The following is a 288,358-nucleotide window of genomic DNA, read 5'->3' on the forward strand; positions in this document are numbered from 1 at the left end:
TGGCTGGTTGGTCTAAAAATAAACATGCATGTCCTGTAGGAAAAAAAAAAAGACAAGGCTGGAGCCCTGTCAAGGGGAGGCCAGTCTGAGCCTGGGGGGTCCTCAGCCTGGGGCCAGGGGGCCGCAGAGCCGCCTCGTCTGCCCTGGGCCTGAGCTCCCCGAGCCCAGGGGCCAGGGCTGTCTTGGTGTAACCCGTTTCCCCAGCTTGGCACAGGGGAAGAGGAGCCACTGATGTGTCCCAGCCCTTGGCGGGGAGGCAGCCTGTGCGAGCGGGGGTCCACGGCTTGGGAGGACCAGGCCGGTGATGGGTGGGGGTGGGGGACACGCAGGAGCTATGGGGGTCTGAGCAGGCCCCCACCCCACCTTGGGAAAAGCAAGGTCTGGGGGAGCCTCTGGAAAGAGGCCTGCGAGGTGGGCTTTGAAGGGCGAGGGGACTGGCCAGAGCAGAGGAGCCCGCGCCGGCCCTGTAGGGGCCTGCAGGTAGCGCTGGGGGGCAGGGGACCCACAGAGCTGGAGGCAGGACTGCCAGCCCCCAGCTCCCCGCACCAGGGCCATCAGGCTTCCTCCCACCCCGCCTGGCCGTGTCTTGGGGCACCTGCCTGTTTACTGGAGGGGAAGGAAGCCCTTCCCCCGCCTTGAGGAGCCCTCCGCCCCCTCCAGCCTGTTCCATCCTGCGAGGCCGGTCCCCAGACAGGGCACCCCCACAACTCAGCCTGCCTGGGGCGCCCTGCCCGCCCCGGGGCCACTTTGGGAATTCCCGGCCAGGCTTGCTGTCCCGAAGGCAACGCCGGGCCGCCTGGGTCCGCAGGGGCAGCTGCCCACCTGCCCGCCTCCCCGCCTCCCCGCTCAGCCTCCCTGTCTGCCCCAGGCCGCCGCCGCCGCCTCGGCCGAGGATGAAGCTGAGCCCCCTGCGCTGGCCCCTGTCCTGCCTCCTCGTGGTGAGTTGGGGCTAGTGGGGAAGCCAGAGGAGCTGAATGCTGAGGCCTGGGCCCCAGCCTCCTGGGAGGGCCCGTGGACGCTGTGCAGCATGCGTCCTGGGTGCGGACTGGCTGCTCCGCTCTTCCTTTGAGGCAGCTGGGGCAGCCAGATCCCGGGAAGCTCCTCCTGGTCCGCCCAGGAGGGCTGTGCTGGCCGCTGTCCTGGTGCCTGAGTCCATGTCCCAAGCCCCCCAGGCCTGGCTGAGGAGGCGTTGTGGGGGGGAGCCTTGCTCGCGTTCACAGGCCAGGCAGGCGCGGGGCGGGGGGTCGTGCAGGGGCAGGCGGGCAACCAGCCCGGCGGGGGACGCAGGGAGCGGGTTGAAATTGGGCAGGAGGCCTGGGATTCAGAGTTGAGGGTCCACACTGGTCTAGGAACCCCAGATTTCAGACCCGAGAATCGAGACTCAGACCAGCTGCCCAGAGCCTGGCATTGGCAGGATCCTGGGGTCTGCTCTGGGGCCCGTTTTCCTGCTGTGATTCTGGGAGCCAAAGGGGTGGGGGTTGTAAGACGTGGCCTCCTGCGTCACCGAGAGCCACTCCTGGCGCGGAGCCTCCTGGGCTCTGCGGGTGCCGCGAGCCAGCTCCGGGGCCAGGAGGTCCCCAGAGCCTCCGGTGTGCCTGTCCTGCTGCCCCTGGGGGACTGGCCGCCCCCCAGCCGGCTCATACACCAGGGTCCCCCAGAGCAGGAGGGGTCAGGGGCAGACGGCGCAGACCTGAGCGGTGGCTCCCGAGCGCCAGGGGCTGGGGGCACAAATAGAGTGAGAAGAGCCTTCCTGTGGGCTGCGTCCTGCCCTGTGTGGTGCAGGCGTGGGAGCAGGGCGGCGGGGAGGGAGGTCGAGGCACAGCGGAGGGCGCGGTGCTGGAGGCCAGCAGACGTGGTCCCGGGATGAAGCTGGTGGCCTCGCTCGCCGCGGCTGGGTGGGGGGCGGGGGCCGAGCGGAAGGCAGGAAGCGGGGCCGGGATTGAGCGGGGAATTCGGAAGCGTTTCCTCCTAGTCACCCTGGCAGGCCAGGCGGGGGTGACTCAGAGACCCAAAGGCTTGAGCCTGAGCCGCCCCTGGGGCTTTCCAGCACCTTTCAGCCCCGGTTCCCAGCGATCGGAAGGTCTGGGCTAGGACAGGGTCCGCTCGCAGCCTAGGGAGTGAGTGTAGGAGAGGGTCCTGGGTGGGGCGGCCCTGTGTGGCCTCGGGGCAGTGGGAGTGGACACCCCGGCCAGCGTCTGTGCCCCCTGGACGCATCCCGCCCCCTCTTCTTCCAGCTGCTGCCCTGGCCTCCGGCAGCCCCCACCTTGGCGCCGCCTTGGCCGTGCCCGCCCGGGGAGGAACCCCACCTGGTGAGCTCGGCCCTGCCCTCCCGCCCTGCCCCGGGAGCCCCCCGGCTGGCTTCCTGGGACCCCGTCCCCGCTCCGGGCTCGGTTCTCACCCTTTCCCTCCCGCAGGACCCAGGCCTGGGTGCGTCGTGCAGGTCCTGCGCCCCGGGCACCTTCTCTGCCTCGTGGGGCCCCGGCCCGTGCCGGCCCCATGCCCGCTGCGGCCTGCGCGGGAGGCTGGAGGCCCAGGCGGGCACGGCGACTCGAGATGCCCTCTGCGGAGGCTGCCAGCCTGGGTGAGTCACAGGGCTAGGGGCCCCCGGGTCGGTCCGGGGTCCCAGCCCTACCCCGTCTGTCAGGTGGGGTGGGTCAGCACCAACGAGGGTGCCAGAGGAGCAGTCAGCCTCTCTCGAGGATAATTTTTGGGGATCCCTTGGGACCCAGTGACGTCTTTCCCTCCCTGTAGGTGGTTTGCCCCTGAGGGGACCCTGCTTGCTCCTTGCCAGCTGTGCTCCTGGGCACCTCCGGAGACACGTGGCTGTGATGGTGAGTGGCAATTTGGGGCTAGGACTGGGGTGGGTTGGGTCGGGGGGCGCATCCTGGGAGCCTGAGCCTGGGAGCCCCCTCAGTGCTCATCTGGGGGCAGTGGGGCCCTCATTCCTCCAGCCCAGGGGTGGTGGGTGGCCAGGGGTGCCCGGCAGGAGGTGGCCATCTGCCCCCTGGCTGTCTGCCCACCTTGTTAGAGCAGCTGAGACCTCCCCCAGCAAGTGGCAGCCACAGCTGGGCCCCTGGGGCTCGTGGCTCATGTCCTGACCGTCCCCATTGCTTACCCTCAGACACCCATGCAGGTGATTGACACACTCTCTTGCACGTGTACACACTTATTTGCACACACACACGCATGCACATGCCTCCTCTCTCCCATTAAGCTGGTCACCTGAGGCAGCTCAGATCCATCATGGGGTGGCAGCTCCTGTGTCCTGGTGCCCGTGCACGTCTGCCCCCGCGGGGTTGGGTGGGTGGGGGCTGCAGCAAGCCAGGACGGGCGCCATGCACAGCCCGACTGCTCGGGTGGCCTCGGTGAGGGGCGGCCCTGGCCTCCCCAGCCTGGTGGGCATTGGGCCGCTCTGCACCCATCAGACCCCACACACTCGGATGACTCAGGCCCTGTGTGTCTGTCTGTCCTCCGTGTGTCCAGCGTGGGGGCGGCGGGCCCGCCGTGGCGTGGAGGTGGCAGCCGGGGCCGGCGGCGGCAGGGAGACCCGGCAGCCCAGGAACAGCACCCGGGCGGGCGGCCCCGAGGAGACGGCCGCGCAGTACGCGGTCATCGCCATCGTGCCCATCTTCTGCCTCATGGGGCTGCTGGGCATCCTGGTGTGCAACCTGCTCAAGCGGAAGGGCTACCACTGCACAGCCCACAAGGAGGTCGGGCCCGGCCCCGCGGGCGGAGGCAGCGGTGAGGCCCAGCCCGGGCTGGGGCGGGGGGGGGGGGGGTCGCGGCAGCCCCGGGAACCTGCCTGGCCTGGGGGGTCGGCTGGGCAGGCCGTGGAGGCGACAGCTGCAGCCCAGGGGAGGGAGGCCGAGGCGGCCTGTGACCGGGCAGAGTGGAGGCAGGGCTGCTGTCCGTCCTACTCGAGGTTTCTGGGCTCCTTGGGGGCTGCGGCTGTGTGTGGCTGAAGGGCCTCCTTGGTGCTCAGGGTGGCCTCTGACCTCAGGCCTGGAGCAGGAGGCATTCCCAGCGTCAGGAAGGCTGGCACGGGCAGCGGGGAGGGCGGGCGCGGGGAGGGGCTCGGGTTTCAGGTCCAGGCTGTGGTTTGGGTTACAGGCCTGGAGCCAGAGTTAGGGGTGTCCTCCTGCCTCCTCCCCAGGGCCGGGGCCTGTTTCCTTCTCCCTGTTCCCCCACTGCCCCTGATGAGCCATAGGTCAGGGTGTCCCCCACATGCATATACACTGCCCCGGGCCTCCCAGGGCCTTGTGGTTGTGTCAAGATTGAAATGGCATTTCCCACCCCAGTTGCCTGACACTGAAGTCTACAGGGGGCTGGAAGGGACGGGAGCTTCAGGCAGGAAGGATGGTGGCAGCTCAGGGCCACCTTCCCGGGACGGCGCACGTTTTCCTAGCCTGCCGTTTTCGTTTAACTGCTGCCTGCTGCCTGGGCACAAGTCCTCGGGCCTCCGTTTGCCGCTGGTCCTGGGATCGACCCTGTTGGCCCTTTGCTCACACCCTGGAGGTTCTGGCCCTAAGCTGACCCGGGGCCCCCCCCGGTTAACTGTTGTTAAATAGATATGGAGACAGGACGGTGTGCAGGCGGCGGGGGGCGTGGAGTGTGGGGTCTCTGGGTAGGGGGGCAGCCCACTGCCCTCGGGCTGGGGTGGGGAGGGGGCAGGTCCCGAGACGCCCACCAGCCTGCCCCAGTCGATGGGTGCGGGAAGCGTGATGCCGAGCAGTAGAGGTAACCGTGGGCTTCTCTGAGCCGCGGCTGAGGCCTGCAGTCCCAGAAGTGCAGGGCTGCCTGTACGCGTTCACACGCGTGCGCAGGCGCAGCTCCTGTGCGAGCCTGGGCGGGCCCGGGGCGCCCTCTGCTGGCACATCCTGGCGTAGCTCCCGAGCCTGCGGCCCGCGCTGACTTCCCCTCTGCTCCTCCGCAGGCATCAACCTGGCCTGCCGGGCCGACGAGGCCAACGAGGACACCATCGGGGTCCTGGTGCGCCTGATCACAGAGAAGAAAGGTGAGGGGGTGGGCAACCCACCCCAGTGCGCAGGAGAGGAGGGTCTCTTCCCGGAGCCCGCGAGGCCGCCCTGTGCCGGCCCTCGCTGCCGCCACCCCAGGGCGGACCCCTGCCTCCCGCTCTTGCCTGCTGAGGGTGGAGGAGGAGGCACGCAGCCCAGGCCCGGCTGGGGTGGCGGGCAGGTAGGGGTGGGGGCGTGTGCCCCTCAGCCCAGAGCCAGGTTCTGACTGCAGCCGCCCGCAGAGAACGCAGCGGCCCTGGAGGAGCTGCTGAAGGAGTATCACAGCAAACAGCTGGCGCAGACAAGCCGCAGGCCTGTGCCCAGGTGAGCGGGCAGGCGGGACAGGAGGCGGCTCAAAGCCCACAGACGACAAGCCTGCCTCCCGGGGACGCGCCGCCTGGCCTGTCCCCTCTCCTGTCACCCTCGTTCCTTTCCCCCACGCCCTGGGGTCTGTGGCCTAGGACCACTCCCACTGCTGTCCGTCTTGCAGGCCGCCGCCAGGTCTCCCCAGCGTGCCGCACGTCTGCCCACATCGCCACCACCTCCACACCGTACAGGGCCTGGCCTCGCTCTCCGGCCCCTGCTGTTCCCGCTGTAGCCAGAAGAAGTGGCCCGAAGTGCTGCTGTCTCCTGAGGCTGCCGCCGCCGCTGCTCCCGCCCCTAGCCTCCTGCCCACCCTGGCCCGGGCGCCTAAGGCCGGGGGCAAGGCTGGACGCCAGGGGGAGATCACCATCCTGTCTGTGGGCAGGTGAGGTGGCAGGCACAGGGCCAGGGAGAGACTTGGTGGCTGGTGGGGAGGCAGGGCCCTGGGTTAGGCTGTGGGCATTTTTCTCAATGGTCCCCCACCCTTCCTGTGCCTCCGTGTCCCTCTCTGGGCAGTGGGTGGCCAGAGGGCAGTCAAGCTCTCCCAGCCATGCCGAGGCTCCTCTGGGAGGAAGGGCCTGGCCACCTGCAACCTGCAGGCGGCGGGGTTGGGGGCTCGTCTCCCGGGGGGGGGGGAGTGTTGGGAAGGGCTCAGGCTCAGGTGATAAGACTCAAGGTTTAATCCACAAACTTGCCGTGTGGCCCCGGCAGGGGCTGCCGGCTCTGCACCTCGTTCCCCACCTCTAATGGGTGCTTGCACCCCCTCTCCTCACAGGTTCCGCGTGGCTCGAATTCCTGAGCAGCGGACATCTGAGGTGAAGACCATCACGGAGGCTGGGCCATCAGGGGGTGATCTTCCCGACTCCCCACAACCTGGCCTTCCCCCCGAGCAGTGGGCGCTGCTGGGAAGTGGAGGAAGCCATGCTAAGTGGCCGAAGCCCCCAGCAGAGAACAAGGCTGAGGTGAGGGCCAGCCCGGCCATTGTCCGTTGGCGCTTGGGCCCACCCTGACCCGAGCAGGCCAGGGGTGGGGGTGCAGGGGCCCCTGGGCAGGGCTTCTTTTCAGGAGCCCAGATGTGCCCTCGACTCAGCTCAGACCCTTCACTCCTGTCCCCAGGAGAACTGCTTTGTGGTCCGGCTAAGTGAGAGCAACCTGGTCATCTGAGAGGCTGTTGAGCCTGAGGACACTGCAGCCCTACCCTGGGAGGTGCCGAAGGCTTCCTGGAGGAGGCAGAGCTGCAGCCGGGCCTGTGAGGACCGGGAAGCAATGGCCCGGCAGACAACACAGCCAAGGCCACAACCTGGAGGTGGAATGGCCCGACGCGGCTGGGAGGCAGGCCGGCCGGCAGGCGCCGTGTGCAGGCGCAGGTCACGAGCCCCGGCCCTGGCTCCTGCTGCCCGGTCCCTCCCCTGCAGGAGGCCCCCGACCCTGTCCCAGCCAGCCAGACCCAGGCTGCCCATGGGACTCTGTACCACAGGAGGGGGCCGTGGCGGGGGAGGCCTCTGTCCAGCACCGCTGGCCCACCTCGGGCAATTAGCCACCCCCTCTGAACAGGGCCCTGGGACAGACTTACTTTCCGTCCCCTTCCAGCAGGCCCTATAGAGGGAAGGGACAACCGAAAGCTGTGGGCCGGGAGGCCGAGTCCGTGTTCTAGTCCTGGGCGAGCCCTGGCCGTTGGTAGGCCCCAGGTTTTCTGACTGAAGCGGGGAGAGGCTGTCTCAGGACCCGGGGCCTCAGCTCCGGGCAGGTTCTCCGTGGCTCCCGCGTGGGGGAGAGTTCACTCTGCCACCCCTCCTTTAGTCGCTTTCTCTGGCCCCGTTTTTGCTGCTCCCAGGGACCCCCTTGGGCTGCCTACAGAAGGGGCCTAATGCATGTGCCTACTTTCTACCCCGGTTTTTAATGAAAATGAGAAAACAGACTTGACCTGGGCAGGCCCAGTCGCCCCCTGCCCTGAGCTCTGGGGCTTGGGGTGCGGTGTGCGGTGGGCCGGGGAGGCGCTCGGCTCTCTGTGGGTTGTGACCCTGTGGCCCTGGCGTGTGTCCCCTAGCCCTGGGCAGTGCGGGCGGCTGCTCACCCCAGCACCCATCTCGGCGGTGTGCTCGGCAACCTGGTTATTTATGTGGGGCTGTGCGGGCACGGGCCCCATGCCCCGTCCCCTTTTATTTATTGAGACTTCGCCCTTGTCCTGTCCTCACGTCCCCGTCCATTTACTGAATAATAAAAGGTGGGAAAGTGGTGTAGTGAGGAGCTTTATACCCTGTGTCCCGCCAGGTTGTCTGTCCGTCCTGATGGCTCTCGGGCCCGCTCCACGTTGGGCACCTCGCGCTACACCTCGCGCCGGGCAGGGATGGGCAGTGGGCGAGCGGGAGCTCCAGAGGAGCTGTCTGTCTGGGCGGCTGTGCTATCCACAGAAATGTGAACTGTCACTTGAAATTTTTCTAATAGCCACATTAAGAAAAGTAAAGAGACAGGTGAGCTTAATTTTAGTAACATTGAATGTATATATTTAACCCAATATATCCAAAATATTTTTACTTCAACATAAAGCCAACATAAAAATTAATGAGCTCTTTTCCTTTCTTTTGTACTAAGTCTCTGTACCCAGCATGTATTTTACACTTAGAGCACATAGGAGCTCGCATATCTCAAGTGCTCAGTCGCCACACGTGGCTAGTGGCTGCTCCATTGGACAGCACAGCTCTAGAGGAAGTGACAGTTGCCTGGAAGATGCCTGGGAGTAAGCGAGGGGGTGGGGGCGGGGGATGCGTTGCAGGGGGCCAGGCAGCACAGAAACACCAAGGGCTGGGGAGGGACCCAGCAGAGGGCGGGCTGTGTGGGCCTCAGGAGCCACCAGCCTTTTGCCAAGAGTGCCATGAAGCCTCCAAAGGGAGTCTCAGCTCGCTTTTGGCCACAGTATGGAGAACAGGCAGCGCGCCACAGGAAACTGTCTTTGACGCATCTTGGCCACACTGGGTGTGATGGAGAGAAACACATGGATTCAAGAGATTCCTAGGGGAAGTGCTAGGGCTTGGCAGTGGGATGTGCGTCAGAGGATTAGGGACAACAGGGCCAGTTGGGTGAACAAGCAGTGCACTGGGCCCAGGAACCTGCCCTGTGGGAACTGAGACAGCTGGACGTGAGGGTCTGCAGCCCTCAGGCGACAGAGCTAAGCTACGGGATGATCTAGATGTGCGCAGGTGGACATTCACGCCGGGACTGGGCTGGGGGAGCGCGTTCCAGGGCAAGGACCCAGGGCAGACCCATGGACGACTCCAGGGACACGGCAGAGAGCCTTGCCAAGGTGGGAAGAAACCAGGGGGTGGTGTCCTGGGAGCCACGGAGGGCCAAGTGTGGGGAGCAGGGCAGGCCACAAGGCCGAGTGCCGCTGAGTGGTCACAGGACTGCAGCATCCCTGGGTTCATCAACACGGGCACTCAGGTCATCTCAAGGGAGTGGGGAACACAGGGCCAAGTCCCAGTGGACTGAGGAAGAGGGAGGTGCAGGTGTGGGCCAGCGCCAGCCTGTGGGCAGCTGCCTGTGGAAACCTGGCTGTGCCACGCCACAGCTGGCGGGCCTTGGGAGCTGGAGAGAGGGTTTTGACCTGAGTTTTTTGTTTACATGTTTTTTAAAGATGAAAAGGGGAGGGTACAGTTAAAGGCTAATGGGAAGGACAGAAGGAGGCCTGGGGGAGGTTGAAAAACCAAAGTGGCAACTGATGGAACATTGGGGAGGTGTGGGGAGGGGCTGCTGGCAGGGGTCTGCCTGCACAGGGGTTGGGGTGGCCCAGAGTCTGGGCCGAGTGGGCAGCCAAGCTGGGGCCGGACATGGCATAGGCCTTTCTCCTGGGCAGATGAGCTTTGATACTCAACCCCTCCCTGCTTCTCCCCAGGGTACCCTTTCTGGAACTTCCTGGGTGTGCAGGAAAGGGAGAGGGGGGCCTCTTGAGGATCAACTGACAGGCTGGAGGAACTTCCTGGAGCAACAATGGTTGTCAAAATCTAGAACAGGATGTCTATTGTAGAGGACTAGGAGGCACCCCCTGCATACCCAAGGACAAGCTCCCTGGGGCCACCAGAGTGCGTTTGAGGTGCCTGTTTGCCCGCCCCTCAGCCAACTGGCCCCGCTCTAGCCGGGGTTCAGTGGCCCACCATGCTGGGGCTGTGTGGGGGGGTGGACAAGAGAGCGCGCCCAGGTGGGCTGGACCCACCCACTCTCGGCCTCAGCCTCCTTTCCCCCTGGAAGGCTGGAATGTGGTCCCCAATCCTGGGGCCAGGCGTCTACAGATGCCAGTGGCGTGGAGACTCAAGAGTGGGTCCAGGTTCCCAGGCCAGGTAAGTAGCACGACCATCACGGTGCTGGTGTCCAGGTAAGCACTGTGCTCCCCTCCAGACCACACCCCCCTCGATTTCCTGCCTGCTGGAAGGGTGGGGATGGCAAAAATAGAGTGGCCCCAGCCCTGGATTCTTTACCCCTTGGGAGTGTTGCCATCAGCATGAGATGAAGAGCAGAGAGCAGGCAGGGGTGTGACCTTGGCCTCAGGGCTCCTACCCTCCTCCCAGCCTGGCAGCTCTCCTGGCTTGTACTGTCCCAGGCTTGCCCCCCACCCCCCACCTCTGCAGTCTTGTGTGCTCTTACAAGCCGACCACTGAAGGGGAGAGTTCTGAGCTCCACCTCTCCTCATTCCACTCACCGCTGGCCAGAACCGGGGGTGCTGGGGTCATGTCCGGGCTGCCTTGCTGGCTCCTGGTCCTCAGCACTGCCACTGTGACCTGGAGCCGAGCCTTTGGGTAAAATTCTCTAACCGACCTAGAGGAAGTGACTGGTGACAGCCCAGCAGTGCCTGTGGCCAGAGATCCCCTTGGCCCCTGAGATTTTTGCTGAAAGACTGGGATGATAGTTTCATGTCCGGTCAAGGAGAGAAGGGGAGACTGGGGAGTTTAATTACAGCTATAGTGTGAGCCAAGTCACCCGGCCTCTTTAACCTCACTTTTCTCTCCAACTGAGGCTGAATTACTTGGAGGCTGGTAGAGAGGAGGCAGGACTGGGAACAAGGGCCCTGCTGCAGTGTGGGGCATGAATTGTAAAGGGCCAGGTCCTGGACGGAATGTTGAACATGATGGTGTAGTGAGAAAAGCCCAGGCCTGGTGTAAGGCAGTGGCAGTGCCCGGAGGGGAGAAACAATTCAGATGCTTGGGAGAAAAGATTGACAGCACTTGATTGTTGGGATGGAGGCCAAATGGCTTAGCCCTCAACTCTCTTCTTAACTACAAACCATCAAGCCCCTCCCTTGATTTCCCATCTGACAAATATAATCTTTTAAGAAGCCAGGTGAAGGGAAGCAGTTGTAGCTCAACTGATAGAGCATCCACCTACCATATGCAGGGTCCAGGGTTTGATACCCAGGACTCCCTGGCCTGTTTGGTGAGCTGGCCTATGTGCAGTGCTGCTGCACACAAGGAGTGCTGTGCCGTGCAGGGGTGCCTCATGCGCAAGGAGTGTGCCCTGCAAGGAGAGCCGCCCCACGCAACCTGCCCAGGAGTAGCACTGCACACATGGAGAGCTGATGCAGCAAGATGATGCAACAGAAAAAGTGACAGTTTCCTGGTGCCGCATGACAAGAATGCAGGGGGACACAGGAGAACACAGCAAATGGACACAGAGCAGACAACAGGTGGGAAGTGGAGAGAAATAATCTTAAAAAAAAAAAAAAAAAAAGATCAACATGCAGAAATCAGTCATGTTTTTTAAAAAAAGCCAGGTGAATAGAGATGTATTTCAAGAAGATGGCAGCCAAGATATAAACAGGGCTCACCTCTCTTCTAAAAAGAACAAGAGAAAAGCAGAAACTGCCTGAAAAAGCTGTTCTGGAGATTTGCAGACCAGGAGAGTGCTGTCCACTTTCCAAGAGGGAGTGAGAAGGGTAGAAGGAGATGCTGAAAGAAAAACCTCGAGTAAAAATTGCTCTTGTGGCTGAACAGTGCCTGTCCCACACCTGGAGGCAAACACCCTAACTCAGAAGGTGGCCTTTGTTCTCCCTCGGAAAAGAGAAGATGCAGATGAGGAACCAGAGTTGTTTCTGACTGGCAAGTCTAAATAGCTGGCACAACTCCCACAGTCATTGTTTCAAGCATCAGCCTGCCTGGAGGAGGTTGGATTAAGCACATTCCCCTCTAGGGCAGAAGGAAAAGGTTGCTGAAGAGCACCACCTGCTAGCAGGCCAGGAAAGTACACCCCAGGAAAAAAAAAGGCTTTTGGTGTTTTCCTATCCCCTTCCCCAGGGCTCTTGGAAACTGGACTGCACCCCATTAGTGGGCTTCCTGGCCCTGTTTTGATCAGTGCCCTCTTTTGATTACAGTTCAATGGGGGCAATTTTAAAGACCTAGGATAAGTTGAACCAAGACTCAAAGAAGAGCCATAACACAGAGCCAACGAACAAAACCCTAGGCAAGAGAAAGTGGTCATCAGAGTAAACTCACCATCATCATGAGACGCCTAGACATTAGCAAAAAATTAGAAGCCATACTAAGAAACAGGAAGATATGGTCCACTCAGAGAAACAAACCAAAACTCTTAACAAGACACAGGATTTAAGACTAATCAGTGATAATCACATAAATCTCCTAAATCAATTCAAGGAGTTGAAGGGAAATATGACTAAAGAAATAAAGGATATTAAGATGACATTGGGTTAACATAAGGAGCAATCTTTGATAGCCTGCAGAGAAAATTAACAGAACTTACGGGAATGAAAGACACAATGGAATATATTAGAGGCGTAAATAGCAGTCTGAATTGGTGGAGTTAAGAATTAGTGAACTGGAGCATCTGAACTTGAAAAGACAACAGAAAGAGAAAAGAATAAAAAAAATGGAACAGGGTTTCAGGGAACTGAATGACACAACGAAATGCACATAGACATTATTGGTGTCCCAGAAGGAGAAGAGGATGGAAAAGGGGGAGAGAATATAGGGAATAATGACTGAAAACTTCCCAACCCTTATGAAAGACATAAATATCCAAAAAAGGACAATATACCCAAAATAGAATAAATCTGAATAAACCTACTCTGAGACACCTATTATTCAAAATGACAAATACCAGAGATAAAGAGCACATTCTTAAAAAAAAAAAACAAAAAAAAAACAGCAAGAGAAAAGCTATGTATCATATTCAAAGGAACCTCAATAAGACTAAGAGCCAATCTCATCAGAACCATGGAGGTGAGAAGAAAGTGGTATGATGTATTTAAGGTACTGAAAGAGAAAAATTGCCAAACAGGAATTCTTTATCTGGCAAAACTGTCCTTCAATCTTCTCAGACAAACAAAACCCTGAGAGAGATGATTCACAAGAGATACTAAAGGGAGTGCTACAGCATGAAAGGAAAAGACAAGGGTGAGAGATTTGGAGAAGAGTGAGGAAATGAAGATTATTAGTAAGGGTAACCTAAAGGTTAAAAAGACAGACAAGAGTATGATATTACAATGGAAAGCCAAAGATAAAATGCACAAATTATGCCTTTACAGTAATAACACTGAACATAATGGGTTGAATTCCCCAATCAAAAGACAAAGACTGATGAGTTAAAAAAAAAAAAAAAAAGGATCTATCTACCTGCTGTCCATAAGAGACTCGCCAAAGACCTAAGGACACAATCAGTTTGAAAGTGAAAGGATGGAAAAAGATATTCCATGCAAATAGTAACCAAAAATGACCTGAAGTAGCAATACTAATATTGGACAAAATAGATTTAAATGCAGAACTGTTTTGGAAATTAACAGTCATTATATATTACTAAAAGGGTCGATTACCAAGAAGAAGTAACTATAAAAAATATGTACCTAACCTGAGTGCACCAAGATACATGAGGCACACAATGGCAAAACTGAAAGAAGCAACAGACGTCTCTACAATAACAGTTGGAGACTTCAGTACACCACTCAACTTTGGATAGAATATCTGGACTGAGGATAAATAAGAAAAGAAGAGCTTGAATAATATGGTAAATGAACTAGACCTAACAGACATTCATAGAGCATTACAGGCCAAAACAGCAGGATATACATTCTTTATGTAAGTGCTCATGGATCCTTCTCCAGGATATACCATGTACTGGGTCATAAAACAGGTCTTGATAAATTAAAAAAGACTGAAATTATACAAAGCACTTTCTTAACATAATGGAATGAAATATGGAAGCTAACCAACACACTCGTAAACAATTAGTGAGTCAAAGAAGTGACAAGAAAAATCAGTAAGTATCTTGAAACAAATGAAAACACGAGCACAACTTATCAAAACTTATGGAATGCAGAGAAGGCAGTCTTGAGAAGGAAATTTATAGCCCTAAACATCTATATTAAAAAGGAAAAAGGAGCTAAAATCAAAGACCTAAATGAACACTGGAGGAACTAGTAAAAGAACAGCAAATGAATCCTAAAGTAAGCAGAAGGAAATGAAGATTAGAGTAGAAATAAATGAAACTAAGAAAAACAGCAACCAAAACCAAAATAAACCAAAACAAACAAACAAAAAACAATGGAGAGAATCAACAAAACCAAAAGTAGGTTCTTTGAGAAGATCAATAAAATTGACAAACTCTTAGCTAGACTAACAAAGAAAGAAAAGAGAGAAGATGCAAATAAAATCAGAAATGAGGGGGGACATTACTACTGACCCCACAAAAATAAACAGGATCCGATGGAAAAGTGTATGCCAACAAACTAGACAAGATAGACAAAATGGGCAAATAAAAAGGATCCTAAGAGACTACTCTGAAAAACTTTATGCCAACAAACTAGAAAACATAGATGAAACACAAAAAAACCCATACTGACTGCAGAAGAAACTGAAGACTTCAACAAACCAGTCACAAGTAAAGAGATTGAATTGGACATTGAAAACCTCCCAAAAATGAAAAGCCCAGGGCCAGATGGCTTCACAGGTGAACTGTACCAATCATTTCAAGAAAGTAATATTAATCCTCCTTAAACTCTTCCAAAAACCTGAAGAGGAGGGAAAACTACCTAACTCATTCTATGAAACCAAGATCACCCAATAATAAAAGCCAGATAAAGATACTATAAGAAAGGAAAATTACAGGTCAATCTCTATAATGAATGCAAAAATGCTCAACAAAATACTTGCAAATGGAATACAACAGCATATTAAAAGACACCATGATCAAGTGGGTTTTATTCCAGGTATGGAAAGATGGTTCAACCCAAGAAAATCAATTAACAAATTAATAAATTGAACAGGAAAAACTATATCATCTCAATTGAGAAAGAAAAGGCATTTGACAAAACCAGCCTCCTTTCTTGATAAGAACACTTTGAGAGAAAGGATGTGGCTCAAGCAGTTAAGCACCTGTTTCCCATATGGGAGGTCCTGGGTTCAGTCCCTGGTGCCTCTAAAAACAAAACAAAACAAAAACAGCAAACGTAAAAACCAACTCAGGGATGCTGATGTGGCTCAGTGGCTGAGTGATGGATTCCCACTTATGAGGCCCAGGGTTCAATCTCTGGTCCTGGTACCTAAAAAACAAAACAAAACAAAACAAAACAAAACACTTTGAAAGCTAGGAATAGAAGGAAAATGCCTCAGCATGATACAGGGAATATATGAAAAACCCAAAGCCAGTATCATACTCAGTGGGGAAAACTTTCCCTCAAAGATTAGAAACAAAGGATGCTCATTGTCATCACTGTTATTAAACATTATGCTCCAAAGTTCTAGCTAGTGCAGTTAGGCAAGAAAAAGAAATAAAAGGCATCCAAATTGGAAAAGAAGTAAAACTCTCACTATTCACAGATGATACAATCCATGTCTATATTTAGAAAATTCTGAAATTTCTAAAACAAAGCTACTAGAGCTAATAAATGAGTTCAGCAAACTGGCAGAATACAAGATCAACACGCAAAAATCAGTAGTGTTTCTATACACTACAAATGAACTATTGAGAAGGAAATTAAGAAAAAAATTCCATTTACTACAAGAATCAGATATCTAGGAATTAATTTAACCAAGGATGTAAAAGACTTACTCAGAAAACCTCTAAACATTGTTAAAGGTAATCAAAGATGACCTTACAAATGGAAGGACAGTCCGTGTTCACTGGATTGCTTCAGAGGACTGTCAAGTGGTTTAAAAGGCAGCCTACTTAATAGGAGAAAATATTTGGAAACCAAGTATCCAGTGAGGGTTTACTATTCTAGATATGTAAAGACATGCTACAACTCAAAGATAAAAAGACAAATGACCCAGTTTAAGAGTGGGCAAAAGACTTGAATAAACATTTTTCTAAAGAGGAAATACAAATAGCAAAAAAAAACACAACAAACCCAAAAAACAAATAAAAAAAAAAAGAAACATATAGAAAGATGTTCAACATCATTAGCTATTAGGGTAAAAACTACAATGAGATATCATTTCACAAGTAGTAGAGTGGCCTCTATTTAAAAAAACAGGAAACTACAAGTGTTAGAGAGGATATGCAGAAATAGGAACACTTATATACCACTGGTGAGAACACAGAATGGCACAGCCACCCTGGAAGACTGGTAGTTTCTAAGGAAGGTAAACAGATCTGCCATATGAACTGGCAATCCCACTACTAGGTATATATTCTGAAGAACTGAAAGCAGGGACACAAACAGACATCTGCACACTGACATTCATAGTGGCATTATGGGGGAAGTGGACTTGGCCCAGTGGTTAGGGCGTCCATCTGCCACATGGGAGGTCCACGGTTCAAACCCCGGGCCTCCTTGACCCGTGTGGAGCTGGCCCATGCGCAGTGCTGATGCGTGCAGGGAGTGCCCTGCCACTCAGGGGCCCCTGCGTGGGGGAGCCCCACGTGCAAGGAGTGCACCCGTAGGGAGAGCCGCCCAGCGCGAAGGAGAGAGCAGCCTGCCCAGGAATGGCGCCGCCCACACTTCCCGTGCAGCTGATGACAACAGAAGCGGACAAAAGAAACAGGACGCAGCAAATGGATAACAGAGAACAGACAACCGGGGGAGGGGAGGAATTAAATAATAAAATAAATAAATCTTTAAAAAAAAAATAGTGGCATTATGGAAACAACCCAGGTGTCCCTCAACTGATGAGTGGATAAGCAAATTGTGGTATATATATATGATGGAATATTATTCAGCTGTAAGAAGAAATGAAGTCATGAGACCTATGACAACATGGATGACGCTTGAGGACATTGTTGAGTGAACCAAGCCAGACACAGAAGGACAAATAATGTATGATTTCACTGATATGAACAAAATATAATTACCAAACTCAAGGAGTTAATAGTAAAGACTATTTGTCACCAGAAGATAGAATGAGGAGAGAGAATGGGGAGCTGGGGCTTAATTTGTACAGAAATTGTAATAGGGTTGATTGGAAATGTTTGGAAATGGATGGAAGTAATGATAACACATTACAGTGAATGTAATTAGCAGCGCTAATATATGCGTATGATAGTGGTTGAAAGGGAAAGTTTAAGGCCATATATATCACTAGAAGGAAAGGTAAAGGATGAAACATGGGACAGTATAGCATGGTGAACCCTCTTGTGAACAAATGAGTGTGGTTAATAGCACAAATATGTTTTTTCATGAAACAAAACGAATGTATGTTAGTATTACAAGATGTTAATAATAGGGTGGTATTTGGGAAAAAATATACCTAAAGCTAACTATGGACTGGAGGGAATAGTAATATATTGATATTCTTCCATCAACTGTAAAGAAAGAATTATGCGAAGAGAAACCAGATACAAAGTACTGCATATTGTTTGACTACATCTATGCAAAATGTAAATACAAATAAATTTATAGATGTAATCAAATTGGCAGTTAAGTACAGCAGGGGAAGATCTAGGGATTGAGAGAGACTACTGAGGGGTGGGGGTTTTCTTTCTTGAGTAATGAAAATGCTCAATACTGATTGCGGTGATGAATGCACAACTCTGATTATACCAAAAGCCACTGAATGTATACTTCAGATGGATTGTATGGTTTATGAATATGTTTCAATAAAATTGCTTTAAAAAAGCAAGCAAGCTCAGGCACTGCCTCCTCTGGGATGGGCAGAAGAATGTGGGGCTTAGCGCCTGGGCTCTGGAACCAGATCAAGAGTATGTCCCAGCTGTCCCTTACAAGCGCTGTACCCCTAGCTGAAGTACTTCCCCTCCCCAGCAGTCCCCTCCATAAGCTGGGGCTTGAGGGCTCGCCTCACTTTGTGCTGTGGGGATTCTATGAGTTGACAAGTATGAAGGGAGCAGCACGGTGCCAGCCATACAGTGGGCCCTCTTATCAGCCTTTCTTCACTGGATTCCCTTACTATACACCTTAGCCAGGGTGCTGAAATGGCCACTTCACCTCCCCCGCTAAGTTGTGAGACTGAAGGCAGGATCCCTGCAACATCTGCTGTGAGAGGCAGCTTAAGTATCTCATGATTGAGAAACAAGATTAGAATCAACTTGGCAGAAGTCCAGGGAAATCACGGCTGAGGAGGTGGTCTTCTGAGCCTTCTGTACATCCTTCCCCCAAAAACCACTCAGTCTGGTCACCTAGGAATTTTTTTTTTCTTGGAAACTTTTTTAATAGTTATTGAATGTTCTACAGCTTACAGTAAATATCATAGTTACAAATTCTTGGCTTCAATCTTTCATAGTGATCACTATCTGATCTTCAAAACAAACAAAAAACCCAAAAGAATCCAAAACAACGGAACAAAGCCAGATTTACACTTCATACACACAAGTGAGGCCATGGGGCTTTCCAATTTTTACACTCCAGTTTGTTTTGAAAACACCTAAAGTTCTTTGATCAAACTATTTGGAAGACACCATCAAAGGTTTATTATTATTTTAGATGTTTTTATTTCTTTTTAAAATGTGAGTTCCAATGAAATTTAAAAATTAGATTCCAACCTATAGATTAAAATGAATTAAAAAAATACAAAATCATATACAATGCTCTCTCAGAGGGAAGTTACATGCCATGAGAACAGGTTTCTGTCATGTGATATGAAAGAGGGATGTAGATCCTTTGAAGTCAGGAGATGGGGACAGCCCCTTGGGCCTTTAAAGGTCAACATGGAGAACTCCAAATTGGTAGAGGCCCTGCCGTACCTTCTCTTTGGTAGGCAGGAGCTTTATTCACACCATAAACCCAGACAATTTAGTTGACCCAGAGGAGAAGGTCTCCCAGCCAGTCCTACTCTGTCCCTGACTCTAGGCATGAGATGCTAGAGATGCTGGTCTTGCTAGGGTCAGTCCCAAAGCTGATTTCACCTACTGATTCCTGTAGGCTGGTACTTATCTGCAAGGTGGTTATATTTGTTCTTTTCAGAAGGGAAATAACCCCTCTACTAGAGACTGAAATGGTTACAGGGCCTCACTGCAACAATAAAGCCACCTAGTGACTATGGGTGCAGCCCCAGGGAAGCACCTTCCTGGTCCTGTAGCAGCCAGTCTCAACTCCTGTGTTCCTCACTTGATTTCTGGGCTGGCCTCAACAGCATGTAAAATAGAAAACACCCACTGGGAAAACAGGTAGTGGGTCCAAGTCTGGCTCAGGCAAGATTGGCCCATGGAATGTTGAAGCTGGCCTGCCAGGAAATTTGAAGGATGGGCCCTGGAACCATGCAATGCCGAATTTCAGAAAGAAGAGGTTTTCCAGGAGAGGGGGATGTGGATGGGTAAAGGACAAATCCAGCAGTTAGCTTAGCATGCCCATAGAAACCTGAGCCCTCAGAGGCTAAGGTATGGAACTGACCAGTTAGCCTGGCTGGCTTTCTTCCTCTGTGAATCCTCCATTTGGAGGTGGGCCGGGCCTGGAGTCCCCTGAGGCTGCACATTGGCATCGAGCCTGCTTCTCACTTGCTCACTCCACTACCCAACCTACCCCTCTGGATTCCCAAGCTTGGCAAGCAGCTGATGACTGCACACCCTATGGTGATGTGGTGGAATACAGGATGGAAAAGCAGAGCTTCAGCATCCTTCACTCAACTGCAGAGGAGAAGGCTAAATTCCATCTGAAGACTGATCCAGCCAGAATGGTCACAGAGCAGAGCCAATAAATTTGGTACACAGGGCTCAGCCAGTGCCTCTGGGACCCTGGATGAGCCCTGCCCGCACAAGGATGCCAGAACTTAATGAACAAGGGACCTGCCCTACCTTAATGCTCCACGATTCATTTCTGACGGCCCCTCGGAACAAAGCAGCTCCTCCAAAGAAGCTCCCCCGCAGATCTCCGGGAGTGGGATATCTCAGATGTGGAAGAATTTGGGTGAAGCCTGGGGAAAGGGTTGAGTAGGACACATGGGGCCTACTCACTGTCTTTCTAGGACCTGGTTCTTGCCCACGTGAAAAGCCAGTCCCAGGGGCCTGAGTCCAGGTATGCTCTTGGCCATTCAGGACCACAAGAGAGTGTCTTGAAGTGCCAGCCTCTCAGATCTAGACGGATGCTCTTGGATCAGAAAGCAGGGGTGTGCAGGCTTCCTGGGGACATGGGTTTTTCAAAGGAAAGGATACCTGGGGCTGCCCTTGAACATGTCTTCAGTCCTGGGTATCATGACTCCAAAGTGTTTTGTTCAAGTTAGGACTTCAGCTGCCAATTCTCATATTCCCTGTGCCGCCAGATGGACAGGCTCTGGGTCCCCAGGGCTCTTCATAGGTCCTGGCCCAAAGCCGAAGCTCATACAAATCAGTTTAGCCAAGAGGACTGGGCTTCCTGAGTCTCCACAGAGCCTTCCTCTTTTTGGGGACAGACAGCTAGCCCACCTCTTTTTCATGCCTGGCACTCAGAGACCCACAGGTGCCAGCAGAAAAAGCAGAGGATTTGAAAAGTCCAAATCCTTATGAGCTATACGTGACCTTGGCAAGTCTCAAGTCTTCTGAGCTTTAATTTTTTCATCTATTAAAGGATTTGGCAATCAATGTCATAGTACTTTGAACACCACAAAAGCTCTGGGCAGATGTGCGTGTGTTTGTGTATCCTTGTTGAATACAGTAAGGAATGAGTGTGCTGTACAATCATTGCCAGGAGAGAGAAGGAGCAGCAACTGTCCTGTCTTGTGGGGGAAAAAAGAAATACACCTTTTTCCAAAGATGACAGAAGAGTATGTTTCAGGCTTTTACTACTTGGGGCAGTCCAACTTACAAACGCAACCTTACTGGATCCCACGCTGGTGAGGGGAGGGAGTTGGGGAGATACGGGGAAGCTAAGGTTAGCTGGTAGCTGGATTTACCTCTGCTCCTGCCCGTGGCCACCAAGTTTGTGGTGCATGGGGAGAGGGATGGGGAGAGGGTTTGCATGCTGGTGCCAGCTCTGCAGCTCACTATGTCATATGTGCACACGCCTTGGCCTGTCTGGCTTGTCCATCTTCCTACAATGAAGCCCCTTCCAGCTCTGACCTTCACCTGGAACGTTTGGATGCCAAATATGGTAACTTCTGACAGAAGCCAGTGACCTTACTATGGGGTACACCCACCCTACAAGAGGCACACGACTGCCCCTGCTCTCCAGGGGCTCATCCCTTTTGCAGTGACTCCTTAAGCTTGGCCAGGCTTGTGGATCTTAGTCAAGGCAAGAGGGCGAGACTAGTTAAACAGGGGCTCCTGTACTCACACTGAAAAAGGGGCACTGGGCATGGGCTTTTCTAGACAACAGCCTTTCAGCACCTATTTTCACCTTGGGGCCTCTTTGTTCTTGAATTATATCCTAGAGATGGGGTACAGGGCACAGAGGCTTGAGTATATGTGCCTGTGTGTGGAATCAGGGAAGGGGAAAGAAACATCAGATGGACTGGGATTTAAGTGGCTCTGCCACTTGCTAGCAAGTCACTTTACCTTTCCAAGCCTCAGTTTCCTCACAGAGCAAATGGGAAAGAGAATATTTCATATGGTTGTTGAAAGGATTAAACCAGATGATGTATGTGAAATTGCTTTGTGAGCTGTGAGGTACTAGATGTTAGTTTTTTACTTCCTGGCATAGAAAGAGCAGAAGTGACCAGGTCATTCCTAGGTCTCCTTTTTGCCTGTGGGTGTGTGATCCTACCCCAGCCCACCTGGAAGAAGTAAGGCCCAGGGAAGCATGTTGGGATATCAGCATTCTGCTCACTTTGGACAAATTTCCTTTATGTTCTATAACTTCGGCTTCCTCATTTGTCAAATGGGTACAAAACTCTGACCCTGTGTCTCTTTTAGGGCCAGTAAATTAAAGTGCTTTGTAATCTTAAAAAGCACCAGACAAATGCAAACGTTTCCTATTATTATTATCATTATTATTATTTTGGCATTTTTCAAACACATATGACAATCTAAAACAACCTTTACCCACCCTTATAAAACCAGAGGATAGGAGGAGCTACTTGAAAAAAAAAAAAAAGGATTAACACTGGAAAACATTCTTTTGTTTCAAAACCAAACCTCTTCCCAGAACTAAACGGACCCCTTAAAAGAGTTTGATTTTCCCCATGGGTCCTGAAGCTCCCTGGAAGGCCAGGAGGGTGACCGTCCACACCCCTGCCTCTAAGAGGATGCTGATGGCTTTTGCCCTCTTGGAAGGGCTGGGCAGCTGAGGTCCTTCCAGTCTAAGGGTTTGTCCCAACTTTTAACTCCTTTTGGGAAACAGGGGAGATAGGACGGGAAGGATGTCCAACTTTGCATGACTTTAAAATTAAAAGTTATTTAAAAGTCCCAAATGTCAACGATTCCACTCTGTACAGTAACATGTCGGGTTCCTGGCCCACCCCAAAGGGGCTGCTGGTCCAGCCAGGCACTGGGTACAGGAGGGCAGTGCTGGGCAATCCAGGCTCCTGACTGAGATGAGCAGGGCCTCCTTGTCTCAGGGGCCCCTCCATTCCCAGATGAGCCTGTGTCTCCTGGGCCTCATCCCTGTCCTCTCCTGATGGCTTCCACTGCTTCCTCTCCTCTTAGGATGAAGGGCTACTGTCCTAAAAGCATGGCCTTGCCTTTTTGCTTTGGAGGCACCAAGGATTGAACCCAGGACCTCGTAGATGGGGAGCAGGCACTCAACCAACTGAGCTACACCCACTTCCAGCCTCTCCTTCCTAGCCAGTCTGCCTGCGCCCTCTCCTAGGGTTGACATCAGGTTTAGGACAAGAGTTCTAGATGCCTACACAAAATTTAAATGCTATTTCTTCATTTGCATTCTCTGTTTCCTGCCATCTGCTCCCATGTGGCCTCTGTCCAGTCTTCAACTGCCCCCTTTGGAGCCCATGGAGAAAAAAAGAGCAGAAACAAAAGCCAAGAGACTTCCAGAGCCCACCAGATGTAGGCGCTGCTGACTTCATTTTTTAAAAATCAAGCCAATCCATTCCTAGGTACATTTTTGTAGGCAATATGTCCCTAGGTAAGAAGGCTGCATTTAATGCTAATTTTTTGCCAGGTCTAGGGAAGTCCTTTTCTTTTTTCTGGGCCTCAGTTTCCTCATCTGTCAAATAGGGAAATGGATGAAATGATTGCTAAGGTCCCTTCAGTTCCATGAGTCTATGAAATGTTTATTGCTATTGCTTTTCCTCCACTATCCTGGCCTTCAGAGCCACCAGCACCCACCTGGAATGTGGTTCCTTCACTTTGGCCATGGATGGCACAAGGTAACTAAGAGCATGGCCTGCCTGCCAGCCCCATGGACAGATGGGTGAGCCCTGGCACTGGGAAAGGGCCTGAAGTTTGGAAAGGGAGAGAAATGCCATTGGTTCCCACTCTAATCAAGACAAAGCTCCTCATCAGAGTGGGTCTGTGAGGGCTCAGAAGCCAAGGTCTGACTCACACAGGGCACCTGACCTTCCAAGGTCTTGGGCACTGGGATCCCACCTCCCTGCAGCTCCTTGGCAGGTCTGAGGTTAAAATCACCTTATGAGGAAGTGTCAGGTCAGTTAACATCACTGTGCAAATCAGATGGCCCAGGCCCCATTTGGCCTGAGATCTTTCAAACCAAAGCTTCTGGGCAAGTATGCTTTCCCTTCTCCCTTCTCCCCTCCCGCAGTGCCCTCCCTCTCCCACCCTCCCCCAAGTTTTCCCAAGGAAAAATCTGGTTTTCCCAGGTTCTCAGCCTGGTGTATTAAGCTATTAACACTCCTACATAATCAGGTGGTTTTGTTCTTGATTTGTTGCAATGGTTTGCAGAAGATATTTCAAGTGTTTCGGGACATGGTAATGTCCTAAACCAATCTTGTTTAAGAAAAACAAAAAAGAAAAGAAAATCCCCCAGCGATTTTACTGAGGTCTACCCTGGACGTGTGGGCCATTATCTATTTATGCTCTTCAAATGAAATCGAGCCTTCAGCTGAACCATTGCAATAAACCCCACTCTCTGCTTGCTGCCAGAATGGGATCCCTGGGGAAGAAAGGAAGAGCAGAGGATGCAGCCTGGGGGTGGGGAGTTGCAAGGGCAGTCGGCTAAGAGGGGGACAGTGGAGGAGAGGCAGGAGATTAGAAAAAGCAGCTTTTACAAAAACCAAAAATAAAAACCAAAACCATTAAAGATGCATAAAGTGACCCTTGCACTTCTGTTGTCTCTTCTTGCAAATAGAGGTGGTGCTGCTGGGGAACTGCTCCAGCACCTGTGTAAGACTTGAGTAGTTGCATACAATGTGTGACTCCAGATCTGTGGGGAGAAAGGGGAAAGTCATCAGTGACTGTGCTATTTCCAAGGCACTTCAGGAAGCTTCGGGACCCCTGCCTCTCAACTTGGGAGGATCCTGAATTGTGCCTTCCCAGTAGAGCTGTTTGCTTCCCACTACAGCACCAACGGTTTAGGGAAGAGGTGGAGGGCAGAGGCTTTCATATGGCCAGGTTTGGAGCCCTAGAGTTCCTTGGTGCTGCCTCAGGAGCTGTGAGGGCAGCAGGGAAGCTGGTGGTCGGGGGTAGCCAAAGGGGGCCCTGTCCTCCACCCTGCTCCAACCAGAGCTGACATCTGATTTAGGGAAGATTTCATATGAAGAGTGAGGCCCGCGGTTAAAAGAAGTCTGAAGACCCTAAGGTAAAGAACATGGAATTCAGTATCGGTGGAAGGAGTCAGCTTCATTTTCACTGGTTAAGTGAAAATGAACTACATATTTATCTATAAAATAGAGCTAGTGGTCCTTACCTCATAGGGCTACTATCAGAGATAACATATGTAAAGCATCTGGAATATATGTCAAGTGCGAGCTATTATTAAGAGAGACGTTCCTGAACTTGGAGCAGGAAAGTGTCGGATAACTACTGCTAACCCCCCACCCCCTGTGCTCCACACTCAAGCCAGGGGCTCTGAAGTAGTTCCTGTTTCCATCCACCCTCCTACTTCCCCCTCCCTGGGTCACTTACTTGGATGGGCTGCAGGCTTTACCAGTGCGGGGGTACATAGCTGTACGCAGGGGTTCCTTGGGCCCTGTATGTTGGCATGGAGACAGGGTGTGCCCCAATCGCGGTGTGCTGGGGTGTAGTCAGCAAGGTACCTGAGCATCCAGAGAGAAGAGTAAACCTGACGAGGCTGTACCAGGGCACAGACGAAGAGGATGAAGCCATGGCTTCCTCATGGCTGAACCCCCACCCCCTTACCTGCCTAATGAACTGCGGTCGCCCATCCCCACCCGTGCCAGGCTTCATCTCCTTAGGGAAACCTTTTCTGATGCTTGAGGGGCAGAATCAATCACCCTTCTTCAGTGGCCTCCTCTTTACTTTTCTTTGTATGTTTCTTTTATTGCACAAGTATCATACTGGGTGATGACTGTTGGCTTATGTGTCTGTTTCCCACTAACCTGGGAGCTTCTCAAAGGCAGGGCTCTGGTCTGGTCTATCCCTGGTCCCCAGGCCTCCAACAACAAGGTTGGCACTGAGCAGATAATCAGCTTGCTCACCTGATCTGGGGAATGAGAGGCCTTTAACCACCCCCCTCATTAGGGGCAGAATAAAATCCAAACTCCCACCTCTTGCCCACTCCTTTCTTTGTACCCTCTTCACTCAGATGGTGAGCCAGCTCGTCTTTCAGATAGCTCTCATCTTCTCAGGTTATTTTTCCTTGGGTGACTCCAGAAATAGAGAAGGGGTCAGCCCAGGCTCCTCCTCCTACCCCTTACAATAAATTACTGGCCAAGTCCCTAAGATCTTGCCTGCTAACAGGCACTGCCCCTATGCCTTCTTTTATGACTCCCCTGCTGCTCCCAGGGCTCTGGAGTCATCATCTATCCCCAAACTACAGTGACAGCCTCCCCACTGGTCTACTTGCCTCCTGCCTCTCCCCTTCTGATACTGCCTGCCTCTGTCTGTTTAAACCCCTTTGCCTGTTACCTAAAGACATTGCAGAATCTTCACCATCTTCTCTTTGTCTACTGCTCCAGTCACCCTCCCAAGTCCAAAACCCTCTTTTTACTGCCTTGGACCACTTCCATTTTGTGAACAGGCCTGGACTGCCCTTCCCTCTTTCATCTCTCTGGTAAGCATCTGTTAACCCTTGAAGGCCCAGCTCAATATGACCTTCTTGGTAAAATCTTCCTCCATCCCTGCAGACGGATTTAGGGAGTCCTTCCTCCCAGCTCCCAGATTCCCTGGCACAGGATTTCTCATGCTATATCACAGTTGATTCCTTGACTGTGTTCTCCACTGTCTCGAGTTCCTGGAGGAGAGGGATGGACACTGATGGAGATGCTGCCCTCACCTGCTGACATCGCCATGGTGGTGCCCGCTACCATGCCCATGGCCACGCCGTTGGTCCTGGGGGCAGCGACAGGTGCCGGGTAGATGGCGGAGGGAATGCTGTTGGGCTGGACCACTGTGGTGTGGTGGATGACATGGGGCTGGGCAGCATACACCGGCTGTGTGTAGTAGGCTCCCTGGGAGAAAGAGGCTGAGGTCACACAGGCTTTTGGAGAGGTGGGGCTCGAGGTGGAGAGGGAAGGGGAAGGGGGAGGGAGGACTTCTGCTCTTCCCAGAGCCTATGGAATGGGGGAGGGGGTGAAGCACTGGTCCAGGAACCCAAGGTGTGGGCTCCAATGGGGACCCTGCTCCTATCTTACTAGGTAACAGTGGACAGTTCAGTGCTGGGCTCAGCCTCTGATCTGAAAACTGAGGCTTCTAACCCTGTCCTGCCTTGCTCCTAGGGCTGCTATGACGATCTAATGGGATAACAGCTCTGTTCCCTTATCTAATGGGATAACAGCTCTGTTCCCTTAACCCTCATTTTAGCATTTTTAAATGTTTCTATCTAATTGTGGTGCACAAATAAGGTTGTGAACATGCCTGATAAAAATCCAGAGCACTGTACATGTATAAATGAAGGGTTATCACGATTATCATCAAACTGGAGCAAAAGCTGTTATTTGTATATATTGAAAAAAAAAGCTGCAAATGGAAGGACACTGAGACCCTATTTCCCAAGATGTCTCTTACTTATCTACTTCCCTGGATGAGATAATGGTCTGAAATAACTTCCCACTGCCTGGATCTCATAGCTGCCTCCTGCTGCCACAGTTCACGGGCCTGCTGACCTCTGGGGGAACAGACAGGGCCCCTCAAGACATCTTAGTCCAGAGCTTCTCAAATGTTTCTACCAAATAATGCCAAGAACCCCAAGATGTCTCCAGAGGTCTGAGAGCACACATAGTCTACAGTAGCCTACCAGAGTGAGAACATTTATCTCAGACTTATAGTTTTATTCTTTCAAAGTTTTGCCTCCTTCTCTGGCTTTTTTTTTTTAATTCAAAAAGTGTTTTCACCACTTAAACCTCATTTAAAGTTGCCACTCCAGAAGAATATGCCATGTGTGTGTTGGAGCCTTATAGTTCCTGCCACGGAGTAAACACTCTCCAGTTTAAGGAGGCCAGGGGTGGGCACTAAGGCACAGGAGCAAAGTGTAGCTGGCCCGAGGTTAAATGAGGTACTGGTGGCAGAGCCTGGCATTCTTCTCCCCCCGTGGCTCACATTCTTTATCAGGGAAGGGGAGGTGTGGTGTGGTAGGGAGAGAAGACTAAGACATGGGTCTCATCCTGACTTAACCAATAGCTCCCTGTGTGACCATGGACAAGTCAACCCCCTCTCTGGGTCTTCACCTATAGAACAAAGAATCGGAGCTCGCTGATCTCAAAAGGCACCTGCCCCTCTGACATCTGGGCTATGTTAATCTAAATGACTTTGAACATCACCCCTCTGGGGGCTGTGGCAGAGTGATGGAGTGGGGCAGAGTGTAGTCTCACCTGGCCAGAGCCATGAACTTTCCTTCCCTCTCTTCCTCATCCCATCCCACCCCACACCAACCAGGCTAGTGGCTCCTCCGCCTGCAGAAAAGGTGGGCCCAAGCTTCCACATGTACCTACCTGGGCATACAGATTCTGCTGGGGGTAGGCACTTCTGATTGGATACATGGCCGTCTGATAGGGGTTGGGTGATGGGGAGTAAGGGGGCGGAGCAGTATTACTCTGGGTCGGTGGGACCTTGTATGGTGTCCCCGCAGTATATCCTGTACCAAGGCAATAAGAGAGACTTCTGGTTAGTTAGCAAAACAGCATGGCTGGAAGGCAACAGGTTCTAGTCACAACTCCCCAGACAAGGATGGGCTGACTCCAGGCTAGAAACACAGATGAGAACAGACAGAGAGCAGGCTCCACACGGAAAGCCCTGGCCCCAGAGGAGCTCCCTCAGTCCTGGTGCTGCATATGTTAGTCTGGGTACTTTTTAATTCTCTGGGTGTCAGGGCTCTCCTTTATGAAATAAGAGGCCAGAATGAGACAATCTCTTAAGGTCTCCTTTCAGCTCTAAGCCTGGGATTCTAGGCTATCTGCTGTGAGATAGGCAGGTGCACACAGATGGAAGCCCCTCAGCACATTCATTTTTTCTTGCTTTCTCTCTCCTTGCTTCTCTGTCTCCTCACCCAGCACCTTCAGGTATCTTCTGCTGGTTTCGGTCTTTCTGTCTTGCTTTCCCCCTCACTCTCTATTTTTTCTTCTTCTTATATCTCTCTCCATTTCTGGACTTCCCTCCACCATGTTCCTCTTTTTCTCCACCATATTTTGAAAATGCCATATAAAACACCATTTAGACATCCTCAGCTTCTGGGATGCTAAAAAACCACTCTTTCTCCAGAGCTGGCTTTTTTTCCTTCCCCTGGGGCTTGGTGGAGGGCCACCTCTGCCTGAAGGACTTGATATCAGAAATAAGAAAGGCTCACATCAGCCTGGAACGCAGGCCATGTCTGTAACTAGGCAGAAAATGGGGGCTGGGGCTGGGACTGAGAAATCAGGCCTCAAAGAGTTGACAACCAGCCATGCAAACAAATCGTACTACCACTGAATCCTCTGGAAAAGAGAGGTCCTGTGTTCAGAGGAAAATTTTGAAACATGATTTACTCAAGGAACAAGATTGAATTATAGAATCACAAAAACAGACTAATTCTATAGAACCCAAGTAATCATCAAGTGATCCCAACCCTCTCACTTTACACAGGGGATCCTGGAGCTCAGAAAGAGCAGGCTTTTTTTTGGAACTGAAGACTCAAAGCTCTTCTGAGTTGAAGGGACACTTCCAGGGGACTTTGGCTTTCGAGTCCCCATGGGGTAGTGCTGGGGCTTCTCCTTGCCTGTGGTTCCAGTGCTGAACTTCTCTGAGCCTTAGGTTTTTCACCTATAAGATGTACACCAAGGATCCTTGCAGCTCCAAGCTGCTGTTTCTTCAAGGAGGGTCTGGGGGCCAGAGTGCAAAGGGTGCCTTGTTGGAAGAGAAGGGATCTATGCTTCAGTCCTGGTGTTCCCCCTAATTTGCTGTACCAAGTCTCTGGGCCTTAGTTTTAGTTTGTAAAACCAGGAAGCTAGGAATGAAGATCTCTTTCTGTACTAAATATCCTTTAAGTACTTTAAAGATTCCAAAGTTCAAATGGCCCTAAAGATTCTGGGGGCTCTTCTACTCTTACCCCGAGTAAAATCAAGCTACCATATGGTCAGCATCTCTCTCAGTCCACATCAACTTAGTGCCCCTCTGGCCCTGAGGAGGTGCTCAGGAGGATATGAGAGCTGTTGCTCAGTCACCACAAAAGGCAACTGCTGGTGCTCTGTGCCCTTGGAATCATGTCATTTATTTTTCTACCTGCAGATCCATAGTTTGTTCCATGAAAAACTGGTTCTGTAATTAAATATACTTGGGAAAAAGTAGCAGTGAGGATAGAGTAGAAAGGATACATGAAAGAGACAGACCTAGAAGCTAGTTTTTAGGTCTTACTAGAAACTAACTGGAAGTGGGGGGTGAATCCATTGAGGAAGACATCTAGAGCCTATTCCTGAAGGGTTCTAGATTGTGGAGCTAATCTCGAGATGTGGCCCAAAGGAGGAAAAGGAGGTACTGTGAGGGAAGACAAGAGAGTCTAGGTTTGCAGACTAGAAGGAGCTCTTTAATGGGTACTTCACCTCAGAGCCACGGTTCATTTATCTGTAAAATAAAGGGGGTACACAAGATGGGCATGTCCCAAGGATGTGCAATAGACTATTGAGTCCAAGGAACTGTAATACTTGTTCTTCCAAAGAGAAGAAACAGTTCTGTGGTCCCATAAGTTTGTGAAGTATCATGTAAAATAGAAATATACAGAATTTTAAAAATTCCACGACCCTCAGAGATTTTTCACATGATAAGGTGAACTGTGAATCTTTAAGAGAGGGATATATAGGAGACTTCATTTCCCAAATTTATTTCACCACAGCATCTTTCAGTCATATTAACATTTTTTGTTTGTTTATTTGTTTTGTTAGGGCCAAGCCATTTTATTGAAGGCCTTCTAGGGGGGTCAAGAAAGGGGTGGGGATGAGGTCTGATGTCACAAACCAGCAGGGACCTCCCAATTTCGCGGCTCCGGAAAGTCATCTTAACATTTACGTAGGCAAACTATAGCCTGTGGGTTTTTTTAAAACTGCAGCCTGTTTTGGTAAATGAAATTTTAGTGCAACACAGCCACACCTGTTTATGTACATATTGACTACGGCTGCTGTCCTGCTATGACAGTAGTAACGACAGAAACATATGGCCGGCAAAGCCTAAAACATTTATTATCTGGTCCTTTAGAGGAAGTTTGCCAACCCGCGATTTAAAAAAATAAACTAAGGTGTAGGGTGTCCTAGTCCTGCCAGAGCAGAGAGTATCTCTTTTCTATGCAGGAGATGCCTGTCTCTGAAACCTACACGGCACAAAGCAGTGGTGAAGAACATTGTGGAGCCAGACTGACTGGGTCCAAACCCCAGCTCTGCTACTTAACAGGTGTAGAATCTCTACACATCAAACTCTTCACCTGTAAAATGGGGATAATAATCGTGCCTACTTCACAGGATTACTGAGATACACACAATAGAAAACAGCACCTGACACATTATAAGCACGCCAAAGGTTAGCTATTTTTATTTTCTATCCCTCGCTGTTCATAGAGATAGTAAGCTTTTTCGCCTGTGAGTGCATAAGAGGACACTGGTCTGAAAGACTACACTAGATAGAAGGTTTAGACTCTGACTTGTGTGTTTCCGATTTAGAAGTAGATTAAAGGATACTAAGATTCTAGAGGTCTATGTTTTAAAATGCCGTGATGTTATGATTCTTTAAAGTTAACAAGCACACAATGATGGTATCTTTATGTTCCCCAAGACTCTGCTCTGGAATTTTTATCTTCCCTGGGAGAACCTTCACTACCCCCTCAATACAAAATGTTGAGACTATCCCTCTGAGTAAATCAAAAGGTTCCAAGAGACTGCAGTAGAATTTGGATTCCACATCTAAGAATAACTTTGTCTGAGAATGTTCCCCTTTCTTCTTGTTATGAAATGAGATACACACATACTCAGAATACAAATCAGTAAGCAAAACACCCTTGATGGACATGAGATAATGCTGCAGAAGAAAGCCTTGCTGTTTGGCCAGACAGTGTGAGACGGGAGAAGCAGAATTACAAAGCTAGAAGAGATCTTAGAGATCATTTAGACCAACACACACATTTCACAGATGAGATGACGAAGAGATGCCAAAAGAGAGTGACTGCTCGTGGAGCCCCGTGACTCAATGCTCCCTGTTCCAACTACAACAGTTTTCAACGTTATCATGTGTGCTAGGTTGATCTTACATGAGGCTGCAGAAGCTCTGTCAAATGACTCAGGTCAATTCCTCTCCAAGGGGATAGGTGCATTTGAACGAAATTATATCAGAGGGTCTTTCTAGTACTGACATTGTAAGTCTCTGTATTTCAGTGAGACTTTTATGGGGAAATCATTGCAGCGGACTTTCCACAACTAACTGATAACCCAGTCCATATTTGGAAAACACTAGAAATTCCCCTGGGGCTACAGCCTGGGCTACCATGGCATCACACAATCCAGGGTTTATTACTTTGTGCAGCTAAATATATAAAGCTTTTGGGCTTTGCACAAAAAAGAGATTTTGTCCAAATTAACTTAGACTCACCTCACTCAGTGGAGGCCTGGCTATCCTGAAATGAATTCTACCTAAATCTGAAGGTCACAGAATTAGGACTTTTCAATGCTATGCCTTAAGGACATCAGTGACATAGATCCTCTCCATTTGAGATGAAGAACCTGGAGGAGCCTAGAGGGGCAGTGACTTTCTCAAAACCAAACAACTCAGTGCAGAGCTGTGCCAGCATTCAAAGTTCATCATACCCTGGGCAGAGCAACTTTTTGAGTTATAGGTCTCCATAGTACATTCCTGGGCATTTAGTATACTGGTCCTTTATATCCCCATTTCCCTAAAGGCACCATCACAAGAAGAAAAAGGAATTCAGTCAATAGACGTTCCAACTCTGTCTTATCAAAGAGGTTTTATTTATGATGCTCTGTTCTTTCTCTAAGGTTCTTCACCATAATTTTAGTAGCCGTCAAACAGGATAATAGTGTGTATACATTAGCAAGATAAAACCACTGCAGCCCTCTTTAATTCTTCTGCACTGTTACAAATCTTTTTCAATTGCAGAGCGCCTACCATCTTCAAAGGCATTGATCCTCACATCTTAGATGCCTTTAGACTAATTAGTTTATTGATGATTAGATTTATGTGTCAGGACAAAGCTCTACTTCTGAATCTTGCCTTGACTCCCATGTCTCCTCATTCATGGTCAAACAAGAGAGCTGAGTAATTAAGAGGGAGACCTAATTACAAATAGGCTTAGCAAGTGTTGGTGAAACTGAACTTTTCAAGGTGTCCTGCATTTTCTGTGGCACAAGAAATCACAAAATACGTATGCTGGGAGGGATCTTGGTAGGTGTGGGAAGGTTAGTTAATCCCAACTCTATTAAAAAATTCTGCAAGTTCACGGACTGCTTGATTAAAAGGGAGGGGTATAATTTGGTCCAGGGCCAGTAGACATGGCTAGGCGAACATTTCAATGGGGCTTCAGGAAGATTTCAATATAGGATAAGGCATGGCTGCCTTTGGAGGGAATGAGTATGCCAGCCCTGGAGATATGTGAACGTATCTGCCAGCTACTTGTCACGGTGGTTAGAGAGGTCCCTGCTGGGATGGCGGGCATGGAGTACACAACATCAAGGTCACAGAAGCAGAAGTCCAGTAGCTAGAGAACCTAAAAGATGACCTAGTCCAGTCCCCTCAATTTACAGTTGGGAAAACCAAGGTCTAGAGCATGGACATGAATGATTCAAGGTAATAGAGAACCAAGTCTAGAATCCAACTCTTGGGTATCACAAAATTCAGTTTATTACTTTGTGCATCTAAGTAAAAGAAGCTGTTGGGCATGATGTAAAAAAATTAACCTAAGACTCACTTTACTCACTGGAGGCCTAGCTATCCTGAAATGATTCCACTCCAGGCCTCTTTTATACAACAGTAGTTATGTCCATATGTCTCTACATCCATACGTGTAGAAGTGAATACAAGAGAATATCTGTGTATATGCCCACTTTATATATATACATATAAACTCAAATATGTTCAATCAGTTCTACCTGAGGTATCTGGATAACTTCCTACTGCCGCCATTAAAGAGAAAAAATTAATCGCATGAAAAAAGTCAGTAAAAGAAATCTAACCTGAGTATGTGTCTTTTTCTTTCTGCTGCTTACTCTAGCTGGGGGAGGCGGGGCTATGGACACATTACCTTTCTGGGCCTCAGCTTTCAAATTGAAATGGAAATCTACCCAAATAATTGAATAGAATTGCGGTGTAGATTAGATGAGAGGGTGGTTATGAAAGTATATTTTCTAAAAGGTGAGTGTTAGGATGTATAAACCTAAGCTGATGTTGACAACAGCTTACATCTACAGAGAAAAGGACACTGGGTATTTTCAAGAAAAGAAAAAAATATAATGAATTCTTCTAGTCTGATAAATAATGTGCTGAACCACAAACTTTCAGGCCCAGCCTGCGACATCCCTCTGAGGGCTTGTCGAGCCCCTGCTGGCCCAAATCAAGAGACAGGTGCCCATCTCCCAAGGCAGCCATTCTTCCTGGACAAAGCACAAATTCTTTCCTATGTGGAGTCAAAATGCCACTTGATAATATTACCCGGTGGATGGAGTCATGTTGTGTTCAAAATCAGATGAGAGAAAGGGCATCAGTCACCCCACTGAGCCCCAAGATGAAGGTGACCAAACTGGCCAGATGATTTCTGTCCTCCAAGGATTCCACAGACATACCCTGCTACCATAATGTAGCTTCAGCTAGAGTAGAGTTTCTCACCCAAGGGGCAAGTTTGCCTCCCAAGGGACATTAAGCAATGGTCACAGATATTTTTGGTTGTCAGCATGGGAGAGGAAAGGGGTGTTTACTACTGGCATCTCATGCGTAGAGGCCAGGGACACTGCTACACACTTTACAATACACAGGACAGCTACGCATAACCAAGAATCATCCGGTCTACAATGTTAAGAGGGCCAAGGTTGAGAAACCATGTCTTAGGGGGAGGAGCCCTTTCTGTCTAAAGACCCACAGGCCTTCAAGATGTGGCCTCTGTCCTTTCCTCTGAAATATAGCAACAGTCCTTCCCTAACCAAATCTGTTGGCCAGGTAAGTACTTCCTTCTCCCTCCCTCATTGCTTTGTGTCTCCCCAAAGCTGGGTGCATGATCAAAGAGGATTGGCCATTCCCGAAAGAGGAAGGCCCATTTTATACATGGGTAGGAGAACCTCTTAAAACAGTTTCTTACAAATGTAATTTTAAAAACTTCCCTTTCCTTTCTTCCTAAGAAACAAATCAGTCCCAACCAAGGGGAACAAGGAAAGGAGGAGACAGGCTGTATTTACTGAAAGCCGCAGAGGATGCTTGGTAAGTTCGGTTCTCGGTTCCGGTGTCCACTGGGAGGTGGAAGGTGCCTTCAGTGCCACAGGAAGATGAGTTCTGTGGCCAGGCCTGTTTCATCAGCAGAGTTGCTTAAGGGAAGACACAAGAATGGCATTAGGCAGAAATAGGAAGTGGGCACCACCAATCACAGACACAAAGCAAAGGTCTGGTGCTGGAGGAAAACATATAACCCAAGGGACCCTGTTCAGACACACAGGATGGTTTGGCCTTTCTGAGATGGGTGAGTGAGTGGGTTGGGACAGGTGTGAAGTTGAGCTTCCAAATGACTTGAGGAAATCTGAGCTTACACTATCCAGTTTAAGTGTAAAGTCTGGATTTTCTACCCATTACTAAAACTACGAAGATGCCTATGAATACCCCCATCCCACCCCCACCCCATGGCTCTGAGATACTCTCCAGCAGCTTTCTCATGAGTGTGTAGCAACTCGGGACCTTTAACTGTGTGTCGGACCAGAACAACTGAGCCTACTTTCTAATATCTGAAATCTCATCTGGAGGTATATTTAAGAGTTGCTTTCAAAGAGGGACCCAATAATTCCTACATTACACAAACCTTGTGGGACTGCCACCGAGCTTTAGTCCTGGCAGTTTAAAAGGCACAGAGGCACTGAGTTTGTACTAAACCTAGTTGTCCAATGGGGCACTCCCTGTTAACTCTCTTGTATACTCAGTCAGGGCCAGATAGACATACCCTAAATATCTCCTACTGAGGACATAACTCATCTTGAGTTACAGATGATCCTTTGGGCCACTAGGAGAGTAACTGTCAAACTTGGGGTAGGTGTGAAATAGAGCTGAGTCCCAGCTTGAGAGCCGCAGAGACTTCCCAGGTGGACTCAAAGCTCAACTTAAGAAATTGGAAGGATGATGCTTCATATGTCTAGAAGTGGGGAGTGACTCAAAAGAACTTACCTTCATGGTATCCTGAGGGGAAGGAGAAGGGAAATAGAAATCCAAAGGGGGCAAACACTAGAGGAGAAACAGTCTTGACTCACATTTCTACTTATGATAAAAAGAAGGATTTTAGCAATATCCTCTCCACTCAAATAAGGTCTTGGGAGTTAAAGCATATTTGCAGGAAGTGGCAATAGCCAGATATACTTGCAACACTTTAACCCAGGGCTAAGGTAAGAGAGGGTGGGATGAGAAGAAAGTATTTCTGTGTATTATCTAATTCCAACATGAAAAGGAAATTCTACCCCTAGAGAGAGTCCATCACCCCCTCTCCTGTCACAGTAATAGGTAACACCTCAAGTTTGTTCAGTCGTGGAGGTACTGGAGCCAGAGGAGGTTAAGGACTCTTGTTTTTACCACACCAAGGCTAGAAGTGTAGCTGTTGGGCTGACCCTGCACTTGGCACTAATGGCCCACAATATATACAGCTGATGCTGAGAAATGGGAAGGAAATCAGGGGCAGGAATGTGACACTAAAAGGAGAATCCTGGCAGAAGAAATGGAGACCTGGCAGAACTACCAGGCAGAGTCCAGGGCCTTTGCAGGACATCAAGACTTTGTCCTGCAGATAATGCAGGAGGAGTCAATTTTAAACAATCCTCTTGGTTTTCTTTTCCCTGGGGAGGAGGATTAATAAAGGATCCAATTATTGTTGAAAAATCTTATCAAGGTGTCTTTCAAATTTAGAACCTGCCACTCCAAGTGGCTGGAAAGTCCCTGGCCAACAAAAACAATTCCCTAAAGTGTTAAGTCAGACTGAGCAAGCCCATACTCTCAAGACCCCATGGGAACTCCACCAGGGGGCAAGAGGCCTGAATTTGGCTGCAAGGAATTTGGAGAATTTGGAGGTCCCATTCCATTCCAAATTTCCCCTAAGTCTTTACCATACTTTACCATAATTTTCAGCATAAGCCAAAAGTCTGACATTAGCCTGAAGGACTGTGTGACAATTAAAGTAAGTAAAAATTAACCAAAGAGTGACTGAAGCTTACAGTGTACTCAGCACTGAGGGGAGCGCCCAGGTGGACGGGAACACATGTGGGTCACAGTCACTGCACACAAGCTACTTAGGGTCTAGCTGGGGATGCAACACAGCCACACGCCAACCAGGGAGTGAACAAGACAGCATTACAGATGGTAAAACAAAGTTCCAGATCAACCAGGGAAGAGGCAAGTGCAACTGTGCCTTTGACTGCTACTTTCCCAACTGATCAAGTGAATTAAACTATAAGTTTCTGGAAAATAAGTGGGGGTACTTTCTTCAGGTTTCATTATAAAGAAAACAAATATTAGCATATTTACATAATTAGATAAATATGAAGGCCAAAAACAAAACAACAAACATTAGCTGTCAACTTGACCTCATTTAGTTGACCACATGATCTTCCTCCTTCAGGTACAGGTCTAAAGTAACCCCTTCTGTTGGTGGTAACAATTCAAAGCTAGGTTGTGCGATAAAGACAATTCCAGTGGAGGCTTTTTGAGGCACGGTAATATTGGAGGTGATATTGCTCTTGGGTGCCACAAAGATACCACACCTCCTAGAAAGGTTTTAAACTGGGTGGTGGTTAAATACAAATGTATGCACATATAAAACATTATTTAGCTGTACATTTAAGATCATTGCATTTTATGTACACATGCCATCCTCAATTTTAAACAGAAAGAAAGAACCCTTGGCAGTGAAGGGCCATGGGCCCAGTCACAGCATGTGGCCCACATCCAGGTGCTGGGTTGTTCACTTCCCCAGATACGGGGCCCTCACGCCCTCTGACACTTGAACAATCCGTTAAGCACACTTACAAGGAGGAGAGGCAGCAAGGGACCATCATCCTGAACAACGCACTGAGTCAGGAAACCTGATGTTCTACCTTGGGCTCTGCTACTTATTAGCTGTGGGACCTTGGGCAAGTCACTGAATCTTTCTAAGCTTCAGTTTTGTTGCCTCATAAAAATGGCAGTAGTAATCACCCGCTGTTTACTTCACAGTACTGACATAAAAGATCCAAAATCAAATGTCATCCAGTCTTATAGCTCCTAATTCTGGTATCTTTCCCCACTCTTCCATGCCCAGAGTTGCCGATAGCTCTAATTTAAGTTCTCATCATCTCTCACCTGAACTGCAACTGTTCCTTTACTGTTCTATTCATTTTTCTTTTTAAAAAAATATGGAATGCTTCATGAATTTGTGTATCATCCTTGAACAGGGGCCATGCTAATAATCTTCTTTGTATTGTTCCAGTTTTACAACATGTGCTGCTGAAGCAAATGCTCTTCTTGTTTTTTTTTTTTTATTTTAATTTTAAAGAGCCTTTTTAAAAAAAAGATTTATTTATTTATTTCCTCCTCTTCCCTTCCTCCCACCCTGCTGTTTTTGCTGTCTATGTTGTCTTCTCTTCTCATTTTCTTTCTTTAAGATCACTGGGATTTGATCCTGGAGACCTCCAACCAGGAGAGAGGTTCCCTGTCAACTGCACCACCTCAGTTCCTGGTCTCTGCTGCACTTCACCTTGACGCTCCCCTTGTCTTTCTTCTAATCATCATCTTGCTGCATGACTCACTTGCGCAGGGCACTGGCTCACCACGAGGGCACTTGCGTGGGCCCCGGCTTGCTGCATGGGCACGCTTTTTCTTCTTCTTTTATACCAGGAGGCCCCAGGGATCAAACCTGGGTCCTCCCATATGGTAGGCAGAAGCTCTATCTCCTGAGCCACATTCACTTCCCTCTACTTGTTTTTAAACGTGCACTTTCCAATCTGTCCTCCAGCTTGACCTAGTCAGAATGATATTTCTAAGACCTAAACCTAGTCACAAAATCTTTCTTAAAACCTTTCCATGGTTCTACACTGAATTCCTTGTAAGGCGTTCAAGCCCCCCACAACCTCGTCCTCTCTATACTCTTATCATTGTTCTCACTCTCCGACCCTACATTATAACCATACAAACTGTTCATCAGTCCCAGAATATGCCAAGGAGCTTCATGTCGCCAGGTTTTCTGTTCATGATGCTCACACTTTCTGGCATGTCCTTCCTCATCTTCTACCTGGCAAACACTTATTAAGCTGTTAATCAGTCGTAGCCGAAGGTATGCCTCTGCTCTGAAGTCGTTTCTTCTCTCCATCCCCTACCAGAGCTCCCTCATGCGTCCCTCACAGGTGACTTGGACAGATCTTGTGATCCTAATAAGCCTCCATACTTGCTGCCTTGTTTCCCCCACTCAACTCAACCACAAGCTCCCTGAGAACGGAGACCTTGTCTTCTTGGCCTTTGGATCTTCAGAGGATGAGCTTAGGACCTACTACAGAACAAGGAATGAAGTAAAGAGCTCCACACAAATTCTTCATGCACTTCCATTTCAGATTCTGTAACTGGAAGGGTGAGGAAGCCTAAGAGCTTCTCTTACTCTTCAAGGAATTTTCTGTCAAAGTGCATATATTTTCTAAGACAAACAAAAAAGTCTCCCTATAGATGGTAAGAGTAACAGGTCTGTGGCTAACAAAATTGAAATAATAAAATTATAGGAAGACAGAGTGTTAGCATTTAAAGGAATATCAGAGATCATCTGAAATAAAACATTTAATCTTATAAACGATGGTCTGGAGACATTAGCAAATTGCCCAAGATCACACAGCTCACAGCAGTGTAAGGGGGAATTTCACAGCTCATCTCCTGAAAGATGCGCCACACACAAATTCAATTTCCAATATCCAAATAATTCAAGATTATAAGTTGATAAAGAGTACAGAGATTTTATAAAAACATTGTCCTGAGCAGCCCAGGTGAGGGTGGTGAGTGTGGTAATTCTTTCCCATGGTCCCTTCCTGTCTATGACAAAAAGGACCTAGTCAAGTTACACTGCTGGGACCCTCACAGGTGCCCAGAAGTTCCCGTGGTGCTTTGGGCCTGGAGTCCACACTGCCCAGAGAATCCAGCTCTGGTCCCTGTTTCATTAGCACACTTGGCCCCCACCTCTTACCATCCAGGAAAATGCCCTGAAAATGAGCCCAGAACTCAAGATTTGGGCCAAGGAGAACAGACTGCATCTAAAGTCAACCAGGTCTTCAAACATGTCAGACTGCCAATGGAGGTGGAAATCTGATCCTGGGGCAGACTGTTTTTTGGGTTCTTTTAAGTATAATCTAATATGTACTCCCCTACAGTGGCTACCACAAAGCCAAGAGAAGAGCCACATATAGGTCCAGGAATTTTGTCCATTTGTTTTTTAATTCAGCAGCCAGGTTAAGGTAAAATAGTGACTCCAGAGGTGAGGAGGGAGAGAGACGCCTTTTAGTGCCATGATCCTTCACTGCTGCCTAGGGGAACAGTTCATGTGTGTCTCCAACCCATGATTTTGCACCATCAGACATGTTCCTGCATGCTTTAGGAACTGATACTGAGCCACCTGCGGGGAGCCCAAGCCTAGGGGATGGGATTTGGGGAGGAGAGGAGAGGTAATCTACCATTGTTACAAGATAGCACATTCATAGGCCATAATACAGATGAGGAAAAATAGCTCTCCTACCATAAGCTGAATGCAGGAACTGAAATTCTGTTGGATAGAAATGTTAGTTGAAATTACCACTAAGAATTTGTTCAAAGATTGGTACATACTGCAGCAATATAAACAGACTGTCTTGAGATAGCAGTTTTCCCTGGGCTGCACAAGAAACAGTGAATCCAGAGGGTGCAAACAGCCCCCAATCCTGGAGGGGGGTGACAGACTTGCCATCCAGGAAAGCCCATTCACTGAGGAGGGCCACCTCCCTGGATATTATGGTAACTTTCAAGCAGCTGACCCAGAAGCTGTCTGAATGTGGACAAGCCCAACTTCCTGCTCTTTGCTTCTCCACGATAAGAATGATTTTCAATTCTCTCAAGTACTGCAGATGGGCTTTATACATGACAAACCTTTGTGTGTTAGAGGCTGTGAAGGTTCAGGAATAAAATCACAATCTTTTACCTCTGAAGAGCTGCTGCTTTATAGCTGTGCAACTCTGGACAAGTTATTTAGCCTCTTGAAGCAAAACTGGAGGCAGGAACCTCTAATTCACAAGGCTGAGGTGGAAATTAAAGAACATCTGTAACATGTCTTACACAGTGCCCAGACAAGGCAGGGAGGTTCCTTTCCCCTGCCCTTCCCTAGTTTGTCAAATGCAAAATGGAGATTATATAATATTTGTACTCTACAGTGATGCTATGAAATCAAGTGAGACATCAGATGAACTAGCTAGTTGAAAATTCAAGAAACTGTAAACAGATTTCTTATGAGGAGGTATTTTGCTTTTATCTGTATTAGTTATCCTGTTAATCCTTCTCACTCATTTTTAAGTCAGACTGCCATTAATGATACACCCTTTGGTCTCCAGATTCTGAAAACCAAGTCTCAGTTGGCCCCTGCCTCCTGCAGGGCTAAATAGTTCTTAAATACGATCCCTGAAGTCATTAAGAGCTTGGAAAAAAGCTCCAAGTACCCACACTGCTTTCAGAACAAATTAAAAGAGTCAAACGTTTTCCTGCATCCTGGACAGATGTCATCTGAGGTACTCAGAACTGCTCAAAAATAGCTCTCTTTCTAAAGCAACTTCTTGGTCTTCTGAAGCAGCTTAGAGAAATTTAAACCTGGAAGCCTGCCTCCTTTGGAGGTTTCTACCCTGCAGGTACCTCTCAGAAGCACAAATGGGCTAGTTTTGGCAGGAGACTGAGTATAACCTACACTGTCCTCTCTGACCTTGAGCCAGCTCCTCTATGGCAGGGGTTCCCTCACTGCAAGGAGAGACCAGGTGAATGTAGAGGCCAGCATCCCAAAGAGAAAACAGATCCAGCTCTGTGTGTGTGTTTTGCCTTTATAACTCAAAAGGGAAAGGGACCTGCCCAAGATCACATGAAAATCAATGGCAATGTTAGTGCTACAAATCAGGTCTTCCAACTCCCAGTTTAGGGCCACTACAATGTGTTAACAATTGCCTCTCCTGTGGATTTTGTTAGTTTCTAAGAAAATGGTCTGGGTTAACTTGGTGGTAGTTTAGTGACTTTCTAAAACATAAAATGGGGTTCCGGAACCCCAGTTAGATGTGGGCTGATTTTTTGTTTTAGAATTAAAATTTAATGACTACTTTACACATGCCAGGAGCTTTCAGGTTCCTATATTTTTGCAGTATCAGGCTCCTCTAGTCTGTGCTTCCTTCCTTCTCTAGCCTAGTTGCTGTAGTCCAACATCTCAATCTCTGACCAAATCTCTCAACTATAATGTAGTAATTAGGTGTACATGTGGGCTCAGTGGCAGGGAGCCTGGATATCCATCTCTAAGCCAGTTACCTAACTTCTTTAAGGTTTTGTTTTCCTATATGGGAAGTGGGAACAACTGCAGTACTGACCTCAAAGGTTTGTTGTGATATAAAACAAATATATCCAAAAAGAGCATAAAATGGTGCTTGGCACAAAGGAACCATTCAGTAAATATTAGCTATTTATTCCCCTTGTATCTTTCTAGCCAAATTTGAATCCTGAAACAATCCTACAATCTATCGCCAGAAGAGCTGAATATGATGAGAAAATTGCCCAGTACTGGGGATTAGACCTATGACAAATTCATGGTCTCAACCTTCAGCTGGCCTCCAATGTTACATGGCAGTGTCATCTTTTGGTGGTTTCCTTTCCCACTCCTTCCAGTGTGGCTTATTCCACACCTTCATCTCTCTCCTTAAGAGCCCTCCCTCTTATCCCTGCTTACCTCAAAATAAGGACATTAGTAAAGAACTCCTCACTTTATACCAAGCAACTTAATCTATATCTGTCCACATGAGACCTTCTGTTCAGTCTGAAAGGAAGAGCTGCTTTCTTCCTGTGTGAGACATCCTACCTCGACCAGCCACTCAGCTCTCCAAATAAGGAAGAGAACTGAGCTCTGGGCTTCCCACCGTACCTCAGCCTTCTTGAGGGCCCCGCTCCATCTGGCCTCCCTTCCCCTGCATTTCTGACCTCTCCTCTCTGCTTGATCTTTCTCAAGTGGAGAAATGACTACTTATTTAATCATGCCCACATCCCAAAAAACCCTCTTTTAACCCCACATTTCCATCTAGTCAATGCCCTCTTGTTCTCCTTTCCCTTGTACCTAAGCTTCTTGCAAGAGTAGTCTATATCTGCTAAATCTACTTTTTCACACCCTAATTAACCCAATCTGGTTTCCAGCATCACCACCTGGCTGATATTGCTTCCAATGAGGTCACTGATGGCCTCTAGACTATGAAAACAATGAATTTTCTTCATTCCTGAACTTACTTTACCTTCTGCAGTAGCTTCCCTTATTTTATTTTAGATTGGATAGTTTACAACATCAATCCACAGATCTCACAGCGTTTAGATTTAAATAATTTATGTTCCCTGACAAACTTGATAATCAAAATCACCATAGGTTTTAAGATAGAACTTACTAAATTTGATAAGTTTATTATGATTTATTAGAATTTTATTAGAATTTCTATAGTTTTTTTTAAATTGTGCTTCCTATTACAGATTTTTTTGGGTAGTATTTTCTGTTTTATGGATTAAAGTGAATATAAAATAAAGTATCAATTCTGAGCTAGCTACTGCTTTTTAGCCCATGTGTCACTGCTCCCCTCACAGGTCTTTGAGGCAGCAACTGCAGCTTCTTCAAACTTGAATCACTGAAAGTATCTTCCATAGTGCCTCAGGCATAACAAGGTCATAATCCATGTCTGTGGAATGAGACATCTATGGAAGCACTTTAGAGGTTACTTTCACTTATTTGTATAAAAAAGTTCTTGTTTGCTAAAAGAGGGAGCTGTCTGATAACTTTTGTGTGTGTTTATATACTGTGATTATAATATAATTCCTACTGTAGAGATGGGGCAATTGCGGTTCAGAGGTCAGATGACTTCAAGGTTGCTCATCCAGGAAATGACAGAATCAGGACTCAAATCTAGGGGTTCTGACATAGCCCATGTGCTTCTTTCCTTTAAACGTCCAGAAGAAAGAACACGGCTGTAGGATGAGTAGTGGATTGGCACAGAAAAGCATGGGACAAAGAGGCAGGAGACTTGCCAAGGGCCCTAGTTCATATGCTATTGAGAGGCAAAATACTGTTTCTGTCAGGATCTCCGCTGCCAAGAGAAAGGATGAAACTGGAGGATCTCTAAGGCCCTTTCAAGCTTTCTAACTCTACAAAAATTACTAAATTAGAGAAAGGAGGTATAATCAAGGCCTTTTCAGATCTGGCCCTTGCACATCTATAGTTCAGCTTCATCTAGCCTCAGCCCTCACATTTGATGCTTCAGTCATTCCACTACTTCTAGGTACCCAACAGTGTCATGACCTCATATCTCCATGCCTCTGCCCATCCCTACTCTGCCTAGAACGGCTAAGGAGAGTGTGCTTAAAATAATTCCTCCTCCTCCCTCAAATCTCCCTTGCTAGCCCCTCTGTGAAGTTTCCTTTACCCTTTCACTCCCAGGCAGACTGTAATTCCCTCCTCTGTCTCCTCTCCTTTTATACATATTTCTTTTACAAAATTTATCCCACTGTACTACAATGAATTTATTTATATGCCAAGTTCCAAAATGGATGGTAAGTTTCTTTGGGCAAAGATAGCATCCTTCCATTTTTTCTATTCCAATGTGGAGAATATTCAACAGATAATAAATACTTGTTGAGTAAATGAAGACGAACTCACACGTAACCATCTACATCCCTGAGGTAGGTAGTTATATTCCTCAGGGAGGGGAGGTGACTTGCCCAGAGCCTCACAACCAGTGAGGTGAATAATCAGGATGCGAACCCAGGCCTTTCTAACTGCAGAGCCCATCTTCTTTTTCCTGTCCCTCGAGTTTTAAAAGCATGGGCTGAGCAGGGGAGTTAAGATTAGTGGGAAGACCTCTATACTGCTCCTGGCCCAAGGTAGAAGAACTCTTTTAAGGTTTTCAAACCTATTTCAAACTCTTTCTGAAGACTGTTGGTCCTTTTTTATTTTTGAAAAAAAGTAGTTCACTTCAGTTCGAAAGGGAGTTCTTTACCAAACACTGGTGGCAAGTCTCTCACTCTCTTCCAAATCCACACCCAGGGAACATGCTATTTATGTGTTTGTATGTATATGGATGTTTCCCAATGGCAGCCTCAGGGGAAACTGAGCAAAGAATGGATTTGGACATTCTGTGAGATAAGCATGTTTTGGACATTTCAGCGGAAGAGAGATGAGGCAGCCTGAAGTCCCAAGGAGAATGGAGAAGACTCTATTCCCACCCCCACCCTGAGGCTGATTTGCCTCAGTTCCCAGAGGGGACTCCTGGGACAATCAGGCCTAGACAGACTGAGTTCAGAGCAATTAAAGATAGGAAAAAGTGAGCAATTGGGTTTATTTTTCCAAATGGAGCTCCATCTCCCCCCCCCCCCCATTGCTGCCCCCACTTTCTCCTTACCTGGAGCATAACTGGGACTATTGGTGGGATACAGACTGGGATTGTAAGCAGGGGCCGCTGCCGGGTAGGCTGTGGGGTAACCTATAAAGAGACAGGTAAAGCCTCATTTAGTTGAGCAAGAAGAAAAGCACATTTCTGAGTAAAGAGGATCCAAGCCTCAGGCTTGGCCTTCAGCCTCTTCATGGGCTATTTCAGACAATATATGTGATCAGCTTTCAGCTTCTCAGAGGAAAATCCACCAGTCCCACAACCCAACATGTGCAGATTTTTAATCTATTTTTAAAAAGTTGTACAAGAAATCTATGTCTATATGTTCACTGTAAAAAATGCAAACAATATAGAAATGTACATGGTAAAAAGTGTTGTTTCCTTTGGCCTCCCTGCCGCAACACTACTTTCCATCCCAGAAGTAACACCATTAACAGTTTGGTATCTATCCTTCCAGACAGTTTTCATGCATTTTTATACATAGATTTTCAGTGGTGTAAAGGTAAGTGTTTAACAATTGGCTCAAGGAGGTAAAGGAAAGCTCTGCTTTGTAGTAGTGTTTGCCAATTTCCTTGGTGTAATCCTCCCACCGTTACTAATTTCAAGCTTTCAATATCACTGAATGAAGAGTTGGGGAGGGATGCTCACAATCGGCTCTAGAGAGCTAACCCATGTCAGCTCCAGTCTCTCACTGCTTATTACATAGAGTTTTACATCCTACTCTTTTCACTTTAACATTATAAGAATTTTCCCGGGAAGTGGACTTGGCCCAGTGGTTAGGGCATCCGTCTACCACATGGGAGGTCAGTGGTTCAAACTCTGGGCCTCCTTGACCCCTGTGGAGCTGGCCCATGCGCAGTGCTGATGCGCACAAGGAGTGCCCTGCCACGCAGGGGTGTCCCCACGTAGGGGAGCCCCACATGCAAGGAAGTACAGCCTGCCCAGGAATGGTGCCGCTCACACAGACAGCTGACACAACAAGATGATGCAATAAAAAGAAACAGATTCCCACGCGGCTAACAACAACAGAAGTGGACAAAGAAGAACATGCAGCGAATAGACACAGAGAACAGGCAACCGGGAGGGGAAGGGGACAGAAATAAATAAATAAATCTTAAAAAAAAAAAAGGAATTTTCCCATATAATTACATATTCTTCAAAAACTTTTTTAAAAGACATTATTTTTAATGTCTTTATTCTATTATGTAGCTATAACAAGTAATTTAATCATTATTCTGTTTTTATACATTTAGGTTGTTTGCATTTTTCATTATTATAAATAAAGCTATGAGAATAATCTTCTAAATAAATCTTTGGCTGCATCTCTATTTATTTAGGAAAGAGTTCAAGAAATAAGATTTTGAGGTCAGGGAAACGGACTTTGGCCCAGTGGTTAGGGCGTCCGTCTACTACATGGGAGGTCCGCGGTTCAAGCCCCGGGCCTCCTTGACCCGTGTGGAGCTGGCCCATGCGCAGTGCTGATGCGCGCAAGGAGTGCTGTGCTACACAGGGGTGTCCCCCGCGTAGGGGAGCCCCACGCACAAGGAGTGCACCCATAAGGAGAGCCGCCCAGCGCGAAGGAGGGAGCAGCCTGCCGAGGAATGGCGCCACCCACACTTCCCGTGCCGCTGACGACAACAGACAGAGAAACAAGACGCAGCAAAAAGATACAGAAAACAGACAACCGGGGGAGGGGAGGGGAATTAAATAAAATAAAATAAAATCTTAAAAAAAAAAAAGATTTTGAGGTCAAAGGGTAGGGTTATTTTAAAAGTTTATCATCCAACAAATATCTGAGTACTATGTACCAGACACTAGTCTAGGGATTTACATCAGTGAATAAAACAAAGATCACTGCCCTTGTGGAACTTTCATTCTAAGGGGATGGAAGAAGGCAGATAGTAAACAGTTAATATTAACAAAGCCTTTTCTCCCAGTCCTTGAATGTGGAAAGCCAGTGTTCAACCACTGAGCTAAAACAGGCTCCCCTAACAAGGTCTTAAGTGCTACAGAAAAGAGAAAAGGGTATCAGGACTGCAGAGAGTTGGGGAGAGGGCACTGCAGTAATAAATAGGGTGATCAGGGTAAGACATAGTTGAGAAGGTAAGATTTTTGCAAAGACTTGAAGGAAATGATAGCATTAACCAAATGGCTAAAAGAATAGTGTTTCAGACAGTGCAAGAGAAATGGCCAGTGGAAGGCCCTAAGTTGGGAGCATACTAGGCATATTCAAGGAACGGCAAAGTGGTGCAAGAGAGAGAGACTGCAGTAGTAGAGGAAATCAGAGACATAAAAAGTTCATGTAGGGGGAAGAGGATTTGGCTCAATAGATAAGAGTGTCCCCCTACCACATGGGAGGTCCAAGGTTCAAACCCAGGGCCTTCTGACCTGTGTGGTGAAGCTGGCCCATGAGCAGTGCTGATGCGTACAAGACGTGCCTTGCCACGCAGGGGTGTCCCCTGCGTAGGGGAGCCCCACATACAAGAAGTGAGCCCTGTAAGGCAAAAAAAAGTACAAGACGTGCCTTGCCACGCAGGGGTGTCCCCTGCGTAGGGGAGCCCCACATACAAGAAGTGAGCCCTGTAAGGCAAAAAAAGTGCAGCCTATCCAGGAATGGTTCCACATAGAGAGAGCTGATGCAGCAAGATGATGCAACAAAAAGACACACAGATTCCTGGTGCCGCTGATAAGAATACAAGCGGACATAGAAGAACACACAGCGAATGGAGAGAGAGAGCAGACAACTGGGGGGAGAGGGGAAGAGAGAACAATAACATAAGTAAATAAATCTTTAAAAAAAAGTTTATGTTCATGTAGGGCCTCACAGGCTATTTTACTCTGGGTAAAATGAGAAACCATAGCAGGGTTTTGAGCAGAGGAATGTGATATGACTTATGTCAGATCTGACTGCTGTGTTAAAAACACATAAGGGGGCAAGGTTTGCAAGTTATGAGGCTATTGCTAATTCCTGGCCATAGGGAAGGGGGCTCAGATCAGAGCAAAAGCAGTGAAGATTACGAGAAGTGACACGCTGAGAGTCTTCACATACTTTGCCACGCTGCACCATAAAGACTGTACTAACTTTACTTTCGCTAGCAGTGTTTAAGTGGCTGTATCATTGCTTCCTGTTTTTTTATTTTTTATGATTTAAAAAAAATGTTTTAAAGGAGGCACCAGGGATTGAACCCAGGACCTCATTCATGGGAAGAAGGCGCTCAACCGCTAAGTTACAATCTGCTCCCCAATGAGAATTAGTTTTATGGTTTTTCTTTTGTCTGTCTGTCTGTTTTTAGGAGGTACTGGGGGTGGAACCTGGACTTTGTGTATGGGAAGCAGGAGCTCAAGCACTTGAGCTACATCTACTCTCCTAACGCTTATTTTTTTGACTGACAAGCTGACTTTAAGAATCAAAGATTAAATCCCTAAAACCCTAAAAGCTTTTTTGGGAATTGTTAATGTTGGAGTTTTAATAACGTATCTTTGTTAATATGCTTTCACCTAAATCCTTTCTGATTCCCAAGAGTCTTCATTTCTCTTTATTCCAATCATTCTTATTTCAGAACTGAGGTAGTCAAGTTGTCTCTTAATTAGCAATACAGAGGTCTGCCATTTCTCAAAAAGAATGGCGGTTTAAAACTGTATACATCAAAGAAAAACATGTCATTAAATAGAATCCTTTCCTATGAGTGTAAACCCATTGTAAATAGGACCTTTTGATGAAGCTCCTTCAGTTAAGGTGCCCCACCTGATTCAGGATGGGTCTTGGTCCTATTACTGGAGCCCTTTATAAACAGAATGATTACAGAGTGAGAGAAAGCCACAGAAGCAAGAAGCTAAAATAAACAAACCCAGATGAGAAGAGAGAGACCGGCAGTTGCTGCCTTGTGCCCCACCGTGTCGCAGAGGAGTCAAGGATTGTCAGCATCAGTCTCTGGGAAGAAAGCATCGCCTTGATGATGCCTTGATTTGGGCATTTTCTGGGACTCTAACTGTAAGCAAAGAAATTCCCATTGTTTAAGCTGAACCATTTCATGGTATCTGCTTTGAGCAGCCTAGGTTAAAACACGGGTTGTTACGAGCGGTTTAAAAACAAAACAAATCCAACAGGATCACTGGTCACTAACTAATGAAGGAGAGACAGATAAGCAAACAATTAAGAGTCTAACCTGGAAAGTGTCATGGCAGGCATACAGAGTAGGCAGGAGGGGGTCCTTCACCAACTGTCATTTATTTAATACCTAAATAATTATTGTGTGCTAGGGATTATGCTGGACAGGCGACCTTGGATACAGACAAAGAAGAGGAGGAAGGTCATTCCAGGCAGAAGCACAGAGAATAGCATTTAGAAGAGTGGCTTGGCTTATATCCTCCTTGGTCCTGAGGGGCAGAACTAATGCATTGTTGGTCTGGCCAGTTTGATTTCTTTGGCCATGCCTCCCTTTATGTTTGTTGGTCCCTACTTACCTTTCTAGCTTCATCTATCCATTGATTATGCCCAAGTTTTATAATTCTAGACTGGACTCTCTCCTGAACTTCTGATTCACATAGTAGCAAACTGACTGCACAACATTTCTACTTGGATGTTTACTAGACATCAAGGAAGATGGTAGAGTGATAAGAGTGTGGGCTCTGGAGCTGGAATGCCTAGGTATGAATCCCAGCAACACCAGTATGTTGTGTGAGCTTGGACCAATTATATAACTTCTCTGTGCCTTAGTTTCCCTGTCTGTAAAATGGGACTAATAAAATTATTTACCTAAGAGGTTTATTAGAAGTATTAAATTAGTTAAGACTCTAAAGGACTAAAGAGGCCAGGATTGCAGATGAGCCTTCCAAAAAATTTAGCTATTATCTCAAATTTAAGAGAATCAAAAACAAATTTTTGCTTCCTAATCAACTGTCCCCTTCAAAATCTGCTCCTCCACAGTTTTTCCCATACCTGTAGATGACAACTCGTTCTTCCAGCTGCTCAGGCTAAAAACTTTAAATCACCCTTAACCCCATGATTTCTCTTATCTACATTCTGATCATATACCTATCAACAAATGGATATATATTTTTTCAAGATATATTCTGAATCTGACCATACCTTATTTCATTGCCTTAATGCTTACTATCCTGATCCAAATCATCATATTTCCCACCTAGATTATTCTACTAGCTCATAACTAGTCTCCCTGCTTCTACCCTTGATCCCCTGCAGTCTATTTTGCACAGCAGCCAGAGTAATCCTGTTAAAACATCAAGTCAGATCATGTAATTCCTTCCTTTAAGTACCAGTAGCTTCCAATGACAATTTCAGTGAAAGTCCCACCTCACTGAATGACCCACCTCAGCCCTTGCTACCTCTCTAATCTCATCTCCTACTATTTGTCACTATGCTAATTTACTCCAGCCATAGTGGCCTCCTTGCTGTTCCTCAAACACATCAAGCAATGGTCTCAGAGCATCTACCCTTCCTGTTCCCTCTTCCTGGAACTCTGCTGCTCAAAAGTCACATTATACTCTCTAAAACAGTACTCTCAATGTTCATCACTCTCTGTACTCCTTATCCCGCTTGATTTTCTTAAGAGCACTTACCCACCTGCCATATTATATATTTACTTATTTGATCACTATCTCCTACCACTATAACGTCAGTTTCTTGGGATCAGGGGCTCTGTTTTGCTCTCTGCTATCCTTCTTTTTTTTAAGATTTTTTAAAAATTTATTTCTCTCCCTTCCCCTTTCCCCCCAGTTGTCTGCTCTCCGTGTCCATTCACTGCACATTCCTCTGTGACTGCTTCTATCCTTATCAGTGGTACCAGGAATCTGTGTTTTTTTTTGTAGCGTCATCTTGTTGTGTCAGCTCTCTGTGTGTGCGGTGCCATTCCTGGGCAGGCTGCACTTTCTTTTGCGCTGGGTGGCTTTCCTTACGGGGTGCACTCCTTGTGCGTGGGGCTCTCCTACGCAGGGGGACACCCCTGCATGGCATGGCACTCCTTGTGCGCATCAGCACTGCGCATGGGCCAGCTCCACACGGGTCAGGGAGGCCCGGGGTTTGAACCTTGGACCTCCCATGTGGTAGGTTGACGTCCTATCCATTGGGTCAAGTCTGCTTCCCTCTGCTATCCTTTTAATGCGTAGAACTGTGCCTGGTACTTAGTAGGCACTCTATAATTATTTGTCAAATGAATGAATGTACTTGTATTGTGAAATGGAAATGATAGCTTTTCTGTCCCTATTATATATCCTTTGTTTGTTAAACATATTTATGTTTAAGTTAGCCACAGAGAATATGGTCCTAATTGCAGATTGTGACTTCAGTCATTTCAACTAATATTTTGGTTCAGGATTACAGCACCTCTCCTGATGTTGTTCTAGGTAGCATGGTGAGTAAAGTAGACATGTTTTAAGCCCAAAACGGATGAGGAAGTAAGCAGCCTCCCTACAGTTCTATTTCAGGTTATCTAATCTTGAACTAAATGTGCTACAGGTCACACTAGCACTGGCTCATTTGTGGCTATTCCTTACTGGAACACTCTTCTCCCAGCCTAATCCAAAGACTCACCTGTTGGTTTCTAACCCACCCAATGAGCAGAATGCATTCCAGTTCCTGTCCCACTACGGCTGCCTGGGTTGGCTGAAGTTCACAGAGTGTAAACTTTTTTGAGTCGAAATGACACACCATGCATATTTAACCCTTTGCTCATATGAAAGATATTTTTACATCTGCTATTTCATTTGAGCTTCAAAACAATCCTAATGTTATTTCTCTCACCTTGTAGATAAGGAAACAGAGGCTCAGAGAAGTGAAGTGACTTTTTGGTTAAGGTTACTTAGCAAGTCAATGGTAAGACTAGAATCCCAAAAGCAATGGCTTTCCACACCTACCAAATAACTATGACTTGGTCCTTAGAAAGATGTCTGTCCCATCTGTATTTATATTCTCTGACAGTCAAGAGTAAAAGGAATAACCACTTCTAACTCACTCAACATAATTAGTCATGATAGAAATATGAATCGAAAACCATAATGAGATACCATTTCACACCTCTAGGACTGATATAATCAAAAAGTGAGATAACAACAAGTGTTGGCAAGGATGTAGAGAAACTAAAACCCTCATACATTGCTGGTAGGAAAGTAAAATAGTGTAGCCACTTTAGAAAACAGTCTGGTAATTCCTCAACTGGGTAACATAGAGTTACCGTATGACCCAGAAATCCCATGTATATATCCAAGAGAAATTAAAATACATGTCCACACAAAAACTTGTATGCAAATGTCACAGCCAGCATTAGTCCAAGATTAAGTAGCCTGAAATAGAACTATAGGTTGGCTACGACTAAAAAACAAAACAAAATAGAAACAAACAACAAACAAACAAATTTTTAAAATGTTGGTGAGGATGTAGAGAAACTGGAACTCTTCTGCAGTGCTGGTGGGAATGTAAAATGGTGAGGCTGCTGTGGAAACAGTTTGATGGTCCTTCAAAAAGTCAAACACAGAATTACCTTATGATTAAGCAATACTACTCCTAGTAGTATAATACACCCAAAGAACTGAAAGCAGGGACTCAAACAGCTATTTGTACCAATGTCATAGCAGCATTATTCATAATAGCCAAAAGATGGAAACTACCCAAATGCCAACAGATGAATGGATAAACAAAATGTAGTATGTATACACAGAATATTATTCAGCCATTAAAAGGGATGAAGTACAGCTACGTGCTACAACATGAGTAAACCTTGAAAACATTATGCTAAATGAATAAGTTAGACGTGAAAGGACAAATATAATTCCATTTATATGAAACGTCTAGAATAAATGTCTATCTCCACAGAGACAGAAAGTAGTTTAGATGTTACCAGGGGCTGGGAAGAGGGAAAATGAGTTATTGCTTAATGGGAATCAAGTTTCTATTTGGGATCATGAAAAAGTTTTGGTAATACATCGTAGTGGTGGTAGCACAAAACTGTGAATGTTATTAATACCACTGAATTGTGTATTTGAAAGCTGTTAAGATGGGAAATGCTATGTGTTGCATATATGTTAGCACAATAAAAAAATTAGAAGTTAATTTTTTAAAAAAGATTTATTTTTATTTATTTAATTCCCCTCCCCTCCCCCCGGCTGTCTGTTTTCTGTGTCTTTTTGCTGCGTCGTTTCTTTGTCCGCTTCTGTTGTCGTCCGCGGCATGGGAAGTGTGGGCGGCGCCATTCCTCGGCAGGCTGCTCCCTCCTTCGCGCTGGGCGGCTCTCCTTATGGGTGCACTCCTTGCACGTGGGGCTCCCCTACGTGGGGGACACCCCTGCGTGGCAGGGCACTCCTTGCGCGCATCAGCACTGCGCATGGGCCAGCTCCACACGGGTCAAGGAGGCCCGGGGTTTGAACCGCGGGCCTCCCATGTGGTAGACGGACGCCCTAACCACTGGGCCAGAGTCCGTTTCTCTAGAAGTTAATTTTAAGCTACATGGATTTTACCTCAATTTAAAAAAAACCCCACAAAACTGCATTCCCCAAAAGAGTGAAGCAAATAAATGGATACACTGAGCTTTTCTCTTTGCATCCCAAAGGCTACAGTCATGATTAGGTTTCCTGGGAATAAAATCTGTACATTTAACTGCTTTACAGCTGTCAAGACAATCTAATCCCCCTTTCTTCTTGTTGCCATGATTAGGACTGAAGAAAATGTCACGCTATTTTTTTATTAATATGGAAATTAGAAATTATTTTCAAGAGAGATCAGGGGACTATTTCTGATACAGTTGATCCTTAGGAACTAAAAAGAGCAGAGTATGAACAGGTTAAGTGGAGGACTAGCTCTGGCTCAGGAAGACAAAGAGGACTGCTCCTTTGTTGGCAGGGGGACACTTATGAAATGAAGACATTTTAGGTCTTAGCTCACAATTATTGAAGAAAACTGCCCCCAAGGCCATGGTGACCAAAAAACAAACAAAAATGCTTTTATTCTCTTAAAATAAAAAGAGGGCAAGATGAAAAGAACAGTTTTGAATCTGTAGTATTTTCTGGGCATTGTGCCAGGCACTTCGTTAGCTGATTTAATCTCTACCCTAATTCTATGAAATATATTAGTTCCATTTTAGAGATGAAGATATTGAGGCTTAAACTTATCATACCCTCACAGCTAAGAAGTAGAGAGCAGAGACAGAACTCAGACCTGCTAAGGGAGACAAACGCCATTTCTACCACCTTCCCCCCAGCCTCCCTACCTCTCCTCAAAACCTGAGATTACTCTGTGTAAACCTAGGACTTGGTTGCCATTTTCCTTGCCAAGATTCTTTTATTTCTGCTTCATAACCAGAGAAAACAGGAAATTACAGTGTAAAGTCAATTTGGTCAAAGATGGTTCAGTCACCAAAAAAGCTATTTTGTTCTCACTCATTGTCTTAATATAGGACATGCTCATATTATTGAAAAGTATCACAAAGATACTAAATTACAGAGTTAGAAGAGGTATTAGAGATGACAGTCCGCTTTGCCACTCAGTGTAAGAATACTCTTAAATAGTGGCTCACATGGCTGGCAATGCAGCATGTACACCTTCTAATGATGGTGTGCTCAGACCCTCTAGAGGCAGTCAAAGTTCCTGTTGAAGAGCTCTGGAGATTAGAAAATCCTTCACTTTGACCTAAAAATCTCCCTTATTAGGAAACTTACTTTGATACCTTCTCAGTCACTGATCCTAGTTCTGTCCTCATGGAGGACAGAGTCAGAGCAGACTCAACATAATATATCTTTAGTGTATAAACAAGATCAATAGCAACAACAAAGATAAGAAAATAGGTTCCTTAGAAGCTAAGGTATATGAATAGCTTTTCCCAGGTAAACATAGAAGGCCAAGCACGTGCTGTTCCCCAGAGGAAACAATTCTCTAGGAAACCTAAAAATACTTTGCAATTCCCTGTCTGCTGGTATGGGAGAAGTTTTAATGGAAAGCAGATGGCTTGGTTCTTTCTCAATTTCTCAATCTGTACTACAGGAGATGTTCTTCCTCCCACCGCCCCCCCCCACCCCCCTTGCATCTATAATGCAACTTGGGAGGTACCTGCCACGTTATAGGTTTGTTGGTGAGTGTTTGTCCCTGTCCTCAGGGCATTTATCTTCTAAAAACAGACAAAAGAACAAGGTGAAATTTTGTAATATTTTTATTTGGTCCATGAATTTCTTTCCTTCTCAGGTCAATACATTTTTTAATCTGTTATCCTTTAAAAAAGAAATCCAAAAAAGGGAAGTCTCTTGTTCAGATTGGATAAAATATATTAAATTAGATCCCTACCTCAGAAAGAACAAAGACCTAAATAGAAAGAAATTAAACTTCAAAACAATGAGGAAGAATAAAACAATGAGGAAGAGAACCACCAGCAAGATGGCGGCAGAGTAAGGAGCTCCTAGAGTCAGCTTGTACTACAGGGCAGTTAGTAAACACCCAGAACTATCTAAAGCACCTGTTGCGGGGCTCCAGGAGACCAGGAGAGCATCCTACAACATCTTAAAAGAAAAGGAGGAGACTGCCCTCTGCAGAGAAGATTCATAAGTAGAGCACTCCACACTGTGGAGGCCAGTGCCCATCCTCCACTGGAGGCACAAGCCACTTTGGGAGCTATTTTGCTGCTGGAATTGGAAGCTCCACCTCCCAAAAACAGGGAAGGAAGAGATGGTTGGGTATCAACTTTAGTGACTGACTAGTAAATTCGGTGGGCTAAAGTATAATCCTAAGAACAGCTAAACTTGTAACCTGTCCAATTCAGAAAGAGGCTAATAGCTGCCATTTTAACTCTACGCCTGGCACAAGGGGACGTGCGGTGGACTGAAAATCACAGTGCTGGTAGGGACGGGCTTCTTTCCATCCAGATCAGACTGCAGCAGTAGCATAAGCCCGAGTTCCATCTCCGGTGGGGAGGAAGCTGGGGAGACCTGTGCTAGCCTCCCCGAGAAAATACAGGCCATGCAGCAGAGGCTGGTGATCATCCTACAGTGATGGCACAAGCTGCCTCAGGAGCTATTCTGTGGCTGGAATTGGAAGCTCCAATTCCCCAAACAGGGGAGGAAGAGATGGCTGGCCATCGATTTCAGCTACTGGTTAGTAAATGTGGCTGGCTAAAGTATAACCTTAAGAACAGCTAAAGTTTTAACCTGTCTAGGTCAGAAAAAGGCAGGTAGCTGCCATTATTACTCTGCCCTCCGCATGAGGGGAAGCCTAGCTGGCCAAAAATCACAGTTAGGGTAGGAACAGGTTTCTTTCACTCAGATGAGCCTGAAGCCCTAGCCTAGGTTTCAGCCACACCTCTAGCAGAGAGGATGCTGGTGGGCCCTGCAACAGCCTCTCTGGATAACTGAAAGTATATTCGACTGGTACAGACTGAATAGTAGGAGGTCTACCGGGGCAAGGGCAGTCATATTGGACCCACATGACCTAGACTGCTGCCCAGACCTGCAGTTCCATCCCTACCCCAGTTCGGGGAGAAAGTGGTGTGAAGTTTCATCAGTCTCTCTGGGCAACCACAGTCTAGTCCTGCATGACTAGGATTATTACACACAACTTTGGCTCTGTCCCTACCCCTGGCAAAGCAGAAAGTTGGGAGAAGCTTCATCAGTCCCTGGGGCAATGAGGGCAGCTGGAGCCTCACAGCTTACAGCACCAACTACATGCTTGGCTCCTACTGGACAACCAACAAGGGAGAAAGAGCAGGAAGCCCTAAACTAAAGAGAGAAACTGCACCCAGAATAAATACTCTAGTAAGCCAAATGCCAAGACACCAACAAAAAATTACAATCCACACCAAGAAAAAGGAAGATACGACTCAGTTAAAGGAACAATTTAAGCCTCCAGATGGCATAAAGTAGTTGAGACAACTAATCACAGATGTTCAAATTTCCATAATAAATTCAATGAGATGTCTAAAGAGATTAAAGGTATTAAGAAGACATTGAATGAGCACAAAGAATTTAAAAGCATACACAGAAAAACGGCAGGTCTTATGGGAATGAAATACACAAAAAAATGAAATTAAAAAAGCATTGGAATCATGTAATAGCAGATTTGAGGAGGTAGAAGAAAGGATTGGTGAGCTTGAAGAAATGTCATCTGAAAGTGAACATAAAAAAGAAGAGATGAAGAATGGAAAAAATTGAACAAGGTCTCAGTGAACTAAATGACAGAAAAAGATGTGCAAACATATGTGTCATGGATGTCCCAGAAGAAGAGAAAAGGGACAGAAGGAACATTAGAAGAAATAATGGTATAAAATTTCCCAACCCTATTGAAGGACATAGATATCCATGTCCAAGTACAATGTACTCCAATCTGAAAAAATCTGAATAGACCAACGCCGAGACACATACTAATCAGAATGTCAAATGCCAAAGACAAAGACAGAATTCTGAGAACAGCAAGAGAAAAGCAATGCATAACATATAGGGAATACCCAATATAATTAAGTGCTGATTTCCCATCAGAAAACATGGAGGCAAGAAGATAGTGGTCTGACATAATTAAGATACTACGAGAGAAAAATTCCAGCCAAGAATCTTATATCCAGCAAGACTGTCTTTCAAAAGTGAGGGTGAGATTAAAATATTCACAATAAACAGGAACTGAGAGAATTTCTACACAAGAGACAAGAGTTTCAAGAAATACTAAAGGGTGTACTAGAGCCTGAAAAGAAAGGACAGGAGAGAGAGGCCTGGAAGAGTTTAGAAATGAAGATTATATCAATAAAAGTAACTAAAAGTATCAAAAGTGGTAAAAATAAAATATGACAGATAAAACTCCAATAATCAAGAATAAACTTAACCAATGATGTAAAGCACTTGTATTCAAAAAACTGCAATTCAGTGTTAAAAGAAATTTAAAAAGGTGTAAATAACTGGAAGAACATTCCAGGCTCATGGATTGGAAGACTAAATATCATTAAGATGTCAATTCTACTCAAATTGATATACAGATTCAATGCAACCCCGATAAAAATTCCACCAGCGTTTAAAAAAAAAACATTGAAAACACAATTACCAAATTTATTTGGAAGGGTAAGGGGTCCTGAATAGCTAGAAACATCATAAAAAGGAAAGGTGAACTCTCATCTCCAGACTTTAAATCATGTTACCTAGCTATCGTGCTAAAAACAGCATGGTAGTGGCATAAAGACAGACACACAGAATAATGGAACCAAATTTATGGTTCAGAAACAGACCCTCACATGTATGGTCAAGTGATTTTTGTTTAGTCTGTCAAAAGTACACAGCTTGCACAGAACAGTCCATTCAACAAATGGCGCTGAAAGAACTGGATATCCATAGTCAAAAGATGGAAAGTGAACACCTATATCTCACACCTTATTCAAAAATTAACTCAAAATGGATCAAAAACCTAAAAATAAAAGCAAAAACCATAAAGCTTCTATAAGAAATTGTAGGAAAATATCTTCAAGACCTGGTGGTAGGTGGTAGATTCTTAAAGGAGATAAGAGGAGAACTGAGGTGGATTACTGATGTTTAATGTATGTAGAAGTTTTAATTAGCTTTACTGTAAAAGTGCGGAAATGCATAGAGTGGATGATAACAAACAGTGGTTAATAGCTATCTTATAAATAGGGATGTGGCTGAAAATAGTCTAGGTATATAAATGCCAACTGACAGAATGCTAGAGAATAATCTAGGAACTGAATGGCACAGTAAACCAAGATGGATGGGAAATGTGGTTGATGGTACAGATGCAAGAGTTTCCTTTGTGAGCTAGAGCAAATTTATATCACTACTGCAGGGTGCTGGGAATGTCGGGAAGCATGGGAAAAATACAGACCTATGGACTGTGGTTAGCAGTAATAATAGAATATTCTTGCTTCTATGCCAATGATATACTGTATGGATAATGGGGCAGTATGGAAAATGTGAGTCACATGTACACTATGGATGTGGTAACAATCAGATGATATTATTTTATCTGTAACAAATATTCCACCACAGTGTGGTATGTTGATAGAGGGATGTGGTCTGGGAATTCTGCACATGTGAATGATTGTTTTATAAGTTTACAACTTCTGTCATAAAAAATATATTTAAAAAATAATAATGGGTGGATTGGGGGAAAGACACAGACTATAATTAGTAGTAAGATTTTGACAATATTTTTTCATAATTTCTAACAAACATCTCACAACAATGCAAGGTGTTGGTGGAGGGTTGATGTATGGGGCTCTGTATGATGTTATGTATGTTTGCTTTTAAGTTCACAACTTTTACTATACACTTAATTGTTTATGTATGTTCATATATGAATGATATAAAGATAATAAAATAGGGTGAGTTGGGGGAAAATGCTTTGATTATTAGTAATATTTTGACAATGCTCTTTAATCATTAGTTAAAAGGGTTTAACAACAATGCAAGGTATTGGTGGTAGGGTGAGTTAAAGAGAGTCCTGTATGATATTATTATATATGTTTGTTTTGTAAGTTCACAACTATTACTATTCACTTACTGGAATCATATAATAGCAGATTTGAGGAGGCAGAAGAAAGGATTGGTGAGATTGCAGAAATGGCCTCTGAAAGCAAACACACAAAAAAATAGGTGAAGAATAGAAAAAATTGAACAAGGTCTCAGGGAACTAAAAGACAGCAAGAGACGTGCAAACATACGTGTCATGGGTGCCCCAGAAGGAGATAAGAAGGGAAAAGGGGCAGAAGGGATATTTGAAGAAATAATGGTAGAAAATTTTCCAACCCTACTGAAGGACATAGATATCCATGTCCAAGCACAATGTACTCTAATCCGAAAAAATCTGAATAGACCAACTCCAAGACACATACTAATCAGAACGTCAAATGCCAAGAGAATTCTGAGAGCAGCAAGAGAAAAGCAATGCATCACATATAAGGGATACCCAATAAGATTAAGTGCCGATTTCTCATCAGAAACCATGGAGGCAAGAAGACAGCAATGTGATATATTTAAGATATCGCAAGAGCAAAACTTCTAGCCAAGAATCTTATATCTGGCAAGATTGTCTTTCAAAAATGAGGGCGAGTTTAGAACATTCAGAGATAAACAGAAACTGAGAGTTTGTTACCAAGAGACTGGCTTTGCAGGAAATACTAAACGGTGTATTATAGCCTAAAAAGAAGACAGGAGAGAGAGGCCTGGAAGAGAGTCTAGAAATGAAGATTATATCAATAAAAGTAACTAAAAGTGTCAAAAGAGTGGTGAAAATATGACAGATAAAATCCAAATATTCAGGAATAAACTTAACCAATGATGTAAAACACTATTCAGAAAACTGCACTTCACTGTTAAATCAAAAAAGACCTAAATAATTGGAAGAACAGTCCACGCTCATGGACTGGAGGACTAAATATCATTAAGATGTCAATTCTACTCAACTGATACACAGATTCAATGCAATCCCAATAAAAATTCCATCAGCAAATAGCTGGTAATTTGAAGGAAAAAAAAAAACTATGAGAGGAAAAAAATATAGGAGAATATCATTATGACCTTGGTCTGGAAATTATTCCTTAAATGAGAATGAAAGCTGACAAAAGAAGAGGTTGATAGTTTAACTCGTCAAAATTTAAAATTCTGTATGAAAAAACATACCATGAACAAAATTAAAAGAGAAGCACAGACTGAGAAAAGATATTTGTAACACATATAATAAAAGATTAGTATCCAGAATAAAGAACTCATACGAATCAATAGGATAATGAAAAAAGTTAATAAACTATGATCAGGCGATAACACAGAAAAAAACACCCAAATGACTGGAGGGGAAAAGGAGAAGAGGAAGGGATGTTCAATCACAATAGTAGTCAGTTAAATGCAATCATCTGTTATTTCATGCCTAACAGGCAAAAATTTTAACGTCTGATGATATTAAGTGTTAGAAAGTATCTGAAATGATAGGAATTAGTAAAACCATTTGAAGGGAAACTTTGCAATACCAAATAAAGTAAAGGTATGCAATCTAGCACTACTGTTTCTAGGTATATGTACATCTATATGAATGGGCAACCTGAACTTGAGCTGGCTCTGGTGGGGTGGGCAGGATTCTGATTGGCAAAAATAAAAACAAAAGTGTAAGTAAAGTCACAAATACAGGAAAATGCAAGTTTAGGAAATAGCCACTTTTTCTTGCTGTAGTACAAAGGTCCAGAAGCATGTAATAAGAAATGAGACAGGAAATATGGATGGTCAGATCACAAAAGGTCTTGAATAAGACATAAGAGTTTTCAAACACATGTGCTTTAAAGGAAGGTCTCTCTGGAGGCAATAAGGTACATGGCCTGAAAGAAGGCAAGCAGATCATCTAAAAATGATGACTCGCATGTTGTGTGAAAAAAGAGAGACACAGGAATATATATACTACATGATTCTAAAGTTTAAAAACAGGTAAAAACTGATCTGTGGTTTATGTTAAAAATCATGAGAGTGATTATCTTTAGGTGTTAGTTGCTAAAAGTTGTGAGGTGCATAAAGATAATTTCTGGGGTTATGAAATGTTCTATTTTTTGATCAGGGTACTAGTTACACAAGTATGTTCACTTTGCGAAAGTTCATCAAGCTGTACACTCAGGATTTGTGTGTTTGCATATATACACAAGCTTAAATTTTAAATATAGATGATGAATCCTGAACTAACAAAATGGCAATTGGTTCATGAAGAAATTTAGGTTGTTTCTACTTTTTGGCTATTATGAATATGCTGCTATGACATTTGCAAACAAGTTTTTGTATGGATATTTATTTTAATTTCTCTTGAGTATATACATGGGAGTAGAACTGCTGGTTCATATGATAATTCCATCTTACCCACTGGAGGAACTATCAAACTGTTTTACATTCCAACAATGTATGAAGGTTCCAATTCTCTACATTCTTGCCAACACTTGTTATTACCTCACTTTTTTTTTCTTTATTTCTCTCCATTCCCTCATTGTTTGTACTTGTTGTGTCTGTTTGTTTTTTTACCTTGTTTTTTTTTAGGAGGTACTGGGAATCGAATCCAAGATTTCTGATGTGGGACGCAGGCACTAATTGCTTGAGCCACGTCTGCTCCTTGCTTTGTTGAGTCTCACATTATGTTTTTTCTTCTAGTGTCTCTTGTTGCTTCACCTTGTTGTGTCAGCTCGCTGTGCCTGCCCATCATACCAGCTCGCTGTCTTCTTTAGGAGGCACTGGGAACTAAACCAGGGACCTCCCATGTGGTATGTGGGAGCTCAACTGCTTGAGTCACATCTGCTTCCTATACCTCACTTTCTGATTACAGCAATCCTAGAGGTGTGAAATGGCATCTCATTATGGTTTTGAGTCATATTTTCCTGGAGCCTAATTATGTTGAGCATATTTCATGTATTTATTAACCATGTGTATATCTTCTTTGGTGTACTATCTATTCAGATCCTTTCCCTGTTTCTAAATTGAGTTCTTTTTATTATTGAGTTGTGAGAATTCTGTATATAATCGAGATACAAGTTCCTTATCAGACATATGATTTGCAAATAATTTATCCCATTCTGTGGGTTGTCTTTCACTTTTAGAAGGTATCCTTTGAAATAGAAAAGTTTTGTTAAACTTAGATAAAAGTCCAATTTATTTTTTTCTACAGTTGCTTTTACTTTTGATATATCTAAGAACTGCCAAATACAAGGTCATGAGGATTTGTCCCTAAGTTTTCTTCTAACAGTTTTATAGTTTTAGCTCTGAAATTTAAGTCTTTGATCCATTTTGAGTTAATTTTTGTGTTAACTCAAAATGCAAAAGGGATCCAATTCATTCTTTTACATGTGATTATTCTGTTGTCGCAGCACTATCTGTTGAAAAGACTACTCTTTCCTCCACTGAATGATCTTGACACCCTTGCTGAAAGTCACTGAACGTAAATGTTTATTTCTGGATTCTCAATTCTATTCCATTGATCAATATGTCTATCCTTATGCCAGTAACACACAGTCTTGCTTACTGTAGGTTTTGAAATTTAGAAAAGTGAGTCCTTCAATTTTGATCTTTTTAAAGACTGTCTGGATAATACCAGTCCCTTGAATTTCCATATGAATTTTAGGAAAAGTGTGTCAATTTCTGCAAACAACAACAACAAAAAACAACAGTTAGAGATTTTGAAAGGGATTGGGTTGAATCTGTAGGTCAATTTGGAGAGTAATGCCATCTTAACAGGATTAAGTCTTTCCATCTATGAACATGGAATGTCTTCCCATTTACTTAGTTCTTCTTTAATCTCTTTTTTAAAAAATGCTTTCTAATTTTCAGAGTTTAAGTTTTATACTTCATTTGTGAAATTTATTCGTATTTTATTCTTTAGAAGCTATTGTAAATAGGATTGCTCTCAATTTCATTTTTGTATTGTTCATTGTGAACGTATAGAAGTACAACTGATTTTTATATATTGATCTTGTACCCTCCCACAACCTTGCTGGTCTCATTTAAGTCGAGTAGTTTTTTGGGGAATTTCTTAGCTTTTTCTATACATAATATCATGCCACCTGCAAATTCAGACAGTTTCACTTCTTTCTTTCCAATCTAGGTGTATTTTATTTCTTTTTCTTGCCTGTTTGCCCTGGTAGACACTCTAGTGTCTAAAAGTGGTGAGAATGGACAATCTTGCCTTGTTCTTGAAGTTAGGGTGAAAGCATTCAGTATTTCTTCTTAAGTATGATACTAGCTGTGGACTTCTGGTAAATGTCCTTCATCAGGTTGAAAATCTTCTATTCCTAGTTTGTGGGGGATTTAAAAATTATTATGAGAGTGTGTTGGATTTTATTAACTGCTTTTTCTGTATCTATTGAGATGATTACATATGTTTTGTCCTTTATTCATTAAATATGGTGTATCACATTGATTGGTCTTCATATGTTGAACTAATCTTGCATCTCTGGGATAAATCCCACTGGTTATAGTGTATAATCCTTTTTATATATTGTTGGATTTAGTTTGCTAGTAATTTTTTAGGATTTTTCTATCTATATTCAAATGGGATATTGGTCTGTAGTTTTCTTTTCTTTTGTTCTCTTTGTCTGGTTTTGATGTAAGAGTAAGCCTGGCCTCTTAGAATGAGTTGAGAAATGTTTGTTCCTCTTTTATACATGGGAAGAGTTTGTGGAGGTTTGGTGTTAATTTTTTAATTGTTTGGTACATTTCACCAGTGAAGCCATCTGGGCCTGGGTTTTCCTTTGTAGGAAGTTTCTTCTTCTTCACCTTTTTAAAAATTTTATTTATTTATTTTTTATTACTTTACTTGTTTAATCTCTTCATTTATAAAAGGTCTATTCAGATTTTCTATTTCTTCTTCAGTCAGTTGGTAGTTTCTGTCTTTCTAGGAATTTGTCTACTTTGCCTAGGTTATCCTAATGTATTGGCATACAACTGATCATAGTAGTCCCTATAATCCTTTTTATTTTTTGTATGGTCTATAGTAATGTCCCTTTTTCATTCCTGATTTTAACAATTTAAGTCTTTTCTCTTTTGTACTTGGTCAGTCTAGCTAAAGGTTTGTCAATTTTTAAAAATTTTTTCAAAGAACCAACTTTTGGCTTCATTAATTTTCTCTGTTACGTTTCTGTCCTCTGTTGCATTTATTTCCATTCTAATCTTTATAATCCCCTGCCTTCTACATGCTTTTGGTTTTGCTTTATCTGGGTAAAAGACTAGGTTAGTGATTTGAAATCTTCTTTTTTAACACGTTTATAGCTACATATTTCCCATTAAGTACAACTTAAGCTGCATCCCATAAGTTCTGGTGTGTTGTATTTTCATTTTCATTTATCTCAAAATATTTTATAATTTCCCTTGTGATTTATTTCTTCTTTGACCCATTAAGAATATGTTGTTTACTTTCAACATATTTCTGAATTTCCCAAACTTCCTTCTGTCATTGATTTCTAATTTCATTCCACTGTGGTTATAGAACAGACTTTGTAGTCTTTCAATAATTCTAAATGTACTGACACTTGCTTAACAGCCTAACACATGATCTATCCTGGAAAATATTCCATGTACATTTGCAAACAATGTGTTATTCTGCTGTTATTGCATGGAGTGTTCTACAGACATTTATTAGGTCTACTTGGTTTATAATGTTGTTCAAGTCTTCTATTTCTTTGTTGATCTTCTCTCTAGCTCTTCCATCCAATTTGAAAGTAGTGTGAACAATGAGGTGGTGGAAATAAATAAATAATTTTTAAAAATTCTTAAAAAAAAAAAACAACACAATGAAATACCACTTCCCACCCACTAGCATAGCCATAATGTTTTGGGTTTTTTTAGATTTATCTTATTTATTTCTCCCTACCCTCTCATTGTTTGCATTTGCTGTATCTGTTTGTTGTGTGCTGGTCTTCTTTTTTTAGGAGGCACTGGGAACCGAACCTGGTACCTCCTGTGTGAGAGGGAGGCACCTAACCAATTGAGCCATCTCTGCTCCCTGCTTGTTGTGTCTCTCATTGTGTTTCCTCGCTGTGTCTTTTTGCTGTGTCATCTTGTTGTGTCAGCTCATTGTCTTGCTTGTCTTCTTTAGGAGGCACTGGGACCTGAACCTGGGACTTCATGTAGTAGGCAGGAGCTCAATCGCTTGAGCCACATCCCTTCCCCTTAATTTTTTTAATAAAGGAAAACAGTAAGTGCTAGCAAGGATTAGAGAAATTGGAATCCTTATATATTGCTGGTAGGAATGTAAAATGGTGCAGTTGTTATTTAAATCAGTTTGGCAATTCCTCAAACAATTAAACACAGAATTACAACATGACCCAGCAATTCCATTCCTAGGTATTATACTCAAAAGAACGGAGAAAAGATGTTCAAACAAAAACTTGTACACAAATATTCATAGCAGCACTATTCACAATAGTCAAAAAGTGAAAACAATACAAATGTCTATCAACTGATGAATGGATAAACAAAATGTGGTATATTCATACAATGAAATATTATCTAGCCACAAAAAGAAAGGAAGTTCTGATACATGCTATAACATGGATGAACCTTGAGACCACCATGTGAAGTGGGAGAAGCCAGACACAGAAGGGCACATGTTGCATAATTCCATTTATATTAAATATCCAGAATGGGTAAATCTATAGAGATGGAAGGCAGACTTGTGGTTGCCAGAGGCTGAGGGTGGGTGGTGGTGGGTTAGGGAATGGGGAATGTTTATTTAATGGGTAAGGGACTTCCATTTTCAATGATGAAAAAGTTCTGGAACGAGATAGTGCTGATAGTTGCACAACACGGTGGATGTACCTGATGCCACTGTACCTGATGCAACTTTAAAATAGTTAAAATGGTAAATTTTATGTTATGTGCATTTTAACACACACAGAGTAAGATACTCTCTGGCTATGCTGCTGCTGCTGCTTAGTTAGAGACTTATTTGCTTGCTTCCTCCCTGGCAAGAAGACCTGGAGGTCTTCTGGAGCTGAAGAATCTGGGAAGGGAAAGTATGGTCTTTATTAACAATAACACTAATAATTATATGTTAATATTAATACCATTAATTTTATTACTAATTGTTAACATCCACTGAAACCTATGTGCCTTCCATTATGTTAATATCAGCTCATGTAAATCTAATACAAGTCCATGGCTTGGTGTTATTCCATTTCAAAGAGAGAACTGCAGCTTGGAAAAAAGATAAGCAACTATTCAAGATTACTCCAGTTAGTAAATGACAGAGCTAGGATTTAAACCCAAATGTTTAAGACACACTCCCCCATTACCAATTGCTATTTTGTACACTATTCTCTACTGCCTCCCTTGATGCCACCACATACTTTTTCACGCTCAACTTTAATACCCTTTTAAATATGATGTTGTGTTAATATAAATTAACATTAAAGCATGTGATATGAGTTTGTTTTTGTGACCTGGGAGAGGGCACCCAATCCTTCAGTCCTTAGTTTCTTCAAGTGAAAATGAATTAAACTAGAGGATCTCCAAGGTATTTCATACTAGCATTATTTTCTTCCATTTGTTTGATATGAGAAAAACCAAAGGGCTAATAAATAATCAGTTAGGTCCTGAAGTCTAATTTTGATCCTGCTGGTTCAATTGCTGCCTATGGGACTTTAGGCAAGAAGCTTCCCTGTCATTTAACTTAGTCAAATGAAGTTACAACATCTGCCCTGATCATCCCACAGGGCTGCTGTGGAGGTTAAACCATACAAGGACTGTGGTGATATGAGATACAAGGTACATCTGTAAGGGTTTATTTTACTTTTGTGGGGGTATGACTCTAGCAGAGGTCACGAGGACCCCCTATGCAACCCAGGCCCTTTCCTAATCAGCTGCAAGTCCCTTCCTACCTCAGTCCAGAGTACCAAGGCAGGCAGTGGCTAAGAGCTGGTGCACAGCTCGAAATATACTCCTCCTACCCCATCTTGCCTGGCTGCACAGGATCAAACAGTCTCTTGCCTAGATGTAGAGAATAACTAGCCACTGAAGGAACACAGAAGACCGTTCATTTTGTCTTTTCCTCTTTAACTCCTAAGATCTTTCAACTGTCTTGCCCTAGGCATCAAATAATCTATCTGCCCAGGGTTGAACACCTGATAGGAGATAAAATGAAAATGCAAGGCTTGTACAGACTCTCCATACTAGAATATATACCTTGAGAGGAATTTTGAGGTCACTGAGGATTTTAAGCATAATAATTTAAAATCTCACTAAAAGTCATCTACCAGACAGGTAGCTGTTCCTTTTGTGTGAAGTCAGTAATCATTTTCCTCACAAAAGGGACAAGCGCCCTTTCTCCTTCTCCTTCTCCTGTATCTGTGGGCGGGGTGGCTTGGGAGTGAGCAGGCCATCCTGACAGCTGCTCCGGCTCCGTCCCGTCTAACTTTCATTGTTACGACTCAGGAGGAGGCTCCTGCTCCCGCTCTCCTGAGTCCAGTGGGAAGAGCAGGGACTCTGCAGGTAGGGAGGTCAAAAGTCAACTATATCACTTACCAGATAGGAGAACTTGGGCAAACCCCTAAGCTAAGCCTCAGGAATGACAGGGAGATCCTGTCCTGCAATCTAGAAAACTGAAAGAGGTAGCATGCAAAATACCTAGCATAAACCCTTGGCAAAGAGTGGCCAATACTTCAATAAATGTTAATCTCCTAACTTCCTTGTTGGAAATTGTTGGGCTTGCCCATGGATTTTAATACTATTTAACAAAAATCTTCTGGATCCTAAATCAGGTCCCTCCTCTCCTGACATTTTCTCTCCCTCATCCACTCCAGGTGATTAGGCATATTGTCATTTGGCTTTCTAGTTAACATATACCTTTTTTTGTGAAAATCACAAGCCAGTCATTATTCTTTGAACACAGGTAAATTTTTATGTACTGTTGTGTGTGTATATGTGTTTATAGTCTTTCGTGATTTTAAAGCATTTTGTTCTTTAAAAAAAAAATTTTTTTTTAAAGATTTATTTCTTTATTTAATTCCCCCCACCCCCCACCCCGGGTTGTCTGTTCTCTGTGTCTATTTGCTGCATCTTGTTTCTTTGTCCGCTTCTGTTGTCGTCAGCGGCACGGGAAGTGTGGGCGGTGCCATTCCTGGGCAGGCTGCACTTTCTTTTACGCTGGGCGGCTCTCCTTACGGGGCGCACTCCTTGTGCATGGGGCTCCCCTTCGCGGGGGACACCCCTGCGTGGCACGGCACTCCTTGCGCGCATCAGCACCGCGCATGGGCCAGCTCCACACGGGTCAAGGAGGCCCGGGCTTTGAACTGCGGACCTCCCATGTGGTAGACGGACGCCCTAACCACTGGGCCAAGTCCGTTTCCCTCTTTTTAAAAATTTTGTGAATAAAGATATCTCCACATTTTTGCCTTTTTATTTCTAATTCATTTTCAATCTATTATTTCTGCTTTGAGCTGACAGCTAATAGTGAAAGTTAAGGCAGCCTAAATGTCTAACAAACAGCTTAAACAAATCTAAATTAACCCCAAAATTCACAATTTCTTAAATAAACTAAGGTCAGTTACAGGATAGTACATAGCATATTATTTCCCTTTTTGTTGAAAAGTAACAAGTGTGTGTTCACTTAAAAATAACTGAAAATAGATATACCAAATGTTAATAGTGATTGTCTCTGGATCAGAGGAATTATGAGTGTTCCTTATGTTCTTTATATTTTTCTAAAATGAGGACACATTGTTTTGGAAATGAGGAAAACAACAAAAGAAACCATAAAATGGTCTCACTATTGGATACATGGGTAGGTTTGCTTAATCTCCTATTGTTATACATTTCATCAGTTCCAAATAACTGCCACTCATCCTTCAGGAAGAGCTAGAACTAGAATCCAGATGCCCAGATTTCTAAGATGAATGTAAAAATGTCCTGAAAGCTCTTACTGGGCTCTACAAATTTAAAGGGCTGATGGTTACTAGAGGATTGTCAGCCCACTGGTGGGGTGCTAAAGGAAGGAGGTGGGAAATAGGTGTGACATGTATACAAAGTAATAGGGAGCACATCTAAGGTCAAAGATGCCCCCCAAAAACACTATTTCAACATGTTTTTTGTTTAGAGCTGCCACTAGTTTACTATGTGAACTGGGCACAGTCCTAGCCTTCCCCGAATCTCAGTTTCCTCATCTACAAAATAATAATAGCATCTACTATTAAATAAATATCTTCCATATTTCCTTTCACAAAAGAGATAACTGGAAGTCAGAGAGATTAAATAATTTGCCCATGGTTATACAAATTAAGTCTGAAACTAGATCTAACTGATAAAGGAGAATGTTGAGCTTATCTCTAAGAGTTATTTTATGTGCTCCTTTTAATACTAAGGAGGCATCAATAGAACTTTCTTCGTATAATGCACATGATACTGTGTACTCTGTTGGACTAAATTAGAAGGTGCACTGAATTCCAATTAACTCATAGCCTTATCCTAATAGCTGGGTAATTAGATCAATCTAATCTGAATTTTATTGCTTGTTTTATTATGGCCTATAATCAGTTGAAATTACAATGGGAGGTCCAAGTGTCATGTACAAAGGAAACATGCAGTAGAGAAAAGAAATCTACTCTGAGTTGCTGTATAATCCCGAGCAAATTATTATACTTCTCTGCACTTCAGTTTTCAAATCTATACAATGGGAATAGCAGTATCTTGCCCCACAACTATCAAAGTGCATTAAGTTTAGAAATGACCTGCAATAGGAAAAAGGGAAATTCCGCAAGGATCCTGAGAAAATTACCTGAGAAACATCTGAAAGAAAAGCTCCCTGATGCACACCGACCTCATTACTCCCAAGAACTCAGGAAAAGGCAAGAGCATGTACCCTGTCACCTAAGCCAGAGAAAGTTGCGTGCTCAGTCCAGATTCCTCCTTTCCCCAGACTCCAGTCAAGTCATAACTTACTCACAGTCCACAAATACTGAATAACTACTATATTCCAGACACTGTTCTTTTACATCAACTAGGTCCTCTCTCACTCATTCCAAATACTATCCCTACATCAAGTCTCTTGACTGAACTATTTTTTTAAGTTTTAAAAAAATTTTTATTAGAGAAATCACAGTTTTACACAAAAATCATGCATGAAACGTACCATTCTATTATTAACACCTTGTATTAGTGAGGTACATTTTTCAAAAACGGATGAAAAGAACATTTTTTACAATTGTACTTTGAGCTACAGTCCACGGTTTACTTTAGGGCTCACCGTGTATTTTTTTTTTTTTTTTAAGATTTTATTTATCCACCCCCCCCCCCTCCCCCCCGTTGTTTGTACATGCGGTCTACTCTCTGTGTCCATTTGTTGTGTGCTCTGTCTGCTAGTCTTCTCTTTAGGAGGCATCAGGAAACGATCCTGGGACATCTCATGTGGGAGAGAGGCGCTCTATCGCTCGAGCCACCTCAGTTCCCTGGTTTGTTGGGTCTCTCACTGTCTTTCCTATGTCTGTTGCATCATCTTGTTGCATCAACTTGCTGCACATGCCCATCGTGCCAGCTTGCTGTCTTTCTTGCCCTCTCCAGGAGGCACCGGGAACCGAACCCAAGACCTCCCATGTGGTAGGCGGGAGTTCAATTGCTTGAGCCATATCCACTTCCCACTGTTTGTGTTTTGATTGAAATATTTTAAGAGCCTGAACTTTCTTGACCTTCAGTTTCTCTCTCATCCACTCTATCCTGAGGCATCTTTCAAAATGGCCAATCTACCCGTTAAGCCTAAAACTCTCTCTGACTCCCCACTGACAAGGATAAAGTTCCAAACTTCTTAACTTGGCAAAAGGACCCTCCAAGTCTGGCTCCTACCCATCTAGATTTCCAGCTTCCTCTCTTGCCAATCTTGGCCTGGTATTTTACACTCCAACAACACCAAATGCATCCAGCTGTTCTAGCACACCCCATTTGACTGTTCTGTTTCCATGCCTTTGTTCAGGCTGTCCTCAATGCTTGGATTGTTCGTCCCCTGCCCCTTTCTTCACTTCCTTCTCCAAAAAGTCTTCCTTGACCCTTATTCTCCCCGGCCAGATTAAGGGTCCCTCCTGGCTACTCCTTAACTGACTTTCTTTATAGTTTTATTATTGCTCTCAAATATTCAACCCCCAACTTGGTGAAACTGGTATCAGTCCAGTGATGACTTCTGACATCAGGTTCTCTCTGTTCTTATATGTCCAAGCCAGGGGCTTCTGCTTGGACTCTTACTGCCCAAATCTGTTATTTTTAGTCTCCTGCCCTCCCTAAGCCTTGTGGCTAAAGCCTAGATCTGCCCAAGACAGAAATACCAAAGAATCATCATTTATTTCCCTCCTGACTAAACTTCCAAGGAAAAGGAGAATGGCCTTCAAACAAATGACACAGAAGCAGGCTCTAATCCCAGTTTTGCCATTGTCAAATTGGGTGAATTTAGGCAAGTTATTTACATTTGCTGAGTTTTACCTTCCTCTTATGTGAAATGAAATAATAATAATTACTTTGCAGAGTTAAGATGATAATAAAAACAGTATTATTACTTATGTATCAAGTATTAGCACTCTTAATTTATCTCATTTAATTCTCACAAATCCCTCATGAGGTAGGTTCTATTTATCACCTTTATTTCAGAGGATGGGGAAACCAATTAGGGAATCTAATTTACTTGTCCATTTCATCATGGCAGACATTGTGGACTGGTTAACCCAATGCTCATTCTCTACCCCCTTTGCCCCTTCTGCCTCCACTACTGAGGCTAGAAAGGCTAAATATTCATTTTCCCAGCATTCCTGGTACCTAGGTATGGCTATGTACCAATGACATGTACAGAGACATCTGCTGAGGGAATTCTGAGAGAGCCTTTGCTTTCTTAGTAAAAGGACAGATATTACTGATGTTCCCCTACCCACCTGGCCGTTCTGTCCTACTTCCATCACAGACATGATGCCTGGAGCTGTAGCAGCCATCTTACATCAAGAGGGAAAGGCCAAGAGCCATAGGGATACTGGCCTTGATACATAACTGACTAATGAATTATTGTCATCTGTCACTGACCTCCAGACTTGTTTCTATGTGAGAAATATATACCTCCAATTTATTTAAGCTACTCTTGATAAAGTTTTCCAGTACTGCATCTTCAGGCATTTATAATTGATATACAATGAGCAACTGACGGAACTGGGATTCAAACCTAGGATGTCTTAAACCAATAAGCTACATGAGAACCAAGCATGAGGCTACCTATCTCATGGTACCACAAAGATTCCAGGCCTCCTAGGCATCAGAGTTCAAAGAACTCAGCATCAACTTCCAATCAAGACAGAACTTGTAACAGTGGAGGCCCAAGTCCTCCCTGTCAGCTGCAGACCTCTGGAGGCAAAAAGAACTGTGGATTTGCAGCTTAAACAAGTACCAAGAACTATTGATTTTTCTGCCTCTTTTCCAGCAGAGAGCAGTAATAGCAAAAATCTGATTTAGACACTTAAATTCAAGTACCTCCCCCACAAACTGACCAATTTTCAAGTAACAACACTTGACCTCACCCAACATGAGTCCTTTTAAAGTCAATTTTGGGGGCCCAGTTATTTAGTTTTCCTAAGATGTGGAAGGAAAAGACAAGATTGTAGGTTATCCTGTTGGAAAGTGTAACTTCCATCCCTGTGTCCAGAGTTTAGGGCTGCCTGCTCACAGACCTCCCAACATGTCAAAGAAGGGGCCAGTCACTCATAACTTACACATGAACTCTGTTTCTAAAGCTGTTTGCAATTCAAAGGGCATTTCCCAGAGAAATTAAGACATTCATGATGGCAAAATTCCCAAATCACAGGATGGGGACAGAAAAGAAAGACTATTTATTGAACACTAATAAGTTCCTAGGTCCAGGGACTACACTTTGACATCCACTCCTACAAAGTATAAATCTATCAAGCATAGAGATTTTGGAAACCCACAATTGTGTACCTTCCAATCTTGGCAAAGTCTCTTCATTCCTATAAAGAGGTTCACAAAATCAGGATATTCATCTTGCTTATAGGCTTTTTTTTTTTTAACAAAACTAAAAAACTTAAAAGCCAATAGTGGGGAAGCGGATATGTTTCAAGCGATTGAGCTCTGCCTACCACATGGGAGGTCCTGGGTTCAGTTTCAGTGCCTCCTGGAGAAGACAAGCAAGACAGAGAGCTGGTGCAATGGGCAGGTGCGGCAAACTGTTGCAACAAGATGGCACAACAAAGAGACGCAACAACGCAGGGAGCTGAGGTGGTTCAAGTAATTGAGCGCCTCTCTCCCACATGGGAGGTCCCAGGTTCTGTTCCTAGTGCCTCCTAAAGAGAAGATGAGCAGACACAGCACACAGTGAGAGCAAACAACAATGTGGGGGGTGGGGAATAAATAAGTAAAATCTTAAAAAAAAAACAACAACCACCAATAGTGACAGGTTTCTCTTAAACTGAGGATGGGATTCCAAAGGCATCAAGATACAGTACAGGGGAAGTGCATTTGGCTCAACTGACAGAGTGTCCGCCTACCACATAGGAGGTCCAGGGTTCAAACCCAGGGCCTCCTGACCTGTGTGGTGAGCTGACCCACGTGCAGTGCTGATGCATGCAAGGAGTGCTGTGCCACACAGGGGTGTCCCCCGCGTAGGGGAGCCCCACACACAAGGAGTGTGCCCCTCAAGGAGAGCCGCCCCACATGAAAAAAGTGCAGGCTGCCTAGAAGTGGTGCCGCACACATGGAGAACTGACACAGCAAGATGACGCAACAAAAAGAGACACGGGGGTGGCTGTGGGAAACAAAGGCATGTTGTTTCCATGGAAGCAAGTTACTTTCTGACCACTGGTCATGCTGTCCTTAGAGATATACGTGCAGGTGGCTAATCTCTCTGGGGAAAATAACATTCCAGCAGAACCCAGACTCGGTATCTCAAGTAACCTGGGCAACAAGATTAACGAGTATATTTGTTTCAATAATATAATAGAACATTATGAGTTTTAGTAACTATCTTATCCACTGTGCACCATGTTATTTAGAATGAGGTAATGGGAATAGTTAGCCAGAATAGTTGCTGGTTCTCACAATTGCTTGGGGTATATAAAGAAGCCCCTGAAATTAATAAACTTGTCTGATGAGCTTGAGAAATCAATGCTCTCAGAACCCCTGATCCCAATCTCTGTCTTTCATTCCCGATACCCTTCGGGTCCGTCACTCCGACAGGTGGCGGACTTGGCCCAGTGGTTAGGGCATCCGTCTACCACATGGGAGGTCCGCGGTTCAAACCCCGGGCCTCCTTGACCCGTGTGGAGCTGGCCCATGATCAGTGCTGATGCGCGCAAGGAGTGCCATGCCGCGCAGGGGTGTCCCCCACGTAGGGGAGCCCCACGCACAAGGAGTGTGCCCCGTAAGGAGAGTCACCCAGCGTGAAAGAAAGTGCAGCCTGCCCAGGAATGACGCTGCACACATGGACAGCTGACGCAAGATGACGCAACAAAAAGAAACACAGATTCCCGTGCCGCTGACAACAACAGAAGCGGACAAAGAAAAAGATCCAGCAAATAGACACAGAGAACAGACAACCAGGGTGGGGTGGGGAAGGGAAGAGAAGAGAAATAAATAAATAAATTAAAAAAAAAAAAAAAAAGAGACACAGATTCCTGGTGCCACTGATAACAAGGCAAGTGGACAAAGAACAGGTGAATGGCACAGAGAACAGACACTGGGGGAGGGGAGGAGGAGAAAGAAAGAAAAAATCTTAAAAAAAAAAAAAAAAGATACTGTACAATGCCTATGGGTTCTCATAAGGCACAGCACTTTCTAGAAAGATGCTTGCAGTTCAGAAAAGGTATTCTCTTAGAGGCTCCAGACAATACACTCTGGAAGAAAGGTCAATTTTGCAGTGGGAGGTTCACTAATCTCCCAAAGTTTAAACCTACTACTCCCAGCTGCCATTTAAGGAAAAAAATATATTTAAAAGAGCAATGCAAAAGTTTTTTTCCACAGCACATGTGGTCACCATAGCAATGAGCAGGGGTGTATGGGTACATATTGGGGACAGTGTGTTTATTGGGGAAAGTGAGGAGACAAACAAAAATCAATTCTGAGTCACCCTTCATGGTAGCTTAGGAACTATAAATGGGCTACAGGTGAGATGAGCTACTGACACCTTACACTCTTACTTAGGGTACTGAGAAGGGGGTGGACAGAGGATCTCATGGGAAACCCTGTTTATCCATGGTCTCCTACAAATACCACCATTTTCTGTTTGGAAGCACTGGCTTAGAGCTGACTGCTTAGAGAAGGGCCTCAAAACAAAAAAGTCGATTCCAAACTCTGAGGTCAATTTGCCAAAGACTATGGACCTCTGGAAGGGCTTCATTATTAGGGGCTGGATCATTTAGTCATTCATTCATTCAACCCATCAATATTTACTGACAGTTTATTTTGTGTTAGGCATTCTGTATTAAGCGGACAAAGTGAATGCCTGCAAGAGCAACAGGTATTACAGAAATATAAACAATGCTAAGGCAGTAAATAATATGGCAGACTACAGATAGCTCAGCAACGAGAATGAAGCCATCCAGACATAGGGTCCACTACTTTATGGCTCTGTGACAGGGACAAGCCTTTTCATCTGTCTTGAATTGTATCTATTATGACTGGGATAGTAAGGTCAAGTAATGATGACACAGTTCTCAAAATGGGTACTGGTACCCCTGTAGGTACTGAGCAATACGCTGGAGGGTACATAAATATGGCATACCTTCCTGGGGTGTTAATTTTACTAGGTGTTTTACAGAAAACAAGTCTGACTATATAATGGTATCTTAAGGCAAAATTTATATGATTTTGAAGATAAGACATAGACTTCAAATACATTTTAACTTTGGAGTAGCTGCTCTGGGCTAGTCCCCCATTCATTCAGAAGAATTTATTCTCCTCTGATGGTAGGTATATTTTAGTAGAAAAGTTTGCAAAACACTGAGCATGACCCATAAAGGATGCTCAACAAATAGCAACCATTAGTGGTATTAACAGAGAGCTGTCATTAACTGATCCACTGGTCAAATAAACTTACTCTGTGATGTATGGAGCATAAGAGGGGTCCTCTCTATCAAAGCATCCTGTTTTTTTTTCAAGCTGTTGTGGACTTCTTCAATTCCTGTACCCAAACTCTGTGATTCCATGGGAAGTGGAACTCTGGGAAGCAGGTCAATTCTGCCCCCAAATGCTGGGAAAAGTTTTCTTCAAAACATAAAATAGGAACATTTCAGCACTAATCAGGTTGCTTATCTCATCAATCTCAGGGGCCTCAGCCTGCTCAAGCAGCTTATCTCCAGGATAAGAACATTCAGTCCAATCACCCACTCAGCTCCACCCGTGACTATCTTTGTCTCATTTACAAAGCTCTTATAGATCAATTACGTCCTTAGAGCTTCACAAACAAGTGACAAGGAAGGTACTATTACTTCTACCTTATAGAAGAGTAAACTGAGGTGCTTGGAAGAAAAGTAACTTGTCCAAGTTTTTAGTGACAGGCAGAGCCAGGAGTTGAAATCAGGTTTTATGACTTCAAACCTAGGCTCTCCCCACTACATTAAGCAAATGAAGTCATGCTAATGAGAATCTTTGCAGCATAGCCAAAGGCTCTTCCAATCCCTTATTAATGTCCCATTGATTTTTAGCTGCATTCAGTGCCACTGAGATTATACTGTCAGTGACCAAGAACTATAAGTAACTAAATGAAAACTAAATTAAATTGCATGAACTAACAATTAGCAGGGAAAGGGAACTCATTCACTTGTGGTGGCTGTACCTTGGCTTTCACAGGAGATTTGTGAAATGGCTTTCTTTCATGGTTTTCTACAATTCTTGCTCAAGAACATCAGGATCTCCTGAGCAAGAAGATTTGAACTGTCAGAAGCTACTGCCACTGTAGAAAGGAGCTCTAGTAAGGTAATTGAGCTCACCTCATCTTGCCTCTTTCTGAACCCTCTATTAACACCAGGGATTCCAAGAAGGGGTACAGAAAATTGAATTCAAGAAGAGGCAAAAGAAATGGATTAAGGGACTAAGTTAGCCAGTTTATTTCTAAGGAAAGAGACCTAACAAAATTAAAGATCAATGTCCAGAATGTTAGAGCTGGCAGGGAAACTGCTAAACAACTTGTGTAAGCCCCTCATAGCCTGGATGGAAATGTGAAGGTGTAACAGTTTCATATTGTTTATGAACTCCAAAAAGAGATACTGGTCTGTTCCTCTGGGCATATTACATTGCATTGGATTCAAAGGTTTCACTTTTACTTGATTCAATTATGATTAGGGCTTTGATTGGGCTATGTCAGTAGGGGGACAGGGACTCACAGAGAAAACTACACGGCAGAAGAATTAGTTAAGAATTTTTGATGCTGAAGCCCAGGGAAGTGAATACACAGGAGAAGAACAAAAAGGAATAGAGAGAGCTCCATAGACACAGCAGAGTCCCCAGGGAAGAGAGAGAGCCTGATAGTCTACAGCTGGCCTTGTGGAACGAGCATAACAGCTGAGCCCAGAGAAGAACGAGCCCAGCAAGAGAGACAAGACTTATCCCAGCCTACAGCTGATACTGGAAGAAGCTGGGACCACAGAACCTTAAGAAGAAAAGGAAGGCTGGATTGTTGCAGACATCAGCAGACATACTGCTTCAACACGTGGCAACAGACTGTGGCGAGGGAAGAACTTACACTTTATAGGAAGCAGATGTGGCTCAAGTAATTGGGCTCCCATCTACCATATGGGAGGTCCAGGGTTCAATACCCAGGGCCTCCTGGTGAAGGCAAGCTGGCCTGTGCAGTGAGCTGACCCATGTGGAGTGCTGCCCCGCGTGGAATGCTGGCCTGTGCAGGAGTGCTGCCCCATACACGAGTGCTGGCCCAAGCAGAAAGCTGATGCAGCAAGATGACACAACAAAAAGAGACACGGAGGAGAGACAATAAGAGATGCAGCAGACCAGGGAGCCAAGGTGGTGCAAGAGAACGATCGCCTCTCTCCCACTCCAGAAGGTCCCAGGATTGGTTCTGGAGCTGCCTAATGAGAATACAAGCAGACACAGAAGAACACAGAGCAAATGGACACAGAGAGCAGACAATGGAGGGAGGGGGGAGAAATAAGTAAATAAATCTTAAAAAAAAAAAACACAACACTTTATGGGCTAGTAACTGTAAGCTTCTGCCCCAAATAAATACCCTTTATGAATGCTAACAGAGTTTTGGTACTTTGCGTCAGCACCCCTTTGGCTGACTAATACAGAAGGCAACAGAGATGGGTAGGACTTGTCTAGTGTGCTCCTGTCAATAGTATCTGAGTCAGAACAGGACATCACTATGTGACAGGAAAGCCAAGGAACCTAAGGATTGCTGGCTAGTCAGAACTCTACTGATCCCAGGAGGAAGAAAGCCTCTGGTCCCTGAAACAGTGAGCTGATAAATTCCCATTGCTTAAGCCAATCCACTGCGTGGTATTTGTTATAGCAGCTTAGAAACCAGGCTTTCCTCCACATCTGTCCTGATTAGGAAGAGAGTCTATACATGGGCTACACACATGAAAGACACACAAGCATCATGTATGTCTTTCACAAAGCTGATTACCTTACAGTTTAAACACTAAGAATATAAAACAAAAGTATTGATAGAAGGTAAGAGTTCAACTAGACCAGTTAGTTCATTAAGGCCTCCTCCTGTGGTACCAGAACCTTGTCTTCAAACAAAATCTCACCTGGAAGCTTAATATATAAAACAGGCATGAGCAGACCTTCTCTATGGAAGAGGAAGCGAGGACTTATTTGGCTTACCCCTGCCCTTTAATAGCTTTGAAGGGATCTCAAAGAGCAACTTGCTCATTTTTTAAATCAGAAAACTGATCTAAAATAAAGGAACTGTTTTATTCCAGTTCTTCCCTTCATTCAGCATGGGACAGATAAAAGAGTAGAGGCTTTGGAGCCAAAATTGGAGTGAAATCCTTTATAACCTTGGAAAAGTCATTTAACCTCCCTATGTCAGCTTTTTCATTCATAAAACTCAATGACGGGAAGTAGATGTGGCTCAAGCAACTGAGCTCCCACCTACCACCTGGGAAGCTCTTGGTTTGGTTCCTCATGCCTCCTAAAAAAGACAGCAAGCTGGTGCAACAGGAAGGTATGGCAAACTGACACAACAAGAGACACAAGAAGAAAAAACATAATGAGAGTACAATAAAGCAGGGAGCAGAGGTTCCCGGTGCATCCTAAAAAAGTCAGCAAGTGGACATGATGGGCAAGCACAGAGAGCTGACACAACAAGATGATGCAACAAGAGACACAGGAGGAAAAACATAATAAGAAACATAACAAAGCAGGGCATGGAAGTGGCTCAAGTGATTAGGCACCTCCGTCCCACATCAGAGGACCTGGGCTTGGCTCCAGGTGCCTCCTAAAGAAAAAAGGAAGACAAACAGATACAGTAAATATAAACAACAAAGGGGTAGAGAGAAATAAATAAATCTTTAAAAACAAAACAAAACAAAACAAAACCTCAATGATAATGCTTTTCTAGCAGGGATGTTATGATGATTAAATAAAATATATATAAAGTACCCTGCAAAGTACCTGGTACAGTCCCGGTGCTCAATAAATAGTCATCATAGAATTGCTGTTACTAAAATCAGGACCAGAACCAGGTGTTTGTCAGAGCTTTATTCGGCAAAACTGCTGCCCTATCAAAGAACGGTTTTCCAGAGGAAAGATGTGACCACCAGCATTGTGAATGATGGCAAAGCAGGATTGAAACACCTTAATGCAAAACCTTAAGTGAAATCTGTCCAGGCATAAGCAGGCACCTATATCTTAATACAAGGCTCTCAGCATTGTAACAAGTAAAGATTTTTTTCCTGCTAGGCAGAAGTCAGAAAACAAAGTGATCTATAGGGCAATATTTCCATCGTTTTGTTAAAAAAAAAAAAAAAATGCCAACAACTGAATATATTGCCGTGACTTCAGCAAATTATGAGAATTTGTTTGTTACTGCTAACAGATACAAGGGAAGTACATACCTTCCCCACTGTCATACAAAAACATGGCTATTCTTTATTTGCAAAAAATAATTGTTCTCTGTCAAGACTACCAGAAAAAGAAAAAAAATTTACTGATACTTTCTTTTATGCAATGGTAACAAACTTTTTTGTATATGACACCAAATGCTTTTTCAAAAGCACATCTATATTTCCCTTAAGGGAACATGTGTAAGTGATGTGACCTTGAGAAAGCTGTTTAACTTAGCAAAGTCTCATTCCCTCATATATAAAATGATAAAAGCTCTCCCTTGCAGGGCTGTCCTGAGAACTGAAGGAAATGTTTGTAAAGTGCCTAGCACTCCACTGACAGCCATTAATAGTAGTTATTATTATAATAATTAACAGTAATATTATATAAATTAAAAATAATAATTTAATTCAACACATAATTACCTTCTTTGTTCTCAGTACAAGAGGTTCAAGACTCATTTTTAAGGAACTCAAAGTCCAGAAAGACATGCAAATAAATGAACTACTCCTATAATATAGAACGGGAAGCCAAGAAGGATTTACAAGTAGGGAATAACCAAACATCATCAACATTCTGTCTATGGAGGGGAAAAGTGGTCTTTTCTGCAAAGGGGGGGACATCATTTTGTGACCCAGGAAAGTACATCAGTCACGAGCAAACAGAAACTTAGTTTAATGTGCATGTTTCATGCCCAGACATGGTTCAGTCCATCTGCTTTTGGTGTTGGCATCTCACAGAGAGTATTAACAGACACACACACTTACTGCTCGTATTCACTCAAAAACCCTGAAAGGCCTTACTTAACAGCTTGGTGGAGTGGAAGGAGCTTTGAATTTGGATTTGGCGCTCAGTAAGCCTAAGTTCTAGTCTTGGCTTTGCCAGTTACTAGCAGTATGACCTTGTACACATTTATTAACCTTTATGAGACTCATCTGTAAAATGGATCTTTTAATATAAATTTCTACCTTACAGTAGAAATGGTAAAAGAATTTTGTAAATTGTAAAGGATTATACTCTTTATCTAATATTATATGGGATTTGGTTGGCCCTTGTTCTCTCAAACTTCAGAGATTATCTGTCATAGAAGAGCCAAATTTTGTTAACAAAGAGGTCAAGACTCAAAGTGAGCCAGTCCAACTCTGTCTGCATTGTTAATATAGGAAGATTAAAGACAGTTCTTCCTTGCCTAGAAACTCAAAGGAACTGTCAGGATCTTAACTATCATTGTTTTAAAAAAGAAAGTTTGCTACATACCAAGTAGGCAAGGGGAGAGGATATCCTTTTATTTTCTCTGAGCACTTCTGTTGCCTTCACATGACTCATAAGCAGAAAAAAATCTCCCTGTTCAAAGTGTTTCCATCTGGTCCATCCAGATGGACTGACCAGTCACAATACATATCCAAATGAAAATCTGCAAGCCTCAGTTCATTCACCTACAAAGCAAGTATAATCTCTCCCACACTAGCTCCCTGTCCCAGGTTCTCCTTGCTAGAATGGGATATGGGTAAATAAATGGAAAAGAGATAGGCTAGAAAGAGCTGAATGGTCACATCATAAATACTTCCTATTGCAAGCTAAGGAGTTTGGACTTTACCCAAAGGACAGTGAAGAATCACTGAAGGCTTTCTAAGCACTGGAGTGATCAGATTTTCAAGTTAGAAAAATGATTCTGGTTGCTACATAAAGAATGGATTAAAGAATCAGGAAGGTGGCAATGCTCCAAAATGTGTTCATCAATTGCAATGAATGTACCACACTAATGAAAGAAGTTGTTAATGTAGGAAAAGTGGAAAGTGTGGGGAGTGGGGCATATAGGAATCCCCTATATTTTTTAATATAGCATTTTATGTATCTCTGTATCTTTTAAAAATAAATAAAAAATTTATTTAAAAAAAGATTATTTGGGAGATGAGCAGGTGCTGGACATAAACAAGAATTTCACATTACTGGGCATGAGGGGCATGTGGGGCTGGAGGACTTGAGGCAGTGGAGGATGGAGGTAGGGTCTAAGCAGGGTTCACCTGCAGAAGATATCCTTCCTACAAGGCCTTCAAAAGCACTGCCTCCTAAGTATCCAAGTGGCTTCAGCTTCCATAGGTGAGTGAACTGCCTGGGTGACCAGAGAAGGGGCCTGCAGACCCTCAGTGCCTGGTGGCTACTGCCCCATGTCAGAGCTGCAGAGACTGGACTGGGGTGTTTCCTCTGCAGCCCTGCTCCTGCTCCTGTCTTTCTTCAACTTTTCCTCTGTTTCTAGGAGTGTGGAGAAATAAAGATAACTCAAATGAGGGGGGAAAAAAAAAAAAACAGGAAGACCAGTTAAGGGTAATTTAAATAATCTCAGAAAGAGTGATAATGACCTGAGTATAAGGGCAGGAGAGATGAGGAACAGGCGTCTAATTTGAGAAATGTAGAGGTTAAAAAAAAAAAAGATTGGACAAGACTGGATATAGAAAGCAAAGGAGAAATGGGGTCAATGATGACTTAAATTTCTGAGTTGAGGGAACAGATGGATGGTGGTACCAACACAAGTTGATAAAAGGAAAAAGGGGTTACAGGAAAAAGATGTGAGGCATTTTCAGAAGAAAGCAGGACAAACTAATCTGAGCTCAGGAGGAAGGTTTGCTACAGAGTTAGAGTTTATGAATGACCAACCAACGAGACGCAGCTGAAGCTAAGGAAAAAGAGAACGGGTCAAGATTGGGCCCTTAGGTAACACCAACTTTTAATGAATTATGGAGGAAGAAAGGCCTGAAAGGGAACTAAGATTCAGGAAGACCCAGAAAGGAAGAAGGAAAAACAAATGGAAAATAAACAGAAAAATTATGGTAGTGTTAGTGAAAACCAAGGAAAGAGAAAACTGTAAGATGGAGGAGTCAGAACTGTCAAATGATACAGAGGTGTCTAATTAGCATGAGGACTATAAAGGGTCCAATGGATTTACAAAAAGGAGATTCCTAGTAATTAAGATGGGAAGAATTAATACGAATTCTCCTTGGAGGCTCTTCTTCAATCATAGGTGAGAAAGAAATCCAGTGACTGATAGGTCTTTTCTGAACAGAGATCAATTTATTTTTATTTATTTTATTTATTTTATTTATTTTTTTTGAACAGAGATCAATTTAAACACCAGAGAGGATGAACAACCCCCACTCCAAAAAACAAAGAGTATCTACAACTGCAAATGAAACAGTTCCTTCCATCTTCCGCAGACTGAGCCCCCTCTCAATCTGAAGCACAGCAGGCATTACCATCCCAAAATCCTCAAGATTGAGGAATGAACAAACATGAGGCAGGAAGGCAATCATGGACCAAAGCAGACTTATTAGTATTGTAGTAACGGAAATGGAAGATCCTGTAACATTGATATAAAAAGATAGTGCTTACCAGAGGTTCTTAGAGGACAGGGAGGGAAGACTAGGTGGAACAACAGGACATTTTTTAGGGCACTGGAATAGTTTTGCATGATATTGCAAAAACATATTTTGTCAAAACCTATATAATTGTACAGTACAAAACGTAAACTATATTGTAAACTATAGGCCTTGGTTAATAGCAATGCTTTCAACATTTGTTCATCGATTGTAACAAATGTACCACAGTAATGTAAGATGTTATTAATAGGGGAAAATGTGTGTGTGTGTGTGTGTGTGTGTGTGTTGGGGGGGTATATGGGAATCTCATATATTTTTGATGGAACTTTTCTGTAATCTAAAACTTCTTTAAAAATAAATTTTATTAAATGAAAAAAAAATCAAAGGGTTTTTGAGCAATTTCAGGAATCAACATCCATTTTCCAGGACCATCTGAGGTCTTAGTCACTGGGGTACCCAAGATGAGGTCAAGTAGGCCAGAGTAGTGAAAGCACTTGCTTTATAAATCAGGAAATCTGGGTTTAGTCTTCACTTGGCTACACAGTATGACCTTGAGAAAGCAGATCCCTAGTCATTTCATCTAGAAAATAAAGGTGATCTCGCAGGGTTGTTATAAGAAACAAATATCAAGGGGGAAAAACCTACAGAAGTTATTTGCAAAGAACAGATTAAGTACAAATGTCAGTCTTAAAACTTCTACCATGTAACCATTACAAAGGAGGGTGAAGGGTCCAAGGTTTGGGTCACTGCAGAGAATGATTTTCTTTTACTGATATACCAGATTATTCAAGGTATATGCAAGCTATCAGTTTCATTAATTATCAGGTTCTCTAACTGATAAACTGCAGTGTCAAATACAAATCCGCTTCTTAAATTGAGTGTTTATTGTTTTTAATAAAAGATGGTGAAGTCTCTGAACAGACCAAATTTCCTAGCCTTCCTATCTTGAGTTTCATGATTTTGCTGGGATATTTGTAGTGGTTGAACACATGTCTGATGCAGGCTGAAACTAGGAAATTCATTAATGGGCTAGCATAGGAGCAGGGGAAACAAAGACCTGAGCTGGTAAGTGGGCCACCAGAGGACTGGGACTGGCAGGACAGGATGAAACCTTGGTCGTTATTTTGTAGTAGAGAGACAATGAATATACAAACTGCAATAGGGAGACCTAGGTTTCAGACCCAGCTCCAACACTGTTGGCTCAAGTGTTCTTCTCCATCTTATCAACTATAAAATGATGGGTTAGTTTAAGGGGCCATCTGTTTTCACCGTTCAGAATTCTTTTCTAAATGGGTTTTGGAAATGTCATCATGAGGCAATGCTGGCCCTGTTACATTTATTACTTTCAGCTTGTGAAGGATGAATTCCTAATCTTTTTGCACTTAGTGGTTTTTTTGTTTGTTTTTGTAGATGATACCTAGGCCCAGAAAGTTTAATAACTTATTTGACGGCAACAGTTTTTAGGTGATAAAATCAGGCTTATACTCTAAGTCACTAACTCTATATACCATGTTCTTTTCCCTACAGAGGTATATACTCATTGCTGTGCATTATAACAACCATGAACTGAGCACCAACTATGAGAGAGGAATAATGCTAGCAGGCTTTATAAACATTTTCAAGAACCTGCATAACAACCATCTATATAGGTTTCATTAATCCATTTCACAGTTGAAGAAACTGAGATTCTGAAAGGTTAACTTGCCCAAGATCCTACAACTAATTAATAGCAAAGACTAGATTTTTCAGCTCAGCTCTGACAGACTCCAAAACCTGTCCTCTCTCTACTACATATATCAGACCTCTGGGAGATGCCTGGACATTGGTACCATCAGAGCATTTTAATAAAAGAAAGGAAAAGGAAAGGCCATTTAGGCCTTCCCTTCTTGACTACATTCCAATTTTCTAGCAGAGAAACCTACTTGAGGTCTTTCAGAAAAACAAGTTTCCCAGCCTTCAAGAATCCAGGTGAAGGCTATTCAAGTGTTCACTGAACTTACTATCTATGCTTAAGTGTGTTAAAGTATATGCCATATACATTCTCTAAATTCACTTTTCCAAGATGCATAAGGAATTGGTTATAACTATATCACAGGATTGTTACAAGTATAAAAATTGATGATTACTCAAACACTGAGCTCAGTGTTTGGCACACAGTAAGTGCTCAGTAAAAGGTGGTTTATTATATAAAAAGAAGAGAGAGATAAAGGGAGATCTGACAGAATATTGTCAATTGGCTACATGACATTTGCTCACTAGAATACTTATATTGCACAGCTCTATCTTATTTCCCATCTTAGACTTTAGAGAGAATTTCAACTCAGTAGTTTTTCTGACCCCTTGTTCCCTATAGACACCACTGCATTGCTCTAAAACAGAAGACACTTACCATCATGGACCTGACCCTCTCCACTGTGGCTTCTTCTGCCTCTCTCCCTCAACTGATGGCCAGGATCAGGCTTCTAATTTCTCAAAGGGGAGGCTTGCTAGTTCTAGAAACTGGAAAGACAATCCTCTCCCTTAGCTAATCACTGGGGGCAGTAAAAGGAGCAAATATTGTAAGACAGATCAGTTTGCTATAACAGAAAACACGTATACTCTGAAATCATAATGACCTGGGTTCAAATATTCACTTATCTCTTAAAGCTATACATGTTGGCCAAGTCACATAACTTGTGAACAAGTTTATCTTTAAATTGTGAACAGTTTATCTTTAAAAGAGGGTAACTATGAGATTTATGATTAATAAAGATTAAATATAAAGTACCTAGCATGTACTTGATAAATGGTAATTAATATTTTTAACATAATCATTATTGTTGCTAACAATAACAAATGTTTACGGTAATGTACACTGAGTACACGTGGCATTTGTTAACAATTATTTCACTTGAATCTTCTATTTCTAGGAATATGAAAGAAAAGAAAACTTAAAATTCTGCCTACTGCACAAACCCTAGAAAAGCTGGATAAAGTATAACAAGTATCTTGTTCATAAGCAAAGTTGAGATTTTAAGAAACAAAGAGAAATGCCCAGGAGTCAAACAATGAAGAGGAAATTAAAAACCAGGAACACTTTTAACTAGTGAGCTGATGATGGGCTGCTCTGAAGAAGATCTTCAATGTAGGCAATCAAAGCACTTGCTTTTTACAGCACCTGGGGATAGGAGACGAGGCTTTGGGACCTAGAGAGGCCAAGAAGGGACCCCAGAGGAGTCATACTATCAGTTATAAAACAAACAAACAAACCAAAGTAGAGAGAGGAAGCTGGGTTAAAAAAGAAAATGTCTAAGAATTAGAAACCCTGTGTTAAGTCTGAATTTATACTACTTGTGTAGAGTTTATACTACCTGTGTGGTCCTAGAATGTCCAGCAAAGAAATTAACTTGAAACACAATTCCAGGCTGTATTAGTCAGCCAAAGGGGTGCTGATGCAAAATACCAGAAATCTGTTGGCTTTTATAAAGAGTATTTATTTGGGTAGAAGTTTACAGATACCATGCCATAAAACCTAAGTTTCTTTCTTCCCTCATCAAAGTCTATTTGCACATGTTGGAACAAGATAGCTCTCCATGTCAGCCAGGGTTCAGGCTTCTTGGGTTCCTCTCTTCTTAGGGCCTGCTTCTCTTTCCTCTGCATGCTGACTTCCTGAGGCTCCAGCTCAAGACTCCAGCATTAAACTCCAACATCAAAAAACCCCAACTCTGTCTTTTACCGTATCTTTTATCTGTGAGTCTGTCAACACCCTACTGACATGGCCCAATCAAAGCCCTAATCATAATTTAATCATGCCCAGGTACAGACTAGTTTATAAATATAATCCAATATCTATTTTTGGAATTCATAACTATATTAGACTGCTACATAGGCTGATAATAATCCTCAACAGTAGAAACAGAAACAAACATCCCACTCTTTTCGAGTACTATTATTTCATTTAATCTTCACAACTGTCCTATGAAATAGATAGTATTAGTCCAGCTTATAAAATAAATTAGGTTGAGGAAAGTTAACTTGTCAAAAGTCACCCAGCTATTATTACCTGATAGAACTGGGATCTGAACTTGATTGTTGTTCATTCAATTGAAACACATTTATCAAGGCCTATTAGTGCCAAGCAGAGACAGTGTCAGTTCCCTTTCCCATATATCATGCTGCTTAATATTCTTTTCTTTGTGCAAATCAATACATAAATGCAACTGTTTTCCTCCTCCTCAAGCTTAGCAACTCAGTAAGAATTAAGGTGGCCAGAATCAGAGCAAACAGGAAACCAAAGCCCCACAGGATTCCCCTGGCTTCTTCCCTCTGCCACAGCAGCTCAGCTCCCTCTGGCAAATGAACTTAGGGGGAAAACCCTGAAATGGGACATGGTGATAAGCACCAGGCTCTCGGAGCTACTGTGGTATGATAGGGTACTGCCCCATGTGTCCTGGTTAGTGGAATTAATTTTATTGGTATAAATAACACAATATTAGAAGTGCAAACAGAAAAATATTTACTTACAAGGTTAAATAAATGGGCAAGAAAACTACTGTGATAAACACAAACATGAAATTATAAATTATAGATGACAGCTGTTATCATGAGGCTCAGCCTCTAATATATTTCTGAATGTTATGTGGATTGCTCAGAATTGAGAAAGTTCTGATTTACAAACATAAACAATTACAAATAGGTAGCAGTTTTATTTTATTTTTAATTAACCTGAATTCTTAAGTTAACTCATTGATCATCTTAAGTGGGGCGGGGGGTGCTTTATAAAAATAGTTTTAAATATTTTTAAAAAAATCAAATCAAATGTTTGGGGTATCTCTGAAGCACTGGGTTCTTGTAGAACACAGTTTGGAAACAATTATACAAGCAGTTCTCTGAGATTCCTCCAGTTCTCAGTCTAATATTCTATACTGCACATGCAGTAAAGTGCAGTTAGGAAGACAAAGTGATATATTCCACAGCTACCACTCGCTGCTAAGGGCCCTCTTCTAAGGCAAAACTCTACTCACCCTCCAATCCTGCCACCATGACCTTAACCTTTTTTTTTTTTTTTTTAAGAAATTATTAATATATTATTAATATAATACTTGGGGATTAATTTGATATATCGACCTAAGGGGCAGGTTACAGACACAACCAGGCTTGTAACTATCATTTTAGAAAAATATGCTTTATATAAGTCAGTCATTTACTATTACTCACTAGAGGTTCATTATCATCTTCCAGGTCCTCAGATTTCATTTTTCTCCTTGGTCTTTATAAATTTCAAATTTCCTTTTGCTAAATGTTACCTAATGTCTTCTTTTTTTTTTTTTTTAATTGACTTTGTAATAATATTACATTAAAAATATATATGTGAGGTCCCATTCAACCCCACCCCCCCCACCCCACCTCTCCCCCCCCCCCCCCAGCAACACTCGTTCCCATCATCATGACACATCCATTGGATTTGGTAAGTACATCTTTGGGCACCTCTGCACCTCATAGTCAATGGTCCACATCATGGCCCATACTCTCCTCCATTCCATCCAGTGGGCCCTGTGAGGATTTACAATGTCCGGTGATTGCCTCTGAAGCACCATCCAGGGCAGCTCCATGTCCCAAAGACGCCTCCACCTCTCATCTCTTCCTGCCTTTCCCCATACCCATCAGCCACCACGTCCACTTTTCCCAATCCAATGCCACCTCTTCTATGTGGACATTGGATTGGTTGTGTCCATTGCACCTCTATGTCAAGAGGAGGCTCAGATTCCACATGGATGCTGGATGCAATCCTCCCACTTTCAGTTGTAATCACTCTAGGCTCCATGGTGTGGTGGTTGTCCTTCTTCAACTCCATCTTAGCTGAGTGTGGTAAGTCCAATAAATCAGATTGTAGGTGCTGGAGTCTGTTGAGGCTCAGGACCTGGCTATCACATTGTCAGTCCAGAGATTCAAATCCCCTAAATATATCTTAAACCCCAACATTAACTGCACCTCCAGCACATTAGCATGAAAGTCTTATGAAGGAAGATCCCATCTGAGTCCAGATTCATCACACATAAACACCATTTCCAAAGAGGGGCCATCTGACCTGGTAGTTAACCCCATCGGCCATGACCATAACTCCCATGGGTCTCTTTAGCCCTCAAAGGAACCAATATCTGGGGGTTGTATCTGCTTTATCTGTCTCTCTGACTCTGCTCAGTTGTGCATGAGGGCAATCCTTCTGCCAGCCTCCAGACTCTTTTTTAGAAACTCGTAGCCATATAAACTCATTTCTCCTTTCCATTTCCCCCTTACTTTAGGTCAAACAGCATTTTAAAGTCATGTTATTTTATGTAGACAGGGATATTCTGCTGATCCGCATTGAATTAACCTTCTTTTTGAGTCTCATTTTCCACTTATTCCCCGTCAACTCTTTACCCCAACTAATCTCAAATGTTGACCAGGTGGTGACTGTACCGTCTTACCTCCATGTGTTTGTTAATACTGTTACCTTCACCTTGGATTTATATAAATCTTTTTGTAGGCTTATTATGTGCCAAGCTCTGTGTTAAACAACTACCCACATTGTTTTCTCATTCACTTCCATCACGAAATATCCTATTTACCTTTATTTATTTTTAAGTAATAATAGTCATTATTGAGCACTTACTTGGTGCCAAATTAGATGCTGAGTGCTTTACATTAGGTCATTTAATCCTACAGCAGCTATAAAGCCTAGTATTATAATACTATTACCCTCATTTTATAGGTAAGAACACTGAAAGCTCTCTTAGGTTAAAAAACTTGCTGGAGATCAAGAAAGGGAGGTGACACTTTATGGAAAGTGCTGCCGGAGCTCCGAGCTGAGTTCTTAAAGAATAAGGTGAAGCTGTCAGGGAATGATAGTATTCCAGAAACAATATGAGTAAAAGCAGAGAAGTAGGAAACAGCTTAGTATGCAGTTCAGGAAAAAGACTACCCTGCAGAGTCAGAAGCACTGGATTCAAATATGTATTTTTATTTTGTGGCCTCTTACTGTGTCTATGGCTTTCTTATTTGTGAAATGGAGATACAAGCTGCACCTGGTAGAACTGTTTTAAGGTTAAAATGAAATAAGGTATGTGAATATCCCTAGCAGAGGGCCAGGCCCATAGTAGCGCCTCAGTAAAAGTTGTGTCCCTCTTTCCCCCTTGTTGATAATGATCTTTAGTCTCAAGAATGTTATTTCCATCACCATTAGATCCCAGATGCACCTACCTTCTCCAAGTTCTCAAGTTTTATCAGGGCTTAGTATACCAATAATTATTCACTAAGTGCTTTGATAATGTCCTCAACTACCATGTCTCAATGTGAGAGCCATTCTCATACCACTTACCTGTGTAGGCCATGTTCTTAGGGTTGCCATAGGGGGCCCCAGGCTGCACGGGGCTGTAAACAGGGTTCATTGTGGAAGATGAAGGATCCTAAAGGAAAAAACAAAGAAAATAGTATTATTATTGATTACTCAATTCTAACTTCAACAACTTCTCTAAAGTTTCCAATTTCTACTAAAACTCACTAGTTTGTTCTTGGCCTTATGCTACATACTTTTCCCATTTTATCAGTGAAGACACTGAAAAGTAAAGAGGTGAAATAATTTGCCTAAGGACAACCCAGGTCTTTAGGCTTTCAGTTCAGTGTTAGTCCCGCTATCCCACAGGTGTGACTCTGCCACTAGTATCCTATGTGCACTGGCTAAGTCACCTGCCCTCTCTGGAATGCAAAATCCTATGGAAAAGAGGGAATATGTTTAGGATCTCTGAGGCCCCTTCTGATTCTAATGAAGCTAGTCCAAGAGCTGGGAAAGGATGTGTTTCCACTGTTCACAGGGGAGTCCAGGGCCTGGTTATGAACACAGGCTTAAGGGAGGAAGAGCAGCAGTGCCTCCCCCATCCCTCACACCTGCAGAGAACAAGAGCCTAGTTACCAAGAGCTTTTTAAAAAGAGGGTTTTATGGCAACTGATTGTTTTAATGCAAGCAAGGAAACAAAGTCAGGATCTCTTTCCAAATTTATTCAAGAGAAAGAAATAAACTTGGAAATTTGTGTGTACTATCACCTGCACAAAGTGTGCTGTCAATTTTCTTCATGAAGCACATTCGCCATTCTGATTAACGGAAAATTTGTCATTAAAGCTCTATTAGTCAGCCAATTTACCTGACCTTGTTTCGGGACACAGAGGCCAACACACGTTTGAAAATGTACCTCCAAGTATATTATTTACAATTCATAAAAATCAAACATGGGAAGCAGATTTGGCTCAACTGATAAAGTGTCCACCTACCATTTACCCTACGGGAGAATCCCTGGGTTCAAACCCAGGGCCTCCTGACTCGTGTGGTGAGCTGGCCCAGGCACAGCGCTGATGTGTGCCAGGAGTGCTGTGCCACGCTGGGGTGTCCCCCGTGTAGGGGAGCCCCATGTGCAAAAAAGTGCACCCTGCAAGGAGAGCCGCCTTGCACAAAAAAAGTGCAGCCTGCCCAGGAGTGGCACCGCACACACAGAGAGCTGACGCAGCAAGATGACGCAACAAAAAGAGACACAGATTCCGGGTGCTGCTGACAAGAATGCAAGCTGACACAGAAGAACACACAGCGAATGGACACAGAGAGCAGAAACGGGGTGGGGGTGGGAGGGATAGAGAGAGAAAAAAAAATTAAACAGTTCCTTTCTAACTAGGCTCACATGACAGATGGGCAGTTTTTTTAGGCCACTGACTTCTCCTGTAGCCTCACACAACAGGAAACAAAACAAATGGTGAAGGCATCCATAATAACAATATGGATGAAACTTGAAAACATTATGCTAAGTGAAAAATGCTAGTCACAAAAAGATTACATATTGTATGATTCCATTTATAAGAAATGTCCAGAATAGGCAAAATTTACAGAGACAGAAAGTAGATTAATGGTTGTCTAGAGTTGGGGGAAAGTTGGGGTGACAGCTAAAGGGTATGGAGTTTCTTTGGGGGATTATGAAAACACTCGAAAATTGATTGTGGTGATGGCTGCACCAATTCTGTGATTATACTAAACCATTTAATTGTAGACTTTTTAAAAGATTTATTTTATTAACGTACCCCCAACCCCCTCATTTGCGGTTGCTGTCTGCTCATCTTCCCCTTAGGAGGTACTGGGAACCCAACCTGGAACCTCTCATGTGGGAGAGTGGCACTCAATGGCTTGAGCCACCTCAGCTCCTTGGTTTGCTGTGTCTCTCATTGTCTTTCCACTTTGTGTCTCTTTGTTGCATCATCTTGTTGCGTCAGCTGATGGAGCATGCCCATCACGTCAGCTCGCCTTCTCCAGGAGGCACTGGGAACTGAACCCAGACATCCCATGTGGTAGATGGAAGCCCAATCACTTGAGCTACATCTGCTTCCCTAATTGTACACTTTAAATGGATGAACTGTACCTCAATAAAGCTGTCAGACAAGCACCCACACACACAAAAAAGACTAGACCTAGGGTTTTCCAGAACACTATATAATGTGCTTTCATTATGCCAGGGATCCCAAAGATGGCTGACCATTAGCATCAGCTGGGAAGTATTTTAAAAATACAAATTCTCATATTGTTTTTTAAGTGGAAACTTCAAACATATACAAAAGTAGGTAGAATTGCTTATGAATCCCCAAGTAATTGTTACTCAGTTTCAACATTAACGCATAACCAATCTTGTTTCATCAGTACCCTCACCCACTGCTACCAATCACTACCTCCATATTATTTTTTTTAAAAGATTTATTTATTTATTTCTCTCCCCTCCCCCCCCACCCCGGTTGTCTGTTCTCTGTGTCTATTTGCTGCGTCCTCTTTGCCCGCTTCTGTTGTTGTCAGCGGCACGGGAATCTGTGTTTCTTTTTGTTGGGTCATTTTGTTGTGTCAGTTCTCCGTGTGTGTGGCACCATTCCTGGGCAGGCTGCACTTTCTTTCGTGCTGGGCGGCTCTCCTTACGGGAGTGGGGCACACTCCTTGTGAGTGGGGCTCCCCTATGCGGGGGACACCCCTGTGTGTCAGGGCACTCCTTGCACGCATCAGCACTGCTTCATGGGCCAGTTCCACACGGGTCAAAGAGGCCTGGGGTTTGAACCGCGGACCTCCCATGTGGTAGACGGACGCCCTAACCACTGGGCCAAGTCCACCGCTCTTGAGGCAAATCCTACACAACATATGTCATTTCCCACACCCTTTACCCCCCCCTTTAAAAAGCATCTCAGATGATACTGAGGCAGCTGATTCACAGACATTTGGGAACCACTACACCGATGGTTCTTTCTTTTTTTTTTAAGATTTACTTTATGTATTTATTTTCCTCACCCCCCTGGTGTTTGCATGTTGTGTCTGCTTGTTGTGCGCTGGTCTTCTTTTCAGAAGGCACTGGGAAACAAACCTGGGAGCTCTGATGTGGAAGGGAGGCACCTAATCACCTGAGCCACCTCCACTTCCTGCTTCATTCTATCTTTCATTGTTTTCCTTGTGTCTCTTATTGTGTCACCTTGTTGAGTCAGCTCACCATTCCTGCCTGTCGCATCAGCTTACTGTCTTGCTTATCTTTTTCAGGAGGCACTGGGCACTGAACCTGCGACCTCCCATGTGGTAGGCAGGAGCTCAATTGCTTGAGCCACATCGGCTTCCCACCAATGGTTTTTTAAGTGTGCCCAATCCCCTCTCCACCCCCCAAGAGCAAAACCAGCATTGTCTAGGAACTTGCTATAAGTGCAGATTACTGGTGTCACCCCAGACCAACTGAAATCAGAAGAACCTCTGGTTGGGCCCACTCTGTGTTGTAACAAGCCTTCCAGGTAATTATGATACAAGCTAAAGTTTGAAAAGGACTGCACTTGGAGTACAGTTTGTGAGAGGAGAGAAAGTTCAAGAAAGAAGGGGCATTGTCAAATTAGAAGTGCAAGAGTAGAGAGAAGGAACCACCACTAGCAGCCAGTGTTGCCCCTGAATCCTCTGGTTCTACATCTTCCTGACTCCTTGTCATTCTCTCCAGTTAGCATTTCTCTGGTCACCCCTTAAATGAAAGTAAGCCCTAAGATTCTGTCCTCAGCAGTCTTCTTTTACTCTGTAAATTCTCCCCTAGATTAGTTCATGATACATGACACCTTTAAACTTTCATATATTTACATCTTGGGAACCTGCCTCCTCAAAATAAATTTCTCTACCTAAAATGCCACTCTTTGCCATCATTTCTGGGTTTCCCCTTAACTTCTCTATTCCTTAGTCTAGATAATTCTTATTCTTCTTTTCAGGGCTCAGCTAGTCGCTACTTTCTTTGGGAAGCTTCTATAGTACTAACCACACTGTAATGTAATTGTACCCTACCTTCACTGTAAAGCTCGCAAGAGCAGAGATTTATCTTGATCAGAGTTTTATCTCCAACACCTAGCACAAAGCCATACACACAGAATATGCTTGGAAATTATTCGATGAATAAACTGATTGAATGCCATGGTTTTACAATTGCACCATGCAATGAACCTTATCTCTAGAGCAAAGTTATAATTTGCTAGAAATGGATTGTTACAGTCAAACTTGCTATAATACCCCAAAATATAAGTGATAATGATGAGACATTTCTGGGGAGACCATAAATCAACAATCCTTAGAGCCTCTCTTTGATGATTACTTCAAGAGGCTAGATTTGCAATGCCAATACACAGACCATATTTATTTTCTTAGTCAGATGAGGCCTGTAGCACAGTATATAAAATTACTGGTGCTTCATAGTAATAATGGCCTTTCTTTGATAGTGATGATAGTGATGACTATACTTATGAACCTTTAATTTTGAAATTGAAACTTAGTCTAGTATTATAGGCTGCCTAAGAGTTACCTCCGAAGAGTCTCCACGTTGCTCAAATGTGGCCTCTAAGCCAAACACAGCATATAAATGCATTACCTTGCCACCAGTGTGGGACATGACTCCCGGGGATGCAGCTTCCTTGCACTGAGGAATTACTACCAAGCAACAAACTAGCAATGCAACTGGAAAAAGACCTAAACCAAAAAGGGAAAGGGTAAAGACAAACGAGTTTTTATGGCTAAGAGACTTCGAAGTGAGTCAGGAGATATTTCAGAGGTTACGCTTCTCCATGTCCCAGCAGGACCTCATTGACTTACAAAGTAAATATTGCTTCAAATAGCAGGGCTCCTGAGGGCTCTGGCGATATCTAAACACTGTAAGCAGGGCAGACAGCTCAGAAGTTTGGTGCTTTGCCAGTGGGCCCTACTTTGGAATTTATGCTTCCCAGTGTGACAGAGTTGGACTGGCTCTTATGCCTCTTTTATTTGAACCTATAGTTAGTACTAGTGTTGACTCGTGTTATGCCCAAGAAACTTAAATCTTTGGGTTTTATCACTGATGTGGAGGCAGTGGCCACTGGAGGTTCTGAGGGGAGAAGGAGGGAAAAACAGGTGTAATATAGGGGCATTTTTGGGACTTGGGAATTGTCTGAATGCCATTGTATTGACAGATACAGATCATTATATATCTTGTCATAATTTACAAAATTGTGTGGGAGAGAGTGTAAACTACAATGAAACCTATAATCCATGCTTAGGGGCAATGCTCCAAAATGTGTTCATCAATTGTAACAAATATACCATACTAATGAAGGATGCTGTTAATATGGGAAAATGTGTAAGGGGTAGGGAATGGGGCATGTGGGAATGCCCCATATCTTTTATGTAACATTTATGTAATCTAAGTAACTTAAAATAAAAAATTAAAAGTATATTTAAAAAAAGAATACTGGTGCTTCATTTCAAAAGTACAACTTCCACATTACCTAACACATCTAGTTGCAGAAAGTAGGTAGGAAAGGTCTATGGTCTTGGCATCTAAAAGCCTTCTTCTTTTTTTTTTTTTTTTTTTTTTAATTTTTTTATTTTTTATTGACTTTGTAATAATATTACATTAAAAATATATATGTGAGGTCCCATTCAACCCCACCCCCCCACCCCCCCTCTCCCCCCCCCCCAACAACACTCGTTCCCATCATCATGACACATCCATTGGATTTGGTAAGTACATCTTTGGGCACCTCTGCACCTCATATACATTGGTTCACATCATGGCCCATACTCTCCTCTATTCCATCATGTAGGCCCTGTGAGGATTTACAATGTCCGGTGATTACCTCTGAAGCACCATCCAGGGCAGCTCCATGTCCCGAAGACGCCTCCACCTCTCATCTCTTCCTGCCTTTCCCCATACCCTTTGTCCATTATGTCCACTTTTCCCAATCCAATGCCACCTCTTCTATGTGGACACTGGATTGGTTGTGTCCATTGCACCTTTATGTCAAGAGGAGGCTCAGATTCCACCTGGATGCTGGATGCAATCCTCCCATTTTCAGTTGTAATCACTCTAGGCTCCATGGTGTGGTGGTTGTCCTTCTTCAACTCCATCTTAGCTGAGTGTGGTAAGTCCAATAAATCAGATTGTAGGTGCTGGAGTCTGTTGAGGCTCAGGATCTGGCTATCACATTGTCAGTCCAGAGATTCAAATCCCCTAAATATATCTTAAACCCCAACATTAACTGCACCTCCAGCACATTAGCATGAAAGTCTTATGAAGGGAGATCCCATCTGAGTCCAGATTCATCACACATAAACACCATTTCCAAAGAGGGGCCATCTGCCCTGGTAGTTAACCCCATCGGCCATGACCATAACTCCCATGGGTCTCTTTAGCCCTCAAAGGAACCAATATCTGGGGGTTGTATCTGCTTTATCTGTCTCTCTGACTCTGCTCAGTTGTGCATGAGGGCAAACCTTCTGCCAGCCTCCAGACTCTTTTTTAGAAACTCGTAGCCATATAAACTCATTTCTCCTTTCCATTTCCCCCTTACTTTAGGTCAAACAGCATTTTAAAGTCATGGTATTTTATGTAGACATGGATATTCTGCTGATCCGCATTGAACCTTCCGTATAAGGTCATTTTCCAGTTGCATCATCAGTTGGTAGTTGATAGTGGTCCCTCGTTGCCAGGGAGGCTCATCCCCGGGTGTCATGTCCCACGCTGGGGGGAAGGCATTGCATTTACATGCTGAGTTTGGCTTCGAGACTGTAAAAGCCTTCTTCTTAATTTTTTTTTTTTTTTAAAGAAGAGAAAACTAAGGTGCAGAGAAGAGAAGGGACTACCCTAGAAATACATGGGCAGGCCCTGAATGGACCCAGGTATCCTGACTTTATACTGGAGTCATTCCGCGGTACAACTTTAATGGATGGATAGATGAATAAACAGAAAGACAAATGAACAAATAAGCTGTATGATGATGAAGTCCTAATAAACCTCCTGTTTTGCTAATTGTGAGTTTTTCTTGGTATTTTAGATTCATCTGTCATGAGTTATAGGATACTGAGGAAATCTGAAAAAATGTAGTTATTTGTTGAAGAACCCATGCAAAGTGTTCCCTGTTAGTTCTTTGAAATAAATCCATGAGGCTCATTAAAATAGAAATACTCAACAGCAAGTTAATAATATCTAAGTCATAACCTTCCCTAGGGAAGCAATATGTCCAAAGTGCTGCCTTAGAACTTCACGTACTGATTAAGAACATAAGTTTTAGAGTCATAGCAGCTGTGAGGCCTTGGATACTTAGTTTCCTCTTCTGTATAGTGGGAATATAGGTGGTATATGCACCTAGGATTGCTGAGAGGATTAAATGACAGTATATGTTCTATCTGAGCATATGTAAAATTAACAAATGGTGGCTTTATTATTATTTCATTTGGGGAAACAGCCTCATCACATGCAATTTTCAATACCCATACCTACAATGTCCATAGGGACGTCCAGGAACCTGGACTGTCTCTTTCCAGGCCTAGTGTTTTAGAAAGTTAATAAACCAAAATATAAAAGGGGGAGTGAGGCTATCTGCTACAGGAAGGCAATTATGTGAAAACCTACATTTCAGTTAATCAACTTTGTAGAGGGTAGAATGCATATAGGAACCTCAATCAGAAGACCTGGGTTCTAATTTTTACTATCCCCCCCCCTTTTTTTAAAAGATTTATTTTTTATTTATTTCTCTCCCCCTCCCCCACCCCCAGTTGTCTGCTCTCTATGTCCATTCGCTGTGTGTTCTTCTGTGACTGCTTCTATCCTTAATCAGCGGCACTGGGAATCTGTGTTTCTTTTTGTTGCGTCATCTTGTTGTGTCAGCTCTCTGTGTGTGCGGCGCCATTCTTGGGCAGGCTGCACTTTCTTTCGCGCTGGGCGGCTCTCCTTACGGGACGCACTTCTTGCGCGTGGGGCTCCTCTACGCAGGGGACACCCCTGAGTGACATGGCACTCCTTGCGCGCATCAGCACTGCGCATGGGCCAGCGCCACACGGGTCATGGAGGCCCGGGGTTTGAACCGTGGACCTCCCATGTGGTAGGCAGATGCCCCATCCATAGGGCCAAGTCTGCTTCCCCCTTTACTATCCCTTTTATATCTCTGAGATCTATGGCAAGTTATCTTCTCTTAGGCTAGTGTCGTCATCTGTAAAATGGAACTACTACTACTTAATCGAAAAAATTGCTGTGAAAATGAGCATGAAACCATGGAGGTTTAAAGTAACAAAATGATATAACCATGCCATGTCAGAGGGCCCTACTTTGGAATTTGTGCTCCTGAGTGTGATGGAGCTGGACTCAGATGTGGCTTTTCTACACATGCCTCTTCTGCCACTTTTACTGAACCTGTAGTTGGCGCTAGGGATGGTCCACACTCAGGAGACTTGAATGTCTGGACTGCCCACGTGCCAGCTGGGCCCTGAGCCTCAGCAGAGTGGCGACTCCTACTGTCTGGTTCGTTGGTCTTACCCAGGTCTTACCCAGCTAACAGGGAGGTGAAGATGGTCAACCACCACACTAGGGAATCAAGAGCGCCTACAACTGCAGGCAGAGGAATTGCATCCATCAGTCATATGGAATCTAAGCCCCCTCTTGATCTAGAGGTGGAGAGGACATCACCATCCCAGGGTCCACAGAATGGAGGAATAAAACATGGACTAGAGTGGACTTACTGATATTCTACTATAAAACTATTGTAATGAGTAATAGAAGAAATTTCAGCATCGAGGTGGAGAAAGTGGCCACAGTAGTTGCTGAGGGCAGGGAAAGGGAAGAAGAGATGTGATGCGGGGGCATTTTTGGGATTTTGAGTTGTCCGAAATGATATTGCAGGGTCAGATGTTGTACTTTATATATCCTGTCATAACCCACTGAATGTACTGCAGAGAGTGTGAACTACAGGGTAAACTATTACCTATGTAGTGCAGCAGTGCCCCAAAATGTGTTCCCTGAGTGTGAGGAGTGTGCCACGATGATGGGGGTAGGTTGTTGGTATGGGAGGAGTGGGTTGGGGGATGGGGGGTATACGGGAACCTCATATTTTTTAATGTAACATTTTTTATGTGATGTACATGTCTTCGAAAAAATACAATTTACAAAAATGATGTGGTGGGTTATATGGGAAAAAAATTAAATTAAAAAAAAAGATATAACAGATCTGTGTTTTAAAAAGATTTTTCAGGAGAAGATATTTCACAAGAAGATGGAGGATGGAGAAAGCGGTTTTCCCAGATTAAAGAAATCAGATCTGAATTAGAAAAGAAGGAATTTGCTAACTGTCCCTAGCAATGTACAAGAACTCCTGGTAGCAAATTGACCCTGACTTCATTTACTACATTATCCTTAATTTTCCCTTTACTGCATGTCTATTTATTTTCAAAAAGTAAAGTAATCATTCTTTTTTCTATTTCCCAGAATCTTTCTTTTAAGGGCAAGGTCTCAAATTGCTTTTATTTATTTATTTATTTATTAAAAGATTCACTTTTTAATTTTTGTCCCCTTCCGCCCCATTGTCTGCTCTCTGTATCCAGTCACTGTGTGTTCTTCTGTGTCTACCTGCATTCTTGTTATGTGCACCGGGAAACTGTGTCACTTTTTTTGTTGCATCATCTTGTGCTTTTTTCACGCGGGGTGGCTCTCCTTGCATGCACACTCCTTGTGGGTGGGGCACCCCTATGTGGGAGACACCCCTACGTGGGGGACACCCCTGCGTGGCACGGCACTCCTTGCACGTGGCACCACTGCATGTGGGCCAGCTCACCACACAAGTCAGGAGGCCCTGGGTACCGAACTCTGGACCTCCTATATAATAGGCGGACACTCTATCAGTTAAGCCACAACTGCTTCCCATTTATTTATTTTTATTAAGGTCAAACTGATATAAAAAATTTTAACCATTTAAAAGTGAAAAATTCAGCTCATTTAGTAGATTCACAATGTGTGCAATTACCACCTCTATCTAGTTCCAACAACACATTTTCGCCACACCAAAAAGGAGGCCCACGCCCATTAAACTGTTACTCCCCATTCCTTCCTACCTCCTCTCACCCAGTTCCTGACAACTACCAACCTTCTTTCTGTCTCCACGGATTTATCTACTCTGGATATTTCACTCAAATAGAATCATACACTATATGGCCATTTGTGTCTAGCTTCTTTTATTCAATGTAATGTTTTATAGGTTCATCCGTACTGTAGTAATTATCAGTATTTCATTCCTTTTTATGGCTGGATAATATTCCATTGTATGCTTATACCACAATTTGTTTATCCACCCATCCAGTGATAGGCATTTGGGTTGTTTTCACCATTGGGCCATCGTGAATAGTGTTGCTATGATCATTACTATATAACTGTTTCTTTAAGTACCTGTTTTCTATTCTTTGGGGGTATATACCTAGAGGTGGAATTGCTCTTTATTTCTTTTTTATTATATATTATGCTTACTTTTAAAAGTACTTCCCTTTAGAACCCTAAGTTAAACCATGGGCTTTAATTAATGGTACAATTATTAAAATGTGCTGTTATCAACCAGTTTTAACAAATTTTCCACACCAATACAAGGTGTTGGTAGTGGGGTGTTATATGGGAATCCAGTATTTATGCATGATTGTTCTATAAACCAATAACTACTCTAATAAATTTTTTAAAAATAAAAAGTAGTGAAAGGGAGGGCCTTGGGTATATGAGAATCTCCTATATTTTCTGTATGACTTTCCTGTAACCTAAAACTTCTTTGAAGATAAATTGAAAAAAAAAAAAAGAATATGCTGTGATGGTAGCACTATCTACAGTCCATCCCTCAAAAGCCAGCTCTCCACCTCAAGAGGCACACCCAAGAACCAGTCCTCTGTGCAGCTGAGCTCCGTAGCTACTGAGGACACAGCTGTGTATTTTGCAAGAGACACGGTGAGGGGAAGTCAGGGTGAGCTCAGACACAAACCTCCCCTGCAGGAGGAGGCTCAGCTGTAGGGGGTGCTCATGGCCCACCCACAGCAGAGATTCAGTTTCAAGGAAGATTTGCAAAACCACAGTTCCTGTGATAATACAGGGTTTAACCTTCTTGCTTAAAAGCATTGAATCCCTGGGGATTCTCTACTACATCTGTTCTATATAATTCCATTATGTTTCCAAGTTTCAAACAGAAAATATATTTGCAATATTATATGATACTTGAACACATATTAAAAAAAATAAAACTAGTGAAAGAGGAAAAAACTACTCCCCTTTAAGAAAAAAAAAGATGGGTATATAGAAAGTAATCAGTCAAACTGCAGATGGTATGCTCAGTCTCCTTACTTTGTCTAGATGCCTCCTGCTCTTCTGAAGTCAAACTGGGCCCCTTGTTCACATCAGTGGTAAAGATCTCAACTACTGTGTCCCTGACTTCTAATAAAGGTGGTCTCTGCTAAGGGAACTATATTGCTTCAGAGCAGCCAGAGGCTCTATTTTTTAAAACATTCCCTTTAAGCTTTCAGTCCTGACATTTATGGCCAGGGAAGCTCTGGAATCAGACCATGTTGGACTTTACACACATCTCTGTCTCTGATCTGCTAGAAGCAAATCCCTTAGAATCAGTTCCCTTATCTATTTTTATCTACCTACGTAAGGACTGTTCTGATGCTTAAAAGAGAAAGTAGATGTGAAAGCACTTACTAAACTGTAGATCAGTGTACAAATGTGAGGTGTTGGGGGGAAGGGGGTTCATTATTTGTAATACAATGGGAATACAGCTGACCAAAGTTTAGTCAAGCAATCTTGTAGGCATTGCACTCGTTTTAGTAACATTCCAGGCTTCTCATTTCAGATAAAGATGATCACAAACTACAAGTGTGACCACAATTTATAATCTTATTAAGATACAATCAAAAGTTCACTGTAGGTTATTTTTCAGTTGAGATTTCCAGATTGATTTGTAATCTGGAACAACTACTTCTAAATAGATCATTCAGATGGAGCATCTTGATATTCTGAAAATAAACTCCAGCACGCTCATTATGAGGCATAATGACCCACAATAAAAAAGTCGATGTGGTAGCAATGTTTGAATAAAGAAAATTAAAGCTTAGAACAAGCTACTGATCTACTGTGGATATAACCACAGGAGAAGAAGTGTGTGACTGTCTGGTTTCTGTAATGCATCTATAAATGTTTTTATAATTTGCTAATACATTTATATTTCCCACATTGATGAGTTATGGATTATAATTTAACCAGCAATCACATCTCATCCCAAATGTCACCAGACGACCAAATGTAAATAAAAGCATGAATGACTCACAACAGACAAACAGAAAAGCCCTCTGGAGAAGTTGGGGTGCTTGCTGCCTTTCCTCACTGCACCAACTCTGACACCCAGACTCTAATCCACGTGGCTCTGTACATTGCATATTCTGCCCCCCATTTCTCCACCCTCTTTATTTTCTAACCTTTCCACTGTATCCACTGGAACTCAAGGTTAGCAAGATCCATTATATTTTCAGCTTTTTCTGTGAATGACCCTCATACCTTCTTGCTTTAAGTGAAACCTGGCTTTTCCTGATAATGATATTTCCTCTGCAGCCCTCTCAAATAGGGAATGTATTTTCTCTCATGCCTCACCTTAAACCTTAAACCTTGTTGTTGCTTCCAGACCGACCTCCAAATAAACATCCGACTTTGAATTTGACATCATCAAAGATACCATCTGGCACCCCTCCTTGTAACCATCTGCTACTCCCAAGTTACTCCCTTTTATGCCCTAAAGACTGTGGCACCCCATTCTCCCCAATAACACTAGTCATAACTCTTGGTCAATTCAACACTGACCTCTCAGTTACTTTCCTCCTCTTCTCCATTGATCTTGACTTCCACCCTTTCATTCTCATGATCATACCCTTGATGTTGGCATTAACAATAACTGCCAACCTTCTATAATCTTAATTTCAAATATTTCATTCTCTAAAACCACCACCTTCTCTTTCCAGCTTGCTCACTGTGGAACTCCAAAGCTAACAATCCTTCAACCTATCAGTACATTCAATCTACAGATACTACCTACACTTCATTGTCCGCCACTTCCTCACAGACTCGCTTCCCTCCTAACCCTAGCTTAAATACCATGGTCAATCTTTATAATACTCCCATGCCCTTTGTAACTGTTATTAACCCTAGTTTGGTTAAACCACAATCCTGGTTAAATCCAATTTACCACCTATTCCCTGCCTACATAAGGTATAGGTCTTGTGAAGCGGAAAACAACCTTACTTACTAGAGTTTAACTTTAAACTCATAACCACTATCCTCACAAGTGCCCTAAATACAGTCTAACAATCATTCAGTATGTGCCTAGTCCATTCACTCTACTAGAAGACTATTTCATGTTTTCTCTTCCACTCTCACTTTCAACTAGTGATTTTGCCTATTTGTCTAAAGAATATTAAGTATTCAGAAAAGAACGTCCACAAGCTCCCACATATATCTACCAAACTGCCTCTATGCCCATGTACTTTAATTTCTCTCCTATTACTATGAATAGTCCATGTCCCACCCTCCAGTAATAAACTAAGATGCCATCCCCTCTCACCAAACAGAAGAACACTGTTCCAGTAACTTTTCCTTTCCTTCTACTGCGTTATCACATTTTCCTTCTCTACAGGATTATTGCTATTAACATGCTATCACTTCTCTCATCTTTTAAAAAAACTAATAAAAAATCCATCTAATATACCAGCTGCCACTTCATTTCTCTCCTTCCCTTCAGAGCAAAGTTCCTAGAAAGAGCTGTTTATATTTGCTTTCTCTCATCTTTACTCCCATTTTTTTTCTCCCCCCTTTGTGGCTTTTTGCGTGCTGTCTGCTCTCTGTGTTCATTTGCTGTGCATTCTTCTGTATCTGTATTTATTTATTTTATTTCCCCTCCCCTTGCAGCTTGCTTGCTGTCTCTTCTCTGTGTCCATTCGCTGCAGGCTCTTCTGTGTTTTTGCTTGTCTCCCTTTTTTGTTGTGTCACCTTGCTGAGTCGGCTCTCCATGGTGCCTGTGGGCTGGGCGGCTCTCCGCAGAGTGCAGGTGAGATCCAGGGCCTCCCACATGGTAGACGGGAGCCCAACGGATTGAGCCATAGCCTCTCCCTCCTTCCATTTTTTTGAACCCACTCTCATCAGATTTCATTCCTACACCACCACCACAATGGTCACCAATGACTACCAGTAGGCAAAAAATAGTGACCAATTTTCAGCCTTCATCTTACTTGACAAGTCAGCAACATTTTATTCAAGTTAATCATCTCTACACTTTCAAACACTGTCTTCACTTGGCTTTCAGTCACTGCACTCAACTGATTTCCCCCCTATCATTCTGGCAGCAACTTCTTACCTTCTCACTCAAGTCTTGGACTCTCCTCTTTTCTACATGCATTTCCAAAGTCTCCTCCTTCAATCTCATGACTCTAACTAACTGTCATTTATAGTCTTATATTCACTCACCCACTCCCCCTAAAATGTTTCTCCCAAAGTCTTTCCCAGTTTGGTTCATGTCAACTCTGTCCTCCAACTACACAGGCCAAAATTTTATATGATTATTGATTTCTCTTTTTCTCATACCTCACAGCTACACCACCAACAAATCTTTTTTGGTTCTAACTCTAAAATACATCCAGAATTCTATCAATAGCCAATATCTCCATTTCTACCATTACTTCTCACCAGGATTAATGCAACTGTATTTTAACTGGTCTCACTGCTCTGCATTTATTATGCCTTCTTCTGTTTATTCAAAACAGCATTCAAAGTGATTCTATGAAATTACAAGTCAGATCAGGTCACTCCCTCTGCTCAAAATACTCAATGACTTCCCATCTTATTCACTGAAAAAGCCAAGTCTTTACTAGTATCTACAAGACCCAACAAGATCTGCTCCCATTCCAACCTTTTGATCTCTTCTATCACTCTCTCCTTTGCTCAGTTCCCTTCAGCCATCTGGGCCTCATATTATTCCTTGAAAGTATGCCCAAGTCCAGCCTTGGTGCCTTTGTACTTGTTATTATTCCCTCTGCTTAGAATGCTCTTCCTCTATTCACTCTCTCACTTTCTTCAGGCCTTAATTAAAAGTCACCTTCTCAGTGAGGCCCTCCCTGGTTCCTTATCTAAAAGTTCAAACCTACAGTGCTCCATTCCTTACTTTATTTTACCTCTTCCGCATTTATCATTGTCTATTGTACTTCATATTTTACTTTTTATCTTGTTGTTTGTCTTCCCCAGTATAATACTGTAAGCTCCATGATGGTACAGATTTTCATCTCTTTTGGGCCACTGTGGCAGTATGAAATTCTTTTATGAATTCCAAAAAGAGAAAGATTATGTTTTTAAGCTAATCTATTCCTGTGGGTGTGATACCCTTCGACTGCATTAAATTTGGCTGAGGGCCCTTTGATTAGATTACTTTATAAGATATTTAGGGCTTTTGATTGGACTACCTCAGTGGGGCGTGGTTCATGTTGCATCCCCACCCTCTTGCTGTGTCTGATAAAAATGGAGACACAGAGAGTGAGATGCACAGACACAGGAAAAGGAAGCCACTATATTTGATTCTGCCACGCCAAGACTGAGAGAGGAGGCCCAGTAAGAGACGAGCCCTATGCCAGGTTTGTCTACAGCTGCAGAAAGGCTGAGACCTGGCAGAGATCAGTAGCCATCTTGCCACACCACGCAGCAGCTGACTTTGGTGAGAAAACATCTCTGATGGTGCCCAAATTTGGACTTCTCACAGCCTTGGAACTGTAAACTTTTACCCCAAATAAATCTCTTTTATAAGAGCCAACCCATTTCTGGTACTTTGCATCAGCAGCCCTTTGGCAAACTAAACAGTTACTGTTATACTCCTGGTGCCAGAAGATGGCAGGTAATATGAGAGGCTCCCTTGTTCTGTGACTTAGACGACACACAGCTCATGGAAAATGAAAGCTCCCATTAGACACTGTCCACTGTTTGTCAGATGCTAAACCCAGTTGAACTCACTGATGTGGTTCCATTTATACCTAACAAAGATGCTGAAATTTCAGAGACCAGTTGTTGACAAAATAAGTAAATAAAAACAAAAAATACATCACTCCTAGAGAGCTGGGCAGAGAGGGAGGTTAGGGATAGATGGGGGGTAAGAAATGGCCCAAGGAGTATTACAAACAAAAAGGAAATGTGATGGCAAGTTATTTACAGTAATACCATTCTCGTAGAAGTAGAATTATTAGTGTCTGGTAATCATCATAGTGGAAGCCTTCATAAGGAAGTACTTAAAATCAAAGGATGTTCTTACATGGCTTATATTTTGTGCTCTTACATGGCATGATTCTTCCCACTGGGCTGGGGGTTCCTAGGAAACTTTATTTCATTTATGCAAGTTCAGAATCCAGCTAGCACAGAATGGACTCCCATAAATGTTTGTTAAACTGCACTGAATAATTATTTGAGGTATTTATTCATGACAAAATGGAACTTTCAGAAATATTATGTAACATGGTCAAGGACAACCTATCCTCTAAGTGACAGAGCAGGGATTTCAACTCAAGTTCCTGATTCTTTTTCCTGGACCACACTGTTGTTGTTATATAAGAATGATAATCTCTGATCGAACAATGACCCTTTCTTCAACTTCATCTCATATCTGAGGGTCAGCTCTCTTTCTCTAGCTTTGCTCTGAGAAAAGACATCACAGACAGGATCTTCACAAGGCAAATTAAGTCCCCAAACTGAACCCAATAAACTGCAAGTTCCATAGTCAAGCATTTTCTCTAATATTTTTCCCCACCCATGCTCTTTATTCACTTCCTTGATTCCTTTGTTTTAATGCCTGCCTGCCCAATTAGCACGTAAAGTCCTTAGACAGCAAAGGCCTTGTCTGGTTCTTCCCTCTATTCCTTTTACCGTCTAGTAAAGACCTTTAGCATCAGAGATACTGTGTGTAATGTCGTTAAAATAAAAATGCTGAAAGTCAAAGAAATAAAGAAATAAAAAGCGGGTTTTTGAATTTTCCAAGCATTTCCACAGTAATCTGATCTAACAACACAACTGGGAATAAGGCTGGGATTAGCCTCAATTTTCCTGAGAAACCAAGCTTCAAAGAGGAGAAGCAGTTTTGCCCAGATTTTACCCTGACTCCTCAAACTCCAAGTCCAGTGTTCTTTCCATTATGTCATAATATTCACTACACTTCTTAGAGCCAAGAAGATGGATGAGGCAACAAAGAAGGATCAAGATGAACAAAAACAGATGTGCTTCAACCAACTGGGCTCCCCTCTACCATATATGAGGTTCAGGATTTGATGCCCAGGGCCTCCTGGTGAGAGCAAACTGGCCCACGAGGAGTGCCAGCCTACGCAGGAATGCTGTCCCGTGCATGAGTGCTGGCCAACGCAGAGAGCTGGTGCAGCAAGACGATGCAACAAGAGACACAGAGGAGAGAAAATAAGAAGACATAGCAGAACAGGGAGCTGAGGTGAGGTAAGAGAATGATCGCTTGTCTCCAACTCTGGAAGGTCCCAGGATTGGTTCCCGGAGCCGGCTAATGAGAGTACAAGCAGATACAGGAGCAAACATAGCAAATGGACACAGCGAGCAGACAAAGGGGATAATGGGGGGTGAGGTAGTGGGAATAAATAAAAAATAAATCTTTAAAAGAAAAAGATGATCAAAAAGACTATTACACATTACAAATTAATCAACAAAAATGGCACATACTGAATTAATGTGGGGAAACATGATTTAAAATAAACAAATGCTTGTTTAATGACACTCTGCTCTGGGTCATTCATTAGGTGAATCACTTGGAAGAGGCACAGATGATGAGAGAATATTACTGTCTGCCCTTATGGAGTTCACAGTCTAGTAGCAGAAGTGAGACCCAAACAGTCAGATCTTGAAATCCTGAAGCCAGAAAAAACATGAGAGAAGCAGCTTGAATTCATAGTTCCAGGTAATAAAAGAAAGGCAACACAATAACTAAGGGAATTTCACAGCTACCCTAACCTATACACTTATACATCTATTATAGGAGTTGAGAAGAGAGAAGAATCACTGTACTGTATGTATCTTTAGGTTTTAAGGTGTTTGTTTGTTTTTTTTTTCAGTTTGGTTTTTTCAAGGAGGACATGATTTACCATGAAAACTGTGGCAGGGTTTAGGAACAGAATAGGTTTGAGGACTCATATGGGGATGAGGAGAGGGAAGGATAATAGAACAGGGGTGAAGGGTCAAAGACTCACACACTCTGCTGAAGCTCCACAGATCCCTACAGTTAGAACTAATAACAGCTCTTTCCTCTGTTCCAACCACATTTGGTGGTAGACCCATTCTAGACCTGCTTCAAGTTAGAAGATCTAGTTATTTGTCTTGATTATGTGGCTGCTTCTCCCCTGGGCTATGAGCTCTGTGAAAGCAGAGGCTGTCTTGTTAATCAAAAGTCACAGAGCAAGTAAGTAACAGATCCAGGACTAGACCTCAGGTCTCCAGGCTCCCAGCCTCTAATTTGGCAATGAAAGTCCTCTTTTACCCAAAGCACAAGAGATCTCTGCTTACTCATCAGTTCAGAGACCACTGTTCCTGTGCAGTGGTCGTTCACAGCTCTGAATCAGCAACTGCTGCATTCCAAAGAGTTGAGCATCAGAAGAGCAGGCGAAGTTCTTTTTGTCTCTAGATAGAAAGGCTCAGAAAAACCCGGCAGAACTACCTTTTTTGATACAAAGGACCCAGGACACTCTGGGCTGCAGGTCTGGACACAGGACAGGAATACTTCTCTTACGATGAAGCTGAAGAAAAAGTGGAAGAAAGTGCAGGTGGGAACAATGGAGAGGTAGATTGCTGCCCACCAGGCACCAACAGTGAGAAAACATTCTTGATGAAAAGGAAAAAAGATATATTTGAAGCAGCTAAGGGCTTGGGAAATAGAGGTTAATATCAGGACTCATTTAAGACTCCCCAGGGAAGCACCTATCTAATTTGAGGCTTAATGGTATAGACATCACAAAAAAAATCAAACTGGAGACAGTGTGTTATGCCAAGAATAACCCCCGTAAGAAAAATGCAGTTTCAGTGATGCAGTCCTTCTTCCTCTCCACCTGGTCTCCCCCACAACTCCACCACAAGAATCATCTAGGGCACTTATTTAACAAACAGATTTTTAGGTCCTACACTAAAACTATTAAATCAGATCACCTGGGAATCTGAATTTTAAACAAGCTCCCAGGTATTTCAGAAATTTGGCCAAATTCAGAAAACAAACAAAAAGAAGTCCTATCTCTCCATTCTCACCACTTGTCCTCTACAGGCCTTGCCCTATTTGCCCTCTGACCTAATACTCCCAACAGGGACTAGAGCAGCACTGCTCAACTGAACTTTCTACAGTAATGGAAACGTTCTACATCTGTGCTGCCTAACGTGCCAGACACATGCCATAAGTGGCTAATGAGCACATGAAATGTAGCTAGTGCTACGGTTTTGAACAGCACAAGACTATAGTCATAGTTAGGTCCCTAGAAGAGAAGAGATGAAGCAAAAACTCAAAACTACTCCAATTAACTTTTTTTCTTGCATATTATTTACGTGCATTGCTTCATTCATTTATTTAACAAATATTTATTATGTGCCAGGTACTATGGTACTGTTCTAGGTATTGGGGATACAGCAATAAGCAAAATAGATGAACATCCCTGCCCTCAAGAAGCATATGTTCTAATGAGAAAGTATGCATAATGGTTAAAAAGCAAGGACTCTGGAGCCACACCGCAACACAGCTCCACTGTTAACCACCAGTGTGTTCTTTGAAAATTAATTAACTTCTCCATGGCTAAGTTTCTTCAGTTGTAAAATGGGAAAAATACTACTAATAAATAATAAAAACCCAACAGAGCTTCTGTAAGGATAAAATTAGTTAAGATATATATGTAAAGTGCTTAGAACAATGCCTGACATACATGTACTGTTACTGTTATTGTTGTACTTTGTTGTTATTGTGAGCGGGGAGCTAGAAAATAAACAAATAGGAAAAAGTAAAGCAGGTAGGAGGATAGGGAGTGCCTGGACAGGGGTTAAAAATTTTAAGAAGATAATAAAAGAAATTAACCTACTCTCTCCTCACAGAGAAGGTGAAGTTGATACCTGAGAAAAGACCTAAAGAAGGAAAAGGAACAAGCCACATAGATAATTGGGGAAGAATTTTATTCCCTTGTGAGATACTTGGTTTTCACTAACACTGTTTTATAGATGGGAGAACTGAGGTTCAGTCTAAAGAATCTGCCCAAGGTCACCTGGCTAATAAATAACTGAGCATGCAAGGCTGATTGACTACAATCCCTTCCTGGTGTTTGACCTGTCTGACCTCTATTCCTTTCTTCAGTGAACCAGGACCTTCTGGCACTGAGATTTAGAGATCTACTATGACTAGACAAGCTCTCTGGGTTAATGGGTTAACCAAAGGAGTTAAAAGCACAAGCCATTAACCTACCCTGTCGACTCTTACAGACAATTTCAACCACCACATCCTAAGCAGTTCCATACCAGGACCTCCATGTTAACTACAGGCTGTGCACGGAAAATAGGAATTTATCAAGAGCAACAAGCCTCAAACACCAGGAAGGAGAGGTAAAGTATACATCAGAAATAAAGGCTACTGTTTGCAACGGGGCTTTTGAGGGTAAAACTTTGCTAGATGTGCACTGTGGTGAAACTAAGATCAAAAGTTAGGCTCAACCTTCTTAACCTTTTCTAATCTAACCTTAGTATACAAGATCTATAGAAATAGGGGGGAAAACAAAACCCTATGTCCTCACTTTATTTATTTGTGAAGAAGTGAATGATTCAAAACAACTCCAACAATATTTTCTCTGTACATTTTACTTAGTGCTCATGAAATCCCAGTGAAAATATTGGCAATTTATCCCAGAAAATTATTAGTGATGTTAGCAGCAGTTCAACTGAACTGTCTACAGTGCTACACTCTATAATTAGATTGTAAATTCTCATCCTCATCAACAATTTATAAGAGAAAATTCACTTTCTCTATCTGGGCTCCAGTTCCCTCATTGGTTGGAAGTAGAGTTTAGACCAGATATTCTTTCCTTATATATATTTTCCAAACTTTATTTCAAATTAAAAAAAATAAAACAAAACAACAGAAAAAGGAAGTTCAACAAGTTATGGAAGCATTACTCTGAAAAAGATCTGTTCAGGCACTTTCATCTAATTTCAATGACTAGCTCAAGTGTTCCTGTAGGATTCAGAAACATACACAGATGAACACAAACGACATAGTCAAGGCCTCATTGTTGATGAAAAAAATGAAGAGAAAGAAATGTTTAATCATATTCACATCTTACAAAACCAAACCTATATTCTTTTATTTGACCTTTAGCATTAATATAGTACCAACATTTTTTTGCTAAAAAAAAAAATACAACACTACAATGTTAACTATAGTCTATAAATTACATTAGTTATATTTTTCCCAAGTATCACATTATTAACACCTTATATTACAAGAACATTCCTGTTTGTATATTATTAACCACAATCCTCATCTACTGCCAAATAGACTAGTCTTTACAGATCTCATCTTTAGTGCTTTAAAGCACCCAAATTATATTAATGAAACATTACATCTGTACCTTCAGACTCAGACCCAAAATTTGGTTAGCAGTAAACTAAGCACTGAAAACACAAATATATACTAAATAGATCTATACATGAAAAGTTTCACATACATCACTTTTCCCACTCATGTATATAACATTTGTCCACACACCTATATATATAAATATTTCAGAATTGAGTTCCTACTGAAAACCAAAACTTGGTTCTAAGACTCTAGTTTCTTCTTCTTTTTTAAAAATCATATGCAAAAAAGCTGTGGATCTTTTATTATCATATACTATACTTAAAAACCTTGAAAATAAAAACCCTCCCTATTAAACCATAGCTCACACTGATATTTGTTTTTTAAAATCACTTAATGCCTGAACTACGCATTTGGTTTTTGTCCCCTACTTATTAGTTGGTAGGAGTATCTCTAATTTTTGTACACATGTCTTTTTCTTACAACCAACCATCATTTCCATGAGAACAGACCTAACATCTTATTTTACTTTGCATTCCCAACAAGATTTTTTATAATTTATTTATAAGTCATACCAAGACTAATCCAAAAGAATGTGAACTGGTTCATCCTATTAAGATATTTTTTTTAAAAGACAACTAAAGATTAAAAAAGAATAAAACCATCAGAGAGACATTTTAAATCAAATGACCAAAATTCTGGACCTGTATCTACCATAAACATGTCATGTGACTACTGGCAAGTCATAACCTCTCTTAGACTCAGCTAACTCAGCTGTAAACAAAGATACAATGCTCATATCTCATGGAAAGTCAGTAAAACAGTGATTAAAACAATCAGCTTGGAGCCAGGCACTGTGAGATTCAAATCATAGCTCCATCACATATTAACTGTGTGATCTTAGGGCAAGGGTACTCTTCCAGATTTCTGCCTCTTCCTCTGTTTAACAAATAGGGATAAAAGCCACTTTTACATCTCATATAAGAGTTAAATGAAATAATACATGTAAAGCACTTACCATTAATGTCTGGAATATAGTAAGTACTCAATAAAAAGTAGCTGCTAACACCATCACTTTCAGGTTGTTTTATTTCTTCCTTTTTTATCAGAGAAGTTGTAGGCTTACAGAAAGGTCGCGCTAAAATAGAGTCCCCATATAAATTCCCTCAAACGCACAGTTTTTCCTATCAACACTTTGCATTAGTAGGGTACCTTTGTTACAACTGATGAATGAATGATCACTATAGTTATATTTTTAACTACACTCCATGTTTACATTAGATTTCCTTGTGTTGCAAAGTCTTAGGTGTTTTTTAAAAATTTATATTCTAGTAACATATATACAAACTAATATTCCCCCTTTTTCCACATTCAAATATATAATTCAGTGAGGTTAATTAATTTCAAAGTGTTGTGCTACCATTGCCACCATCCATTACCAAAACTTTTCCATCACTCCAAACAAATTGAGTTAACAATGAAGCATTAACTTCCTGTTCCCTAACACCACTTCCGCCCTGATAACATGCATTTTAGTTTCCGGTTCTATAAATCTGCTTATTCTGATTATTTCATATCAGTGAGATAATGCAGTATTTGTTTCTTTTGTGTCTGGTTTATTTCACTCAACATGATGTAGTTAAGATTCCTCCATGTTGTCCCTTTCAAGGACTGAATAATACTCCATTTATGTAACATCACATTTTGTTTATCCATTCATCTGTTGATGAACACTTGGGCTGCTTCTACCTTTTTGCAATTGTGAATAATGCCACTATGAACATCAGTGTGCAAATATCTGCTCAAGTCCCTCTCAATTCTCAATTCAACACATAGAAGTGGGATTACTGGGTATTATTAGTTTGCCAAAAGGTTGCCAATGCAAAATACCACAACTGGGTTGGCTTTTATAAAGGGGATTTATTTGGGGTAAAAGTTTACAGTTCCAAGGCCAGGAAAAATCCAACTCAAGGCACCATAAGAAGTGTTTTCTCACCAAAGTCAGCTGCCATGTGGTAAAGCAAGTTGGCAGCTGATCTCTGCCAACTCTGCCAAGGTCTCTGCCGTCCCCTCCAGAATCTCCTAGAGCTCAGCTGTGGGCAACGAGGCATAAGGCTTGTCTCTTACCGGGCCTCCTGTTTCAGGCTCAGCTGCTCTGCTTTCTCTCCAAATTCAGCTGCAAATTATCAGGCATATGGCTCATCTATCCCTGGGCCTCAGCATTTTTGAGCCTCTCCTTTCTCTCACATAGCAGGATCAAACAGGGTGGCCCCCTTTTTCTATGTATATCTTTCTCTGTGTCTCCATTTTTATGAGACCCAGCAAGATGGCGGAGACTCAAATTGTAGTCTCACACTTGCAGAAATGGATTAGGTCACAAATAAAGTATTTCTCTTTTGGGGGTTCATAAAATAATTTCAACTTACACACCAGATCATATGGTAATTCTATACTTAATTCTCTGGGGACCCACCAAACTATTTTCCACAGCAGCTGTACCATTCATTTTATATTCCCACCCACGATGAATGAGTGTTCCAATTTTTCCACATCCTCTCCAACATTTGTAATTTTCCTTTTCTGTAATAGTAGCCATTCTAGTGGGTGTGATATGGTATCTCGTGGTTTTGACTTGCATATTCCTAAGGAATAATGATGTTGAACACTTTTTCATATAATTATTGGCCATTTGAATGTCTTCTCTGAAGTAGTAAAATCCTTGGCCCATTTTAAAATTGGATTTGTCTTTTTGTTGTTGAATTATAGGATTTCTTTATATTATTCTGGATATCAAATCCTTGTTGGATATGTGGTTTCCAAATATTTTCTCCAATTCAGTAGATTGTTGTTTTACTTCTGTGATGAAGTCCTTTATGTGCAGAAGTTTTTAGTTTTGATGAAGTCCCATTTATCTATTTTTTCTTCTGTTGCTTGTGCTTTGGATGTAAAGTCTAAGAAAGTACTGCCTAAAACAAGGACCTGAAAATGCTTCCCTATGTTTTCTTCTAGAAGTTTTATAGTTCTTTTTCTTGTATTTAGGTCTTTGATAAATTTTGAATTGATTTTTATATATGGTATGAGGTAGGAGTCCACCTTCAACTTTTTTGCATATGGGTATCTAGTTTTCCTAGTACCATGTTCTTTCCCAGACACTGTTCTTTCCCCTTTGAGTGGACTTGGCACCCTTGACAAAAATTAATTGGCTGCAGATATGAGGGTTTATTTCTGAGCTTTCAATTCAACTGCATTAGTCTATATGTCTGTCCTTGAGACAGTACCATGGTGTTGTGATTTCTGTATCTTTGTAGTAAGTTTTAAAATCGGGAAGTATGAGTCCTTCAACTTTGTTCTTCTTTTTCAAAATGGTTTTGACTACTCATGGCTTCTTTCTCTTCCATATAAATTTGATGACTGGCTTTTCCATTTCTTTAAAGAAGGCTATTGAAATTTTGATTGGGATTGCACTGAATGAGTAAATCACTTTAGGTAGACTGACTTAATAATACTTTAGTCTTCCAAACCATGAACACAGAATGTCCTTAGATTTAGTTAGTTTTTCTCATATTTCTTTTAGCAATGTTTTCCTGTTTTCCAAATTTAAGCTCTTCCCATCCTTAAATTTATTCCTAGATATCTGATTGTTAGTTGACAAAAGAAATAGAATTTTTTTCTTGATTTCCTCTTCAGAGTGTTCATTATTACTGTATTGAAAACACTACTGAGTTTTGCATTATTGATCTTGTACCCCACCAATTTGCTGACTTCATTAATTAGCTCTAATAGTTTTATTGTGAACTTTTTAGGATTTTCTATATATAGGACCATGTCATCAGCAAACATCTAAAGTTTTACTTTTTTCTTTCCAATACGGATGCCTTTTATTTCTTCTTCCTAATTTATCTGTTTAGAACTTCCAGTACAATGCTGAATAACAGTGATGACAGTGGGCTTCCTTGTCTGATTCTGGATCTTAGAGGGAAAGCTTTTCAATCTTTCACCACTCAGTATGATGCTAGCTGTGGGTTTCTTATACATGCCCTTTATCATGCTGAGGAATTTTCCTTTTATTCCTATTTTTCTAAGTGTGTTTATCAAGAAAGAGTGCTGGATTTTATCAAATGCCTTTTCTCTATCAATTGAGATGACCATGTGGCTCATTTCCCTTTGAACTATTAATGTGGTTTATTACATTAATTGATTTGAATTACCCTTGCATATTCAAAACAAATCCCTCTTGACACTGTACGTAATTATTTTTTTTTAAAGATTTATTTATTTATTTCTCTCCCCTTCTCCCCCACCCCGGTTGTCTGTTCTCTGTGTCTATTTGCTGCCTCTTCTTCATCCGCTTCTGTTGCTATCAGTGGCACGGGAATCTGTGTCTCTTTTTTTGTTGCGTCACCTTGTTGTGTCAGCTCTCCGTGTGTGCGGCGCCATTCCTGGGCAGGCTGCACATTCTTTGGCGCTGGGCGGCTCTCCTTATGGGGTGCACTCCATGAGCGTGGGGCTCCCCTACGCAGGGACACCCCTGCGTGGCAGGGCACTCCTTGCGCGCGTCAGCACTGCGCATGGGCCAGCTGCACATGGGTCAAGGAGGCCCGGGGTTTGAACCGCACACCTCCCATGTGGTAGACAGACGCCCTAACCACTGGGCCAAGTCCGCCGCCTATATGTAATTATTTTAATGCACCTTTGGGTCAGTTCGCTAGTATTTTGTTGAGGATTTTTCAATTTATATTCATAAGATATTTATCTGCAATTTTCTTCTCTTGTTATTTTTATCTGGCTTTGGTGTGAGGGTGACAGCCTTGAAGAATGAATTCGGTAATGTTCTACCTTTTCCAATTTTTTAGAAAAATGTGAGCAGGATTGATGTTAATTCCTCTTAGAATGTTCAATAAAATTCACCAGTGAAGCCTCCTGGTTCTGGGCTTTTCTTTGTTGAAAGTTTTTGATTACTGATTCACTCTCTTTGCCTCATTTTGGCCTGTTGAACTCTTCTATCATCTTGAGTCAGTGAGGTAGTTTGTGTGTTTCTAGGAATTTGTCCATTTCATTGAGGTTATCTAATTTGTTGGCATTCAGTTATGCATAAAATTCTCTAATAATCCTTTTATTCTGTGGTGTCTATAGTAATGTTCCCCCTTTCATTCTGATTTCAGTTATGTGCATCTGTTGGTTCAACTGAAGGGTCATCAGTTTATTGTTCTTTTCAAAGAACCAATTTTTTGGTTTTGTTGATTCTCTCCACTGTTTTTTTAATACTCTATTTCATTTATCTCCTCTCTAAACTTTGTTATTTCCTTCCTCTGCTTACTTTAGGTTAAGTTTGCTCTTTTTCAAGATCCTCCAGTAGTATGGTTTTGCCTCTAATTTGAGATCTTTTTTTAATGTAAGCATTTACAGCTATAAATTTTCCTCTCTGTACTGCCTTTGCTGCAACCCATTAGTTTTGGTTTTTCATTTCACTTTTTTTTTTTTTTTAGGAGGCACTGGGGATTAAACCCAGGACCTCATACATGGGAAGCAGGCATGCAACACTGAGCTACACCAGCTCCCCGACCCATGAGTTTTGATATGTTATATTTTTGTTTTCCATCTGCCTCAAGATGTTTCCTAATTTCCCTTGTGATTGTTTTCTTTGACCTGGTTATTTAAGTTGTTTAATTTCCATATATTTGTGAATTTTCCAGTTTTTCCTCTGTTACTGATTTCTACCTCATTCCACTGTGGTTAGAGAAGATAAATTGTATAATTTCAACATTTCTGAATTTACTAAGACTTGTTTTGTAATCTAACATATGGTCTATCCTGGAGAATAATACATGCACATGAGAGAAGAATGTATATTCTGCTGCTGTTGGATGAGTATTCTATAAATGTTTAAGTCTAGTTGGTTAGAGTACAGCTCAAGTCCTCTATTTTCTTACTGAAATAGACATTCTATTATTCAAAGTGGTTTATTGTAATCTCCTACTATTAATGTACAACTGTCTATTTCTCCCTTCAAATCTGTCAATATTTATTTCATATGTTTTGAGGCTCTGTCTGGGCAGAGTTCTATTTTGAGTTGATCCTATTTAGGGTTTGTTGGCCTTCTTAAATGTCCATATTCATGTCTTTAATTAAATTTGGGAAGTTTCCTGCCATTGTTTTTTTGTATATCCTTTCTACCCCTTTCTCTCTTTGTTCTCCTTCTGGGACTCCTTTAATGTATATATTGGTATACTTGATAAGTGTCTCCCATAGGTCGCTAGGCTCTGTTTGCTTTTTAAAATTCTTTTTCACTTCTGGTCCTCAGCCTAAGTCATTTCAAATTTCTTGTCTTTAAGATCACTGATTCCTTCTTCTCCCAGCTGCAATGTGCTGATGAAACCTAGGGAATTTTTCATTTCAGTTTTTATGAACTTCAGTCATTCTATGTGGTTCCTTTTTAAAATTTTTCTCTCTTTATGAAGATTCTCATATTGTTCATTCATTTTTTTTTCTGATATCCTTTAATTCTATCTCTGTGCTTTCCTTTATTTCTTTGAGCATTTTGCCTCCATGGTTTCTGATGAGAAGTCTGCACTAAGTCTTGCTGGATGTCTCTTGTATGTGATAGTTTGCTTCCCTCTTGCTGCTCTCAGAATTTTCTCTTTATCTTGATGTTTGACATTCTGAGTAATAAAATCATACCTTGGTATTTGATGGCTTTGAAACTTGTCGAATTTGGTACTTGACACATTTTCACATGAAAATTTTGTCCCAGTACTTGTTTGGTACTCAACGCACAAGCTAGAACTTGGTGTCGGTTGTCTTGTGACTTGCTACCCTTTCCAGTCAAAACAAAGGTCACGGATTAGTCACGCAGTAGTTCTTGCCCTGTGCACATCCTACTGCAGCCTTATATTAGCTTCTGTTGTCATTTTGTGTATTTTTGTGTGTTTTTCCTCAGCATGGGTCCTAAAAAAATGAGCGGTGCTGAGCAGAAAAGAAAATTACTTTGCACCACCACTGAGCAAAAAAAAGAAATAACAGGTAAGTATGAGAACAGTATTCACAACACCAATCTTGCTAGGGAATATAGTATGCCTAGAACAACAGTGTCCATCATCATTAAGAATACAGAAGTGATTAAAAAAAAGGCTGATGTTGTGAAAGGAGTTAAAGCAGTAACAAAGCAGCATTCCCAAACACTGGAGGAAGCTGAAAAAGCTGTTATTAATCTGGGTAAAGGAGAAGCAGTTAGCAGGCAACAGTGTATCAGACGCCATGATATGTGAAAATGTGAAAGTGTTGCAGGCCAATCTTTTGAAAAACAAACTGGAACCAAGTGATGAGGGTGTTGAAGTTTTTCAGGCTAGTCACAGCTGGTTTGATAATTTTAAAGAGGATCAGCATCCATAGTATTGTGAGGCAGGTGAGGCAGTGAGTGCTAATAAAAAGGCTGCTGATGAATTTGTCAGTGAATTTCAAGACTATGTAGAGGCTGAGGGTTTTATTCCCCACCAAGCTTTTAACTGTGACGAGATCAGAGTTTTTTGGGGGGGGAAAAATGCCAAGTAGTACCTACATCACAGAAGAGCTCAGCACTGAGCAGCTGCAGTAACTACAGAAGGAGCAGCAACAAGAGGTAGCTGAAAAGATTTCTTCAGGTGAGGAGATAAGGGAGGATGAACCCAGTTCCTTCATAAAAGAAACGTGTGCAAAATGGGCGGAAGTTCAAAACTTTCTGGAGAAGTACCATCCGCACAAAGTCCTGACAAACAGAAAAGTGTATTTATTGAATGATCAAACAATTTCATACTTTTGAGGAATTCTGAAAAGAAAACAGAAGCTGTCCTCATTGGATAAATTTTTAGTGAAGGTGACAAAGAGTGTGTCAGGGCCTATGGTGCAAATTGAAAAAGGCAGAAAAGAGAAGGAACACCTGCAGTACAAGTGCCTGATGTTCTATTGGAGGGGGACTCTCCTTTCAAGCAACATTCCACATAACCTCTCCTCCTCACCACTCTCCTCCCACCATCCCATTAGGTCATGGACTAGTAAAGTGAAGTTTTTATTTCATTTAACCTAAGTATTTATTAATTTTTAGGATTATTTTTCATGTAATGATATACAACCCTATCTTTTCATATATTGCCTCAAAAATGTACATTGCCTTTGGTTTGAGAATGCATTAAATTTATTTACATTATTCCCTATGGGAAAAAATTTATTTGGTACTCATCAATTTTGGTACTCATTGTGCCTCCTGGAACCAATTAATGATGAGTACTGAGGTATCATGTATGTGTCTTGGAGTAGATCTATTTCAATTTATCCTGCTCTTCTTGGACATGTAAATTCATTTCTTTCATGAGAGTTGGGAAATTTTCAGCCATTACTTCTTCAAATACTCTATCTGCCTCTTTACCGTTCTGTTCTCCTTCTGGAACTCCCATGACACATACATTGTTGTGCTTCATATTATCTTTCAACTTCCTGAGCCCCTGCTCAATTTTTTCCATTCTTTTCTCTTTGTTCTTCACTCTCTCCAATTTCAGCTTTTGTCTTCTGCGTCACTTATTCTTCTATCATTTTGAGTCTGCTTTTGTATGCCTTTAATGCATTCTTTTCATAACAAAAGACTTTTTTTAAAAAGATTTATTTCTCCCCAACCCCTCATTGTTTGCATTTGCTGTGTCTGCTTGTTATGTGCTAGTCTTTTTTTAGGAGGCACTGGGAACCAAACCTGAGGCCTTGGATGTGGGAGGGTAGTACCTAATCATTTGAGGCACCCCTGCTCGCCGCTTTGTTGTGTCTCTCATTATGTTTTCCTTGTGTCTCTTGTTGTCATTTTGTATGTCAGCTTGCCACACCTACTTGTCACATCAGCTCGCTGCCTTGCTCATCTTCTTTAGGAGACACAGGGAACCAAACCTGGGACCTCCCATGTGGTAGGTGGGAGCTCAATCGGTTGAGCCACAACTGCTTCCCCAAATGTGTTTTTTATCTCTATTGTGTTATTCTCATAAGCTGTTATTTTTCTATTCAGGTTTTCAATTTTTTCTTTGAAAAATTTGTGCTTCTCCCCAGTGTCTTCTCCCCCCCACACTGAGATGGCTCCCTCATCGATTCACTAGATAGCTTGCTTGTTGTTATCTGTTCATTGATTACTTGTTGTGTCTATTCATTGTCTCTGCTCATTGTGTCTACTTGTTGTCTACTCATCTTTAGGAGGCACCAGGAACTGAACCCAGGACCTCCCATGTGGGAGGCAGGCCCCCAACTGCTTGAGCCATATCTGCTCCCCACCCAGTATTTTCTTGATGTCCTTTATCTCTTTAGCCATATTGCCTTTCAATGCATTGATCCGATTTAGAAGATTTTTATGAACCTTGCTGATTAGTTGTCTCAATCCTATGTCTCACCTGGGTCTTTGATATATTCCTTTGTTTGGGCCATCTCTTCCTTTTTCTTATGGCTTGTAATTTTTTGTTGACATCTAGGCATCTAATGAAGATGGTGAATTTACTCTGAGGCTCAATTTCTCTCTCTTGTGTAGCAATTTAGTGGCAGGAGGCTGTGTCTTACTGACATTCTTCGATTCTTGGTTCAACCTGTTCTAGCTCTTTAGGATTGCCCCTGTTTAGTTGCTCAAATCTGGGCCAATGGAACTAGTAACAGGCTGCAGACCTACTTCAAAGGTCCTCGAGGAGGGAGTCTGTAAAGGCCCAAAAAAGCCTCTCATTTATTTTCTTTTAGTTTCCTTGCATGCACTTCCTTAGTCTGCCAGCAGATGGTGCTCTTTGGCAGACCTCTCATTTCAAACCCTGGCTGGAATGTGTCTGCTGTAAGCCTGACTGCAACAATGTGACAGGTTCCTGCCTCAGGGTATTCAGAGCCTTGGAAATCGAACTTCCTCAGAATCTGTTCTCTAAACTTTGCCAGCAGCCCCCTTTTCCCTGCCTAGAAAGTAATTCCAATACCCTCTGTATCCTCAACAAATAGTACCTGTCAGTAGGGAAGGTGTCTGAGGGGACAGGATCTCTTTATTCCCAGGCTGGCTCCCAGGGCAAACAATGGCACAGTCCCACCCAGCCCAGAAGGGCTTGTGGGACACAGCAGATCACATTTGTTTGCCAAAAGCTAAATCAGCGTTAGGCTGCCTCCCTCTCTGGCCCCTTCCCTGGGCAGGTGGCACCCTGCTGTCCCCCCTTTCCTTTGTTGCTGGCCAGAGGTCAGAGAGCTCAATGCTGATGGCTCCAAAGGTGGGGGGATGAGTGTCAGCAGCTGCAGTTTTTACTCAGTTTTTCCATTGAGATTATTTTCCTTTACCCCTCTCTCTTCTGCGTGGTATCCAACCTTCCCCTGGTGTTCTAAGACCCAGAACATTTTTTTCCAGGCCATTTGTGCCACCTTGGTCAACTAACAGCCTTCAGGTTGTTTCTAAAGATATGCTATATAGGGTGGGAAAGGCTTCCGTGTTTAAAGTGCCATGCAAATGTTTGGCATGCTTAGTACTACCATTTATATCCAAAACTATGGGGCTGATTAGTAAAAACAAGGAAAAACGTGTTCAAAGAGAGCTGTCTTAACTTTTCTCTAAACATAGTTTCTTATAGCTCTCTCCTTTATATTTCTGGCCTCTTTCCAAGTATTTTTAATATGGTTGGTAATGGTGGGCTGGAAATGCAAGCTGTATACTTAAAACTGACCAGGAAGGTGACTTGGGTTTTTCCACCAAGTTGGGACAAAACTGCCATGCTTTCTTTTCCAAGCCTTATAGGACAGGCTTTTCTCCACGGCTTTCTATGCAGGAACTGATAATCTGTAGCTGCCTGGAAGGCCAGCTGAAAATAAAACAACTGGTTGTGTTTTTTTGTCTTATTCTGGTACTACTAGAACACGATGGTGTTTCTGGATTTGTGGCTTACTTTGCAAGATCACAGGAGTTACAGCCAGAACATAAATGCAGCAGGAGATAGAAAAAGGACAGGACACAAGAAAAATACTCACAAAACTAAAGAAGTGTGCTCACTAATGAGAACTGTTCATGTACACATGTTGAATAATTTAATATGTGAATAGTCACTGGTGAAATTATGTTTTAATGTATCATGATCTGTGCACATGAAGTGTCCTAAAACATCAGAACCAGAAGAACCTTTAAGATTATCTAGTCTAGAATCACTGTTATTATGGATGAAGAATTTAATGGCCAGAGAGAAAAGAGCCTTATCCACGTTCACAGAGGCAAGACAAAGGGTAAGGATGGCATCAGAACCCAGGATTAGGCTGTTTGCAGACCTGAGTATAAAGTATGTAGGAAAGGAATATACTAAGAACTTTATTTACAAACAAATCCTGAAAGGCAGTTTAAGAATTCCCAAATTTACAAACACCACTAGCTTTTAAAACAGATGTTGGCTGTCTGGGTGGGATGCATTCTTGAGCTAAGTAAATCAAATCCTATCCACCAATGCCTCATCAAGTGATTTTCAAAATCTCACCTCTGGAAAATGAGAAATTACCTCACGTCATGGACCTTTGAATCCATTCAAGAATAGTGAAAGCAGTATATAAGTTCATTAAAGCAAAATGTCTAAAACAGCTCCAATTTGTAAAGGGTAATGAATGCAGAGTGCTCATCTCCCAGCTGCTGTCCATGGTTCCCACAACCAATCTTGGAAGAAGGAGTTTATCTACAGTGGTTTTAATGGAAATAAAAATTAAATACTCAAATCTGGAATTGAAGGCTGCTTGAAATTTTGTCCTAACTTCCACTCTCTAGCACTCCCTACCTCTCAACAAAAGTCTAGCCAAATTGTAAAGGTGCCTCACTTTCCAGCTTTGTTTAAGGAGAAAGAGAAGTGTATACTCCTTTTCCTTCACAAATCTTATGCTATCCCTCTCAATTCAAAATCATCCTTCAGGCCAAGTTCAAGGTCCCATCTCCAGGCAACTTTCTCTAAAAAACCCACATCATTGTGATTGTTCCTATTTGGTTCTTCCCAGCATCTCCCCTGCCTCTCCATTCTACCCACCCCCTATTCAGTTAATTTAGCCTGTACTCCAGCCACAGTGTCTAGTTATTCTCTCCAAGTACGCTGATACTCCCTGTCTCTGAAGCTTTGCTCTGTCTGAACTGTGTTTTCACTATCAAAATAATATCCATCCAGCTACAGTGTACTAGAAAGAAGACTGGACTCACAAGATCTGAGTTGGAACCCCAGCTCCATCAATTCCCAGCCAAGATTCCCACACCCAGGTCTACCCAGCTCTTGCAACTAGACAGCACCTCCTCCAGATGTAAAACGAGGTAATCTGATTTAACATATTTGAGTGTTGTTAGGTATACCTAATACCCTAGGCTTTCTGAGTGATATGACAGTACATAAGGCATGATCTCTGTCTTCTATATGAATGGGAAATAGGAGTAGCAGATCCTGCAAGGGGTTAAAACTGGTTTGGAGGCAAGGCATCAAGGTCCTGGTCATGCCTCTGCCACAGAATCTGTACGATTTGGGTAAGAGCCTACCCTTTATTCGGTCTCAGCTCTCTTCTGAATAATGAGGAGTGATTTTTAAGGACCCTCCCAGCTTTGATTTTCTGTGGAAAATAACCACAGTACAAGTCCATTCATGAGGTAAGCCAAAAAGACAGTACAGATAATGTCTCATGTAACCAGAAACAAGCTGCTGGATTCAATGGAAGCTGCTCTGTGACTGCTAGAACCAATGAAACCTCAGGGAGGAAGGGAAAGTTGAAGCCAGATGATGAATGAATGAATCTACTACTAGGAGGTCATGGCTATCAGAGGAAAACTGCTCATTCAGGTATCTCTGCACAAACTCTCCATTCAGATCCCAAGGTCCCATGCCACACAAAGGAGCCTCATGGTCCAGAGAGGGAGAAGGTTGAGTCAGGAGCCTGGCAGCATAGACAAGAGACAAAGCCAAATGGGGCAGAGCACAGTCTACCCAGAGTTGAGGCCACATCTAAGGTCTTTTCAGTCCTCAGGTGTTTTTTTTCCTTGCCAGAGCAGGTACAAGGAAGCAATAGACAGCTGGATTCCAAAAGTTAAATGTGTCAAAACATAAAATGAAACTCAAGCTCTTTTAGCCAATGAAATACAGGTTTTGCTTTGTAGGACTTACAATTTTCAGAGAAATAGAAGCAAATTCTTTTTATAAGCATCAAAAAACTACTAAAAACAGGCTTGCAGTCTGTCAGGTTCAGGTTCAAATCCCAACTCAGGTACTTACTTCTCTACGACCCTGGGCAAGTTACTATAACATCTCTGAGTCTTTCTCTTCTCAGCAAATAATAATGTGGCTAAGAATCCCCGCCTTACAGTTATTCTGGGAATTAAACGAGATAAAAAAGAAGCACATAGCAGCCACTGGGTGTGAATTCCTCTTTCCTTCCTGCTCCCATATCACACTATTTACTTCTAGTATAGCTCTATCCCCACTTGACTGTACTTCTCTCTTTACGTATCTGCCTCTGCCAAGAGACTGTGAATAGCTTGAGTGCAGGACTGGTTTCTTAGCCCATCTGTGAGACTTCTTATAACAGTGCTTGGCACAAAGCAGGGGCTTAGGAAATTGGGTTAATGTGTGTACCTTGTACCCCATATCATGCTAGGTGCTATATAGGGAACAAAATAATGATCATGATAATGTTGAACATGAAAGTAACGTAACAAACACCACATAACACTTACTATGTGTCAGGTACAATCCTAAATCTTTTTAAATTAACTCTCTTAATTCTTACAACAACCTGATGAGGTAGGTTTTATTATCCCCACACTCTATGGATGAGAATGTAAGGCACAGAGTGATTAAATGACTTGCCCAAGTATAGCATATGAAAATCCATAGAGAAGGTAAGGGCTAGGGGGAGAGGAGAATGAGAAGTGACTACTAATAGGTGTGGGGTTTCCTTTGAGGGTGAAGAAAATTTTCTAAAATTAGACAAAGTCAATGGTTGCATAACTCTGTGAATATATTAAAAACAACTGAACTGTATACTTTAAAATGGTGAAATTTATACATATGAATTCTCTTTCAATAAACCTGCTAAAAATATTAACTTTCCTAAGGTCACAAAGCTAGGAAGTGACAGAACAAGAATTCTAACTCATAATATCTTGTGCTTTTAATCTCTATTTTATACTATTCTCAAGGAGCTTAAAATCTAGTATTACCTGGCTATTTCTACTTAGTTAAATATTTGAAGCTAGTATCTATACTAGAAGAAAACACGGCCTGGAATTGTAGGTATTCAGTAATGTTTGATTGAATTGAACCAAAAAACAATAAACTCATTTATTAACTTAATTTCTGACTTCAAGGCACTCACAGTATAAAACATGGCCCAGACATGTTAACAAACTATCCCTAATGTAAGCTAAAAGGAAAAAGGTACTATGTAAAAATAATTTTCCTAAGGAAGCATCTGTTGTGAAGTAATCGGGTAGAGATCTTTACTATTCACTAAACACCCAAAAGTACCCCTATAGTTCCCAGATCTCTTGCAGTTAGACAGAGCCATGTATGTTTCTAGTTTTGGCCAATGTTCTGTGAATGAAAGTGACATGTTTCACTTCCAAGTCAAAAGTATTTAAGAGTTGATGTATGACCCTTCAGCTCTCTCTTCTCCCACAAAGGAACCCCAGAAGTTTTATGTTGAGATGGTGGCATCAAAAGACTGAAACAGCCTAAATACCAGAGTTATCAAGTCCTGGGGAACAACTGCCCTCAAGAGTCACTACACCTGCACCAGAATTCATGTAAGCAAGACCATAATAAATCTGATACATTAAGCTATTGAAATCTTGGAGCTACTTTGTTACCACAGAATAACTCTGCCTCTCCTAATATAAGTGATACAAGAAATAAACCCATGTGAAATCTAAGCTCCCTCTTAATCCAGAGGTGGAGTGGACATTACCATCCCAGGGTCCACAGGAAGGAGGAATAAAATATGCATTAGAGTGGACTTACTGATATTCTACTATAAAACTATTGTGATGAATAATAGAAGAAATTATAGCACTGAGGTGGAGAAAGTGGCCACAATAGTTGCTGAGGGCAGGGAGAGGGAAGAAGAGATGTGATGTGGGGGCATTTTGGGGACTCTTGAGTTGTCCTAAATGACATTGCAGGGTCAGATGCTGGACTTTAAATATCCTGCCATAACCCACTCAGTGTCCTGGGGGAGAGAGTGAACAACAGGGTAAACTATTATCTATGTGGTGCAGCAGTGCTCCAAAATGTGTTCACTGAGTACAATGAGTGTGCCACAATGATGGGGGAGGTTGTTTGTATGGGAGGAGTGGGGTGGGGAAGTGCAGGGTATATGGGAACATCTTACATTTTTTAATGTAACTTTTTTGTGTGATGTATATATCTTCAAAAAAATACAATTTATAAAAATGATGGGGTGGGGAGTGGGGTATATGGGAACCTCTTATGTTTTTTATGTCTTTTTATGTTTTTTAATATAACGTTCTTTGTGATCTATTAACTATAATAAAAAGGTGTAAAAAAAAAAGAAAAGAAAGGAATAAACCCATATATGTGAATTCAAATCTGCACTCTGCCACTTACTATTTGGCTAAGTATTTGAACTCATTGGCCCTTGGTTTACACATCTTTAAAACAGAGGTAATGACATCATCCTCTCAGAGTTGTAAGGATAATTAAATGAAATCTGTGAAAGAGCCTAGCATTATGCAACTGACTGGGGAAAAAAGTGAAATTGAACCTGATACTTGTCTGATAAAGAGAAATTCCAATAGAAGTCAATGCTGTCAAAAGAAAGAGCACAGTGTTTGGGAGAGGAGTGGGGAACTGTGCTTTAACTAGTTCAGAAGGAACAGTTACTCTTTTCTCCAGGGAGGGAAAAAACTTATACTCATGTCTGCATAGTACTTGGTATGTCCAAATTGATCTTTTATACACCACCATACCTGATAAGCCTAAGAGTCCTCTAAGGTAAAGACCTTACAGAAGGAAGACCAATACAAGCCCCCAGAGCTTAATCTTTATCTATCTACGAGTCAGTGGGAGTACTACTCTAATTGTTTGTTTGTTTGTTTGTTTTAAGGAGGTACCGGAAACCCCAGACCTTGTATATGCAAAGCAGGTGCCCAACCACTGAACTACACCACTCCCAAAAGTGTCCTTTTAAAAGCAACAACAGAAAGAAAAGGTATTAAACGCTCTGCAGCTCTCCATTACTACCACCAGGTGTGATGAAAACATATTACACTCTGCTTCAAAATAGCTCCCTCTGGTCAATTATAGAGCCTAAAATGCCTTCATTAAGGCATTCACTCCAGGAAGGGATAACACATCAAATATTAACACATCAGGTTTTTAACAACCAAATGAAGCAACTATCCAACCCGTGGGAAACTGACTGTGACAAAGGACAGAGTAGTTTTTCTTGAAATCACATAATCTGGAGAAGAAGCCTTCAAAGTTATTTTACTGATGTGAATAGGTAACTCATAAATGAGAAGCACATGAAGGCACAAGGGAAAATGTATGACCTGGTATAATAAATAGAAAGTTGATAAAAGAAAAGTACCATTTCCAAACTAATTAATAAGAGAAATTATAGTGAATGTATGAAGAAAAACTATAATCAATCATGGTATATAAATCAGAAGATCCCATGAGATAACACAGAGTTCAATGAATATGTGCTGATTGATTAATACAAAAATAATCAGGGCAACTGTCTTGCACTCAAGAGGCTTATAAGTAGGAGAGACAATAAAGGATAACACACAGCTGTAATACAAAGAAAAAAGTAAAGAAGTAAATAAAAAGAAGAATAAAAATAAAGTGCCAGGGAAGAATGAGGCTTGAAGAAAACACTTCTCACAGGAAAGGCATCATGAAGAGGTGGCATTTTTGCTGAGACTTAAGAGCCTTAAGAATTAGAATCTTCTTAGAAAACTCCTCAAAAGCATCAGAATTCTGGACCTTTGGGGAAGCACTTCAGAGCTCTGTAAAATGAACCTATAATTCAATACAAAAGACTCTGTACTTGCAGTCAAATGACTTAAATGAATCCTGGCTGTGAATTTAATCTCTTTGATCTCAATATTCCAACAATAAAGTGGAGAATACCACTTACCTTACGGGATTGTTGAAAGAAGTAAATGAGATAAATAAGTGACAAGAAAGTGCCTGATAAACTGTAGAGAATTATAAAAATGCTAGAGATTTATAATAACATACTTCAGAATGAGTATCCTTGAGATTAATACCCCATTCATTCCTATACCACAGTAGAATAGGCTTAAGTAATTATCAATTTTTAAATTATTGCTGGAGTTGAAAACCATTTCTTTTCCAATAAATATAATTCACACTCTAAGACCTATTAAATTTTACTTTTAAATGTAGATTTCTCACCCCCTTCTCTAGGCTTTCACAGAACTTGAAAGAAACTTCTATTCATTTTTTCCCCCATGTCCATCTCCCTGGACTATCTTCAAGACAGAAATCACGGGCAATTCACCTCTAACTCGGTGCCTAGCAGTAAATGTCTGTTGAATATATAAATAAATCAATGGGCTCTAGCTCCTTAAACAGTACCTGAGCACAATAGAAAACGCTTCATTCATTTATCCAACATATATGTATTAAGGGCATACTATGTGTCTAACACTCTGCTAGATCTTACAGAAGCAGCAATGACTAAGACAAACACGATTCCTGCCCTCCTGGAGTTTACTGTCTGGTGGGGAAAACAGATATAGAACAAATAATCATAGATATACTGATAAGTTGTTAAGAACAAAATAGATTGCTATTGAAGCATATAGCAGGCAAGATGACAGGAAATTTAGAGCTGTTAGGTACCTTCAAGATGACTGTGTCTACATATCTTTTTTTTTTTTTTGGAAACTGATTGGGAAGCAACCCCTCCCCCTCGATCTTCACACCACCACCGCCCCACTCCCCATGTAGCTACTTTAGAACTCAGATCACCTGATGGCTAGGAACTACTGCTCCTTTTACAATTCCAATTCATAGATTTCTAAGTCAACAGAAATCTGAGTTCACAGTTTAGAAGAGAAGAAAGATGAAAGGTAGGTGGAACAGATTAATACATCCTAAAATCACAACTTGTAAGAGAGGCTCATAAAGAAACAAACGCAGAGCTTTGCTGGAGAAGAGCAAGTCAAGAAAGGACCCTCCAAGGCAGTGACATTTCAACAAGCCGAAACAGAGGAAGAGGTAGCCATGCTGGAGCAAGGAGCAGGGAAACATTTTACGAAAAACAGAATGATATGGGCAAAAGCGCTGAAGCAAAAAAGAAGTTGTCATACTCTCAGAGGAATTGAGAGACATGCAGTGTGGCTGAAAGAGAGTGAACATGGGAGAGAGTGGCAAAAGGACCGCAGCACAGATCTTGAAGCATAACTGTTGGGTTAATCACAAGTCAGTGAGTGTAGCGTATCAGCAGATTCTCCTTTGAAAATGATAATTTAATCCTCTTTTAAAGCCAGATTTAATAACTGCAGATATAGCTAAAATGAGCTCGAGTAATAAGTCTGGTGCTGAGTACTGTACAGATAGATGTAAAAACACAGCATGCACATTGTGCAAAATGGGAATGCTTCCAAGACAAAAGAACATATGGTCTGAAGACCTTCCTGTAATTAACCTCTTCAGAATTTCAGGACACAAAAAGACAGAATTGGCTTTGTCCTTGCCTCATTAATGCTGCATTTGATAAATTATACCTGATATTAATGTTTGACCTAGTTTCTTTAGCAGTCATTTCAAACTGTTTCACTGAAATCATAATCCTTAAATGGGGACAGGATCAAGCCTGTCACCAAAGGATGTCTTGTCTAAAAAGCTTATCCCATTTAGAGAACTGAGAACATCAAAGTGGCACCCTGTATACCCTGCCCAACAGCTCCGTTCTGTCCCATCAAGTGTCAAGTCCATGAAAAAGAAGAGATGGATTTATACAGGAATCTATTAGAGCACCCAAAGAAAACCAAAATAATCAACTTTACTGGCAATGGGTACCAGGAAACCTCCTCACTGGGTCTAGACCCACTCAGCAAACACTACTTCATGGCAAAATTTTCTTCCTTTGGTCTAGAAAACTATCTCTCACATTGGTGGAAATCAGTAGGTTCTAAATTATAACTAAATTATAAATGAGCTGATAAATTTTAGTATGGGACAACAGTTTCAGTAAATACATGTGCTACCGTGTTTTTTCTTAAACTTTTTATTTTAAGATAATTTCAAACTTTTCAGGAAAGTTGCAAAAATAATACAAAAGCCATTCAGAGGGAAGTGGATTTGGCGCAATGGATAAAGCATCCGCCTACCATATGGGAGGTCCAGGGTTCAAACCCAGGGTCTCCTGACCCGTGTGATGAGCTGGCCCATGTGCAGTGCTGATGCGCACAAGGAGTGCCGTGCCACGCAGGGGTGTCCCCCACATAGGGGAGCCCCACGTGCAAGGAGTGTGCCCCTCAAGGAGAGCTGCCCAGCATGAAAAAAGTGCAGCCTGCCCAGGACTGGCACCGCACACACGGAGAGCTGATGCAGCAAGATGATACAACAAAAGAGACACAGGTTCCCAGTGCTGCTGACAAGAATATAAGTGGACGCAGAAGAATGTAAGTGGACACAGAAGAACACATAGTGAATGGACACAGAGAGCAAACAACTGGGGGGGGGGGGCCGGGAAGGGGAGAGAAATAAATAAAAAATAAATCTTAAAAAAATAAAGCCATTCAGAGAATTCCACATGCCCCTAACCCCCAGATACCCAGATCCACCAACTTTAACATTTCGCCAATTCGCCTTTATCTATCAATTTTCTAAACACTTTGGAATAGGTTGAATACATCATGCTCCTTGAATACATAATACTTCCAAATATATTTCCTGAAAATGAGAATATTCACTTATATAACCACCTTGAGTACAGTTATCAAGTTCAAGAACTTTAACATTATATTCTGATTTTTTCATATGTCCCAATAATGTCCTTTGGGGCCTTTTGTCCTCCATTATTTAGATTCAATCCAGGATCATGTAATGTATGTAGATGTCACTGTCTTCTCTTTAATTGTTCTTTTTTAAAATTGTGGAAACATATATATAACATAAACTTTTTCATCTCAACCAGTCCTAAGAATAACATTCAGTGCAATTATTCACAATGTTGTGCTATCCTCACCACCAGAACTTTCCCAAACCTCCAAACAGAAACCCTATACCAGTATGCATTAACCCCTCATCCCCTCTCTCCTCCCACCCTCATCTCTTGTTACCTGTACTCTATTTTCTGTCTCTGTGCACTTGCATATTCTTCCTATTTCATGTAAGAGGAATCATACAGTATCTGTTTCTTTGTGTCTGGCTTATTTGACTCGACGTGTTCACTCTTTAGTCAATGTAGCGGTACTATCAGAACACTCCTTTTGAAGGCTGAGTAATATTTCATTTTATTTATCCATTCATCTGCTGGTGGACATTTGATTGCTTTCACCTTCTGGCTATTATGAATAACGCTGCTATGAGCACTGGTGTCCAAATATCTATCCAAGTCCCTGCTTTTCATTCTTTTGGGTATATATCTAGAAGTGGGATTGCTGAGTCAAATGGTAGTTTTATGTTTAACTTTTTGAGGAACCACCAAACTGTTTTCTATAGAGCCTGCCCCATTTTACATTCCCACTAACAATGTACTAAGGCTCCAATTTCTCCACATAATCACAAGCAATTATTATTTTCCATTTTTTAAATAATAGTGGATATGAGAGGATATCTCATTGTGGTTTTGATATGCATTTCCTAAAGGGCTAATGATTTCAGCTTTTTTTTCATATTTACGTTTTTATAACTTCTTTGGAGAAATGTCTATTCAAGTATTTTGCCCGTTTTTTAAAACTGTGTTGCCTTTTTGTTTTTAAGATGTAGGAGCTCTTTATATATTCCAGATAGTAAACCATTATCAGACATATGTTTTCCAAATACGTGCTATTATTTTAATTATAAAAACTGATATTACTCTTAAAATTCGGAAGGACAGGTAGCTTGTTGTGCATGTGTAACCTAGCCTAGAAATGTCAATTATTCTCAGTAAGAGCCACAGTCATATCCAGTTAGCCATAGAAGAAGGATCCTTTTGGTCCCCTCTCCAAGGCAGTTTGAATAACAGGCACATACCACTATTATTGTCTCTACTGTTGCTGCAACACCTGTGGAACCCTCTCAAGGGAATGCCCCTCAGGGACAAGACACCACCTACCCCTACCCACCCACTGGTCATGGGCACTTGTCCAGGCTAAGAGATTCCCTCCCTGCTTCCTCTCCACTGAGCCCTGAAGTGGCAGGATATTAAAAATAGAGCTTTGCTCTTGCCTTGCTCATATCTGCTAATGCCATCTGCTCTGGGTGTTGTGGGGAGAAAACTGCTATTAACTTCATCTTTTGATTTAGAAAATTAGTTCTTAAAGTGATAAAGCAACCACAGAGCAATCTCACCAGTAAGCAAAGGAAACCAAGGATCTTACAGCTAATGCCTGTGGACAAGAATGTTTTAATGGCACTAACAATGGAAGTGGGAAAAACAGCTTAGTATTTGAAATAAACCACCAGCAATGACTCATTCTGAACTATTCACTCAGGGTTTGAATCTTGGAATTAGCAATGGGATTTCTAACCAAGAATAAAAATTCTCTTGCATGAGGGATGAGTGATAAATCATTTGCAAAAATGACCCAAGGACTATCTGGGACATAGGACATTTGTAAATACCACAATTCAAATAAGGGTGTCAATGATGGAACCTCAGGGGAGTTGAAACTTAAATTTTAAAGAAGAAGGAATTCTGGGAAGTGGATTTGGCTCAACTGATAAGACATCTGCCTACCACATGTAGGTCCAGGGTTCAAACCCAGGGTCTCCTGACTCGTGTGGTGAGCTGGTCCACATGCAGTGCTGATGCGTGCCGTGCAAGGAGTGCTGTGCCATGCAGGGGTGTCCCCTGCATAGAGGAGCCCCACGCACAAGTAGTGCGCCCTGCAAGCAGAGCTGCCCCGTGCAAAAAAAGTGCAGCCTGACCAGGAGTGGTGCCACACACACAGAGAGCTGATGCAGCAAGATGACAAAACAAGAAGAGACACAGATTCCTGGTGCCACTTACAAGAAAACAAGCAAACACAGAAGAACACACAGCAAATGGACACAGAGAGCAGACAACAGGTGGGAGGGGGCAAGGGGAGAGCAATAAGTAAAAAATAAATATTAAAAAAAAAAAAAAGAAGGAATTCTACTTTGCTAAAAGGTGAAAAAGAAACAACAACGAAGTAATAGAGAAGCAGCTTGCATTCAAGTTCTCTGACCACCAAGTTCAAGTTATGACTTCCTCTCTTATGATAGGGTATTTCAGCAGGGATCAATGATCAAGTTTTTAAACTGAAAAACATATGAGTCCATATAATTACTATAAAAGAGCTATCCTAATCTATCTAAAGAAAAAAAGACGGACATGGCTGCTGAGTTGGCACTTAGGAAAGCAGTTTTATGGTATTTTATTACCCCAACATCAGCTACTCAGGGAATGGGTCATCAGGATTCTTGTTTGCCATATCAGGAACTTTGCAATAGCTCAGATGTAGATGCAGTAATGGCCAATGTAAGAAATACTGAGGGCACTATTGGGAGCACAGGCTCTGACCTGAGAACATCACCAGCAAACACTACAAAGCAGTGTGGATCAAAAAGGGCATTGGTAAGAGTCAGAGTTCTGGTCTCAGTTTCTCTAGTTATTCATTCTAAAACCTTGGGCCCCTAACTCTCTAGACCTTATTTCCATGTATGGTAATAACCCTTTACTTCATATGCTTTGGGTAAGGTGGGGGATATATTAAGTAGCTTATTACAATCTAATTTTATTTTATCAAAGTTAATAGGTATATAGTATTAAAAGTCAAATTCAGTAATATTATAAGGCTTATAACACAAAAGCAGAAGTCTCCTACCCTACCCCTGATTTCTTCTCCCCAAAAGCAGTCACTTTCAACTTCTAGCTTTTTCTTCTAGTATTTATCTCTTCATTTCAAAATAACATGCTTATATTGTCATTTTCCAATTCTGTCAATTTAAGTCACTTTAAAAAAATGTTGACTGTGGTAACATATGTACAACATAACATTTTCCATTTTAACAACTTTCGAGTAAACAATTCACAATGTTGTGCTACTATTATCACCACTATTATCATTACCAAAACTTTTCATCACCCCAAACACACCCTGTACCCTTTCAACAATAATTCCCCACTCCTTCCCCAGTTCCATCCCTGGTAATCTGGTAACCTCTATTTTCTGTCGCCATGATTTTGCATATTCTGGGTATTTCATATAAGTGAAATCATACAATATCTGTCCTTTGGTGTCTAGCTTATTTCACACAATTTGATGTGCTCACAGTTCATCCATGTAGCATGTATCAGAACTTTATTCCTTTTTAAGGCTAAGATTCCACTGTATTATGCATATACCACATTTTATTTATCCATTCATTTGCTAATGGACACTTGGGTTGCTTCCACCTTTCAGCTATTGTAAATAACGCTGCTATGAACACTGGTGTACAAATACCTATTTGAGTCCCTGATTTCAATTCTTTGAGGCATATACTAGAAGTGGAATTGTGAGATCATATAGCAATTCTATATTTAACTTTCTGAGGAACCACAAAACTATCTCTACAGCAAGCACACCATTTTACTTTCCCACCAGCAATATACAAGAGTTTTTATTTCTCTACATCATCTCACCAACATTTATTTTCCATTTTTTAAATAAAAGCCATCATAGTGGGTATGGGGTAATATCTCATGGTGGTTTTGATTTGCATTTCCCTAATAGCTAATGATGTTGCACAACTTTTCATGTCTTGTCACTATTTATTATCTTTCTGTGATGAGGAAGCCTTTACTCTTTTATATCATCATCATCTCAAACACACACACACACTCATCACTTCCCCTTTTACCTACACTGTTGGTCACAACTATAAGTTAAATTAATATTTTGGAGTACATTCCTGCTATGGAATACTACTCAGCAATAAAAGAATGAGCTATTGGGAAGTGGATTTGGCTCAACTGATAGAGCATCCACCTACCATATGGGAGGTCCACGATTCAAACCCATGCCTCCTGAACAGTGTGGTGAGCTGGCCTATGCGCATGTGCACAAGGAGTGCCGTGCCACACAGGGGTGTCCTCTGTGTAGGGGAATCCCACACACAAGGAGTGCACCCCGCAAGGAGAGTAGCCCTGAGTGAAAAAAGCACAGCCTGCCCAGGAGTTGTGCTGCACACCCAGAGAGATGATGTAGCAAGATGATGCAACAAAAAAGAGACAGAGATTCTGGGTGCGGCTGACAAGAATACAAGTGGACACAGAAGAACACACAGCGAATGGACAGAGAGAGCAGACAATGGGGGTGGGGAGGGTGGGGAGGGTGGGAAAGGGAGAGAAATAAATTAAAGTATGAATCTTTAAAAAATAATAAGCTATTGATACACTCAGTCATTGAATGGATCTCAAGGGCACTAAGTTGAGTGAAGGAAAAGAAGTCAATTTTAAAAGGTATGATTCCTTTTATATAACATACTGTATGTTTCCATTTATAGAACACTCTTGAAATGTCAAAAATACAGAGAGGGTAAACAAATTAGTAGTTGCCAGGGGTAAGGGATGGGAGAGGCAAGGGTGTATATGACCATAAAGAGACAGCAAAAGGGAGATCTTTACGGTGATGAAATATTTTGTATTGATTGCAGTTGTGTTTATACAAATGTACATGTGATAAAATGGCAACTATATACATATATGTAATAATATGATTTCCCTGGTTTTGACACTGTACTATAGTTACATAAGATAGAACCTTTAGGGAAAACTGAGTAAAGAGTATACAGGACTTCCCTGTATTACCTTTGAAACTTCATGTAAATCTATAATTACTTCAATATAAAACGTTTTTTAAAATAAATATTTAGTCTTTACATAAGTATAATGATATTCACAGATGAATAACCTAATTATTATAATTGCATTGCCTCTCTTAGACAACTAGAATTCTAGTTTTTTCTAGAAGTAGTACTTGCCTCATTTTTAATTTGTGTGGTTTTAAAGTCCTTTTCCCCAATTCATCTCCAAATTCTCCAAAATAATTCTAAAACTCCTCCCAATATGATTAAACATGTCAGATAATTTAACCATATTGGTTTCATTATAACCATAACTGGTTTCATTTTATCTTTTCTTTAAAACATCCCTCTTGGAGACCTCTAAGCCCTGGTTCCAATGTGGACTGTAAAAAATCTTTCTCATTTCTCCTGCAGCGCAGTGGTGCTAGAACACCATCTCCTGACCATCAACTCGGAATTCCTACCCATTTTTCTCTATATGTTGGACTGCCAGTTTTCTAGATCCCATGCCTTCCTCTTTCTTTTCCCGTTCATTCTGGGAGCACAAACTGCAAGTTTCTTGAAATAGTATACAAGGGAGATAAATCTGAAATTTCTGAAAATATCTCCTCCCCCCAGTCTCATATTTAATTGCTAATTTTGACTCAGTATAGAATTCAGATTGGAAATCTTTTCCTCTCAGGTGGAAGGCAATTTCTCCACTTTTGTCTAGCTTTCAGTATTGCTTTTGAGAAGTCCAAGAGCTTGGTGTGTGACCTTCTTATTCTCTCTGGAAACTTTTATGATATTCTCATTACACCCAGTATTCTGAAATTTCATGATGTTGTATTCCTTTCATTCTTTGTACTGAACACTTGATGGGGCTTTCGATGTAAATACAAATGTAGTTAAGTTTTAGAAAATAATCTTATATTATTTCTTTGATGATTTCCATTGTTCCATGGTCCAAGATCTATCTGGAGATATAGATGTGGAGGGAAGAAATTAGAGACATTGGGGGTAGGGTATCAAAAAGTAATTAAAGGGAAACGGACTTTGGCCCAGTGGTTAGGGCGTCCGTCTACCACATGGGAGGTCCGCGGTTCAAGCCCCGGGCCTCCCTGACCCATGTGGAGCTGGCCCATGCGCAGTGCTGATGCGCGCAAGGAGTGCCGTGCCACACAGGGGTGTCCCCCGCGTAGGGGAGCCCCACGCGCAAGGAGTGCACCCATAAGGAGAGCCGCCCAGCGCGAAGGAGGGAGCAGCCTGCCGAGGAATGGCACCGCCCACACTTCCCGTGCCGCTGACGACAACAGAAGCGGACAAAGAAACAAGACGCAACAAAAAGACACAGAAAACAGACAACCGGGGGAGGGGAGGGGAATTAAATTTAAAAAAAAAAAAAAGTAATTAAAGAGAAGAGGAGTTGGCTCAGTAGTTAGGGCGTCCGTCTACCACATGGGAGGTCCACAGTTCAAATCCCAGGCCTCCTTGACCTATGTGGAGCTGGCCCATGTGCAGTGCTGATGCACGCAAGGAGTGCCCTGCCACGCAGGGGTGACCCCCGCGTAGTGGAGCCCCATGTGCAAGGAGTGCGCCCCATAAGGAGAGACGCCCAGCGCGAAAGAAAGTACAGCCTGCCCAGGAATGGTGCCGCACACACAGAGAACTGACACAACAAGATGCAACAAAAAGAAACACAGATTTCCGTGCCGCTGACAACAACAGAAGCAGACAAAAAGACGCAGCAAATAGACACAGAGAACAGACAACCGGGGTGGGGTGGGCGGGGAAGGGGAGAGAAATAAATAAATAAATAAACCTTTTTTTTTAAAAAGGCCTTCACATTAACATTCCCTCTGTAGCCTCAGCTGTTTTCTCTAATCTGCTAAATCACTCATCACTTATGCCTCTCCTTTACATCTTCCAAAATGTTGCTATCTTTCCTATTCTATTATCACCTCTCCTATTCTCTTAGACTTAGTGGGTTAATACCAGTTTTATTCCTTTGTTTCATTTCAATGTAGTTTTTTAAAAAGGAAATAAATGTATAAATTCAATCCATCTTGTTTTAATCATAATCCCATCATAAAATTCTTGAAAAGACAAAAAGAATATGAAGGTTCCTAGAAAATTTTTAAAATAAATGTTATGTGGTCATAGTATGTTATCTTTAAAGAATTATCCCAGTATAAAAGACTTTTCTCTTCAATGCTCTGGGAAAGAACCAAAATTCATAAATAAGCTACAGAAAATACTTGCAGCTAAATCAAAAGATTAGTACCCCTAGTATTCAAAGAGCTCCCAGCACTAAGAGAAAATGAACCCAATATAAAATGGGCAAAAAATATGACACAAAAATTCACAGAACAAATTCTAAATGGCCAATAAACATATGAAAATAACACTTAACTGCACTAGTAATTAAGAGTTAAAAATTAAAACAATCAATAAGCTGGCAAAAATTGGAGAATGATAATATCCAGTATTAGCAAGGTGTGAAAAACCCGGCATTCTCATTCAGTACTGGGGGGGGGGGGGGCTATAAACTGGTTAAAATCCTTTTTGAGAGCAATTTGACAGTATTTGTTAAAAATTCAACTGCATGTACATTTTTTAACTCTTCATTTTGAAATAATTTCACACTTGCAGGACAACTGCAAAAATAATACAAACCCCACACAGAGTATTCAAACATCCCACACCCCCAACACCTAGATCCACCAACTTTCAACATTTTGACACATTTGCTGTATCACTGCATCTATCTATCCATCTATCTTTTTATCTACTTATCTATTTTCCTAACATTCGAGTGCATGCACATTTTGACTTAGCAATTTCAATTCTAGGAATCTATTCTACAGAAATATTCAGCCATGTACAAAAAGGTATATCAACAATGTTCACTACAGAATTAAATGGAAACAATTAAAATGTCTATCCTTAAGGGGGAACATTTAATAAATTATGACGGTCATACTATAGAATATTATACACCATTAAAAAGAATAAGATAGGGAAGTGATGTGGGTCAAGCAGCTGGGCACCCACCTACCACAAGGGAGGTCCTGGGTTTGGTTCCTGTGTACCCTAAAGAAGATGAGAAAGACAGCAAGCTGACACTTCTTAGCCAGGGAGGAAAGAGAAAGGTGATGGGTTGACTCTTTTCCAATATCATAAACACAGAAACAGAGTCCCTGTGGGGTCTGCCAGGCTTTTCCCAGGCACTTAATTTTGAAGGGAGTTTCAACCCTGGGACTTTACAAAATGTTGTTCTTACTACCTCAGAATCTGATTTCTAAAAAATACAGCTCCCTCTCTTCAAGCCCCACCATGTAATGCAGCACCCGAGGTCCTTGGAATGCCTGCTGTCTGGCAAGCCTCAGGTCTGGTTAGGAGGAGTGACTTTTAGTATATTAAAAGGCCCCTGTTACCCCTTGGATGGGTGGGCTTCCTGTGTGATTGTGGCCCTCGGCCACAGTCCCCTTCAGAACTGCATTTAATGTTACATCCTAGGCTTTTGTAGAAATAAGTGACAAGGGACTGTCATATGAAACCTTGTATTGCATGTTATGACAAGTAGTAACTTTTAATAAATCCTAAAGGTCCATTACATATGGGGAGGCAGGACGACTAAGGCATCCTTAGGGTTCAGTTCACATTAAATTCTCCTGGGTGTGTGTTTTAGTTTGCTAAGGGCTGCCAATGCAAAATACCAGAAATGAGTTGGCTTTTATAATGGAAATTTATTAGGGTAAACTCTTACAGTTCCAAGCCTGTGAAAATGTCCAAATCAAGGCATCATCAGAGATACTGTCTTACCAAAGGTTGGCTGCTGGCAGTCCTGGACTCCGGTCATGTAGCAAGACGAAATGGCAGTAGTTTTTGCCTTCGTCTAGGCTTACTTCCTCCCTGAGCTCAGTTGTGGGTGCTCAGGCATATGGTTTGTCTCAGCCTTCGGGACCCTTTCTCTCTCTCAGCCTCTGGGCTGCAGATGATCCTTGAGTCCTACCTCACATGGTAGCTCTCTTTCTCCGTGTCTCTGCATATTTCTCCAGTTTATAAAGGGCTCCAGCAAGAGGGCAGAGTCCCACCCAGGATCATACCTCACTGAACTACTCCAATGAAAGGCCCCCAACTGAATTCAATCCAATCAAAGGATCCCACACCCACAAGAATGGATTAACTCCAAGAACCTGATCTTTTCTGAGAATCACAAAAAGCTTTTAACTGTCACAGTGTGTCAAGGGATATATAGTGAAGAAACCTGCAATACTTGTAACAAATATTTTTAATAAAGTTTTTGTAATACTAAAAAAAAAAAAGAATGAAGTACTTGTATATGCCACAACACAGATGAACCTTGAAAACATGACGCTAAGTGAAAGAAGTCAGACATAAAAGGACACATATTGCATGATTCCATTTATATGAAATGCTCAAAATAGGCAGAAATATAAACAGAAAGTAGATTAGTGGTTGCCAAGGGCTGCAGGGAGGGGAGAACTGGGTATGACTGTTAATGTGTGCAGAGTTTCTTTCAGGAGTGAAGATAATAAATATTCTGAAATCAGATAGTAGCGATGGTTACACAATGGAATCTACTAAAAGCCATTAAATTGTATACTTCAAAAAGGATGAGTTTTATGATGTGAATTAAATCTCAATAAACCTATAATTTAAGAGAAAAAAGAGGGGGAAAAAGTGATGGTTACACAACAGGGAATATACTAGAAACCAATGAATTGTACACTTCAAAAAGGATGAATTTTATGGTATGTGAATTAAATCTCACTAAATCTGTTATTAAAAGAAAAAAGGGGGGGTGGAAAAAAGGAAGGCAGTCCCCTTTTCATCAAAAAGATGGTATCTCAATAACACATCTGCTATTCTCAGAAGTTATCAATCATGCAGTAGTGGACAGAAAGCCAGTAGCTTCTAAATTAGTGTTGAGGGAGAGGGGATGATGAAGTAGAAGGGCAATGCTGCCAGGCATAATGAGAAACCTTTCCTGCCTTTCCCCTTTTATCTTTATGACTAATTACCATCCCTTTTGTTGAATAAATTCTGATAAGGTACAAGAATCTGCTTTGGCCAGCTGTTCTACCATTTCAGATGAATTCCTTTATGACCATAAAAGGCAAGGGCCTATACTTCAAATGGTTGAATTGTAGAGAATATGAATTATCTCAATAAAGCTGTTTAAAAAAAAAGGCAAAACCCACTGTGTGGATAAACACCATGCTTTATCAGTCTTTATACCTTAACCTAATCAGAGTCTACTATGGCTCTACTAGGGTAAAGGGAAAAGAATTCTTCATTGGAAGCTGAGAGCCCTGAGTTCTAGTTCTAGTCTTTTAGTTGACTATGTGACTCTGAAGAAGTCACCTCCTCAATCTGGGCTTCAATTTCCTCCACTGTTAAAACAAAAAACATTAAGCATATATCACAGGAGTGTTATGAAGAAAAAATCTAACACTGGCCATGAAAGAATTTTGGTAAACTTTACAGTTTAACGCAGTTAGCATTTATTAGAAGGAAACCTAGTAAGTGTTCTCAAAAATAAACTGCTGGGAAGCAGCTGTGGCTCACTTGATTGGGCTCCCGTCTATCATACGGGAGGTCCTGGTTTGTGTCCTAGGGCCTTCTTGTGGAGGCAAGCTGCCCGCGCCCGTAGAGAACTGACAGTCGGAACCCACAGAGAGGTGGCACAGCAAGATTAATCAACAAAGGGACTAGCAGACACAGAAGAATGTGCCATTTAAGCAAGCCGAAAGGGGGGGAAATAAATAAATAAACTAACTGCTATTATTATTAGCTAAATACTGTAAACAATTTTCCCAAAGAACCACAGAGAGCTGAAAGGAAGAAACCTAGGTTCTCATTTCACCATATCACTTAAGTCCTCTAATCGCTGTATTTCAGCTTCTGAAGACCTATAAAGATTCTGTAACTATGAAAAAAAGGAAGAGAAATGAAACCCTTGAACTGAGAGAGTTGGATTCAAACTTAGCAGGGTTTGCTGGCCTGAAGAGGCTAGTAGATCAGAGACATCCAGTTCACTGGTCCATACAACATTTTTTACTGACCAACCTTCCTTCTTGGCTTGTACTCAAGAAATTGCAAAATAGCATAATTACACGTCCTTAAAGGTTTCTGATAAACCCTTCTTAATCCTGTGTACAAGACAGTGGACCCAGAATTACAAGCTACTGGATATTGTGAACCACAATCCAGCCTTTTCACTCCACTTTCTCTACAGTGAGCACCTTGAAAGAGCAAAACAGGGCTACAGGGAGTAGATGTGGCTCAAGCAGTTGAGCGCCCACCTCCCACATGGGAGGTCCCGGGTTCAGTTTCCCGTGCCTCCTGAAAAAACTAAAACAAACAAAAGAGCAAAACAAATGAAGAAACCAACTCAGGCAAGCCAATGTGGCTTCCCACATATGAAGTCCTGGGTTCAATCCCCGGCCCTATATCTCAAAAAATAAAAACAGGGCTATAGCTTGGTAAGAAAACTCACAGGGGAAACAACTCCACTGTTCAGTCTGGAGACATGATGGTAGGATAAAGAACAGTTGCAGACCAAATAAAACTGTCCCTAAAGAAAAATACAAGTGCTCCCCACTGAAAGAATTAATCAAAGAGGACTTATTTAGCCCTTGGACCAACGTCACTTTTCCTCAGTTTCTTCTGGTACTGTAACTGACCAGGGAATCCTAGGGCAGTCACCTTCCCCTTTGATTTTCTTTCCTGGCTGTAAGCACTGTTGCTTAACTGCTTTTCAGAAGGGCTGACATTTATTTTTTGGAAAGTACACTGAAGAAAGAGTCTGTACATGTCATTTATTTTTAACTACATACTAATTGGAGTTGAAATCTTACTTTCATTTTGTGGTTTAGCTTAGAAGAGGAAAGGCACTGAATGTAGGCTAGTGAAATTAGTATGGGCTTTGACAGCAGAAACATCTGGGCTAAGACCCCATTCTGCTGTTTAATCATTTAATAGCTATTTCTCTCTTTTGAGTTTCAGCTTCTTCCTCATCAAAATGAGAAAATATAACAATGACAATAATAATGATCTATGATTTGGAGTAAGTATATTATTTTCTCTGAATCTCAATTTATTTATCTGTAAAATGGAAGGAATACTTTCTTAACAATAGGTTTGATTTGCAAAATGGGTTAATATAAAAGCAAGTGTCTAGTGGTGGGCCTGGCACATAGAATCTGCATATGCTAAGTGGCTCTGACAGTTTTTAGGAAATCTGAGGGTAGAAGAGTTCCTGTGAGATGGAGCCATCTTTTACCTAGTTAACAATACTCAAAAAACTTTATATTGATTATATTAATTTTTACCTGTTCAAATTATTGGCGTGGTTTTGTCAGCAAGAGTCTGGAGAAGAGAGGTATCATGGGGGCAGAGCAGCCTGAAGGGCTTTCAGAGGAGCCTTCTGAAGGAACCCTAGTCAGCCTGGAGAGGAGAAGCAGCCTGTTTCAGAAAGCATTTGTGTACGAGGAAGAATACACCTGTGGTGAGCAGATGCTGACAAAGCATAACAGGAAGAGTCCTTGAAAGCCCTGGACCAGAAAGAGGGCCCAGTTCATCTTACTCTCCAGCTCTACCTGAATCAAGTTTCTCACTGCTTCCCTCAAACCAGCTCTTTTGTATTTCTGAGATTTTCCCATATACTGTTCCCTCTGTCTGAAATGCCCTGCAAGCCGTCAAAAAGTTTGACCCATCCTTCAAGGGACAAATCAAACATCCCCTTCACTGTAAAACTTTCTCCAGTCACTCCCCCCACCCTTGACCTAGGCAGAATTAATCATTCCCTTTGTATCTCTCAATTACAGCACTTTTTACACTATAATGTAATTATTTGTGTTGTCTCTCATCAGCTGAACTATAAAATGTCTAGGCAGAAACCATTCCCCAAAGCCTATTAGTGTCCTTAGTACACAGCAAGATTTCAATAAATATAAATAGAATTGTTCTCCTGAATTAGCCTTTAAGCTAAGAATGGATGTATCTTAGGGCCCTAACATTCCTTAATTCATGATGAATCCCTCCTGGGATTGCTGTACTAAAAATTCAATAAATATTTCTATTTGAGAGCTTAAGTATTTCCTTGTGCCAAACTGGCAATGCAACTGTGTATCTTTACTGCTTCCACTAAAGGAATTAAGTTTGTTTCAAGTCTAAACACAACAGTTCTTTATCCTACTCCTTTACATAAATCAGAAAAATAGACTGAGAATTTCAAGCAGGTGAAACCTTCCCAGGGAAGAGGACATGGCTATTTACTAACAGTTCAAACTACTGTTGTCTAATATCCACGTGGTTGGCATACTTTCTATTTTGGCAGCTCATTCAGATTTAGGGAGGAAGTATCATGCACCACAATCAGCAGGATCTGGAGTCAAATGAGAATTTGAGTCCCAGCTGTGGCCACTACTTATTTTGCCATATGACCCTGGACAAGTCATTTAATGTCTCTGAGCTTCAATTTCCCTGGTTGGGAAATAGGGATAATGCTACCTGTCCCACTGGGCTACTATAAGGATCAAAAGAGGACCCAGAGGCTATTCCTTTGCACTGTACTCTGATCTTAAAAGTTTCAATTTCTCTGTAGAAAGCTATATACAAAAGGACAGAAGAGAGAAAAGACAGAACACTAAGGTTTGAGTCGGACAACCTGAGACTGGTCCCAGATCTACCACTCAATTATGTGATCTGAGCAAGTCACTTAATCTCTCTGAACCTCAGACTGCCTTATCTATAAAACAGAATAATCCTATCTACCCTCACAGAATCACTATGAAGATTAAAATGAAAATAAGATGATATGGATGAAAGGAAACCATTAAATTTAATTAATGATACTTCATTTGTACAGAATTCAGCAATCCAATAACCTTGACTTTCTAGAACACACATAGAATCAGGTATTAAAAAAGAAAAAAGTGCCTCTCCAGAGCCAATATAACTAATTCCTCACGCTTTACTACAAGGAGAATCCCTAGGATCTCACTCTTATTTTAAAAACACTTCTAATAACTTCGTTACTTGGGAGTATGGACTATAGTAGGTGAGAAGGGACAAAGTAAGAAAGCAAATATCAAGGAGAAAATGAAGAAAAATAATTCAGAACCAAGAATGTAAAAAAGCATAGTACTCAAACACACGAAAAAGTACCTTTTAACTTTTGTTTTTGTTTTAAAGCATAGCATCAGGGTAGTTGGTGTAAAATGTGATAGCTCCCATGAGCATCACAGCAACACAAAAAATAATGAACTTGAATCTCAGTAAGATTAAATAATATTCTTTATACCCTGAAGAGGGGAGTATGAAATATATTAGGGGAAGAATCCATTCAAAACTATCTATACCTAGTTTCATGTATCTAATATATTGGTGCTTAATGGGGTAGAGCATTAACTAATGGACTTCAGTGAAGAAAATCACATCTATTTTCCTGGGCCATGCTGTGTTTTGTTATGCCATTGGGAGTGGAAAACCACATTCCTGTGGATATGGATATGAATGAGGACCAACACAGCTATACAGACTGAACCATCTGACATAGCCACTCTGTCTGCTACCTTAAAGACGCTACATCTGCTTCTTGATATATCCTAAGGTCATACTGCTGGTTAGAAATGGATTCAAACCCAAGACTCTCAAAATCAAAAGGTCTATCTTCAAATGTGGTAATAAATCATTTCTTCACTTGGTAAAAAGGGATCAACAATCTGATCCGGATTTCTGGATAAAGTTGATCAACTGAATAAATATCCTCCTCCTGACAACCTACTTTTGGACATTTTTTTTATAAAGTGTCAAAGAGATATAGAGAAAAGCAATAGCCATAAAATTCTGAAAGCTGGAAAGCAGATGGATAAGTTATATCTGACTTTTCAGTTCCAAATAAGATTAACACTAAGCTAGCAGTGGGGTGAGGGAGTAACTCAATTTAGTCTGTAGAAACCCCTCCAAGGTTCAGGAATTGGTAGCACCATGTACCCAGAGAAAGAGTGCTAAAATCAGGATTGATTACTTAAAAACCTGTCTGAGAAGCAGTTAAAGTGCCTTTCAGAAGACTGAAAGAATAAACATAGGGTAGCTAGACAAGGGAACAGGAGACACAGTTGAATGTTACTACACTGAAAGTAAGAGGGTAAGTGAACTGAATATTGAGGATCTCCCTGCAGCTTTCCTCTCCCACTCAGCTTCCAGACTACTGGAAGCCAGTCTTATAACCTCTAAGAAGGGGATGAGATGATCCTTCCAAAGATTCTAACCAGTCCTAGTGAAAAGACCCAGAGATACTGACCTTGTGGTCCTCCCACAAATAGCTCAGAAGATCACCACACAGTCACATCCACAATTAATAAGACGTACCGAAGCAGACTTGGCCCAGTGGATACGACGTCCGCTTACTACAAGGGAGGTCTGCGGTTCAAACCCCGGGCCTCCTTGACCTGTGTGGAGCTGGCCCATGAGCAGTGCTGATGTGCCCAAGGAGTGCCGTGCCACACAGGGGTGTCCCCCGCATAGGGGAGCCCCACGCACAAGCAGTGCGCCCAGTAAGGACAGCCACCCAGCGCGAAAGAAAGTGCAGCCTGCCCAAGAATGGCACCGCCCACACAGAGACCTGACACAACAAGATGACACAACAAAAAGAGACAGAGATTCCCATGCCACTGACAACAACAGAAGTGGACAAAGACGATAACACAGCAAACAGACACAGAAAACAGACAACGGAGGGGGGGATAAATAAATAATCTTAAAAAAAAAAAAAAAAGACCTACCATGTATTTCAACTTACAGTCACCTTTTTTGGTACCCCATTTTAAAATATGAATAGACAACTAAAGATCACCAGATCTCTGGGGAAAGCTTCAAGATGAAAGCTTCTATTTATATGAGAAGAAATGTGGGAATCCAAATGAATAACTATTTGAAAGAAAACATAAATATATAATAACAAATGCCTGTCTTGGCCAAAGTCTATCAACGATTACAAAATCTGATTGGATGGACCTGTGCCATCGACCTGATGATAAATACCTCTTTCCAAACCTTATGGTTTCTTTTACTGGTTGCTGGTCACTTCATCACAGGCAAAAGGTAAAATAAAATATAATTTTGTCAAAAATGGCAAGATGCTGTTCTATACCTGCACTTATTCCTCTGATCATAAGATTATCTGTTGTGAATGTATGTACATATGGATGAAGTGAGTGTCCCAGTTAAGGTCATAAACAAAAGCAACATAGGAGGAATTTTACTACCTAACCTTTAAACACATTACAAAGCTACAGTGGTCAAAACAGCAAGGTACTAGCATAAAGAGAGACACACTGATCACTGGAATAGAATTTTGAGTCCAGAAATAAACCTTCACCTCTATAGCCAACTGGTTTTTGACAAACCTACCAAGTCCAGGCTGATAGAACAAAATAGTCCCTTCAACAGTGGTACCAGGAGAATTGGATATCCACAACCAAAAAAATGGAAGAGGACCCCTATCTCACTCCCTATACAAAAATCAACTCAAAATAGATCAAAGACCTAAATATAAAAGCCAGGACCATAAAACACTAGAAATGTAGGGAAACATCTTAAAGACCTTGTTTCTTAAGACATTTCACCCAAAGCACATGTAACAAAAGAAAAAAATAGATAAGTGGAACCTTCTCAAAATTAAACACTTTCGCACCTCACAGGACTTTGTCAAAAGTTGAAAAAGCAGCTGACTCAAGGGTAGAAAATATTTGGAAAATGTCTGATAAAGGTCTAATATATCATAGGATATATAAAGACATGCTACAACTCAACAATAAAAGACAAATGACCCAATTAAAAAATGTGCAAAAGACTTGAATAGACATTTGTCCAAAGAAGAAATACAAATGGCAAAAAAAAAAACCACACCACAAAATGTAAATCATAATGTAAAACATAAGATAACTAAAAATTTAGAAAATCGTATACTCTAAAATATAAACCACAATGTAAACACAAATGTTACCTTGTTTGAAAGCTATTGTCTCAATATCTGTACATCAGTTTCAGTAAATATAGTATGAATATGTAAAAAGATTATTGCTGTGGAAGGGAAAAGGTTTTATGTCGGATATGTGGGAGTACTGTATATTGTATATACAAACTACTGTAATCTAAAACTCTTGTGAAGATAAGCTTAATAATTAGAAAAAAGAAAAGAAAAAGATAGGATGTAGACACTGAGGAAAAGACAGAAGTAGTTGCCTTGCCAATTTGCAAACAGGGCAACACTTATGGAAGGCAAAACATCAAAAGCAAAGCTTTTTAATTTTTTAATTTTTTGATACCCCAGTTTATTTTTACCTTAATTTTTCTAAATTAATATGTATTCTATATCTAACCTTTAAACTCATTGCTATATTCCATTTTACTATTAATGGAACCTGGCAATATATTGGGCTTCACTTTTCAGGAAGTTTTGGATCACAGAGAGGTTCAACAATGGCAGGGGAGGAATACTGGTGTGGAATGTCATTGACAGGGGACACATGGTTGGCAGGGAGTTCTACAGGGCATATATCTAGAGTACATAAAAATGTATGGATATTTTCATAGTGGATACAATTAAAACAACAACTGAGGGAGTGCTGAGTTCCTAGCCAGGGGAACTCTATTACAGTCCCTAAAGGAACAGCAACAATCCCCCAAGTGCAACAGCAAAGACCAAAAAAGAAGGAAGGCCCAACAATGAGCCCTTGATACTAATGACTATGCTTGTGAGCCTGTGCACCTGAAATAAGAACAAGGCCTAGAGCTGTAGGGGGCCTAAGAGTTCCCTCCTGAGAGCCTCCGTGTTGCTCAAATGTGGCCAGTCTTGAAGCCAAACTCAGCACGTAAATGCACTGCCTTCCCCCCAGCGTGGGACATGACTCCCGGGTATGAGCCTCCCTGGCACCAAGGGATTACTACCAAGTACCAGCTGATGATGTAACTAGAAAATGACCTTGAATAAAAGGGTCAACTCGGACCAGCAGAATATCTCAATCTACATATAATACCAGGAGTTAAAAATGCTTTTTGACCTGAATCAAGGGGGAAATGGAAAGGACAAATGAGTTTATATGGCTATGAGTCTCCAAAAAGAGCTGGGAGGTAAACAGAGGGGTTGCCCTTATACATACCTCAGCAGAGTCCTAGAGACAGATAAAGTAGATACAACCCCAGATATTGGTTCTTCTGAGGGCTAGAGAGACCCACAGGTTCTATGGTCATGGCAGATGGAGTTCAGTGCCATGTCAGTTGGCCTTCTTTGGAGTTTGTATTTCTGTGGACTCAGATGTGATCATTGTTCACAAGCCTCTCCTGTTACTTTTACCGGAACTGTAGTTGGTGCTGGGGCTTCATATATACCCAGGGGACCTGAATCTCTGGACTGACCATGTAATAGCCAGGCCCTGAGGCTCAACAGACTTCAGCTCCTACACTCTGGTTTATTGGACTCACCCCACTCAGCTAACATGGAGTTGAAGAAGGTCAACCACCACACCATGGAGCCAAGAGTACCTACAACTGAAAGCAGGAGGATTGCATCCAGCATCCATGTGGAATCAAAGCCCCCTCTTGGTATAGATGTGGAGTGGACACAACCATTCCAAGGTCCACAGGATGGAGGAATAGAGTATAGATTAGAGTGGACTTACCGATAATCTATTCATGAACTATTGTGATTAGTAATCGAAGAAAATGTGGCTTGGTGTGGAGAAAGTGGCCATGGTGGCTGCTGGGGGTAGGGAATAGGAGGAAGAGATGAGATGTGGAGGCCTTTTCCAGACTTGGAGTTGTCCTGGGTGATGCTGCAGGAACAGATACCGGACACTGTATGTCCTCCCATGGCCCACTGGGTGGAACGTGGTAGAGTGTGGACTATGATGTGGACCATTGACCATGAGGTGCAGTGGTGCTCTGAGATGTATTCACCAAATGCAATGAACGTCTCATGATGATGGAGGAGATTGTTGTTATGGGGGGGAGGAGTGGGGTGAGGGGCTGGGGGGTATATGGGCACCTCATATTTTTTTAATGTAATAAAAAAATAAAGACAAAAAAATTTTTAAAAAACACACACATGAAAAAGTGCTCCACATCACTCGTGATTAGGGAATTACAAATCAACAATGAGATATCATTCCTATCAGAATGGAAACTACTAAAAAGACAGAATTACATGTGTTGGGAGAGGATGTGGAGAGAAAGGAATACTTACTTACTGTTGGTGGGAATAGAGGGTACAGGCACTGTGAAAGACTGTTTGGCAGTTCCTAAAGAAGCTGAATATAGATTTGCCACATGACCTGGCAATACCACTACTGGGTATACACCCAGAAGAATTGAGAGTAATGACAGGAACAGACATCTGCACACCAATGTTCATAACGGCATCATTCATGACTGCCAAAAGTTGAGAACAACACAGGTGTCCATCAATCGATAAATGAATAAACAAACTGGTGTATTCACACAATGGAATATTATTCATCTGTAAGAAGAAATGAAGTTGTAAAGCATATGACAATATGGTTGAACCTGGAGGACATTATGTTGAATGAAGCAAGCCAGACACAAAAAGACAAATACTGTAAGACCATGCTACTACAAACTAAATGTATTGTACAATCTCATGGAGTTACTAACTTGAATATGGGTCACCAGAAAATGGAATGAGTTTAGAGAATGGATAGCTGAGGGTTAACTTGTGCAGAATTGATATAAAGGATGTGTGTTAATCTTTGGAGAAGAATAGAAAAGGTGAAAGCACAGCATAATGTCTTTATCTAGCAGTACTCTTATATGGGTATGAAAGGGGTTTAAAAATATATAATCATGTATATTACTAAAAGAAAAGATGGGGAATTGGATGTGGCTCAAGCCATTGGGCTCCTGTCTACCATATGGGAAGTCCAGGATTCGTTTCCCGGGACCTCCTGGTGAAGGCAAGCTGGCCTGCACAGGAATGCTGGCCCATGCGGAGTGCTGGCATGAGTGGAAAGCTGGCGCAGCTAGGTAACTCGACAAAAAGAGACAAAGAAGAGAGACAATAAGAAACATAGCAGACCAGGGAGGTGAAGTAGCACAAGCAACTGAGTGCCTCTCTCCCACTCCAGAAGGTCCCAGGATCGGTTCCTGGTGCCACCTAAAGAGAAAGACAAGAAGAGAAGACAAGGAGACACAGAAGAATACACAGCGAATGGAAAGAGAGAGCAAATGGCCAGTGCAAGCAACAGGGACGGGGTGGGCAGAAATAAAGAAAAGATAAAAAATAGAATTGTACAACATAGTAAAACCCTCTGTGAAATATGAATATGGGTAAAATTGCATATACAAGACTATTTTTCTTTGAAATTGAATAAATATATATTTTTGACAGACTGCTAAGGAGTATGGAGATTTTCTTTCTGGAGTAATGAAATTATTCTAAAATTTTTTGTGGTGTTGAATGCACGACATTGTGATTATAATAAATGCCACTGATTATACATTTGGATCAACTGAATGGTATATGACTTTATCTCAATAAAACTGCTTAATAAATGTGCAAGAATAGCTAGAAATAGTTAAATAAAGCAGGGAAAGCATAGAGAGATTGAGGGGTGAAGAATTTTGTTAGCTTGCTTGTTTTTTGTTTACTATTATTATTGAAATAATGAAAATGTTCTAATGATGATTGAGGTGATGAATGCACAATTATGTGATTATACCAAATACCACTGATTGTATACTTTGGACGTACTGTACGCTTTACTAATATGTATCAATAAAACTAATTTCAAAAAAAAGTAAAAAGAAAATACTTTTTTCTATTTTGTAGGAGTAGTTTGGACTCTAACCTGAAGGCAATAGGGAGCCAATGAAGAGTTTTAATGGCCTATTGAGATGGCCAGCTTTGCATCATGGAAAAGCTCTTTCTGCTGATAATGGGGCAGAGTTTGGGGGTAGGGATGGACTGGCGGCTACAACCTTCTAAGGTATGTACTAGATGTTCCCAACAAGCATTCCTCACACTTATAAACCCCAGGTTCTGTTCTTATCTTACTGTGAGGCAAATTATTCTACCTCTAAAAAACTAGTAGCTACTACAGGCACTCTAATGGTCCCATGGAGAAAACTGACATCCTAAGGCCTCCACCTCCGGGTTCTTTCTTTTTTCCACTAAGGTCTTTATGAGCCTGGATTGTGTTAATAACTTATCAGAGTGTATCTGTCAGTCTGGTATCAAGGAAGACATGCATCTGCCCAAAGCCCGTATCCCCCAAATTCCCAAGCGGCAAATTCCAAACACTTTACTTCCTAGAATTATATTAAACTCTGTCTGTCTGTCTCTCTCTCTCTCTCTCTCTCTCTCTCTCTCTCTCTCTCTCTCTCTCACACACACACACACACAGAGGAACTTGTACACATGTTTACTTTCCCTATGTACACTCCCTAAAGAGATGGGAAAAAAGATGGAAGGGAATAGTTAATTAGCACTGCCATAATACCTGGCACTAAGCAAAGAGTCTTTCCTATATATTCTCTCATTTAATCCTCACAACAACCTTGGGCAAGTTGGAAACTTATATCTTCACTTCTTAGAGATGAAGAAACTGTGGTCAAAGAGGTGAAATTCAAGGTCCCAGAGCCAGTATAAAGCAAAGCTGAGATTTAATCCCTATGTCTATGGGTTAATCAAAGTGTTTCCACTACGTTAGTTATACTAGATTCTCCCTTATTTTATTCATTACTGAAATCTCCACTTAACACAGTCTGTAGAATTGCATTACACTGAGCCACTCACTGCACAGACCAGCAAGACAGAAAAGCAAGTAAACAGAAAACAAGGACCACAGATGCAAGTATTAAGAAAAAAAAAAGGAGGCAATAGCAGCAACACCATCAATCCTAACAGGCTCTTCCAAGCCCTAGCTCTTATTGGCAAGGACTGAAATACAGCCGACGCCCACGGTGACAGACCTCTGCTTCAGATTTTTATGTCCTCCTTGGCCAGCCCCAGCAGGGCCCTGGTAAAACACTGCCTAGTTCATGCACATATCACAAATAAATTCCAATAAGCAGATGCAATCTCCTCCTGCAGCCTTCCCACTCTTACAAAACCACCAGGACCTGGAGAAAGCTTGTGTTCTCCATCTAAACAAATTGCCGTAAGTCCTTGGTAGTAAAGGTAAATTAGGTAGGAAAAACAGATGGCTTGTCACAATAGCCTAAAATCTCAGGTGAAGAGAAAGCAATTTACTAAAACCAAACATTACAAAACAAAAGCCTCTCTGAGGTGACAAAGAGTGCTGCCATTGTCTCGAGTCCCCCTCCAGTCTCCAAGGTACCTTGTAAGAAGCACAGAGGCCACTCTGCCCAAGACTGAGGCTACATTCTTCCATAAATATCACCACAGGCTCACACTACCATTCTAGAATTTTCTCAAAGCAAGCATCACTTGTTTGCAGCAACTGTGTTTGGTTATGGAGATCTGATTATGGAAGGATGGAAAAGAAGTTCAAAGAATTAATGAGACCCTCAATATAGTAAAGGGAGAAAAAGGAACTTATGGGTTAAATAAAATAATGGAGGCAAAGAGCCTATAAACTGAGCTGGAACAAGGTAGATGTTTAATCAGTGTTTGCTGAATTGAACTGAAGGAGAAGAAGAAATTTGCATTTGCTTGGTATCTTCTGATTATGAAAGTGACCTAAGCAGTTTTCCTGTACATTTCCTCAACCATCAAAATAGTGCAGAACAAGTATTAATTGTTCATGTTTTTATTAAGAGATGTTCAAAAAAACTAAGCATCAAGTCTGGTCAATTATTAAAAAGCAGAAAGTTAAATTGTTCAAGGTATCACAGCAAGTTTTCAACTAAGCAAAAAATAATAATGCCACTTCATGTTTGGATATTTAAAGTTTTTTTATAGCATAACACAATATAAGGAATTAAAGCACTGGGCTGGGAATTGGAATACCTAAGTTCTACTTCTAGCTGTGCCAAAACTGCTATGTAATCGAAACTAAGCCCCTTCTCTCTGGGCCTTAATTTCCTCACCTAACTTAACAGTGGCACAACAATCTAACTTAAAGAATTTGTTGAGTTAAATGACCTCAAATACTCCAGGAATCCAGGGTACACAATCAAGTTTCTTTCCTGGACAAGTTCTCTCTTATTTTGCCAGTGTTCATCTTCCTCTTCCATTGGCTACACACTCTCAGTGCCAATGGCTTACTTCCATCCTGTCCATCAGCCATGTCTAAGCCAGAAGCACCCTTTACAGTGCAGCTCACCACCTGCGCAAGATGCTTCATTAACTGTAAAGCTGATACAATACTTTGCTGAAAGGCTGGTGCACAAATGTTACCTGGAGATGAATAAATCATTCCAGTTGTGTTGGGTTGCAATTGTAAGTGCACCAGCTCTGGGTCTGAAAACAGATGGTCTTATGAGGATGGAGGACTTGGCTCCTAATCTGATTTTCCTAAGGCAAGCAGGTTTGGGTCAGCAGGAAGCCGGGCTGGAAAGTGCCTAAGCAGAGCTAGTATTCTGTCATGAGAAAAGATGACAGAAATGTGCATGCAATTTCTTTCCATTACAAGTGAATAATGTATCAGACACTGCAATTACCAGCATCCCAAGCCCTTATTTTTATATCTACTCATCAACTTCTAAATCATTTTCATTTCAGTCCAACACTTTCTTCCTTCATTTTAACACAAAGGTGAGCTCAGGGAGAGTGCCTAGCACAACCCTGGCACAAACAAGAGATTTTAAGATCTGCTAACTCAAACAAATTGAAAAAAAAGAGAAAACAACCTGAACTCATTTGAAGCTGTCTAGATGTTTTACATTCATTCTCTAATTTAACTCCCAAGGCAACCTTTTGTTCTATTATCTCCATTTTATAGATAAGGAAATTAAAGCTCAGAGGAAGTCAGGTCTCTGCCCAGAGTCACAGCAAATTAAGTATTGGAGTTAGAAATGACCTCTAGGGTTAAACAAGGGCTCTGTGCACTTTGCTTACTTATCAACCTCATTTTCTACCGATGGTCCTCTTGCTGTTCCTCAAATGCACCTTGCTCATTCTTGCCCTCTGGACCCTTCTACGTGCTGTTTCATGCTGAGGGTCACAGAACTATAGAATAAAACGTAAGAGGGTAGTTGTTACACAGTAGAAAGAGCACAAGATTTGAGATCATGCAGAACTTGGATGAAGTCTCTATTAATAGGTGACCCTGGGCAAGTCTCTAAACTTCTTTATTTACTTCATCTGTAAAATGTGTATAAAAATATAGGTCCTATAGATTTATTACAAAGAGTAAATGAGATTGAACACAGGAAAAGCTTCGTGCAAACTGTAAAGTCTTAAATAAATACACATTATTTTCACAGGATAAAGTTTAGAGACAATCTCATCAAGCTCTTACCTTTAGAGATCAGGAAACCAAGGCCCAAAGAGGTAAAGTACATTGTCCAATGTCCCACAGTAATTTAGTCCAGGGTTAGACCCTGGACTCCTGGTGACCAAGCCAGGACATTACCACCACCATTACCATAACTACCCCACACATAGAAATTACTTGGCCTCTGGGACTCCACTTTCTCTTGTATCTTTTTCTACCTCTCTGCTACTTCTTTTTTTTTTTTTTTTTTCCAGGCATAATTAATTCACTTTATTTTTCTTGTATAAAAACTCTGTATGGTGCTCACAGCAGGGTCCTGGGTCCTCTGCATGGTGACTCTGGTGCCGGTCTTTACAAGACAGTGGGTGACTTCCTGAGAGGGGGATTTGAGAACATGGTTTCTTTCCAGAGGTCAGGGGTGAGATAGCTGTGGGATCTCGGAGATCTCGGAGATCAAAGATGGCCTCAGCAAAGTCACCCAGGGTGGTCATGTCTGCTACTCCCTTTTGATGGTCTTCTACCTCTTTGGTCACTCCCTTTTGATCTTCTCAACCTCTCAGGGCTCCATCGTCATATCTCTTCTCTGCTCTACCTACATAAATTCCTTAGGTGATTTCATTCATTCCATGACTTTAAATACACTAAAGACTCCCAAATTTATATCTCCAACCTGGACTTCTCTGAATTCCAGACCTGTATATCCAACTACCTACCTGGCATCTCCTCTTGATTTTCTAAAAGGCATCTTAAATATATTATGTCTAAAACCAAACTCTGATCCCTTCTTACAAACTTGCTCCTCCCATAATATTCTCCATCTCCGTACAAGGCAACACCAATCTTGTAGTTACTCAAGGCAAAAACCTTAGAACAGGGATTCTTAACCAGGGGTTCATGGACCCAAAAGATTCAGGGGGCCCGTGTGCTTGAATAGAAAATTCAAAAAAAGCATTATTCTTGTGAGGACGTGTTGGTACAGGTGTGATATATTTATTAAATAATGCACAGTATAGTGTGAGCTTAGTAAGGGGTCCATGGTTTTTACCTGGCTGGCAAAGGGGTCCATGGAATAAAAAAAGCTAATGAATCCGTACCCTGGAATCAATTTTTACTCATCCAATTTATCGGCAAATTCATAGCTCTACTTGCAAAACATATACTGAATCCAGCCACTTCTGACTACCTCGAGCAGAGGGGTTCTTAACAAGGATCCATGAGCTGGAATTGAAATTCAAAAAAAAATTCTTGTGTAGACGTGTTGCTATGGGTGTGATCTACTTATTAAATAATAGACAATATAATGTAGACATAGTAAGGGGTCCATGAAACAAAAAAGGTTAAGAACCCCTGCTCTACCGCTACCACCCTAATCCAAGACATCATTCTCTCTCTCCTTAACTGTTGTAATAGCTTCCTATATGATCCCCCAGCTTCTGCCCTTGCCATCTGTCTATCCCGTTCCTCTCTTCCCAAAAGCCAGAATGAACCTTTTAAATTCAATTCAGATCACATCATTCCTCTTTTTTCAAAACTCTACAATGGTTTATATTCCCAAGAATTAAATTCAAGGTCATTACCATGACTTACAAAATATCATATAACCTTTTAATCTCACCTCTTACCACCCTCCCCCTTGCCCACTATACTGCAGCCACAGTGCAGAAAAACTAAATTTTGGCACCAACATTAATGTTCTTTGGAAATACTCTAAGATGGGCAACAACATACATCAAGAACATGCAAGCGTCAGATGCCTTACTAGGAGCAGCAGAGACATGCTTCCCTTCCTGGTATTTCTTAAAAAAGCCAAGCATGCTCCCACCTCTGGGTCTTAAATCTTACAGTTCACTCTGCCTAAAGTGTTCACCCGTTATGGTCAATATGACTCACTCCTTCATTTAACTAAAATCTCTATCTAAATTTCACCTCATCAGAGAGGCCTATATCAACCAACCATATCTAAGATATAGCACCCTCCTCTTCAAACACTCCCCTTCTTCCACACTCTGATTTTTCCTGCTTCTACCCACCAGAGCTCAACTGAAAGCAAAGACTTTTAAAATCCACTGCTATTTCCCTAGTGCCAAGATCAAATTATAAGTGTTCTACCATCAATACTAGTAACCAATTCAGCCTTCAGTTGTTTTTTATTTTTATTTATTTATATTTAATTCCCCCCACACCTCCCCCGGTTGTCTGTTCTCTGTGTCTATTTGCTGCGTCTTGTTTCTTTGCCCGCTTCTGTTGTCGTCATTGGCATGGGAAGTGTGGGCGGTGCCATTCCTGGGCAAGCTGCACTTTCTTTCGCGCTGGGCCGCTCTCCTTACGGGGCGCACTTCTTGCGAGTGTGGCTCCCCTACGCGGGGGACACCCCTGCGTGGCACGGCACTCCTTGCGCGCATCAGCACTGCACATGGGCCAGCTCCACACGGGTCAAAGAGGCCCGGGGTTCAAATCGTGGACATCCCATGTGGTAGACGGATGCCCTAACCACTGGGCCAAGTCCGTTTCCCTCAGTTGTTTTTCAGTTATGTTCTAAGTTCTCAATCTGGTCTTCCCCTAAACAGACTAAATGTCTTTGAAAATTTCCCTGTTCTGATACTCACTGAGGATTTTCAATTCAACCAGTGATAAAAGTAACTTAAAAAAATGTTAAGACGAAGCCATATTTCTCTCCCTGGGATCCTCTTATAATCAGCGAACAAAGCAGTTAGCAGTATCAGTTAGTATCACAGCACCATCCTACTAAAGAAGGATATTGCCTAGCTAGGGAAGTAAAACATAAAGAAATATATAAAAATAATTCCACAAGAATAATTAATTGTGGGTAGACAGGGAAGGCTACTCAAAAGTGTAACAGGCATGAAGTGTTCAAAAGATAGGACTTGTGTAACAGTTCAGATAATATATACCAGAGAAAAGATTCCTGCATCCAGCAGAAGGTAGGATGAGATGATTCTGAAATCCTCTAAGTTCATTCATTCTTTTCCTTTCATTCAACAAATCTTTGGGGGTGCACCTAGTTGCCAGGTCTATGGGGATCACTAAAAAAATATTAGAACTAATAAACAAGTTCAGCAAAATTGCTGGATACAAGAACAATATGCAAAAATCAACTGTATGTCTACACACTAGCAATGAGCAATAAAAGTGAAATTAAGAAAACAATCCCATTTTTAACAGCACCAAAAAGAATAAAATACTTAGGAATGAATTTAACAAAAGAAGCATATATTAGTTAGCCAAAGAGGTGCTATACAAAATACCAGAAATCTGTTAGCTTTTATAAAAGGTATTCATTTGGGGCAGAAGCTTCGAGTTACCAGGCCATAAAGCATAAGTTACTTCCCCCACCAAAGTCTATTGCTATGTGTTGGGGCAAGATGGCTGCTGACATCTGCCAAGAGTTCAGGCTTCTTGGGTTCCTCTCTTTCTGGGGCTCCGTTTTTCTCTGGGCTCAGATGCCCTGCTCTCTCCACAAGGGCAGCTGCAGACTATCAGGTGAACAGCTTTCTCTCCCCGGGGCTTCTGCCCTACGTAAGGAGTCATCTCTATTTCTGAGTTCTTCTCCGGTGTGTTCACTTCCCAGGTTCCAGCTCGAAAACTCCCAAGTCTGTCTTTTGCCATGTCTTTTCTCTGTGAGTCCCCGCCCTACTGACATGGCTCAATCAAAGTCCTAATCATAATTTAATCAATTAAAAATGATACCTCTGACAGGCTAGTTTGAAAACATAATCCAATAACTATTTTTTGGAATTCATAAACAATGCCAAACTGCTACAAAGTACAAAACTTATACACTGAAAAAAATCAAGGAAGACCTAAATAAATGGGTAAACATCCCATGTTCATGGATCAAAGTCTTAGTACTAAGATGACAATACTCTGCAAATTGATCTATAGATTCAAAACAATCCCTATCAAAATCCCAGCTGACTTCTTTGCAGAAAATGACAAGCTGTACCTAAAACTCATAAGGAAATTCAAAAGACCCAGAACAGCCAAAACTATCCTAAAAAAGAACAAAGTTGAAGGACTCATACTTGCCAGCTTCAAAACATTTTACAAAGCTACAGTGATCAAAACAGTGTGCTCCTAGCACAAGGACAGACACAGAGATGAATGGAATAGAACTGAGAGTCTAGAAATATACCCTCACATTTATAGTCAGTGATTTTCAATAAGAAGGCCAAAATAATTCAATGGGTAAAAGAACAGTTTTTCAACAAATGGTACTGGGATAATTGGACACCCACATACAAAAGAATAAAGTTGGACCCCTACCTCATACCATATACAAATATTAATTCAAAATTATCTAAGGACCTAAACATAAGGGTTAAAACTACATAAAACACTTAGAAGAAAACATGGGCAAAGATCTTCATGGCATGAATTAAGCAATGGTTTCTTAGATATGAAAAAAAAGCATAAGCAATAAAAGAAAAAAATAGATAAATTCGCCATCATTAAAAGTTCGTTGTGCTTCAAAGAACACCATCAAGAAGGTGAAAAGACAATACCTATGAAATGTGAGAACATATTTGCAAAACATAGATCTGATGAGGAACTTGTGTCTAGAATACATTAAAAAACTCTTAAAACTCAACAATAAAAAGACAACCCAGTGTTTTTCATGGAGCAAAAGATCTGAATAGTCATTTCTCCAAAGACGACCTATAAATGGCCAAAAGGCACATGAAAAAATGTTCAACCTCATTAGCCATCAGGGAAATGAAGGTCCAACCACAATGAGATTCTACTTCATAATCACTAGGATGTATCAAAATAAGTGTTAACAAGGATGTGAAGAAATTGGAACCGTCATACATTGTTTGTGGGAACAGAAAATGGTAGTGTTTGGCGGTTCCTCAAAAAGTTATAGAATTACCATATGAGCCAGCTATGCCACTTCTACATGCAGATCCAAAAGAACTGAAAACAGGGAGTTGAACATATACACTGATGTTCATAGCAGCATTATTCACAATAGCCAAATGATGGAAACAATGTAAGTGTTCATCAACAGGAGAATGGATAACCAAATGTGGATAAACATACAACTGACTATTACTCAGCCATTAAAAAAAAAAAGAATGAAGTTTGGATAAATGCTACAACATAAATGAACCTTGAAATCATTATGTTGACTGAAATAAGCCAGATACGAAAAGACAAACATTGTATGATTTCACTTATACGAAATATCTAGAATAAGCAAATCCATAGAGACAGAAAGCAGTTTAGAGGTTGCCAGGGGCCCAGGAAGTAAGACAGGAATGGGGAGCCATTATATAATGCTTACAGAGTTTCTGTTTGGGGTGATGAAAATGTTTTGGTAATGGAAGGTAGTGAAGGTAGCACAATACTCTGCATGTAATTAATACCACTGAGTTGTACCTTAAAAATGGGAAAAAAATATATAAAATGGGAAATTGTGTTATACATAGATGTTACCACAATAAAAATTTAAATAGACAGATAATAAGTGTTGATAAGGATGTAGAAAAATTGAAACTCTTATGCACTGCTGATGAGAATGTAAAATGGTTCAACCACTTTGGGAAACAGTCTGTAGTAGAATTCCTCAAAAGTTTAAACAAAAGTTATCATATGACTTAGCAATTTCACTCCTGGGTATACACCTAAGAGAAATGAAAACACATGTCCACACAAAAACTTGATTACAAATGTTCAAAGCAGCACTATTCATAGTATCCGCAAAACAGAAACAGCCCAAATGTCCATGTGGTATATCCATACAACAGAATATCATTTGGCAATAAAAAGGAATGATACACATGCTACAACATGGATAAATCTTGAACACATTATGCTAAGTGCAAGAAGTTTGTCACAAAAGGCAAAATTTTGTATATTTCTATTTATAGGAAATGTCCAGAATAGGCAAATCTACTGTAGAAAGATTAGTGGTTGCCTAGGGCAGAGGGGGATGAAGGTAATTGAGGGTAACTGGTAAAGCATACAGGGTTTCTTTCCCAGGTGATGAAAATGTTCTAAAATGAACTGTGGTGATGGCTGTACAACCTTTAAAGTATAATCTTTAAGTGAGTAAATTGAATGGCATGTGAATTCTATCTCAATGAAGCTGTTATTAAAAATAACTTTTAAAAATTTATCTTATCTTGGGTTCCATTTAACAATACTCACATTCAGTTTATTGTTTACTGAGGACTAGGTACTTTCACCTTCTTTATTTTACTTAAAACTCATAACAAAAAACCCTATGAGAAGGTTCCATCTCATTGAAGGTGGTGAAGTGAGACCCTCAGGGCTCTGTACCACCAGAAAAGCTTTGAACAACCACCAAGAATTGGCTGGAACATCTTTCTCAAAGTTCCAGAAAACAGGTAGACTCCAGTAACAGGGCCAGTGTTAAATCAAGACAAAGACTATTTAATGGCAGTAGGATCTCATAATGCCCTGGCTGGCTCCTCCCCACCCCTCAAAGCAAGAAGCCAACTGTGCTCCCAGTGAGGATCCCTCGTCCCAATTCTGGAGGGAGCAGAGAAACCTTTGTGGATATGCCTCAAGCCTTTATGTGTGACCCAATTTGTCTGGTAGTGGTGTGACGAAATCATCTTCCCAGAACTTGCCCTGAGTGGATCAGGCAGTTCACAGAAATCTCCTAGGAAATGCTGTGGGACAGGAGTAAATGGTGCTGCCTGGGGCAAGGGATTGCTGGCAGTGGCCTGGACTGTGAGGAAACTGTTTCTTAGGGAAGCGTGAACATTCAGAAACATGTAAACAGAAATTCCTAGGGCCAAAAACGCATTTCAAAGACAAGATACATATGTACAGAAGGTTCAGGGAGGTCCCTAAGCTTTGGCCTATAATTACCTCTACAAAGACTGTAAAATAAGCCCTGAAGGAGAGCATTTGCACAGGTCAATCTGCAAAGACTGGGAAAAGTGTTTTCTTTTTTCCTCATTTTTATTTGCTTGCTCCTGGTATTCAAGGAAAACTCCATCATAACTCTAGGTCTGGGGTTCTTAACAAGGGGTCCTTGGAAAGATTTTAGGGGGTCTGTGAGGTTGAATTGAAAATTCAAAAAAAAACATTATTCTTGTGAGGACACGTTGGTGCACATGTGATATATTTATTAAATAATATACAGTATAGTGTGGACTTAGTAAGGGGTCCATGGTTTTCACCTGACTGGCAAAGGGGTAGAACAAAAAAGGTTAAGAACCCCTGCTCTAGGTGGATACAAACTTAAAGAACAGACACCAGAGCCTAAATTCCAGCAACAACACATTAAAATGTCAAAATGTCCAGGTTTCAATAAAAAAAAAATTACAATTTTTCTTTTTTTAGGAGGTACTAGGGCTTGAATCCAGGACCTCACACATAGAAAGAAGGTGCTCAATAGACACCGGAAAAGAGGCTTACAGGAAATCGGGGGGTGGAGGAAGGATGTGAGTTAACGTCTGGAGGGGTGGAATCTGTGATGAGCTGGCGGTAAGTATGAGCACAAAGAAGGGACAAAATGGGGGCAAGGGGTTACCTTCGGGTGGCTTTGTGGGTTTGAGGGGGGCTGGGGATGGGCAGAGGGGTAATATTGTCCAAAAATTGGGGGGAGGGAGGGGCAACATATGAACATGGGAGAGTGTCAGGTGTTAATTGAGAACAAAATGTTGAGAAAATCGTATCAAAATATAAGTAGAAGAGTTACCTGTTTAGGATGCTCAGGGGGTATGGGCTGTTGCGGGACGAACTCTGGGCGAATAGCTGAAGGCTCATTTTGCCAAGGTGGGTTGTACTATTGGGAAGAGACCCAAGAAGTGAGAGTTGGGGTGGACCCACATCCTGGGGAGGACTAATGCCATCAAATAGAGAGAACTGTATCGCTAGTGAGAAAGGATGGCTCCCAGGGCATTAGGGCAGTTGAGAAAGTCAGGCCCTGAATACTGCTGCAAGTATCTCTGGACATGGCATCTCGGGAAAGGGTGATTGGCTGGCGTTGTGGGCCTCAAAGGGAGGGGAAAATGGATGTGGAATGGATGGAAACAAGGTAAATATGGGGGCAAGAGAGGAGTTTTGTGAGAATACACGAAGATGAATATAAAACATGTAATATTACTCCAAAAACATATAGGAGATGACAGACTAATAATGTAAACCATAAGGCAAAACATAGGATAACTAAAAAATTTAGAAAACTGTACAACCTAAAGTATGGACCACATAGTAAGCACAGATGTCACCTTGTTTGAAAGCTATTGTCTCGGAATCTGTACATCAGTTTCAGGAAATATGATATGAACAAGTTAAGAGATTATCGCTGTGGAAGGGAAAAGGTTTTATGGTGAATCTGGGGAAATACTCTATATTGTATATATGAATTTCGGTGATCTAAGACTCTTGTGAAGCTGACATTATGCTGGGATTGACTTTACAGGAAGTTTTGGATCACAGAGTGGTTCAACAATGGTAGCGGAGGAATACTGATATAGGATGTTATTGACAGGATATATATGGTTGACAGGGAGTTATACAGGGCATATGCCCAGGGTATATAGTAATGTCTAGATATACTCATAGTGGAAACAATTAAAAACAATAGCTAGGGGGGGTACTGGGCCCCTGGCCAAGGGTCACTGTCGTGGACCCTGGGGGAACAGCGGCAGTTCCCCAGGTGCAACGGCAAGAACCAGGAAGGAAGGAGGGCCCAACAGTGGGCTCCTGATACTTACGGCTATGCTTTTGAGCCTATGCACCTCCAATAAGAATAAGGTCTAGAGTAGCACTGTGCCTGGGAGTTTCCTCCTGACAGCCTTCATGTTACTCAAATGTGGCCACTCTCACAGCCAAACTCAGCACGTAAATGCAGTGCAGTCCCCCCAGCGTGGGACATGACACCCGGGGATGAGCCTCCCTGGCACCGAGGGATCACTACCACATATCAGCTGAAGATGCAACTAGAAAAGGACCTTGAATTAGAAGGTTCAACACGGATCAGCAGAATATCCCTGTCTACATATAATAACATGACTTCAAAATGCTGTTTGACCTAATGTAAGGGGGAAATGGAAAGGAGAAATGAGAATATAAGGCTATGAGTCTCTAAAAAAGAGTCTGGAGACTGTCAGAAGGAATGCCCTTATGCATAAATGAGCAGAGTCTGAGAGACAGATAAAGTAGATACAATCCCAGGTATTGGTTCTTTTGAGGAATAAAGAGACCCACGGGTTCTATATCATGGCAGATGGGGTTCACTGCCATGGCAGATGGCCCCTCTCTGGAGCTGGTGTTTCTGCGTGATGGAATTGGACTCAGAGGGGATCTCTTTTCACAAGACTTGCATGCTACTTTAATGGAATTGTAGTTGGTGCTGGGGTTTTAGATATATTTAGGGGATTTGAATCTCTGGACTGATAATATGACTCCCAGGCCCAGAGCCTCAACAGACTTCAGCTCCTACACTTTGATTTATTGGACTTACCCCACTCAGCTAACATCGAGTTGAAGAAGGTCAACCACCACACCATGGAGCCTAGAGTCTCTACAACTGAAAGCAGGAGGAGTGCATCCAGTATCCATGTGGAATCTAAGCCCCCACTTGACATAGATGTGCAATGGACACAACCAATCCAATGTCCACAGAGAAAATGTGGAATGGGTGTGGGAAGGGTAGCCAATAGTGGCTGCTGGGTTTGGGGAATGGGAGGAAGAGATGAGATGTGGAGGCGTTTTCGGGATGAGGAGATGTCCTGGGTGGTGCTTCACGGACAATTACGGGACATTGTAGAGCCCCCCAGGGCCCACCGGATGGAACATGGGAGAGTGTGGGCTATGATGTGGACCTTTGACTAGGGGTGCAGTGATACTCAGAGATGTACTTACCAGGTGCAATGGATGTGTCACGATGAGGGGAGAGAGTGTTGCTGTGGGGGGAGTGGGGGGTGGGGGCAGGGGGGTTGAATGGGACCTCATATTTTTTTAATGTAATTTTAAAAAATAAATAAATAATTTAAATTTAAAAAAAAAAAAAGAAAGAAAGAAGGTGCTCAAACCACTGAATTATAAACTCTTCCCAAAAGATTACAAAACATAAAAAGAAACTGAAAAAATGACCCAGGCAAAGGATAAAATTAAAGCATTAGAAAACATCAAAGAGGAGGAGCAGATATGGGACATATCAGACAAAGACTTTAAAAAGTGGTCCTAAATTGAATGGGACCTCACATATATATTTTTGATGTAATATTATTACAAAGTCAATAAAAAAAAAACCAAATATTTCATACACACATGCAGGCATTTTATTCTGCAGTTCTTTGGTAGAGTGTTTTATAAATGCCTTTTGGTTATGCTGTTGATTAGATAGGTTGAGTCTTCTCTATTTTTTTATGACTTTCTGCTTACATTCTATTATTTTTTAGGGTGGGTTTTGAAATAGCCAAATAAAATTGTTGATTTTTCTGTTTTTCCATTCATTAGTAGCAACAGTTTTTCGTGGTTTGAATTAAACAATATATAGTCTTGATGAATTGAACTTTTTTATATTGAAATATTGCTCTTTATCCCTTGTAATTTTCTTTGCTTCAAAATATGATTTTTCTATTGTTAACAGTCATTCCAAATTTCTGCTTTTAGATCTTTACATGATAACCTGTGTTTAAAATGTAAAGTGTGTTTCTTATGGAAATAATATAATTGGTTCTGCTCTTTAAAATAAAATCAACCTCTTCTTTTTAAAAAAAATAAAAAAAATTAAAAAAATAAAAAGTGTTCCTAAATATTTTTACAACTTCAAGCAGAAGAATCACATCCATCAACCATGTGGGATCTAAGCCCCCTCTCGATATAGAGGTGGAGTGGACATCACCAACCCAGGGTCCACAGGATGGAGGAATAAAATATGGATTAGAGTGAATTTACTGGTATTCTAGCATAGTACTATTGTGACTAATAATGGAAGAAACTGTACCATTGATCTGGAGAAAGTGGCCACGGTAGTTGCTGAGGGCAGGGAGAGGGAAGAAGAGATGAGATGTGAGGGCATTTTCAGGACTTGGAGTTGTCCTAAATGAAATTGCAGGGACAGATGCTGGACATTATATATCTTGTCATAACCCACTAAATGGACTGGGGGAGAGTGTAAACTACAATGTGAACTATAATCCACGTGGTGCAACAGTGCTCCAAAATACATTCACCAAATACAATGAATGTGCCACAATGAAGAAATGAAGAAAGAGGTTGTTGATGTGGGAGGAGTGGGGGTGGGGTGGGGTGGGAGGTGGGGTATGTGGGAACCTCTTATATTTTTTAATGGAACATTTTTTGTGATCTATGTATCCTAAAAAAAAAAAAAAAAAGGCAATTTAATTTTTAAAAAAAGTGCTCCTAAATATTCTCAAAGAGCTAAAGTAAAAAATGGACCAAAAACTATAGGAAATCAGGAAAATGACAGATGAACACAAAGATATATCAACAGAGATGTGGAAATGATGAAAAGGAAGCAGAGCTCAAGACCACAATAACAGAAATTTTACATTTCCTAGAGGAGTTCAACAGCAGATTGGAGCTGGCAAAAGAAAGAACCAGAGAGAACCTGAAGATAAAATCAATGAAATCACTCAGTCTGAGTAACAGAAAGAAGAATGAAGAAAAGTAAACAGAGCCTGAGCAACCTGTAGGACATCATCAAGCACACTAACATAAACACTGTGGGAATCCCAGGATGAGAAGAAAAAGAGAAAGGAGCAGAGATAAGATACAAAGAAATAATGGCTGAAAACTTCCTAGATTTAACAAAAGACATGAGAATATACATCTAAATTGCTTATCAAACTCCACCCAGGATAAACCCAAACATACCTATGCTGCAGGATTTTATAATCAAACTGTGGGATTAGGACATTCTCAGATAAACAAAAGCTGAAGGAGTTCATCACCACTAGAACTCCTCTTCAAGAGATGCTAAAGAGAGTTCTACAATTTGAAAGGAAAGGACAACAGACAACAGAGCAAACCCACATAAAGAAAGAAAGAAAGATCTCCAGTAAGGGTAACAAAATAGATAAAAATGTTACTACTACTGTATTTTTGGTTTGTAACTCCACTTCTCACATCTTACCTGATATACAATGCAGATATATAAAATGTAACAAGATATCAGTGGTTTAGGACTAATAATGTATAAACATGAAATTGGTGAAAAGAACTACATAAAGGTAGGGGATAGAGGGGTAAAGGAACATAGTTTGCGCATACTACTGAAGGTAAGTTGATAGGAGAGCAAAGGTGATTGTTTCAGGCATTACACTAAAGCCTCATGGTAACTACAAAGAAAATATCAGAGAATATGCAACTCATAGAGACAAAAAGTACAAGTTGCCAGGCACAGGGGTAACAGTATAAAGTTTCTGATTGGGGGATGGGGAAGTTTTAGTAGTGGAAGATGGTAGAGGAATGGCAATAATGTGAAAGTGATTCATTCCAATGAATGGTATGCTTAGGAATGGCTGCTTTGGGAAAGCTTATGTTGTATATATGAACCCACATTAAGAAAAAAGAAAGAGCAATTAAAGTGTCAATGACAATTAAATACATGATCTGGGATGAGATCTTGCAAAGGAGGAGAAAAGGCTTCAAAGGGCCATTATTGGGACATATGAAAAAATCAGAATATAAACAATATGCTTTTTATCAATGTTAAATTTCTTGAACTTGATAATTGTACTTAAAGTGGATGCATTTCCTAGTTCTTGGGAAATGTATATGGCAGTATTAAGTGTCCAAGGAGCAAAAGTATACAACCTACACTCAAGTGTTCAGAAAATTGATTGAGAGTAAGAATGAGTGGGGGGAGAGAGAGAGAAAGAGGGCAAATGTGTTGAAATGTTAACCTGATTGATCTGGGTATCTAGGGGGATAAGATGTTTTGGAGATCTCTGCATGGGGTTTATATTATTTTTGTAATTATCCTGTAAGTTGGAAATTATTTCAAAATAAAAAGCTAAAGGAAATGAAAAACTCTGTAAGATATGGATTATCAACACATCTATTTTGCAGATAAGAAACCTACTTTGTTCAAGATTTGTAAGAAGTTATCAGAGCCAGGAGTTGATTCTGCAAACCATAACTCCAAATCTAAGGTTTCTTCTCAGCTCTCTTTTTCCACTTATTGAAAGTAAGCATAAATTAAGATCTGCTGCAGCACTTATCCACAAAGCTTCTAAGAATAAACCAGAGACTTAAAAATCAAAAGAACACAGACTTATACAATGCTCTACGCTACATCACACATGAAAAAAAAGGGGTGAGATCTGACTCTAAGATGACCAATGGGAGGGAGGTGCTGTACAAAGTATTTTCCAGCAAACAAATCGAGAACCATAAGCACCTTGGACTGATACAAAATTGACCTTGGCCAAGAATGAGAGAGCTTCTCGAAAACGACTATTGACAGGTGTATTAGTCAGTCAAAGGGATGCTGATGCAAAATACCAGAAGTCTGTTAGCTTTTATAAAGGGTATTTATTTGGGATAGGAGCTAACAGATACCAGGCCATTAAGTATGTTATTTTCCTCAACAAAGTCTATTTTCACATGTTGGAGCAAGATGTCTGCCGATGTCTGCCAGGGTTCAGGCTTCCTGGGTCTCTCTCTTCCCGGGTCTTGCTTCTCTCTGGGCTCAGGGTTCCTCTCTTCTCAGGCTCAGGCCTTGCTTCTCTCCAGGCTCAAGTTTCCTCTCTTCCCAGGGCTTGTTTATCTTTCCTAAAAACCAAGCTCCTCTGTGTTCTTATTTCCCAGGCTCCAGCATCAAAACTCCAACAGCAAAACTCCAGCATCAAAGCTCCAACATCAAAATCTCCAACTCTATCCTTTGCCATGTCTTTTATCTGTCTTTTATCTCAATGTCCTACTGACATGGTCCAATCAAAGCCCTAATCATAATTTAATCATGCCCAGGTACAGATCTGTTTACAAACATAATCCAATATTTATTTGTGGAATTCATAACTATATCAAATTGCTACAATAGGTATATACTCAGAAGAACTGAAAGTAAGGATGTGAACAGACATGTGCTCACCAATGTTCACAGTAGCAATATTCAGTTGCCAAAAGATGGAAACAACCCAGGTGTCTGTCAAAAGATGAAAGGATAAATAAAATGTGGTATATACATATGAGGGAATATTATTCAGCTTGAAGAATAAATGAAGTAATAAGCACATGACAATATGGATAAGCACTGAGGAAATGATATTGAGAAACAAGCGAGGGACAAAAGGACAAATACGGTATGAACTCACTATTATGAAGTAAATATAATGAGCAAAGTCATAGAGTTAATAGCTAAAAGACTGGTCACCAGAAAATAGAATGAGGATAGAGAACGGAGAGCAGTGGCTTAATTTGTACAGGACTGGTAATAAGATTGATTGTAAATGCTTGGAATTGGACAGAAGTGATGTTAGAACATTAGAGTGAATGCAATTAGCTGTGCCAATATGGGGGTATGATTGTGGTTTAAAGAGAAAGTTTAGGGTTGACGAAAAGCTAGAGGATGAAACATGTAACTACAGAGCATATGAACCCTGTTGCAGATAATTAGTGTGTTTAATAGTACAAATCTAAGAATGTTCTTCAATGAAGCAGAATAGGTTTATTATAATATTACACAAGATGTTAATAACAGGGTGGTATCTAAGTTAAAATGCACCTAAATCAAACCATGGACTGCAGTGATTAGTAAAATTTATAGAGATGGAATCAGATTAGTGGATATATATGGCATGGGATGGATAGAGGGATTAAATGTAACTGCTACAGAGTAGAGGGGATTTCTTTTTGAATAACAAAATACTCTAATATTGATTGTGGTGATGAATGCACAACTCTGTGATTATACCAAAATTCACAGGATGTACACTTTGGATGGATTGAATGGTATATGAATATATCTCAGTAAAATCGCTAAAAAAAAAGCAAAAGCAAAAAGCATCTATTAAAAAGCTAGATGAGAAAAAGGAGTTCTTTAGGTTAATGGAACTGTTGTTCTTTATCTTGGCCGTAGTAGTAGTTACACCAAGCTATTATTCATGTGTTAAAATACCCACAATTGCATACCAAAAAAAAAAAAAAAAAGAAGTCAATTTTACTTGTTGTTAATTAAAAAATACAATTTAGGAAAAAATGCACATAAAAATACAAGCTAGACAGGTATGGTAATGTGATACCAGGTAAAATGGTAATAATAAACATTTACTGAGTACTTATTATGAGTAAACACATTATCTCACCCAACCCTCAACAACCCTCTAAGGTGGTGACTATTATTACCTCTTATATTAGTCAGCCAAAGGGGTGCTGATGCAAAATACCCGAAATTGGTTGGCTTTTTTAAAGGGTATTTATTTGGGGTAGGAGCTTACAGATACCAGGCCATAAAGCATAAGTTACTTCCCTCACCAAAGTCTATTTGGAGCAAGATGGCTGCCGACGTCTGCAAGGGTTCAGGCTTCCTGGGTTCCTGTGTTCCAGGGACTTGCTTTTCTCTGGGTTCAAGGTTCCTTTCTTGCCAAGGCTTTCTTCTGTTTCCTCTGTGTGCTGACTTCCCGGGGCTCCAGCTTAAGTTTTCAGCATCAAACTCCAACATCAAAATTCCAACATCAGAAAACCTCAACTCTGTTCTTTGCCATTCCTTTTATCTGAGTCCCCACCCACCAAGGTACAGATCAGATTACAAACATAATCCAATATTTCTTTTTGGAATTCAACAATAATATGAAACTGCTACACCTCTCTTGCAATTAACATTCTAAGCCTAGAAAGGTCAAGTCACTTACTCAAAATAACATATCTAGCAACTAAGACAGAATTCAAATTCATACAGTCTAATTGTAAATCTAGGTCCTTAAATGCCATAGTATACCATAAAATATTTTATAAAATACTACAGAAGGAAGACAAAAATAATTACTCAGGCAAGTCCTGACAACCTAAGCCTTGAATCAGAGAGAGAACATTAGAAACAGATACATTATGCACCCAATATAGCAGACGAGAAGCATTATGGAAATATCAATACTCTTCTTGTAAAAAATACACACATGTAAATTTAGCTGCCCCCAAGTCTCTCCCTTTGGAACCAATCTCCAAACTAGTCTATGAAAGAAAGCAAACTAATGACAGTTTTATACCATCACTCAAGCTGGACACACACACACATACGGAACCACTACTAAGACCCCAGGCTCCAGCATTCCAATTTCAATACAGCTCCTTAATATGGTCAGATGCAAGTGCCACGAGCCTCCCTTGTTGGCACTTTGGACTTCTTAGCAGTTTTCATATTTGTTCTGGGCAAAGTACTCCCTCCTTCAGCCCAATGCTCTGCAGAGCAACCCTCTGCATCTCCACCTCACAAATGGATGCTAGAATTTACTTCATGCCCTGCACAGAGCAAATCTCCTGTTTCCACTTGAATTCTTTATTCTCTCATTCCTCATAGTTTATAAGGTTTATTATTTATCTGAAATACAGAAACTTAAAAAAAAAAAGTCAAACAAAGCCAAAATTGTTTAAGTACTAACAGGAGCCTAAGAAAGAGCCTAATATGGAAGAAAGGGATATGGAACTAACTTTCTGCCTCAGTCCCTACATTCAAGAAAAGTCACAAAGGTCAAGGCTCCTCAGCACATGAGTTTCTTCCTCTCCTGTACTTTCTATTAAATAAACATTATGTTCTATATATTAAACACAAGTTAGCTGTATTTATTAAACCCTAGGTCACATTTCTTAATTCTCCATATGTCTTTGTAAAATTTCTCAGTCATCCTAGGAATTTTAATCCTTTCCTTTTAATAGGAATCCCTGATTAAGCAAAGTAGTAAGAAGCTCACAGTCAGGTGTATCTCAGAAGCATTTCTGACTCACCCATCAGTTGGGATGCTTGCAGCAGTACTCTTTATAGTCAGGAACTCTATTCTCACTTAGACAAACAAACTCATATGCAAGTGGAAATTTTTTAAAACGCCATAATCAACTTAACATAAAGTGACAGAATTAGAAAAAGTCAGTGTTCTAGCTAGGCAGCAGGCTGCAGGCGATGCAAGCATTATCTGGCTGGTAAAAGGAATGAAATTCTGATATATGCTGTAACATGGACGAACTTGAAAAGTGAAATAAGCCAGGCACAAAAAAGACAAATATTATACTACCTCATTATATGAAGTACCTAAAAGAAAGGAATTTCATAGAGCCAATAATGGTTTATAGGTTACCAGGTACAGGAGGGGTGGGGCAGGAAGAGGGAGTTATAGCTTAATGGATGAGTAGTTTCTGTTTGAAATGATAAAAAAGAAGGGGCAATGGAAGTTGGTGATGGTAGCACAATATTGTGAATATAATCACTACTACTGAATTGCACACTTGAATGTGGTTAAAATGGGAAATTTTGTGCTCTATATCAGTTACTACAATAAAAAGTTAAAAAAAAAATTATCTGGCTGGCAAAGTGAGGGGACAAATGAGCACCAGCTAGGGAAGAAAAGGAAAAAGGGCCTGTGTTGGGGACTAAGGAATGCATAAAATGGATGGTCAGCTCTACTGATCTGGGGCCTCGTCTCTGTTCCACAGGATGGGTTAGATGCCCATGATCTATCGAACAAGAAATCTGATTATGAGAGGGTTAGATGCCCGTGATCTATCGAACAAGAAATCTGATTATGAGACTCTAGAGATTTGAAACTAACTTTCATCTAGCTCTCAAGGCACAGAACCTGGCACAGACAGGCACTCATATTGTTATAAATCAACGGGTAAATGAAGTTAGACAAGGAAATTTTCAGTCTTTTCCACAGTGCACCAGTATTATACAAGGAAGGTTCCTATCATCATGCCTCACACACCCATAACTTCTTATAAATATCCCCACTCACAAAAAGCATAGTGCACCTGCAGGCCATTACTCCAAGAGTTCTAAATAATACATAACTGCTTCTGAAAAAAAGTGACAGCAAACCACAAATAAAACTTTAAAACTGCTCCTCAGTGCCTTCAGAATAAAGTCTATAACCTTAACGGGCATGTAAGGCCCTTTTGTAAATTGGCTGCTGCCTTTCTTTCCAAATAAATCTTTCAAGAACTCTGGGACCCTGTCAAACATGAACCCACTGCACTTTACATATGCAATGTATTCTTGCTTCAGTACCTTTGTTGCCACGGTTCCCCCAGTTCCCCCAAGGGACACCACCACCAAAATATAGGTTTACCTAAGTCCCATCTACCATTCATAAAACAACTCAAGTCCCATCTATTTTACAAAGTCTGTTATAACTGTTCCAGACCACAGTTTTCATTTCCTTTCCCTACTTACAATATTAATGTTCATAGCTTTCATTCTACATGTTATGAAACCTTGTAACTTTATCCACATAAAATTAAATAGTGGGTATAGTATACTCCTCCAACCAATAACCTCAAAGGCAAGAACACACATACATTACTCTATTGCCAGTGGCTAGAAAACTGGCCTGTATCTAGTAAATGCTGTTTGTCCATGTAAAAACTGAACTTTTTTCTTTTTCATTTTAAAGTGCAAATCCCAAATACTATCAATTATTATGATTATTCAAAAAGGAAATTCCCAATTTACCAGCTTTCTCATCAGTTTGGCAAAATAAATGCTTTAATAACAATGATTCATAAACATGTACAGATTTTTGCATTTTTTTCTAAGTCAAAGTAAGATTTTATTAGGTTTTAGGAGTAACTGTGTTTTACTATATTCTGATTCTTGGGAAACTGGTAACCAATGAATTCAACAGTGGTAACTATTTCAGCTACCTTATGAGACAGCGAGGTATAACCAACTCATCTTTTAAGACTCATAAACTAACGTGCTTTTCTTGAATCCCTCTCTCCACTTTCAGAACTGACTACTTCTTCCTTTAGGTTCCACTTCACTCCAGATATATTTTATGAAATCCTAGATAAAACCCTAGATATATTTCTATCATAAGTTTATTATACTTTCTTTCTTTCAAACAGATCGTTTTTATTTATACATATTTATAAAGTATGCAATTCATCCAAAGTGTACAATCAATGGTTATCTGGTGTAATCATATAGTTGTGCATTTATCACTTCAATCATTATTAGAGCATTTCATTATTTCAATAATAATAATAATAATAAAGAGACAAACAAGGAAATTCTTCACCTCTCAATCTCTCTATGCTTCCTCTGCTGTACATAGCTGCTATTTCTGGTTATCCTTGGACGTTAATTTAATTTTTAAGCAATTCTTGAGATATATTCACATACCATAAGATCTATCCAAAGTGTATAATCAATGGCTTAGTATAACCACAATGTTGTATATTCAGGACCACAAAAACTTTTAGAACAATTTAATTACTCCAAAAAGAAAAACCCAAACCCCTTAGCAGTCACCTCTCAATCCCTCTACCCTACCCCAGCCTTATATAATCATTAATCTAACTTCATCTTTATAAATTGATTTATATTTACATTTTATATAAATGGAATCATACAATATACAGTACTTTGTGTCTGGTTTCTTTCACTTAGCATAATGGGTTTTTTGGGTCTGATATTAACATCTTGTAGTATTGACATATGTTAGTTTGGTTTCAAAGAAAAAGTCTTATATATGCAAAATTTGCCCATATTCATATTTCACATGTGGTTTTACTATATACACATTCCCATGTTACATTTTTAGCTTTCCTTTCTGTAATATACATGACTTTAGACTTTCCCTTAAACCACTGTCATACCCATAATAGTACTGCTAGTTACAAACATTATGTTGTGCTTTCACCTTTTCTATTTATTTCCAAAGATTAACACACATCCCTTTTACCAATACTACACAAGTTAACCCTCAGCTTTCCATTCCATTTATGTCTGTCTCTCCACTAACTTGCCCTTCAAGACGTGCATTTTCCAATACAGAAGCCACTAGCCACATACAGCTATTTAAATTTAAATTAATGAGAACTAAATAAAATTCTAAATTCTCATTCTCACTAGCTACATTTCAAGCACTCAGATGCCACATGTGCCTCGTGACTATTGTATTGGACAACACAGAAATGCATTACCTTCCCCCCAAGGTGGGACATGACTCCTGGGGATGAGCCTCCCTAGCACCAAGGGATTACTACCAATCACTAACTGGAGAAGCAACTAGAAAGAGACCTCAACTAAAAGGGCAACTCAGTCCAGCAGAATATCTCAGTCTACATGTTCAATCAAGTGTTAAAAACTGCTCTTTGATCTTGAATAAAAGGGGGAAATGGCAAAGACAAATGAGTGATATGGCTAAGAGTCTTCCAAAAAGAGTCCAAAGGTCATCAGAGGGGTCACACGCTTACACACACCTCAGCAGGACCCCAGAAAAAGCCAAAGTAGATATAAACCTAGGTACTGGTTCTCCTGAAAGCTACGGAGATCCACAGGGTATATAGTCATGGCAGATGGACTTGGAGCTCTGCTATGTCAGAGGACCCTACTTGGGAATTTGTGCTCCTAAGTATGATGGAGCTGGACTCAGATGTGACTTTTCTACACATGCCTCTTCTGTCACTTTTACTGAACCTGTGGTTGGCACTAGGGATGGTCCATACTCAGGAAACTTGAATCTCTGGACTGCCCATGTGCCAGCTGAGCCTTGAGCCTCAGCAGAGTGGTGATTCCTACTCTCTGGCTCGTTGGTCTTACCCAGGTCAGCTAAAAGGGAGGTGAAGATGGTCAACCACTACACCAGGGAATCAAGAGTGCCTACAACTTTAAGCAGAGGAATTGAATCCATTATCCATGAGGAATATAAGCCCCCTCTTGATCTAGAGGTGGAGGGGACATCGCCATCCCAGGGTCCACAGAATGGAGGAATAAAATATGGATTAGAGTGGACTTAATGATATTCTACCATAAAACTATTGTGATGAGTAATAGAAGAAATTGTAGCAAAGATGTGGAAAAAGTGGCCACAGTAGTTGCTGAGGGCAGGAAGGGGGTAGAAGAGGGGTATTTTGGGGATTTTTAGTTGTCTTAATGATATTGCAGGGTCAGATGCTGGATCTTATATATCCTGCCATTACCCACTGAATGTACTGGGGGAGAGTGTGAACTACAGGGTAAACTATTATCTGCGTAATGCAGCAGTGCCCCAAAATGTGTTCACCAAGTGCAATAAGTGTGCCACAATGATGAGGGAGGTTGCTGGTGTGGGAGGAGAGGGGTGGGGGATGGGGGGTATACAGGAACCTCTTATATTTTTTAGTGTAACATTTTTTTGTGATGTATATATCTTCAAAAAAATAGAATTTACAAAAAAGATGTGGTGGGGGGTGGGGAGTGGGTTATATGGGAACCTCTTATGTTTCCTGTTTTTTTATGTTTCTTAATGTAACATTCCTTGTGATCTATTAACTTTAAATTAAAAATTTTAAAAAATAAATAAAAACAATTCCATTGTTGCAGAAAGTTTCATTAGACTGCACTGTGTCTAGATTGTGTCTACTCCCTGAGGAACACACAGTCTAGCAGGCAGTATGGCAGGAGTTATACCTTACTCATTTCTGTATCCCAGCACCTTTCCCTTTGTAAATCCTCTATAAAGTTTCTTAGGAGTGACACTGGGTAACAAAAAGCTTGATCTTATCCCATACCACCCAAGGCCTCTGCTCCATTAAGTTCGATGTCCCTCACAGGGTTCAATCAGTATAAGGACCCACCATCATCCCAACTTGGGGAAAGACAATAGTTAGAGGTAATCAGAAAGCCTTTGTTCAACTCCTCTCCCAAACAAAAGCTCCACTACTTATAATGTGAAAATTGATTAAAAAGAGGGCTTATTTCTTGTTTCAGATTTGGCATGTAATTAAACTGCAGGTGATTCTAAATGGAATTCTTTTCCATCATTGGAACAATCTCTCAACTCTAAAATAAAAACAGGGACACATTGGTTGAAATTTATCACACATTTTGGGACTCCAAGAATGAATACAAGCTCAGTATGCTCTTTAGATAAAAGATAGTCATTTGATACAAATTTTCTGAGGACCTATTAAAGGTAGGTGCTAAAGAAAGAGAAATAAATAAATTCTAGTGGCAGGCAGAAAAGTAAATAGGAATAATACAAAGTAGAAAGTGCTATATGATAAAGGGAAATAATGGGAACTATGAAGAGCACAAAGGAGATGTTCAAAGCCCTACGGTAGAATGGGATAGGGGGTGGGGAGGCTGCTCAGAGTTGATGTCCAGGCTAAATTTTAGAGGTGAATTAAGAGGTTGGAAGATGAAGAAAGGGTGGGAGAATATCCCATAGAGAGAGAGCAGAATGGATGAAGGTACAAGGTTATGATTTGGACAGTAAATAACAAGTAGTTCAGTCAGGCTGGAACAATATATAAGAAATGAGATTTGAGGCTTAGCGAGAAGCCAAATCATAAAAGAGCCTTCCTTCCCTTATAAGCAATACTAAGGGTGCATTAGTCAGTCAAAGGGGTGTTAATGCAGAATACCAGAAATTGGTTGGTTTTTATAAAGGGTATCTATTTGGAGTAGGAACTTACAGATACCAGGCCATAAAGCATAAGTTACTTCCCTCACCAAAGTCTATTTTCACATGTTAGAGCAAGATGGCTGCAGACACCTGCAAGGGTTGAGGCTTCCTGAGTTCCTCCCTTCCAGGGGCTTGCTTCTCTTTTCTCTGTGAGCTTACTTCCTGGGGATCCACTTAAGGCTTCAGCATCAAACTCCAACATCAAAACTCCAACATCAAAAACCCTCAACTCTGTCCTTTACCACGCCTTTTATCTGTGAGTCCCCATGCACCAGTAGAGCTTACTGACACCAACATAATCTCATATGCCCAGAGGAAAAGACCTGTTTACAAACATAATCCAATACTTCTTTCTGGAATTCATCAATAATATCAAACTGCTACAAAGGGGTTTGGATTTTATCCTCAGAGCTACGGGTAATCACTGAAAATTTAAAGCAGAGAAAAGGATTGTATTCTATATTTAACAAAGCTCATAGATAAGCAATAAAGATGAGAAAGAAGGCAGGGTGACCAACCAGGAAGTTGCTACAGAAAGCGATGAGAAAGAGCACATCTAACACAAATAGTAAACAATGCCTATTTTAAATGGGTCTCTCTTCTTTAATCTGTGCTTCTAAAAGCTACAACACATAATTCAATTGCAATTAATAATTCAAAGGCGATTGTTAAAAGTGAATTCCATAAGCTCTGAAAAAATTCACTGCACGCCTTTATTTAACAGCCATTCTAGATTTCAAACTGAAACTGCTCATTTTTCTCTTCCCCTGCACACAAAATTTGGAAAAGCATTTAAGACAACTGAGCACATCTGTGCAGTATGAAACAAGTGTAAACAGTTTAACAGGAGTTTAGTGAAACATTTCCTATTCTTTATTTAGGGCAAAAAAATTTAAATCTTAACTTGGTAATATCAGGTTGCAAACTAACATTTTAAATTAGGTTTTGCTTTTTGCTTTTTTTACATGAATATGACAGTTTTAAATCCCATCTGATGGCATGGTGTAGCTGCCCTGAATGAATATAGCATTTTCAGGTATTAGGCATTTGGCTAAAGCATTGAAGACTGCCATCAGCAGCCACAAGGACAGCATTTAGGAAGTATCTATGTACCAATGCTGGTCTGAAAGGTTTTCTTAAGACTGTCCTGAAGAGGAAGTAACATATGGGAAATGGAGGTACAAAATTTTTAAGAACATTATTTTTCCGTTTTATCTCCTATTCCTTTAAAATACAATGGAGGGGAACAGATATAGCTCAAGTGGTTGAGCACCTGCTTCCCACATAAGAGGGCCTGGGTTCGATTCCCAGTACCTCCTAAAAGCAAAACAAACAAATGAATAAACAAACTCGCATTGGGGAGTGGATGTAGCTCAGTGGCTGAGCACCTGCTTCCCGTGTAAAAAGTCCTGTAATGGAAAATGTCCTGGGTTTGTTCTTGGTACCTCTGAAAAAACAACAACAACAACGAGAACAACAAAACCAATGAACTCTCACATCTTTGATCCTAAGTTCCTTAGCCTAGAGAGCTTTACCTACTGTGAGTTTGATATTATTTATGAATTCCAAAAAGAGATATTGTTTATTGGTGTAATAACCCTTTGATTGTATTAAATTCAGAGGTTTCACTCGTCAGTCAAAGGGGTGCTGATGCAAAGTACCAGATCTCTGTTGACTTTTATAAAGGGTATTTATTTGGGGTAAAAGCTTACAGCCACCAGACCCTGAAGAGTCCAACTCAAGGTACCAAAAGAGGTACTTTCTCACCCAAAGTCATTGGCTACGTGTTAAAGCCAGGTGATGGCTGTGAGGATTCAGCCTGCCTTCTTTCTCTTAAGGCTCCACTGTCCCAGCTTCTTCCAATCTCACCTGTAGCTGGCATGAGGCTTATCTCTCTCCCCAGGGCTTGTTCCTTTCTGCTCAGCTGCTCTGGTCTATTCACAAGGTCAGCTGTAGACTATCAGGATCATCTCTCTTCCCAGGGCCTCTGCATTGTCTAATGAGCTGTCTCTCTTTCTCTGTATTCTTCTCTGTGTCTCTACCTCCAAGTAAGAATCTGTTTTATCAGCCCACCAAGGGGGCTGGGACTCAACTGTGAGTTGCACTCTAATGATGTAGTTGAATCAAAGCCCTAATCTTAACATAGTTTAATCAAATGTCTCGGCTGAATCTAATATAATCAAAGGGGTATCATGCCCAGAGGAACAGACCAGTTTACAAACATAATCTATATCTCTTTTTAGAATTTATAAATAACAAACTGCCACAGCATGTTTCAACCGAATCACAAATTATTTGCTGTCTTCCTTTCCATCTATTACTTAGCATAATACCTTGCACAAAGTAAGTATTCAATAAATATCTGTTACCAACTGAATGAATAGATGAATACTTGAAGGGATGAACTGGAGATACCAGAGTTCTTTAACAAGAGGAGTCTCTCTGTGAAGTAATCACATTATCTTAGTTAGACACAGTAGCCATTCAATAGGAATGTATTAATATTATCTTGTGAAATTATTACTCCTCTCAAGCCTGAATGGTAAGAAAGACAGGTATTATTGTGAGCCTGTTTAACAGATAAAAACAAAATCCCAGAGAGATTAAAGGTTAAAATCACTCAACTAGCATAAAATCTAGAATCCCCTCTAGTCTCTCATTAACTAGCTCTAGATTTTTTCCACTAAGACTTGCTCTTTCTAAATGTTGTACAGATCATCTATGGGAGACAGAAGGAGATTACAAGTTACTAGGGGTGGGGAGGGGTGGATGAATCAATATTCAATGACTGTAGAGTTTCTGTTTATGGTGATGGAAAACTTTTGGTAACAGATGGTGGTAATGGTAGCACAACATTGTGAATGATTAATGTCACTGAATTATATCTTTGAAAACGCTTAAAATGAGAAATTTTATGTTGTATATATACTGCCATATAAATATATGCTACCAATGACATGGGTAAAGTTGCAACAGAAAAGCAATGTGTTATGTACAAGGGAGTTCTAATTAGTTTAGGTGCCAATTTCTCAACAGAAATCATAAAGGCAGGGAGATAGTGGGTTGAAATACTTGAACTGCTGAAAGAAACTAATTGTCAAAGAAGAATATTATATCCAGCAAAACTGACTTTCAAAAATGAGGGAGAGATTAAGACATTACCAGATAAATGAAGCTGAAGGAGTTCATTACTTCTAGACTGCCCAAAAGCAATGCTTAAGGAAGTTCTTAGCAATGCTTAAGGAAGTTCTTCAGACTGAAAGAAAGGACAGTAAACTGTAGATAAAAGCAGCACAAAGAAATGAAGACTTCCAGTAAAGGCAAACATTTGGTTCTTTTGGAAGAGCAGTACCACTGTATTGTATTTTTTTGTATGTAACTCCATTTCTTACATATTACAGTTATTAAAATGCAAATGAATAAAAAGTTATGATAGAGTGAAGTCATCAATATGGTGACATAAAACATTCCCTGGAAAAGTCTTCCTTCAGAATCAATGAACTAAGGACAAATTCCACTTGCATAGAACTCTGGAAGATGACAGAGACTGGAGAAAGACTCCAACACACAATCAAAGAAAAAGAAAAAGAATCACCAATACCCAGTTGAAAATTTCCGCACCAGACCTACCAGTCCAGATCCCTCCCCCTCATTCATTCCAATGCAGCTTGGGAGCCATAGAGGCAGAAAGGCCAAGTCCGTTCAGCCACAGGTACAGACTATAGAGCCTTTCAGAGCAGCAAGTTAGAGAAGCATGAAAATCCAGGCACAGTGACCCAAATCCAGGGCAGAATATAAGCTATTAAATCATGCCAACCTCAGGGGGAATGGGCCCCCAGGAGGGGAGAAAAGGGGAGACAGATAGCAGCAGAATTGTTGGCAAGAGATGTGCACACTCAATTCAGTTTCTCTTGCCTGGACCACCTAAACACAAAACAGATTTTTCTGGAGTGACCCACCTTTCCGAACTGATATTTCGCTTCCCAGGGCAGGATACCCTAACAGGGAAGAACTGGAGGCAGAAAAGTCTCACAGGAAAAAAAGCGGGGAGGGGAGAAGAGGGTTAAATTGAACTACTGTAAGACTGAATGGAAAAGGGTAAGGAAAAGGGGATACTGAGGGAGAGAATTAAAACAAATCATAGGCGCTAGCAAGATAACTCTGCACAAAAACAAACAGAAAAGATCAAAATTCCCAGAGCAGGAAGAGAAGAAAGGAAGCTTTCTCCTGGAGGTGAAACAAATGCAGAAAAAGCACAATCTTAAAAATTGTACCATATATTCAGGGAAAATCAGATGGATAAGAGCTTAGAAACCCAGAACAGTTAAACATAGGTTACTCTAATGGTCTAGAATAAGTTGGACCAAGTGTCAAAGAAGAGCCTAAGACAAGCCCAAACAACAATAAAACCCTATACAAGAAGGAAAAACTGACTTTCAGAGTTAACTCATCAAGATAATCAGATGCCAAGACATCAGCAAAAAGTTATAAGCCATACTAAAAAACAAGAAGATATGGCTCAATCAAGGAAACAAATTAAAACTTCAGGGGAGACACAGAATTTGGAACAACTAATAAAAGAACTTCAAAAAAATCTCCTAAATCATTTCAAGCAGATGAAGGCAAATATGGATATAGACCTAAAGGATATTAAGAAGGCAATGTGTGAGCATAAAGAAGAATTTGAAAGTATGAAAAGAAACAGAAATTTTGAGGGTGAACGGCACAACAGTAGAGATTAAAAATACACTAGAGGCATTTAACAGCAGATTTGAACAGGCAAAAGAAAGAATCAGCGAACTAGAAGACATGACAATCAAACACATATAGCCATAAGATAGAGAAAAAAGAATAGAGAAAAACTGAGCAGTGTCTCAGTGATTTGAATGACAGCATGATGTGCACAAATACACACATCATGTTGTTCCAGAAGGAGAAAAGAAAAGAAAAGGAACAGAAAGAATATTAGAGGAAATAATGGCCCCAAATTTTCCAACTCATATGAAAGGCATAAACATACTTATTGCAAGAAGCGTGGCGCACCCCAAAGAAATCCAAAGAGAATTAATAAATCCAAGGAGACCGACTCTGAGACATCTACTAATCAATATGTCAAATGCCAAAGATAAAGAGAGAATTCTGAAAGCAGCAAGAGAAAGTGATTCATCAAGTACAAGGGATTCCCAATAATATTAAGTGCCAATTTCTCATCAGAAACCAGAGAGAGGAGACAGCAGTGGTATGATATATTTAAGGTATTGAGAGAGAAAAACTGCCAACCAAAAATTCTTTATCTGGCAAAACCTTCAAAACTAAGGGAGAGTTTAAAATATTTACAGGTAAACAGAAACTGAGAGAGCTGTCAACAAAAGACTTACCCAACAAGAATTAAAAAGGGAGTTCTGCAGGTTGAAAGGAAAAGGTAGGAGAGAGTGGCTTGGAATAGTGTGACGGAGCGAAGATCTTCAGTAAGGGTAACTAAAAGGATGTATGCAAAACCTAATAGTTCTCTATGTTCAATATACACAACTCTACTCTTTAATTCCTATAAGAGTCAGAATATAAATGAACAAGAAAAAGATATACTTCCTGACAACAGACATGCAAAATATAAAAAAATAAAGAGGTAAAAACAGCACAGAGAGAGCAAACAGGGATATGGGAGCAAAGAATGTATAAGGTAATGAAGCCAAGTTGGCATATTTTCAAATTAGTAAGTTATAGATGTAAGTTGTATAATATAAATAGCAGGGTACTAAAAAAGATTGTATTTTTAAATATACAGACATGAGAAAGGGACTAATCAGATACATCACAAAAGATCAACTATATAGAAAAGGAGGATGCAAAAAAGGAACAGATAAAAAAAAAAACCAAGGACAGGGAGCAGATGTGGCTCGAGCAGTTAAGTGCCCACCTCCTACATGGGAGGTCCTAAGATTAGTTCCTGGTACCTCCTGGAAAAACAAAAGCAAACCAAAAGCAAAACAAATGAAAAAACCAACTCAGGAAAGACAATGTGGCTCAGTGATTGAGTACCGAGTTTCCACATATGAGGTCCCAGGTTCAATCGCTGGCCCCTTGTACCTAAAAAAAAAAAACAAAATTGAAGGATATAATGGCTGAAATAGGTACTGCATTTACAGCAATAGCACTGAATATTAATGAATTAAACTCTCTAATCAAAAGATACCAAGTGGCAGAATAAATTTTAAAAAGCATGATCCAACCATATATTGTTTAAAAGAGACTCACCTTAAACCCAAAGACACATAGAGGTTGAGAAAGTGAAAGGATGGAAAAAGTTACTGCATGCAAACAGTAACCAAGAAAGAGATGGGGTAGCTATATACTCAATACTCATATCTGACAAAATAGATTTTAAGACAAAAGCTGTTATAAGAGACAAAGAAGGACACTATGTATTAACAAAAGGGGCAATCCATCAAAAAGAAATAACAATCATAAATGTTTATGCACCTAACCACAATGCCCAAAAATATATGAGGCAAAATTGAAGGGAGAAAAAAATAGACATCTCTACAATAATAGTTAGAGATGTCAATACACCATTCTCATCAATAGAAGATCTAGACAGAAGACCAGTGTAAGGAAAGAGAGAACTTAAAAATATGATAAATGAACTAGACCTAACATATACAGAACACTGCATCCCAAGACAAGAGGATATATATTCTTCTCAAGAGCACATGGATCATATAAATCAAATCCAAATAAATTTAAGAAGACTGGAATAATACAAAGCATCTTCTCTAACCATAATGGAATGAAGCTAGAAATCAATAACAGAGACTGGAAAATTGATAAATATTTGAAGTTAAATAACATACTATTAAACAATCAGTAAATCAAATAAAAATTGCAAGGGAAATTAGTGAATATCTTGAGACAAATAAAAAGGAGAACACAACATATCAAAACTTACAGGATGCAGCAAAGGCAGTGATAGGTGGGGAATTTATAACCCTACATGCTTACATTAACATATAAGAAAGAGGGAAGCGGATTTGGCCCAACGAATAGGGCATCCTCCTACCACATGGAAGGTCCAAGGTTCAAACCCAGGGACTCCTGACCCGTGTGATGAGCTGACCCATCACAAGTGCTAATGCAAGCAAGGAGTGCAGTGCCACGCAGGGGTGTCCCCCACATAGGGGGGAGCCCACGCGCAGGGAGTGCACCCCATAAGGAGAGCCACCCAACACGAAAAAGTGCAGCCTGCCCAGGAATGGCACCGCACACACAGAGAGTTGATGAAACAAGATGATGCAACAAAACAAGACACAGATTCCAGGTGCCGCTGACACAAGCAGACACAGAAGAAAACACAGCGAATGGACACAGAGAGCAGACAACTGGGAGGGGGCGAGGAAGGGGAGAGAAATTTTTTAAAAATAAATAAATATACATATATATATATGAAAGAGCTAAAATCAAAGACCTAACTGTACATCTGGAAGAACTAGAAAAAGAACAGCGAACTAAACCCAAAGCAAACAGAAGGAAAGAAATAACAAAGATTAGAGCAGAAATAAATAAAATAGAAAGTAAATAAAAGAGAGCATTTAAAAAAACCCATAAAAGTTAGTTCTTTGAGAAGATCAATAAAATTGGCAAATCCTTAGCTAGACTGACAAAGAAAATAAGAGAGAAGATACAAATAAATAAAATCTGAAATGAGAGGGGGGACATTACTACTGACTCCACAGATATAAAAAGGATCAAATAAGGATACTACGAACAACTATATGCCAACAAATTAGATGACCTAGATGAAATGAACATATTCCTAAAACACAAGAAAAACCTACACTGATTCTAGAAGGAAGAGAAGATCTCAAAGGACCAATTACAAGTAGAGATTGAATCAGTCATCAAAACCCTCCCAACAAAGAAAAGCCCAGAACCAGATAGATAGTGTAATAGTTTGATATGGTTATGAATTCCAAAAATAGATACTGGATTATGTTTGTAATCTGGTCTGTACCTGGGTGTGATTAAGTTATGATTAGGGCTTTTATTGGGCCACGTCATTGGGGCGTGACAAAGGACAAAGCTGGGGCCTTTAATGTTGGAGGTTTTTTTTTAAAGATTTATTTTTTATCTATTTCTCTCCCCTCCCCGCCCCCCCATTCCCCTTGTCTGCTCTCTGTGTCCATTTGCTGTGTGTTCTGTGTCCACTTGCATTCTTGATAGCAGCACCAGGAATCTGTGCCTCATTTTGTTGCATCATCTTGCTGCATCAGCTCTCTGTGTGTGCGGCACCACTCCTGGGCAGGTTGTGCTTTTATCGTGTGGGGCAGCTCTCCTTACAGGGCACACTACTTGTGCGTGGGGTTTCCCTACACAGGAGACATCCCTGAATGGCATGGCACTCCTTGTGCTCATCAGCACTGTGAGTGGACCAGCTCACCACATGGGTCAGGAGGTCCTGGGTTTGAACACTGGACCTCCCATATGGTAGGCCGGTACTCTATCAGTTGGGCTAATGTTTCCTAATGTTGGAGTTTTGATGTTGGAGTCTTAAGTTTGATGTTGCAGTCTTAAGCTGGAGCCCCAGGGAGAGAGTCAGAGCTATTTGCCTGACCATCTACAGCTGACCTTGTGGAGAGAGGCAAAGTCTAGAGCGGTTCATAGTATACTGCTGACCTTGTGGAGAAGAGAGAGGAGCTGAGCCCAGAGGAACCCAGGAAGCCTGAACCCTCACAGGCATTGGCTGACATCTTGCTCCAACATGTGGAAATACACTTTGGTGAGGGAAGTAACTTATGCTTTATGCCTGGTAACTGTAAGCTCCTAATCCAAATAAATACCCTTTATAAAAACCAACCAATTTGTTATTTTGCATCAGCACCCCTCTGGCTGACTAATACAGATGGCTTAACAGGAATTTTACCAATCATTCCAAGAAGAATTAATACCATTCTTCTTCAAACTATTCTAAAAAGTTGAACAGGAGGAACACTCTATAACTTATTCTATGAGGCCAGAAGCACCCTAATAACAAAGCCAGAAAAATACACAAGAAAAGGAAATTATAGACCAATTTCTCTTATGAATATAGATGCAAAAATCTTCAACAAAATACATACAATTTGAATCCAACAGCACACTTAAAGATGAATATACCTTGATAAAGTGAGTTTTAACTCAGGTATGCAAGGGTGGTTCAACATAAGAAAATCAGTCATTGTAATACACCACATCAACAAAATGAGGGGTGGGGCAGATGTGGCTCAAGCAGTTGAGCACCTTGCTTCCCACACGGGAAGTCCCAGGTTCAGCTCCCAGTGCCTCTTAAAAAAAAAAAAACAACGACAAGCAAACAAATGAAAAAACAAACTCAGGGGAGCCAACGTGGCTCCGTGGTTGAATGCCAGCTTCCTACATACAAGGTCCCGTGTTCAATCCCCAGCTCCAGTACCTCAAATTAAAAAGGGAGGGGAAAGCGGCTGTGGCTAATCAGTTGGGAACCCGTCTACCATATGGGAGGTCCTGGGTTTGCGTTCTAGGGCCTCCTTGTGAAGGCAGGCTCACCCACAAGTGCTGTGGAGTGGCACCCAGCCTGCAAGTGCCGTGGAAAGCTGACTCAGCAAGCTGATGCAACGAAAAGGGAGACAAAGGGGAAAAAACAACAAAAACACATAAGAGCGTGCAGCAAATGGACACAGAGAGCAGACAACAAGCAGCCCACAAGTGGGGGGAGGGAAATAAATAAATACAGACACAGAAGAACGCACAGCAAATGGACAGAGAGAGCAAACAGCAAGCAAAAAGCCGCAAGGGGGCTAAAATAAAAAAATAATAAAGCGGGGGAGGGAACACATGATCATCTCAGCTGACACAGAAAAGACCTCTGACAAAATACAGCACACACTTACAAATATAGGAATAGAAGGAAGCTTTCTCAATATGATAAAGGGCATATTTGAAAAACCCACAGGTAACATCATCATACTCAATGGTGAAAGACAAAGTTTTCCCTCTATGATCTGTAACAAGACAACAATACCCACTGTTATCACCGTTATTCAACACTGTACTGGAAAATCTAACCAGAGCACTTAGGCAAGAAAAACAAACAAAAGCCATCTAAATTGGAAAGGAATAAGTAAAACCTTCACTATTTGCAGATGACATGATCCTATATACAGAAAATCACACACAAAAAATCTATCACAAAGCAAATAGTGCTAATAAGCTATTTCAGCCAAGTGGTGGGGTACAAGAGCAACACGCAAAAACCAGTAATGGGGAGCAGATGTGGCTCAAGCAGTTGACCTCTACATGGGAGGTCCTGGGTTTGGTTCCTGATGCCTCCTAAAAAAGCAATAAATAAATAAATAAACAAGCAAACAAATGAAAAAACCAACTCAGGGGAGCCGATGTGGCTCGGTGGTTGAGCACCAGCTTGCCACATACAGGGTCCCAGGTTCAATCCCTTGCCCTGGTACTACAAAAAAAACACAAAAAACAGCAGTGTTTCTACACACTGATAATGAGCAATTTGAGGAGGAAATCAAAAGAAAATTCCATTACAACAGCAATCAAAAGAAACAAATATTTAGGAATAAATTTAACCAAGGATGTAAAGGACACGTTAACAGAAAACTACAAACCATTGCTAAAAGAAGTCAAAGAAGACCTAAATAAATGGAAGGAAATTTCATGTTCATGGGTTGAAAGGCTAAATATCGTTAAGATGACACTACTACCCAAAATGATTTACAGATTCAACACATTCCCAATCAAAATTCAATAGCCTACTTTGCAGAAATGGAAAAGTCAATTATCAAATTTATTTGGAAGGGCATAAGGTTCCGAATAGCCAAAAACATCTTGAAAAGCAAGAAGCAAGTTGGAGGACTCAAACTTCCTGACTTGAAATTGTATTACAGCGGAGAAGATGTAGCTCAAGTGGTTGAGCACCTGCTTCCCATGTAGGAGGCCCAGGGTTCAATCCCCAGTACTGCTGGAAAAAAAAAAGTGTACTAAAAAGCAGCATGGTATTGGCACAAGGATAGATATACTGACTAATGGAATCAAATTCAGAGTTCAGAAATAGACCCTCACATCTATAGACAACTACTTTTTGACAAGGTTGCCAAGTCCACTAAATTGGGAAAGAACAGTCTCTGCAAAAAGGGTACTGGGAGAAATGGATATTTATATGCAAAAAAGTGTATATCTCACACCATATACAAAAATTAACTCAAAATGGACCAAGACCTAAATATAAGAACCAGGGCTATAAAAATCCTAGAAGAAAATGTAGGATCCTGCGGTAAGCAATGGTTTCTTGGACTTCAAACCCAAAGCACAAGCAATAAAATAGATAAAATGGGACCACATCAAAATTGAAAACATTTAGGCATCAAAGGACTTTATCATGAAAATGAAGACACAAGCTACCCAATGGTTTAAAATATTTGGAAACCACAATTCTGGTAAGGGTTTAGCATCCAGAATATATAAAGAAATTCTACAACTCAACAACAAAAATACAAAGAACTGAATTAAAATATGGGTAATAGACATTTCTCCAAAGAGGATACAAATGGCTAAAAAGCACACAAGAAGATGCTCAATATCGCTAGCTATTAGGGAAATGAAAATTAAAAACACAAGTGAAGCAGATGTGGCTCAAGCAGTTGGGCACCCACCACCTACCACATGGGTAGCATTATGCACAGATATCTGCACACTGATGTTGATATCAATCACAGTTGCCAAAAAATGGAAGCAATCCAAGTGTCCATCAATCAATGAATGGATAAACAAAATGCGGTATTATAGATATAATGGAATACTATTTAGCAATAAAATGAAGTTCTGACACATGGCACAACATGGATGAAACTAAAGTAAAGAAGCCAGACACAAAATGTCACATATTATATGACTCGTTTTTTATTAACAACTTTATTTCAAATTCACAAAAATAAAACTGAGTTTGGTTTTGTGAGATATGAATACATTTAAGCTTTTTTTCTCTTTATTTTTTAATAAGGAGACTTTGACTATGTCATTTAACTAATTTGTGTATTTTTCTGAACCCTAGACAAACAGTTGAGTTAGCAGTAGACTTAGATGAGATAAAAGTGCCTGAAAAATAACTTTTTAGGAGTGATGTTTCCATACTTGTTGAGCTGGCCTTTTTCTGTTCTTTTATTTTCATGCTCTATTTTTATTAAATATCCAGAATACGCAGATCTATGGAAACAAAATAGATTGCTGATTCCCAGGGGCTGGGGGGAGGTGGGAATAGAGATTAACTGATTAATGGGAATAGAGTTTCCTTTTGAAATGATAAAAATATTTTGGAACTATATGAGGTGGTGATTGCACAACATTGTGAATGCCCTAAATTCCACTTAATTATTCACTTTAAAATTGTTAATTTTATATTGTATGACCTTTACCTCAACAAACGGCTGATAGAAAGACAGAGAGATAGAGATAGATAGAGATGACAGAGAGACAGATAGATAGATAGATGGATGGATGGATGGATGGATGATGGATGAATGGAGAGATAGATAGATGAAAGAACCCTCCCTTGAACCCCTACCTTTTCTTCCCATTGCCCGAATTTTAATCACAACAGACAGCAGTGCATTTCTCAATTCTCATCAGGAAAGAAAATAAGGGCTCTAGGGAGTTGCCACAAATGAGAAGAATCTAAACAAAATCTTCAAAAGCACTATTGTAACATTAAACAAGTCCAAGTGACTGTGTCCACAGAATTAGTATCACATCAGGCAAGCCCAATGTGTCACTGGGATCCCGGAGACATGTAGAGACAAAGAGAAAATTTAAATTCTAGTGAAAGTTTTAAATAGCTTTGTAAGCCTTCAGAATGTAAAATACACTAAAAAAAAAGCTTAAAGACAGTAGATACAAACATGACAAATCTGAAAACCTAACCCTGACAAAAGCAATCATCCTATCATCCTGCCACATGCTTTTAAAACAAACATAGCTTAACCAAGGAAAAACAGTGATAAGCCAATTCTCAAATTCATATGGAACTGCAAAGGACCCTAAATAGCCAAAATAACTTTGGGGGGAAAAAAACAAAAACAAAACAAAGTTGCAAGGCTCACACTTTCTCATTTCAAATTGTAACACAAAGCTAAAGTAACAAAAACAGTAAGGTACCAGTATAAGACAGACATACAGACTAATGGAACAGAACTGAAAATCCAGAAATAGACCCACACATCTATAGACAATTGAATTTTGACAAAGGTGTTAAGCATATGCCATGGGGAAAGAATAGCCTCTTCAACCAATAGTGTGAGGAAAATTGGATATTCATATGCAAAAAAATGAAGTTAGACTCCCACCTCTTGCCATACATAAAATTAGCTAAAAATGGATCAATGACCTACATATAATACTAAAACTGTAAAACTCTTAGACAACAACATAGAGGCAAATCATCATGATCTGGGATTCAGCAATAGATTTAGATATGGTAATAAAGGCACTAGCAACAAAAAAAGAGAAACAATAGATAAATTAGATTTCATCAAAATTGAAAACTTTTGATCATCAAAGTTAGCAAAGAAATAACATACAGAATGAGAAAAAGTAGCTGCAAACTATATATTGGATAAGGGCTTAATGTCCAGAATATATATTGCAATACTTTTACAATGCAACAACAAAAAAGACAAACCACCTAATTAAAAAATGGAGAAAGAACTTGACTAGACATATACCAAAGAAGATATACAAATAGCCAATAAACGCATGAAAAGATGCTCAATATCATTAGCCATTAGGGAAATGCAAATCAAAATCACAATGAGATACCACTTCACACCAATAAGGATGGCTATTATTTATAAAACAGAAAATAACAAGTGTTAGAGAGGATGCAGAGAAATTGGAACACAAGTGCATTGTTGGTGGGAATGTAAACTGGGGCAGCTAATGTAGAAAGCAATGTGGTGGTTCCTAATAAAGTTAAATACAGAATATCCATATGACCCAACAATCCCAAAAAAGAGGAAACATGGTCTCAAACAGATACTTGTACACCAATGTCTATAGCAGCATTATTCACAAGAGACAAAATGTAGAAACAATCCAAGTGTCCATTAATAAATGAATGGATAATCAAAATGTGCTACATACATGCAATGGAATATTATTCAGCCATTAAAAAGTCCTGAGATATGCTGCAACAAAGAAGAATCTTGAAAACATTATGCTCAGTGAAATAAATACTTAGCATATAAGCACTAGGCACTTATAAGAGATGTATAGAAACAACAAATCTGCAGAGACAGAAAGTAGACTCAAGATAAAGAAAGGATGGAGGAAGTGGGGAAGGGAAGTGTATGTTTGGTAGATAGTGTTTACAAATAAATTATTTTTAAAGTGATAATATCAAATGCGGTGAGGATGCAGAGACATTTGATCTCTCTATACATCACTGATGAGAATGTAAAATGGTGTGCCCACCCTGGAAAAGTTTGGCAGTTTCTTATAGAGCTACACACGTACTTATCAAATGAGCCAGCATTTGATTCAAATATTTCATGTCAATGTGGCTAGTCCATGTTTCTCCCTCTACCTGAGATGTCAAACTCAGTTAGGGGGAGCTGATGTGCCTCAATGATTTAAGCACTGGCTTCCCACATACAAGGTCCCAGGTTCAATTCCCAGCCCCGGTACCTATAAAAAATAAATACATAAATAAAATAAACTTAAATAAAAAAACACTAATAAAATAAAGTTAAATGTTAAACTGCTTACCCAGAGGAAATGCGTTGTTTTCTTCTTTTAAAAATCATCCATGGGAAGCGGACTTGGCCTAGTGGATAGGGCATCTGTCTACGACATGGGAGGTCCACGGTTCAAACCCTGGGCCTCCTTGACCCATGTGGAGCTGGCCCACACGCAGTGCTGATGTGCGCAAGGAGTGCCGTGCCACACAGGGGTGTCCCCGCGCAGGGGAGACCAATGCGCAAGGAGTGTGCCCCGTAAGGAGTGCCACCCAGTGAGAAAGAAAGTTCAGCCTGCCCAAGAATGGCACCACACACACGGAGAGCTGGCACAACAAGATAACGCAACAAAAAGAAACACAGATTCCCGTGAATAATACAGATATTAATCCATAACTAATCCATAAACTAATGTCTTTATCAGACTCCATTCTGTAGGCCCCCTTCCATTACTGAAATAACTCTATATTCTAAAATCTTTATTATTTAACTAAGGGATAAAAATAACTCCCTTTGGATAATGAAAATTTTTTTTTGTATAATTAAATATCCTTCATTCCTATATGACTCTGGATCTTAAGGTTCAAAGCTACATTCTTAGAATTAAGATTCATATCATTACAGGGAAACCTATAACTTCTCTATAAAATAAAATAGAAGGAAATATTGACAGCTGAATGACTGCTCTTCATCTCTGACCCTAATAAATGGGAACAGTAATACTTATTCTATAAGGGTTTCTGGGGATTAGATAAGAAAATACATGCAAATTACCTAGCAGGTCCTCAGTGAATAGTATCAATTGATTGAGACCCTGAACTACAATGCCAATGTCTTACTTCAAGATGAAGGTATTTTCCATTATAGAATGAACTCTCTTAATTCTAGAGACACTATTACATTTGATTTCTTGCTTAATCTGAATTTTTAATTTAAAGTTCAATAAAGAACAAAAGATTACCTACTAACAGGGTGGTTCTGACAGAACCTGGGCAAAACATTCCCTGAGCACCAGTGAAGCCGGCCAAGCATATTCAGCAAAGTATTAATTCACAAGGGCCCGCGGGGGGGCGGGTGCATTCACCGAACTATTCAACAGAGGATCACCATACTCTATAGTAATCTTTACCAGAATTTCCAAGGCCCCTACTCTCTAGATCATTAATTAATACTGAGGCAATGGATTGGTGTACTCAATGAAATTATGCCAAGAAAATACCTGCGGGTGGTTTTTCAAGCAATTCCAGACAAAAATGTCACTCCTATCACCCTTATCATTCACCTCAGTCAGACCCCTCAAACATTCCTGGCATATGATCTGGAAGGCTCAAGTATATGTATATGTATTATCTATTATATCTCAAGCAACAATTTCAGCTTTGCCATTTGTTAACTGTATAACTTAGCCTTTGAGGCTAACGCTACTTACCTAATAGCTATCTAACAGGCAGTGCTATTAGCTAAGTAAGGTTGGAAGATAATTTTTGTAGAATGCTTACACAATGTCTGGACTCCCCGAAATAACCAATAAATTGCAGTTGTTATTGTTAACATTAATAAGTATTCATGAACACCTGCTATTCTCCCAACATTGGGCTGACTACTGTGGGGAAAATAACAGGTATATAAGATTCAGTTCCACTCTCAGCAGATATACAAACCAGTTGAGAGGAAAAAAGTTAACCACTGTAAGAGTATATATAATTAAGTGATGAACTGTTTGGTACAGACTAAGAGCTAAAGACCAGAGAACCTTTCCTTATCATTATTGTTTCCATTTTATGGAATAAGAAGCTGAGACTGAGAAAGAAAATATACATGGCTATGTTTATATAGTTCATTCATTTATGCATTTAATAAACTCTGGGCCATACACTTTGCTAGGTTCAGAAGAGGAATGTATCATTTAGGACTCTTTCATCTGAAAATGGCAGAAAACTTAAACCAAACTAGTTTAAGCAAGAGGTCTAATCACTGGCTTAATTAACTGCAGCCCAGAGTTAGAGTAGACTTTGGGGGTACCTCAATTCAGGGCTCAAAGTCACTGTATCTATTCCTTTAGGCTCACCTTCTCAATGAAGGCTATATCACAGGCCAGACTATTTCTTCTTTTATGGTAACAAAATGGCTGCACACAACCTTCCAGTCTAGCAGCAATAGTAGAAGATCTTTTGTAGTGACTCCCACAAAAGACATGAACATTCCGTTTATACCAGCTTAGAACCTCTGTTTACCACTGTAATAATCACTGTGGACAGAGGTATGTAAAGCACTCGTTAGCTCAGGCCTGGTTCACATATACCAGAACTAAGAAATTCCCACCCAAACCATATGGGACAATATAGTGAAGAAGTATGGTTCCCAAAACCAACATGTGAGGCTACTACTGAGGTAAGAGGGAAAAGATGCTATGGAAGCAAACTACAAATGCCCTACACAAAGAACTGTGACTGAGCCCTTACAAAATGTACAGGTTAGAGCAATGATTCTCCAATGCAAATATTTGGCAGAAAATGGGTAGAGGTACAGAGGGAAAGAAAGAAACAATTACAGTGCTGGATATGTGAATAAAGTGTCACAGCATCTAGAAACGAAAAGGCACTAAAGCCAGCTGAGGGCTTCAGGGCAGTCTTCCTAGAGGTATTATTGACTAGACTTAAGCTTGAAGAGAACAGGTAGTTAGCAAATCACCCAAATGCAAATATAGAACCAAGATTTTCTGATTCCCCAGAAAGAGCTCTTTCTACTACTAGATCCTAATGGCAGAGGAAAAAGATGAGCACTGGGGCATCAATAGAGATGACTGCCACAGAACTCATTTAGATCAGCTGTCCTAAGTGTTCAGCACGTAAATACACTGTAGAGTCCTTGTCTGCACAACCAGCAGGACCACAAAGACCCTGTTAAGCATACAGAAGGACACTTCAGCAAGTAACAGTCCAAACACGGAACTGGGCAGCCTTGTCATTTCCCAGCATTTTGCTTCTTCACCTACTGCCATGCTAACTCTTTCTGCTATATGTGTATGGACTGAAAACTCAAAGAGAAAAGTACCAGTTACACTAAGCTAAATGATACTTTCATATGACAAAACAAGTTAATGAAAAAAACGCTAAACTGATGTCTCCACACATAGTTTATGCTCACTGAGACAGCCTGATGTACTTAAAAAGAGGTAGGGTTAAGGGTTTGCATCAGTCTCCTCCACTTATTGTATCACTTTCGGCAAGTCAACTTTTCTGCACCTCAGTTTCCTCACCTCTAAAATGGGAAATGTGATTATAAAACCTTTCTTCATGAAGCTATATTACAGATATTAAAACAAGATAAGCAAAAGAAACCACTTGATCAAACTGTAAAGCATCATGTAAATTGGTTTTAGGCTCCTTAACTCTTCGTGGAAATATGTTTCAAAGTATTATACAACTTCTATTTTTCTAAAAAGCTGAATCCTCAATGCTCCAAAATACAGGGACTACATTTCCTTTTGGACTTGATGAAGATCATACCACTGCCAGGGAAGACTTATTAAAACAATACCACATTAAGCACTGGTGATTTGTTTTAAGAGCTGGTATGCAATTAAGAGGATTTTGCTGTTTTACCAGGCTCTTGTGGCATCCAATTAAGTAATAACATGAGAGAGGAGCTCTTAATTACTGGAATAAAACTTCCACAAGCCAGTGACAGGTGTGCAGGGCTCAAGCTGAGATCAAAATGGTTGGCTACAGCATTAATCTCCACCCCCCTTCTTTTTCCCAAAGACACTTAAGCATGCAATTAGGTGAAAAGTAAACCAGACCAAATGACTGCCATATTTCAAGCTTATTACCTTTTATCATGTTAACATCCACCAACTGAGTTTTAAAGGATTAACACCAAAACAGATGGTTTAAACCCACAATAAGTGAGCTTCAGCAATCAGAAATGGTAATGGCCAGGCTGAATTTAAACTCATCATTGAGATGTTACCACATTTCCCTAAACTGTGCCTACTGTAAACTGAAGTTATTCTTTTTTCATTTCATGTGCTTTATAAATAGCTTCAAGAATGCAACCATCTTTAAGCAGCTGCCATTTTTTTCTCATTTGTCCATCTTTCTTCTAAAATATACAATAAAACTGTTGTCCCTTAATAGAATCAATACAACTTAAAGCCAAACGTCCAACATTTATTTCTTTTGCAGGTGACAGTGTAGCAGCACCTCCTAAAAAGCCAAATAAAGCACATCCCCAAAATCCTAATGAAAAAAAAATTTCCTATAAATTTCATTATTCTAAGGTCAAAGTTTAACCTTTCAAAGAGATGGAGTCTTCTAAGTGGCAATTACATTGTGTGATCTCAAACACCTGACAGAGCAATGATGCTGCCACAAAAGCAACCATTTGTTCAAATAGCCCATTACAAGCAGTGCGACTCTTTACTGCTAAAAAGAGGTGTTTCCCAGAAGGTCGGATCTCCAAATTTGGTGTTGGAAACAACCCCTCAGAAATACGTGAGTACTCACACAGGATTAATCATTATGAAAAGAAAAACACAGAATTTGGATTCAAGTACCAGTCTGTCAAAAACTCCATTCCTTAATTAGGCAATTATTGAATAGTGTTTTCTACCAGACTGCACTGTGTGCTGGAGATATAAAAATGACACTTTAACAAATAATAAAGTGTTACAGGTTCTATAACAGGCATCAAGAATGGAGAAACATGAAGGAGAAAATGGTCAATTCTACTTGGAAAAGAGAGCTACAGCTTTATAGAGGAAGTGATGTCAGCAATAGATATTTAAAAATAAAATAAGGCCTTGTTGGCCAAGTTGGAAAGAGGACCATTTGAACAAAGAATATTAAGTAAAGGTGTGACAATATAACATTGTATGGTATGTCCCATACAATGGGTTGGGTTGGGCCAAAAAGAGGGGTCACTGAAGGTGACCCTGGCTGGAGAGGGAAGAAAAGAGGCTACTGAGCAGATAAAAGATGCTGAGAGTCTGAGCTAAGACAGTAAGAGCTGCTGGGACAGAAAGAAAGGCACAGATTTGAGAAATATTAAGGCAATAACATCTATAGGGCTTAGTGAATGAAGGAATGGGGCGGCTACAGAAATCTGAAATTTCTAGCATGGGTGAGACTGAAAGAATGATGATGCCATTCACTGAGAGAAGAAACCCAAGAAGAATAGGTTTGGGGAACAAGACAATGAGTTCAGTTTTGGGCCAGCCATGTGTCTTTAAACAAGTCACTTAATATCTCAAAACAATTTCCTGGTTAGGAAACGGTTGTAATACCACCTATCTCAAAAGTTGTGATGTGGAAGAGACCGATCCCTCTGCCAAGATTTAACCAGGTACATGCAACCCAGCTGGAAACTACATTTCCCAGTGTTATGTAAAAGTAGATACACCATGTTTCCAAATTGTAATGAATGCGATATCAGGAAAAGTGATGTATGCAACTTTTACAGCTCTTTTTTTTTTCCAAGGCAATTACTTGCCCTCTACTCTCTCTTCTCCCTTCTGATGGACTAGAAGGTGGATGTGTTCATAAACTGTCTTAGAGCATGCATGTGAGGACAACATCCTGGGAGACAGAAATATCTTGGAACTTTGGATGATTTTATGAAGAGGAACCTCTGACCATGCTGAATTCCTACTTACCTCTACAATGTTATATGACAGATAAACTTCTATCTTGTTCGACACATTAAATTTTTTAATTTCTCTGTTTCAGCAGCTTACCCTGTACACTATATACCCTTCAAGCTTGTAAAACATGCAATGAACTAAGTGCAGCAAATTTTAGGACCTTAAAAATCTATTACATGGGAAGCGGACTTGGCCCAGTGGTTAGGGCATCCGTCTACCACATGGGAGGTCCAAGGTTCAAACCCCGGGCCTCCATGACCCGTGTGGAGCTGGCCCACGCGCAGTGCTGATGTGCACAAGGAGTGCCGTGCCACGCAGGGCTCTCCCTGCGTGGAGGAGCCCCACGTGCAAGGAGTGCGCCCCATAAGGAGAGCCACCCAGTGCGAAAGAAAGTTCTGCCTGCAAAGGAATGGCGCCGCACACACGGAGAGCTGACACAACAAGATGACGCAACAAAAAGAAACACAAATTCCCGTGCTGCTGACGACAACAGAAGCGGACAAAGAAGAACACACAGCAAATAGACACAGAGAGCAGACAACAGGGAGGAAGGGGAGAGAAATAAATAAAATAAATAAATCTTAAAAAAAAAAATCTATTACATATTAGCAGTACCTTCAAGATTGGCAAGGGAAATAGTCATAAGTACAAAATGTACATGTGCAGTCATAAACATAAAAGGAAAAAGAAGAATTGGATTGATGTGTGTCAAGTAACAGAGCAAGCACTCAAATGGTAACTGTAGATGAAAATAACGCAGGGAAAGACAACTAGAAAAGCAAGCAGCTATGCTATGTATTTGGATGGTATATTAGTCTGCCAAAGGGGCGCCGATGCAAAGTACCAGAAATCTGTTGGCTTTGATAAAGGGTATTAGATTTGGGGTAGACGCTTAGAGTTACAAGGCCCTAAAGAGTTCAACTCAAGATGAGTTCCTCACCAAAGTCTGTTGCTACCTGTTAAAGCAAGATGGCAGGCAATGTCTGCTAGGGTTCAGCCTTCCTCTTTCCTCTAATGGTTCTGTGAGCCCAGCTTCTTCCAATCTGAGCTGTAGGCTGGAGGGCTCATTTCTTTCTGGGTTCAGGTGCTCTGGTCTCTTCACAAGGTCAGCTGTAAACTATCAGGCAAATGGCTCATCTCTTTTCCTGGGGTTGCAGGATCAAAGCTAACAAGTTCTCTCCTCACCCTCCAAGAACACTGGGGTGATGACCACACTTTACCCAATCTCTGGGCTACAGCCTTGACCCCCTTAGTACAGTGAGGTGGAGGCAACATTCTCCATAATCTCTGGCATACAGGACCAACCCTCTCAGACCTATGAATTGGAGACCTGGCCTTCTGTAATCTATGGAGGACAGGCCCACCACTCTCAGACCTATGGGGTATTGACCTCATTCTCCCCAACCCTTGGGGAATGTGCTCCACCCTCTCTGTAGCCTGGGGCACCAAAACTCTCCCAGAACAGAGGGCTAGCACATCCATCCTCTTAAACTGCTGGGGCAAACTCACCCTCTCTGTACACATGGGTTGGGTTTCTCTCTTTGCCCACAGAGATGTCTGAATTCCAGACCTCAGCTTCCATGGTTTTCCAGGTTTTTTAAAAGACTTATTTTATTTATTTTCACCCCCTCATTGTTTGCACTTGCTGTGTCTGTTCATCTTCTTTGTTTCTTTAGGGGGCACCGGGAACCAAACCACAGACCTCCCAAGTGGTAGGTGGGAGCTCAATCGTTTGAGCCACATCACTTTCTGATTTTCCTCTTAAAGTTGTTTTCCCTTCCATCTCTCTCCTCCATATCCCCTTTTTTTAAAAGATTTATTATTTTTATTTCTCTCCCCTTCCCTGCCCCCTGCCAGTTGTCTGCTCTCTGTGTCCATTTGCTGCGTGTTCTTCTGTGTCCATTTGTATTCTTGTCAGCAGGACATGGAATCTGTGTCTTGTTTTGTCATGTCAACTTGCTGTGTCAGCTCTCCATGTGTGCGGCGCCATTCCTGGGCAGGCTGTACTTTTTTCGCGCTGGATGGCTCTCCTTACAGGGCACACTCCTTGCACGTGGGGCTCTCCTATGCGGGGACATCCATGCGTGGCACGGCACTCCTTGCGCACATCAGCACTGCGCGTGGGCCAGCTCATCTCACGGGTCAGGAGGCCCTGGGTTTGAACCTTGGACCTCCCATGTGGTAGGAGGACACCCTATCTGTTGGGCCAAATCCGTTTCCCTCCATATTCCTTTTAGTCCAGGCTTTGTTCATACAGCTCTAGCAAAAAGCTTATTGGTTTAGCATGCAGGAAGTTGGGGTCCAAGCCATCAGACAGTAAAAACCTTTCCACAAGTCTTTCCTGGATAGCTGTATCTTCAATCCTGGCTTACAAATTCCAAGTTTAGTTAATTCCTCAAACGGGGCACTATCGTCTGGGGACTTAGTTTTCAGAGTCTTGGAATTTCCAGAATCAGTTTCTGGTTTCATTATACATAACAACACAGTTTTCATCTTCTCTCTCATCTAGTATTTTGCTATAAGCTGCAAGGAGAAGCCAGGCCACATTCTCCACATTTAATTTGGTAATCTCCTTGGCTAAATATCCAAGTTTATAGTATTCAAATTCTACCCTCCATGTAACATTAGTCAAATCTTACCAAGTTCTCTGCAACTTTAAAACACAGATTACCTTTCCCCAGTTTTCAATAATAGTTTAATCACTTCCTTCTATGGCCTCAACAAAAGTCTCTTTAGCATCTATATTCCCACCAACAGTCTTTTCAAAGCAATCTAGGCCTTTTCCATCAAGCATCTCACAATTCCTCCAGAAAATACCCCTTACCCATTTATAAAACGTTCCCAGGATTTTGGTAAGTACGAAAGCGTCACTCCACTTCTCAGTATCAAATTCTCTCTCCTCTTCCATGTCTATAGAGCTCTCTCTATTCCTCTGTGTCTTCTCTCCTGTGTGAGTGTCTGTTTATACAGCCCACCAAGGGGGTGGGAACTCAACCATGCACACCCTAATGATGTGGTCAAAGCAAAGCCCTAATCTTGATTTAATCAATTAAATATAAAGCCTTTGCATTTAAACCAATCAAAGGGTATCTTGTCCAGAGGAACAGACATTTACAAATATAAACAATATTTCTTTTTGGAATTCATAAATAATATCAAACTGCCACAGATGGCAATATTAATTAGAAGATAAATGAAGGAAAAATAGCTTTTTCTTAAGGGCCCTGGAAGACTATAGAGAAAACAACTTTCTCTCTTCATTACAGATGAGATGTTCCTATCAAAACCTATTCAAATTTCTTTTACTTCTTTTAAACAAAAGAGATATAATATATATTTGCAAGACAGATAAGCCAAAACACTTGAGCCTGTGACTCTGCCAGGTGACACCACCTTGAGGACAATATATGGCCTCAAAATGCCAAAAAAATAAATTTCAAAAGAAAGAGTATACCATGGTAAAAACAAGGAAATCTGGGCATGCTAGTTTGAGTGGCATGTACTCCAGAAAAACATGTTCCTTACATCTAATCCATTCCTGTAGGTGTGAACCTCTTATAATGAGATTACTTCAGTTAAGAGATAGCCCAGCCCAATCAGAATGGTTCTTAATCCTATTACTGGATTCCTTTATAATCAGAATGAAATTCAAACAGAGTGAGATGAAGTCAGAGGGAACAGCCAGAAGCTGATCAATGGAACCCAGAAGAGAAGGGAGAGACCAGGAGATGCTGCCATGTGCTTTGCCATGTGATAAGCTAAGGACGAAGAATTGCCAGCAGCCAGTCACAGGCCTTAGGAAGAAAGCATCATCTTGACGACACCTTGATTTGAACTTTGTTAGGCTCAAAACCATAAGCAAATAAATTCCTATTATTTAACCCAACCCATCTCATGGTATTTGCTTTGAGCAGCCTAGGAAACTAAAACAGATTTTGGTACTAGGAGAATGGCATTCTGCTATTGCAAATATCAAAAACAGAGAAACAGCTTTGGATTTGGGTAATGGGTAGTGGCTGGAAGAACTGTGAGATGCCTGATAGAAAAAGCCTAGACAGCCTTGAAGAGACTGTTGGTAGAAATATGGATGCTCAAGGTACTTCCAGTCAGGCCTAAGACAGAAATGATGAATATATTATTGGAAAAGAGGAAAGTCAATCTTTATTTTAAAGGGGCAGAGAACTTGGGGTTCTGATGTCAGATGGAAGCCAGGACTTAAAAGCAATGAACTTGGATATGAGCTGAGAAAATTTCCAAACTAAATGTGGAAAGTGCAGCCTGGTTTCTCCTTGTAGCTTACATAAAATAAGACAAAAAAAGGAAAGAACTGAGAACTGAAATCCTGGGCACAAAGAAACCAGAAACTGATGGTTTGGAAAATTCTCAACCTATCAAACGCAGTGCTCCATGTGAGGGTTTTAACTGAACATAGAACCAGCTAGCAATTTCCATGGAAGTCAGGACTGGAAATGCAGTTATCTGAGAAGAATCCATGAAAAGTCCTTTGATGTGATGGATGCCTGTGAACTACATATGAAATTGACAAGTTATTTTGTGAAATTTGTATAAATGGAACCACTGCCAGACTGGACTGGAAGGGACAGAGAAGGAACAAACTGAAGAAAGAATAACTTAAAGGGCAGAGCTATGAAAGCCAAGGTCTAGACCAAAGAGGGTGCCCACCCATATATGTGGAAAGGAAGGTTCCTTCCACCCCAGTGCTTGAGGAGGAAGCCTTATACCCCATTGTTCAGGAGAGTGCTGCCACCCAAATGCTTGGAGAAGATGGGGCCTATGACCTAGGGTTTGCCGAGAGGGTGGAGCCTTTACCCCCGTATTCAGGGAGAGCAAGGCCACTGTGCAAGCACTTGGAAGGTTGTATCAGCCCTCAAGTACAAAACATCACTCTATAGATGACTCTCAGACCTTGAAATCTAATAGTTTGCCCTGCTGGGTTTTGGAATTGTTTGGCGCCCATGAACCCTGTTTTCCTTCCCATTTCTCCCTTCTGGAATGGAAATGTTTATCTTAAGCCTGTCCTCCAATGTATATTGAAAGCAGATGACTTGTTTTCTACATGTCATAGGTCCACAGAGGCGAACTGTGCTGCAGGACAGATAACAACCATAACCAATTTTGATGAGATTTTATACTAGGTTTGTTATGAAATGAGTTAAGGCTTTTGGGATATTGTGATGGAATGAATGCATTCTGCATACAGAAAGAACAAGTCTTTTGGGGTTGAGAGGGTGGAGCATAGCAGTCTGAAGCAGTATGTACCCCAGAAAAAAACATGTTCTTAAATCCAATTCATTCCTGTGGGTGTGTACCCATTTTTAAGTAGGACCTTTTCATGAGGTTACCTCAATTAAGGTGTGGCCCAACCACACTAAGAATATGCACATCCAAGAAGCTCAGAAAATACCAAACAGGATAAACATGGAGAGAAATACACCCTGTCACATATTGATTACACTATCAAATGCAAAAGACAGAGTTCTGAAAACTGCAAAAGAAAACTGTTACATGCAAGGGAATACCAATGAGATTGAGTGCCAATTTCTCATTTGAAACCATGGAAGCAAGAAGGTACAGCATTGAAATACTTAAAGTGCTGAAGGAAAACAACTATCAGCCAAGAATTTTATATCTGGGGAGACACTCTTTCAAAAATGAGGGAGAGATTAAGACATTCTCAGATAAGTAAAAGCTGAGGGAGTTCATCACCACTGAACTTGCCCTGTAAGTAATGCTAAAGGGAGTTCTTCAGGCTGAAAAAAATGACACTAGACAGTGACTTAAAGCAGCATAAAAGAATAAAGATTTGTGGTAAAGGTAACCATTTGGGTAATTATAAATGCCAGTACTAACTGTATTGTATTCTATTCTATTGTATTATTTGGTATGTAACTTCACTTTTCACTTCCTACAGGTACTATAATGCAAATGCATAAAAAGTAATGATACGGAAGCAGATGTGGCTCAATTGACAGAGCATCTGCCTATCACATGGGAGGTCCAGGGTTCAAACCCAGGGCCTCCTGACCCATGCGGTGAGCTGGCGCATGCGCAGTGCTGATGTGCGTAAGGAGTGCCATGCCACGCAGGGATGTTCCCCATGCAGGGGAGCCCCACATGCAAGGAGTGCGCCCCTCAAGGAGAGCCACCCCATGCAAAAAAGAAGCGCAGTCTGCCCAGGAGTGGCGCCACACACATGGAGAGCTGATGCAGCAAGACGATGCAACAAAAAGAGAGACGCAGATTCCCGGTGCCGCAGACAAGAATGCAAGCAGACACACAAGAACGCACAGCAAATGGACACAGAGAGCAGACAATGGGGTGGGGTAGGGGGGACGATGAGAGAAATTTAAAAAATTAAAAATCAAACAGTTCCTTTCTAACTAGGCTCACATGACGATGAACAATTTTTTTAGGTCGCTGACTTCTCCTGTAGCATCACACCAAATATATTTGGAAGGGAAAGTTGTCCTGAATAAAAAAAATCCTAAAAAAGAAGAGCAAACTTGGAGGACTCATGTTGCCTGACCTTGAAGTGTATTACAAAGCTACTGTGGTCAGAACAGCATGGCACTGGCATAAAAACAGACACCTTGATCAACAGAATCTAATTGAGAGTTCAAAAACAGACCCTCACCTCTCTCATCAAGTGACTTTCAATAAGCCTACCAAGTACACTTTTCTGGGATAGAAAAGTGTCCTCAACAAATGGTACTGTGAGAACTGGATATCCCTAATCAAAAGATTGAAAGACGACCCCTATCTCACTTCCTATACAAGAATCAACTCAAAATGGACCTCGGGTGTGGAGTTTTTCTTTTGGGAATAATGAAACAATTCTAAAAGTTTCTGTGATGAATGCACAACATTGTGATTATACTAAAAGCCATTGATTATACACTTTAGATAGATCATATGGTATGTGAATATATCTCAATAAAACTGTCTAGTCAATAAATAATTGTGCAAGAATAGCCAGAAACAGCAACTATGTACAGGAAGGGAAACAGATTGAAAAGTGAATTTTCTTCTTTTGACTGTTTTTTGTTTATTATTATTATTATTGAAATAATGAAAATGCTCTAATGATTGAAGTGATAAATGCACAACTATGTGATTATACCAAATACCACTGATTGAACACTTTGGATGAATTATATGCTTTATTAAATGTGTATCAATAAAATTGATTTTTTAAAAAATGGATCAAAGACCTAAACATAAAAGCCAGGACCATAAAACTCCTAGAAGATAACATACCTTGTAGTAGGTGGTGGTTCCTTAAGCCTTACACCCAAAGCACAAGCAACAAAAGAAAAAATAAATGGGACCTCCTCAAAACTAAACACTTCTGCACCTCAAAGGACTTGTAAAGGGAGGCAGATGTGGCTCAAGTGATAGTGCTTTGCCTACCATACGGGAGGACCCAGGTTCAACCCCTGGGGCCTCCTGGTGAAAAAGAAAAAGAGAAAGCATGCCTACATGGAGAGCCAGTGCCCACGTGGCAAGTCAAGTGCCCACACGGTGAGCTAAGTGCCCATGCAAGTGCCCACATGGCGATCCAGTGCCCACACAAGCAAGTCACGCAGCAAGATGATAATGCAACAAGAGATGAAGGGGAGAATCAAGGTGAAGCGCAGCAGAAACCAGGAACTGAGGTGGCACAGATGACAGGGAATCTCTTCCCACATCAAGAGGTCCCAGGATGGGATCCCAGTGAATCCTAGAGGAGAAAAAAATGAAAAGAGAAGACAAAAAAAGAAATAGATATAGAAGATCACACAGCAAATGGACATAGACAGCAAAAACAACAGAGTGGGGGGAGGGAGAAAGGTAGGGGAAAAGTAAACAAATAAATAAATCTTTTTTAAAAAGGACTTTGTAAAGATGGTAAAAGGCAGCCTAATCAATGGGAGAAAATATTTGGAAATAACACATCTGACAAGGATTTAATATCCATGCTATATAAAGAGATCTTACAACTCAACAACAAAAAGACAAATGACCTATCGAGAAATCAGCCAAAGACCTAAACAGACATTTTTCTAAAGAAAAAATACAGATGGTGGAAAAAAACACATGACAAACTGTTCAATATCATTGGTCATTAGGGAAATGCAAATCAAAGCTACAATGAGATATCATCTCACACCTTCAGAATGGCCACAAATGAGATATCATCTCACACCTACAGAATTAACGAATCAAGAAACTACTGGGAAACGGACTTTGGCCCAGTGGTTAGGGCGTCCGTCTACCACACGGGAGGTCCACGGTTCAAACCCCGGGCCTCCTTGACCCTTGTGGAGCTGGCCATGCGCAGTGCTGATGCGCGCAAGGAGTGCCGCGCCACGCAAGGGTGACCCCCGCGTGGGGGAGCCCCACGCGCAAGGAGTGCGCCCGTGAGGAAAGCCGCCCAGCGTGAAAAGAAAGTGCAGCCTGCCCAGGAATGGCGCCGCTCACACTTCCCACGCCGCTGAAGACAACAGAAGCGGACAAAGAAACAAGACGCAGCAAATGGACACCAAGAACAGACAACCAGGGGAGGGGGGGAAATTAAATAAATCTTAAAAAAAAAAAAAAAAGAAACTACTAATGAAGAGGATGTGGACAGATAAGAACACTTACTCACTGTTGGTGGGAATGTAGAATTGTACAGCCAATGTGGAAGTAAGTCTATTTGTGGTTCCTAAGGAAGTAAGATACAGCTATTTGGTATATACCCAGAAGAACTGAGACAAGTAACATTAACAGAGACCTGCACACCAGTGTTCATATCATTATTATTTACAATTGTCAAAAGATGGAAACACACCTATTACTATACATTTATTGTTTATGTATGTTTATGTATGAGTGATATACTTCAATAAATTAATTAAAAAAAAAAAGATGGAAACAATCCAGGTTTCCATTAACTGATGAATGGACATATAAACTGTGATACATACAAATGATGGAATATTATTCAGCTGTAAGAAGAAATGAAGCCATGAAGCTTATGTCAAGGATGAACCTGGAGGACATTATGTTGAGTGAAGCAGGCCAAGCACAAAATGGCAAATATTGTAGATTTCTGTATTTTGAACTAAATATGATGAGCAAACTCATGGAGTTAATAGCTAGAATCTAAGTCTTCAGAGAAAAGAATGTGGTTAAAGAATGGAAAGCTAAGGTTTAATCTGCAGAATTGGTAAAAACCTGTTGGTATTGAATAGAAGTGGTAAAAAAAAAAAAATCAAAGGATTTGTAATTAGTAGAGCTAACAGATGGGTATGATAGGGTTTGTTTTTTATTGTTTTCCTTTCTCTTTTTTTTCTGGAGTAATGAAATGCTCTAATATTGACTGACGTGATGAATATGCAACTCAGAGTTTATACCAAATGCCACTGATTGTACATTTTATATAATTTTATGGTTTATGAACAAAACAAATGATACGGTGGGTTAGGGGGAAAATATACCAAATGTAAGATATACACTATAGTTTGTAGTACTACTTTGACGATGCTCTCATAATTTGTTACATATGTTTCAGAAAAATTCAAGGTATTTGTGGTGGGGTGATGTATGGGAGTCCTGTATGATGCTGTGCATGTCTGTTTTGTAAATTCACAACTTTTACTGTACCCTTATTGTTTATGTATGATATATGAATGATATACTTCAATAAATTGTTTTTGTGTTTTTAGAATGTACATGGGAAGCAGGCACTTAACCATTGAGCTACATCTACTCCCCAATTAGGTTGTTTTTTTCATTTGTTTGTTTTGTTTTTAGGAGGTACCAGGGATCCAACCTGGGACCTCGTACATGGGAGGCAGGCACTCAAACACTTGAGCTACAATGGATCCCCAACAATAAATTCTTTCTAAAATAAAAAAAAGAAGAAAAAGATGTCCTACCATTGTTTCTTGCTTTCAGGCAATATATACTAAGAAATTCTAATTTTACAGAAGATTTTAATTAGGAAGAAACTATAATTTGCAAATTGATTTGTCATTGTGTTTCTTCAGCTGGAGTATCTTCATAAATAAAATGGATTAAAAAACAAACAAAACAGCCTTCGATTAGACTGCAGGACCCAGGGTCCTAATCCTCTCAGTGGAGTTCTTTCTACACGAGGCCTGAAAGCAGAGACAGAGAACCCAAGAGAGCAGATGTGGCTCAAGCAGTCGAGCGCCATCCTTCCACACAGGAGGTCCCAGGTTCAGTTCCCGGTGCCTCCTGAAAGAAAAAAAAAACAAGCAAAACAAATGGAAAAACCAACTCACATAAACTGATGTGGCTCAGTGGTTGAACACTGGCTTCCCATATACAAGATCCCAGGATTCATTCTCCAGGCCCCAGTACCCCCAAAAGAAAAAAAAGAAGACCCCAGAAGCTGAGGTCAACAGAACACATAGACTGGAAGAGAAAGGAGAGACAAGCTATGTGTCTGATCACCCACAGCTGAGCCCAGAGAAAAAGTGAGCCTGGAGAAGAAAACAGAGACTGGCTGCCATTTTGCCTTGCCACACGGCAGGAGTCCAGGATCAGCAGCAGCTGGCCTTTGGTGAGATAGCAACTCTGATGCTGTCTTGATTTGGACATTTTCATAACCTCTGAACTATATGCTTTCAACCAAAGAATGAATAAACAACATGTGGCATATACATACAATGGAATATTATTCAGCCTTAAAAAAGAATGAAATCCTGATGCATGCTACAACATAGATGAACCTTCAAGACATCATGTTGCGTGAAATAAATGAGACACAAAAGGACAAATATGGTATGATCTCACTGATTTGAAACAATTAGAATAAGCAAACACAGAGAGTCAGAATCTAGAATATAGGTCATCAGGGAACAAGGTGGACAGGGAATGGGAAGTTAAGGCTTAAATATACAGGGTTCCTATATAGAACGATAGAAATATTTTGGTAATGGATAGTGGTGATGGTAGCAATGCTGCATTTCCTAGCACTGAAATATGTATCTGATTATGATTAAAGGGGGAAATGTTCAATTATATAATAGTAACATAATTTTTAATTTTTTAAAAATTCATGGAACTATACTATGCAAACAGGGAACCCTAAGTTAAATGAGTGATTTTAATTAATAACACAATTATTAAAAATGTGCTATCATCATTTATAACCAATGTTCCAAACCAGTACGAGGTGTTGGTGTTGGAAATCCTGTATTTTATACATGATTGTTATATAAACCCAGCAACTCCTCTAATAAAGTAAAAAAATGCATCCTTAAGAAAACACAATGGGCAGCGGACTTGGCCCAGTGGTTAGGGCGTCCATCTACCATATGGGAGGTCCGCGGTTCAAACCCTGGGCCTCCTTGACCCGTGTGGAGCTGGCCCACACGCAGTGCTGATGCGCACGAGGAGTGCCCTGCCATGCAGGGGTGTCCCTGTGTAGGGGAGCCCCACACACAAGAAGTGTGTCCCGTAAGGAGAGCCGCCCAGCGCGAAAGAAAGTGCTGCCTGCCTAGGAATGGTGCCGCCCGCACACACGGAGAGCTGACACAACAAGATGACACAACAAAAAGAAACACAGATTCCCGTGCCACTGACAGCAGAAGCGGACAAAGAAGATGCAGCAAATGGACACAGAGAACAGACAACTGGGGTGGGGGGGAAGGGGAGAGAAATAAATAAATAAATAAACAAATCTTTAAAAAAAAAGAAAACACAAAAAAACATGTACTGGAAAACTAATTTGCCACTATCATATCTTCTTCACAAAAGTACAAAAGAAATCTGACAAGGCAATCAAAAAGAGTCTGGTACATTCTACATGGGGTTTGTATTATTTTGCAACTATCCTGGAAGCGTGAAATTATTTCAAAATAAAGTGGAATCAAGTTTTTTGTCATTTCCAGTTCTTGACTTCCTACTGGACTTTAGAATAAAATACCAAAAAAAAAGAGTCCAATACAATTAAGTTTACTAAGTCATGAGAAAAATTGCTTCTTCAAGTATTACAAATGCCTAACTTTAATCCCTCTCACATATAAAGGTCTATTATAGATAGTTACCTTATACTCGTTCAATAGCAAGCAATCAGGAGAAAACATATGATATAAATGTATATTAGCAATTTTATTGTTATCACTCTCTAAGTAATACCAGATTCAGCATCAACTTTTTCAATTATGCATGCCCATGGCAACATTATAGAAAACATGTTCTGTGCCAGGTGCTTGGAAAACAGAGATAGAATTAACATATACACACATAGCTGTCCTGTCTACCCGCAAGGAGCTCAAGGTCTATCTACCAGGAAATTTTATTCCTTGAATTTGAAAAAGAAAAAGCAGACAGAAGATAAGCATTCTTATCTTCAGTTAGTCTTGATGAAGGAAACAAATTTCCGTATCAAAAAGATTCTTGTGCATTCCAAAGAAAATAGGTGTGTTGCTTTACCAACAACTAAAACTATGATATTGGGGCGGGGTATGAAATATGAGATTTTGAGCAGATTCTGCTGCTCAGCAACTGTATAACTTTGTATGGTTATTTCACTTCACTTTCCCTGATTTATAAAATGGATGCAAAAAAACAACTGCTTCACCAAGTTTTAAGGTTTAAATAAGCTAAATATCTATTTTACACATACTAAATGTACAAACCTTTCTCAAGAAAACACAGGGTAAGGGTTAAGTATGTAGGCTCTAAAGGCAGAGTGAGTGGGTTCTAATCACAGCTGCTTCATTAGTTGTGGCTGAGCAAGGTACTTCTTTTCTCTGGGTCTCGGTTTTCTCTTCTATAAAATGGGGATAATAAGGATTAAAACAGATACTGCACTTGACACCATATCTGGCATACATCGCAGTATTAACTATCATCATTCTCATTATTAGCTCTGTGCTAAATAGAGTAAATAAAAAGGTGAAAAATACATGGCCCTGCCCTGAAAGATAAGTTTAGTGCAAAACACAGATGAGTAAAAAGAAAAATTTTAAATAATCTAAAAATAACTTAAAAAGAATTATGCAAATTATCAATAGACATTATTATAAATGAAGTTAATATAATAAAGTAACTCAAACTAATTCTAAGTAGGGCAATGGAAATCCATCTCCTTCTCTAGTCACTGAACCACCTTTATACCAGCAAAGGAGGTAAAAGAAAGTACCTAAACGTATTCTTAAAATCAAATAAAATGTAGACTTTGAAAGTGTACTGTACAAGAGCTTTTCTACCCCAATACTAAAGACAAAAGGCAGTGATCCAGACAACACAATACAGTCAACTGTAGTATAGAAAAGTCAACATCCTCCTGAAAGAAAGATGAATAAAACTGGTGTAGTTAAAAAAAAAACAAAAAACAAAACTGATACTGATACTGAACCAAATTTCAGAGCCAGAGCCTTTCTTCAAATGAATAAAACCTTAATTAATATACTGCAGCTTTCAGACACCTCAATAATTAAACATATTGATGTTCCACTTAGGAAAAATACCATCTGTATTATTGAAACATGATAAACAGAACCAATTTTCAGGGAAGAGATAACCTGAATATGACTGCATAAAATTAAGCTTTCTAGTCTGCAGAAGTAGATCCCCCACTTGCCAGCCACCTGCACCTCTTTAAATGGAATGTATTCACCTGACAGCCACCAATGGGTTCATACAAGTAAGCAGAGGACTCGCTTGGAACATTCCCCCAAAATGGACACACTCAGCTGTTGGAGAGTAGGCGGAGCAAGGAATAAAATCAAATCTATTCTAATTACAGTTATGAAGCAAAGTAACATTACTTTAACATATCCTAAAGGATTTAAAACTGTGATTTTACTTTGTGTCTCCTCATGAGGGAAATCACAGCTATTACCTGTGTCCCTACTCCCCTAACCAATTCTCCACACACTGACCAATGTCCTAAGTTTTTCTTATCAAGGATCCTCTCTCTTCCTTGTTCTATGAATCAAGATTAGATCGAGATTTCTCATCTAAACCCTCTTAAGTCGTTCTCCCCTGACCTGTTTCACAATTGTCCCCCATCCCATTCCCACTCCATTCTCACCTTCATCTTCCAGTTATATTCATTCAATACTTTCTCTACCCAGGATCGCATTCTGGCCTCTTCTCTTCACATATGCACTCATTCTCTCAACCAAGAGACTAAAAAATGAACCAGTGTCTACATGTTCCTTCAAAGAAAATTACCTAGCTTGGGCAGCAAGTTCTTAGTGAAAAATGAACAGTTTCAGCATGAAATCTAACTTAATAGCACTTGAAGTGAGCCATCTTTTAATACATTCTGTGTCGAATGAGGAAAGAAGCATCAAATTATCCCTTGATATTTCACTAGTAGGAGAGTTAGTCAAGAAGGGAATAAACCAATATTTATAAAGCCCCTACTATGTTATAGGTAAATACTAGGCATTTATCACTTACATTAATCCTAACATCCCAATAAAGTTGGTATCATATCCCTATTTTACAGATTTGTGAAATGAGGCTCAGAAGGGTAAAGAGGCTTATCCAAGATCACACAATAAGTAGCAAAACCAAGATTTGGAATCCTATTCCTCAAACTATCAGTCTGGGGCTATTTCCAGTGATTATATCATGCTTTGAAGCCTTTTAATGAATTTTTAAATTAAGATTTATTTTATTCATTTAACCCCTCACCCCCTACCCCGTTGTTTGTGCTTGCCGTCTGTTCTCTGTATACATTTGTTGTGTGCTCTCTGTGTCTACTCATCTTCTCTCTAGGAGGCACTGGGAACCAAACCCAGGCCCTCCCATGAAGGAGCCACCTCAGTTCCCTGCCCTGCTGTGTGTCTGTCTTTCCTCTTTGTGTCTCTTTGTTGCGTCATCCTGTTGTGTCACTCACCGTGCCAACCCTTTGCACCAGCCTGCTGTCCTGCTCAGTCCCTCCAGGAGGCACCACCAACTGAACCGGGAACCTCCCACATGGGAGTCCAGTCACTTGAGCCACATCTGCCTCCCTTAATGAATTTTAAAACAGAAAATGTCTGGAAGTCCTTTAATTTTGGTAAGATAAAATACTCCATATAGCTTACTACTGTAATACAAGTTAGATGATTTGGAAGAACACTCAGCTATACACATCTTTGACAGGTACTAATTCATATGTATTTCTGAGTCAATTATTTTAATATCTAAAAACTTAACAGAAATTTTAAGATATCTTCAGAATGTCTTCTACTATAACTGAAAACCTAGTGTGAGCTTTGACTCTGGTAAATTGACTGCCACTTATTAGCTGGAGTACCTTAATTTAGTCAGTCTCTGGATTTAAGTTTCTGCATATGTAAAATGGAAACAATACCTATCTCTCAGAGTTCTCATTCAGATTTAGAAATAATGTATGAAGGGAGCAGTGGAGGCACAACAGATAGAAATAATGTATGTAAAACACCTAGTGCAACTTGTAGCACATAGTAGCTATTATAATCCTTTGCCTTCTGTGGATATTCCCAGCAAAAAAAAAAAGGTGGTGAAAGTAAAAAAAAAAACAAAACTCAAATATAGGATATTAATTGGATGTTTGCCACCATGAAAAATATTCATATGACTGAAAACTTTAATTTTCATCCAAATATTTTGGCATCAAATAGACAAAACGTTTAAAACTAACAAAAAAAATCCCAAATAATCAAAGCCAAACCAGGTTTCATGTGACGTCAACACTGCGATATTAAGACATCACCTAGAAAAGTCTTCCCTCAGAATCAGCTAATAAAGGGACAAATCCCACTTGCTTAGAACTACGGAGGATGATAGAGACTGGAGAAGGACTCCATAAATGCTGAGTCCAAGAAAAAGAAGAATCTACAAAAGAGCAGGTAGGCTCCCTGAGTTTGGGAGTCCCGCCAAGTCAGCAAAGCCCAGTCCCTTACACTGCAGAGAGAGATTACAGAGCCACTAAGCAGCAAATCGGAACACCACGCATATCCTGGCACAGGGACCCAAGTCCACTGAGACCCAGGGCAGAACACAAGCCACTAAGTCATGCTGCACACAAACAAGGCCCCAGAGGAAAAAGAGAGAGAGAGAGAGACCCCTCGTAGAAGGGTTGGCAAAAGGGGAGCGCACGCAATCCCAGTTTCTCTTGCCTGGACCGCCTAAACACAAAACTGGGCTTTTCTGGAGCACCCACCTTTCTAGACTAATCCCATATAGCTTCCCAGGGTGGAATACCCTAACGGGAAAGAAACTAGAGGCAGAGAAGCCTCACATGGGGAAAAAAAAAGTGAGAGTGGTGAAACTGAGCTGGCTCTAAGACACAACTGAAAAGGGTAAGGCAACAGGGGCACTGAGTGAAGGAGAAAATTTAAACAAATCACAGAAGACAGGGAGGAAATTCTGCACAAAAATAAACAGAACAGAAATCATGAGCCCAAAATGCAAAAGAATGAAAGAGGACCCTTATCTCACACCATATATAAAAACTAACTCAAAATGGATCAATGACCGAAATGTAAGAACCAGGACTATAAATTTCAAGAAAACGTAGGGGATCATCTTCAGGATCTTGTGTTAGACAATGGTTTCCTGGACTTTACACCCAAAGCAGAAGCAACAAAGGAAGAATAGATAAATGGGACCTCATCAAAATAAAATACTTCTGGTACATCAAAGGACTTTGTCACAAAAGTGAAGAGACAGCCTACTCAATGGGAGAAGATATTTGAAACCACATATCCGGTAAGGGTTTAATATACAGAATATATAAAGAAAGAATACAATATATATTTGCACACCAATGTTCACTGCAGCATTATTTATAATTACTTACATTGCCAAAAGATGGAAGCAACCCAAGTGTTCATCAACCAATGAATTAATAAACAAAATGTGGTATACATTGAAATTGGAATCATAAATAATTTTACTTACCCTCTTGATTTGCTTGCACTTCCATTTTATTCAGGGAGTTATAAACAAGAAACAGAGGGGGAAGCATATGTAGGCTCAACCAGTTGGCCACCCACCTACCACATGGGAGGTCCTGGGTTCAGGTCCTGGTCCCTGCCTCCTAAAGAGGAACTAGACACCACACCTGTCACAACAAGCAGATGCCTAAAGAAGCAGATGCCACAGGCCAGCAGACACTGCAGACAGCAGGGAGTGGATGTGGCTCAGGCCACTGGGCACTCACCTCCCATGTGGGAGGTCCCAGGTTCGGTTCCCAGTGCCTCCTGGAGAAGGAGAGCAAACAAGGAGCAGACATAGGAGAGAACCATCTGGGGGAGAGGGGGAATAAATTTTAAAAGTAAAAAAAGAAAGAAACGGAGACTAATTGAAGCAAGCTGACATACCAACAATTCTTTGGGGTACCAATAAAACCCTCTCCCCCGGCCTGGGAAAAACTGTAACAAAGAGTTCGAGCTGACACTAGCAAGGTCTGCTGATCTTCACCAGATAGCCATAACCTTACATCAACATCCTGCTTGCTAATTAACGAAGTGGGCCTCAAGGACACCCGGCTCAAAGAGCCCCATAGCCTCAGACACGAAATGCATGGAAAGCTCAGAAAACACACGTACCAAGCATAAATCATGTCCCCCTTATCCTTCCTTATTCCCACGCCCATACCTTCCCTTTGTCTCAAGCAGCCATATAAGCTGCTCCTCCAACTCAATATTTTTGAGCAGAAACCTCTTTTGATGCTGCTGCTGCATTAATGCAACTTTACCTCAATAAATTTACTCTGCACCCATTTTGTTCGTTTTATTTTCAGCACAACGATACATACTATGGGATATTATTCACCTATGAAAAGGAAGAGGTCCTGATATATCTGACAACATGGATGAACCTGAAGGCATTATGCTGAATGAAATAAGCCAGACACACAAAAGGGCAAATACTGTATGGTCTCACTGATATGAAATAATTTGAATAAGCAATCTCATAGTTAGAATCTAGAATACTGGTTATCAGGGGCCAGGCTGTGGGCAGAGAATAGGGAGTTAAGGCTTAATTTGTACGTAATTTCTACTTAGGCTTAGTGTAAAGTTTTGGTAATTCATGCTAGTGATGGTGGCACGTTATTGTGAATGTAATTAACAGCACTGAATTATAAATGTGAATGTGGTTAAAAGGGGAAATTTTCGGTCAGATATATGTTACTAGGAAAAAAGTTAAAAGCTAAAATACAGAACTATATAACAGTGAACTCCATTGTAAATTATGGACTACAAATTAATAGTACAAGCATAAAAATGTTCTTTCATGAATTATAACAAATGTAGCACACTAATACAAGGTGTTATAAAAAGGGTGGTATATGGGGGAAAAATACCCCTAATGTAAACTATGGACAATAGTTAATAGCACATTTTTAATATTCTTTCGTCATTTGCAGTAAAAGTACCACACTAATGCAAAGTGTCATCAATGCGAGATATATGGGAACACTGTAATTTTTATACGATTTTTGTGCAAATCTACAACTTTTCCAATTAAAAAAATTTTTTTTTTAAAAACCAAACCCAGCTATTTGCCATGAATCCCTAAGCAGAATTTCTTCCCTTTCAGAAGATCCTCTAGTTACCTAGTAACCTAACCACCTGCCAACCCCAAACTAAAGAAAATTGGTTCTGCACAGGGCTAATTACCCAACCAGCCTGAACAATCTAAAATGAAGTCTGGAATAAAGGGAATTGTTAGCCAGAATGTTTGTGAAATTATCCACAACAGGAGACCTGAGAATCCAAATACCACTGGGCAGCTATTTCCATGAGAATAAAATCACAATTTATGAGCCCTGCAAATTATACCATTATTAAAACAAACATCCCATTGAGGTTACAGCTATCAGATAAATGGCTTTATTGTCCCCATTGTTTCATCCACTGCAGCAAAGAGGTGCAAACTCAATGAGCTTACCAGAAGCAGCAATTCAAGGAAATTACAATGCAGACCTCCATCTTAAAGTTCCCTTTGTGTTGGGCTGTAAACGTTCTGGGAAGAGGGGACCAAGAATCAACTCCTTTCCACCTCAAGCTAGAGATACTGACAACATTGCAAGCAAAACTCTTCAGCTGTCTCTGCATTTTCTATTTGTTTTTCCCTCCAGTAGACCATTTCTGGATTCATCCAGGAGGAAGAAATTGGGGTAAGCAAATCCAGTTTATTCAATAAGAATCATTCAGACAATCTTCCACCTCAGATGAACAGATATAAGAGACATGAAAATGGCTCCCAGAATACAAGGTACCTCCAGGTACCACAACGAAAATTAATGAGAAAGTACAAAAGCATGGCATAGTCTTCTCCCATTGTAAAAATTTCTTTATAACTGCTAGCATCATAAACCTCAAACTGCATTTTCAGACTTAAATGGAAATGTGAGAAACACAGGAGGAGGACTCATGCTGGCTACCCTGCATCATGGAATGGGGATGGCAAAAGTAATCCCTTCAGTGATAGCTCACTGAACTCTACAAATCTACCAATTTTGGAAATGCAAGGAAGGTTCCAGAATTAGCATCACTGGGCATCTGCTATATGCCAACCACTGTATTCATATATCTCTAAGGCTCACAACAACCCTCTGAATTAGAACAGAGATCTCTTACTGACAGGTAAGAAAATTAAGGCTCAGAGAAATTAAATAAATTGCCAAGATCGCACAGCTATTAAACTATGATTTGAATTAAAATTGGTATGACTTCAGAGTCTAAGTACAACCTTTGGTTTTTATTTTTTTCTATTAGTAGAACCTAATTTTTAAAATACATTTAAAAACAAAACAAAACACCTAAGATATCAAATCTAAACACTACCTGAACCTTTTACAAAGTTCACACTGGGAGGCAGTCATGGGAAGATGCAGATGAACTATGACCTCATCATACAATTCACTTTCATCTTTTTCCTTTAATCCTCTCAATGACCTTGTGAGGTGTGATGCTTGCCCACTTTATATGTGAGAAAACTGAGGCTCAGAAATATTTTATGATTTACCCACAGCAGAGTTGAAACTGAAACCCAGAACTCAGACTACAAGCTCATTGCTCATACAGCTTTATAATGCTAGATTTAAGTATAGGTATAACAAACTCAAAAATCTGCTGTGGTGTTTCTTGCTTATTTATGAAGAACGTCTGTTCATAATTAATAGCATGTGGAACATTGGAAATGGGAGTGGGGAAGAGGGAGAATCAAAAAGTCCTTCAGGGCCTCAAACTGGTTAAATCTAAACTTTCCTGTTTCAAAAACAATGGAGGTCCATTCAGTGGGAAGGGACACCAGCTCTAGGAGACTGAAAAGCATTTTCATGCCCTGAAATCCTAAATGTACACAGACCACCAACTGAAAGCCTGGCTGGATATACTGTCTTCCAGGGACTGAGAGCCTGTTGTGTGTCAGGCACCATGCTAGGTTCTTTATATATACTGCTCCCAGTCTTCCCCTGGCCCTTTAAGACAGATGGTGGAATTCATAATTTACAAATGCATAAAATAAGCTGAGAGATGAAGTGACTTCCCCAAGGTCACCCAACTAATACCGTAGCAGACTAGGGATTTGTCTTGATTGGTCTGACTTCAAAACCACTGTTTAATCTACAGTGACAGAAAGCAGATAGTGGTTGCAAGGGGGTGGGTGCTGGTGCAGGCAGGAAAGAGAAATGACAATGGAGCACCAGGAAACTTTTGGAGGTAAAAGATTTGCTCACTATTTTGATTGAGGTGATGTTTTCATAGGAGTAAACATTTATATCAAAACTTAGCAAATTTTACTTTAAATATGTGTAATTTATTTTATCTCAAAACAATTTCCTTTTACTAACCACTAAACATCACCCCAGAATATCTGCCCTTATATTGTGTCCAATGTGTATGGAAACCAGGACAGAGAATTCTTTCTCTAACCAATTCAATTTTGAGTTTACGTAAACCATTGTAAAACACCACTGAAACAAAGTTGTAAATACCTAAAAGTAACACATTATTTACAAATACTCTACAACATTACAGAATACATTTTCATAAAAATAAAATGCTAATAACAAAACTTAGCCCAATAAAACAATAAATAATAAAGGCTTTGGCATTATACAAGCCTGGATTGAATACTGCACTTGTTACTTACTAGTGAACCTAGTGGGGTTATTAAATCTGAGTGTACTTCCTGTTTGCAAAATGGAAGTGATAATAACATTGCTATCTTTTACCAAAATCACACTATGTCCCAAACATTGAACAAAGCCTCCCAACAATTCCATAATGTAAATACCATCATATCCCCATCTCATAGATAGGGAAAATAAAGTTATTAGAAGATTAAGAAACGTTCAAAGTCACACTTAGCCAGTAAATACAAGACCTGGGATTTGAAACTGTCTAACACTATAAGACCTCTACCTTGCAAAATTATTCTGAAGAATAATCTTGAAGAAGGAAGTAAAATACCAACAGTTTTAATACAGTATAAATGAAAGAGGGAAGCAAATTTGGCTCAATGGATAGAGGATCCGCCTAGAACATGGAAGGTCCAAGGTTGAAACCCAGGGTCTCCTGACCCATGTGGTTAAGCTGGCCCACACATAGAGCTGATGCGCACAGAGTGCCGTGCCATGCAGGGGTGTCTCCAGCATAGGGGAGCCCCACACGCAAGGAGCACACCCCACAAGGAAAGCCGCCTCATGTGAAAAAAGTGCAGCCTGCCCAGGAGTGGGCCTCACACATGGAGAGCTGACGCAGCAAGATGACTCAACAAAAAGAGACACAGAATCCCGGTGCCGCTGACATACAAGCGGACATAGAAGAACATACAGCGAATGGACAGAGAGCAGACAACTGGTGGGGGGGGGGGAGAGAAATTAATTTTTTAAATAAATAAATGAAAATGCCTCCTCCATTTTTAAAATCAAGCTCTCTAAAGAATTCTAGTAATATATTTTAAAGGGGAAAAAAATGTAATGCTCTACAAGTAAATTTTTAACTGATTAAGACTATAGTGGTATGCACTTTACCCAATTTATCCCGAACTGTCAGTCTGCAAAGTAATATTTTCCTCTGTTTTACTGACATGAAAATGCAATTCTGAGATGTGAAATAACCTTCAGTGGTGGCACAGATGTAAAGTTAAACTGCATCACTGGGATGCATGCTTACGTCTTCTGACAGGAAATGGAGCTCTTTCCAGTTCAGCAGATTGTCATCAAGTCACTCACAACCACATTTATTATTTTTTTCAAAGATGCTCCTTAAGCATCTTAAACAGTATCTTCCTTAATAGCAAAGAATCAAAGTTTCATGGACTTAAAAAATCTTTGTATAAATTTGCTATGCTTACAGTGTTAGCACTTCATAAATATCACCAACACATTAGTACACACACCTTATCATTTATTTCTGGTTTGGGTAAGAAAACTGAGACTCTAATCTGTCAATATACTATTTTTGATGAATAAATAAAAAACAATAACCGGAATACAATATTGTATAGCACATTTATAAGGTCCTTTCACACGTATTAAATTCTCACAATTTTCAAGTCAAGATAGATAAGGTTATCCTCACTTTACAGGGGGGAAAAAAAAGTAGAGATTCAGAGAGCTTAAACAATTTGCCCAAGCCAAACACTCAAAATGGATGAGCTTGTGTTCAAATTCAGAACTTCTAACTCTTAAATCCAGAATATTCCACACACAAGACCTAATCTTCTTTCAGAAATAAGCTCGGGTGTCTAAAAGTATTAACATCTCCCTCTCTGCTATTTATTTTATAATATCTACAACACCTTGAACTGTGTTTGTTTATAATCTCTTGTACCTGGAAGCTTCAGGACAGAGACCACACCTTCCTCACCCTGTGTATCTAGCATCAGAACCTGATATCCAGGTGGTCAATGCATGCTGATTACATGAATGAATGAATGAACGAATGAATACATAAGTGAATAAAATTTTTGTTTGCTATTAAGTCTCTAATCAGCAAAATATTTTTGAGACTCCATAATTTTAATCACCTGTCAGGAACTACTAAGGGCTTAAAAAGGGCAGTCTTAAAAACCTCACATTTCTTAAAATCTCACACATCCTACCCCCTTAGAAGATAAGTCAAACCATACATTTAGGTTCTAAAAATCAAATGCACAACCAGACTACTGGTAAAATTTGGTTTTATGGCATTCTTTTTAAATTATCCAGAAGTTAAAATAGACCAGAAGGTTAATAAAGAGAAAACCTGGAAGCAAAGAACACTAGTCTAAAAGTCAGAAGAGCAATCATAAGGTCCTAACTTCTCTTTTTATCAGTATGACCTTCAATCATTCCAAGTCAGATTCCAGGATCTGTCACAAATCAAGTTCTTTCTGAATATCTACCTGTCTTTTTTGTGCACACAGTTCCACTGACCTAGCCATGGGCAAAGAGTAGAGAAAAGCTGCATGAGAGTGGGCTAAAGTGGATTGGAGGCAACCCAAAGTGGGGGAGAGGAGACAACAGAAAAGTCACTCTACTAGAACTTAGCCTAGAGCAATATGGAATAACTGCAGCTGAATGGGAAATTACAGCTGCTAAGAGACCAGCATGAAACTATGTATTAAACTTCACTCAAGAAGCCCTTACTGGGAGGCGGGCTTGGCTCAACAGATAGAGTGTCCACCTACAACATGAGAGGTCTGGGGTTCAAATCCAGGGTCTCCTGACCCATGTGGTGAGCTGGCCCACGTGTGGTGCTGCGCAAGGAGTGTCGTGCCACACAGAGATGTCTCCCGCGTAGGGGAGCCCCACGCGCAAGGAGTGTGCCCCCTAAGGAGAGCCGCCCCACGTGAAAAAAGCGCAGCACCCCCCAGGAGTGACACCGCACACATGGAGAGCTGATGCAGAAAGATGATGCAACAAAAAAGAGATGCAGTTTCCCAGTGCCACCGGGTAATGCAAGCAGATGCAAAAGAACATACAGTGAATGGACACAGAGAGCAGACAGCAGAGGGGGAAGGGGAGACATAAATAAAAAATAAATCTTAAAAAAAAAAAAGTTTATGGAGAAGGGAGCAGATGTCACTCAGTGATTGAGTGCCTGCTTCCCATGTATGAGGTCCTGGGCTCAAACCCCAGTACCTCCTAAAATAAATAAATAAATAAGTTGGTGAAGAGGCAAAGACCATGCTTGCATTGATTCCAGACAGCCAAAATTAGAGCTTTGTTGCCAAGAAAACCAAGAAAGCTACAACCAAAAAAAAAAAAGGCCAAAATACAAAAACAATAAATTCAGGACTTTATTTTTCTATGTTTTAAAAGATAAGACATTGGTCTTTGCACGCAGAATGTTACAATAACTACCATACTTCCATTCTAGAAAGATAATTTGAATAACACCTACCATTTATGGAATAATTAATATATACCAAGCACTTCATATGAATTATTTTATTCAATCTTCACCACTACCTAGGAAATATGGACTATTATTACTGTCCTTTCCTCTTCAAAGATAAAAAAAGCACAGGAAAAATGAAATAACTTGCCCAAGATCTCGCAGCTAATAAGGAGGAAAACCAGGGCAAGCAGATGTATTATGCGTATTTCTAGATCATTAACAACTTAAGGAAATACCATCCCATGATATCTCTTAGATTCCTAAATAGCCAAATTATTTAAATAGTTTTACCCGTGAGTTTATCATTAAGAAGGTTGGCCCTTTCCCTATAGCAGCAAATGGTGACATGACTCTAGTATGCAAAACCACTGCCTCAACATGTGTATTTGTAGCCCCCGTAGAGATGGTAGCTCAGCAGTTAAATTACATCCTAACCTGCATAAACTGGCTCACTCATCAGCACTTAATCATGCAGCAAAAATATACTAAGCCCTCGCTAGGTTCCAGGCACCAAGGACACACAAATAATCAGTGAGACAGTGTCCCTGGAAGGTTCATGGAACAAAGGAAAAAGCACTCATGGGCTCTGGAAGCAGAAAAGTTGGGGGATAAATTCCTCCCTGGCCACTTACTGACTGGCAGGTCTGAGCAGGTTCAATATCTCTAAGCCTAAAAAATGAAATAATTATGACCCCCATACAGGATAAGTGTGAGGTTTATATAAGACACTACACAAAAAGGGCATAGCATAATTTAAGCCCACAATAAATGTTAATTTCCCTCCCACAGAAGGAAGTAAGATTCCAGGCTGTGCAGGGGTGCTGGGTGAGGGGTAAAATAGTGCTCAGAACTATGACTTATCTAGATTACCTCCTCCTCCATTTTCCTCTGCTCATCACAGTGAAAGACCAAAGATTACTTGTCTAAGGCTTCAACTGCATCTTTTTCTTCTTCTACTGTCAGTGCCCCAAATAGGGTTTACCTGATACACCTAGAGAACTACTCATCTTTTATGCAGTTCTCTGGAGGCCACTTCACATCTATCCTTCACCACAAGGTGGAGGATGAAAAGCACCAAGTTCAAAAGTTTTCTGATTTCCTGACAAAGTTGTCAAACTGTTTATCTCTAAAGATTTTTGGTTCTACTGGGCCAAGATAAAAACAACTACATTCATACTGGCTTTCAAAACAGCATTTTTTTTTTTTTAAGATTTATTTTTTATTTATTTCTCTCCCTTTCCCCCCCAACCCCCCCCCCCTTGTCTGCTCTCTGTGTCCATTCGCTGCATGTTCTTCTTTGTCTGCTTCTGTTGTTGTCAGCGGCATGGGAATCTGCATTTCTTTTTGTTGCATCATCTTGTTGTGTCAGCTCTCCATGTGTGTGGAGACATTCCTGGGCAGGCTGAACTTTCTTTCACGCTGGGCGGCTCTCCTTACGGGGCACGCTCGTTGCATGTGGGGCTCCCCTATGCTGGGGACACCCTCATGGCATAGCACTCCTTGCGCGCATCAGCACTGCGCATGGGCCAGCTCCACACGGGTCAAGGAGGCCTGGGGTTTGAACCGCGGACCTCCCATGTGGTAGACAGACACCCTATCCACTGGGCCAAGTCCGCTTCCCAAACAGCGTTTTTTTAAAGCGAAATTTTAACAAAACCATCTATTCCCTCAATATATAAAGTCTGGAAACATAATCACAATAATAAATAAAAATATACCCTCCTGTACTGAATCAAGGCAGTGATACCAAACTGTCAAAGTGCCATTGTTTTCATCATGGCCACAGACCAAAAAAAAAAAGTTTAAGTTTCACTAAAGAATGTTCTTGATGAAGGCATAGAAATTATTAATTTTATTAAGTTATCAATCCTTAACTACATATCATTTTATTTTAATATTCTATGTCACAAATTGGGAAGTATATATAAAAACACTTCTGCTATATAACAAAGTACAAGAATTGTCTTGAGGAAAAACACTTGTGCAATTGAGTTGCAAGCTGAACTAGCTGTGTTTTTCATGAAACACCATTTTTACTTGAAAAAACAACTGGCAGGCAAATTATGTTTTTGAAACTTGGATGTTTGGCAGATATTTTTTGAAAAAATGAGCAATATGAGACTTCAGGGTAAACAACTGTCAGTATTTGTTGCCAATAATAAAATTAGGGCTCTACAATGAAAATCAGAAAAAACCTCTCCGAGGAGATCAGTGGTGATATTAACAAATGTGATTTTTTGACACTATATAATGGAATACGTCAACATTTAGAAGATATGTATAACTCAGTGAATCAATATTTTCCAAATGATCAGTGCAAAATGCTATAAAATTATGCATTGGTCTATTCAAAGTGCTCAATAGACCAACTGATTTTAATGTAGCAGAGTATGAAAGTTCACTGATAGGGTTTCAAATTCTACAAGGCAGAGGACCTTTAAGAAACTACCACTTGTCAAGTTTTGGTATAGTGTCAAAGAAGAACATCCACAATTATCTTTAAAAGGCAACAAAAACACTCCTTCTTTTGCCAACTACATACCTATGTGGGGCTGGATTTTCTTCATATACTCAAGCCAAACAACCAACTGCAACAGATTGAATGCAGAAGCTGGTATGATTCTAACTGACTTCTATTAAGTTAAACATTAATTTTGTAAAAATACAAAGCATTATTATTCTAATATTTTTGTTTTGGATATTATAGTTATTTTTAGAAAAATATGCTAAGTTGCAATAAGTTTATTATTTTTAAACAAATTAAGAAATACTTTTAAATTTTCTTGGTTTTTATTTTTAATACAGTAAATATTAGATATAACCCACAAATAAAAGCACTTTGGAATCTCAATTTTTAAGTCTCCTTACCTGTAACAGAGTGATGAGACCAAAACATTTGCAAACTGTTGCTATATAGCAATAAGCAAGACACCATTATTGTTATACACAAGAACCTAAATGAATTTAACTACTGAGCATGAAAAGCCAGTCATACCTTATGATAGTTCAAAAATGGAAAACTATTCTATGACATTGAAGTCAGAATATTGGTTAAGTAACCATGGAAACTGTCTCCTTTACTCTGCCCTTATCTAACCCCCACTCTTCTGCCCTTACCACAAAATAGCCTGAAATGGGAAAAAACTGGCCCCAGAGAGTCTACAGGAATTCCTGGCCAAACACATGCACACTTCCTGCTAAGTTATAACCCCAAGTAACCTAATGATATCTGTCCTCTTAACGCTCCACCCACTCATCATGCTAAAGATGCCATTTTCTGATCATGTAACATATGATTTAGCATGATGCCTATTTACATGTGCTCCTCCTATTTCCACCACACCCTGTCAACATTACCTAATCTTCTAACCCCTCCACCACCATGATAAAAACCCTAAACTTTCCCAATTCAGGGAGACAGATTTGAGTTTTACCTCCTGTCTCCTTGCTTGACAGCCTCACAATAAAACCCATTTCTTGAAATCCTCATGTCATGACATTGACTTCTGTATGCATTGGGCAATAAGCCCATTGTTCAATTACTTTAGAGGAGGGGGTAATGATACCATTCTTGATTTTGAGAACTGGTTACACTTTTCATGCACTATTTTCCTACAAAAGTTATACTTCAACTTTTTTTTATTTATAGTTTCTATATATACATACACCCATGCATATACACACACACGCCTTAGGCTTACACACAAAAGTTCTGTTGGTACTGTCATGGATGGAATTGGGGCATGTCTTTGTTTTTAACAGTTCCTCAGGTGATTCTAATGGGTAGCCAAAATATTGTCTAAGTAAGTTGACGAAGATTAATGTAAGAGTTTAAAACTAGGAGCTTTATATATACTACTGCAAAAAGAAAAAGGGCTTTGGAGCAAGGCAGCCCTGAGTTTTAATAGAAGTGTCTCTTCTCTTACTAATTATGTAACTGAATCTCTAAAGGCCTCAGTTGCTTCCGTTTCCTCTTCTTAGAAAAGGAGCACAATACCTTACACAAAAAACATTCAGCATATTGTCTACCAGAGATATTCAAATATTATTTCCCTTTATCTTTCCTTTCTCATCCCCTATTAATCCTAAAACCTGGGACAAATTATCCTCTTGAGTCATAATTTTTTCTCCTTTAAAATGAAAATAATGACAATTTAACAAACCTATGCACTGTAGATCAAATAAAATAGTATAACTATACTTACAGATATGAGCTTTTGCTAGCGACTCAAAATAAAAGAGACAGGAAGACAAATTAGAAAACTAGAATATGCAGAAAATTTACAAATCAGAGGCTAGAAAAGAAAAATGAAAATCAGCAGAAATTATTAAACTTGAAGGGTATAATCAGAAAACAAATCAAGACCATCTCAAAAAAAAAAAAAAAAAAGACCATCTCAAGTCAGCCAGGGTATAAGGTTTACAGTAAAAAATATAAACAACTCAAAGTTCTGTCAAATTGCCCATATCTAAGAAAAAGCACAGCCTATGTAATCATAAAAATAAGTATATCCTAAAAGGACTCAGACACCCGCCTCAGTGGAAGGAGAAGGAGAAGTTGTAGCAGAGTTTATAAACCATGAAAAAACTGTTTCCTAGACAAGAGGAACATTCACATCCATGTAAACGGAGAAATTCATAGGGTAAAACACACATGCCCAAGACAAGACATGTGCAGAAAGAACCAAGGAGGCCCCTACACTTAGGCTTGGAAGTATTCGCTAAACTCATCATATGGGTAACTATTAAGGAGAGCACAGGTCAATCTGCAAAGATTAGGAAGTATTTTCTTTTTTCCATTTTCAATTTTTCTGTTGGCTCCTGACATTCAAGGAAAGCTCTGTCATAACACTAGCTGGATACAACATTAAAGAAGAGATGTCTCAGAGTCTAAATTCCAGCGATAACACATCAAATATCAAAATATCAAATTGTATAATTTCAACAAAAGATTATAAAACATACAAAGAAACAGGAAGAGATGGTCCATGCAAAGAATAAATTACAGCATTAAAAACCATCACAAGGCGGCGGACTTGGCCCAGTGGTTAGGGCGTCCGTCTACCACATGGGAGGTCCACGGTTCAAACCATGGGCTCATTGACCCGTGTGCAGCTGGCCCATGCGCAGTGCTGATGCGCGCAAGGAGTGTCATGCCACGCAGGGTGTCCCCGCGTAGGGGAGCCCCACGTGCAAGGAGTGCGCCCCGTAAGGAGAGCCACCCAGCACATAAGAAAGTGCAGCCTGCCCAGGAATAGTGCCGCCCACCCGGAGAGATGACACAAGATGACGCAACCAAAAGAAACACAGATTCCTGTGCCGCTGACAACAACAGAAGCGGACAAAGACGACGCAGCAAACAGACACAGAGAACAGACAACTGGGGTGGGGGAGGGGGAGGGGAAAGAAATTAAAAGAAAAAAACCATCATGAGGAGGACCAGACCTGGGAAATACCAGACAAAGGTATTTAAAAAATCATCCTGAATATGCTCAAAGAGCTGAAAGGAAATATGGACAAAGAACTAAAGGAAATCAGGAAAAAAAGAGATGAAGAACAAGAAAATATCAACAAAAAGTTGGAAATTATGAAACGGAACCAAAATAGAACTGAAGACCACAGTAGTAGAAATTAAAAATTCCCTAGAAGTGTTCCATAGCAGATTGGAGCTGGCAGAAGAAACAATATGTGAACTTGAAGATTAAGCAATTGAAATCATCCAGACTGAGAGGAAGGAAGAAAGAATAAAGAATAGTGCCAATTTCTTATCAGAAATCCTGAAAGTAAGAAGGCAGTGTGATGACATATTTAAAGTGCCGAAAGCAAAAAATTACCAACCAAGAATTCTCTATCTGGCAAAACTGTCTTTAGGAAATGAGGGCAACAAATATCACATGGAACATATTTATACTGAAGGACTGTTTGCTGTTTATCTGAAATTCATATTTGACTGGACATCCCATATTTTATCTGGCAGCCCTGCTCTGTATCCCAGGCTGAAATGACAGGATGGCTGATTCCTTTGTCCAGAAATGTCAATCCCTTAGTCTGTTTACAGATGTCAGATTTATAGATGTCAGATTTATGGTGCTTCATTAAAACACAAACAATCCTGGGGGGAAAAAATGAGGGCAACTTTAAGACATTCCCAAATAAACAAATCTAAGGGAGTCTGTCACCACTAGACCAGCTCTGTAAGAGATGCTAAAAAAATCTCTGCAGGATGAAAGGAAAGGTCAAAGGCAACAGATTGATGTCACATGAAGAAATAAAGATCTGGTAATAATGACAGGGATAAATATAAATGCCAGTACTATTGTATTTTTGGTTTGTAACTCCACTTTTTACTTTCCACAAGATCTAAAAAGCAAATGCATAAAACGTAATGATAAATCAGTGGTTTTGGACTCATGATGTATAAATATGTAATTTGTTATGAGAAATACTCAAAGGAAGGGAGATGGAAAGGTATAAGAAAGTAGTTTGTATATAATGTTGAAGTTATGTTGGCATCAAAACAAACCAGACTGTTACAGATGTTAAGTTAAGCTCCATGGTCATCACAAAGACAATATCAGAGACTATGCAAGCTTATAGAAAATATCAGAGACTATGCCAGGTGTGGGGTAGGGAGGAGAATGGAGAGTTAATGCAAAATAGGGACAAGATTTCTGTTTGTGAGATGGGAAAGTTTTTATAATCAAAGGTGGTAAGGGTACTGCAACATAGAGAATGCAATTTATCTCACTAAATGGTATTTTGAGAGTAGTTGCAACGGGAAAGTTTATGTTGCACATATGTGCCAACAATTAAAAAAAAAAAAAAAGAGCAACTAAAGAGACTATGACAATTAAGTGTAATACATGATCCTGAACTGGAAATATCAAGGGAGGAAAGAAAGCTCAAAATGACATTACTGGTAAGCAGATGTGAGTCAAATGATTGAGCTCCAGCCTACCACATGGGAGGTCTCGGGTTCGGTTCCCAGTGCCTCCTGGAGAAAGCAAGATGGCATGATGGGCAGGCACAGCAAGATGATGCAACAAGATGACAAAACAAGATGATGCAACAAAGAGACCCAAGGAAGAAAGACAATGAGAGACACAACAAACCAGGGAGCTGAGGTGGCTCAAACAACTGAGCACCTCTCTGTCACATGGGAGGTCCCAGGTTCAGTTCCTGGTATCTCCTAAAGAGAAAATGAGCAGACAGCAAGTGCAAACACAAGGAGGGGAATAAATAAATAAAATAAATCTTAAAAAAAAAAAAAAAGGCATTACTGGGGTGAGCAGATATGTCTCAAGCAGTTGGGCACCTGCCTCCTATGGGAGATCCCGGTTTGGTTCCCAGTGCCTCCTAAAGAAGACGAGCAGACAACAAGCAGACAACAAGCAGACAATGCAACCAGCAGGAAGCAGAAGTGGCACTGGGCACTTGCCTCCCACATGGGAGGTCCTGGGTTCTGTTCCTGGTGCCTCCTAAAGAAGACCAGCAGAAAATAAGAAGACAGACAAGGGAGTCATCTCGGGGGGAGGGCAAAATTTTTAAAAAATAATAAAATAAAAGAATTCGTCAGATTTTAAAAATTAAAAAAAAATTTTTTAAAGGACATTACTGGGACACATGCAAAAAAGTGGAATATAGCCTATATGTTTTATATCAATATTAGTTTTCTTGAGCTTTAATTACTACACTTAAGATAGATACATGGGAAAGCGGATGTGGCTCAAGCAACTGAGCTCCCACCTACTACACAGGAGGTCCCTGCTTCAGTTCCCAGTGCCTCCTAAAGAAGACAGCGAGCTGGTGCGACAGCAGGCACAGCAAGCTGACATAAAAAGATGATGCAACAAGAGACACGAGGGAAAATATAATGAGACACACAACAAAAGCAGCAAGCAGAGGTTTCCCATGCATCCTAAAAGAAGATGAACAAGACAGCAAGATGATGTGATGGGCAGGCGCAGCAAGCTGACACAACAAAATGACATAATAGGAGACAAAAGAAGAAAAACATAATGAGAGACAACAAAGCAGGGAACGGAGGTGGCTCAAGCGATTAGGCGCCTCCCTCCCACATCAGAGATCCCGGATTCAGTTACTAGTGCCTCCTAAAGAAACAAGGAAGATGAACAGACACAACAAATGCAAACAATGAGGGGGTGGGAAGAAATAAATAATTTTTTTTAAAAACAAAATAAATTAAAATTTAAAAAAAGATGAATACATAAGTGAATATCCTTGTTTTTAGGAGATACACATGGCAGTCTTTAAGTGTTCAAGGAGAATGATGCATACAACCTACATTCAAGTGTTAAGAAAATGGACTGATAGATGGAGAGACAGATAGATGGACTGATAGAGTGATGAATCAGTAGAGTGATGCTTTTGCAAAGGCAGCAAAAATGTTAAAATTGGTGGCTCTGGATAACTGGAGAATAGGGATATCTTGGAGTTTTCAGTATATAGGGGTTGTACTGTTTTTGTAACTGTTCTGTAAGTTTCCAAGTATTTCAAAATTAAAAGTTTAATATTTAAAACACACACACACACACACAACTAAAAATGCACAATTTGCAAGGCACCCACCAGGAACTAAGTCTCTTTTTTTTTTTCATTTCTCTCCCCGTCCCCCTTCCCCAGTTGTCTGTTCTCTGTGTCCATTCGCTGTGTGTTCTTCTGTGACCGCTACTATCCTTATCAGCAGCACCGGGAATCAGTGTTTCTTTTTGTTGTATCATCTTGCTGTGTCAGCTTTCGGTATGTGCAGCGCCATTCCTGGGCAGGCTGCACTTTCTTTCATGCTGGGCAGCTCCCCTTACGGGGCGCACTCCTTGAGCGTGGGGCTCCCCTACGCGGGGGACGCCCCTGCGTGGCACTGGCACTCCTTGCACACATCAGCACTGCACAGGCCAGCTCCACACGGGTCAAGGAGGCCCTGGGTTTGAACAGTGGACCTCTCATGAGGTAGACAGATGCCTTATCCATTGGGCCAAGTCCACTTCCCAGAAACTAAGTCTTAATAAAGATGACTAATCCCTGCCCTCAAGAAATTTACGTTAAGGGGAGGAACTTGTCCTAAAACAGGACAAGTTCTACACTGGGACAAAAGTATACATTAGATGATCCCAGGGCACGAAATGGGGCACATAGGGGTTCTGAAAGGTTTCTTGGGGGAGATGAACCTAACCCAAAAGGATAAATAAAAGGAGAAACAGCATGAGCAAAAATATGAAACTGAAATACATCTGTACAAACTACATGCCGTTCGATATTATCAGTGAGGGGAGAACAGGCAAGAAAAATACATAGGGACAGGTCATGGAAGATCTAATATGTCATGCTAAAGACCCTGGACTTTACAGTCAAAGGTTAAGCAGAGGAATGACATGGACATATGCACCTGCTGGGTAGATGTACTGGCTGCTGGGTGGAAAATGCTTTACAAGATAGAAGAACAACAGACTAGTTAGGTTACCACAATTGGTCCATATGTGATTAGGACCTGAACTAAGGTAGTAGTAGTAGGAAAGGGGGGTTGATTTCTAGAAATATTTAGAAGGATTTGATGTTTGGCTATGAGAAATAAGGGAGAAGAACAGATTAATGACAAAAAATCATATCTTGAATGATTAGATGGATAATAGCTCCTTTCAGTTAGGATAAAACTAAAGGAAGAGATGATTTAACTTTTTGTGTAGAAGGGGATGCAGAAAGGGTGCAGTCAGAAGTAGATGGGGAAAGTAAGTTATATCCTAGACATACTGAATTTGAGGATCACTGGAATGGATATAGGTAGCCAGTAGCCAGTGAGATACACATGTCTGGAGCTCCAGAGAGAGCCTGAGCTCCAGACAGAGATTAGAGTAATCAGCAGATAGGTGGGTGGCAGTTAAAGCCAATGGAGACCAATGAGCACCCACCTCACACACAGGAGGTCCCAGGTTCAGTTCTCAGTGCCTCATGAAAAAAGCAAAAAAAAAAAAAAAAAAAAAAATACAACTCAAGGAAGCCAAAGTACCTCAGTGGTTAAACACCAGCTTCCCACATACAAGGTCCTGGGTTCAATCTCTGGCCCCCAGCACCTCAAAAAAATATTAATAAAATGGAATAGGCAAGACTGTTCAAAGAAAGAATCTAGAAAAGTCCAGTAAGCCAAGACGCTAACCCTAAGAATATCAACATTTACTGGGAAGGTAGAAAACAATAAAGACCTCTTCTTAAATATCAGGTAGTGTCAACAGCTTCAAAAATCTCTTCCTGCTTAGCTACAAACTGGGAAAAGCAAAAACCATGAAATACGTTCATTAGTCCAGGTCATCCAATGGATAAAGTAAGGCTGAAAGAACTCAGCGGGGAGATGGCTTTCCAGGTAAAAGGCAAAGCATATGGAAAGAAAAGGAGCATGCCAGTATGACAAGTTTGAGGAATAGCTTATTTGGATTTACAGTACCCACATGCTAGAAAGACCTTAAAAAGAGGTACAAACTAAGTCCTGCTAGAACAATTATGATGAATCCTGCTGCCGACATCATGAACCATTTTTTACCTATCTTTCAGGTCTCTGCTCAAGCATTAACTTCCCTAAGCACCTCTCTTTCCCTGCTCCCTCATGCAGATCATGCCTCTTTTCCATACCATTATGACATGCTTGTTTCCCCACTAGAATGTAAGGTCCTTAAGAGCAGAGAATTTTAACTTTCATATCCCTTATTCCCAGCATAGTGCCTGCCATCTAATAATCACTCAAGACATTTTTAAACAGATGTCCTGTACACATCTGTCATGCACAAGACTACTAGTTTCTTGGCTTTGGATATGTTGCAGTTATAGATATAGACAGATAAAGCATTCTTTGTTATGCTTTACTTAAGAGAATATTAAAATGAAATTTACATTCTAAATGTAAATTGAGTGAGGAGATACATAGCCCTGGAGGAAACTGGATTTAAACTATTCACAAGTAAAATTAAAATTAAAATAATAATAGTAAGCACTACCATAGTAAGCACCAATTCCATATGTGCCAGTTAGTGTTTCAGTACTTTGCCCTTCATATTTCACTTAATCCTCACATCAACCCAACAGTGCCATATTATCACCCTTTTATGTTATGTACAAATAATACTTCTCACTCTATCACTGTCTCTGTAATAAGTTACAAGTAAAAAAAACTAGGAGGGAAATGACTGTTTTTGTCAGGCTAATAAACAGCAGTTCATACTGCACTCTCCACTTCAATAAAGACTCAACTGTTTCATCTGACCTAGTCAAAACAGTAAATGCGTATCTGGGTCCCATAAATTCACTAGGAGAAAATGCTCTAACACCTTCCCCAACCCTCCATATCCAACAATTTTCAAGTTTCAAGGGAGAATCTTCATGTATTCCCTCCTCTCCACTGAAAGACCTCTTCAGAAAGGCAACAAATCAAATATGACAAGGTTTTTGCCTCTTTTTGCAGTGCCCTGATTTCAGTTTCATAAATTAGGATTTAAAAAGAAAAACTTATTCAACCCTTCACAGTTTAAAAAGCATTTCACATTTGTTATCTCACTTGCACCCCATTTTACTAAAAAGTAAACTGAAGCACAAACAGATTATTAATGAATTTGAATTTCAAGCCGTTGGACAGAAAATTCTTGAAGTCTAAGTTGCTGAGCTTCTGAGAGATGTCTCAATTTCCCTCTGTACATGAGATGACAGACCTTCCTGTACAATCAAACAAAGACCAATGTACTAGGCTGCCTTTCTGCAAAGGGAAAGATGCACAAAAATCCTGACCAAAAAGTGTTAAAGGATTTGCCAAAACATGACATGAAGTCCCAAGCCAGTATAGCCAAGAATTAGTATCCAGCATACAAGGAACTCCTGCCAATGAGAAAAACGCTCCAAAATTGTGCTCTTCCAGAGCTCAGAAAAGCTGCTACTGTCCCCTTCCCACTCCTATTTCCAAGTATGATTGATCCACATTGGGTAATGTGGTCATCCATAAGTACAAACTGGTTTCTTCTTGCTACCTGGACTACTCATATCCTTTAGTATATCATAAATACATTAACATAAAATGCTACTGGATAATGAGATATAAACAATAATTTTTTACTTCCTTTTACTTTTTTTGTATTTTCCAATTTCTAACATGCACATATCTTATTTTAATGATAGAAAAAATAAAAGTCTTTTAATAAGGTAACATGAAAAAGTGAAATAAATAAGCATGAAAAAAGCAAGTCACAGAAGAATACCTACACTATGATTTCATTTATATAGTTGCAAATTTAAAACGTACATTGCTTAAGAGATATGCACCTGCTTGGTAAAAATATAAAGAAAAGCAAGGGAGTGATTCACATAAAATTCAGGAAAGTAGTTGTTTACCTCTGAGGGACAGGGAAGGAGGGAGGTTTACCAGAAAGGACCTCAAAATAGACTTCAAAGGTATCAGTAATCCTTTTTGTTAAACTGGGTAGTGAGTACGCTGGGCTTCAATTTGTTATTATAATTTAAATTGCAGATCTTTGTTATATGCATATTTTTATATATAAGGCTTATTTCCCTATTTAAAAAGAAGATATAAACAGAATTGAAGAATCGGAATTTCTGGGATACAACCCAGACTCTTTCACTTCCTGACCGTGTAACCTTCAGCAACCTATTTAATCTTTCAGAGTATAATTTTTCTTCTCATTTTATAGAGAGGAAACTAAGAGCTAACATTTGTCTCATCCTTCACTGTTTAAAGTTCCTATACTAAAGCACAAACAAGCAAATATGCAGATAACTGTGAGATCATAATAACACAAAATACCTCCTTAATAAATAATAGAAAAATTAATAGTAAAACATCATAACACTAAGAACTCATTGCTAAGGCTCACCTGGCTCTTAACATTCTAGTCTCTGCATACATCCCTAAAACTAATGGCAACAAACCAACATTTTTAACAGTGTGTACTCTGTAACATACACTGTGTTAAATGCTTTAATGGATTATTTTGCTTAATCCTCAAAACAACCCTATGAGATTAGTTCTATTATTCCCATTTAACAGATAAGACAATTTTGCCCAAGGTCATACAAGTAGTAATAAGTGGTGGATAGACTTTAAACCCATACTCTTTTTTTTTTTTTTTTAAACCCATACTCTTAACCACATTATTTTTGCCTCACTTCTCACACTATACACATGGATTTTTTTAAAGATTTATTTTACTTATTTCTCTCCACTCCGCCCCACCCCACTTGTCTGTTCTCTGTGTCCATTTGCGTGTTCTTGTTTTTGTCTGCTTCAGTTGTTGTCAGCGGCACGGGAATCTGTATTTCTTTTTTTTGTTGCGTCATCTTGCTGCGTCAGCTCTCCGTGTGTGCCGCTCCATTCCTGGGCAGGCTGCACTTTCTTTCACGCTGGGCAGCTCTCCTTACAGAGCGCACTCCTTGCGCGTGGGGCTTCCCTATGCGAGGACACCCCTGCATGGGGTCGCACTCCTTGCGCGCGCGAGCACTGCGCATGGGCCAGCTGCACACGGGTCAAGGAGGCCGGGGGTTTGAACCGCGGACCTCCCATGTGGTAGACGGACGCCCTAACCACTGGGCCAAGTCCACTTCCCTCACACTATATTTAAATTGTCTCTCTCTCCTACGACACTGAAAGCTCCTTGAAAACTGTTTTTTTGTTATTACTGTTGTTCACTTTCATTTCCCCTGGCACTTAGCAGACATGAAATAAAGAAACATTGAACGAATATTCCATATATGAACAGTGTTTTCAGGACCTAAAGTGGTTTCATATACTTGAGCTGATAAGTTCCTCTTGACAGCTTTGTGAAGTAGGAAAGGTTTTTAATGACTTTACTGAAATCACTCAGTTATTAAGCAGTGGAGCTGGGATTTAAACCTAGGACTTTTTATTCCTAAAATCATGAGCCATTCATTCTACCAGGACACCTATCTACTCTACTTGCTCTCCCCTCCTCACCAGATTTATCTGGTGGATCAGATGAGGTAAAGATACTAATTATATACATTTCTATTGTACAAGTGACCACAGCTCTAAAATGTAAAAAAAATCCACCAAAACATTTTTCCTAGATGATTACGTTTCATTTTGAGCTTTCACCCACCTCTAGATCAAGCCTGCAGATCCACAAAAGCAGTGTCTAGACCCCAAAGTAGTTAATAGCAAAATTGCTTGCATTAGTTAGATTACACTCATCGAATTACAGGTAACTGCTCAAACTTGATTTTTTATTGTAATACAGAAAGCTTCTTCATAACAAAACACTTTCAATTCCAAAGGTAAGCCTAACATTCCATCATTCTGCCCATTTTGGAGCCAAATAAAAAAACAATTCTAAGTATTGGATATTTTTATGTGCTCAACTGTAAAAGCCAGGGAAAATTGTTTGTTTGTTTGCTGAATTCTGAAGCTTGAACAAAAAAAGTTATTTTGATCCAATTAGTGATTTTATCCTCTTTAAATCCTTCCCCATTTTTCCTTAGTCTGAGCTCTAAACAACAACCAACTTCATGTTTAACATATTGCAGTTAATATGATTAAGGCTGAAAAACTGTTTCTCTAAAGATGTTTCCTCCAGTGGTTACTGAAGGTGCTGAAGTCAGGGAGAGGGAAAGAGAGGTATAATATGGGGGCATTTTCAGGACTTGGAATTGACCTGAATGACACTGCAATGACAGATACAGGCCATAATATATCATGCCATAACCTAGAGAATTAAGTGGGAGAGCGTGTAAACTACAATGTAAACTATAATCCACGCTTAGTGTCAATGCTCCATAATATATTCATCAATTGCAATGAATGTACCACACTAATGAAAGAAGTTATTAATGTGGGGAAAAGTGGGAGGTGTGGGCAGTGGGGCATATGGGAATCCCTTATTTCTTTTATGTAATCTAAGTATCTTTTAAAAATAAACAAAAAATACATTAAAAAATAATAATTTAAAAAAATGTTTTACAAGATGTTTCCTCCATTCCTACCCCCCTCCACCTTCCATCATAGCCATTCTGCCATGAGAATGAACATATCACTAAGCTTTAAACCAAATTTCTGATGAATAGATGGAGATACTGTTTCTGTAGTTAATGCAATATGCCTACACCAACACCATCCCCCCAAAAATAAAATAAAAATGACTCTATGCTTATTTATCTACATCTGACAAAATTCTGATCACCTGAATTCTTTCAGGAGAAAACTCAATCTATAGAAATACAGGCCAATTATTTTAAATCTTATCAAGCAATGGCAAAAGAAAATCAAATGAAAAACTCCATCACTACCAAACCACCTCATCAATGAATATTTATGACATTTCCATATTTCCTGTCTTCTCTCTGTTTACATAAAGGAGTGGTGCCAAGACTCATCTCAGGATTATTAGCCCACAATTCAATGATGGGCCTAATTGCCTTGCAAACCAGGACACCAATAAATGGAGTCTTCAAGCAATCAATTTTAAGAGGAGGAAAAAAAAGGTCTAAGCTCTTTCTTTCCACATATGCACACTGTTTGACTAGAAAATAAATCCAACCTCATATTTTTCAGTCTCATTCATTAGTTCCCAACCAAGGAATACTCCCTTAACAACCTCAATCTCATTAAGTCTATTTAAATTCCAAATTCCAGGACTAGTATTTAAATGCACCAGGGGGGAGGGGAAAAAAGAAGGCAGAGACATCAGACAGAAAGACAACGATCACACTCCATTTTCATCTTTACCCAACCTTGAGTTTGGGAGTGCGTTTTTTCCCCCGCAACTTTCTTTTTGTTATACATGAATAAGAGAAAGAAAACAACCCCCTTCCTTAATTCTAACCTAAAAGAAATGCCTCTCAACTTGATCCTCTGGGTTGCCTCTACTTCCAAATATAACACTAATATAAATAAAACAAACAAAAAGAAGAAATTATCATTTAAGAGGTCCTCTCGGAAAGAGTCTTTATAATGCATCTTCTTTTCCCTGCAAAGTCCCCTCTAACAAACCTCTAATATGTCCCCTTGTCCAACCACAGCCACCAAAGATGTCCATTTAATTGTTCCAACTCCTAACACTCTTGTGTCTCTTGGAGGCCATCTCAAACCTTCCTCTCCAGAATTATCCAGTTCTCTTTTTCCCAGCATTACTCACTGTCCCTCTCCATCTTCTCTGATCCATCTATACCCACAACTCCAGGTCTCCCAACTCCTTAAATTTCCTCTTTGCCACCTCACCATCATCAACCACACTTCTACCAGCCTGTCTCAGACATTCCTTCTCCAAAAGTCCCTCGTCCACCTTGGGCAAGGAACATTGTCTTCAACATACCATCCTACAAGTGCTCAACACCTGCCACTATTCTTTCAGTGAGTTCAGCCCACCTCTTCTTCTGTGCCCTCTGCCTGGACCCTGCACTAAGGAGCCCTCGTGCCCCTTCCAACGGTTCCAAGATCACCCTAAATCCCACCCCAGTGTGCCCCACTCCATTGTCAAACCCTGTCAGTCCATTTTGGACCTAATTTCCAATTTCCCCTCCTCCTGCCAGGTCACCATCACACTCCCCTTTTTGAAAGTCCTACGGACCCTATGTGCTCCTATTCCAACTTCCAACAGCCGACCCCAGGAAAACCTCAAATTCCATCCCCTCTGCTCTATCCCAAGCCCTGCTAGTTCATAAATTTGAACAAATTCCACCACCCTCTGATGGCAAATGCCCACTTCAGGATCAGGTCTCAACCCATGCCAAGTGTCTCAGCCCCAGCTCCTACCATTTCCATCAGCCTGACCCAGGTCGGCCCCGCTTCCCTCCTGAATTAACACCCCCCAGGGTCCGTCCCAACCCTGTACATTCCACTCTCTGTTGAAATAATTTCCCTACCTCCCACCCCGGCTCGAATCCCAAGCTGTCAACTCTCCATGCCAACCCCAAATCCACCTCCTTCAATCAGTCCCCTCCCCCATTAAAGGCCACCCCACTTCAGTCTCATCTCTCACCTCGCCCCAGGCCATCCAATTCTACCCCGGATCCGACCCTCTACCCCGTACCTCCTGTCCCAGCTCAGGGCATTCCCATTAGAAGTCCCCCTCCCTTGTCACCCCCCCCCCCCACCCCGCTTTGGTCCCACCCTCACCCCACCCCCAGTCCGCTCCTAGACAAGTCTCCCCCGCCAGCCCGCCACCTCAACCCGACCTCAACCCCCTCCCCCCAACCCGCCCGGGGGCTCTGTAGCCCCCACTCTCATTCTCCCCAGTACCACCAGCCCAGGCTCCGGACGAGTGGACCAGGGGAAGGGGGAGGGGGTGTCCTCACCAGCGAGCGGCTGCAAGCGAGAACGGCGGGGGCTGAGACGGCGATGCCCTTGTCTTTTCTGGCGGCTGCAGCGGCGACGCTCTCGTTCCCTCGCCGGTGTCCAGTAGGGTGGCGGATGGCGCGCAGGGACCCGGAGCCTCCTCCTCAGCGACTCAGCTCGGAAGCCTCTGCAGTAGCCGCCGAGCAGCCCGACGGGTGGGGGGAGGGGACGCTCGGCTGCGGGCGAGGGAGGAGGAGGCGGAGGGAGGGGGCGGGAGACTGCCGAGAAGGGCGGGGAAGGAGGAGCGGGCGCGGCGCCGCGACACGTCCTTCAGGCTCAGCGCGCTAGGACTACAACTCCCGGCATGCCGTGCTCAGCCCGCGCGCGGCCTGGACCTGCTGCCGCGCGCCCGGGGCGGAGGCGCTGCAGCCTCCTTGGTCACGCACAATAGGGTAGTCAGCCATCGGCCGGCGGCTTTGGTGGATGCGCAATGCTCAAGCGAAGGAAGTCAGGTCGTCCTGCAGCGGCATCTCCAGGCGGCCGGCACCCCCCTTCCCCCACCCCCACCCCACCCACCCCCCCACCCCCCCACCCCCCCCACCCCCCCGCTCCCCCGCTCCCGCGACCTGCCCACCCGCGCGCGCACGTACACGCGCACAGCCACGCACAAACACACACAAAATACGGCCTCTCGCCGTACTACGTTTCCCAGCATTCCCCGCAGCCTCGGGCCCGCTTTCCGGACCTTTCTCAGACCCGGTACTACAGTTCCCAAGAAGTGTGGCCCCTGCGAAATGCTGGGAGATGCAGTTCTTATTTCTTCCTCCATGTTAGGAAAAATAAGTGAAAAAGAGGAAAAAGGGAAGGAATATGCCAGCCGCCCTAGGACAGGCCTAGATGGGCTAGATCACCTGTACTCTCCTTGTCATCCTGGTTTACTTTACAAACCAGGACTAATGCCTCAGCTTTCTCACTGGTCTCCGGCAAATCTGCCAACGATTTCGCAATTTGGATCCAAATGCAAAAAAGGGAATTTTTTTTTTTGACCCAGCGCCATTACTTTTAAGGATTTACCTTAAAAAGATAATAGAACAATTTGGAAAAGATGACTGGACAAGGTTGTTATATGAGATTATTGATTACGGGGGGGGGTGGTGGAGACTTAATGTCCACCAATGGGAGGATTAAATTATGAAATATACACACAGTGAAGTACCAAGCAGCCATTAAAAATGATAAACATCTATTATTGACATGGAAAGTTTATTCACAATTTACTTTAAAGGGAATTTTTATTACAAAACAGCATATTTAGAATGGCTCAATTTATGCAAAATTTGAAACAATATTCAATAAACATGGATTTTAGGAAAGAGGTTCCCCAAAATATTATTTGGTGATTGTCTTTGAGGGCAGGGTGTCAGTTTCAAGTAATTTTTATTTTCCTGTCGACTGAATTGCTTAAAAGGAGTTGTGGGGTTTTTTGTTTTTTTTTTATGACTAGTTTCAAAAAATCGCATTTCAAAATCTAAGGCAGCCTAAAAGTTTTCCATCGTCATCAGTCGTGCTCCAGAACTATATACCTGTCTGATTTTTTTGTGAGCTCAACAGTCCCACTATTAAAACAAATAATAGTGGTCACTATGTTCAAAAGAAAATTAAGCTAGTAGGTAGAATTTTCCTTTTTCTGGTACCTGTGTGTCCTGTCCAATTCTGCTAGAATACAGTAGCAGGTTATCAATGAGTTAGCATAAATCATGTATTCAAAAACAGTATTTTCAATTTAATATGTCAGTATTTCCTGCTGTTCTGCAACTAACACCAGGATATTCAAGCTCCACTACCCAGCCCACTGGGGAACCACAGGGCCTACAGGAGAAAACCCAGTCTACCTAGCTCAGAAGACAACTGTCCACAGTCCTGCTGCAGCCTGTCTTTCCAGCTTTGTTCCACCTCCCTCCATTTACACTCCTACCCCTTGGGACTCATTTTATCCAAATACATCAGGCACTATCTTTTTCACACTGTCTAGCTCCTTTTTCATCCGGTTCTTTCAGCCTTAAAATCTTAATCCGTCTGCTCCCTTTCCTGAGCATAGTGAAGAAAGTGCTGTGTGGGCAAGTCCCTTCCGCTCTCTAGGTGTGGCACTGATCATCTTCTAAACCCTTTATTTCTTCTCCTCCTTTTCTCTATTTTTCCCAGGGGCAGAAAGCGGGGCCTGGGAGCTCAAAATTAGAAGGGTGTTAGTCTGTCCAGCGAATTAAAAACATTTATCTGAGTTTACAGGAATAGGTATGAGGAAACGTTATGAACTACAATCTGGGAGTTGGATCCTAAACCAGACCTCTCCGTGAACACACTGAGTGAGCTTCACAGCGTCTTAACTTTCCTGAACCTCAGCATCCACATCTGTAAAAATGGAAGGAGTGATTCTTGCCCTGACTCTCATAAGGCTTTTAAGAGAATCCAATAAGACATAGGTGTGAAAGTACTTGGAAGATTGTCCAGACCCTTCGCTAATTTCAGAATTCTCTCTCCAATTTCCTGCCAAATCATGGCATGTAAATATCTTACTCAGAATTATAGAACATTAATGATTCCATTAAGAAAGTATTAAAAGAATTAATATCTTGAAACCAATTTAATTCCTTGATAAATTTTCTGTATAGCACAATTTCTAACTTTTCTATATTATTTCTATATTGAATTTTCATCAAGATCTATTTTCTCTATAACTTATGAGAGTCAATTCTTCAATTATCTTTTGTCTTTATTGAAATTTTTTAGATTTTTAAACCTTTTATTTTGAAATAATTTCAAATTTACAGGACAGTTGCAAAAATAATACAAGCCCCATACAGAGGACCCCAGCTTACCCCTACTCTCCCAGATACTCTGCTCCACCAATTTTAACATTTTTCCATCTTTACCATATCATTCTATCACCTATCTATCTCTCTCTCATTCCCTTTCTCTATTTTCTCAACATTTGAGAGTAGGTTGCACATATCATACTCCTTGAGCACCTAATACCTCCATGTATGTTTCCTATAAAAAAAGATAATCACTTATTTAATCATCTTAATTGCAATTATCAAGTTCAAGAAATTTAACATTAGTATGAAGTTTAGATTCTTTATTCCAATATTTTCTTATTTCCTACTAATGTCCTTTCAACCCTTTCTCTTCCATTCTTAGATCCTATCCAGGATCATGTATTGCATTTCATTCTCATCATCACTTTAGTTTATTTCTTTTTTTTTTTTTTAACATAAACATAAAGCTTCCCATCCCACACCTTCCTAAACATACCATTCAGTGGGATGAATCACATTCATGATGTTGCAGTACCCTCCCCACTATCCATTACTGGAACATTCCCTTCACCCCAAAATTTTTCCTTAACTCCCCAATATCCCTACCCCTACCCCTGATGACCTGTACTCTACTATTTGTCTATATGAGTTGCATATTCTCTGATATTTCTTTGTAGGGCATAAAGTTAACATCCTAAATCTATAACAATCTCATTTTAATTTCAATAGCATACATGAACTATGTTCCCCTACTCCTCTGCCCCCCACCTGTACATAGTTCTTGTCACAAATTATGTATTTATGCATTAAGAGTCCAAAACCATTGATTCATCATTGCATTTTCCTTTTAGATTGGGTAGTAAAAAGCGAGTTATAAACCAAAAATACAATAGTATTGGCATTTATATTTATCCCAGTCATTATTACCAGATCTTTATTTCTTCATATGATATCAATCTGACCTTTCCTTTTATCCTGCAGTACTCTCTTTAGTATCTGTTATATAGCTGGTCTAGTGACAAATTCTCTCAGACTTGTTTATCTGAAAATGTCTTAAACTCTCCCTCATTTCTGGAAGACAGTTTTGCCAGATTGAGAATTCTTGGTTGGCAAGTTTTTGCTTTCAGCACTTTAAATATTTTTCAGGGTTTCTGATATGAAATTGGCATTTAATCATATTGAGGCTCCCTTGTACATGACATGTTGCTTCTGTCTTGGTCTTTCAGAATTCTTTTTATCTTTAGCATTCAATAGTTTGACTATAACAAGGTGCGGAATGAGTCTATTTGGGTTTATCCTGTTTGGAGTTCATTGAGCATCTTGGATGTGTATATTCATGTCTTGTTCAGTTTGGGAAGTTTTCTGCCATTATTTCTTTGAATATTCTCTCTGCCCCTTTCTCTTTGTTCTCCTTCTGGGATTCCCACAATGTTCATGTTGGTATATTTGATGGTGTCCCACAGGTTCCTCACACTCTGTTTACTTTTCTTCTTTCTTTATCCTTCTTCTTCTGAGACTGGATCATTTCAATTGCTTTATCTTCAAGTTTCTTTCTTCAGATTGTTTCTTCTGCCAGCTGCAATCTGCTATTGAACCCCTCTAGGGAATTTTTAATTTCTATTACTGTGGTCTTCAGTTCTATTTTTCATAATTTCCATCTTTCTATTGATATTCTCTTGTTTTCTATCTGTTGTTTTCCTGGTTTCATTTAGTTCTTTGTCCATATTTCCGTTTAGCTCTTTGAGCATATTTAGGATGATTTTTTTAAATGCCTTTCTGCTATGTCCTAGGTCTGGTCCTCCTCATTGATAATTTCTAATGCTTTAATTTATTCTTTGGACTATCTCTTCCTGTTTCTTTGTATGTTTTGTAATCTTTTGTTGAGACCAAGACAATTTGATATTTTAGCGTGTTATTGCTGGAATTTAGATTCTGAGGCATCTGTTCCTTAAGATTGTATCTAGCTAGTGTTATGACAGAGCTTTCCTGGAATATCAGGAGCTAACAGAAAAACTGAAAACGTACACTTTCCCTAATTTCTGCAGATTGACCTGTGCTCTCCTTAACAGTTTATCCATACAATGAGTTTATAGAATAGCTCCAAGCCTAAGTGTAGGGGCCTCCCTTGTTCTTTCTGCATATGCATGTTGTCTTGGGCATATATGTTTGGCCCTAGGAATTTCCCCAGTTACACGAGTATGACTGTCTCCTCTTCCCTAGGAAACAGTGTCTTCAAGCACAGTGCTATCCCACAGCCAGCCACTGTGACAGTTTGAATTTTGCAAATACCAGGAAAGATTATGTTGAACTAATCCATTCCTGTGGGTTTGGGGCCCTTTGACTGCATTAAATTCAGTGAAGGGAACTTGATTAGATCACTTTAAGACTTTTGATTGGACTACATCAGTGAAACGTGACCCATGTTGGGTCTCCAACCTCTTGCTGGGTCTTATATAAACTGAGAACTGGAAGGAAACACACAGAAAAGAGTTCTCTACCATTCTGAACCACTCATGTGAGAGAGAAGACTCAGATTTGCCTATAGCTGCAGAAGACAGGGAAGCCCCAAGAGGCTCAAGGATTAAAGGCCCAGGGAGAGATGCTCAATTACCCACAGCTGAGCTCCAGAAGAAAGTAGAGAGAGACTGGCAGGCCCACTATCTTGCCTCACCACATGGCAGGACTCCAAGATCTCCCCTTTGGTGAGAAAGTATCTCTGATAGATACTTTGATTTGGACATTTTTACAGCCTCAGAACTGTACACTTTTACTCCAAATAAATCCCCTTTATAAAAACCAGCCCATTTCTGGTGTTTTTGCATTGTCAGCCTTTGGCAAACTAAGACAACCACTTAAGTGCTGTCCCACAGCATTCTGTAGGAGAGCTTTGTGAGCCACCTTCCACATGCAGGGCAAGTTCTGGGACTGTGAATCCTTTAAGATACCATCAGACTTATTAGGCCAGACATACGTGCTCCCAGTATGTGCATGAGGGTTACTCTGCTCCCTCCAGAACCAGGACCAGGGATCCAGACTGGGAATGCAGGCAGGTTCTGTGCTTAGCTGGTAATAACGTGTTGGAGAGGGGTCAACCAGGATACCATGAGATGCTACTGCTTTTTTGTTTTTCCCCTTCCGTTCCGTTCCGTTCCGTTCCGTTCCGTTCCCTTCCCTTCCCTTCCCTTCCCGTTTTTAGTTTTTTTCCTCCTACTGCTTTTAAGTAGACTTTTTCTTGAGTTGCCACTAACCCCATTACTGCAATCTTGAACTGTTTTTGGAGATTTGAGAAAGATATTTCTGCTACTTCTTGCTGGTTGTTCAAAGCTCTCTGGACAGACAGAACCCTGAAGCTTGTCATGCCACTGTCTTGATTGAGGAGGGGTATCTGTATAGAATTTTACTGATTATTGCTTCAGCCCTTATGAAATTTCTTTCCTAGTCATTATTTCTGCCAAGTCCACCTTTCCTACAGCAATTTTTGCCATTGTCAGTTTTACTTTGTGTTGATTATTTCTACCAAGTGAAATTTTCCCAGGGGTCAGGTTTGCACTGTTCAATGTTACCAACAAAGATGGGATCATTCAGTTTCTTTTCCATCCATAATAAATTTATCACATGTAATTTAAGCTATTGTCAGTTTTATTTTGTGTTGATTATTTTATTTCTACCACCTCTAATTTTTTTTCCTGCAACTTCATCAAAACAAACTCAGGGTCAAAACGACAGTATCAAAACGTGGTCCTTTGCTTGTTACCATCTGATTAACTGTGGACGTTTCCCCCTCCCCCCCCCCCCCCACCCCCAACCCTGTTAAGGAGATTGCTTTGAGCTCTCTCTCTCTCTCTGAAAGCATCCCTTTGGGAGACTTGGCACACAAATTTAGGCTGGACTATTTTTAAATTCTTTGAATCACAGTAAGTTGGATGTAGCATTTTGATATTGTTTATGAATTCCAAAAATAGATACTGGATTGTGTTTGTAAACTGGTTTGTTCCTCTGGGCATATTAGATTATATTGGATTCAGAGGTTTCACTTTTACTTGATTAAATAATGATTAAGGTTTTGATTGGGCCATACCAGTAGCCCAGTGGTGGGTGGAGACTCACAGAGAAACCATACCACAGAGAAGGGAAGAAAGAGTTTTGATCCTGGAGCCCGGGAAGTAAACAGACACAGAAGCATATAAGTGAGGAAGGAGAGAGGGTTCCATTAGACACGGCAGAGGCCCCAGGAAGAAGGGAGGAGGGAGGCTGAACCCTTGCAGATGTCAGCAGCCATCTTGCTCCAACATGTGGCAACACACTTTGGTGAGTGAAGTAACTTATGCCTTATGGCCTGGTAACTATAAGCTTTTACCCCAAATAAATACCCTTTATAAAAGCAAACTGACTTCTGATATTTTGTATCAGCACCCCTTTGGCTGACTAATACAATGGACATTATAGGCCTTATTAGAAGAACTGATCTTTAATGAGCCAGGTGCTATGCTGGTGTCTAAGATACATTATCTCATTAAATCCTTAATACTAAATTTCCTTTACATGCCCATTTTATAGTAGCAGAAATTGAGATCCAGAGAGAGGATGGGATTGGCAGTTAGAAGCCAGAGGATATAAGATCAACAGGCAACACACAAAAAAATGTAGTGTAAATTACATGTACACTAATAATGAGCAATCTGAGGAGGAAATAAGAAAAAAAATTCCATTTACAATAGCAATGAAAAGAATCAAATATCTAGGAATAAGCTTAATCAAAGATGTAAAGGACTTGTATATAGAAAACTACATGGAAGAATATTCCATGTTCATGGATTGGAAGACTAAATATCATTAAGGTGTCTGTCCTACCCAAATTGATTTATAAAATTAACACATCCCCAATAAAAAGTTACAGGACCGTTCTTCACTGAACTGGAAAAGCCAATTATGAAATTTATTTGGAAGAGCAATGGGCCCCTAATAGCCAAAAACATATTGAAAAAGAAAAATGGGGAAGTGGATTTGACTCGACTGATAGAGTGTCCACCTACCACATGGGAGGTCCAGGGTTCAAACCTAGGACCTCCTGAACCATGTGGTGAACTGGCCCACGTGCAGTGCTAATGCGCACAAGGAGGGCTGTGTCACACAGGGGTGTTCCCCATGTAGGGGAGCCCCACGTGCAAGGAGTGCGCCTCGTAAGGAGAGCTGCTGTGCACGATAAAAAGTGCAGCCTGCCCAGGAGTGGCGCCACATACACGGAGAGCTAACGCAGCAAGACAACGCAACAAAAAGAGACATAGAGTCTCAGTGCCACTGACAAGAATACAAGCAGACACAGAAGAACACACAGTGAATGGACACAGAGAGCAGACAACTGGCGGGGGGGGGGGGGGCGGGGGAGAAGTGAAGAGAAATAAATAAAAAAATAAATCTTAAAAAAAAGGAAGATGAAATTGGAGGAATCACATTACCTGACTTTAAAGTGTACTACAAAGCTACAGTGGTTAAAACTGCCTGGTATTGACAAAAGGATAGACATACTAAACAATGGAACGAAATTGAGAGTTCTGATATAGATCCATGCATTTATGGCCAAATGATATTCAACAAGGCCACCAAGGCCACTCAACTGGGACAGAATAGCCTCTTCAACAAATGGTGCTGGAAGAACTGGATATACATATTGAAAAGAATGAGAGATGAACACTATCCCATGCCCAAAACAAAAATTAACTCAAGATGGATCAAAGACCTAAATATAACAGCCAAGGCCATAAAGGTCCTAGAGGTGATATAAGGAAGCATCTATGAGATTTGTAGTAGGAAATGGTTTCATAAACTTTACACCCAAAGTGCGAGCAACAAAAGAAAAAACAGATACATGGGACCTCCTCAAAATTAAAAACTTCTGTGTTTCAGAGGAGTTTGTCAAGAAAGTGAAAAGGCAGTCTTCTCAATAGAAGAAAGTATGTTGAAATCACTTATCCGGTAAGGCTCTAATATCTAGAATATGTAAAGAAATCCTACATCTTGAAAATAAAAAGACAACCTATTTTAAAAATGGGCAGGAGACTTGAATAGCACTTTTCCAAAGAGGAAATACAAATAGCTGAAAAGCACATGAAAAGACCCTTAGCGTGATTAGCTGTTAGGGAAATGCAAATCAAAACTACAATGAAATATTATCTTACACCTATTAGACTGGTGGCTATTTAAAAAACAGAAAACTACATGCAAGTGTTAGAGAGGATGTGAAGAAAAAGGAACACTCATCCACAGGTGATGGGCATGTAGAATGGTGCAACCATTGTGGAGGACAGATTATTCTCTAATGCCAGAAGTTGGAAGCAACCCAAGTGTCCATCAACAGATGAATGGGTAAGCAAAAGGTGGTATATGCACACAATGGAATATTACTCAGCTGTAAGAAGGAATGAAGTATTGACACATGTGATAACATGGATGAATCTTGGAGATCTTATGTTGAGTGAAGTAAGCCAGTCGCTAAAGGACAAATATTGCATGACCTAACTTATATGACCTCTGCATATTGAGCAGACACACAGAGATAGAATCGGGGGGGGGGGGGTTCCAGGAGACAGAGAGTAGAGAGTGGTGAGCAGATGCTCAATCTGGGCAAAACCTGTGATTAGGTGGAAGGGGGTGTTTTGGCAGTGAATGAGGATGATGGTGATACAGGAACATGAGAGGGGTCAATGGTACTGGAATGTGAGGGTGAGCAGGGTTGGGGCAGGTGGGTTGGACTACCCATGGATCTGAGGAAAGGGCTGGAAGAAGGAACAGATGTACTCTAGGGAGCAGGAGGTCTGTGGTTGAAAATAGAATTGTGGGAATGTTCTTTTGGGGAATATGGCAGGGGAGGGTCACTGGTGCAGGGCGTCTGTGGTGGGGGTATGTGTGGGAAAGGGTGCACCTGGGGCATGCTTCTATGAAATATTAATGTATTACTCTTGTCATAGGGTATTTCTCAGTGGGTGGAGATTCACACAATAAACAATACATTTTTTTAAATTAATTAATTTATTTCTCTCCCCTTCCCCCCCGACCCCGGTTGTCTGTTCTCTGTGTCTCTTTGCTGCATGTTCTTTGTCCGCTTCTGTTGTTGTCAGTGGCACGGGAATCTGTGTTTCTTTTTGTTCTGTCAGCTCTCTGTGTGTGCGGCGCCATTCCTGGGCAGGCTGCACTTTCTTTCACTCTGGGCGGCTCTCCTTATGGGGCGCACTCCTTGCGCGTGGGGCTCCTCTACACGGGGGACACCCCTGCGTGGCAGAGCACTCCTTGCATGCATCAGCACTGCGCACGGGCCAGCTCCACATGGGTCAAGGAGGCCTGGGGTTTGAACCGCGGACCTCCCATGTGGTAGACGGACGCTCTATCCACTGGGCCAAGTCTGCTTCCCTCCCCTATATTTTCAATGTGGCTTTTTCTATAATCTAAAGCTTCTTTGAAAATAAAGTGGGGGTAAAAAAAGAAGACACTGGGTGAACATACAGAAGAAATTATAAACACATAAAATATAACAGCTCATGGCAATGAAAGCACAATGTAAGAAAAAACTTTTTTTTTTGGCTTTGTTTTTGGAGATGTTTTTGATTACAGGAAAGATACAACTATAGCAGGGGAGGATCACTGGTACAAGGTGTCGGTGGGGGGGGAATGTGTGAGGATTTTGAATATGAATGTGTTCATCTAGTCATGGGATGTTATCTCAATGGGTGGAGACCCACACAATAACCAACAAAATATTAAATTCTCATCCTGGGGAGTCCTGCTACATTCTGTAAGAGAGTAGCAAGACTCTTTAGAGTACATGGGCAGTGCCTAGTGAAAGAGGACAGAGCAATATGCCAGGCCCTTGATATTAATGTTTGTCCTCAAGAACCTTATTCCTATAAAATTGAAACTTAACCTAATAATACATATTGTCTGAGAATTACTTTCTGAAAACCTCCTTGTTACTCAAATATGGCCTCTCTAAGCCAAACTTAGCATATAAACTCGTATCATCCCTCTGGCGTGGAACATGACTCCCGGGGATGGGCCTCCCTGGCATCGAGCCATTATTCCCGAGTGCCAACCAGCAATGCATTTGGAAAAAGACCTTGACCAAACGGCGGAAATATTAAATAAACAAGAGTTTTTATGGCTAAGAGATTTCAAAGTGAGTCGGGAGGTCACTTATGCTCCTGTCAGGCAGATCTCACTGACTGTCACAGTAAACAATGCCTCAAGCAGGGGTGCGCCTAAGGGATGTACAGACTGTCTAGACATTAAGAGGCAGGGCACACAACCCCAGGAAATCAACCCTCCATTGGTGGGCCTTATCTTGGATTATATTTCCCCAAAGTAACAGCGTTAGACTCACTTATAATTTCCCTATACATAGTTCTTCTGGCTCCTTTTATTTGAACCTGTAATTAGCACTATATTCATTAAATATAGGTCCCAGAGACTGAAATCTTCAGTCTGTTCATATGCCATTTGAGCCCTAAATCTCAGCAGAGTTGTAGCCAACACCTACTCTCTGGTTTACCGGACCTGCCCAGGACAACTAAAAAAATGATGATAATAGACAGCACCCATCCCAAAAAACAGAGTGTCTATAATTATAAGCAAGACAGTTCCATCCATCTGCCCAATGGGATATAAGCCCCCCTCAATGGGAAATATAGGGGGCATCACCATCCCCAAATCCTCATGATTAAGGAATGAACAAACATAAGGGGGATGCAACTATGGACCAAAGTAGACTTATTATTATTCTAGTAATGGAAGAACTTGTAACATTGATATAAAGATAGTGGTCACCAGAGGTTCTGAGGGAAGGGAGAGAGAAGAATAAGTGCAACATGGGGCATTTTTGGGACACTGGAATTGTTCTGCATGACATTGCAATGATAGACACAGGCCATTATACATTTTGTTAAAACCTATAAAATTGTATGGTGCAAAGTGTAATCCAAAGTGGGAACTATAGACCATGGTTAGTAGCAATGCTTCAATATTTGTTCATCATTGTGACAAATGTACCACACTAATGCAAGATGTTATTAATAGGGGAAAATGTGAGAGGGGGAAGGGGCTCGGTATATGGGAATCCCCTGTATTTTGGTAATCTAAAACTCCTTTAAAAATAAAGTTAAAAAAAAAAAAAGAATTAGAAGCCTAGTTTAATTCTCAATTAGTGTAATTCTCAATTAGTACAATTTGAATGTTGTACTAATTACCTTCTTGGAAAATTAAATATAATTTTTGAACTTAGCTAAGAGATATAAAACAATTAAGAGAAATCACATGAATATTAACAAAGCATTCTCAAAGAGCTCTATGTGACAGCAAATGAGGCAAGGAGTGTGAAAATGTTTTGTAAACGACCTAACACTGGACAAATGGAAGTTACTGCCATTTGTGCTGAAGATTGTTATTTATTGGGAAGCGGAGTTGGCCCAATGGATAGGGCATCCGCCTACCACATGGGAGGTCCACAGTTCAAACCCAGGGCCTTCTTATCATGTGATGAGCTGGCCCATGCACAGTGCTGATGCACACAAGGAGTGCCATGCCACGCAGGGGTGTTCCCCACATAGGGGAGCCCCAGGGGCAAAGAGTACGCCTCGTAAGGAGAGCCGCCCAGCACAAAAAAAGTGCAGCCTGCCCACGGTACTGCTGAGAAGAATACAAGCAGACACAGAAGAACACACAGCAAATGGACACAGAGAGCAGACAACTGGGCGGGAAAGGGGGAAGGGAAAAAAAAGAAAAAAAAAAAGAAGATTGTTATATAAACCTTTTATGTCAGCTTGGTAGAGGGCTAGAAAGCTAATAACACACTACCAATAGTGTTTAGTAGATGGACATCAAATGCCCATGCTAATATTTAACTCTAATAGGCAATATTAAAGAAATAAAATTGCTACATCCTACCTACCTTTCCAGACCTAATTTCGACCTCAGGAATGCTCCCCTGATGCTCTGGGTAGGCTAGGTGCCTGCTCTGGGTTCCCACAGCCCTGCTCATACAATATGTTCATCTATTTACTACCCTTGAGGAGAGGGACCAAGGCGGTTTGGTTTCTCTCTGATGCCCCGGGCTCAGTCCAGCCCAGGGCTGCTCACGTGGACAGACTCAATAAATAACGGTTGAATTAAGGAATCAACCAATTAATATGACAAGTGGATGGACAATAGAGATCATCAACTAAAATGACAAGGGAAACGTACATATTAAATAAAGTTAAGGACAAAAGTACATTGCAAATGAACCTGTATGAACTCTTACAGCTACTTAAGCTTCAGTGTACTATCAGCAGTATAAGCAAAGATCCTTGACAGCCCAGTTCAAATCCTGCCTTGGCCACTCCCTAACTGGGCCTCCTCGGTCAACTTACTCCCCTGCCTGTGCTGTTTCCTCGTCTGTAAAATGGCTGAACTTGCAGACCTCCCAGGGTTAATAAAAGAGTTAACTCAGGTAACCTATGCTTTGATGCAATGAAGAGCTGACAGGGGTGATGGTTACTGTTGACAAAAGCCAGAAGATAATTCAGAGGGAAGTTGTTGTCCTTTTAAGCTTAGGAGAATCTTTTTCATAAAGCTGTTCAAGTTCATAAACTTAAAAAAAAAAAGTATACCAGTTGTAGCAGTTTGATATAGTTATGAATTCCAAAAATAGATATTGGATTATGTTTGTAAACTGGCCTGTACCTGGGCTTGATTAAATTATGATAAGGGCTTTGATTGGGCCACGTCAGTAGCATATCGATTCCCCACCCTTTGGTGGGTGGGGACTCACAGATAAAAGGCAAGGCAAAGGACGGAGTTGAACCTTTCTGATGCTGGAGATTTTGATGTTGCAGTTTTGATTTGGAGTTTGATGCTGGAGTCCTGGGAAGTAAGCACATAGAGGAAGGAGAAGCAAGCCCTGGGAAGAGAGGACCTGAACCAGAAGAAGAACACAGAGGAATAGAGATGGCTCCCTAGACATGGCAGAAACTCCAGGGAGAGAGACAGAGCCATTCGCCTGATAGTCTACAGCTGACCTCGTGGAGAAAACAGAGGAACTGAGCCCAGAGAGAAACAAGACCTGGGAAGAGAGGAACCCAGGAAGCCTGAACCCTGGCAGACATCGGCAGACATCTTGCTCCAACACATGGAAATAGACTTTGTGAGGGAAGTAATCTATGCTTTAGGGGCTGGTATCTGTAAGCTCCTACCCCAAGTAAATACCCCTTATAGAAACCAACCAATTTCTGGTATTTTGCATCAGTATCCCTTTGGCTGACTAGTACACTCAAGTAATCAAGTAATTAGCAAATATTTTAAGTCCTCCAGATAGATTCGAAGGGGGTCTGTTTGGGTAAATGCTCACAAATCCCATTTAACCTGTCATTTCTAACAGCAGCTATGGAACATTGTTAACACCATTGTCTTTGAATCTGCCTTTTCTCTTTTTAACTCTTACTGCACTCTTAGTTCTTGCTTTGTCTCCTGGGGTGGCCACCCTTCTAATTGGTGTCAAGAAGTCTGGTGTCACACAAAGTACGCAGACATGGGGGGACCAGACCTGGTTCCCTGCCCCTGCTCAGTCACTTACAGGCTGTGATCTTAGGTCAATCATGTCTCCTTACTGGACCTGCATGTCCTCAGTTGTAAAGTTGTGGCTGATAGTATCTCCCTCGTGGGATGAAATAATTTAATCCATAGCAAGCACAGTGCCTAATCTAGTTGTTTCATAACTTTGTCTAGCCCAGAGAACAGGAGATTTTTGCTTTTTGTTTTGTTTTTGTTTTTTGTAGAGAGTATTTGAACCATGGAGAAAAAAGGGGTAAAGGCGAAGGGGCGTTTATTCCCAGAAGAGCTGAGGTTCCTCAGGCTGGGGTCTTTGCACCTCCTGATAGGGATGGATAGCATTGGATATTTACTCACCATTCATTCAGCATAAGGCATTGACCCCAGGTCCTTTGCTGGTTCCAGGGGCCCATGGCTGAATTGAACATGGTCTTGTTTCAAGGACCTCCCAGTCTAGGGTAAACGAACAATTACATCCCATCCCAGTGTCGTCAGTTCCATGGTGAAAGAAAGTGAAGGGCTATGGGAGCTCAGAGAGGGATACCTAACCCTGGCCAAGAGGTCAGGTGTAAGTCCAGTGTTGCCATCTGCAGAGTCTCCTCAGGATACTGTAAGCTACGTGAGAACCAGGATTTTTATTTATTTTGTTTACTGCTAGAACAGTAACCTTTACTTATAGTAAATTATACTTTTATTGTTGTCTACTCCTAGAACAGCACGTAGTAAGCACTCAAAAATATTTGTCAGGATAATGAATACTAATTAAGTCACATTGCACAGGAGTCCCTGCTCCTACACACTCCTCCCCCCAGGTATGATCTCACATCGATTTACGCATTCATTAAACTTTTACTGAATACCTACCATTTGCCAGTCACCATGCTCAGTTTTGAGGTTCTGAGTGCTGAGCCAAACAATAAAATCCCTGCCTTCATGGAACTTACAGTCTAAGGGAGACCTAGGGACAAAACGGTTCCCTGTATAACCCCCATGCTCGCTCAGTCCTGGCCCCACTACCCTGTCCCCTGTATTGATTTCTCCTTGGCTCAGCCTCAGTCTCCTGCACAGCACCAGATTCCATTCAGCAAAAGGAGTTCTCTTCCCTGCTCTATGCTCTCCACAGTCACCTGAGCCCCAAAGCAATCAGCGCTCTTCTACCTGGAGTTTCACCAAGGCCCTCCTCCATCTGCTGACTTGGCCCCGCCAACTTCTCTATCAAGAATCCCCAGCAAAGGAAGCCCTTTGCACTGCCAAAGAAATAGCGCTGCCCTGCACAGCAACCCCTGCGATGGCTGCTCAGGGGTAGGGGTGGCGCGGGCAAGGGGTCACTGGCCCTCCAGTCATTAAGTTCCAGTCTGAACGGAGTTTGTCTGGGGAAGTCTGCTGAAGAGGAGACCCTTGAGTTATTCCTTGAAGAATGAGGAGAAATGCACAGACGTTGGAGAGGCCTGCGGGGAGGCAGGAGAAAACAACCTCTCAGAAACATCACCCGAGTTCAGGAAACCTTCAGTCAGGGGTCTCAGCCTTTTTTGTGTCATGCAGTCTGGTGAAGCCTATGAACCCCTTCTCAAGACAATGATTTTTTTTTTTAAGATTTATTTATTATTTATTTATTTCTCTCCCCTCCCCCCCACTCTCCCTCAGTCCCCCCCCCCCCCCCCCCGTTGTCTGTTCTCTGTGTCTATTTGCTGCATCTTGTTTCTTTGTCCACTTCTGTTGTTATCAGTGGCACGGAAATCTGTGTTTCTTTTTGTTGCGTCATCTTGTGTCGCCTCTCCGTGTGTGCAGCGCTATTCCCAGGCAGGCTGCACTTTCTTTCGCGCTGGGCGGCTCTCCTTTCCGGGCGCACTCTTTACGCGTGGGGCTCCCCTACGCGGGGACACCCCTGCGTGGCACGGCACTCCTTGCGTGCATAAAGCACAGCGCATGGGCCAGCGCCACACCGGTCAAGGAGGCCCAGGGTTTGAACCGCGGACCTCGCATGTGGTAGACGGACGCCCTAACCACTGGGCCAAATCTGCCGCCAAGACAATGATTTTTAAATGCATAAATTAACATAAAAATACATAGGCTTAGAAAAGAAATCCATTATTACAATATAATAAAAATGTATTTTAAAAGGTGGTATAATATAAATGTTTATTAACAAATTAATTAACAAGATACAACTGCCAATTTTATTGCTACTGTCATTTCTTTCTTTTACTTAAGATTTATTTTATTTCTCCCACCCCCTTGTTGTTTGTACTTTGCTGTGCCTGTTTATCTTCCTTGTTTTTTTAGGAGGCACTGGGAGCCGAGCCCAGGATCTCCAATGTGGGAGGGAGGTAGCCAATCACCTGAGCCACCTCTGCCCTTGCCTTGTGTGTCCCTCATACTTTTCTTCCCCATGTCTCTTGTTGAGTCATCTTGTTGCACCAGCTCGCCACATCTGCCCATCGCGTCAACTCAATGTCTTCTCTAGGAGGCACCCGGAACCGAACCACTGACCTCCCATGTGGTAGGCAGGAGCTCAGTCACCTGAGCCAAGCCGCTTCCAACTACTGTAATCTCAACGTAGTGATGAGTACAAACAATATTTTGAGATGTAAGCAACAGCTGTAATTTGATAGGAAAACATCAAATTCCGTTGATGACAAAGTCACAGGTACGGTGATACTGCTACTATTACTGCAGTTTGTTGCCTGTATTCAAAATTGGAGAAAATACTAAATTTCCGTACAGGTTAATTAATATAAATATGTAACTTTGCCATCCAAGATCACAGATCTCCTGAGTTCTCTCCCTAGACTCTAAGGTAGGCCCCAGGTCAAGAACCCTTCTCAAAATCAGTCAGACCAGAGCATAGAATATTTGGGAATGGATAACAAAGATTGGGGGCTTGCATCTATGACAGTAATTTTTGAAGTGTGGTGTTGAAGAGATAGTGAGATGCAGTTTTGCAGAGACTAAGGATTCAGACAAATTTGAGTTTCAGTCCCCCTCTCCTCCTCCCCCGCATCACCCCAAGCTGTGTGAATTTCTCTTCAACCCTAAACTCTACACAGAAACAAAGGTTTTGCATTTTGTTTTGGTGTTTTGCTTTATGAAGGAGGTAAGCTCCAGAGAGGTTGGCAAGAGGTACTTGTGGAAAGCAGGGATGGAGGGACCAGAGTGGACAAGGGCAGAAGGAGAGTTTGTCTTAGAGGGATGGAGCAATCTTAACATTACTGTAAGAATACGCTTTCGGTAAGCAAAACAGTACAGAGAGCAGGACTAAGGCAGGAGAATCTCAGGAGGGAAAAGCCTAGAAATCAGGGCACTCACAAAGGCCCTGGCTCTGCCCAAATACCTGTGACCTTCTGTGTTGTTTTTAGTATTGTTAATGAAATCCAACAGATAGGAAAGTTCTGAGAATGGAATAACAACCATTTGTGTACCCACTAGTCATCTCCATCAATACCTAGTGTTTTGTAGTAGTGCCTTAACTTTTAAAAAATAAAACATTGCCGGTGGTGTTCAAAGACCTCCCCCAGAGAATCCCGGAACCTTCTTCCCCACTTTCCACAGAGGTAACCACTGTCCTGAATTTGGATGCTTATCACTGTTTTTTCTTTTTTTCATTTTAAAAACAATTTATTGAAGTGTATCATTCATATAGGAACACATAAGAAAATAAGTGTATAGTGAAAGTTGTTAACTTATTTTAAAAACATGCATAACACCATACAGGGCTCCCATACATCACCCCATCACAAATACCTTGCATTTTGTGAAATATTTTAACAAATTATAAAAGAACATCATCAAAGTATTACTACTAACTATAGTCCACATCTTACATTTGGTGTATTTCCCCCCAACCCACACTATTATTTTTTTATTCATAAACAATATAATTTATCTAAAGTGTATAATCAGTGGTACTTGGTATAATCACCAAGGTCTGCATTCATCACTTCAATCAATATTAGAGCACTGTACTCAAAAAACAAACAGGAAAACGGACTTGGCCCAGTGGTTAGGGCGTCCGCCTACCACATGGGAGGTCCACAGTTCAAACCCCGGGCCTCCTTGACCCATGTGGAGCTGGCCCATGCGCGGTGCTGATGTGCGCAAGGAGTGCCCTGCCACGCAGGGGTATCCCCCGCACAGGGAAGCCCCATGTGCAAGGAGTGCGCCCCGTAAGGAGAGCCGCCAAACACGAAAGAAGTTCAGCCTGCCCAGGAATGGCGCCGCACACACAGAGAGCTGACACAAGACGAAGCGACAAAAAGAAACATAGATTCCCGTGCCGCTGACAACAGAAGCAGACAAAGAACACGCAGCAAACAGAGAACAGACAACTGGGGCGGAGGAGGGGGGAAGGGGAGGGTGGAAGGGGAGGGTGGAAGGGGAGAGAAATAAATAAATAAATAAATCTTCAAAAAAAACCCTACTGTCATACCCATATGTTAGTGCTACTAATTAAAATCCTATGTATCACTAGCTATTAGGGAAATGCAAATTAAAACAACAATGAGATATCATCTAACACTGCATAGAATGGCCATTATTTAAAAAAACAGACAACAGTAAGTGCTGGAGAGGATGTGGAGAAATAGGAACACTCCTTCACTGTTAGTGGGAGTGTTAAATGGTGCAGCCTCTGGGGAAGACAGTTTGGCAGTTCCTCAGGAAGCTAAATATAGAACTGCCATATGATCCAGCAATTCCTCTACTAGGAATATATCCAGAAAGACTAAAAACTATGACACGAACAGACATCGGCACACTAACGTTCATAGTGGTGTTGTTCACAATTGTCAAAAGATGGAAACAACCCAAGTGTCCATCCACCAGTGAATGAATAAACAAAATGTGGTATATACATACAATGGAATACTATGCTGCAGTGAGAAGAAATGAAATTGGGACAAATATGATAACATCGATGAGTCCTGAAGATATTATACTAAGTGAAGTAAGCCAGACACAAAAGGACAAATATTGCATGGTCTTATTAATATGAACTAAATCCAAATAATAAACACATGGAATTAAAACCTAGAGTATAGGTTATAAAGCAATAAGGGGAGGGTTGAGAAGAACTATGGATGCTTACTGTACATAGAAGTTTTAATTAACTTGACTGTAAAAGTGTGGAGATGGATAGAGTTGGTGGTAACATATTATAGTGAGTAGCAATTGGTTTATAAATGGGATTGTGAGTGAAAAAGGTAGTCTGGGGAAGTAAACGTCAATAGAAAGAAAGCTAAAGAATAATCTATGGACTGAATAATACAGTGAACCCAGAGGCAGTTGAGAATTGTGTTTAAGGATACAAACGCCAGAAAGTCCTTCTGTGAGCTAGAGCAGATGTACATCACTATTGCAGGGTGATGGGAATATGGAGAAACATGGGAAAACTACAATTGGTGTGATCTATAGACTTTGGTTAACAGCAATACTACAATATTCTTGCATCAATGCCAAGCTGTACTGTGTTGATAATGGAGATATATGGAAAAAGTGTGCCAAATGTATGCCATGGACCATGATTGGTGGTAATAGTCTGATGATATTATCTCATAACTGTAACAAATGTTCCACCAGGGTGTGGAGTTGTATGGGAAATCTACACATTTGTATGATTGTTTTGCAAGTTCACAATATCTGTAACAAAAATATATATTAAAAAATACATAGTATGGGTTGAGGGAAAATACACCAACTGTAAGATAAGGACTATAGTTGGTAGTAATATCTTGATGATGTTCTTGTATAGTTTGTAACAAATGCTTCAAACCAATGCAAATAGTCAGTGGAGGGGTGATGTATGAGACCCCTGTGTGATGATATGTATATTTATTTTGTAAGTTCACAATCTTTACTATACACTTATTGTTTATGTGTGTTCATGTATGAATGATATACTTCAATAAAAAATACACTACATATCTATATAATCCTATGATGTGCATTCAACATTTCTATTCATTTCCAAATATTTCCAAATAACTTTTACCAATTCTGCACAGATTAAAACTCAACTTTCCATTCCCTAACCACCTTCTTTCTCTGTGACTTATATTCTAGTTATTAACCCATTCTATTTCGCTCATAATAGCAAAATCATCCTTTTGTGTCTGGCTTGCTTCATGCAACATAATATCATCCAGTTTGATCCAGGTTGTCATATGCTTCATGACTTCATTTCTTCTTACAGCTGAATAATAACATTCCATCATGTGTATATACTGCAGTTTGTTTATCCATTCAATAGCTGATGGACGCCTGGTTCATTTTCATCTTTTGGTAATTGTGAATAATGCCACTATGAACACTGTTGTGAAGATGTCTGTTTGTGTCTATGCTCTCAGTTCTTCTGGGTATATACCTAATAGCCCTATTGCTGGGTCATAGGTAGATCTACATTAACTTCTTTAGGAACTGCTGAAGAGCCTTCCACAGTGGCTGTACCATTCCACATTGCCACCAGCAGTGAAAAAGCATTCCAATCTCTCCACATCCAACACTTATACTTTACTGTTTTGTTAATAGTGGCCCTTCTGTAGGTGTGAAATGATATCTCATTGCAGCTTTGATTTGTATTCCCCTAATAGTCCGTGATGGTGAGTATTTTTCATGTGCTTTTTCACCATTTGCATTTTTTCTTTAGAAAAATGTCTGTTGAGGTCTTTTGCCCATTTTTAAAATCAGGTCATTGGTCTTTTTATTGTTCACTTGTACGGTCTATTTATAGATCAAGGTTATTAAACCTTTGTGGGATGTATGATTTCCAAATATTTTCTCCCACTGAGTAGGCTTCCTTTTTTACCTTCTCCACAAAGTCTTTTGAGGTGCAGAAGTGTTTAATTTTGAGGAGGTCCCATTTATTTATTTTTTCTTTTGTTGCTTGTGCTTTAGGTGTAAGGTTTAAGAGACCCCCACCTAATACAAGGTCTTGTAGCTGTTTCCCTACATTATCTTCTGGGAGTTTTATGGTCCAGGCTTTTATGTTTAGGTCTTTGTTCCATTTTGAGTTCTTGTACAGGGAGTGAGATAGGGGTACGCTTTCAATCTTTTGACTATGGATATCCAGTTCTCCCAGTACCATTTGTTGAAGAGACTGTTCTGTCCCAGAAAAGTGGATTTGGTAGGCTTATCAAAAATCAATTGATGAGAGAGGTGAGGGTCTATTTCTGAACTCTCAATTCAATACCATTGATCAATGTGTCTATTTTTATGCCATACTATGCTGTTTTGACCACTGTACATTTTTTAAGATTTATTTTATTTATTTATTTCCCCCCCTTCCTCTCCTCCCACCCTGCTGTTTTTGCTGTCTGTGTGGTCTTCTCTGCTCATTTTCTCTGCTCTAGAATTCAGCAGGGTTTGATCCTGAAGACGCCTGATGGAGAGAGAGGTTCCCTGTCAATTGCACCATCTCGGCTCCTGGTTTCTTTTTTTTTTTTTTTAACTTTTTAAATTAAATTAAATTAAATTATTTAATTATCTTTTTTTAAAGTTAATAGATCACACAAAACATTACATTAAAAATTCCTGGTTTCTGCTGCTTCATCTTGACTCTCCCCTTGTCTCTCTTTTGATGCATCATCATCTTGCTGCGTGGCTCACTTGTGCAGGCACTGGATCACCACATGGGCACTTGCACTTACCACCCGGGCACTCACACTGGCTTGCTGCACGGGCACACTTTCTCTTCTTCTTTTTCACCAGGAGGCCCCACGGATAGAATCTGGGTCCTCTCATATGGTAGGCAGAAGCTCTATCACTTGAGCCACAACTGCTTCCCCACCATAACTTTATAATACTCTTCAACGTCAGGGAGCATGAGTCCTCTGACTTCGCTCTACTTTTTCAGGATGTTTTTGGCTATTCGGGACCCCTTTCCCTTATAAATAAACTTGGTAATTGACTTTTCTATTTCTGTAAAGTAGGCTTTTGGAATTTCGATTGGTATTACATTAAATCTATAAATCAGTTTGGGTAGAATTGATATCATCACAAAGTTTAGTCTTCCAATCTATGAACATGGAATGTCTTTCCATTTGTTTAGGTCTTCTTTGATTTCTTTTAGCAGTGTTTTGTAGATTTCTGAATACGGATCCTTTATAATCCTGCTTAAATTAATTCCTAGATATTTAAGTCTTTTTGTTGCTATTGTAAATGGAATTTTTTTCTTGATTTCCTCCTCAGCTCACTCATTACTAGTGTATAGAAATGATACAGACTTTTGTATGTTGATCTAGTACCCTGCCATTTTGCTGAATCATTTATTAGGTTTGTTGTAGGTTTTTTGGGTTTTTCTAAATACAGGATCACATCATCTGCAAATAGTGAGAGTTTCACTTCCTCTTTTCCAATCTGGATGCCTTTTATTTTTTTTCTGCCCTAATTGCTCTAGTATAACTTCTAGCACAATGTCGAGTAACAGTGGTGACAGTGGGCATCCTTGTCCTGTTTCCAATCTTAGAGGGAAAGCTTTCAATCTCTCCCCACTGAGGATGAGGTTGGCTGTGGAATTTTCATATATGCCCTTTATTATGTTCCGGAACTTTCCTTCTATACCTATATATTTTTTTTTATTTTAGAGATTTATTTTTATTTATTCACCCCCCCTCCCCCACTGCCTTGTTGTTGTGATCTCACTGCCTATTCTCTGTGTCTGTTTGTCTTCCCCTCTCATTTTCTTTTTAGGAAGCACCGGGAACCAATCCTGGAACCTCCAGTGTGGGAGAGAGGTACTCAATTGCTTGAACCACCTCAGCTCTCTGGTTTGTTGTGTCCCTCATCATCTTTCCTCTGTGTCTCTTTTTGGTTGCATCATCTTGTTGTATCAGCTCACTGTGCAGGCCAGCTCACCTTCACCAGGAGGCCCCAAGAATTGAATCCAGAACCTCCCATATGATAGTTGGGAGCCCAATTGCTTGAACAATAGCCACTTCCCTATATACTTATTTTTCAAAGTGTTTTTATCAAGAAAGATGCTGGATTTTGTCAAACGTTTTATCTGCATCAATCAAGATGATCACATGGCTTTTTGCCTGTTGATTTGTTAATATGGTATGGTATGTTAATTGGTTTTCTTATGTTGAACCACCCTTGCATATTAGGAATAAATCCCATTTCATTGTGAAGTATGATTCTTTTTATATGTTGTTGGATTCTATTTGCAAGTATTTTGTTGAGAATTTTTGCCTCTATGTTCATTAGGGAGATTGGTCTGTAATTTTCTATTCTTGTAGTATCTTTATCTGGCTTTGGTATTAGGGTGATGTCGGCTTCATAAAATGTGTTGGGTAATTTTCACTCCTTTTCAATTTTTTGGAAGAGTTTAAACAGACTGGTATTAATTCTTCTTGAAATATTTGTTAGAATTCACTGTGAAGCCATCTGGTCCTGGACTTTTCTTTGTTGGAGGATTTTTGATGACAATCTCTTTGCTTGTGATTGGTTTGTTGAGTTCCTGTGTTTCTAGGAATTTTTCCATTTCATCTAGGTTGTCTGTTTTGTTGGATATTATGTTCTCATAATATTCTCTTATTATCCTTTTTATTTCTGTGAGGTCAGTCATAATGTCCCCACTTACATTCCTGATTTTATTTATTTGCATCTTCTCTCTTTTTTCCTTTGTTATTTTTGGTAAGGATTTGTTGATTTTATTGATTTTCTCAAAGAACCAAATTTTGGTTTTGTTGATTTTCTGCACTAGTTTTTTTTTGTTGTTGTTGTTGTTGTTGTTCTCAATTTCATTTCATTTCTTTCTTTTTTTAAAAAATCTCATTTGTATTTTTTTTTTTTAAAGATTTATTTATTTATTTAATTTCCCCCCTTCCCCTGGTTGTCTGTTCTTGGTGTCTATTTGCTGCGTCTTGTTTCTTTGTCCGCTTCTGTTGTCGTCAGCGGCACGGGAAGTGTGGGCGGCGCCATTCCTGGGCAGGCTGCTCTTTCTTTTCACGCTGGGCGGCTTTTCCTCACCGGCGCACTCCTTGCGCGTGGGGCTCCCCCACGCGGGGGACACCCTTGCGTGGCAAGGCACTCCTTGCGCGCATCAGCACTGCGCATGGCCAGCTCCGCACGGGTCAAGGAGGCCCGGGGTTTGAACCGCGGACCTCCCATATGGTAGACGGACGCCCTAACCACTGGGCCAAAGTCCGTTTCCCTCATTTGTATTTTTAAAAAGTTTTTTTTTCAGTAGGTAGAACCACTGAGCTACACTTACCCACAATTTCATTTATTTCTGCTCTAATCTTTGTTATTTCTTTCTTTCAGATCGCTTTGGGATGATTTGTTGTTCTTATTCTAGTTTCTCCTGTTGTTCAATTAGTGCTTTGATCTGAGCTCTTCTTTTTTAATTTAGAGCTATAAATTTCCTTCTCAGCATTGCCTTCACTGTATCCCATAAGTTTTGATGTGTGTTCTCATTTTCATTTGTCTTGAGATATCTACTAATTTCTCTTGCAGCTTTTTCTTTGACCCACTGATTTTTTAAGAATGTGGTGGTTGGCCTCAATATATTAGCAAAGCTTCCCCTTTCTCATCTATTATTGATTTCCAGCAGCATTCCATTATGATCAGAGAAGGTGCTTTGTATAATTTTAATCTTCTTGAATTTATTGAGCGCCATGTTGTGGCCCAACATGTGGTGTGTCCTGAAAAAAGATCCATGAGCACTTTAGAAGAATGTATAACCTATTGATTTGGGATGCATTGTTCTGTATATGTCTCTCAGGTCCAGCTTATTTATCTTATTTTTCAAGTTATCTGTTTCCTTGTTGCTCATCCGTCTAGTTGTTCTATCTATTGATGTGAGTGGTATTATTGTAGAGACATCTATTTCTCCTTTCAGTTTCATCAGTTTTCGTCATGTATTTTGGGGCACCCCGGTTAGGTGTATAGATATTTATGACCCACTCCTTTCTGTCAGATTGACCCTTTTATTACTATATAATGGCCTTCTGCATCTCTTATCACTTTTTGCATTAAAGTCTATTATTTTCTGACACTGGCATGGCTACTCCTGCTTTCTTTTGATTACTAATATCTAGGAAATAATTTGTGTGAAATATCTTTTTCTAACCTTTCACTTCCAGTCCATTTGCATCCTTGGATCTAAGGTGAGTCTCTTGAAGACAACATATGGATGACTCATGTTTTCTTATCTATTCTGTCATCCTGTGTCTTTTGATTGGGGAGTTTAATCCACTGACATTCACTGTTACTACTGTAAAGGCATTACCTACTTCAGCCATTGTATCCTTTTGCTTTCATATGTCATATCTTATTTTTGTCCACCTTTTTACCTTTTTGGTAACCCTTTCTGGTAGTCTTCACTTCTACACTGTCCTCCAAGCCTCTCTCTCTCTTCTCTTTTATTTTCTGGCTACAGAACTTCCTTTAGTGTTTCCTGCAGAGCTGAATTCTTGCTTAAGAACTCTCTCTGTTTCTGGTTATCTGTAAATATTTAAAACTCATCGTCATATGTGAAGGACAGTTTTGCTGATAAAGAATTCTTGACTGGCAGTTTTTCTCTTTCAGTACCTTAGTTATATCATACCACTGCTTTCTTGCGTCCAAGGTTTGTGAGGAGAAATCCATACTAAGTCTTACTGGACATGCCTTGTGTGTGATGTTTCACTTCTCCCTTGCTGCTTTCAGAAGTTTTTCTTTATCTTTGGCATTTGGAATTCTAAATCTTATGTGCCTTGGGGTAGGTCTATTTAGATTATTCCAATTGGAGTATGCTGCGGTTTTTGGACATGTATATTCATGTCTTTCATGAAAGTTGTGAATTTAACGACCATTATTTCCTCAAATACTCTTTCTGCCCCTTTCCCCTTCACTTCTCCTTCTGGAACTCCCGTAACATTTATGTTGGTGTGCTTCATATTATCCTTCAATTCTCTGAACCCCTGCTCAATTTTTTCTTTTCTTTATTCTCTCTGTCTTCTTTCTCTTCAGTTTTAGTTTTCTTCCCACTACATTGCTGATTCTTTCTTCCAGGACTCCAAATCTGTTGTTTAATGCCTCTATTGTATTTTTTAAAAAGATTTATTTATTTATTTATTTCTCTCCCCTCTGCCCCCTGCCCCCAGTTGTCTGTTCTCTATTTGTTGCGTGTTCTTCTCTTCCGCTTCTGTTGTTGTCAGTGGCACTGGAATCTGTGTTTCTTTTTCTTGTGTCATCTTGTTGTGTCAGCTCTCTGTGTGTGCAGCGCCATTCTTGGGCAGGCTGCACTTTTTTTCGTGCTGGACAGCTCTCCTTATGGGGTGCATTCCTTGCGCGTGGGGCTCCCCTACGCGGGGGACACCCCTGTGTGGCACGGCATTCTTTGCCCACATCAGCACTGCGCATGGGCCAGCTCCACACGGGTCAAGGAGGCCCAGGGTTTGAACCATAGACCTCCCATGTGGTAGATGGACACCCTAACCATTGGGCCAAGTCCGCTTCCCTTCTTAATGTCTTTCATTTCCTTAGCCATGTTGTACTTCAATGCCATGATTTGATTTAGGAGATTTGTATGAGCCTCATTGATAAGCTGTTTCAAGTCCTGGTCTCATCTGGAGCTTTGGTTTGTTCATTTGTTTTAATCATAGCTTCCTTTTTCTTTGTATGGCTTGTAATTTTTTTCTGATATCTAGATACCTGATTGTGATGCTGAGTTTAGTCTGATGTTCAGTTTCTCTCTCTTGCCTAGGACATTATTTCCTCAAATATTCTTACATTAAGAGTTAAGTGGCTGTGTGCTACCACTGTTCTTTGCCCCTTGATTCAATTTGTTCTAGGTATTTAAGATTGCCCCTGTTTAGTTGCTCAAACCAAGGCTAAGAACCCAGTATTGCGGTGCAGGTCAGTTTCCAGGGGCCTTGGAAAAGGTGGCAGTAACGGCACCCGCTTGCCTCTATCTATCTATCTATCTATCTATCTATCTATCTATCTATCTAATTTATTCCTTTCTTGTGCACTTTTCAGATGGCGGTCTTTGGCAGACCTCTCAGCTCAGAGCCCAGGTGCCTGAGGGGAATTCATTCAGTGTAACTCCTCCGGCGAATGGGCACGGTAGAAGCAATGTCCACAGGACTGGCTGAGCCTCACAAACAAACTTTCTCAGAAGCTATTCTCCACCCTTGGCCAGCCATACCTCTACCTCTTCAGAAACCAGCCTGGGGCCATAGGAAGGATGTTTGAGAAGGACATTTTTCTTTAGCTCCCTTCTAGCTCTCAGGACAATGTCGTGGCCACACCTAGCCTGGAATTTTGAGACCCCTCCAATATAGCAGGCCAAGTTTACTGGCCAAAATCTGAATGTGCTGTAGGCTGTGTCCCCCCCTCCCCCCTTTCTTGGGGAAGAGGACCCCTGCAATGCCCTCAGTCTGCCCCTGCAGCAGTCCAGAGCCGCTGCAGTCCGCAGACTATTTGTTCCCTAGGTGGGGGGAAGGGGACTCACTGCTAGATTTGCAGCTCTCCTCACGGGATTTCTCAGCCAGCCAAGACTCCTTTCCTTGCTCTCTCTTCTGGGTGGAATCTGCCTTCCCCTGTTGTCCTGAGCTCCAGAGGAGACTTCCACACAGTCTCCACCTCTCCTCTAGCTATTTTTTTCTGGAAGAGAAGTGATCCCTCCACTTCTCTGATCTTCCACCTTCCTGGAAGTACTTAAGAGTCGATCACTAGGCAAGCGGCTGTGGCTCAATCAGTTGGGCTCCTGTCCACAATATGGGAGGCCCTGGGTTCATGTCCCAGGGCTTCCTCGTGAAGGCAGGCTCGCCTGCACGCCACGGAGAGCTGGCGCAGCAAGATGATGCAACAAAGGGAGACAAGTAGATACAGAAAAAAACACTCAGCAAATGGACACAAGAAGAGACTGCAAAGAAAGGAACAAGCTGCAAGGTGGGGAAGGGGGAGGAGTGAATGAATGAATGAATGAATGAATGAATGAATCTTTGAAGGAAAAAAAAAGAGGCGATCACTGCAATTCATACCAGCTGGTATTCAGTTACTTTTCAGACAGCTACAGAAGAGTCCAAAGTAGATATGATTAGTACAAAGCATTCGAAAAGCAGGGAAAGAAGTCCCATCAAGGACGGTCTCCTGGGATGGGCAAAAACTGTTTCAGGTTGGAGTCAATAAATGACACCTCCTCAAGCCACACTTCACGATGGACAAGAGAGACAATATGTTACCAGATTTTATCTAGGTTCTTGGCTATGCTGCAGAAATGAATTTCAAGAGCATGCCGGGTGAGTTAGGCCAGTAATTTATTCAAATAGGGAGGGAAGAAAAATGGGAGAAAATAACAGAGCAGGGGTCCCAGGTAGAAAGGAAGGGGGTGAAAAGGGATAAAGAGGGCTGATTTACAAGGTACAATTCCCCATTATAGATTATACATCCCCAGGTTTACTTGTGTGGCTACATGGCAGAGGACAAATGGTGAGAGTGGCGCACAGAGGGTAGGAAGGGGTCCAGAGGTAAAAGAGCAGGGCGAGAGTGTGCTCAGGCCTCGCAGTTTGCTTTATAAACTATTAATTATTCCACCCTTTTCTAATGGCAGGGGAGGGGTTCCAGCTGTTTGCTGTTTTGATTGATTACCCCACCCATCAATCCCCTAGGGAGGACCCAATGATAAAGTGCCTAGGGGAACATCCCGGGCTTTTCCTTGCTCCCAGAAGTCTTTGTTCTGGATAGCAGAATTTTGAGGGTGGGGGTCTTCCGGCAGCCATCTTGGGGGTTACTCATGTCCACATGGACTCTGCCAGGTTCCAGATCCATCCATTAATTCCCTATCTTACTAGCCTGCTTCACATCACTGTTTTGTTCTGTTAAAAATGTTTTATTGTTAAAAAAATGTCAAACACAAATGTAGAGAGAATAGTGCGATTAACTCCCAAGTACCCATCGTGAACTTCAGCAATTACCAGCTGTTAGTCTTTTTTTTTCATATCTTTTTAATTTACTTTTAAAAGATAAATAGATCACACAAAATGTTACATTAAAAAATATAGGAGATTCCCATATGCTCCACTCCCCACACTCCCCGCTTTTTCCACATCAACAACTTCTTTCATTAGGCTGGTACATTCGTTGCATTTGATGAATACATTTTGGAGCACTGCTCACAGCATGGATAATAGTTTACATTGTAGTTTACACTTTCTCCCAGTCTATTCAGTGGGTTATGGCAGGATATATATAGTGTCCTGCATCTGTCCCTGCTGTGTGACAATTCCAAGTCCAGAAAATGTCCCATATCATGCCTCTTCTTCCCTCTCCCTGCCTTCAGCAACTCCCATGGCCACTGTCTCCTCATCAATGATATAATTTCTTCCATTGCTGGAGTTGCAATAATTCTATAGTAGAATACCAGTAAATCCACTCTAGTCCATATTTTATTCCCCATTCCTGAGGACCCTGGGATGGCGATGCCCACTCTACCTCTCAATTTGATTCCACATGGCTGATGGATGGACTCTCCTGCTCACACTTGTAGACTCTCTCAGTTCCTTGGTCATAGTCTTGATTCAAACATGCATCACTTACTCCCCACCACTCCCTGCAGGTTATTTTGAAAGAAATCCCAGATATTATATCTGTAACTATTTTAGTACATATCCCTAAAAGATAATGAATCTTTTTAAAAACAAAATCTCAATATCATTTCACACCCAAATATTTAACAATAATTCCTTAATAGTATAAAATATTCATAGTTTTGACTTATAGTTGGTTTTTTGATCAAGAATTCAAACATGGTCCAAAGACTGCGTTTGGTTGATATGTCTCTGAAATCTGTTTTAGTCTATAGGCTCTCCATCAACATCATTTATTTCCTTATTTTCCTGTAAAAGTTCCCACACTCTGGATTCTTTGGTTTGCATTTCCATGGAGTCCTTTACCATGTTCCTCTATACCTTGTATTTGCTGTAAATTGGCAATTAGTTCAAGATACCTGGACATATTCAGATTTCATTTTTTTTTTTTTAAAATACTCCTACATGGCATGGTGTACTTCCATCAAAGGTACCTTATATCATATTGTCTTTCTTTTGAGGATATTACCAACCACTGATGACCATGCCTAGACACATTGATTTATAAAAGGCTACAAAATGGTGATATTCTAATGTTGTCATTTCTTGTTCATTTATTCACTAGAATTTTTCTTTTCATCAACTAATTACCCTGCAGTTTATTCAGAAAAGACTGGGATAAATCCTTGATTCTTTCCAATATGTACCAATTTTCAGAATAATGAGTTGGTTCTTAACATTCTCCAAAGTGGCCAATCAGTTTTTGTTGTCATAGTGTCATTATGAATTTATAGGTTTAAACATAACTGAGGTGTTTCACCCATTGCAGTTATTATTCTTACCCCTATCTACGGCCAGTGGGAACGTCTTCAAATTGACTCCTGACACAGTCCCAACGGTCTTCCATAGATTCCTTCATTCCTGGTTTGACAAGAATTTCCAAGCTTATCTTGCATATTTCTTGTTCTGCATCTAAAATTAATCATTTCTACAAGAAGCCCAGTTCCTGTTGGTGGGGATTGGCCTTGGAGATCACAGTCTAGGTCTAAGAGTGTTTATTGCTCCTGGGTTGGTCATTGTTTGTAGGCTTTTTACAAATTAAAAAAAAAAATTCGTGGATAAAGCTAGGAAATACTTTTTTTTTCCTCAGAAGAAAAATGTGTCATGAGTTCACAAGGATACTTCCAATACATTTCTAGGTTAATAGGATTTTCACTTGGATTTTATGTGTATCTTTTCTCATGCTGAAAATATCTTGGCTTCTAATAACATAATTACAGATTTGCTTAGACATACTATATGTATGTGTCTGTGTAGATATTTACTATGTATGATAAATACTGAATCGATAATACTAATATTACTTCTGTTTATATGATTATTTAGAATAGACATGATTTCTGCAGTTCTTTTTCTTCTTTGTATGTAGTTCTCTAGTGATGTATAGTGCGATTACTGTGATTTTTAAAAATATTGTTTAAGCAAATAAATTTATTGATACACATTAATAAAGCATACAATTCACCCAAAGTGTGCTATCAATGGTATTTGGTATAATCACATAGTTGTGCATTCATCACTTCAATCTTTTTTTTTTTTTGATGAACCAGGGCTGGGAATGGAATCCCAGGACCTCTAATGTGGGAAATTAGAGCTCAACCACTGAGCCACTTTGGTTCCCCTGAGCTGGTTGTTTCATTTGTTTGCTTGTTGTTCGCTTTTGTTTTAGGAGGCATGAGGGATTGAACCCAGGACCGTCCTTGTGGGAAGCAGGCACTCAACTGCTTGAGCCACATCCACTCCTTCTAGCTATTCTTTCACGTTTATTTATTTATTTATTAAGCAGTTTTATTGTGATATATTCACATACCATATGATCTATCAAAAGTGTATAATCAATGGCTTTTAGTATAATCACAATTTTGTGCATTAATCACCACACATACAAAAAAAATTTAGGACAATTTCATTACTCCAAAAAAGAAAAACTCCATACCCCTTCGCAGGTCTTCTCCAGCCCTACCTCACCACTAATCTAATTTCATCTTTATAAATTGATTTATATTTACATTTTATATAAACGGAATCATACAATATGTAGTACTTTGTGTTTGGCTTTTTTTTTTTGTCCAATATTAACATCTTATAGTATTAATATACATTTGTTCAGTTTCTAAGAAAGTCAGTCTTATATATGCAATTTTACCCACATTCATATTTCACATGTGGTTTTACTATGCTATACAGTTCCATCCATGATACATTTTTTAGCTTTCCTTTTAGTAATATATGTTTAGTAACATAGGCTTTATAGACTTTCACTTTCAGCCACTGTCATACCCATGTATTAGCACTGCTAGTTACAAACTATGTTGTGCTTTCACCATTTATATTCATTACCAAAGATTTATGAACAACCTTGTTTTACCACTTCTGCACAGATTAACCCACAAATCATTTTCATACCCACATAATAGTACTGCTAGTTACAAACATTATCCTGTGCTTTTACCTTTTCTATTCATTTCCAAAGATTAACACACATCTTTTTTACCAATTCTGCCCAAGTTAATGCTCAGCTTTCTATCTCTAATCTCATTCTATTTTCTGACTACTCATATTCAAGTTATTAACTTCATGAGGTAACACAATATAGTTAGTTCATAGCAGCACAATCATAAAGTATTTGTCCTTTTGTGTCTGGCTTGCTTCACTCAACAAAATGTCCTCCAGCTCCATCCATATTGTCATTTGCGTTACAAGTTCATTTCTTCTTACAGCTGCGTAATTATTCCATCATGTGAATACACCACAGTTTGTTTGCTTATCCATTCATTGGTCTATGGACACCTGGGTTGTCTCCAACTTTTGGCAATTGTGAATAATGCTGCTATGAGCGCCAGTGTGCAGATGTTTGTTTGTGTCACTGCTCTCAGTTCTTCTGGGTATATACCCAGTAGCGGTATTGCAGGGTCACATGGAAAATCTATGTTCAACTTCTTAGGAACTGCCAAACAATCCTTCATAGGACATTTTTGTTGCAATTGAAAGGGAATTTTTTTCCCTTGATTTCCTCCTCAAATTGTTCAATATTAATGTAGAGAAACATTACTGATTTTTGCATATTGATCTTGTATCCTGACACTTTGGTGAACTTGTTTATTAGCTCAAGGAGCTTTGTTGTAGACATTTCAGAATTTTCTAAATATAACATCATGTAATTCACAATTAGTGAGAGTTTTACTTCCTCTTTTCCTATTTGGATGTCTTTTATTTATTTATTTTTCTTGTCTGATTGCTCTAGCTAGAACTATTAGCACAATGTTGAATAATGTTGGTGGGCATCCTTGCCTTGTTCCCAATCTTAGGGCGAAATATTTCAACATTTCCCCATTCAGTATGATGTTGGCTGTGGGTTTTTCGTATTTGCCTTTTATCATATTGAGGAATTTTCCTTCTATTCCTATCTTTTGAAGTGTTTTTAACAAGAAAGGATGCTGTATTTTGTCAAATGCCTTTTTTGTATTGATCGAGATGATCATGTGGTTTTCTTCCCTCAATTTGTTAATGTGGTATATTATATTAATTATTTTTTTATGTTTTGAACCACCCTTGCATACCAGAAATAATTCCCACTTGGTCATGGTATATATAAGTCTTTTGATATGCTGGTGGATTAGATTTGCAAGTGTTTTGTTGAGAATTTTTGCATCTATGTTCATTAGAAAGATTGGTTTGAAATTTTCTTTTCTTGTAGTGTCTTTATTTGGCTTTAGTATTCAGGTGATGTTGGCTTCATAAAATCTGTTAGGTAATTTCTCCTTCTCTTCAAATTTTTGGGGAGAGCTTTAAAAACAGGATTGGTGTTAATTCTTCTCAAAATGCGTGGTAGAATTCACCTGTGAAGCCATCAGGTTCTGAACTTTTCTTTGTTGGGAAATTTTTGGTGACTGATTCAATCTTTTTAAATGTGATTGGTTTGTGAAGTTCTTATATTTCTTGTAGCATCATGTAGGCTGTTTGTGAATTTCTAAGAATTTGTCCATTTCCTCTATTAATAGATTGTCTAGTTTATGGGCATACAGTTTCTCATAATATCCTTTTAGGAGTCTTTTTATTTCTGTCAGATCAGTCATTCCTTACTACTACACCCCTTCCTTTTCTTTTCTTTCTTTTTTTTTTTTAGGAGATACTGGGGATCAAACATGTGACCTTGTACAAGGGAAGCAGATGCTCAACCACTTGAGCTACATCCACTTCTCTCATTCCTGATTTTATTAATTTGCATCTTCTTTTTTTTTCCTTTGTTAGTCTAGGTAGGGGGTTGTCAATTTCATTGATCTTCTCAAAGAACTAGCTTTTGGTTTTATAAATTTTCTCTATTGTTTTTTGTTGTTGTTTTTGTTCTCAGTTTCATTTATTACTGCTCAATCTTTGTTATTTCTTTCCTATTGCTTGCTTTGGGATTGGTTTGCTGTTTTGTTTTGTTTTGTTTTTTCTGTTTTTCCAGTGGTTCATTTAGATCTTTGATTTTAACTCTTTCTTTCTTTTTTTAAATATAGGTGTTTAGGGCTATTAATTTTCGTCTCAGAACGTCTTCATTGTATTCCTTAAGTTTTGATAATTTGTGTTCTCATTTTCATTTGTCCCAATATATTTACTAATTTCACTTACAATTTCTTCTTTGACCCACTGATTATTTAGCAAGGTATTCTTCAGCTTCCATCCATGTGTGAATTTACCTCTTTCCCTCTAATATTGATTTCCGGTTTCATTCCATTATGATCAGAAAAGGGCGCTTTGTATAATTTCAATCTTTTTATATTTTTGAGCTTTGCATTGTGACCTAACATGTGGTTTGTTCTGGAGAAAGATCCATGAGCACTTGAGAAGAATGTATAACCCACTGTGTTTGGATTTAACTTTCTGTATATATTTGTTATGTCTAGCTCATTTATCATATTGTTCAAGTTCTCTGTTTCCTTGCTGATCTTTTGTCTAGTTTTCTATCTAATGATGTGAGTGAGGTGTTGAAATCTCCAAGAACATTGTCAAGATGTCTATTTCTCCCTTCAGTTTAACCAGAGTTTGCCTAATGTATTTTGGGGCACCTGGTTAGGTGCATAGATACTTATGACTATTATTTGTTCATGGTGGATCGTCCCTTTTATTAATATGTAATGCCCTTCGTATCTCTTGTAACTTTTTTGCACTTAAAGTCTCTTTTGTCCAATATTAGTATACCTACCCCTGCTCTTTTTTGGTTACTGTTTGCATGGAATATCTTTTTTCTAACCTTTCTCTTTCAGCCTGTTTATATTCCTGGGTGTAAGATGAGTTTCTTATAGGCGGCATATGAATGGCTTATGTTTTTTATCCATTCTGTCAGCCTATATCTTTTGACTGGAGTTTAATCCATTCACATTCAATGATATTACTGTAAATGCATTATTTACTTCTAACGTTTTATTCTTTGCTTTTCATGTGTCATATCTTATTTTTACTCTTTTGGTTATCTTTTCTGCTATTTCCTTTTACTCTCCTCCAACCCTCTCTCTCCTGTCTTTCTTTCAGGCTCTAAGGCTTCCTTTAATATTTCCTGCAAAATGGATTCTTTCTTATGAACTCTCTTAGTTTCTTTTTGTTTGTGAATATTTTAAACTCACCTTCATATTTGAAGGACAATTTTTCTGGGTGTATAATTCTCAGCTGGCAGTTTTTCTCTTTCAGTATCCTAATTGTATCATACCTCTGTCTTCTCACCTCCATGGTTCTGATATGAAATCCACACTAAGTCTTACAGGGAGTCCCTCACATGTGATGGTTTTCTTTGCCCTTGTTGCTCTCAGAATTTTCCCTTTATCTTTGATATTTGACATTCTGAGTAGAATGTGCTTTGAGTAGGCCTGTTCGCATTTGTTCTGATTGGGAAATGCTGTGCTTCTTGGACATGTAAGTTCATTTGTTTTGTAAGAATTGGGAAATTTTCAGTTATTATTTCCTCAAATACTATGCCCCTTTTCCCTTTTCTTCTCCTTCTGGAACTCTCAAGACACAAATGTTTTTGCATTTTGTGTTATCATAAAACTCCCTGTGCCCCTACTCAATTTTTTCCATTCTTTTCTCTCTCTGATCTTTTCTCTCTTCTATTTCAGCTGTTCTGTCTTCTGTATCATTTATTCTTTCCTCTATCATTTCTAGTCTGCTGTTTCATGCCTCTAATGTGTTTTTTTAAAAAAATCTCATCTATTATGTCTTTCATTCCCATGAACTCTGTTACTTTTCTATTCAGGTTTTCCCATTCTTCTTTGTGCTTGCTCAGTGTCTTCTTGATGTCATTTATCTCTTCAGCTATATTGTCTTTCAACTCATTAATTTGATTTTGGAAATTTGTGATTGTCAGTGATTATTGTCTCAAATCCTGTATCTCTCCTGGGACTTTGATATATTCCTTTTCTTGGGCCATTTCTTCCATTTTCTTAGTATGGTTTATAATTTTTTGCTGATGTTAGGCATCTGATTAGGATGGTGAGAATACTCAGATGCTCAATTTTTCTCTTTTGTAGGGATTTAGTGGTGGGAGGCTGTGTATTAACTGCTGTTCTTTGAATTTTAGTTCAACTTGTACTGGGTCTTTAGAATTGTGTCTGTTAGTTGCTCAAATCTGGGTCCAGGACACAATAATGGGCTGCAGAAATGCTTCCTAGGGCCTTGGGGATGAAGGTTGTAGAGGCTGGGGTTTTTAATTCGTGGTTTTGCTGTTGTGATTCTTTTCATTTTTCCTTCTCTCTTCTGGGCAGTGTCCAGCCTTCCCCTGGTGTCCTCAACCCTAGAAAAAAATTTTTCCAGGCCATTTCTGCCTATTCTCTAGCTATTCTTCTGGTAGAGAATAGAGTCCTGTGTCTTTCTAGTCCACCATTTCCCAGAAGACCTAATTTATTTTTAATCGTGGTAAAATACAGTTAACATAAAAATCATTTTGGGGTGCAGGTGTAGCTCAGTGGTTGAGTGCCTACTTTCCATGTATGAGGTTCCAGGTTCAATTCCCAGTACCTCAAAAAAATCATTTTAGCCATTTTAAGTGGATAGACACTTCTTTAACATTAAGTACATTGACAGTACTATTTCCATAATATTTTCATCACCATAAACAAAAACTCATACTCATTTAGCAACAGCTTCCCAGTCTTCCTTCCCTCCATATGTGGTAACTACTATTCTGCTTTCAGTCCTTATGAATTTGCTTAGTCTAAGTATCTCATATAAGGGAAACCATACTATATATACATATATATATATGTATGTATATATGTATATATGTATGTATATTTTGGTCTGGCTCATTTCATGCAACATGATATCTTCAAGGTTCACCTATGTTGTAGCATGTGCTAGCATTTTACTTCTGTTTTCATGGCTAAATAATATTCCATTGTATGTATATAACACATTTTGTTTATAAATTCATCAGTTGATGAACACTTGGTGTGACAGTTTGAAGTTCTTTGTTGAACCCTACAAAATTGTGTTCTTAAATGAATCCATTCCTGTGGCTGTGGTACCTTTTGATTGCATTAGGTTCACTTTCAGTTAGATTGCTTTAAGGCATTTGATTGGACCATGTCAGTGAGGCATGATGCAGGTTAGGCTCTGCCCTCTTGCTGGGTCTGATCTAAACTGAGAACATGAAGAGAAAGGACACACAGAGAAAGGAACCTGTCATTTTGATCCTACCATGTGAGAGAGAGTATTGTAGGAAGACAGAGAAACCCTGAGAGGCTGAGAGAGGTCCTGGAGTCTGAAATCAGCAAAATACAGAGGCACAGGAGAAGCTCAAGACTGGAAGAGATGAGCCATATGCCTGATTGCCCACAGCTGGGCTCAGGAAGAAGGTGGAACAGCAGATATTGAAGGAGGAGGCACGGAAGAAGATAAGCCATTTGCCTGATTGCCCATAGCTAAGCTCCAGAAGATGCTGAGCCTGGAAGGAAGGCAGGGACCTTGGCAGAGATTGGCTGTCATCTTGCTTTGCCAAAAGGCAGGACCCCAGGATCACCAATAGCTGACTCTGGTGAGGGAGCATCTCTGATGTCTTGATCTGGACATTTTTCTAGCCCTAGAGCTATAAGATTTTCTCCTAATAAAATTCCCATTATAAAAGCCAACACACTTTTGGAACTTTTCATCAACAGCACTGTGGCAAACTAAGATATTTGTGTTGCTTCCACCTTTTGGCTCTTGTGAATAATACTGCAGTGTACATTGGTCTACCAATACCTGTCCAAGTCCCTGCTTTCAGTTCTTGTGGGCATATATCTAGGAGTGGAAATGTCTGGTCATATGGCAATTCTATGTTTAACTCTCTGAGGAACTGCCAACTGTTTTCCACAGTGGCTGCACCTTACATTCCACCAAGAATGTCCTAGAGTTCATATTTCTCTTCATCCTTGTCAACACTTTTTAAAAAATAATATCCATCCTAGTGGGTGTGAAATATTATCTCATTGTAATTTGCATTTCCTTAATAGCTAGTGATGTTGAGCATCTTTTCATATACTTATTGACCATTTGAATATCTTCTTTGGAGAATATCTATTCAAATTTTAGCCCCCTTTTTTAAGAGACTTGTTTAAGAGACTATTTCCCCATTGCATGGACTTGGCACTCTTGCTGAAAATCAACTGTCCAGAGATGTGTGGATTTACCTCTGTACTCTCAATTCAATCTGTTGGTCTATATATCTATGCTTATGACAGTACCACACTGTTTTAATTACTGTAGCTTTATAGTAAGTTCTGAAATTTGGAAGTGTGAGTCCTCCAACCTTGTTCTTTTTAAATATTGTTTTGGCTATTCAGGGCCCCTTACAATTCCTTATGAATCTGAGGATCAGCTTTTTCATTTCTGAAAAAAAAAAAAAGGCTGCTGGAGTTTTTACAGGGATTATCATCTTAACAATATTAATTCTTCCAGTCCATGAATATGGGATGTCTCTTTATTTATTTAGGTCTTCTTTAATTTCTTTCAGCAATGTTTTGTAGTTTTCAGTGTATAAGTCTTTCACTGACTTGGTTAAATTTACTGCTAGGTGTTTCATTCTTTTAATTGCTATTGTCAACAGACTTGGTTGGTTTGTTGTTGTTTTTTTATTTCCTTTGCATATTGCTATTTGTATATAGAACTGTGAAAATGTGAAGTTCTTTTAAGAATCCCAGAAGGAAAAAGATTGTGTTTTTGAACTAAGTCATTCCTGTGGGTGTGAAATCCTTTTGATTGGATATCAATGAGACATGACTCGGGTTGAATCTCCACCTTCTTTCTGGGACACAGAGAGAGAAAGAGAGAGATAGGAAAAGGGAGCTCTACCATTTTGTATCCTGCCATTTGAGAGAGGACTTGAGGATTTCTAGCAGCCAAGCTTAAGTATGAAGCTCCCAAGAGGCTGGGCCCATAGAGCAGCTCAAAACTGAATACATGAACCATATTACCTGATAGCCCACAGCTGAACTCAGGAAGAAAACAGAGCAGCCAGGACTAAGAGAAGAGGCCTGTAAAAAGACAAGCCCTATGTCTGGTTTCCCACAGCTGAGCCCTGGAAGACAGTAGATTCTGGAGGCAGGGACTTTGGCAGAGATAGACTACCACCTTGCTTCACCATGTGGCAGTGCCCCAGGATCACCAGAAGCTGATTTTGGTGAGAAAGCATCTCTGCTGATGCCTTGACTTGGACATCTCATGACTTGGAGCTGCAAGATTTTACCTAAATAAAACCCCTATTAAAAAGTCAACCCATTTATGGTACTTTGCATCGGCAGCCCTTTGGCAAACTAAAACAAGAGGCCAACTGACCTCTGCATGTTTCTCTTGTATCCTGCAACTTTCCTGAATTTGTTTATTAGTTCTAGAAGCTCTGTCATGGATTCTTTGGGATGTCCTGTATAAAAGGTTCATGACATCTGCAAGTAGGGATAATTTTAATTATTTCTTTCTAATATGGGTGCCTTTTGTTTCTTTCTCTTGCCTGATTTCTCTGGCTAGAACTTCTATGACAATGTTGAAGAACAGTGGTGACAACAGACATCCTTCTATTGTTCCTGAACTCAGGGGAAAGGTTTTGAGTGAGTATGATATTTGGTGTGAGTTTTCCATAACTGCCTTTTATCTTGTTGAGAAAATTCCCATCTAGTCTTAGATATCTGTGGGTTTTTATTGTGAAAGGATATTGGATTTTGTCAAATGCCTTTCTGCATCAATTGAGATCATCATGTAGTTTTTTTCCCCTTCATTCTCTTAATGTCATTTATTACATTTTTCATCTGTTGAACCATCCATGCATTCTTGGAATAAATCCAACTTGTTCTGTAAGATTGGTAGTAATGTCCCCACTTTCTTTCCTGGTTTTCATTATTTATGTCCTCTCTCTCTTTTTCTTTATGCCTGGCTAAAGTTTTGTCAAATTTTATTGATCTTTTCAAAACCAATTTTTGGTTTTGTTGATTCTATCTATTGTTTTTCTATTCTCTATTTCATTTATCTCTGCTCTTATCTTTACTATTTCCTTCATTCTATTAACTTTGAGTGTAGTTTCCTCCTCTTGTTCTGGTTTCTTTAGTTTTGAAATTAAGTTAATGATCTGTGATCTTTCATATTTGTTAATGTTGATATTTAGAGTTATAAATTTCCCTGGGAACACTGCCTTCCCTGTATCCAGTAAGTTTTGGTATGTTGTGTTTTCATTTTCATTTTCATTCATCTCAAGATATTTCCTAATTACCCTTGTGATTTCTTCTCTGACCCATTGGTTGCTTAATTTCCACATATGTAAATTTTCCTCTAGTTACTGATTTTTTTCTCTCCCCTCCCCCTCCCTGCTGTTTTTGCTGTCTGTGTCCATTTGCCATGTAATCTTCTGTATCTGTTTCTCTTTTTGTCTTGTCTTTCTCCTCTAGGATTCACCAGGATTTGATCCTGGAGCCTCTGATGTGGAGAAAGGCTCCCTGTCAATTGTGCCACCTCGTTCCTGGTCTCTGCTGCCCTTCACCTTGAGGGTCCCCTTCGTCTCTCTTTTGCTGCATCATCGTCTTGCTGCATGACTTCATTTTCATGGGCACTGGCTCATCACACGGGCACTTGGTTTGCAGCACAGGCACTTGGCTTGCCATGTGGGCACTAGCTCAATACTTGTGCCCTCACATGGGCACTCAGCTCACCAAGCAGGCACTTGCATGGGCACTCAGTTCACCATGCGGGCACTCACACAGGCACTTGCATGGGCACTCTGCTCGCGACATAGGCACCCATGTGGGCACTCAGCTCACTGCGTGAGCACTTGGCTTACTGCGTGGGCATTCAGCTTGCCATGTGGGCCCTGGATCACTGTGCAGGCACGCTTTCTCTTCTTCTTTTTCACCAGGAGGCCCCAGGGATTGAACCTTGGTCCTCCCATGTGGTAGGTGGAGGCCTTATCACTTGAGCCACATCTTCTTCCCAGTTATTGATTTTTAGCTTTATTCCATTGTGGTCTGAGAAGATACTTTGTATGATTTCAATATTTTTATATTTGTTAAGATTTTATTTACAGCCTAACATGTGGTCCATCCTGGAAAATATTCCATGTGCACTTGAGAAGAATGCATATTCTGCTGCTATTGGGTGGAATGTTCTATACATGCCCATTCGGTTTGATTGGTTAACAGTGTTTTTCAGGTCCTCTGTTTCCTTACTGATATTCAGTTTAGATGCTCTTTCAATTATTCAGAGTGGAATATTGAAATTTCCAACCATTATTAAAAAACTACTTATTTCTCCTTTCAATTCTATAAATTTTTGCTTCATATATTTTGAAGGTTTGTTGTGAGATGGTGTATATTCATAATCATTGTATCTTCTTGCTGGATTGAACCTTGTATAAATATATAATATTTTTCTTTGTCTTTTGTAATCTTTTTTGACTTAAAAGTCCACTTTGTCTCACAATAATATAGCTACTCTAGCTCTCTTTTGATTGTTGTTTCCATGGAATCTCTCTTTCCACCCTTTTACTTTCAACCTCTTTGTGTCTTCGTACCTAAAGTGAGTCTCTTGTAGAGAGCATATAGATGGATCATGCTTTTTCACCCAATCTGCCAATCTTTGTCTTTATCTCCCTTTTTAAAAAAGATACATACATCACACACAATGTTACATTAAAAAATATAAGAGGTTCCCATATACCTCACTCCCCCCCCAATCTTCGTCTTTTTTTTTTTTAAGATTTATTTTTTATTTCTTTCTCTCCCCATCCCCCCTCCACCCAGTTGTCTGCTCTCTGTGTCCATTCACTGTGTGTTCTTCTGTGACCACTTCTATCCTTATCAGCGGCACCGGGAATCTGTGTTTCTTTTTGTTGCATCATCTTGTTGTGTCAGCTCTCCGTGTGTGCGGTGTCATTCTTGGGCAGGCTTCACTTTCTTTCGCGCTGGGCGGCTCTCCTTATGGGGCGCACTCCTTGTGCGTGGGGCTCCCCTACACGGGGGACACCCCAGTGTGGCACGGCACTCCTTGCACGCATCAGCACTGCACATGGGCCAGTTTCACACGGGTCAAGGAGGCCCGGGGTTTGAACCGCTGACCTCCCGTGTGGTAGACAGACGCCCTAACTGCTGGGCCAAGTCTGCTTTCCCTCTTTGTCTTTTAATAGGGGACTTTAACCCATTGACATTTAAGGTAATAACAAGGAAGGAAGGATTTGCTTCTGCCATTTAATTATTTGTTTTCTGTATGTCTTGCATGTATTTTGGTCCTCCATTACTGCTTTTTTCTGTATAGAGTTGATTTGTCGTAGTCTACCATTTCAATTCCCATCTTCTTTCCTTTTCTCTATAATTCTTAGTTATTTTGTTAGTGGTTAACTTTGTAATTACCATTAAAGCCTTAAACTAACATCTTAAACTAATAATAGCCTAATTCAACTAGTATTAACCTAGTGTCAATAATATACAAACTCTCTACTCCTGTGTATCTCTGTCTCTTCTCTTTATATTGTTATTGTCTCAGAGTACACCTTATATATTGTATGTCCATTAACATAGATTTGTAATGTTATTTTGTACATTTGCCTGTTAAGTCATATGGGGAGGGGGAAGCAATTACAAACCCAAAGTACAATAATACAGAATTTTATATTTACCTATGTACTTAATTATGTAATTATATAATTAATTATGTAATTAATATTACCAATGTTTTTTATTCCTTCACAAGAAGGAATGGAGTTACTATAAGAAGGTTTAGAGTTACTATTGTCCATTTATTTCAGCCTAAAAGACTCCCTTTCACATTTCTTGTAGGGCAGGTCTTCTGGTAATGAACTCTTTTGGCCTTTGTTTATTTGTAAATGTCTTAATTTCTCCTTTGTTTTTGAAAGATAATTTTGCTGGATATTGCATTCTTATTTGAGTTTTTTTTCTTTAAGCACTTTAAAATGCCATCCTATTGCTTCCAGCCTCCATAGTTTCTGATAATAAATGCACTATCAATCTTATTGGGGATCCCTTGTATATGACAAGTCATTTCTCACTGCTTTCAAATCCTCTGTCTTTGGAGTTTAACAATTTGTTATAATGTGTCTTAATGCAGGTCTCTGAGAGTCTATCCTATTTAGAGTTTATTGAGCTACTTAGATGTAATTCATGTCTTTCATCAGGTTTGGGAAGTTTGGGCTACTATTTCTTCAAATACTTTTTCTGCCCCATTCTCTCTTGTCTTTCTGGGACTCCAGTGATATTTATATTGGTATGCTTGATGGTCCCTCATGCTCTGCTCAATTTCTTCATTAAAAAAAAAAATTTCTGTTTCTCACCCTGGATAATTTTAATCATCTTCGAGTTCACTGAATCTTTCTTTTCCTGTTCAAATCTCCTGTTAAATCTATCTAGTCAATTTTTCATTTCAATTACTGTACTTTGATGCTCAAAATTTTCTATTTGGTTCCTTTTTGTAATTCCTATCTATTTATTTTTTTCAGACAGCATTTTCTTAATTTCCTTCAGTTCTTTGAGTATGAATTCCTTTAGCTCATTGAATATATTTAGATAGTCTTTGACTAATTTCATCAGGGATAGTTTCTGGAAAATTCTCTTTTTCCTGTAATGGGTTATATTTTCCTGTTTCTTTGTGTGTTTTATAATATTTTCTTGAGAACTGGATATTCTGAGTATTGTGTTACCATAACTCTGGAAATACAGTTCTCCCACTCCACTGGAATTGCTGGTTTGTTTTGTTGTTTTTGTTGAGGGCTGGAGTTGTCAATTCGTGGCTTTTCCAAACTATTTTTGTTTCTAAATGGTGAATGGAATGGGAAAAGAAAAAAAGAGAGAAGAAAAATAGATACGGCCTCTTTAAAACTCCTTTATCATTTTTGCCTAAGTGGTGGGGAGGAGATTGTTTGGAAAAATGAGTACCCTCAGAGCCAGTCCCCAAGGACCATAAGTAGCTGATCAATAGCAGTGATTAGCAATCAGACCAAATACCCCCATATTTTATATGACTAGGTCCTTATTGCCCACACTGGCATCGGCAAGCTGCATTAGGAGCTTGGGTTGCAGTTCCTACTACTTCCTGCCACATGGTTGGCAGGTGGGGATGCAGCCCACTGCACAGAGAATGAAAATTACTACAATTCACTGAAATTTACCAGCCTCTTCCTCCAACTTTTCTTGGATGCCGCATGCTCCAGAGTTTCAGTATAGTTGATTCAGATAGTTTCTTCCAGTTCAGTACTTGTTTTGCTTGGGGGACTGATTCCTGGAATTTCCTACTCCACAATCTTCCTCCAATCTTGAAATCACTATGTTTTAAAATCACTAAAAATAATTCCTCTTTTACTTGATGCAAAGTTTTGTTCATTTTGCATTTGATTCTTAACTATCAGCTATCCAGATATCTACCTATTTTCTGAACACTTGAGAGCAAGTTGCACAAACCATATTCCTAAAACACACAATATTTCCATGAACATTTCCTATAGACAAGATATTCACTTATATAATCACCTTAAGTGCAGTTGTCAAGAAATTTAACATTGAAATGAAGTTTATATTTTTCTGCCAATTTTTTCTTATGTCCTTTGAATCTTTCTCCTCCATTCTTAGATCCCATCCAGGACCATGTGTTACATTCAATTGTCATTATCTCTTTAGATTCTCTTTTCATAAAATTTTGGAAACATATATACAGCATAAATTTCCCCATCCTGATCCCTCCCAAGAACACCAATTGGTGGGATTAATCACTTTCACAATGTGGTAATACCCTCACCACCCTCAATTACTAGAACTTTCCCTTCACCCCAAATAGAAACCCTACGCTCATTTTGCATTATCTGCCCATTGTCCATGTCAAACCATTTTAATATATGCAAATTTAATGTAGATTTATTGTGTTCACCCTTTCTTTCTTAGCTAAACAGTAGAATGCTGTACACACTTTTCTCCAACTTGGTTTTCTCACTTTATAATATATCATGGAGATACTCTGTAATGTTTATAGAGATACTACCCATTCCTGTTTACAGTTGCATCGTACTCCAGTCTATGGATGTGACATAGTTTAGTCAAGCAGTCCCTAATGAATATTTGGTTTTTATCCCAGTCTTTTGCTATACAAATAGTGCTACATTAGCCCTGTGCATGTTTTTTTCATAATGTATATGAGGAATAGAATCCTAGAGGGAAGCAGATTTGGCTCACCTGATAGAACATCTGCCTACCACATGGGACCATGTGGAGCTGGCCTAAGTTCAGTGCTGATGTGCACAAGGAGTGCCGTGCCATGCAGGGGTGTCCCCTGCATAGGGAAGCCCCATGTGCAAGGAATGCGCCCCATAAGGAGAGCCACTCCGCACGAAAAAAGTGCAACCCACCCAGGAGTGGTGCTGCACACATGAAGAGCTGATGCAGCAAGATGATGCAACAAAAAGAGACACAGATTCCCAGTGCCGCTGACAAGAATACAAGTGGACACATAAGAACACCCAGTGAATGGACACAGAGGGGAAAGAGAGAAAAAGAATCCTAGAAGTAAGTTTCTGGATCAAGAGGTAAATGCATTTGTAATTTTCTAGATATAGTCATTTCCTTCCATAGGTGTACCATTTTGCATTATCACCAACAATATATGATAATACCTATTTCCCCACAGACACCAAAAGAGTACGTTGACAATCTTTTGGATTTTTACCAACTTAATGGATGAGAAATGGTTTTTCAGTATAGTTTTAATTTGAATTTCTCTTAAGAGCAAGATTGGAAATCTTTTTATAAGTTAAGGGTTATTTGCATTTCAATCTGTATAAACTCATTTTAGTTCTTGCCCATTTTTCTAAAGCATTGTTGCCCTTTTTTATTTTGAAATAATTAGAGAATTGCAAAAATAGTACCTAGAATCTTCTGTACATTTCTCACAGCTTCCCCCAATGGTGACATTTTATATAGCATAGAACAATATCAAAAGCAGGAAATTGACATTGGTACAACATCGTCAACTAGACTACAGGTCTTGTTCAGTTTTCATCATTTTTGAAAGCACTTGTGGGGAAGCGGACGTGGCTCAACTGATAGGGCATCCACCTAC

The 288,358-nt window shown here is 41.0% G+C and overlaps 2 protein-coding genes and 1 non-coding gene across 10 annotated transcripts in view; 1 reads left to right on the forward strand and 2 right to left on the reverse strand.

Moving 5' to 3' along the window:
• The window catches only part of RELT (RELT TNF receptor), a 17,131-nt gene extending 9,194 nt beyond the window's left edge, over positions 1-7,937 (forward strand). For both annotated transcript variants that reach the window (XM_004447567.3, XM_012525354.2), the window contains exons 2-11: positions 869-938; positions 2,235-2,309; positions 2,415-2,581; positions 2,752-2,831; positions 3,484-3,741; positions 4,934-5,014; positions 5,258-5,339; positions 5,506-5,763; positions 6,154-6,340; positions 6,495-7,937. In XM_004447567.3, coding sequence (XP_004447624.1) covers positions 894-938; positions 2,235-2,309; positions 2,415-2,581; positions 2,752-2,831; positions 3,484-3,741; positions 4,934-5,014; positions 5,258-5,339; positions 5,506-5,763; positions 6,154-6,340; positions 6,495-6,542 — 1,281 coding nt within the window. In that variant the 5' untranslated portion in view covers positions 869-893 and the 3' untranslated portion in view covers positions 6,543-7,937. The remainder of the gene's footprint in view (positions 1-868; positions 939-2,234; positions 2,310-2,414; positions 2,582-2,751; positions 2,832-3,483; positions 3,742-4,933; positions 5,015-5,257; positions 5,340-5,505; positions 5,764-6,153; positions 6,341-6,494) is intronic.
• A 10,015-nt stretch (positions 7,938-17,952) lies between these two features.
• On the reverse strand, positions 17,953-242,458 carry FAM168A (family with sequence similarity 168 member A). 7 transcript variants are annotated; one of them, XM_058305923.2, is made up of 10 exons: positions 241,872-242,189; positions 208,864-208,924; positions 91,232-91,319; positions 45,059-45,139; positions 40,150-40,176; positions 34,616-34,741; positions 27,698-27,840; positions 26,044-26,218; positions 24,714-24,844; positions 17,953-24,012 (listed from the first exon to the last, which is right to left on the reverse strand). In XM_058305923.2, exons 3-9 carry the CDS (start codon positions 91,299-91,301, stop codon positions 24,732-24,734), a joined length of 735 nt encoding a protein of 244 aa, XP_058161906.1. In that variant the 5' UTR covers positions 91,302-91,319; positions 208,864-208,924; positions 241,872-242,189; the 3' UTR covers positions 17,953-24,012; positions 24,714-24,731. The 7 variants fall into 7 exon arrangements, with proteins under 7 accessions (XP_058161906.1, XP_058161907.1, XP_058161905.1 ...); XM_058305924.2 differs by lacking the exon at positions 241,872-242,189 and adding an exon at positions 212,874-213,007; XM_058305922.1 differs by lacking the exon at positions 208,864-208,924 and having other exon boundaries at positions 241,872-242,458.
• Positions 37,790-37,895, reverse strand: LOC111764319 (U6 spliceosomal RNA). Its single transcript, XR_002796957.1, has one exon. It is a non-coding gene; the product is annotated as a U6 spliceosomal RNA (small nuclear RNA).
• Positions 242,459-288,358: the final 45,900 nt, after the last annotated feature.

This window comes from Dasypus novemcinctus, chromosome 10, assembly GCF_030445035.2.
Source record: "Dasypus novemcinctus isolate mDasNov1 chromosome 10, mDasNov1.1.hap2, whole genome shotgun sequence".
Taxonomy (NCBI): domain Eukaryota; kingdom Metazoa; phylum Chordata; class Mammalia; order Cingulata; family Dasypodidae; genus Dasypus; species Dasypus novemcinctus.

Coding starts and splice junctions, on each gene's coding strand:
- FAM168A (XM_058305922.1), bottom strand. CDS start 91,301: ATGAACCCTGTTTACAGCCCCGTGCAGCCTGGGGCCCCCTATGGCAAC. Junction 45,140..91,231: donor TAAGAACATGGCCTACACAG/GTAAGTGGTATG, acceptor GTCTCTTTATAG/GTTACCCCACAGCCTACCCG. Junction 24,845..26,043: donor CACCATGGCGATGTCAGCAG/GTGAGGGCAGCA, acceptor CTGGATGCTCAG/GTACCTTGCTGACTACACCC.